Source organism: Diospyros lotus, chromosome 7, assembly GCF_014633365.1.
Source record: "Diospyros lotus cultivar Yz01 chromosome 7, ASM1463336v1, whole genome shotgun sequence".
Lineage (NCBI taxonomy): Eukaryota > Viridiplantae > Streptophyta > Magnoliopsida > Ericales > Ebenaceae > Diospyros > Diospyros lotus.
In genome coordinates, this window is record NC_068344.1 from 36,995,063 (window position 1) to 37,283,420 (window position 288,358).

The window sequence follows — 288,358 nt, forward strand, 5'->3', positions numbered from 1 at the left end:
AAATCTAGATTTCTTTAATGTAAATCTAAGATGGTTTTGATTAAAATTGATAAATTTTTTAAATTTAAATTCAAATAAAAGTTAAATTTAAATTTTCAAGAATTCCAATAATTTTAGATATTTTGTTTTATTCAGTTTGTATAAATAAGAGATTTTTATAGATAAATTAATTATTTAACTATAAGTTAGATTGCACCGAAATCAAAACAGAAAATGAATGTGACATGAAATAGAAATGAAAAAATAATATTTAAAAAAAATAAAAATAAAAAAATTTACGTGAATAAAAAAAGTATAAGTCTTTTTATAAATATAATTTAAAATATAAAAAATAATTATTTAATTAAAAAATAAATATAAATTTCATAATAAATTTAAATAATATAAATTATAATTTATTAATTGAAATAAATAATAAATTTAAAAACGTCGTCGAAACATCAGTTTCGATGCATCATAGGTTGCAAGTTAATTAATACTTTTTTCCAAATATTGAGTTTCACCGAGGAAGGAAAGAAGGGAAATGGTGGGTGGCTCAAAGGTCACTGTTTCCCAAAAGTGATTGGCCTGTCAAGTGTCTGCACCAGCTTGCTTTTCTTATTTGTTTTCACTTTTAATTTTCTTTTTCTTTTTCTTTTTCTTTTTTTTTGTGTTTTATATTTGTTTTTGTCCTCTTTCTGTCTGATTTTGACACCTAATTAATAAAGATAAATATTTAAAAATTAAAAAAAAATTATTCAAAAAAATTATTTTCTCACCACACACGTCTCTTTTTTGTCTGATTTTATTAAAGATAGTGAGATACAATGTACCTAGAGGTTAACCATAGGTCACAATTTAGGATCAAGAAGTGTTGGTCCATTGTCTATGTTCTAACAACTATTTTGCTATTTGTGAGGTCTGGGAAGAAAGGTGCATTCATAGCGTGGATAGGAATAAAAAGTTATATCTTTGCTATTAGCTATAGGTTTTGACACAGTAGTAAATGCTCAATTTTGAAGGTTTCTAGTAGGGTCCAACTAATATCAGAGTAGGTAACATGTTCGAGTATCTTTTGAGGTAATTTTGCGGAAAGTGAGGAAGGGGGAAGTTGTTGGTCCATAACTTATGCCCCAACAACTATTTCGTGGAACTATTTATTTGTGAAATCTAGAGAGAAGGTTCTACCTCCAGTGTGGATCGGGATAAAAAGTTGTGACTCTGTTAACAATTATAGCTTTTGGTATGGTGGTAAGCGCTCAATTTTAAAGATTCCTGGTAGGGTCCAACAAAAAGTTCATAGATTTGTGATTAGGTTAGTCCAATCTAATCTAAATAGTAGATGGATATTTTTTTTATCTAATTAAAGGTTAATTAAATTAATAATCACTCAACTTTAAATTTTGTTATTGTTTGGTTACTGAACTTTGAGATGTTACTTGTTAGTCACTAATATTTCAAAACTGTTATTGTTCAGTGACTAAACTTTAAAATGTTACATATTAATCACTAATATTTTAAAACTGTTTCTCATCTGTCATTCCTGAACTTAAAGTTCAGTGACTAACGAATGACGAGTAAAAAATGATTTTGAAATACTAATGACGGTAACATTTCAAAGTTGAGTGATCAAATAATAATAGAATGTAAAATTGAGTGATTATTGGTGTAATTAACCCTTTAATTAATGTGAATCTAAAAAACATATACGTATATAAATATTAGCATATACATCTATCTAAACAAAAATAATAATAATTTAACATTAAATAATATGCTATATATATTAACCATTAAATAATATTATATATAAAAAAAGAAAAATAAAATTAATTTTTGATCTAGACCGAGATTGGATCGAAAACTGAACAACCTCAACAACGAGACTCGACTGGTCTGATCCTTCAGTTCAAACCAATTTTTACTCACCCTTAAATCTATTAGTTTCTAATTTGATAGATATTAATATATTGATCATTTAGAACATATAAAAAAAGACTACATCGATATTTTTACTTCTATACTTTCAATTTTTTTTTTCATGCGGTTACTCGAACTTTTCATTATTTCAATTACACTTATATACCTACATTTTCGACTCAAATTAACCTGAGTACTTTGACTTTTTTTTTTCATGTGATGACCTAAATTTTTTATTGTTTCAATTACATAAATATATCTATATTTTTTAGTCAGTTTAATCTATATATTTTTATGTGTAAAAAAAAAATTAAATTGACTCATCTCACTTTATTTTTACATATCAAAATATAGGAATATAATTGAAACAATAAAAAATATGAGTTGCTACAAAAAAAAAAAATTGAAGTATAAGTAGTGGCGGAGCCACATGCAGCCAAGGGTGACTGCCTACCCTGGATTTTAAAAAAAATTATTATATATAATAATTTAGTAATTTTTTTTCTAAATGCCCATCTTGAATTTTTAAAAAATTCTAAATTTTGAATATATTAGTCGATGAAGACAGTGGCGGAGCCAGTAATTTTAGGGAGAGTGGGCAAAATTAAATCCTAAACTCTAAATTTTGTCTAAAATTAAATAATATAAAAATTAAAAATAACAAAATATTAAAATATATATATCAATAAATAATACAATCGACATATTTTTATATTTTAATAACGTCGCATAATAATATCATTATTAATTTTATTAAATATCTATTTTTTAATATACACAACTAAGTCATAGTTCAGTCATTAATCTCCAATTTAATTGTGCAGCCGAGTTTTGATAAATTTTATGATAGATTGTCATTCAATCATTGATCTCCAATTTAATTACGTAGTCGAATCTTGACAAACTTCGTGATAGAAAATATGTTTTCTACCATAGTTTCAAATATGTAATTGATAAATTTGTAATAAAAAATAAAAAAATTAATCCCTTTAATTAAAACATAGTTAAGGAAATAGTCAAGAGAGGTTAACATATACAAAAGAAAAGTGAGTCAAATTTTTATATATCTTATTTTTAATTTTCGACCAATACTAAAAATACATTGGCAGTCGCCACCAACTACCATGATTGATGGTTTTCGACGATTAGGGGCAATTACTCGACTTCCTTATTCCTATCGACCAACATACACAAAAAATCAATCAAATCTAATGGCCAAATTTTATAAATCTAAGTTTAAGCTTTTGGCCAAACCCAATGGACGTAAATGCACCGGGAATTGCCACCAACCATAGTGGCCAGTGATTTTGGCAATAAGAGTCAATCACCCGATATCCTTATCTTCATCGACTAATATATTCAAAAAAATTACTAAATTATTATATATAATAATTTTTTTTAAAATCCAGGGTGGGCAACTGCCCACCCTTGGCTGCATGTGGCTCCGCCACTGGATGAAGATAAGGGTGTTGGGTGATTGACTCTTATTGCCAAAAACCACTGGCCACTATGGTTGGTGGCAATTCCCAGTGCATTTACGCCCATTAGGTTTGGCCAAAAGTTTAAATTAGATTTATAAAATTTGGCCATTAAATTTGATTGATTTTTTGTGTATGTTGGTCGATAGAAATAAGGAAGTCGAGTGATTGCCTTTAATCGTCGAAAACCATCAATCATGGTAGTTGGTGGCGACTACCAGTGTTTTTTTAGTATTGGCCGAAAATTAAAAATAAGATATATAAAAATTTGACCCACTTTTCTTTTGTATATGTTAACCTCCCTTGTCTATTTCTTTAATTATGTTTTAATTAAAGGGATTAATTTTTTTATTTTTTATTATAAATTTATCAATTACATATTTGAAACTATGGTAGAAAACATATTTTCTATCACGAAGTTTGTCAAGATTCGACTACGTAATTGAATTGGAGATCAATGATTGAATGACAATCTATCATAAAATTTATCAAGACTCGGCTGCACAATTAAATTGGAGATTAATGACTGAACTACGACTTAGTTGTGTATATTAAAAAATAGATATTTAATAAAATTAATAATGATATTATTATGCGACGTTATTAAAATATAAAAATATGTCGATTGTATTATTTATTGATATATATATTTTAATATTATGTTATTTTTAATTTTTATATTATTTAATTTTAGACAAAATTTAGAGTTTAGGATTTAATTTTGCCCACCCTGCCTAAAATTACTAGCTCCGCCACTGAGTATAAGTGTTAAACTGATTCAAAAATATAGATCTAATATTATAATTGAAGTAAAGAAAAATTCAAATAAGAACACAAAAAAAATATAAAAATATAGAGACAAGAATATAAATTTCACCTATAAAAAACCTCTATTACTAGTCATCATTTGAGACAAACCCCATAAATTCTAAGTCGGTCAATTGTGTAAGCAACCACAAGAAGCCAAACTGGAAGTTGAAATTAAGCAATAGAGTTGGCCACAATGTGGTCCAAAACTGTGCAATGACCAAGATATATGTAGATATATATATATATATAGTTGTTGTTTTATGGGTTAGGGACAGGTCCCATTGCCCTTCCTCATCATTCCTTATGGCAGCAGCTAGAAACTTCACCAAATGTGTGTCAATTTCTAAGTCACATATTTGCTAATTAATGCAACTCATTGTCATTGTGGTCCTGATGGTCCAATCCGCAAATGGACAACAATGAATTTTCATATATATATATATATGTGTGTATTTATATAGTTTTAATTATATATAAAAAAAAAAGACTTGTCCTTTACTTGTTTGTAATTATGTGTCAAACTTTTAATTCTTATAATGTTAGGACTAGATTTTTAATTTGTTTCAAATTGTACCATCAATTGTAAATTCTAGTTGATTCTCAACTATGATTCCTGTAATTCTTAATAGTTAATTTTGACAATTCCCTGTGTATTGATCTAGGCAGCGAAGTAAGGCCAGGCGAAAGTTCGAGGATCTTGGAAGAAAGCACTTATCATCTCAAATTTGTTGATGTTGTGATTTTGACAATGTCTAGTTGTGACTACAAAGAGTCTCGACTCGAAATTGAAGGTGAAGAATAGAGTTGGTTGACCGCGACTATTGATAGGCGATTCCTCAAAGTAATTCTGATTCAACTTTACATAACTGCTCTTATTTTGTGACCTTCAATTTTGAAGTGGAACAAGTTAACTGGATCGTCCAAGCCCAATCTTGGCCCTCTCTCTAGGCTCAATCTCGATCCTCCCTCTAGGCTCAATCCTGACCCAATGTTGGCCCTGTGTCAGCCTGCCGTGCATTAGTGGGGTATCTGCGCGTTGTTGCCTTAGATCCCACCCTCACTAATAGTGGATCACATTCACATTAATAAGGGTTTTGTCGCCATCATGCTACCCCCAGAGAATCTCCATCGGCGTCAAATAGTCAGTCTCATCACTTACAAATGCACGACGCATACATGCAGGAGGACGTCTCCTCCTCCTATATCAGCCAACTCTTTTCAGAGCCAATATATGTTATGCCTTTTGACTTACTAATACACTACTCCTTTCCTTACTCTTACTCATTCAAGCGTTAAAGTGCTTACAAGTGCCAAGCCCACGCCTTGCTGTTGTGACCCTAGCTCCGATCGTTTCCTTTTGGTCAAGAAGGAACATCAACTATTCTCGACTAATGGCAATACATATTTAATACAAATTGATAATGTTGTGTCATAAATAAAAACTTATTTAAAAAATAAAAAAACTCAAAATTCTAAAATAATTTTTTGGGCTAAAAGATGTAAATTTTTCTATACGTGAGAGGGGGGCATGTAACGTGCAAACTATATAACTCTGACATCCGAAAATTTTTCTAACAAGATAAACGTCATCTATAAGAGATAGATGCTATCCTAAATAATCTTAACAGGATTAGGAATAGTTAAGATATACATTATCTGTAAGAATATTAATACTAGACTATTTCGGATTACTCAATGCCCCTCTGTAAATAAGTAAACACTCATTTTAGAATATGTACGTTTCTAATATTGGTTTCAATACCGCATTCATTATTTTTAGTATCTTACTTAAGTATCAAAATATTTGCGCGAAAATCTCTCTACGTCTTTTGATTGTTTTCTTTCTTGCAAGATCAGGCGGCCAGACAATGACATTTCCAGTCAAATAAATTTATTGTTATATTTCAACAAGAACAGATAATTTAGAAGAAATCTATTTTTAGAAACAACAAAAACATGTTTATAAACTTTATATAGAAATCTTATTATATAATTAATTTTATTTTCTTTTATTAGGTATAATATAATGATTTTTCATTTGGTGTTTTGATATTCAAAGTTGCAAGACCCACCAAAATCCAGCCTTATCTGAATAAACTCAGCTTTGAACCATCAATTTTAGGGAAAGTGTGTGATGTACATTGATTGCCTTGAAATATAAAACAATAATGGTCCCCAGTGATGATCATGATGCAATAAAAGGCATCAGATTTAATCAAATGATTGTGAAAAAAAAGATAGGGATTATGATGTTGGGAGGATTATATATCTGGCGATGTATTATTTTTGATATAATCTTTTTGATATAATCGTTAACAATTATGTTAATATTTGAAAATGAGTTAAATGAATAATATTAAATTTTTAGATATCAAATATATTTATCTTTTATATAGGTTGAGTATTCAATGATCAAGAAAAATTCTCAAAGATATTCAAAATAAGGATCTTTTAACTGGCCAACAAAAAATTTGATGACAAGACATGTGTTACTTTCTATTTACGAAGACATGCGTAAGTTTTGGGATTACGCCCCCTTGCGGGTGCCCTGCCACCTAATTCTTTCAGAGACGAGAAGTAAACTCGAGTATAATCCATCAACGACTGTGTTGAGAGACAATTCGAATTTAGGAATCAAGTTAACTCACCTCCTCCAACTCACCGTTGAGGCAATCCCATGGGGTGGGGTAAGAGATGTGTAAGTCTTTGTTATATCTTTAGGCATCCAACACTAAAGATCAAACCAATCTCATATAAACCAAGAAATCAATTGGAGAAAAACTGACAAAAAACATTCACGCATAGGAGACAAGAATAACGTGTTCAGATTCCGTTAAAGAAATCCTACATCACCGCAGGGGGGGTTCCCCTATTCAATGCACTAGAACAGACAAGAAAATATAGATTACAAGAACCTCACAGTAACTCTCAAGAATTCCCAATGTACAAGCTCAATTCGAGCACTCCCAGCTTTCTTAAATTCTCTCAATATCAGCGATACACACTAGAGAAGGAGAATACAATAGTTTCTTCGTAGTCTTTTCTCTCATACGCTCGGTTCTATTTATAAAAGAACTCTAGGATTCGTTAGTTACAAGAAGTTAGCTATGGCTAGAAGCTAGCTGTTGCAGCTGCAGTCTCCAACGACCAATTCGGATCCAACGGTCATAACCGACTCAATTTTGAGTCACACAATTAACAGTCTTGGCTAATAAGAAATTGTGGCACATGTTGATAGACTCTCCTAAATAGTGATATTGATGATAGATTTATAGATAAACATAATTTCAACAGACCCCTTATCAATATATATAGATACATATGTGTGCTCATTGATCTAATTGGAACGTTGTACAAAAACATAGACTCATTAGGATTGGCACATTTTTTTTTTAAGATAATTATTATAGCATTAGCACAGGCCATATCGAAGGAGTATAAACATGTGGCAATTATCTATTACGGTTTTTGGGTACGGAAGGAGTATGAATTTAGCAACTTACCCAACTCTATCTAAAGGTGTCTCCAAGTCAAGCACAGGCCATAAGTTTCTTTGAGAGACTGCGATCAAGGACACCATAAAGACTGTTTTCACAACTCAAACTTATGACAGTTGCGACATTACCCAAAATTAGATCAGATCGCACATTCAAAGGATTCATCGAACCTAAGTTTTGTACATTAGATAATTAATTAATTAGCAAAATTGTACATTCTCATTAACTTAAAAGAAGCACATAGATATAAATATATATGTGTATGTATATATATATATATATATGGACTGATTAACTATAGCATAGGTAGATAGAGTGATGTGAAATTAAGGACAAAATCATCAGATGACTCTGATAGCTCCCATCAGGAGAGGGCGCCTGTGCCTTGGAGCTGCCAGTGTGAGCTCTAGATCAGGAAGATTATTAACCACTGCAGCAGCATCTGAAGCAATGTTGCTGCTGCTGCTGGTAGGTCCTGCCATGGCTGAAGCAGCAGATGATGAAGATCTCTGCACCTCTGATGACGAATTGATTGGTCTAAGTTGCCATCTGGGCTTGTCCTGGAATTAATTGCCATGGCTTCCATGGTGTGAGCTTTCATTCATTCATTCGTACATACGTTACATACAGACGTGAAAGTGTGTGTGTACCATGTCAAAGAGGCTTAAGCGGCGCTTCTTATTGGAGGGGCTAATTGCCTGCCGGAGAAAGTACTTCTGAGCATGGCTGGCCACTTGGGTTGCAGTTCTTGTGGTCACAAAAAGCCTTGAGATTCCCCTCCAGTCGCCCTTCCCCAGTTTTTCGAGCCCGGCCAGGAACAGCCGGTGCTCCTCCTCCGTCCACGGCACTCCTGGACAAATAGTTTTAGAGACAGATATATGGTTTTGTAAGGCGCACGAAACAATCGATTGTTCAAATGGAAGAATATGAGGGGAAACTAGAGATCATACATCTCTTGGGTTTTGGTTGCTCAATGGATCAAAAAGATGTGATGAAACAGCATCTCTTGAGTTTAGGGTTATGAACGAAGAAACCCTAAACACAAAATGGATTGGGAAAAGGAAAAAAAAAAAAAAGATGAGAAAGAGATAGATAGATATACATACCCTTCTTCCTTTCCGGCGGAGGAGCAGCAGTCAAGGGGCCATAGGAGAGAGAACCGGCAACAGAAGTCTTATCAGAATTTTCACAGGAGGAAGCTTTTGATGAAGCGGCTGCCGGAGAAGAATACAAACTCTGTATGCTGAAACTCCTCTCCATAGCAATGTTGGAAGATGATGATGATGATGAAGAAGAAGAAGATATCTCGAGTTGCACTCCAAATAGCCATACTCCTCCGGCCACATTGCCTCTGTAAAGGCTGCAGGTCCTTGCATTATGCCCCGTTCTTCCACAGTTTGAACACTTTCTACCCATTTTCACACACACGGAGAGAGAGAGAGAGAGAGAGAGAGAGAGAGAGAGAGAGAGAGAGAGAGATGAACAATAACAGCCAAGTTCAGAGAAAGGAGTTTCTTTCTGAAGATGGATGAACACCAGGAGAAGATGATTGGGTACACAATCGCTTTGGTTGGATATTTCTCCAACTTGATGAGTTTCTTTAAGTAAAGATAACAATGGAGGCTCTCTCTCTCTCTCTCTCCCCCAGGCTCAAACAAATTGATTTATAGCTTACCGGAAGCAGATGTAATATTTTGAGATAATTCTATATATATATATATATATAAATAGAATTTTTGTGTACGATGACATGGCATCATGCACTTTAACCCATCTTTAATACGATATTAGGAATATATATATATTTATATATATAAACATGTCTATTGTAGTTATTATATGTTTGTATAGTAGCCATTTGACTAATGGGCCACAGGGTTCATAAATACAATTTTTATGTGTAAATAAAACTAAAGATTGTGTCTTTCTTTCTTTTGTATGTGCCCATAAACAAATATTATTACAATGACTTAAAAATATTAAAATTTGTGTATACATGTACAAATATCTTGACATCTGTAATTTTTAATTCGCCGTACAAATTGTTTCTTTTTACTTAAAAAATGTGCCCTTTTGTCAGCTTCTTAAAGTTGTCTCTTTCTCTCTGTGAATGTGTACATGGGAAGGGAATTATTTAATTAATTAATGGGTAGGGAATTATTTAATTAATTAATGGGTATTGCAAGGTAGGTAGGTGGGTACAGGTGAGTTAAGAAGAAGAAAATGATCAAAGGTATCAAAGACTTTGACAGTTGATTTTGATCAACCAAACAGCCCTTAACTTCATGGCAATAATTCAACATGTGACAAGAGAAACATGGACTTGAACTTGCAATTAATGCTTAAATTTCCTTGTTAGTTCTGCCCAAATCCTAGGAAGTTAACTTCTCTACAATAGGTCAAGCATTTGTATTCAAAGTAATGTCAAACATCTTTGTCAGTAAGAATTCAAAGTTTGTTTTCAATGGTTGCTTTTGAATAAGTGGTCATGATGTTACAAATGATTATAAAAATAGTTAAGTCACGTATCTAAAACTAATCCGGAGTCAAGATTATGACGAAATAGGAGTAGAATTTGTTGTTAGGTTAAATATATTACTTGTGGCTAACAATATATTCAAAATATTAAATAATTTTAAATTGAAACAGAAGACAGCTAGTGCATCTTTTTTATTTGTATGCTAAACCAAAAAAAGTTAACTTGAGATTAGACCAATCTTAGTAGAGTCATGCACACTTAAGGAACCTGGACAAGTTTTCGTGGTAGTGGCGCTTCACCTCTTAAGACCCCACGTATATGCATCGAGACAAAGTGATTTAGAGAACTGAGACTTGAGGGACATAAATACGTAACTTTTAACTCAACAATGCATCGTCCAACCAAATTCATACATTAACATCATGCTTGATGTACAAAGCTCCCCATATTTAAATTCATTGATGTGGATTAGGATTAAAAAAAAGTTACTGGATATGTACCCCCACCATTTGTTAACAAGTTAGATAATGGTATATTATTGCTTGGCCAACTTGCTATGAGAAACCATGCCATATAAGACCAAGAAACCGAGAAAAAGGAAAAAGTGAACCATGCTATATAAGAACAAGACTGTGTGTCCCATCTTTTGTACTAGTGTCCAAGATAAGGTTCACTTTTCATGCCATTGAGGATAATACCATCGAGGAAGGTAGGCAAGGCACCACTAGCTTTACAAATGGAGCTTCCCTTCAAGGGAAAATGACTTCTAACTGACCAAATCATTCTAAGATAGCCACTTCCACGATAGAATTAAAGATGTGCAAGCAAAGAAATAGAATCTCAAAACTTCAAAATCAAAGTTTCAAACATTTCATCATTTAAAGGTAGTTATGAACATTATAAACAATCAGGCTAAAAGTCGCGACATACTTATCGATGCTAAGGCTCATGGAGTCGGGTGCTTGCCAGTCTCTGGATGAGTTTCTGGGTAAAGGTGGATCAAAATGGCCTTCTTGATAGGTGCTTGTCAGTCTCCCAACGTCTTCGGTTTTGAACAAGTGATCAATCATTTGCTGCAATCAACAACCAACATGTACATTATCCAACTAGTCCTTAAATCCTAATCTGAAACCAATACAAAGCAGTTGGAGGTCTCAATCCTGTGTAAAAACACGTTGTGTTAATCAGTTTTCCTTTCGAGACCTTGATCCAATTCACTCAGTTTCTTGTTCATCTCCAACTTTATAACACTTCTTTCCATAACTGCAACAAATTTTAACCTTCACAACAGACTAGCAAGAGCTTCGTGGTTGCTTTCATGCGCAGCTCTGTGACTGGCTCAAGAAACTTAGGAACTGTTCAATAGAATTCAAAGAGGAAGTAGGTCGAAAGCACCAATATAAACAGAAACACTGCAATGGAATCAAAGAAATGCACATATTAACTTAATTTCGTACAGACAATAAATTAAGAATTGAAAAGACATACGAGACATCAACTTCTCCTTATAATCAAATGTGACGTGGTCCATAAGCTTAAGGGAATCAACATATATTTTCAGTACACAAGTATAGAAACTTCAAATTGTAAACTACAAATGCTAGGACTTACTACTGCACATGTTCAAGAATCACTCCAAGATCGGAACTTGCAAATTCCACGACGATCCTCCGCAAAAGAATTGCGAATAGACACTACCATTTGTAGCACAGCAGGAACACAAGCCAATTCTTCGTGCAGCTCCTTCAAAGTTGAAATATCAATTAGCGTACATATTGGGTTGAAAGTGCAACAGAAGAGACAGTCATGGAATACCAATTCAGCAAGACGTTTCTCGATGCCCCCACCACTTGCATCAGTAGGCATGAATATCTTCCTGTAAGCTGTTCTGAGGCTCCTGATCTATACACTCTAAAAAAATACAGAATTAGAACAAAGAAAGTATTCAATGAAGTTAGGCTGAAACACCACAAAATAATTCTTTCCTTTTTTTTTTCTTTCTCAACCCCTCCTCCTCCCCCTCTCCTTCTAAGTACTCAAATGCCGTAAATTCTTAATCCAACATCCTCACTGAGGCGGGACTAGGATGAAAAGTTCAAAAAAGAATCTTAATATATCCTCTTTAAGTATCATTGAAGAGGTAAGAATATAATGAAGATCTCAATTACAAACAAAGTCCTCAAACATATATAAGCTCTGCAGATACGTAAACTGCAACATTGAGGGGAGAAAATGTACTAATCACCAGTTTTACAGGAAAAAACCAAAATTTGAAATTATTGCAGCATGTAAAGTGTTTTGACCTATAGGTCAGTAAACAGCAGCACGTAAATTGTCCATCTTTTCTTACAGAATAGGGAACAGTTCAAAATGCCAGAAAATACAGCTATCAAGAAGCAATTTAACTGAAAGCCACAACCTCAGTATCTGAGAATCCACGTCGTCGAAGACCTTCCAAATTCAAACCACGAAGTTCAGCTCTCTCTCCAGACACCATCATGTATCTTGGGACATCTTGCGAAACCTTCAAAAAGATATTGCAAAGGTATCAGGTACATTCTACACAGGAGAGGTTAAGTCTTTCTATTGTCTTAATTAATCTTGCATTTAGGACATTTTTTTAATTCCTTCAGCATAAGCAAAAGAATATGAATTGATGAAGTATATAGTCATGCCCAACAAAAAACATCCTGAAGCTATGAACGCTCAATACTAAGTTTCCCATGTCTTGTTAGATGGGGTATGCAGCAAGGAAAATCTCAGTTCTGCATTTTTGCAGGACCACATACACCAACATGCATCAAGTTGAATTCATTTCCAAGCAATGGGATTGGATTATAATTGACTTTGCTTTACGCTACATGTGTCTTACATATACACTATTCATATAACAAGAACTGTTATAAAGAAAAGAAAAGAACTTTACCACTGAACCACCACCAATGAAAGAAAAGGAACTGATACGGCAAAATTGATGAACAACAATGGCCCCTGCAGTATGAGCATAGTCCTGCAAGTGCAATACTTAGTCAGGTTTTAATAAGATATTGCAAAGTATGAGAAATCAATAAGGACTTGCCTCCACAACCACATGGCCTGCTAGAAGACTATTATTTGCAAATATGTTATTGTTACCAACTTTGCAGTCATGGGCAATATGACATGACCCCATTATCAGATTGTTATTACCAATGACCTGATCACAAATGGACATTAGATTGTTATAGAAAAAATGGTAGCCTGGGACCATTCACAGATTTGAAAAGGAAGAAACACTCGTCATACTCCCTTACTGTTTTATCATTTGGCTTTGAAGATAGATGGACAGAAGTATGTTCCCTGATATCATTATTGTCACCAATCTCTAAAAAGGATTCATCTCCTGCCTAACATCATGGATAAAATAGGATATATCAATTTAAAACAGCCACATTAGATTAGAAACTAGTAAAACCAAATGAAGGCTAGCATAAGTGTAGACTATACAAATCAATTCCTGGATAATAGTCACGATACAGACTACCAATGATGACAAAGAAGAAAAGAATGATGCTGGGCTCTCAGTAATATTGATGAGAATAATAAATGCAGAATATTTGCACTGTGCAACATACCAATTATTCTTCCAAATGAGAGTGTTTGGGGATGTTCCAGTTTTTCATAGGATGCAGATCAGAAGTACTTTCAAGGGGAGAAGAAGAGAAAGAAGAAACAACCAACGGACACTTATGATACAAGCTAGCTTGCTCTTGCAACTCAATTGGAATAATAATCGGGTTACACAAAAATAGAGATACCTCCATGAAGACACACAATGTTCATCCTACTTGTTTCACAGCCCCATAAAGAAACACATGCTCGTGTTGAGTATAAGTTATGTGTCTTAGTCCAAGGACACCGGGTTAGAACTAATTTCATATGTCTTGAAGCTCTCATAAGCATTGCCTATGATTGATATGGATGTATGCATGAAGAGCACAGTTACTAAATTATATTTGCTCAAGGAGACAAGTTTTATATGATTGAGGAAATGCGTGGTTTCTCCTAGTAGATAATTGCCCTTCACTCAGCTTCAACCAACATATTGGGCATCATTGAAACAAACTAGCCATTCAGGTCTAATTTCCTTAAAAAACTAATGACCATTGACATGAAAAGGTGCAACTGAAAAAATTGATCTGTCACGGCATATCAATATATATATACATACATATATATGTCAAGCTCTTTAAAACAACAGCTACAAGTTTATCATGATCATATCATTCATTAATAATAATTAAAAAAATACACGACCAACACTAAATGAAAGTAGAAACTAACCCTGTATTTCATGTCTTGACATTTTATACCAACTACAGAATGATGCCCTATGAAATTGTTGCGTCCAATGACAGTGCGCCCAGGAATATCATCTCCAACCACAGCTCCACTGCTCAAGAATACGATCATGTCAAAGGGGAAAACTGTCACACATTGTCCAGACAACAGCAAAACAGGATGTGATCTCACGTCATCAAAACACACTGGTCCCCAATTTCAGTATTTCCAAAAATGTGACTTCCAGGATATAGCTGACAAGCATTACCCAACTTCACAGATGATCCAACCGTACAAAACGGTCCAATTGAAACGCCCTACACACCAGTAAGGCGCAGTTACAATTCTCCAAAACCCAGTCAAGAAATTGAAATACCAAATCCAACATTCTTTTATTCCTTCTTTTTTCTTTTTTAAAATAGAATTCCACAATATGTAACCAAAAGATCAGTTTAATCAAACAGGTGCAATTCTTATTTTGGTTAATTATAGTCTTAGCAAAACGAACACAGCGCTAAGTTTCGAATCCAGAAAACATAAACCACACTAACCGAGGAAAGAACAAGATACCGCAATCAACTCAGCCATTACCTGACCTAAAACGGCATCCGGATGAACAACCGCAGTGGGGTGAATAAAACTAGGTCTTTGTCCAAGCGTGGCATTTTCTTTGCTCTCCCCCGAAACATCTGTATAAACGAACATTCAAATTCACAGCCAACTGGCCAAGTGCAAGAATTATACAAAAATTATACACACATATATATGAGGAGAGATGTTACCAAGAAGTGAAGAAGTGGAGAAGCGTCGGAGAGAGAGAGCGCTGAAAGCAGAAGACAACAACTGCCTCCGAACGCGGAGAAGCGAAGACGCCGGCGACGACATCGGAATACTTGGGGGTATGGCTCCTCCTTTGACGCTATGTAGAATCCTGGAAATCGATCTGAACCGTTGATTGCGTGATCGATGCTGCTTTTGCATATTTTGCATTTTTGTAACTATGGAACGCATATTCATATAAAACAAAAATTGTGGATCACATTAATAAATATTTTTTTCCTAAATATATATAATCTATATATATATCTATATTCTATATATATATATAAAAGTAGGATAGTTTGAAAAAATAATTTCCCCCCAAAACTTGCATTAATAATTTGTATTTAGTACTTATTGTATTAATAATTTATGTTTAATAATTTACATTAATAATTTAAAATTTTCAATTGTTTTGAAATAATAAGTACTAATTACTGTAAAATTAATAATAAATTTTAACTACATGAATTTTTCAATACTAATCATGGATTTTTTAATATATTATTATATTAATATTAAATATTTAATTAATCCATCAATCAATAAAAAAATATTATTTATGAGAAATATGAATAGACACTTAAAGTATTAATTAAGTCATAAAAAATTATCTAATAAATAAAATTTTATCTTTATATAATATAATAATGTATAATATATTATATTAAAATAGAATAGTTTGTAATTTTTTTTCCCTTCAAAAATTTGTCAAGTTGTTTTTGCCTCTAAAATTTATATTAAATTTACATGAATTTTCTAAAAATTATTAATAAACAACTTAAACTATTAATTAATTCATACAAAATTATCCATTTATTTAAAGTCTTGTTTTTATATCTTTATTCTATATATATAATATTAAAATAGGATAATCAGATAAAGTATTTTACCAAGTGTCAATCAATGATGAATTTTTTCCTTAAAAAACTTGTATTAAATTAAATGTAGTGATTAATTAATTATTAATTTTATTTTAATAATTATATTATAGTCTTGAAAATGTAATATCTTAACAAATTCATAAACTTTAAATATTAATTACTAATTAATATTTAAAGTATCACATTTTTAAGACTATCGGAGAAATCAAAATTTATATTTTTAAAGTTTTGTTATTATTCAAAAACTTATTCTTACTCACATTTAAGAATTTTAATTTATATTTATAATATAGTAAATAGAAAATGACGAATGTCTTTGAGTGGATATATTATAAATTTTATAATATTTATTTATAAATAAATATAATATAATAAATAAATAAAATTATAAGTATTTTGCTAAGTGACCTACTTAATGTGTTAATTATTCTTTAGCATATTGAATGGTGACATATTGAATTAAGAGTGTTCTTCGTTAATATATTAAATAATGAATAATTAATTAAACTTAAATTTTGATAAAAGACTGAGTATTAAAAGAAAGAAAAAATTGTAATTATCAATTCTATTAGAATTATTTAAAATAACAAGATTAACCTTTTATATTTAAATTAAACTTTCTTGTGTATTGCATGGGTTTACCCCTAGTTATTCATAATAATCCAATCAACTATAACTCAAAGTGTAAAAAATACTATTATAAATTAAAATAATTGATGAAATAAAATTAATATTATCGACTTTACCTAATAAATTTTAATTTTAATATGTTATCATACTCTAATATTGTTATGCTCAAGAATGAGCTCAAATCCTAGGAAAAAGACTCATAACTCATTGAGAAAACTGAGCTCACGGTCTATTGAAAGACTCGAGATTGAGTAATTTGGGAGAGAGACTATCAAGTGATTGACTGAGAATGTTAGTTGATTAATTGAAAGGCTGAGTCGATTGATTAAGAAATTAGTTGAATGACTGAGAGGTTAGTTGAGTGACTGATTGAAAGACTAAGAGATCGACTGACTTCACATTGAGAGGCTCTCATCTCTATAAATAGGAGAAGAATGCTTTACATAGATCTTCCTATCTAAGAAATCAATTGTTCATCGAAGAATGCGATCTTTCTGATATCCTTCTATTTATAAATAAGATATTTCTCTTCTAATTAAAGTATGACCAGGCAAGGGTTAGGTACGTATGTTGCAAAACTTATTCTACATACCAATATTCTTAGTCTTTAGTGGTTTAGATGCAATGCGAACATTGGTATTGAACTATAACCCCCCCCCCCCCCCCCCCCCCCCGAAACATAGTCTCACAATCAAAGGTAGGGGTAAGGCAAAAATGTCGCAAAGCTCATTTTAGGGGTGAGCAAAATTTTGATTAAATCAAAATAGCTTAACCAAATTGTTTGAAATTAGTTGTTCAATTCATAGACTAGTTCAGTTTGATTTCTAAATTTGAGTTTTTCAATTATTTTGGTTCAATTTAGTCTCTCTATTGAGAAAAACTAAAATAATCGAACCAATTAAAATATAAAAAATGATATCATTTTTTTTATCAAAATTTGTTGATTCGGTTTTCTTATTTCAATTTAATTGAAATTTTGCTCTCCCCTGATTACTTCTATCTACTTGCACTTTGTTGTTTTCTATTTTTTCAAATCTTTCCCATTATTTTCAAAATTTTTTATTTGAGCAACTATTCTGTCAGTTGGTTTGATTTTTGAAAAAATGTCCAGTCTATTTGATTTGAGCAATTCGGACAACTATGTAATGAACCAACCAAATGCTCACTCTTATAGCTCATTCTGCACACCAGGGTCCTTAAAGTACTCAGCCTCAACCTATAAAAATGCTCATTAGGCACACCAAGGTCCTTAAAGTACTCAACCTCGACCTATAAATGTACATAAATATAGCAAGTAAAGCCACAGGACTCAAAACTGCCATACACTGCAACTACTTCCATTGTCATTGTTCAACAAATAAGAGTGAACAATTCTCAACTCTGCAGCTTATTACAGCTATACAAACAATGACAAATCTCTAGTGGCAAGGTCTAGACAACAATGGAGGGGAGAATGTTACTGTTGCCATGCAGATTCTATACAGTTACTGCTTCTCACTCGCTCGGTTTTCCTCCCCAAGTTGGCCGCCTATGGCGTAGCATCTCCAAGAAACCGTTTAATAGGTGGCTCTACACCACTGAACAGTTAATGCTTTTGTTTCCAGCCACAGCCTTGGCAGTTTTCCAACATCTTGTCCAAAGGTCGATGCGCGATTAGTTCATGATATCGCCTTCTAACATTCGCAGTACCTATTGCCAAAACACGAAACAGCATATCAGGAATCCAAGTGATAAAGAACTACCTTCAATGGTGTAGCTGATGATCGAAAACACATTGAGAATTTCGTAGGCTCCATATGGCCTGATGAACAGAATTCGAGCAAAGAATATGATGAACATGTCTTCCAAGACAAGAGCCTTCTAGAAAATTCATGCAACACAAAGGTAGTTCTTTCTCTTCAAAACATGAAATGCCTTGTTCGTTTTGTGTTTTCTACCATGTCCATGTCCTCACTTTGTTCTCAACGATATGGGAATGCATAGTTACACTGTTCTCCATAATGTATGAGAAACTTTATGAAATGAGTTTTGAGTTTCTGTACCTGGGACATGCGGGGCCTGAGCTGAGGATCCCGCCTTATGCACAAGGACGCACAGCGCAGCATAGAACGAACCTCTTGCTCTGAGTAGCAGTTACTCAAGCGTGGATCGATAAGTTGTTCAATAGCATGTTTCTCGAGCAAGGGTCGTGCCTATTCCACCGTAAACATGAGCAACAACCAAAGATGATGATACTTCAACAAAAACGTACTATCATTTTCTTTTTCATGTTATACTTAAATCATGAAGAATATCATTTGTTGAGTACTGATGTGTGAGTTCTATGACCATACCCATTCAGTTAGACACTGCTGCCCCTTGGGCCGATTTACATCCACAGCTTTCCGTCCAGTGACCAGTTCCACCAACACTACCCCGAAGGAATAAACGTCAGCCTTTTCAGTGATTTGGCCACTTTGAGCATATTCTGGGGACAGGTACCTACATGGAAGGAGGATAGGTGATTTAAAATGCTTTACTTGCACAAAATCTACAATTGCAATACAGAAAACAAACTTATATGTGTACCCAAAAGTCCCAATTATTCTTGTTTCGACGCCCAAATCTCCATCTGGTTGCCACCTTGCTAGCCCAAAATCTCCAACCTACAAATTGGATTTTAACATTGCTATTGACAGAAGAAGGAAGATCATGCACTATGTCTTTGATAGAAAAAAAGTTGGATATCAAGAATGATGGAGTGCTTCTTTGTCACAACCTAGGCACCACCTTCTAAAAGGTTAATGCCTAACCCGGACTTAAATAGCCCAGCACCCCCTCCTAGCCAGCTGATGTGGGATTCGCCAAGGTCACTCACCAACTACAACGCACTGAGTCCACCCCCCCCCTTCGGACACATGCGTCCCTGCACGAGATGGCCCCACCATTTGGTAACAAGAGGTCTGATATCACCTGTCACGATCTGGACACCACCTTCTAAAAAGTTGATGCCTATCCCGGATTTAAATAGCCCAGCATCCCTTCCTGGCCAGCCGATGTAGGATTCAACCAAGGTCACTCACTGGTTAAACTAACAGTTGAAGGTCGCTCACTGGTTAAACTACCGGTCGAACCGGTAGTTTAATCGGTGAGCGACCTTGGCTAAATCCCACATCGACTGGGCAGGAGGGGGGGCTGGGCCATTTAAGCGCAGTGGGGGGTGGATGTCCTTTTGAGGACAGTCACTGATCTGCACGTGTGCGCTCGGGTCCCCATACCCAGGTGTTACATTGTTACAGTTGATGATTAATCCTTAGACAATATTTTAGGGCCAAACTTGGGATTGCCAGTCCTTAAACCCATGATGAACTTCTCAATATTGACTCTCCAAATGTAGAAACATGTCACTCACCTATGACGGGGCACGTTCACAAGTGAACTGTAGAGCCTGAACTGTTCTATAGATTAACCTTCTGCATTTGAAATGAAATCCAGAGAAGAATTGACATAAAATGGTTTATAATTGGGGACCATATCTAGGGGTTACAAGAACATCAAGTATCTGGTAGACATATAACATAACTATAGATAGGTGTCTCTAGTTTCTGGGAGTTAACAGCTTTTAAATGACGAGAAAATGAGAATGGATCCATCTGTAAGAGTTCACTTTCAGCCAAGTTGTCAAGTGTATGTCTTTGTTTGTTGTTGTTTTCAGAGAACAGGCTAGACACTTATCCAAATCTCATAATGTGGAGAAGTCATTGAATTTCATAGTGGGAAAATGGGAGAGAGAGATACCAGGGGTTCAAAGTCATGAGTGAGGAGCACATTATTTGGTCGCATGTCACGATGAACAATACAACCCACTCTACATTCTTCGTGAAGGTACCTCAACCCTCTCGCAGCTCCAACTGCAATCTTCTGTCTTGCATGCCAATCCAGTGGATCCCTGTTCCGTCCTGCAATCCAAAACTGCAAGTGACCATTAACAGAATAGATTGCATCCATAACTTATTAAAACCAATAATTCAAGCAATCCACTCTTGGAACATAAAGGATGTCAAGATGAAAGGAAAAATATAATAAACCGCCATTAATCTTGCATTACTTCTGTTATTGAACAATATTCTGAATTATTGCAGTGGGAATACTACGAGACAGACAAGGACAGCCTGCAAATTACCATAAAGGTGAGAATCCAAAGACCCATTGCAGATATATTCATAAACTAGCAACCTTCTTTGGTCCTCCACACAGAATCCAATCAGCATCACAACATTACGGTGTTGTGCACAACTTAGGACCTCGACTTCTGAGCAAAATTCAAGATCACCCTGAGAACTCGCCAATTTATATTGCTTAACTGCAATAACCCGTCCATCTGGCAGGACTCCTCGGTGCACAGAACCAAATCCACCTTCTGCCAAGAAATTAGCTTGAGAGAATCCATCTGTAGCACGTTCAAGTTCCAAATAGGCAAACCACTTGGGAGGTTTTCCAAATACGGGTGCTTTGTGCTGACATATTGAACACAATGGAGGTGGTTCGGGAGGTGCATTTCTTGACAATGAGATCACTTCTCTTACATCTTTATTCATGTCCAAATCAAGCCTGTAATTCAAAATGCCAGTTTCAAGTTTTGCATTAAGTTCAGAGAACCTTTCCACCACTGCATCAGACACGGAAGTCAGAGTTTTGCCCTTGGGTCTTTGTGAAGGATCTACCAAATGCTTTGAGAATTCAAAAGCAGAGCTGATCATTTCTGCCATCCAGGACTGGGAGCACAAGCTCATTGAAGGAGAATTTAGCTCTTCGCTTTCTGTGTCAGAGTCAGACTCGTCATGTTCGTGACTTCCATCGTTCTCCTTCGTTAGATCCCAATTGATTTCAGAGAAGAAAAATGGCGAGGCCACCATATCTAAGCTTGACAATGATGATGCCCCGGCATCAGTGGTAGTGAATGATGTATGCTCTGGACTGCTGGCTGGAGTCACATTTGGCACCCGGATCTCATTCCACGGGTCATATTTATTTTTCAGACACTCTATATTCTTCAGATTTTCCACAGATACTTCTGAGAGTTGTGCACTAGCAACTTCAGATTCTGTTTTAGGAGATCCAACCAAATTCAGCCGGAGTACTTTGGGCCCAGAACGTTTCACCACCACCACATTGCATTCCAGATGTTCCATGCAGGGTTTTACCTCTTTTTTCAGTCGTCTGTCGAGCAATGCAAGTATAATTAGTGCAAAAATCAATGTTCACAGAAACCAAATACTAATTCCCAGAGGTAATGCATATGCATTATGTTAGTGATGAACAGAAGCTATTGTTTGGAATCAAATGCCAGCATGATTGCAACTAAGAAACAGGATTCATACGATATTTATTACTTATCCAATACAACCCAGCTTGTCTGAGCTCTCTTTGCTTCTGATGCCACTACTCCACAAGGTGAGCCAGAAACAATTTTCACCTTGACTTTTGTCTGTGAAGAAATAAATGCGGGAATACAAACATTAGGCATAGAACAAGGAGATAATAAACTTCAAATGACAAAAGAAAAAGAAAAAAGCACACACTTTATCTGCATCATAAACATCACGGAGTTGAAGCATCATTTGATAGCACAGATCTGTTATATAGTCTTTCTGATCTGAGATAGTTCCTGAGAGATGTTTCCATTGACCAGCAGAGCAATCACCAGTAAACCTTCGAATAGCCCGTAACTTTTTCTCTGAAAATGCAAATTGTTTGTACTTGTGGTCAATACCAAATGCTCCAAAGTTGTTAATCAGGGCACATATAAAAGAAGTTAGACCAGGAAGAACTACATCGGTATAAGAAACTCTGATTCATGTGCCACACGTTGCAATTGACTCGACAACATGGGTGAGCTGACTATGGTAAATTCATGATAACAGGATAGACAAAGGCATATTTGCATACATGTTTAAAATAAACATGCCGAGACACCTTCAATTCGTGTTGTTCATATATATCTATTAATTTTGATTTTTTTGGCAACAAGCTATGGTAGTATGATGTTTCAACAAATTCAGTTATTCTAGTACTGATGTATGATGGTGTATTATGCATTCCATGTTCACATTCACACACCTAACTCAACTAGGATATGTGCATTTTGATATCAATCATGAAATACTCCATCAAAATATGTGCAACAGAACTCAATTCAACAAGGTAAGAGGTGAGTACTAATGTTGATCATGCAGGCTTGTGGATATGCACCCACCAAACGCCATCAGACCAATTCACAGTAATTTGCAAATGATCAAATAGGTAACTTCCTAATGGCCACTAGACAAGTATATCTCAGCCTTGTGAAGTGACAGATCGGCTGCACGACTTCTTGGCGTTGCAGGCTTTTAAGCAGGCAAACTCTCCAAATGGAAATAGCTTGAGGAAAATTTAGATCACTCTACCCTCCTTCAAGCTAAAAGATATATACACACTGAAATATCCACCTTTTGGTTGCCTCCTTTAGCAACTCCGTGGTGTTATAATTACTGCCACTCTTTCTGTGGGTCACCTGGGTCCTCTCCCTTAGTGCCTCCTCAGGCCATCCCTAACATTGTATCCCAGGACATTCACCCATAGGCCTCATACAAGCATAACAAAATTAACTTCACAAGAAATAAGCAATTAATTTCTTGAACAAAGTAGAAATCTAAACTAACCACTTTTCATTTTTTACTCCAGTACTAATTCTATGCTAAGTACAATAATTTCCCAAGTCAAAACAGACAAATATAAAGCACCCATCCAATTAAAGCCAATCATGAAGCCACTAAGCATGAGATAAAGATCAATGCATACTGTCTCATCAAATTTGAAAGATCAATTCACTCCAATATCTACGCATTTATATATATATATATAGAGAGAGAGAGAGAGAGAGAGAGAGAGAAGAAGGTTACTTGAAGTGTGAGCAGGAATGACCACCAGCAGCTTAACACAATTGCCCGGCTGAGTAACATGAGTTAGAGCCCAAACCAAGGCGGTTCTTGGGATCTCTTTAGATGCTTTGACAGCAACGATTACAACTTTCTCAGCCATGGATGAATACTTCTCTTCACAACTTCTCTTCCATGGATGAATCAATCCTTCACATTGCAACTCATTGTCACTGTTTTCTCTCTCTCTAAGCAAAAACCCTTTCGAGGGAGGAGAGAGAAAAGGGGATCAAACTGGGGAGGAAAGGCAGGGGAAACAGACAAAGATCGGGGGAAAAAGCCTGCAGACTATGTTCACATCAGGTTTCGGTTGTGGGTTTTGATAATTGAGATATGTACAGAAGAAAACAAGACAGAAGCGCCGAAAAGACGTTTCAGAGGCATCATCAAATGGAGATAGAAGAAAGCGACAGCTAACCCAAAACTGAAACACAAAGCCGAGGCTTTGGCCTTGCAGTTTGAATAAACGGCATTTCAATGAAGAAAACCCACAAATCACGCTCATTTCTCTAATGCTCTATTACCTTAAAGCTTCACCAATAATTGAAGTTCAGTTCTCATGGATTGGAAGCTCCCCCTCTCTCTCTCTCTCTCTCTGCACTCCAAGAATAACGAGCACTTCCTTGCTTTTGTTGTGAAATTGTCTTGTCAATTGTGACTTTTTTATCTCAAATCAATCATTTGATATAATATGTTAGTTAACAAGAACAATAACATTAATGTCAAAATTATTAATCAAAATCAAAAACTAATTGATTAAAATAATCTTAACACTATCATCATCATTATACTAATTCCATTTTAATCAGTTCATCATCATGAAAATTCTGTCTTTCTAGTGAACAGTATTTATATTTATATAACTTCTGTATCATCTGGGCAAATCTGTTTAAATAGAAGTTTTAACAGAATGATATAATTCACTAACACTTAAATTAAACTATTTAACCCCTAATTATACCCTCAATAATTGGCTCATAATTTTGAGTTGCATTCACATGTAATCTTGTAGCCTTGCATGAAGGAGGACAAGGGTTTGTTGGGCCATCATAAATTAAGTGTACGATAATTTTTGAAAATTAAGGTAGTATAAAATAATTTCCAGATGAACCAACCCACCAAACATTTGTTTTTGTGTTTGTAATATTAAATATTAATTATTATATATATATGCCTTCTCCCCACATCATTGTCAATGAGCTGGTAGCCTGGTAGACATGGAACGACCATTGGTTCTGTCATTGTCTTCTTTAATATTGTTATTTGAACACTCTGTGATATTTTAATAATATTTATATATTACTATGTCATGTATTTATATTAATATAATATAATATAAAATATAATATATTAATATACAAATATTATTAAAAAAATATCATAATTAAGTATGTAAATAGCATTACAATCAAAGATAAAGTTGAATGAATCTTTTAATTGCTTTACTTAAAGTTGCATACAAACTTTGAGAGTAATGGCTTTATTCTTTCATAGCATTCATTGATTTGATGACTTTTGGGTTTTCCATGTGATACTTATGCCTTGTTTTGACCATACCTTTTAGGGCAACCTTTGCAATTGGATTTTTTTTTTTAACATTTAGGAAGATCATCTGCATTCATATTTTATATTAGGTGATATGTCAATATAAGTATGTAAGATGTTAATGTAAAATATTGACTTTAAGTGTTTAAATAGTATTTTTATTATTTTATCTTGACATTTATGTTATAGTAATAATTATAGAATAATGTTATTTTTTTTGTTTAGTGTGGGAAATTCGAGGGGATTTATGGCTAAAGTATAGTCTTTAATCGAGATTGTCTTATTTTTTCTAAAATTCACAATTTAAGTAGATAGATAAGTGAATCGTTAGCTGAAGCTCAGAGCATGATCTCTTTAATAGACATGAATTATCAACACCCACATAAAGGTAGATTCAAAAACACGATCTTGCAATAATTCAAGCTTCTGAATATATACAGTGAACTATATGTGCTACAAGAGATTGATAATGTTGATTATTGTCCTTTACATAATGGGGTTTAGGTACAGTAAATGCATTTTCAACTACAAAACTATCTTCTTTGATAATGAAATGTTACAAAATACAATACATTTATCATTAACTAGTAATGATATTTTGTAATTGAAAATAAAATGTATTAAATATGTATTTTTAAAAAATAATATGTATTTATTGAGCGAGCAATGATTAGCATGGTACATAATTATAGGATTTTGTATTAACGTACATTTAATATAATCTATCTATTTTGAGTATAATTATTGCACTTCATATGAAAACAAAGTGCATTAAATGTACATTAATGCAAAATCCTATAAATAGATTAAATGCTCTTATTGGTTAGCAATAAATAGATTATATTTTGAAATATTTTATTAATAAATAGGATTAAGCTCCCATTTTCAAATCCACACACACACTCTCTCTCAAAACCACATACTCTCAAACTCACCCCTGCAGGTTGTAGTATCCACCATCACTCCACCCTTACCTCGTCACCAAGACAAGCACCGTTGTCACCCCTTTATCCAGTCGAGCACGATTCGTCGTCGCCCCTTCGCCACGAGCACCATCAATCGTCACCCCCTCTCTATCAGTTACATCACCTCGTCCCTACTGCCGTGGGGAGAGATAGAGTGATTTTGAGATGGTGATTTTGAGATAGAGAATGAGTTTGAAAATGAGCGGGTAAAAATAAAAATTTTAATTTAAAAATAAATTAAAAAATTTAATAAATTATTCTATGGACCTTTTCTCGACAAGTAATTTAATTCTAATAAATAATACTGTTTGAATGTTGAAAATAGGGCCACATTGTGCTTTTACTAAAAGCTTTGGCTTGAGGAAAAAAGACGAAACTTTTAGTTTAAAGGACCACAGTGTGCATTTAAGGAAATTTGTAATTTAGTGGTTGGGGAGATAATTCTCCTTACAGGTGGTTGAAAGATAAAATCTTCAAACATAAACTCATATGTACTGGTACAAGGGTCACATTGTACATAAACTCACATGTACTGGTATAAGGGTCACATTGTACATGTGTTCGGTAATAGGTTTAGTCGAATAACTAATATATTGGTATCAATTTAAGGAGTGTTTGTTAAAATGAGTAGTTAAGGTAGTATTAAGATAAGGCCGGAATGGTTTTTAGACCAAGATATGGAATGCTCAAGATAAAGTTGGGAAATATTCTAATATTTTTATCAAGCTGCTTATATTGAGAAAAGTAAAGATAAGCATATCTTGAAAGATCAAGATAAGAGGTCATTAATGTTTTTTCAAAGAATAATTAAATAAGCTTAACAAATATATTGGAAATGATACAAGTTCAGGATGCATCCCATATCTTGACTTTTTCATCTCATATCAATGGATTGCAAGTTTGATTCTTACTCTGCGTAAGACCAAAGGCTCTACTTATGATTTATCTTCCCTACTTAAGACCGATAACCCAAATATCGAAAATCACGTAAGAACGATCATTTTAAAAGTCACATTGTACACAATGGAGAGGCTAAGATACGGGTTCATGTTTACATACAATTAGTACAACTCAAATCGAATATTTAAAGATACAATAACTATAACTCAAATTGAATATTTAAACAGAAGAAAACTCTAATTGAATATTTTAACAGAAGAAAACTCTAATGATCACGCTCAAAAGGAGTTGCTATAAGATTATCACATATTTTCCTTTAGCTAAAAAAATATATAGATTCATGCATATGTATACAAAATATTTTAGATCTTCTATAGTTTCGACCTTTTTAAAAGTAAGATAAAAATATATTTTTGTAAATATTAACTTTTTTATGATGGAAAAATAAAATAAAAATATGTTTTATAAAAGAATTACTTTCCAATGTAAAATTTTACATTGTTCGCAGTCCTACGACATTAACCTCATCGAGTTACTCATAGTCTTGACGATGTTGACCTATTCGAGCCTATGATTTATATTACAACTCGACCCATTTGACGTGTCAATTGATGCCCCAGAGATAGAAGTTAAGTGGTTGGATTACGATAAATTGGGATTCGCACAAATAGATCGTTCGTTCGATTCCTTACTCTGCGTAGTGAAATAAATTCTCCACCTGTAATTTATTTCTTCTATCAAAATTGAGGACATGAGTAATGGGGGACTACACAAGGGTGGTAATCCCAAGTGTGCCAATTGACACTGATAGTCTATGATGCATAAAAACTTTTTGGAAGTGTCATTTTGACTTTTTTGAAACGTTTTTATTTCCGAAACTCCAAGAAACATTTCTAGGTTACTTTTGTAATTTCATAAATTTTTTGTGGCTATTTTGTAATGTTATGAAAATATTGAAAACGTGTTTTCAATTTAAAAACGCATTTCCATTCATGAATAAAAATGAAATTTTTTTCATTTTTAACTCAAAATTTTTAATTTTTTATAGAATTTGTTTTCAAAATTTATTTAAATGCATTATGTAATTTATGTTTATTTTTAAATTAAATAACTATTTTTTATAATTTTTTATATTAAAAATTATTTTTATATGAAGACTTATATTTTTGACACTTCCATCCATAGTGGCTTTTGGTAAAGATTCACCGACAAAAGTAAGGGTGTTCAAAAAAATTGGTGCACCGCGAAAATCGGCCAAACTGAACTAAATCAAACCGAATCAATTGATTTTTTTTTTTTTTGGCGATCGAAAACAGTTTGGATTCTGTCCAAACGGCACGGTTTGCGGTTTGGACAGTTGGTGGTTTGGAAACCGAATCGTCCAAGAAAATAATAAAAAAAATATAAAAAAAAATATTTTTTTGCCCATCCTATTAATTTTTTATACTATTTTGTCTTTATTTTTTATTCCTATTTATTTATATTTAATTATCTTTATTTATCAATATTTATGTCTTTATTTACCATTTTTAAATATCTTTTTTAGTGATTTTAAATAGCATTTTAAATCGCAGTTTGCGGTCTGATTTGGTGCTGTTTGGCTGAACCTAAACCAGACCACGGTCTGATTTAGTTGAAAATCACACTAATAATTTGACATGCTAAAAATTATTCAGACTGACAAATCGCACCGCAAACACCCTAGACAAAATTATAAAAGAAGGGTGCTTTGGTAACGGTCTTGTTCCCTTTGCAAATGGGAGCGGCCAAGGACGGCGTCGTCTCCACCAACAAGCCCAGGCTGAAGAGAGAAGATTGCAAGCGCACCAAACACGACTCTGTTTTCTCCCAGTGGAAGGTACTCTCTCTCTCTCTCTCTACATGTGTATATGTAATCTGCTGCAAGGCTGAGGATCAGTGAACATCTCGATATGTGTTTATCTTCTCTTCTTAAGTATATGCTTGATTGAACAGATAGATCTATGTTCGTTTTTTTTTTTTTTTTCTATTAGTTCTGATGAAATTGCATGTATAGATGATGAGGCACATTGGATTTGGTAATTCCTTTTCTTGTTTATTATTTGGGGTTATCTATGGTGGAAATCTGCTGAATCTTTTCCTGTGAATGAGCATTCAAATTGATAGAATATAAGCCAGTATTATGCCCTAATTCAGCATCCATCAATGACCCCTCTGGCCTCATATTCAGGTTTGGAAATTGAGATTCTTACATAACTTCTACACAGAAAGTGGCAATTGAATGATGGGACAGTGCCATTTATGCAATTCCGATTCACTTTAGTGGGTTGTTCAGAAACCCTTTGCTAGGGTTGGGTCCTTTCCCTTATGAGAGATTTGCAGAAGAAAAGAGACCGTTTCTCAGCTTGAACTCGTGATTTTTGGGCCACAAAGGAACAACCCTATGCTTCTATTAAGGCTCTTGCTCTTCGGTTGTTAATTGTTCTCTTCTGAATGGATGTAAATTAGCCACAGCATTACAGCATTTTGCTTGATAGTTCTTGTACAAGGCTCTGCTTGTATGGCATTACTTTTCTTGTAATTGTGAAAATGGATTTTCAGGGGACTGTCAGTCCTTTCGATCATGTATATATATGGTTGTCTTCTATGATGCACAAAAACGCCTCGAGGCTGTCATTTTGGCATTTCTGAAACGTTTCCTGTATCGAAATGTCATTTTCCCATTTTCGTTTCGTATCATAGCCGTTTTCCGTTTCGGTTTATGTGCAACTTAGGTTGTCTTGTAGAAGTTTCTAATAATGGTTTCTGCATCTTACCAAGGCGTCTTAAATGAGCCAAACGTTGCTTGAAATGTTGTATAGAAACTTCAGCCCATGGTACTTGATCCCATTAAACAAGATAACAAAAAGAAGACCATTCTGTGCAACTGTGGAGATACTTGAATCCTTCAATGAAACATTCTCTGTATTTCTTTTTCATTCAGGTTCTGGTCGGGCCCTCTGATTGGGAAGACCATTTCACAGGGAAGGAAGGCGCACAGAGGTATAGGGTTCAAAATCTTCCAAATTGTGCTTCCTGTTCAGGGCTCTATGAGCTTGGTGTAGTTGTGCCACATAATAGGAAGCTTGATACGAACAATATAGTTCCAGTTTACCTCGGACAAGCTGACAATGTCAGGACTAGGCTGCAGTGTTATGGCCGTGGAGGATCTCATTTGGAGAATGACAAGTCAAATGGCAAGCCAAATGACCCTGTCAAACAGCCTAGTCCTGGTTTGTTTACAGAGATCTTCTCCAGGGCCTGCTCTGTTGTGTATCGATGGGCTCCTGTAAGTACATCTTCATGTCCCCTTTTTGAATTACTTGATGTTTGTTGGCTAGTTTGGTTTGGCACTCTAGAACACAAGTTTGAGTTGTAGAAACAACTTCTATTCCCCCCCCCCCCCCCCCCACAAAAAAAAAAAGCCAAGGGAACACTGCGTGGCCTCGTGGCAAGACCAATCATAACGTGATAATTCTTCCCAAGTTCACTTGTGCAATTGTAAATGAGCACTTTAAATAAAATATGATTAAATAGTATAAATGGTCATTGAACTTTGCACGAAGGTATAAAAAGATTACTAAACTTTAATTTGTAGTAAAAATGTTACTGAACTTCAATTTAGTATACGATTCCATAACTATCGTCAATTACTGTTAAAAGAGACTAATAGAATGTTGACGTGACTAATAACATGGATGGTTAAACAGTACAAATGATCACTGATCTTCGCATAAAAATACAAAAATGTCACTGAATTTTGTACTAAAATACAAAAACGTGCTTCTTTTAACGGCAATTGACAGTAATTATAGAATTGTATACTAAATTGAAGTTCAGTGACATTTTGGCTACAAATTGAAGTTCAGTAACCTTTTTGTATCTTAATACAAAGTTCGATGACCATTTATGCTATTTAGCAAATAAAATACCAACAGCAAAACAAGTTTCATGAAATATAATTCTGGCTATTTCCAAGACTAAAGTACAATGATTTCTGCATGGTAAAATGGTGCTGATTAGGCATTGCTGTGAAATTTCTACTGTCGTAAGAATCACCTGTAAATAACACTTTTATAAGACTGAAGGGCATACAGATACAGATAGAAGGACACATTCATGCATGGTTACTACATCTCATCGACTAATGCACATTGTTGAGTGGTTACTGGCCTGTCCTCATTCCCTTCCCCTAATGTTGGACAGATGAAAGATAAGAGGGATGCTGAAAGAATAGAAGCTCAGCTGCTCGATGCATTTGATTATGCATGGAACAAAGAGAATAATGATGCACGCCGGCCTACTGATATCTACCAGAAACTTGATCAAATCACTTTGCGATATGGCCTATTCTCTGCCATTGCCAAGAAGCTCGAGAGCTTCCATCATCAGAAGGAAAAGGGTATCAGAATTGAAGCTTGCAAGCCATTTCAATCAGAAAATGGATACTGTGATCAGAGTGATAGTCTCCTCTCCCGAATCGTTAAAGTCAGCCGGTCACACCCAAGATCAGTGTCACAGGGACATGGTTCCGATTGGGACCATTCCACTCCCAGAATTTGTGGGGTGGCCTTAGGTCAAGGGTCTGTTTGCAGAAGGCTGCCAGTAGAAGGAAGGAGAAGGTGTGCAGAACACAAAGGGATGAAAATCAATGGTTCCACCTTGAAGTTGATTGAAAGGGAATCACTTATTTGTGATGGTTACTCGGCTTCAAGTTTCAGCTGTGACACATTGAAGCCCCAAATGGTTGTGGGTTTTTGCCCTATTGGGTCCCCAGTCCAAACCCTCCCTGTTGCTATTCCTACTTTTGGGAAGGACTCTGTTCCCATTTGTGGCCTTAGCTTGGGCGATGGTACCATCTGTAAGAGACAGCCAGTCCGAGGGAGGAAAAGGTGTGAAGAGCATAAAGGAAGAAGGATTGCATCAACCATGTCCAAGTTGAGAACAGAAAGTGAATAACAGTATGCAAGTGATAATGTTCCGGAGCAAGCTTCCTCTGCTAAACCTTGATTTTTATTAAATTTATTTTAGGGGGGGGCGAGTCATTCTTTGTTGTTAGCCAACTCGACTTAATGGATTAAGCTTATTTTAGGTGGCAAGACATTCTTTGTTGTTAGCCAACCCTACTTAATGGATTAAGGATTGTGATTATTATTATATTTATTTTTTTGATAAGTTTGAGATGATATTTAGTTAAGCTTAAAAATCCGTCAATACTAATTTTAAAACTGTGAATTAATTTCTTTAAAAAACTTATTCTATTTGACTAGATCTGAATGTACATAAGACTAAAAATAAGTTAATTTTTTAAAACTCATGTCTTCATAGACTATTCAATGCTAGTACACCTCTTTATATTAACATTTTTAAATAAGATATCAGATGTATAAAACTTTTATAACTCATATCATGCATGTCCCTAAAATGGCATGCAAAGAATGTTTATTCACATGAACCCATATCCTTGCTTTTCTATCAATCTCTAATTCTGATTGGCCACAGGCGTATGATCATTATGCTGTAATCGAATCATTCTATTCCACCTCTTATAAAGAAAAAGTTAGTTCATAACTTCTAAGAATAGATAAATTGGCTCTCAATTTTGAAAAGAACATCACATCTCATGTCAATGAGTAAATAAGATCTTCAAGCAAATAAGACCTAACAATAACTACTTTTGAAGAGGTATGAGCTTGTAGCAACATGCTAATGAAGCTTCAAATTCATGGCTGCAAAGAGCAAACCAAAGACCACTCAATGGGTAAAAGTTTCCTTGTTTTCGCTTATATATAGAGGGATGAAATACAGATTCTTCGGGGGATTAGTTCACATTACAGACATTGACATTATCTGACGAGCAAGGCCTGGATCTTGCTTCAACAACTCCGTCAGGTTGTTCTCCACTTCTGCAATCTGCTTCTCTAAGTACTCTTTTGAACTCTGCAAGATTGAACAACGTTTATTTTTCCCATTTAAGCGACAATCAGTACTTACTATCTTCAGAGGCTCATGACTCTAATCCAAGTTTTGGATAATGAAGCTTGTTAGCATAGCCATACATGGAGGTCAAGTGTGCACCCATAAGCTTGAATGTCCGAGCATTGCAAGATCAAATGTAATGATACGAAATCACAAATTGTTGTAGTCGTGTTTGAGGTAGTGCTGAAATTACTGAAATGCTTGCGGCGAGAAACCAGACTAACCACGGCTAGGGGCAATGATACCACCCCTCCAGTGAGCTGACTTCCAGTTATTCAACAATTTATAACTAAAGGAAACCCATCTAAGATATCCAAATGACAGATTTTCTGTGTGGCACTATATTTGGAGAAATATTTGTTATCCATTATTGGATATCTATTTGTTCAAAGAAAACAGCTGTATAGTATCCTGGAAACTAGGTAGTAATATGTACTAGTCTAACTCTAATTATATCGTGTTTTGATTTCTGTTCCCCATAACTCTGGAACAATTGATCTTCCAGGTAACATGGTTTCAGTGCCCCTAACTAAAATTTTATACGTCCAAGTCCCTAGATCTGACAGCTTTTATGCAAAACAAAGGGTGAGATTAGGTACAAAAATAACCTTCCCTCAACTCTCATGAAGTGGGGAGCCTTGTGCATTGGGAATGACCTTTATAATGTGGTCTGTCAACAAGAAATAAGCTCATTATTTTCAATATCTTATCCTTGAAATCAAATTCCATCAATTTCAAACCTCCCAAGTTCATGATATAACTACGGGAAACTAGTAAAAATCATTAAGGCAAATGGATAAAGTAACTACAAATCTTAGTAATCATTAAGGTGCATGTATTAGACATGAATACCAAGTATACATGAATTTATGTATAAAGATGCTTTAGGCCCACATTTGATAACTTTAATTTTGAATAATGAAGCATGGAAAACTCACCTGCAGAGAAGCAATTGCAGTTTCACTATCTTTGAGCTTTTGTTCCTGTTCCTCCATTAAAATTGATTTGGGCTCTAACAAAAACCTGACCAACAATTGAAGGGGAGAAAAACAAGGAAATAAGGACAAGTTAGGTGAAGGTGAAAAACAAGAGATAAATCCTTCAAAACATATTGCATCCAATCCCAGCAAATCATAAAATTAGGTTTAACGACAAATCTTTAGATCGTATATATGTTGTGTAGAACTCACGTTCTCCCTGCAAAAGAAGAAGATTTAGATGTTAAATGTAACAAAACTCCTAGAGAATAACAAAAGGCAAGGACACCAGTTTGGTGGATGCCATATCAACAACTAGAGAAGAGATTAGACAGCTTATATAACTACACACAAAAGATGCATTTAATCTATCTAAACAAAATGCCATAACTGAACACATTAGCTGCAACTGTAACTATGGCAGTTAATAAAACAGGAATGCTAGCAATAGTAAAATTATTCACAATCAGTGAGGAGATGATAAAACAGATTATCTCAAATCACCGGTACCAAAAGATGCATTAACTCTATTTGAACAAAAGGCGGTCACTATGGATAGACTACTTGCAACTGTATACAAACATCTATGTGTCCTTTAGATTTTGTATACCTATAGCCTTGTAGGTATTTGTATCATCGGACAACTGTCGTAGCTCCTCCAAAGTTAGATAAGCACGCTTCTTTTCTGTTTCTTTATTTCTCATCTGGTTCTGGACCTGGAGATCATGGATTCTCAGTATCAGTTTAAAACACAAGGATAACAAATTCTTCAAATGCTAAAGAATATTAGGGAGTTCAGAAATTTGAATTGTCCAGTCAGTTATCTGGAAACTGGTTAATGATGATCAGGAATGAAGATTGGCAGTGTATATGGTTGTTTCTCCATGAAAATAGAATGCACAGGATAAGCATTGAATGGAAGTCGATTTCAAAAGGCATATAGTGAAGTTTATTTGCCTTCTTATCAATGAGATATGAAGGCTGTGGAAAGGATGCAGAAACAGGATTCTTCTATGCTTCAAGTATGTTGAAATGCTCTTTGCTCCTTGTAAGTCAGATGCATCAGAGCTTATTCAAATGGGTTCCTCTGGCCTATACCAGCGGCAATTCAACAAGTCTGATAATGTGAGAAGTTCTACCAGATGTAGCATTCAACAGGTGTGCTCCATTTCTGTTATTTTCCTCCATAAAGATTGGATAATTCTCTCTCATCTAGATCTACAAGGGCAATTCTCTACCATTCTATAACAAGGAGATAAAAAGACTCTGAAGAGCTAGCATAGATTTTCCATTTTCTGGTGTTTGCTTTATTTAGTGACAAGCCAGGAGTCTTCCATGTGTAGGATCAGTTTCTAGTTTCTCTAGTAGGACTTGTTCCAGCTCACTTCCCTTGTCAGATTGTTGAGAGATTAGAAGCAAGAGAAGGCCATCCATATTCAGAGCTAAAACGGAACTCAGATGGGAATATAACTCTTATATATGTGGAGATGATGGAACAAATGTACTCCATTATCAGAGGAGGCAAGAAGGCCCCCAAGAGAAACAGTAAAGACATGATTTAACATGCAGCAAAGAAGGCAAAGGTTAGGGGGTTTGATATTTGTTATACTCTAAGCTATCAAGTGCCATCAACTTGGCGCCATCTGCATGGCAAGTGAGTAGTTCCATGAGCCCTCCCTCTAGAGATTGAGCATATTGTTAGGCCTCCGGTGCTATGGACTTACCAAAGGCGCTACAAGAATCAAAGGGAGGATGGTGACACAGCTGGATGGCGTAACAACCAGCATGTGTGCCAAGGGTAGAGTGGGAACTTACACAAACCAACATGTGCATAACCAAATACGATTATGGAAGGGGGGATAACAACCTATAAATAGGGATTAGAAGAGAAAGAAAGGGAAGAATATTGAGTAGAATTGCAGGAGAGATCTGGGTCTCTCGAATGCCCATTCTTGTCTTTGTTTACATGTTTTTTTCTTGTAATTTGGAGTTGAAATACTAGCAGTGACTATCCTAATTCATTGGAACCCTGTCTATAGTCTTGAATCTCATCAATTTTGGTATCAGAGCATCACCGATCCTAATGGTGAACCTGACTGACCGAGTGGGTGAGTTGGAAGGCAGGATGGAAGGCATGCAATGGAGTGTTGAATCGGTGGAGAAGAATGTAGCGGACTTGCTGGAACAGTTCGCTTGGATGAGAACGAGATGGGAAGAACAGGAGAGGGAGAGGAAGAACAAGGAGAAGCTGGGAGGCCAGCCTCTGAAATTCGCCCAAGATTCAGAAGTGACACCGGAAATCGGGATGAGGCGAGTGGAGGCAGGGGGTTTCGAGGGGGGGTGGCGTCCGGAGGGCCGAGGCCGACAGTTGGAGATGCCCCTTTTTCGAAGGCGAAGACCTCAATGGCTGGATATTTCGATCCAATAGATACTTCGCAGTGAATGGGCTGACTAAAGAAGAGAAGACGGACACGACAGCGTTGTGCTTGGAGGGTGTTGCGCTCTTGTGGTTTCAATGGGAGGAGAAGCGGCGAAGGGTTAGGAGCTGGGAGGGCTTCAAGTTCCTAATAAGGAACCGCTTCCGACCCACCCAAGAAGGCTCAATCGAAGAGCGTTTTCTCGCCCTCCGGCAAAAAGGAACTATCAAGGAGTACCGCCAATGCTTCGAGGCATTGGCATCGCCCCTTGAAAACCTGCTGGAAGCCATGCTAGAGGGGCATTTCATCAATGGACTGCAACCTGATATCAAAGCCGAGTTGAGGGTGTTGAGGCCGAGGGTCTTAGAGCAAATGATGGACTTAGGCCAATGCATAAAAGAGCGGAATCAGGTGGCGTGGGTGGTTCAGGGTCGAACAAGGGACAAGCCATGCTGAACCCAGCTCAAACTTATCAGCGAAGGGGAATTCTACCACCCTTCCAGCAGCCCTAAAAACAAACGATGATCAGTCCTAATTCTTATCGACCACAAGCCATGGGGAGAGGGAACAACCCACCCTTCAAGCGGCTTAGCGAAACTGAGTGGAAGGCAAAAAGAGATAAGGCCTATACTTTAGGTGCGATGAGAAGTATACTATAGGCCATAGGTGTCGAAACAAAGAGCTGCAAGTGCTTATGATATACGATGAAGAGGTAGACGAGGAGGTAGATGGGAGAGAACTGAAAGAAAAGCAAGATCGCTACGGGGCAAGCAGCGTAGTTCAAAAATTTTGAACCTTACCCTGATCCCGGCGATTGGATCAACGTCGAAATTAAATCATTCACATACAAATAAAATAAATCTAACCTTTAGATTTTTGAGTCGTTCGCAGATTCGAGCCGTCCAAGCGTCCGGACTCTAGCTCGTGATACACGACACGCATCCGTTGGCAAGGAGAAAGGAATATGAGTGCTAGCTCCTTCTCCTTTTGCGGCTTGTGTATGGACGGAAAAAGAACGTCCTCGTTTCGTATTGATATCAAAAGAAACGAGAAAGAGTGAACGAAAAACTACACCAAAAACTCACTTATTTGGGCAACCCATACAGGGGTATTTATAAGGAGCTCTAGGGTTTCTTAAACCCTAATGGATATAGGCCAGCTCATTTAATTTAGTCCAACTAGGAACTTAATTAAATGGGTTTATTCTAGTCCAACTAGAAATATAATTAAATGGCCCAAAATATTTTGGTCCAAATCTAATTCAAGCCCAAATATAATATTTAATATTTGGCCCAAATCCAATTTAGTCTAAATATAATATTTAATTTAATATTTGGCCCAAATCCAATTTAGTCCAAATATTAACTTAAGCCCAAATATATTTTATTTCCTATTTGTCACTCCAACAAATAGAAAATTATTAAATTAGAAACTCATTCATAATTTAATCAATTGTTATTTTAGGAAACTTTTTCTATTATGACGACTCCTCGTCATATCGACGTCATTACGTCTATTTGTTCTTTTTTCGTGAAAACTTACGACGGCACAATTTCTTGCCGAAGTGTCCTACTTAACCATACGTCCACTCTCCTGATTTAAGCCAGGGACCGTGCCTATTGCGTATGACTCATTAGGCTTCCGAATATGTTGGCAATGTGTCGGTATGAACACATAAGACAAGATTGGCCTCTAGTAAGGATGCCTACCCAATTATTCAGAAGGATTCATAATCCGCAAATAACCTTTCACGAGCATGGTTACCGTGTAATTCGATCCTCTCGTCAATGTATCTTATGTGATCTCAAGTCTGGTAATGTGTTGCTTGATTATGATCACATGAGTTTTTCTTCGGTCATCCGGATATCTTTACTTAATAGAAAGTGAATCAATAACTCCTTATTGATCTCTTTCACCATGGCCATGGATTTAAAGTGAATATCCACCAAAGACGCCTTAAATACATCATCCTCTATGAAGGGATAGACGAGTCCCATCTTGGCTATACACCCATCTCCATAAGCCTCGCGATATACCCAACGATCGCCCACATGCAGCCTTTATCTAGGCCCATCGAAACGATGTCAAAGCATACCGGTCTTCTTATGAGATGACCGTGACAACCTCAGGTCCAATGATTAGTTACACCCATTTCGTATGAGAATACCATCAACATATAACCAAAATGGATTCTCATGGCGAGTCATGTCCAATGACACGTTCTCCAACATTGGTCACCTATGTATTTGTCTAGGCATCCCCATGCCTATGGGTGTGAGACCCCCATTGCTATCACATAGCAAAAACATAGCACATACAAGTCTTACCGCAATTGTCAATGTCCATTCTTAACATTGCTACGACTTGGGACGTTTAATGATGTCTAGAAATTGTGATGCATCATCTCACATCTTTAAAGATTTATCACAGTATACATCATATGGACTTTTATCTAGTTTCATTCGGTTATTACAATAATAACAAGAAACTAATAGAATGACTTCTTGTGAATTTGAACAACTCCTTATTCAAATAATAAACATGATTACAATTGTCAGTGTACAACATGCCCAATCTGATTGGATCTAGAGCACCTATACTAACATGTTTAGGTGCAATGAGAAGTATACTATAGGCCATAGGTGCCGAAACAAGGAGCTGCAAGTGCTTATGATATACGATAAAGAGGTAGACGAGGAGGTAGATGGGGGAGAACTGTTGGAAGAAATCACAGCGAGCTTGGGCAAAGTGGGGAGGTCATTGAGCTCTCCATGAATTCGGTAGTTGGATTAACCACACCACAAACTATGAAGCTTAAAGGAGATATAGAGGGGCAGCCGGAGGTGGTGCTCATCGACGAAGGAGCCACCCACAACTTCATTGCAACAGATTTGGTGGAGCTGTTGGGCCTGCAGATGACGGAAACAGCTGGGTATGGGGTGATCATGGGGATCGGGGTGGCCATACAAGGGGCGGGAATTTGCAAGGGGGTGAAGCTTACCCTCCAAAATTTACAAATTGTGGAAGATTTTTTGCCCCTGGAGTTGGGTAGTTCTGATGTGATCCTTGGGATGAAGTGGCTGGCAACAGTGGGGAAAATGAGAGTGGATTGGAAGGCTTTAACTATGAAGTTTCAGGTTGGGGGATTGGTCGTGACCTTGCAAGGAGATCCTAGCTTGAGCAAAAGCTTGGTATCCTTGAAAGCTATGATGAAGGCCTTCAAGGAGAATGGAGAAGGAATGCTGCTTGAACTAGGAATGATGGCAGCTGAATTCAATGAAAGTCGGATAGAGGTTATGTCGTTCCTTAAAGAGGTGTTAACTGAGTTTGAGGAGGTGTTCACAACACTAGAGGGGCTGCCTCCTTCCAGAAAAAAAGATCATGCAATCAACCTACTTCTAGGCACGATACTGGTCAGTGTGCGGCCTTATCGTTACCCTTACCTACAGAAAAACGAGATCGAGAAGATGGTAGGAAAGATGCTAGCTGCGGGGATTATACAACCCAGTTCCAGCCCTTTTTCTAGTCCGATCTTGCTTGTCAAGAAGAAGGATGGAGGGTGGCGTTTTTGTGTGGATTATAGGGCTTTGAATAAGGTGACTGTGCCCGACAAGTTTCCAATTCCAGTGATCAAGGAGCTATTGGATGAGCTTCATGGGGCCACAATTTTTTCTAAACTCAATCTTAAATCTGGGTATCATCAAATTCGCGTTAAGGCTGAAGATATTCCGAAGACCACCTTCAGGACACATGAAGGTCATTACGAGTTCCTCGTCATGCCTTTCGGATTGACGAATGCACCAGCCACGTTTCAGTCATTGATGAACAACATTTTTAGGGAGCAATTGAGGCGATTTGTGTTAGTGTTTTTTGATGACATATTGGTTTTCAGCAGGGACTTTGAACAGCATGCACAACATTTATGTTGTGTTCTGGAGGTGCTAGCAACTAACCAGTTATTTGCAAATAGGAAGAAGTGCTTGTTTGGACAACTGTAAATTGAATACTTGGGCCACATCATATCACAGCAAGGGGTTTCAGCTTATTGTAGCAAGGTACAAGCTATGATGGATTGGCCCACTCCTACCACGTTGAAGGAATTGCGAGGTTTTCTTGGGCTTACGAAATATTATAGGCGCTTTGTTAAGGATTATGGCAGGTTGGCATGGCCTCTCACGGAGCGACTACAAAAGAACAATTTTTTTTGGGATGAGGCAGCCGAGCAAGCTTTCCAACGGCTCAAGGCTGAAATGGTGTCCTACCTGTTTTAGCCTTACCAGATTTTGGCCAGCCATTTGTGGTTGAAACAGATGCGTCGAGACAAGGTATGGGGGCAATTTTAATGCAAGATCATAGACCTATTGCTTATTTCAGTCGTGCCTTTAATCAATTAGGAAGGAGGAAATCAGTTTATGAGCGAGAATTGATGGCCATTGTGTTTGCAATGCAAAAGTGGAGGCATTACTTGTTGGGAAAGAAGTTTGTGGTCCGGACCGACCAAAAGAGCCTCAAATTTTTGATGGAGCAAAGGTTGGTGAGCCCCGAATATCATAAGTGGATGGTTAAATTAATGGGATTTCAGTTCGAAATTCAATATCGCCCCTGATTGAAAAATAAGGCAGCAGATGACTTGTCCCGCATCTGTCACTTGGCTGCCCTATTAGCCTTAACAGTCCCTAAGGTGCTCTACCTTGATCAATTGGCTCGGGAAGTAGAAGACAATGAGTTGCTACAAGGTGTTGTCAAGGATCTCCGGCTGGATCCTACCTCCAGACCCAATTTCCAATTGGTGGACAGCCACCTCCTCTACAAGAGCAGATTGTACCTACCAAAGGGCTCTTCTCTCATTTCTTTGCTATTACATGAGGGACATGATGGGAATGTAGGAGGACACTCGGGGTTTTTGAAAACCTACAAAAGGATTGCAGCTAATGTATATTGGGCGGGAATGAAGCGAGACATCCACCGGTATGTGAGTAATTGTGTTGTTTGCCAGCAAAACAAAGTGCTGGCCCTAAAGCCCGGAGGGCTTTTGCAGCCCCTTCCTATCCCAAATCAAATTTAGGATGACATGGCTATGGACTTCATCGAAGGCTTACCAAGGTCGGGCAAAATGGAGATGTGGCAGGGATCTTCATCAAGGAAGTTGTGAGGCTTCATGGTTTACCACGATCCATTGTATTCGATAGGGACAAGATTTTCATGAGCAGATTTTGGGAGGAATTGTTTCGCCTCCAAGGCACCAAGCTCCACCGCAACACAACTTACCATCCACAAACGGATGGTCAAACGAAGGTGCTTAATAGGACCTTGGAAACATACCTTCGTTGTTTTGCTTCCTCTAAACCTAAAGCTTGGTACATGTGGTTGCCTTGGGCTAAACTATGGTACAATACTTCATAACACACAGCCTCGAGAATGACACCATTCCAAGCAGTGTATGGGCGAGAACCACCAGCAATATTGAGGGTTGAAAGGGGATCTACTCCTGTTTCAGCTAGTCGAAAGAAATCACATTTTGGAGGAACTTAAGGCACAGCTACTAAGAGCCCAAGCGGTAATGAAGAAGGGGGCAGATATGAAAAGAAGAGCAATGGAGTATAAGGTAGGGGACTTAGTTTACTTGAAACTAAGACCCTATCGTAGAAAAACATTGGCTGGTTGTTCAAATGAGAAATTAGCTCCTAGATTCTATGGTCCATTTGTAATTGAAAAAGAAATAGGCCCCGTAGCCTACAAGTTAAAGCCGCCATCACACTGCAACACTCACCCTATCTTCCATGTGTCTCAGCTACGTGAAGCCAAGGGCCCATTGCAAGCCACTATAGAGATTCCTAATCAACTAAGTGTAGATTTGGAGATGTTGGTCGAACCAGAGGCGATGCTGGGGGTCCGACCAGGAACAGGAAGTAATTTACGTGGATTGGACATTTTAGTTCAATGGAAGGGGTTACCACCTTTGGAAGCTACTTGGGAGCCCTATAGCTTAATTCAACAGCAATTCCCCATTTTCCACCTTGAGGACAAGGTGAAAGTTGGGGAGGGGAGTAATGTTAAGCCTCCGGTGCTGCGGACTTACCAAAGGCGCTACAAGAATCAAAGGGAGGATGGTGACACAGCTGGATGGCGTAACAACCAGCATGTGCGCCAAGGGTAGAGTAGGAACTTGGTTGGTTTGTGTAACAAATCAGCATGTGCATAACCAAATACGGTCATGGAAGGGGATAACAACCTATAAATAGGGATTAGAACAGAGAGAGAGGAAAGAATATTGAGTAGAATTGCAGGAGAGATCTGGGCCTCTCAAATGCCCATTCTTGTCTTTGTTTACATGTTTTTTTCTTGTAATTTGGAGTTGAAATACCAGCAGTGACTATCCTAATTCATTGGAACCCTGTCTATAGTCTTGAATCTCATCACATATCTCCATGACTATTTTCAGTTACAAGCTCATCTTCATAATTTGGCTAATGGTACCAGTACCTGCCATACTGATAGGACCAATTTGGACTCACGTAGAACCCCTCCACTTGTTCACATGACTTCTCTGCCCAGCTCTGCATGCATACCAAAAAGATGCACATAGAAACTCTCAACTCAACTACAGGAATTCTCAGCTTCAGCACCTTAATAATCACAAGAAGAAGCTTCGGAATGCAATCTCCGCCACACTTCATGGCTTTTAAATGTTGCTCTTGACAACAGCAGCAGTTCCAGTAACCTAGGCTAAAAGCCTAGGGTCTTCTTAGAGGGAGACATTCAAGGTTTTCTAGAATGGAGGCTGGAGTTAAAGGTTCATCAAAAACAAACCCTTGACTCCAAAAAATCCTAACCTTCGCAAGTTTTATAGAAAGAGGGGAAATAATCATCCAAAAGGGAAGTACAAATAATGGAAATGACAGTGTCACGGCTATGGCTATTTTAAATTTTTTTGCCTTAATGTTCAATCTTTATTTTGTTTCCTTGTTATGCTGTAATTCCTTTATTTCAATTACTGTACTTAAATTCCAGTTGTCAATTCTGTTAACGTAGGAGGGCCACATGTGAGGCCATAGAAAAGGACAAAAGAAGTTGTTGTAACCGCTGGTAAGGGGAACGATCTGCTGCATCCGCACCCATGCCAAGCGATTATATTTACCCTCCCTACTCCGTGGGAGAGGTTATCCAAAATCAAATACAGAACAACTCAATTTCTCTCCCTCTACACTCTCTCTCGTCTCACTCTTTTCTCTCTATTCTTCCTCTGCTCTCTCTAATTTTCCCTGTTACGATCCCTTGAATCTCACTGAATCAAGGGAAACTCTATTGTTTCTGCCAAGGGCAGTGACAGACAGCCCTAAGTTGCTACTAATATCCGAATCCCCTTCGTCACAACCAACAATATAAGATATTGCAACCATATCTAGAAAGCTGCCGAGAGGATCAACAAAGAGATTGCAATAAGCCCATGGAACCCTGTTAAGTCTAGGTTCAAAACCAAATGACCATTCTAGATATAAGGTAAAACTCCATATATTTTAACCTTGAAGGAGCCTTATCCACTACAATACCCTATCAGAGAAACTAAAACATTGCAACTCATAACCTAATCCCGATGATAACTTTTAACCAATGTGACCATCCTTTTAAACCGCCGCATGAATTGCAGAACTATAAGCTACCAATGGCCCACCACAGAGCAAGTGCAACATAAAATCCTTTTTGGTTTCCATACTTCAATTCGATATGGCATTTTTCTATATAATGGAACAAAGGCAAAATACAACGGACAGTGAGGAAATCATGACCCCTGAGAAGGCAGGTTGAGCAAATATAAAGTAAGGGAGGAACGTGGCACATGAACAGTTGGCACACAAATTCAGCCAGAAAGATTCCCACCTGGAATTTAGTTCCTGCCTAATGAAAAAATTGCAACTCTACTCTTTGAACAAATACGAGGTTGCAGACAAATCAAAAATTTATTTTTAAGCATATCATACCCTACAGTCCAGCAGTCTTTGCGGCAATCTTCAGTACCTCAACCCTCGTACAAATCAAAATTGTCAATTTTACCAGTAAAATCACACTCTTTCTTATTTCCCTAAGTTGCACGATGCCAATAAACAAACGATCAACCAACCCCACGACCATCTAAAACAAACCATTACACATCCAGTAAATGTTTTCCAAAAGCGAGTCTTGTATACAGATGATATATAAAAATAAAACAGGCAAACAAAAACGGGGAAAGAGCATCACTAGCTCACCTGCTTCAGTTTCCCGGTAGTCTCAATCATACGACCTTGAATCTCGAGAAAAGTCTGTTCACAGATTCGTGAACTAAATCAAACATTCTTGAACTAAAGATCTTAACATGTATCGTAGATGCAAGCATACCGTTCTGGTTGCATCGTCGGCCATTTCTCTCCTCTTCGATTTCGATGCGAACAGTGGCGCCCTGAAAACCTAGATTCCAGGCGACGGAGTGGAAGTGGAAGACGAAGCACTCAACAAGAGTCTTGATTTAGGCTTCGTGGACGGGAGAAGGAAAAATTTATACGGTAAAATTAATAAATAGTCACTGAACTTTAAAGTTGTAATTATTTGCTCACTCAACTTTAAATTGTAACCATTTACTCACTCAACTTTATTTATCGTTAACCATCCATCTCTCGTTATAACTCCGTTAAATATTATAAACGGAAAATACTAACGGAATCTGACGTGGCTAACGGAATCTGACGTGGCAAAAGTAAATTTAACAAACACTCACTGAACTTTAAAAATGTAACTAATTACTCACTGAATTTTGCTCAACGTTAACCATCTATCACCCGTTACATCACCGTTTGCTCTTGAAAAACACCCGTTACATCACCGTTTTATCTTGAAACATATTAAAATTTTTTTATATACATTTAAGATCACTTACTTTTCAAACCAAAAGTCAAAAACTATACGATTTTTGTAATTAGTTTTTGGCTATTGGTCTCATTATTGAATATTTTTTTTTGTGAATTTCGTTGTTCGTAATGGAGATAAAAAAATTTAAATAGATTTTTTGTTTACTTTTGATTTGCATTAATAATTTTTTTAATTTAAATTATTAGTTTAGTTTTTGACTTTTGGTTTGAAAAGTAAGTGATCTTAAATGTATATAAAAAAATTTTAATATGTTTCAAGATAAAACGGTGATGTAACGGGTGTTTTTCAAGAGCAAACGGTGATGTAACGGGTGATAGATGGTTAACGTTGAGCAAAATTCAGTGAGTAATTAGTTACATTTTTAAAGTTCAGTGAGTGTTTGTTAAATTTACTTTTGCCACGTCAGATTCCGTTAGTATTTTCCGTTTATAATATTTAACGGAGTTATAACGAGTGATGGATGGTTAACGATAAATAAAGTTGAGTGAGTAAATGGTTACAATTTAAAGTTGAGTGAGCAAATAATTACAACTTTAAAGTTCAGTGATTATTTATTAATTTTACCCAAAATTTATATATATATATATATATATCAATTGGATATAATTTTATTTAATATGTAAAATTAATTTAGAATAAATGCATTCATATTAATTTGATATTTTAGGTGTGATATGTTAAAATAATAAAAATAAATAAATAGCCTAAAAAACAAGTGGCAGCCCCAGAAACCGCCACATGGCAGCCCATCAAGTTGCCATCTAGCTACTTCATGTAGCCGGGAGCCGGCCCCAGGCCGTATGGAAGCGGCCATGATGGTTGTTTCCCCTCCCTCCCCCACGCTGCCAAGCCGCAACGTGGGCCAAGGCAAATGGAGGAGGGGCGCTTCCCCCCTGCCACGCTGTTGCGTGGCTAGGCCCGCCCCCCCCCTCGAGAGAGAACGTATCTCGGGGATGCCTAATGCATGCCTTTATGCGCGCACCCACGTATGCTTTCATGTGCGATCGGTCATGGACTCTCACGTCGATTCCCTCGTAAGACTCGATTAAAATTATCTTTAATATATCCATAAAAAAATTAATTCACTTGACACATGGATGTCCCTCCTATTATTAGGGTTTTTTACTCTCACTCGGTATGTAATTTTTGACACTCACATCTTTCTCTTGCATTCAACTATTTTATATTTTCAAAAGACTAACTTAGGTATCAAAGAGTCTACGTGGGGATCTTTACCCATGTCTCTAACCGATCTTCTTTATTTAATAGCTCATCCATCACTCTTAACATAGTCGAGGGATTTATCAATCGTTGTTGTGACCTCTGGAGACTCATCAATCGTTGTTGTTATCTCTTGGAGACTCATCCATCGCTATCATTCCCTCCCAAGAAACTCACCAATCTCTCCCGATAATTACTCATTGTTTGAACAATCCACGCATCACTCATCACCAGAAGGAGTCATCTATCCCCTAAATGAGTCATTCACCATTCAGATACGCCACATGAGAGTCATTCATCGTTCAAATTAGCCACACGTGGATTATCTATTGGCAATTTTCTATCTACAAATTTATTATTGTAACCGTGCAACGACAATAATAATAATAATATTTTATAAGTTATATAATATCTCGCATTTCAAATTAATATGAAGACACTTTCTTTCATATGAATGGAGATAAAACTATCTTGTTTATAAAACATGAAAATAATTGAAGTTATCATTCACAGTGATGATATCGAGATTCGAATTGATATCTATATATTTTATTTGGATTATAGTTGAGCTCCAACTCATTATCTAGAGAATAACAGTTCGTGTGGTCTTTGATTTGAAAATTTTGAAAAATTAATTTTCAATTTGATCTAGTTTGGTCCCCTTTTTAAATTGATTATCAAATAAATTACTATATATATATATATATAACATTGCTTTGCAAATACATACAACAATACATACTTGCATGTGCTCTTACGTTTTTTTTTTTTTTATACAGTCATTTAAACTTTTTATTATTTTAATTATATCGCTAAATGTATATTTTTAAATTAATTTAATTTATATATTTTGACACTTTTTTAATAGGACAATTCAAACTTTTTATTATTTCTATTACACCCATTTACCTGTACTTTCGAGTCAATTTAACTTCTTATATTTTGATATATGGCAACTATTATGTTGCCCACCGTCGGGCACGTCACATGCATGTCTCCTCTCTCTTAGTCGGACAACTGCTATGTTTCCCGACGATGGGTAACATGACAGTGCCTTTTGACATATAAAAAAAACAATAAAATAAGATAATCAACACTTGTCTAATCATGTGCACATGATTATAATATGTCTAGTGAAGAAAATAATGGAATACGAGAACAAAAGAAGACAGTTGTTGGCCATATTTCTAACTCAACAAATCGGTCAAAATTCTTGTCCAAAGTGTTAACTTATTTTACTTTATTTATTTTATACGTCAAAATATAAAAATTAAATTGAATCAAATATGTAACTACAAGAGTGTAATCGAAATAACGAAAAGTTTGAATTTTTTTACGAAAAAAATTAAAATATAGAGGATTAAATTAATTTAAAATATAAAAATAAAAATTTAATCAAAATAACAAAAAAAATTCAACTGATCATATAAAAAAGCATAAAAATATAAAACAAAAATCCAAGTTTAGGTAATGATAAAACTGCCAAAAACTCAACAACCCTAAAATCTGATCACGTGACTAAAAGTTGGTAAAGATTTTGCCTGAAGAATTTTGCTAACCAAACACTCCAAAAATGACCATTTCTCACCGATCAAATCAAACGCATCCTAATAATAATATATATAACTTATTTTGGTGGAAAAATAGGCATCTTTCTAGAAAGGAATAAATAAGCTCTGTTTGTCTTGATCACGCGGAATTCCAGTATTACCCCTGGTCAAACGCGGGAAATATCTTACAACCTTAAGCGTGTTGACCTTTCTGCCCTTGAACAAAATAAACAAAGACCAGCGTTTCTGACCTTGAAAGTAACCCGGTTTCCTCTGCGTTAAAAGAATAAAACACGCTTAAGATGCCCAAGCTGCCCCTGTTGAAACGTGGATTCACGGATATGCCACTCTGCCTCTCCCTGGGTCATAGGCCACAATACAATTTTCAAAATAATACTAATGTTATGTAAATAAAAATATTAAATAAATCCCGACATTATTATGAGATAAAATTAGTTATTATCTTGCTAAATTAAAGTATGATAACAATAAGAATTTCAAAACCTCTCAGGTAGCGTAAGTGGTCTATTAAATATACTTAATACTGCAAGATCGTGAGTTTAAATCTCTTTACTAAGAGTTACGGAATATATGAAATGTAGATTTTAAAAAAAATAAGATGTATCCGATTGAAAATTGTTTGCAATTAAAGAATCTTTTGAGTTTTTTATATTATATATATAAAAAAATAAGAATTTCAACCGTATGATATTTTCACACCTTTCTCATTCTTGAAATAAGAAACAATGTAGAAAATGTATGAACCAATTACTTGTTATGTTTAAAAAATGGAGTTTATAAAATATGGGTTTTTCTCAATCATTAGAATGTATTTGTTACCTTTTATTGTGTTGTATGTTCTAGAGGCACAAAATATTAAATCTTATAAAATAAAAGAACAAACAGAAAAATTGATCAAACTTTCAATTCTAAGTATGAGAATGCTATTTGTACATGATATTTTGGTATTTATACAATTATAAGTAATTTTTTAAAGAAATTAACCATATTTTTTTCATAATTTATCAATTACTTTTAAAAAATGATATTGATGTTTGTAATTTTTGAAAAGTAATTTGTAATTAAATATAAAATATTTTTAATTATTTAAAAAAGTTCTTATAATTTTGTGAATGTCAAAACCCAATTAAGGGTGTTTAACTTTTGATCTAGACAATTCCTCGGGTAGCTCAAACGGTCGTTCGCATGGGATTTGTGTGTTGGATACTATCAGGTTACACATTCGATCATTGGCTAGTACAGTACTATAGTCGTCGCGCTACACAAGAGGGCCATGGCCTTTCAACTTGAATTTACTTGGCCTGATCAATTGCTCGTAGGTTATAGAGAGGGCAACGCTTACGTCAAAGACACCGTTAGACGGGACTTCTTGATTCTTACGTTAAAAAAAAAAAAAAAAACTTTCGATTTGGACAAAAAATTTGGACCTTGAAACCTAATTTGGTCCAAGACCAAATAAGTGTGATTTGGTCTTTAGTTTGAAAATTTTAAATAATCAATCTTTTGTTTGGTCTCCATTTTAAACAAAAAATTAATAAATACAACAATATATATACACTATTATACACATATAGTAGTGTATGATGCCAATGAAGAGGGTTTTTGATCTAATTTTTTTTATTAATTAATTTAATGTAGTGCAATCTAAAATCCGTCCAAACGGATTAATCACAAATTACAAATAACATTATCATTTTAAATAAAAATTAATTATTTTTAATCTAAATTACACTTTGTTTTTACATTTATTTTTAAGTGACTTAAATAACATTGTAAAGTGACTTTAAAGCACAAGAAAAGAACATGGAAGAGCCTCAGGGGCATAGTTGAGTCGCAAAGAGGCAGGCTGAAAGCTTGTTTGAAAGCTTTTAATATGGATTCGATTCTTGAGATAAATAAAATACCTTTCTTATAAAAAAAAATTAAAAATGACATTAATAGTGTTAAGGTCTACCACCCTTGAATTATAATAATTCAAACTCATCTCTCAATTTACTTTTTCACTGTAGTCCTGGGGTGGTTGAAAATTATGTTACACGAAAACATTTCATAGGTGTTATTTTTCGTTTTTGAAACATTTTTTATTTTTATTTCAAACTCTATTTATATTTATTTTTTAAAAAAAATATCCGTTTTTACATTTTCATGTTGAGAACGTATGAAGTGCAATTAAAAAAAGAATAAAAAACACCGAAGGATGAGAAAGGAAATGGCGGCGGGGCGAGTGGTAAATAAATGCAAGTGGAGGGGCATTTGATTGGACAGGTTGGCTTCCATGCAAAGACAAGACAGCCAGCCACCAGGACAAGCAGGACTGCACACCAAAATAATAAAAAAAACATTAATCAAGCGATTGAAAATGTCAATCCACCATCCCTCTTGTATCCCTCGATCTCTCCATCCATCCATCTGTTCATCCCCATTTCAGCTTTCGCCGTTGGCAGTGACCCAGATCGGATTCCGGCGAAATCGGGCTGTGCTCCGTTGACCCAGTGACAGACTTTGAGGACACCCAGATTGGATTGGGAATTTCACTGTGTCCTTGCAGTGGGAATGCTGGTTTTGAGGTGCTGTCGTCCTGCAGAAACAGAGCCCTTGTAATCTGCTAAGAAGATGATGGGGAGAAGAGATTGAAATCCGGTTCTTGGAGCAAGATTCATGGGGAATTGTTTCAGTTGTGAAGATGAAGAACAGCCCAAGCATGTTGCTCTTAAGAATCAGCAAGGTATTGCTCTTTTTTTTTTTTTTTTATTCGTGCTTTGATGAGAACTCGCAGTCACTATCTTTCGGGTTTAAGCTTGTTAAATAAACTCACCGGACATGCACAATATTACGACGACATAGCCTCTGGTAGGTGTTTCATTCTGTCTTATGTTTTCTTGTTCCCCTTTTGTTTTGGTTGTTAGTTAACTATGTATTTCAGGGGAAGAAGTAGATTCTTCTAGAGGCAGCATTAATTGATGGGCACAAGAAATCTAATTATGGAAAGGGTTTTGTTGACAGAGATGGCTCAGTGAGCCTCCTACCTTAACGACAAGATGATACCAGGCCCCTCGGCCTTACGAGTCAGTTACATAAATTCTAACTTACTCAGCCGTCACTTCTAACCCTTATCACCAATATCAAGTTGTAAAGCCTTCTCCTATTGCTATGTGTTTAGGTATCCTTATGGATTACAATCACCTAAACTTTGAATAAGAGAAATTTGAGCTGTCCAGAATATTAGTTGATAGGTATTATATATTCTTTAGGTTCCTCTTTGCCAACCATAGTCTTCAAAGTTTGCTGATTATCATGGCATCACAGTTGACAGTGTTAAATAAGCTTCAGTCTAAAGTACTAGCACAAATGTCTCAACTTCCTCCTCAACAATTCCCGAGTCCTAAGTTATCTAAACATGTTTGTTATATGTATTTCCACCTTTGTAGATAACTGTTATATTTGTTGTAGATGCTGTTAGTCAGTTTCCAACATTCTGGGTTGTTTTAGAACTCGATCATTTCGAATTTGATAACTAACCTGTTTGGCTGCGAACCAGATAAAAGTTTCTGAATACATACTTGGAAGATTATCACAATCCTGTCTGTTCAAAGCTATTGGATCAGCACTTTTGAATTTGTTGATTGTTTGTGGAACTTCGTAGTATGATCAACAGAGTTATTAGAACATAAACACTGCTGATTAATACTTTGTTGTTGTAATGGCTGACTGAAACAATAGGTGTTCACTCTGTTAATGGAGCAAACTCTCCATCTCAAGAAAAGCCAGGTACAGTAGCATCAATGGGGATTCAAAGTCCGGCCATCATCTCACTGACGCCCAAAGATGTGAGAGACCTCCGCAGAAATCCTGGGTACAGTAACGTTGATATCTTTACATATGAAGAGATGAGGCTGGCCACAAAGCACTTTCGTCCGGATCAAGTGCTTGGAGAGGGTGGGTTTGGGATAGTGTATAAAGGGGTTATAGATGAGAATGTCAGACCAGGCTACAAGACCACTCGAGTTGCCATCAAGGAGCTTGATCCCGAAGGGATCCAGGGTGAAAGAGAATGGCTGGTATTTACTCCCATGCATTGTTTCTTCTGTCACTCCCATGCATTTGCATTGTAAGTTATAGACAAATCTAGCTTGGTGTTCCAATTCATCAAAACTTGTTAATTTGACCAACTAGAAGAGGAACAATCAGGGATCTCCAAAATAGACCAAGTTCGAGTCGAATAAGGAGTCTTGGGAGCCCAGAAAAAGGCAGTCCATTCGAGCTGGTAGCAGGGCATCAAAATGTGTTCTAATGGATGTGTATACACATAATAACTCTCTAACTTTCATTATGTAAAAACTAGAATGTATTTTCTTTGCGCCCACAAACGCATCTTTTTCTTTTAGAAAACCGCTGACATTATACATCTAAACCTTGTTTTCCAGACCCTGAAGAGCATTGGATAAGCAGCCACCACCAGATTTGATCTCTAGAACACCAAATCTTTCTCATTTACTCGAATGTGCTCCTTTTTGGTTCTTTGCTATGCATTTTTCCTCAGGAGCTGCTAATGTTTCCAACAACCCCCAATTCAGCAGTCTCCTCAACCCATCTTAAGTGTCTTCTAACACCCTGCTCTGTCCATAACCTGGGAGAAACCAGGACCGTTATAAACTACTCAGCCGCAAAGCCTGTTTCTAGTTTTCTACCACAACCATGCAACTGTATACTTCTCAGCCATCCACCACATTGATTAGCCTCTGAGCCCATTTCCAGAATCCTCTCTCATTTTGGAATTAAACATTCAATAAACACTTGTGGGCTTGTTTGTCTCTATAACTACTTACCTGTCTCTATAACTGTTCATCTATAACGGTCATTTGGTTGTTCTGTCTCGGTAAAACATATCCATCAAAGAGATAAACTTGTTTCCTGTGGGTGTTTAGACCTCAAAAGGGTGAATTCGTCGCCTTGTTTGTTTGCAGGCTGAAGTTAACTATTTGGGCCAGCTTCGACACCAGAATCTAGTAAAGCTCATTGGATACTGCTGCGAGGATGATCACAGACTGTTGGTATATGAATACATGGCATGCGGGAGTCTGGAAAAACACCTTTTTCGCAGTGAGTAACTCGTCTGATCGCTTAGTGAGTAGCTTGTGCTGTCATGGAAAGAAAGAGTTATTATGCAGGGATGCTGAAACTAATGCTAATCTTTTCAAGTAGTTTAGGCCAACCATGCCATATTACCATCCTATTTATCATAATAGCTTTGTGGTGTGGTGGTAGGAGTGTCTGCTACATTAACCTGGCCAAAAAGAATGAAGATAGCTCTGGATGCTGCGAAAGGGCTTGCCTTTCTTCACAGTGCGGAAAGGTCTATCATTTATCGGGATTTCAAGACATCGAACATCTTGCTAGACGCGGTTAGTTCTCCTAGTATTACATCTCTTATCTTTGTAATAGCATGCAACCCTGTATTTCCTCTGCTAGATAGCTTAGTTTTAGCAATTCCATTTACTAAAGGCAATAGTAACTCACATCCCAAGTAATAGGAAATGAGAGTGATTAAAAAGCCTTGACATAATCTCTTGATTAAACCTTCTAGATGTGGAAGAACTAATGATACAAATCAGTTATTTTGATTTTAGTTGATCTTCAACTTATATTTATAAACTCATAATGTGGTTTGGATTTAATTAAGTAATGAATGCATGATCTTGTAATGGAAATGAATAGTTAGTTTTCGACAACTGCCTAACAAGCATTTGGAAGTGCCTGACTTAAACATGCGAGTTGATACAATGCCTGACATAAGCATGGTTCTCGAAAACAAGACATTGGTGGCGAAGTTTCCCTTGTTTTCTGATTTTTGTTAGACAATTTTGTTTCCTGCGACTAAACCTTAGTAATGAAATTCCAGGATTTTAATGCAAAGCTTTCGGACTTTGGGCTCGCGAAGGACGGGCCTATGGGAGACCAAACCCACGTCTCGACACGAGTCATGGGCACCTACGGATATGCAGCACCAGAGTATGTAATGACTGGTAAGAGTTCTGATGGCAAATTCCAATTGATGACATTTTGTGTATTGGTGTTTAGTTAGTCACAAGACGATGATGAAAGAGGAGGGTTGCATTAAAACTGTTTGATCCTTTAATCTAGCAGACCCCGGCTAGTAGGATTAAGGCTTGGTAGTCGTTGTGATGCTTTTCATGATTTTGTCACTATATCGAATGCTTGTTTGAGTGCTCAAGTACACATGCTCTTTGTCATTTGGGGATTACCTAAATAACTCTACTGCAAGAGAGTTTTGTAGTTAACCTTGTTTGTTTTATCTGGACAGGGCATTTAACAGCTCGAAGTGATGTATATGGTTTCGGGGTAGTGTTACTTGAGATGCTCATCGGTAGGAAGGCAATGGACAAGAGCAGGCCTAGCCGGGAACATAACTTGGTGGAGTGGGCTCGCCCTCTCTTGAACCATAGTAAGAAGCTTCTGAGGATTTTGGACCCCCGAATGGAAGGGCAGTACTCTACCAAAACTGCCATAAAGGTGGCCAACTTAGCATACCAGTGCCTCAGCCAAAACCCGAAAGGACGGCCTGTAATGAGCCAGGTAGTTGAAATACTCGAGACCCTTCAGGCGCAAGGAGGAGGCCAAGGAGAGGCAATGCTAGAGAGTGGGTCAGGCGGTGTAACCCTGTATGAAGTCTCCAAGGCTAGACTCGACGATTCGGGGCAGAAGAAATACCCAGGCAGAAGCGAAAGTGAGAGGGAACCTAAGTTGGCTCGAAGAAGCAAACCGGCGAATGGAAGGAGCAAGAGTGAGCCTCCCCAAGACGCTGATCTTTACGGTCCCCCACCAGACGTAGAGCTAGGTGAAGAATCTGGTGCGACTAGAAGTTGAACATGGAAAGCTAGCTTGATCTTTGGTTGAATTTGTTGAAATATCCACCATCCTCTGGTTATTTTTTCGTTTTTTAAACCCTCTTCTAAGAGTGACATTAGATGCTCAGGCAACTGTAATATCTTTGCCTTTAAGCCTGCTTATGAGTTTGGGCTTGTTTTTGAGGAATTTGAGTGCAGAGCCTAGCTTCATGGTACGACTAAATTTAGAGTAGGGTCCTACACATTAGAAGTTTCTTTTACCAAAACCAACCAACTAATATAGGTTCGTAGAAAGACTAACTCTTTTTTTATCGTCACAAAGTAAAAAAACCTCGTACATCATCATTTATCATTGGAACCTTGCATAGTTTTCATTTTCGAAAACATGGTTCCAAACTGCAAAGGGGATTCAAAACCTTCTCTTTGTTTGGGGATAAATGACAAGTTATATTTATTAACTGTCCCCAAGAATTCATCCATATGGTTCAGACAATTTGAGAAAATGAAGCAAATAGGCGTTCCTTTGGACAAATTTTGTACATGTCACAAGATCTACAGGAAGCCAATTTGTGAAAAGCTTAGGATGATGAGACTGCAATGAGGATTTTTCAACAAAATGAAAGATAAGTAAATGAAACTTGCTTAAATAGGAATTTTTCCCATTCTTCTCCTTCCACAAATCTTAGTTTTAAGACTTCTAGATCTTTATAAGTAAATGCATTTTCACTTTTCTTCTCTTCTTGGCTCAAGTAAAAAGACTTTAATGTTCAAGACTTATTCATTCTCCAAACCTGAAATATTTCCTAGAAAATAATTAAACAATAGAGAAGAGAAAATAAAGAGGATTCTATGTGAAGACCTCGAAATTCTAATATATTCATGATTTATCAGCATATATTAATGTTCATCAGAGCTAAAAAGGAAAAGAGTCGAGTACAAGGATTAGCATGCATGCTAACACAAACCGAACATCAAACATTGCCATACAATGATCCTACTGTAGTAGTGTCATCTCAGAAAGTTGATTTCCCAATGGACAGGGAACATGTGGAAGAAGTCAAGCATTGTACCAAAAAATGGTTCATCGATCAGCAAATCCTCTGGGATATTACACCGATGCCTCTGGTTAGCCACTCATCAGGAGCTTTTTCCTGCAAGAGAAATAATGGAACTTAAAATCCTGAGGCTCCAAGAAAAGCTTTCCTTCTTCAACAGGACAGAGACATCCAATATTTTGAATACTAAGCTTTTTTCTCAAAGGACAAAAAAAGGGAAAAGAAAATTATTTGACAGAGGATGCTATAAAGCAAATAATGCTTTTTTATTTTATTTTATTTTATTTTTATACAACTATCTACATTCTTATGTTTTTTCAAGGTAGGGAGACTTGTGCATTGGAGACATCTTTTATCTTTCTGCATCCTTATAAAGTCAATCAAGTTGAGAATGGGTTGAAATTCAGCAATCATCTATGCTCAGCGGCAAAGCCAATGAACTGGATTTCTATAGAAAGTAAATGGACAGCAATATAAACCACGCTGATTTAGCACCCTAATTTGGATAACATTAGGTCTATAGCAAATGCAGACGTGGTTTACTCCTTTTGTACATTAAGCATTAGTTATTTGCCAGACCCTTCGCCTAGATTTTCTCCTGAATTGATAAAAGCTTTTAACAAACACAGACAGCTAAGGGCATGATATTAAGAACAAAAAGTTATCCCACCTCACAGATACAAAGAAAATTAAAAAGTGATAAACAGAGGCCTTTCCACATTAGAGAAAAATAATGTAAAATTTATTAGATTTTCAAGGAAATGCTAGCCAGTATTACAATTGCTCAAGACTTTTGCTCTGCACACATGGCATAGTGCATCCTTCAGTTTGTCAAAGAGCCATAAAATACAATTCCGTTGGGGACGAAGACCAAAATAAAAGATGAAGTACAACCTAAGCAGCCATAATGTATAGGAAATCCAAGTTCTAATTTCTCATGGCAATTGAGAGAGAATTACAACCATAAGGAAATTTTATATCAATTCAATGCCATGAAAAGATGTACAAAATCCAGCTCCTATCTGTAAGCTGCATCAGAAATTGACCAATGCTTTCCATTTAATAATGAAGGAGCAAAGATAAACATTTTAAGTTGTTATCTTCAGCAAAAGCAAATATAGCATTGCGTATGGCAGTAACCATTTCTTCAGCTTTATGTTATCAGTTAACTCTTTAAATGATAACTGAACATTTCCAACCATAACAGCAATTGAGAAAGATTAACAGATGACATTCTGTCATTATGTTAATACTCTCTGAAAAACTTCTAAATCCCTTCTTTCCAGTTGGCAGAAAAACGTAATTGGTAACAAAAAATTGTTGATGATCAAGGCATGTGTAACGACGTTTTACCTAGCAAAACATTTTCTTTTGCCTGCAGAGCAAGAATTGCTCTTGTTTTAGCTTTTGCTTTCACCAGCTTATAACAACCAAGTTCATGAACAAATTTAGAAATTTGATTATATCTCAAAAATTGGATCACCCTTACCCAATTGTCACATCTATTCACAAAATGCAAACACATACTGGTAGTAGTCTTTCATATTCTTACTGGGTTGAAGTTACAGAGAGCCTAACCGAATATAAACATCACAGAAACTTGGTTAGCAACCTAAATCAGATGTTTAGAATATGTCTCACCCCAAATTTGCTGCAATTTCATCTGTAGCTGTGTGAGAGATCTTCTCTCTGCAAGATTAGAAAAGCCCAGATCTAAACCTTCCTGAATTGCAGATAAGAATTCTTGTCTCTCTTTTGCAGAGAGAGCAAGGCAATTTGGTCCATGGATAGCACTCAAATCCACCACCTGAAAAGAAATGAAAACATTCTGTAAAAGTTCTCCAGAATCAGATCATCTTCTAACAAACCACTTAGCTGCTTAGCTGAATAAAAAGGACCCGCATAATTGGATACAAGAGAACCACTGAGTTTGGCAAGCTCAGAGATTTCAGCTCAATCACATCATTTGCAATATTATTAGGAACACAAAAAACTAAAAGAAAAACAATGAAAAGCATGGTGAGTTATCACTCAAAATCCTTTGAAATAAGATTGTGATAGTGATATGGGGATTAATCAAGCCTTCAAGGATACACCATATTGCATAAATGTTGCCATGAGAACCCCACATTTCATTAAGAAAAGCACTTCAAAACACTGTTCTTCCCCAGCAGTTAGAAAAACTCTATTTTGCATAGATATTTATAGATCAATTGTTTTGCAATTTAAAATAAAGATTTAAAAGTAATAGTCCTATTCTCAAGTCCTCAAGTATGGACCTGAGGGGATGTTAGGTGCAGATATCTTTTAAGTGTTTTGACTCATCTAATTCTCATGCACAAGGACACAGAAAAATATCTGAACTTCATTTTCTAAAATAATTTCTTTTATTTATTTAGGAAAAATGCAGTTCACAAACTAGCATACATTTTTTACACAAAAAACAAAATTCAGATTTTTATATATAATTGTAGATACATTGCTATCTCATACATACCATGCGATACGCATGAGTCTCCCTTTAACAGCATAAAGAAGGGACATATGTGAGTACCATCACACTAATAGTGTTGAATTCTGTTAGCTATAGGTTTTATGGAACAATGGTTATCTTTGGGCAAATTTAACTATTCCAGTTCTAACTCATCCTTTGTAAGACTCAGAACTGATTAGGCTTATGGTATCCTTGACGGATCAAATGCCAAGAGGATTGCACTATTATCCTGTATATATTGAGATATATATTGAGAACTCTAATTCCATTTAGGGACCTGACATTCAATCCATTCTTCATGCACCATATCATAACCTTTCTCTCCCCTCACAAGTTTGTTTTTCCCCTTGCCCGTTTCATGTTCTCTAAACCCATCAGGAACTTGCCATAATCCCATACAAAGTTATTTTATTTTGAGTTACTTGTGACCAGATAACACCATATATTAAACACATTCTATACTCTATCCAGCATGTCAAAATGTCCAACAGGAAAAGCCCATGTAAGATGTAACGTAGCTAGGTGCTAATGTCCATTAGCTACCTTTAGAGAACAAGCTAAGTGGCAAGCACAGTGCAACTTTTGAGAATTCTATTTTGCCCCTTTTTTTTCTATTGGAGTAAGCCATAAAAGAAAAAAAAATTGTTATATTGGTGTTAGATGCCTCCAGAAACACATAAAAATCATTATGCAGCACTCCACAAAAATGTAAAAATGAGAACACAGTATGCAGGACATAAATCTTAATATCATTACCAATTTTAATAGCACTTGCAGGAAAGAACTTGCCTGTTGCAACCAAGGGATTATGGAATTCACAAATCTTTGTTCAAAGAAATAGGATGCTAAGGTACTAAGAAGGGCACCGGCAGTCTTTTGTGATAAACTTTCTAGGGCTGGACCTGTTCTATCAATAAGTTTGATCAGCACAAGTTCATTGCACGAACACAGAGCTTCTGCATATGCAGAATCAAGGTCCCCCTCTAACAAATAATTGTTTACAAGTTTCCAGAACCTATTTTCAGAATTTTCTTGTTTGCCACGGCTTGTAGAAGCTGAACCACAGGCAGTATCAGTTTGCCTCATTTGACCAAAATGTGTCCCCAGTCCACAGTTCCTCTGACTGCCCATCCCCATTGTATCACTACTTAGTTCTCTTGTGCCATTTGACCACGTGTTTGTAACTTGCATAACGGAACCATTTGACCGGCTTCTAGCAGAAGATTTTTCCTCCCAAAAATCTGTATTTTTTGCTGACAGTATGGATGGCAGTCGACCACGCACATCTATGGACGGTCTTGGAGTGCATGTAGAGACTCTAGGAGAAGAAACAATTGGGCTCTTCTTCACAAGTTTTGTAGCACCTAGGTCAGAATGTCTCTTTCCATGAACAAGGTCCTGAGCTATTTGATCAACCACATGCTCCAAACCTGACACCTTCATCTGTATCAAAGATAAGCTATCTACTGTGTTTGTTGTAAACACCTGAAATGAATCCAGAAAGCAGTGCTGCATTAGGTGGTTGCAGTCTAGAAAACTTTAGCTGTCATGAAAAGAAAGACTTCGAAATTGTAAAAGTACCAACTATCCAGGACCTAGAATACTAGAAAGTAAACGGCTGGTTTTTCAGTGCTCTGGTAATTCATAGGAAATGTGATCTATGGAAAAAGAAAGATCGAGACAAAGACCCAGGCCAAACAGAGAATTTGTGAAAGAGAGCAACCAAGTCACAGAAATTGGGGTATGCAAATAATATTTTCTTGGAGTTAAAGTGATTCATAACATGCTAGCATCATGTTACTAAGCTCTTTGCTGTTTTGTGTTCTCATCAAGGTCAGACTGCTGCCACAGCAAGATCAGTTGGGAGCATGACAATGTAATAAGTGAAATATATGCAGACTACATAGCAAAAATAAAATTAAAGTAAAAAATAAAGAAATCTTGTAGACTAAGGGAAACTCCAGAGGGTAACAAACATTCCAAATTATTTTAGTAAATATATGAACAACTTAGGACGGCAAACTATAATTGTTTGGTGGGTACCCGCCAAACCCTTCTCACATGGGGTGCGTTTGGGGTGCCATTTGAAAATGCCCCATGGGGATCAGCAGGGGGCGAGGGCAATGTCATTGACCTGTGTAAATATATTTTTATTATTTTACATATTTATAATTCAAAAACAAAATTAGAAATAAAATTATTACTAAAATCATTTTAGTAATATCACATATATATATATATATAGATATTGCTAAAATTAGAGAAACCAAATGTTAAATTTAGATTCTGATGTTGAGCATGCATGCCTTTACCCATATCCATAATATGTCTCTGGTACATAAGGGAGAAAAAACAAACCATGTAAGAAAGATAAAACTGAATGCACTCTATATGTAAATCTATCACAAGATAAATTAAGACAAAATTAATTGAATAATAGTTAACTAAAATTTTTAAGGGAATACTTGACGTTCTAAATTAGATGCATGGCTTGAAAAGAAGGGAAATATTAAACCAGTGGTTGTCCTTGTTATGTAACAGTACTTATAATTAAGCAGGGCAGTTCTTTATAAGACTAGTACATGCATTTGTGGTTCTGTAATGCTTTCATATTCAATTCATTATGCCTAATAATGTTTATTGATGCTGTATCATGAACGTGTTACAAAACATGCTTAGTGCCAAGCATTTTCTATGCACATGTAATTACCTTTATCATATCCATTAAGTTTGACTGCTTGTTTTCAATCTCTAAAAGATGTTTTCGAATGGACGTTATCTCCCTCATTGTCTGTAAACAACATTCACGCATGGCTTGGGAACTCAAATCTGTTTCTGTAACTGTGGAATCAAGACTTGTACGCTGCTTCATCCCAACTGAGTATCTCTGTTCTTCACCACTGAATTCTTCAGCTGCTAACTGCCGATTTCTTCCGATTTGCTTCATGAAACCATCTTCCTTAAGGTGGTCGTGAGAAACCATCATGAATTTGGTCTCAAAGTTATTGCTGACAAGATTAGACACAGAAGAGCATTCCTGTCTCTCATCCATTGATACATATTCGTAGCCAATATCCTGAGTATTTGTGACATCAGACCTTGTTCTTTCCAATGTCTTGGTAACAGAACTACCCTCAGATTCTTCATTCTGACCATCAACTACAGAAATGTTATGAGATTTTGGAACTGCAATTTCTATATGCCAATCATCTTCTTTAGGATGTTGCTGCGTTTCTAAATAACTTTGGCATGCTTTCCTAACAGAGAGGGGGTTCCTTTTCTTAATTAAGCTACTGCCCAGTTTTGTAAGTGAGACATCCTTCCTTCCAAAATCACTCATACTAGAAATATCACCATAGTCCCCACCATAGTAGCTACCTGCAGGAAGTTTATAATTGGAAAATGAGATGTCACTGAACACATCAACATCATGTAATAAAGAAAAGCTGTCAGGTACAGATAAGCAACTAAGCACATATAGCTACATTATTATTATTATTTGAGGTGGGGGAACTTGCAAAAGAGTTACCAAGTTTTTCTATCTTTTTTCTTCGCTCGGTAAGTTACGAGTTTTCCACATATGAACTAGCTTAAGAATTTGATCTGAAAATCAAATGTAGGAAAATCTGAGAATCAAACTTAGCATAGGAAAGTTACATGTTAGATGTCCTTACATTTCAAATTCTGCACTTCTCATATGTCACTATGTTTCTTGTTGGCATATCTAGATTTTTTTAAGCAATAGCAAGTATTTGTTTCCAGTCTTATTTCTCTGCATCATCATTGTCTTCTCTCCATTTATTGCTGGAGTTCTATTTTATTTCCCAATCATTGCTGCTACTTCTGTTTCTTCCCTCCCACTGCTTCTGCTTTTTCTTTCATGACTGCTGCATTTTTGGGGGGTACATCAAGGAGTCCCTTTGTTCTATATTATTAATGCCAAATCCTAATGGATGGCATAGATACTGCTATTAATTGTCTTATCTTTTTCAGCAAAGGCATTCATTTCCATGCATCATCAAACTCAGGAACCCAAAATGAGGTAAACTACGACTATCAAACCTTTGATAGAAGATCCAGCTTCTGAAGGTTCGGGTGTACCAGGCCCAGGAAGGCTTTTCCAAAGATGTAAGGCCTGCAGCACTGTCTCCCTAACTGGTTTCACCTATATAAAATGCAAAAGCACCTGATACATCCACCTTAAGCATTGCAAAGAAAATAAATATCCCACATTTTGATAAGTAACACAAACCTTGTCAAACCGACATGACTCAAGTGAATGGATGCAAGATGCCTTGAAAGAACTGAAGAAGGGTCTACCACTTGAGGCAATTCTGCCTAATGATACTGAAGCAGCTTTCCTTGTTGTCCAGTCGCTACTTTTTAGTGCTTCTTGGATACTACTCAATGCAGCAGATAAAATCGTTTTTGTGGGGGCACCGCCAGCCTGAAACAATCACATAAATACCTTTTTAGCTGTGGTTTCATAGAATAAAGGAAAAAGGAAAATTGTGCAGAGAATTCAGAGGAGGACCTAAAGCTACAACCTACTGTATTAAGTGAAAAAATTGATCCAAATCTCTTAATACCTATTGTAACTATATAAAGATATCTAAGGTCCAAAATATGTTCCATTTTATCATTATTATTCTGTCCACAAGTAAATTAAAACTTACAAATAGTTAAAAATTAAAAGAAAAAACTTGCAAATAATGATGGGTGTCAGTTTTCAAACTTGAACTGTAGTTGGATCCAGAAATTTATGAAAAATATCAGAACTTCTTACCTACCTAACCAATTGATGACACTGGACTTAATTAAAACAGAATATTGTATAAGAACAGGTGAAGTACTAACTTCGTAAATTCTAACAGATCAAAAACGATGCCTCTTTTGGCATCGGTGGCAAACTAACCTGAATAATACTTCTATTCAGTTCAATCACTGCTGGTTTTGCCATGAAGTGTGGATTCTTTAGTATCTTTATGGTTTTGGTTAGCATCCTCTGCAGAATAGGAACTGGAGGATCGCTGGTATTGTCAATGACCCCAGCTAAGCACAATGCTGCACCAAACTGCACCTGCTTATTTTGTTCACTCAAAGCTTCAAAAAGAGGCTTCACCAGCGAAACAAAAACTCCATCATCATTGCTCAATTTAGATGCCAAAACACCAACTGTTTCCACACACACATCCCTAACAGCAGAATCTGGATCCTTAAGCCGTTTAACGATGCTAGCAACTATCTTTCCCAGGTGTGGACCAATAAGGCCCTCATGTAGGGTAATTAATAAACCCATCAGTCTGATACATTCCTTACGAACTGCACTTTTCTGCTCAGAATCAGTATCTAATATGCAAGACAGAAATGGAGCAACCCCATCCGGATTTAAACATTGAGCTATTCTTTCAAGCTCTTCAACACCAATCTGATAAGTATCCCTGTCTGCAAGCTTGTTTAGTGCAAGGCCAACCCGTTGTTTAAGCTCGAAAATCACCTGTTGATGATTAACCCGAGTAGATGATTTTGCTTTTGAATATGCATGAGCCTTCATCTTGTCTCCTTTTATAATTGACCCTCAGTAATGGGGAAACTCAAGCCTCAACTTTTGACCTTCCAGCAACAAAAGTAAATTGATTTCACATACCCCCCAAAACTCAGTATGACAATCAGTGGGTCGCATAATTGGAGCAGCTAGCATGAATAAAATTGCACAAAAATAAGCAGCCTACACTAACATCCAGAAAAATGGAGAAGTCAGATATGGCAAAACCAGTCCAGAAATCAAAACTCCTAAAATATTTGATACCCAATATCACTGTGATAAAATCTTCTGGCAGGATCACAATGGCAACAAATTTTAATCAAATATTTGAACCAGAGACAATTAATGCACTATGCTCTTCCAAGGTTGGTATTTTCTTTCTGCAAGTAGTTGAAAAGACCAGGTAAAAATTTGCCTTACTTTCCGCCATTCACCATAATTTTTTCAAGAACTAAATCATAAACACGACGCGAAAATGTGAACAAAAACAAAAATGCTAGTGAGGTCGGTTACAACAGTTGAAGAAGATTTCCAATCAGCTCTATCCATGTACCCATATTCTCTGTAAAGACATTGCATTTCTAACGGTTTCCACAAGAAAATAAAGAGAGAAAACAAAATTCACAGCAAACTACACAGAAAAACGCTGGGCTTCGCTACTCAGAAAATGCAACAAAACTTTCTAGCCAAACAAACAGAAAGAGTAGGAAGGAAAGCAGAAGCAAACTTCTTCTGAAGAAAGCGTCCGCACAGAACAACACACCGGAGGATCTCAGACGACACCCCCGCGCAGGTGCTGGAGCTGACATTGGGCGTGAAAATTGAAATTCCTGCCGAGAAAATCCGAAGGAAAATTGCCCCCATCTGCAGGGACGCAATAGAACAGAATAGATTATTACTAGCTTCCATTCCACACCGAAGTTCCCAAAACCAAAGTTGGGAAATTACGAAAAATAGCAATAAACAAATTCAGAGGAGCGCATCTCCGTACGGGAAAAGCTGAGAACGACGACGACGGATTCGAGGAGATCTCGCCCGTAGATGAACGGATCAGCCAGAGAGAGAGATATTAAATATATAAGCAATTGATGGATTGATTGATTGATCGATTTCAATTTTGAAAGAGTGTTCTTCGTCTCAGTTTTCGCGCTTTCTTCTTGGTTTCGAAATGGGGAGCGACGTGGGGCCTGATGGGCGAACGTGGGCCATCGGGTTGAAGCGTCAGCGTCGCCGGAGAATATATTCGAAACGGACGGTGTGGATTGCGTTTGGTTTGATCGTACGGATTCGATCAGAATCATTAATTTCTCTGCCCTTTCGTGTCTCCTGCAGCTCAGCTCCGTTCGATCCTGCTCTTGTTTTTATTTTTTAGATTTAAAAATTAAAAAATTTATTATTCTCAAAAATAAATTTAATGAATAACTCTCATAAATTCATAATAATCTTATTTAAAATTAAAAATAATTTTATTTATTACTATGAAGCATTATTAATTTTAAAATAAAATTATTATAAGTTTATGTTCATCACTTTAACTTATAAAAATTATTTATAAAATTATTAGTGAACATAACATTTCTCAACCAAAAAAAAAATAACGTTTGGTGTGTCATTTTCATTCTAAAACATAATAAAACGGTACTCTTTATTCTATGTTGGTTTTATGAAAATAATATTAATAAAAATAGTATTCAAAAAATTAAATTTATTAATGTTAAAAGTATATAAAAACTATTTGGTTAATGCGTTAGGTATAACACTACACAGGTCAATATGCAGAGCATTTAAATATCCATCATTTACATCTAAGACTAGTGGAGTTATCTAATTCGATTTAGTCCCTAGCTTTTGTCTCTCAATGCCAGTGTTGGCCCGACACAATTCTTCATCGTTGATATTCTTTCTAAGAGTTCTTCTACAAAGTCAGAGAGGGTGGATAGAGAGCTTTACAGAATAGGGACAAAAAAATAAAACTATCCCGCTCACTTTGTAAAAGTGGGCCACTACTCTCTCCTCTCCCATGACCGTCGTCCTGCCTTCGCCTCACTGTCACGCCAATGACAATCTTCAAGGGGAGGCGAAGGCAACGACGATCATGGGAGGGGAGAGAAGAGAGCAGTGACTCACTTTGTAAATTTATAAAGTGAATGAGAGCAATTTTATCTTTTTACCCTTATTCAATAAGCTTGTTAGTAAGATTTTCTAACTCTCAAGACTTTTACTCTTCCTAATTTCTACACATTTCATTACTCTATTACAAATTTTCTCTCCCGATATACAAAATGATAAAATTATAATATGATATTTAAAAGTAATGGATTCCACTAAAAATTATTATGCCAAACAAGTGGGAGACACATTGCATGCAAAATCTAAAATAAAAGCTGACGTGTCAACAAATATTAAAAGATAAAAGAAAGTATCTTATTTAGATGCAACCAAAATTTTAAAGTTTCAACAAATATTGTGTTTCATTGTTAATTATTTTTAATTCATTAATTATTTTTTAATTATAATTTTATAATAGCTACGATACAGTCGTGCAAGGATGGATCCAAGACATTTTTTTAGAGAAATTGTATGGATTCAAATTTGGTGAATAAATCACTTAATAAACAAATAACAGTGATCGTCTACGAGATTTAGGTTGCTCAAAAAATAAAATGAAAAATAAATATGATACGAAATAAAAAATATATTTTTTATAAAGTAAAAAACAAAAATGTAAAAAAATGAGTAAATAAAAAATATAATTTTTATAAAAATAAATTATTCAATCTTAAAATAAACACAAATTTTATAATACATTCAAACAAACATAAATATAAATTTTATCATCCATAAACTATGACTTATTATTGTATGGAAACACATTTTTAAATTAAAAAGATGTTTTCACTATTTTGCTAACGTTACAAAATGACCTCGTAACGTTTTTAAAATTGTAAATATAACCTAAAAATATATTATTTTTGTATTTTGGTACGAAAAATATTTTAACAACGCCAAAATAGCATCCTTGAGGCATTTATGTACATCATAGCACAAGACTTCTCATTTTCTTCAAATATAATTCAGCAATGGATAGTCAGAGCCAGGCCCAACATAGGCTGCCTAGGACCCATGCCCATTTCAAGACACTAGGGGTCATGCCCATTTCAATTTTTAGATTTTAAATTAGTTAAAAATAATAAATTTAAAAATTAAAGAGACGCTAAAGACCATATCTATTTCAAACCATTATAAATTTTTAATTAATCTTAATCTTTTACCTTTCTTTTATCAATAATGAATCCAATGAGTATCATTATAATTTTTAATTAATCTTAATCTCTTATATTCCTTTATTAATAATCAATCACATTCCAATGAGTTTATCAATTATTTCATGTATTTTAAATTAATCTCAATCTCTTGATTATATCACAACTATTTTCATGAGCCTAACAATGACCACAACTCCATTGTCTTCCTCAGTTTCTCTCATTTTCAATTTTTTATCCATCCACTTTCATTGACATTTATCATCAATCTGCGCAGACGTAGATCCTCAATCTAATCAATTTAACAACTACGCATTTTCTTTAGTAATTTTATTTTCATTCTCATCATCCCGTTGTATGATTTATCATATATATCTTTTAATTTTTTATTATCTTTTAAATTATCAATTAATTTTAGGTATATATTTCAATATTTATAATCCCTTTTATTATTAGTGAATTTACACTAATGAATTGACAATGGTGTCTATTAAAAAATATGTTGAAATAAATTAATTATAATAGTTTAATTATTAATTTTTTATCTAAAAATGTTAAAAGAGTAAATTTAAAATAAAATATTATGAATTTTATATAATAATAAAAATTATTCATATTAATTTTATTTTTAAATATAGTCGTAGAGCCCCATAAAAAATTTCGTTTAGGGCCTCTAAAGTCTGAGGGCCGGACCTGTGGATAGTAGTGGAGTTGCTGACTGAGCTGTGGGAATCACTGATGGAGAAAGGAGTGCCATCTACTAACAAACCACTGTTCACTTGTAAAATGTAGTACTGCCCTCTAAAGGGACACTACTACCGCAAGTACTCTTTAACACTACTTTCAAAAGCATAGCAAACAAAGCTGAAACGGGGAGCGTTACCGGAAGAAGTGGGAAATGCTCAAGTAACAGCAGCAAAGATGGTAAGAAGGCTTCATTGAGCGCCAAGAACCCGGCTACGATACTCTCCCAGAGCCCAAATAGGGAAAATGCATCGATAAGCAGCGTAAGTGATCATGCAGTTCTTGTTGAAGACCCCCATGATCTCCTGCAAGGGAGAGAGGACAATTGAATTGCGGTTGGTTAGTCGAGGTTTTCCAAAGGAAGTAGAGCTTCACACAGCACCGAGAGCATTGCAGAATTACCTCCTGGGGGAAATCCCCGTTCTCCATTTGCGAGTTTATTAGTACTCTTGCTGCACGGTGCAGCGGTGTTGCATCTCTCTCAGCCTGCACCATAGGTACAAGATTCAGGGAAATCTAGTTCGTAAGCAAGTGATATAAAACCTATTAGCATGGGCAAGACAGCCGGTCGTGTGACATACAGAAAAGAACTAAGGTGAGCATGAAGCAGAAACAATCTATCAAGATTCAGTAAATTAATTAAAAAGAGATGAAGCTATTGCCACAGCTCCTTGGTTAGTGATTGGATAAATTGTAACATCGCATTTCAAATGTACATAACTTAAAACATGCATTTTTTAAAACAGGTAGAGCATATGTTTTTGCTTTATTTCGTCCAAAGTAAATAATACAAGCATTGAAAATGATGAAGAATGGTAAGTAGTTGGACCAGAAAATATCCTGATAAAAACATCCAAATGCACGGGAGAAAAGGGCAAAGTGGAGGAGGAGCGCTTTAGTGCCTATTGTAAGTATGACAGACATGTTCAAAGTTGAGAAAATTATAGAGAAATGAAGGTAATGAGCCATACTATGAACTTTGGGAGAGAGTGATTGAGCAAAAATTAAGAAAATAAACTAAGTTGTCTAAAAATCAATCGGGTTTCATGCGTGGTAAGTTGACAATGGAAAGAAACTAAGCTATACTTGTTGACGTGCCTAATGGAAAGATATAGAAATAAATAAAAGGATTTACACATGATTTTCATAGATTTAGAAAAAACTTATGACAAAGTCTCATGTCTTATGGAAGGGTCTTTGAGAAGAGAGAGACGAATTCCTTATACATATAGGGTTTGTTTGGTTTGCGGGATAGGAAAAGATAAATTGGTGGATAAAAGTTATCCCATGTTTGGTTTGTGTTTATGAACGTGAGGTAATTAATGAGATGGGATAAGGTATTAGGCAGACATGGGATAACATAATCCCTAGGGGGGGCAGGGCGGGATACATTAGCTAGGGATAGGATAATGAGTGAAATGATTGTTTTATTACCCAAGTATAAATATTTAAACATTTAAAATTTTAAAAATTAAAAATTTATAACAAGGGTATTTTGGTCATTTTCGTATTATCATGTGTCTATCATTGCATTAATCAAACAGAAAATAGGATTAAATACAATATATCTCATAGTGTAGTCCTGCTAACCAAACACTTTAAGTCTAGGACTAAAAATCCCAAGAATAAACAATCAGTCTTTGATTGCTTATCCCGTGATATCATATACGTGAACCAAATGGACCCATAGATTATTAAAGTCATGTATCATGCAGCGGAAACACATATTAGAACATGTGGAGATATTGACGCTTTTCCATTACAATTTGATTGCATAAAAAATTCATATTAAGCTCTTATCTCTTTGTCCTAGCAATGGATGAACCCAAAAAAATGTTAAAGTAGACGTACCTTGGTGTATGCTGTTTCTATTTGCAAATTACATTGTCTTAGTAGATAAGACAAAAGAAGGCATGAACATTAAACTCAAGATATAGAGTATATTTTAGAATGTAGAGGTTTTAAGTTGAGCTGATTGAAAACTGAATATTTAAGTGTGGATAATGTTATGGTGAAACTTGAAGATCAAGTCAATCCAAAAGAAGATCAATTTAGACATCTTGGATCAATCAACCAAAAATATCGAGAGATAAATGAGGATGTTACTCATAAAATGAAGGTACGGTGGTTAAAATAAAAAAGTTCTTGGGGAGTTTCATGTGATAGCAAGATTCATTTAAAGCTAAAATGAAAATTTCACAAAGTGATTATGATCAGCTTTGTGTGGCACAGAATCCTAGCTGTAAAGCACCAACACTGGTGAAAAAAGAGCATAATGGAGATAAAAATGTTATGATGATGCGCGACCATACAAGAAAATATAAAATCGGAAAGATTTATACATAAAAAGGTTGGAGTGCCTCCTATTGAAGAGATGGATGTGTGAGACATGATGAAGATGATTTGGTTATGTGAGAAAAGACTAGTAGAGGCTTTTGTGAGAAAAATGGATGGAATGGAACAAGTTATTAGGAAAAGAAGTAGAGAATAACCAAGAAAGACTCTTTAGGTATGGTTTGTAAGGGTCTTACAGAAGATATGCCCATGGATACAAACTATGGGCAAGCTAAAATTTATGTAGCTGACCCCACTTAATAAAATTAAGGCTTGATATGTTGTTGTAATAGATAAATGAATGGGAAAGGGTGAGTGGAGGAAAACAGTCTTTTTGAAAAGCAAGTGTTAGGTTGTGTAGAAAATAACATTTTTCCAACCCACACAAATCGGCGAGCCTTGTTCATTGGGGCCATCCTTTAGATAATTTGATGGGAAAGGAACTAGAGTCTCTTTATTGGAAACAACCTTCTAGAAAAGCAAGTGTAAGGTTGCATATAGGAACTAAAGCCTCATTTGATATGTTTCATAAATTAAAATCCTCATTAAGTAATTAGTCTTTTCTCATTTTATAGAGAGAATATTTTTTATGCTTGCTTTCATTTACCATCATGAATATCATTCCATTTTAACACAGAATTACACAACATAAATGACATGGCACAATCTTTTAAGAACATTTGATTACTTCTGCTGTTTCATATCTTGCATAGTTTATGCAATACAATTGGGAACATACATATGGGGATCCTTTAACAATAAAAAAATACGGTGTTTGGTCCCTGTAGTGTAAAATGTCAAGATTCGGTACCTCAATTATTAAAAATTGTTGGTTTAAGTTTTTATCGTAATTGAGAGTAAACGGACCCATTATCTATACAATGTAAGATACCATATCACATAAATAAATAAAAAAAGGCCATGTTAGCGAGACACGTCAGATTAAGCTTAATATATAAATATGATATTTGGTCCCTCAACAATTAAAAAAATTTGACAATTGGTCCATGAGGGGGAAAAAAAAAAGAAAGGACCAAATTTAATAATAAAAAAGACCTAAAAATATTTTAAAAAATAACCTAAATTTCATTAAAAAAAACCTAAAAAATTCATTAAAAAAAACCTAAAAATAATCAAAAAAGCATAAATTTTATAAAAAGATCTACAAATTTCATAAAAAAGCGCTAAAAATATTCAAAAAAATACCTAAATTTCTTAAAAATACCTAAGAATTTCATAAAAAGACCTAAAAATAATAAAAAAGAGCTAAATTTTAAAAAAAGACCACAAACTTTCATAAAAAGACCTAAAAATATTCCAAAAAAAGACTTAAATTTTATAAAAAAAGACAAAAAAATATTCATAAATACCTAAATTTCGTCAAAGACCTAAACATTTCATAAAGAAGACCTAAAAATATTGAAGAAAAGACCTACAAATTTTATTAAAAGATCTAAAAATAATAAAAAACCTAAATTTCATTTTATATTCCATAAAAAGACCTGAGTTCAATTTTTTATTTTTTATTTAGGTCTTTTTTGAATATTTTTAGATCTTTTTTTAAAGAAATTTTTAGGTCTTTTATGAAATTTAGGTATATTTTTTTAGGTCTTTTTATGAAATTTAGGTGTTTTTCTATTATCTTTAGGTATTTTTTATGAAATTTTTAGGTCTTTTTATGAAATTTAAGTCTTTTTAAAAATATTTTAGCTCTTTTTTATGAAATTTGTAGGTTTTTTTTTTTATAAAATTTTGGCCTTGTTTTATTATTTTTAGGTGTTTTTATGAAATTTAGGTCATTTTGTTTAATATTTTTAGGGCTTGTATGAAATTTAGGTCTTTTTTTTATTAAATTTGGTCTATTTTTCATTTTAGGAACAAAATGTCAAAATTTTTTAATTGTTAAAAGACCAAATGTCATATCTATGTATTAAATCTAATCTGATGTATCTTGCTAACATGGCATTCACTCGCAGAAACAGGTGGTGTGTGCATGCGTTAACAAGTTGTCACAACAAGGACTTAAAACAACAATTTTTAATAGTTTAGATACCAATTATTGACCTTTTGCATTTCAAAGACCAAATACCATATTTTTTAATTGTTGAGGGGCCTCTATATGTATTAAGTCAATATAATTTCATAATTTTTGTCTTATCTATACATATGAATATTCCACATTGGACATTTCAGTGAGCAACATTATCATCTTCTCAACATTTTCACACAAGGAATCCAGACTCCCACACACACATACATATTTGCTAAGTAAATCCAAACTGATATTTAAAGAACAATCTTCTAATTTTGGAAATGCCAGTTTAGATGTGCAAAAAGGTTTTAACTTATCAAATGCCAAAACAGGATGCGAGCCTATACACCGAGGCAAGCACTGAAGAGAAATTGTGTTTACCTGGCCAGCATCAATGAGAGCCAACATAGCCCATCCAGTATTTACTACATGAGACCTCTTGTCCTCAAGATTGGAATAAACCTGTTGTCCAGGAAATGCCAAATGAATTTATCTTGAGGAATATACTAAAAAAAATGAGAAATAATATGGGTATCATTTATCACAGGGCACCCCAAAGTGACTACTTACAGAAAAATGAGTTGTACAACATTAGCATTGACAATAGCCTCCAAATAGCATTAGCATAAATATGTTGCATATGGAAATTCGTAATTATCATCTCAAACATTAAAAGCAACATATTTGACGTCATCGTGCTCTCTTAACTGACATACATAAAGTTCATCGACCTGAAATGCCTCTACCATTTTAGCACGAGGAATTATTAACTTCCTTTTCTCTAGGAAGTTGCATTTCCCAAAAGTTATGGTTTGTTCATCCATGAATATTGTTGAAGTGTATAAGTATATATAGTAAGGGTAATATTGTAATTAGGGTACTTTGTATATAATTGAATATATATCTTGCCTATACATTTTAGAGAATACACATATTATTTTATTCCTCTACATGGTATCAAAGCCAAACCCTAACCCTAATCCTAACTAGTAATGCCACAGCCGCCGTACACTTCGTTGGCGTTGTTCACCAACTGCTGTCATCTTCACCAGGCCGTGCGCTTCTCACCAGTGCTGCTCACCTTCACACCGGCAGATCTGGTGCAGATCTGCTTCACTTATCAATGGTTAATTATCGCTGTTTATCTCCTAGGTATTCTGCTTTTAGCTCTTCTTTATCTTTTGCCTCTCTTCCTGAGATTGTTATTGTTAGAGTTTTGTCTAGAGTATTGAGGCAGTGACAACAGTATTTTTGTATAGGTTATTATGCGATTTTAGAAGGTAGAGATTGGCGGTGGACTCTCTTGTAAATAGCTGTCAAGCTGGGGGTAAAACTGATAATATCCATTCTTTAATAGCCTAGGAATTGCCGCGCTAAATATTCTATAGGCATTAAGCGAATAATTTCAGTTGTTTCTCAAGAAAGTTTTGAGAGAGGAAAGGCTGTGTTTTAGAATAGCTTTTGTAATCTTGAGAGAAGGCTTGTAATCGAGGGGGTGCAACTGATGTACTAGGATCATTCTTTTTGAATCAAAGAAGGCTGCTCTTAGAGGGTTCTTAAGGCTGGATGCAGTGCCAATTCAATTGGCATGAACCAGGATAATCTCGATGTTCTTGTGGATGTGTGGTTTGCTTTTTTGTTTGTGTATTCTTATTCTTTTAATTTTGTTTCTGTTTATTATTTTCTGTTGACTCTATTAAATCTATTCCTAAAATCATATCAGTGAGTGTGTGAGAGTAAGTGTGGTAGAATTCTTGTTCAAGAAAATAGTTCCAGAGACCCTAGGTATAACAGTTACAAAAGCCCTATCCCATTTAGGACGACAAGATGTTATGGCCGAAGAAATGATTGCTTTACATTTTAATGGAACTTGGGACTTAGTACCTCTTCCAAAGGGTAAATCAATTATTGGATGTCATTCAACTTTACTGTCAAGGTTGGCCCTAATGGCCACATTTATCGCTTCAAGGTTCACCTTGTAGCCAAAGGATATACTCAAATTTTTGGCCTTGATTATGGGGACACCTTTTCTCCTATTGACAAGATCTCCTCTGTTTGTCTTTTCTTATTGCTTGCTGCTATGCTCCATTGGCCTCTCCATCAAGTCGATGTCAAGAATGATTTCCGTCGTCGTAATTTAAAGGAGGTGTATATGGAGCAACCTCCAAGGTTTGTTGCTCAAGGAGAGTCTGGCCTGGTGTATCACTTGTGAAAATTCTTATATGGCTTAAAGCAATCTCCTCGAGCTTTGTTTGGTAGATTCAATTCAGTTGTTTTGAAGTTGGGGTTCACTCAAAGTGGAGCTAATCATTTTGTCTTTTATCACTCTCAATTTGGTCAACATATTCTCTCGGTGGTATATGCTAATGATATAGTTATTATAGGGAATGGTGTTGTTAGTATCACTGAGTTAAAAGCTCACCTTTAACGACAATTTCAGACTAAGGATTTAGGTCCCCTTGAAATATTTTCTTAGTATTGAAATGGCTTAGTCAAAGTAGAGAATCTATATTTCTCAAAGGAAGTACGCGTTAGATATGCTTGAGGAGATAGGCATGCTTTGATATAACCCTATAGAGACTCCTATGGACCCAAATATCAAGTTGCTTCCAAGGTAAGGAGAGATTATTTCTAACCCTTGGTGCTATCGTCGATTAGTTGGCAAGCTCAATTACCTCACAGTCACTCGTTCTAATATTTCATTTGCTGTGAGTATGCATAGTAAGTCAGTTTCTAGTTTCATCTTGTGACAACCATTAAAATGCAGTAATTCATATTCTTCGATATATTAAAGGTGCCCTTGGTCGTGATGTGATGTAACGAGATTATAGACACAACCAAATTGGAGGATATACAGATGTTGATTGGGTGGGATCTCCTACAGACAAATGATCCACATCTAGATACTGTGTTTTTGTTGGTGGCAACTTTGTCTCTTGGAAGAGTAAGAAATAAAGTGTTGTTGCTAGGTTCAATGCGTAATAGCCCTAACAACTTGTGAGTTACTGTAGCTGAAACAATTAATTGAGGAGTTAGAAGTCATTAAGGTCAAATCTATGCAGTTGAAGTATGACAATCAAGCTGTGATGTACATTGCTTCAATCCTATATTTTAGGAGAGAATCAAGCACATTGAGATCAAGTACCATTTTATGAGAGAGAAGGTGCTTTTTGGTAGGGGTGTTCAAATTTTGATTTAGACTTAAAAACCAGACCAGACCAAAGGAAAAGCCCGGTCCAGTCCAAAGACCGAATAAGTTCAGTCCGGTCTTTGGTCTGAAAATTTTGAAAAATCAGTCTTCGTTCTGGTCTGGTCCAGTCCCAATTTTGGACTGAATGTGATTAAATTACTATATATATATATATATGTAATACAGCAGTATTATACTAAGTTGTTAAGATTAGAATTTAGAAGCGCCTTAGATAACTCAATCAATGCTTTGTACTGCCAATCTCTCACACTCCTCACCCGAAATCAAATCAACAACAGAAATATGAAAACTGAAATTGAAAACAGTAAAGAGTTTAAGGAAAGAGACAACCAAACCACACAAGAGACAAGATGTTTATCCTGGTTCAGATTACAGTGAGCAATCTTACATCCAGCCTTGGTCCGAGAGCAATCCACTAGAAATCCAATGAAAGAATAAGTACAAGAACTCCCTCTCACACGAGCACTTCAATCGCGAGATTACAAAGACTATCTAATCTAGACTTTCCTCTCCTTTTCAGCGCTCGTTGACAGTGAATGAATGAATCAATTTGAGTGTCCGACTGCCTCGCCCTAAGCCTTCTATTTATAGAGGGTTGGAGGCAGTAATTACAAGGCTTTATATTTTGCCTACACAGACTAAAATATCCCTTATAATAAAACACCTAAGCTAGCCTCTTCCTAACTTAAAATATTCAGCCGCTTCCATTCACTAGAGGGATCTTCTGTTCTTTTAAACCTTCTAGACAGATTTCTCAATGCAAAACCCAACATAAGTATTTAGCAGTTTTGCTGCTGTATACCAAGTATAATACTGCTGTAAATACAACAGTAAATATAGCTTGTATTGCCATGTATACTGTATTTATAGCAGCAATACATACTGCTGTATATGCATACAAAGTTAATAGGACCATACCAGACCGGACCGGACCGGATCAGACTAAACCGGTTTGGTCTGGTCCAGTCCACCCTTGTACGGTCTGGTCTTCAGTCCAAAATTTCTACCAATTCCGATTCTGGTCCGGTCTAGGGCCAGTCTGGACCAATTGAACACCACTATTTTTTGGGAATGTTGTTACAACATTTGAGGGCTTCAATGATCAATTGGCTAAGTTACTCACTAAGTCACACAGAGGACTTCATATGAGTGACATTTGTACCAAGCCGGGCATGCTTAATATATATGCTCTAGTTTGAGGGGGAGTGTTGAAGTGTATATAGTAAGGGTAATACTGTAATTAGGGTACTTAGTATACTCTTGTATATATATCTTGCCTATACATTTTAGAGAATACACAGATTATTTTATTCCAATACAAATATCACCAACATGGAAATATCTGAAATGTTTTGTGTTCAGGATTTTCATGTATCAGGGTTTAGAAGAAAAACTGTGTATTGAGATTTGCATATAAAATATACATGCATTCTTTCTTTTTCCATGAATATTTCTCCTTTAATGCTAACTCTTCAATTGCAGAAATTTTGCAGCCCCTAGGGAAGGAGATCCATAACTTAATAGGGAAATCAATCAATTTTCACCAAAATGGTAGAAACACTTTCATACTTTTGGCACTCTTTCGTAGATGACACCATTTTAACAACATTCTGTACTCCTTCTCTAATACCAAAAAAAAAAAAAAGCCGTTGTTACTCTAAGTCTAAGAGAAGCAAATAGATGAATATTGCTAATTATAAGAGCAAAAAAGAGCTGGCCCTGCTTTAGAGATAAAACAAGATGCAAATATTACAAGCTAACCTTGTTTTGACATGACAGATAACTCTCTCCCCATCCACCAGAAACAAGCTGTTTGGATAATAGAAAATCACAAGCCATACGGATGCTAAGGCAGTTATGATAGTTCCTTCCAGCAGCAACCAATCCTTTTACTCCAAACCATGTGCCATAAGTGAAGCAAACTCCCCAAGATCCATACCTGTTGAGAAACTACAAATGTCAATTATTTTCTGATGGCAAATTATTAAAGATAGTGGTGGAGGTTATTAGGAAAACATAGCATAGGCACCTCACATTCCCCTGATCAATGGTTAAGAAAAGATCAAAAATGGCACAACACAAAGTGAACAACCAGGCATACATTAACTCAATGAGTTTCCTACAAAAACATGGACAAAAAACAAAAAAGAAAACTAACCATGAGCCATCCTCTGCTTGTATCTTTTCAATGAACTCAGCAGCTTTTTTGATACATTGTTCTATTTCTTTGCCTCGGTGCCCAGGGTATAATTTTTTAAATGATGTCAAAGCTTGAATGGCAGCTGAGGTACATTCCACGTAGCTACATAATAGTTCTAGTTGGTTATGCACCATAAAATTCAGTGCATAATCAATTTGGAAAGGATTATAATAAAGGAGCTGGTATCTTACGGATAATCAATAACTATGTCGCCGAATGTTTCAGCAGGGTTGAGTAACTGAAAAGAAAAAAGAAGAATTATTTTTATCCAGGTGGAAAAGCAGGAAAGTTCAGTAGTGAAATATTTTATACTAGGTAACCACAAAAGGACCTAACTCATATTTAAGACCTTGTTATGAACAACTTCCTGATTGTGACACATCTTTTTACAGAAACCTGGATAACCCATTTTTATACACATATAGTGCGCTCTCATATCCACACCTCCTCCCCCCCCCCCCAAAAAAAAAGGGACAGAATCTAGTAGGTGATCCACTTTCTCAGATCAAACTCCATACCTATCCAAGCCATTTTCAATTGAAAACAAAATAAACCTCAATAAGTGAGTTCCCTAAGGCAACATTAACACTGACACAAGCATCAGTTTCAATTGAAAAAAGGCCAGTCTGCAATACACATAAAAGCAATCTACCAATAAGTGATCAATAAATGCTGATGGCATGTGCCACATGACATTCAAGTCAGTAAAATATACAATTCATAAAAGTGCACAAACAATTAACAGAGGATACCTCCAACCAAGGATAGGATCTTGTCAGTTCATATGTTGCAAAGCCACCTTCACTATTCTGCAAGTGGTAAGAAGAACTTATCAGAATTCATAAATTACACTTCTGAATCAAATAGAAGAAAAACTGCAATAAGAATTTTGATATTATGGGATAAAATACTTGGAAAATAATTGACAGAACAAAACAAAATTTAATGCCAGACTACAACAGGGGGCACACAAGCAAACTCTGAAACAGAAGACCTATATGGAATGTATATTGCTCTCTTGCATAAGCTTCTTTGCATGCCTATTCATCTCTCAGCCCCAAAAAATTTCAAGCAAACAGATTTTCTCATGATCTGTTTTCACTTATTAGTTTCAGGGTGAGCCTTAGTAGCAACGGTAAGGTTGCTCCTCAGCAACCAGATGGAAACAACCTTATGACAAAAAAGCAGAGGGAAGGTTGCATACAAATATAATATGAACCTTTCAAAGCAGGGAGCCTCATGCATTGGGCATGAACTTCGTTTTTTATTTTTTTTTGGCTAAGTCACTAGGGATGACCTTTTAATCAATATTACTTTGTCTTATAAAGAAAAAAAAAACAAATTGTTGTTGCTTCACTGAAAAAAGATGGCCAAGAAAATCAGCAGCCTTAACCAGGTTTTGTGCTAATGGCATGTGAACTCTCTCAACAGTGGAGGGGAAGCCAATTGGTCATATTGGCTATTAACCCTAAGGAATTGAAAATGAGAAGAAACACACTTCAAAGGTGGAGCTCCTGCACAATTAAAATAAAAGGTAAATCTTACTCATTGAGTAATTTCACACCCATCACAAGCTTCAGGCCTTGTGATTCAGGTCAGTCCACGGGATATGGCAGGTCACAATCACATCAACCCATGCCAAGGTAAATTAACAAGATAGGTGTAGCCTGTGAGGGAGACAGGATGTCGCATGCCCTTTCTAGGATGAAAGCAAATACAATGGGAAATGCTTAGACAGATAAACTAACAAGAATTGCTTAGATAGATTATAATTTAATTTACCTGTAGAGAAAGAATAACATTTACAGCATCATATAACCGTTTTGCATCTACTGGTTCACCAACAATATCTGATGGCAGTTTTGACAATAGGAGAACGGCCTGAAAAAGAAATTCAAATTTAAAACAAAGAATAAGATTAGAAAATGAAAATTTTTCATGTTGATCAAGTATTACTTTCAATCCTTCAGCTGTGCAGTCAGAGATGGGCCATCCATGATCAGCAGTTGAGAAAGGCCAAGCACCTTTTGAAATGTGGCGGTACCAAGAATCAAGATTGCCTGGGCAATCATCTAAAACCTTTAAAACGAAGAAAAGTAAGTCAAACAAAAATAGAAGGGGGGTAATCAAAGCAAACTAATTCAATAAATAGAACATAGTATGGTATTAGACAATCACAATTCACTAAAATTGAGAACCACCTGTGATTTCTTTATGTATCCATGTGCTTTCTTAAGTGTTGGACCATATTCTTCAGCAAGGTTTGTTGAGACAATTGCTTGAACAGCAAAAGCAGTGTCCCATAATTGACTACCATTATAACCCTGCAACAGATTCGTGCATTCACTATAGTAGTGGCAACATGTGCAACAAGGGGAATTTTCACATAAAATAGAAATAGAAACACAGACTTTCCATGAATATTATGCATGAAGGGAATTATGAAGTTCCTAGCTCCCTACTGATATATGATAGAAAGAGAAGTGATCCAAACATTTGGCATGGCAGTTTTAGCATTCATCATAACCTTTATAATGCCTCCGAGTTATTAAGGATGTTATGGAAGTATCCAAAACCTGCATTTTCATGCCATCCTCAGCAAGCCACAAATAGTCATGGATTCTGGGAAGATGCAACTTGAACGCCTCTGAATTTGGATCTTCCACCCAACAGCAAAGCATATTAAGCACCTGAGTTTCAAATTTGAGTTTAGAGATGGAACAAAGCAAATAAATTAGGTAGAGAAACCTAATTAATTTCTCAATTTAGACCAAAAACTAAGATAAAACCCTGAAAAAGTTTAGAAGGAAAAATGTAAAAAAAACCTTCAATTGATAATGTACCATTTGCTATAAAGGAGAAAGGAAAAAGAAGGAAAACATCAGAGCAAACAAATTAACTAATCTGAGAGTCTGAAATGTTAGAAAACTTCCAAGAGAAGAGGTGCTTTGAGATCCCAAACATGTGTTGAACCCCAAATGTGCCGATTCTCTAGTTTATCTAGATACAGACACCTGAAGGACATACTTGTGTGTAATGTGAACCAAATGCCCATTTCTTAATACACATATAAAACAAGAAAACGTTGAGAGTTACCTCTTAATTTATCCTTTTACACAGTTTAATTTTAAGAATTAAACCAAAACTTCTAATATGTTCATGAATATTGCTCCTAAAACATGCCTAGGTTCATTTAGTTGACACTTCATTTCCAATACATAGGATGTTTGTAATTCAAAAAAAAAAAAAGGCAAATAGTTAAGAGTTATGATTGATGCATATAAAACTACATACTTGTTTGTTGTGGTGTCACCCAGGTATTATGTCTTGACTGTTTGGAAAATTTTTGTTAGAATGCCCATGCCATGTTTGATCCATGTTCAGCTGCCAGCATCATTTTTCCCAGTCCCTTTATTCAAACTTGGATATTAAAACTGTTATCCACCTTGAAAAGTCCATAAAATTCTATTTGTCTGTAAATTCTTCATCTAGTGGGGGTGGACGAGTCATTTGAAAATTCAGACCCTTGCTAATAGTGAATGCATGAAATGCCTCTCCTTATTTAGTTGGATTTTCTAGATTTCACCACCAAATTGGGTAGGCATAGGCAAAGTTATAGTCTTCCAAATAGAGGCAAAATCAGCAAAGGTAGCATAAGGTTAAAAAAATAGAAGTCTCAGAACAAGAAAAAATACCACTTAGAATCGTATGGTGATACCTTATTTACAGGCCCTATGCATAAATAACGAGTATTCTCATCCTCATAATGAATGTGCTCCATCACTGTACGAAGAGCCTTTTCCCTCAACTTCTTCGCTGGCCAACGCATTAAAATCGGTTCCACAGCCTTGTCAAGTGATGCCCAAAACAAATCCTGTACTAGAGGGTGAGGGTAGTACAAATCTTCCTGCAAGAAGAAAAGAACTAAAACTTTGGTTAATGCAGCCACCATTATAGTTATGACCACCATTCACCGGGGCTTTGGTCACCAGCTCCCCTTTCATCAGGTTGCCAACTTCCTTGGCCTTCCGGCACTGGGCAGGCATCAGCAACTGGAAAGAGTACAAAGATAATGGAAAAGAAGCACTAAAGAAGACATGTTTTTGTTTGACTTATTATGAGGTTATTGTCTTTGTTGATATATATTCAGAAAAATGCATTCAATGACATCAACACACTTAAAATAGCTAGGTTTTATCTCCAAGATACGCCTCATGAACTGAACCAATGCAGAAAACTTTTTATTTGCTTCCATGTAAAGGCTGAAACATTTTAATCTCCTAGGACACTGAAACACTGGTGACTCTAGCGTATTATTATTGTCTTCTTGTGGGTGTAGGATTTATGGATGCACACATACATATTTGTGCCTTCTCTCCCTTACTTTGCTCTCCCTTCAAAACCAAACCAAGTCAAGCCCAACCAACACTCATGTGAGAGGTCGGTTAGAAGGCCAGTAACACCCAAGCTATGTGGCCTGGGCCATCCAAAAAGAGTACGCTATTGCTCAAGAGATGAATGGATCTGTGGTACACCTACATCACATGTTTGGTCAATGTACCTCTTTACACCCATTAAAGGTAAAAGATCACTCAGCATTATGTTTAGTACCTTTCATGGTCATGGCAACCTGATTTAGGAGACGACCGACTAATTCTTAAGTACAATGGGTGGTGCTAAATTTAGTGTGCCAATAAGATACTTATAAGGGCCTTACAGAAGATAAGGCTATAGATAGAAATGATTGGAGAGCTAGAATTCATGTATTTGACCCCACATAATGGGATAAAGGCTTGGTATGTTGTTGTTGTTAATCTTTAAGAATCCGCAATGCGGATACAAGGACAAGGACAACAAGTTATGAAATCCAGAGTGCTCTTCAATTAGTTAGAACTTCCATTGTAAACAAATCATATGATCAGAAAGAAGTTGGGGCTCCACCTAATATAGTTCAAAAGAAAAGAATTAGCTGCGGGAAAGAAAGAAGACGCACACCATTTTTGAATAACTTTTCAGTTACAGTACATACTAAAATGCTACTTCTTTATCAAGCCTCCATTACACTGTGTCTGAATAGGATCATGTACTACTGCTACCCATTGGGTTTGTTGCAAATGCTCTTGTGCTCTTTCAATTATTCTCAATACCCTCATGCTTGTAGAAAACATATAAACATATAAACTTTCAATGATCTACAGTGAAACTTTGTTGTTGCAGAAAGGTACACACTTTAACACTTCTAAAGTACCATCATAAAAAACTAAAGTCCCATCACTAGTAGACATGTATTATCGTTTTGATAGACATAAAGACCACCCTTACGAACCTTTGCACATTGGCTGCGCGCTTTATTCCAATCTATTTCGTGGTAAGGGACACTAAAGAGCTCTTTTCTCAAAGCCAAAACAGTAGGTGTCATTGGACCAACAAATCTCTTCCCATATAAGTATGACATAGGCAAGTAAACCATCCGACAGTGACACCACATCCGACCTGCATACAGGAGGGAACCAGGTAAACTGAAGCCCAAGGCATTCCCATCAGAAAACCCAATACAGGAGACAGTTCAAATATTCCATCAACAGCAATTATGTCCATAAGAAATAAAACATCAAATGGAGTTCTTTTCGCACCAGATATCTTTGCAGACATTCATTGCTGTCTGCTCAGTGTATACTACTTCGATCCAAAAGATTGTAAGTATTATTTTCTGATAGCAAATATTGGAGGAACTAGCAGTTCTCTGTAATGAACTATAAACTCCATTCTTTTGATCCATGACAGGACAGATAGATTGCATTACTCAAGGGAGCAGCAAAAATGAAAATTGACATCTAAGTAGAGCACAAATAATCACTGACCTGGATGGAATGGGAGAGCATAAGGCAAAAGCCATATCTCAGGGGGTAAAGGATTATTGCCAGACCAATCAAATACTCCAAGTACCTTATTACCATGGAAAAAAAAGAAAGAAAGAAAGAAAATAGATAGATGAATTAAATGAATGCCCAGGTTTCATGCAAATAGTTCAACAAAAAAGCACTTAAGAAAACAAGAAAAAGTTTCAAGACTCAACTGCAAGCCACATTTTTCCCCATGATGTTATGTTAGTGGCACCACCATGGTCTAGAATCCACTTCTGTCCTTTCTCCATTGCCCCCTGCCCATCATCAGCTCCTTCACCAAGTAATCTCAAAGTGACATAGCTCAAGACAGTACCAAACATGGTGCTGGGGCCCTCAATGTGTAAGCCCCACCCCCCATCTCTGTTCTGCAATTACGTTGTCAACATGTAGAAATTTTAGGTGAGCAGAGTAGCAAGAAACATAGAAAAGGAAAAGTTCTAGGAAAATAAAGTATCTCAAATAAAATGGATATAGACCATTCATAACGGGTTCTGGTGCTACATTAAACTATTCTTGCCTGATGATTGTAAATATAACGGCACATCTCAAGTTTATGTTCTTTGGACAGCACTGCATTCAATGCCCCCGTAACAGACAGAGTAATAACCTATACACATATGAGCATGAGGATGTTAGAATTGCATATTATCCTTTTCTTAAACCAAATTCAATAGCAATATACCATATGTACTAACATCTGTTGCATAATTGAAGAAGAAATCTGCAGCTTTACAGAATCTGCCTTCAACGAATGACATGGTGAGAATGTTACAACAGGTAAATAAGCACGTACCAGTCCAGGCATTAGAAACATAGGACCTCCATAATCTCCTGGCCAGTGCCCATCGTGTGCCTGGATAGTTGAATGAAAACGGATTGCTCTTCTGAGCGTGGTTGTGACATGGTCCTCCGTGATATCTTCCATTTCTTTCAACTTGACTTGTGGCAGAAGCATCTCACTTGGATTCTCCTTGGAAAACTACATTTTGAATTGTGTTATACAATAAGATTCATATAGAAAACGAAATTGGAAGACACTTTTCGTTTTTGTTTTACTTTTTCCCCTTAATATATGTGACTGGAAATTATAGTTTCACACAATTGCTTATCCAATAACTATCTCATTCATCATTTTCAACTCACTAAGGTTGAAAATCACGTCTCATCTTACAACTCAAAGACAGGAAGAAACAAAATCAGATAGATTCTGCGTGTGTGTGTGTGTGTGTGTGTGTGTGCATGAGAGAGAGAGAGAGAGAGAGAGCAAATTTCATCTTGTTACCAATGATAATGTTTCAAGCAAGAAATTTAGTTTTCCCTCCTTCAAAGCCCAATGCAATTCAAAAGCCTAGAGCCTAGAGCCTAGAAATAGTTTACTCCTTTCGCTGCAGCTACCCAGAAAAAAGTGCTCTTTGCATTGTTTCGCTGAAGAGTTGAATAATATAGTCACGGTCCAACCCCCCCCCCCCCCCCCCAACAACACACACACACACACAAGTTAACAAGAGAAAATAATATTATATAGACAACGGCAAAGGGGATGTGACTCTGAACAAGCTGCAGCAAATTCAGAAAAACTTGCATCTGAGAAACCCTAACATTCCTAGACTTCGAGAACCAATAAGATGCATTAGTAAAGGAAGCTACAAAATCCCAACAAAACAACTATTAAACCTCCAATAGAGAGTGTTTGGAAGCCAAATTACTTCATGCACAACAACATATCAAGCCTTAATCCCATCCGCTATATGGATTCTAGCACACTAGTCATTTCTATCATCAGTCTGATCTTCTATAAAGTCCTTATAATTCTTTATATGTAAGAGTCTCCCACCAATATATGAGTTTATGTCATATTTGTAAACAAATGTCTCTAAGTCACGGTCTCACAAAACCCTCAAGCACAAAAATGTTGTAGTGGATTTTTAAAAGATGGGTGCCAGTAGATGTCCTCCTTGCTGGCTCGACCTACGTTAAAGCAATTGGACCAAGGTACTCACACTTGTGGATTTTATTTTCGTTTTTTTTTAGGGCGGGAATTTCTTAACTAAAACCCAGTTTTTAATTCCTTCCTCTATTTCACACAACAGTCAAGCCTCCAGTGAATACAAATGTACATATGCTTCCGTGGAAATGGTTGAACCATTGTGTTCCCAGAGAGCGATCAAAATAATTGCCAAAAATACAACACAACATATCACAATAATAATTAACTAATTTCAGTAGTCTTCTTCCATATGAACATTTACCACAACAATAACTAACTAATTTGATCAAAGAATTAACTAATTTCAGTAGTCTTCTATATGAACATTTACCTACGCATTAGGACTTGTGCTTCCAGACATTTGGGAGAAGCAAAGGGTGCGTGGACGAACCTGAATGCGCATCATGAGATCTGAACTGTGTTTCTTCAGGAAACGGTTATTGGTGAAGTTCCGGCGCACATTTTCGATCTCCGCAAGCTCTTCCGGCGATCCGAGCTTGGGATCGAACTCCCAAACCTGCCTCCCGACGTGATCGTTCGTCGTCCGCAGCCACGGATTCCCTCCGCCTTCCGCGATCTTAAGCCTCCACATTCTTCTTCAATTCCACACTATCGTAGGCACAAACAAAAGCACAATCACAAAACTCCACGCAACCTTCAACGCATTCGAAACACACGCATTTGCATAAACACAAATGTGCAGACGAAACGGAGTTCAAAATGCGGAAACGGAAATGCTTCGGAATTTAGATTTCAGAGAGTATCGTGGACTGTACCTTGAGAGAGAGATGGCGAGAGACGGCGATAGTCGGCTGCTCAGAGCGTTTGCATGTGCAGAGAGAGAGAGAGTAGAGTCGTGCTTGGAGTGTCGACGTATGTGCTGGCTGGTTGGGCCATTCAACATATAAGCCAAACACAGAGCATGCTTTTGGACAACAATGTCATTTGCTATTTTCTTGGGTATAAGGACGGCCGAAGCCCTAGAAGGAATGGATCACAGCTATCCTTCTAGAACATATTGTTTTTTTTTTTTTTATAATTATCTTTTATTTAAAATATATTTATAACGCGAAAAATTCGATGAATTATCGATTATAAATAATTTTTGGCTTAGACCGTCTCACTCTCTTTAAAACTCACGGTCTACTTTGATCCAATCTAAATACATGAATAAATTTGTTGCAAGTAAAATATTGAGACCTAGCTCCTATAATAGATATAGGCAATTATATAAAAATAAAATAAAACTTACAATTTTATGGTATCTCAAATTTTTAAATGCACGAGAAAAAAAAAAGAGTTAAATTATGACTTACTTTATATAAGTTTTTTACTTAGTTTTGGTTACTATAACTTTGTTAAAAAGTTTATGCATTTTGTCACAAAGCTATAAATAGCTTTTAAAAAGTTCAGCCCATGTTTTAGACTTCTCCCAACACTTTTTAAAATAGCATTTGGTTTCTAAGGAAGCCAAACGTTCGTTAATAAACATTTTTTTATATTTTGTATCAAATACTTTACAAACTTTTCATAAGCTTAAATTTAATTTTTATTTTAAGTTATATCAAATGTATCATTCGTGTCAATTGATTCTCATGTGCAGAATAAATTTTGTATAACTTGTTTCCTGAAATTAGAGTTTTTTTAGGCAATTTAGTATTCCATTTCTGACTATGCACACCAAGGTTGTTCAAGTGACTATAAATCACGATGAGTCGTCCAAAAGTGTATAATTAATTTATTTGATAATCTTTTAGAGTATTTAAATGTATCAATTCATTGGACCGATTCAAGGGTGAGCATTTAGTTGATTTCAAAAATAAAACCGACTGAATACATGCTCAAATTTAAAAAATCAATTCAATTGAAAAATTACAAAAAATTTAAAAAATATAAAATAACACCATTTTTAATATTTTGATCGATTCAGTTATTTTAATTTTTTTCAATATGAAAATCGAACTTAACCAAAATAACTTGAACACTAAACACGAAAATCAAATCAGACCAACCTACAACTTGAACCGAACCAAACCAATAATTTTGGTCAATTCAATTTAATTATTTCAATTTAATTGAAATGTTGATCATCCATAGAGTTAGGTGTAAAAATAAAAAGGTGTAGTACAAAAATAATAAAGTGTGGCACATCATGAAAGGGTGTGGTATAATACAATGATGCTACAATACAATTCAAAATAAATATAATATAAAAATAAGGAACCTGTACTGATAATTTTTCAGTATCTTAAAATTTACAGTCTCTTTATCTTTAATACTTGAGTTAAATATGAAATATAAATTATCTAAATTTTACATAAAAGCCGACACTCAAACTTAAAAATCTCTATTTTTTATTCAAACCTAATTAGTGGTCTCTTGTAGTCAAAAAGCACAAGATTCCTACTATAATATACAAAAGTCACATGATTATGATGGAAGAATATTTTATTAAAACAATCTAATCTTTGATTCGTTTTTTTTTTTTAAGTTTGAACAACTCTCCAACATTCCCAATTATAACTCTAAAATAGGCAAATCAATTATCATTCATATTTATAGACTTTAAAATGCATATCATTCATAGGTGATGATGTTGGGAACGATCATCAAATATGTTTCAGTTTGGACTGTTCTATAAATATATGGTTTCATCTTCTAATACCATATTTGATTATTAACTTAGTACCTGAAAATGAGTAAAATGAATAATATTAAATATTTAGATGTTAGATATGTTTATTTATCGAGATCTTACTCTTTATATAAATCAAGTTTTTAATGATCGAGAAGATTCTCGATCAAGATCTTCAAACTTTGATAGAGATATTTTTATTGAGAATCTTCTTGCCAATTAGTTGAGAATCTAGCAAGACATACGTCACGCTTTATTTTTTAAGACACGTGTTAGTTTTTAATTGATAGAACACATCTCATATAATAATAATAGGCTCTCCTCGAAAAGGGTCTTGAGGGTAAATTTAAATTTACATAATTTGGAGAGGCCTCTTATTAATAAGTCGTCCTATAATACCTAAATTAGAAAATATATAACAAGTGCTGAAAAAATCAAAATATTTAAATAACAAAGTGTAAAAACAATGTTGTTTTTTATATTTCTGTTAATTTGATTATTTTGATTTTTTTTCAATATAAAGATCGAATTGAACTAAAATTGTCAAATTTAAAAATTAAATCAAATCAACTTATGGTTTGAATTGAATCAAATCAATAATTCTAATCAATTCAATTCAATTATTTGGATTTACTAGAAAGATGACTAACCCCATAAGAAGGCAGCATCTTGCATGGGCATGCACGTTGTAGGCTGCAAATTAATAGAATTATCAATTTCTTATAAAGTATTAATAAATATTATTTATTTTATGTTATAATAAAATATATTAATTATATTTTTAATATTTTAATAATTACATTAGTTGATTAAAATATATCAATTAAATTGATTTGCTTGAGAGGTCGATTGGGCTGAATTATGTAAGAGTTCGATTGGTCCCTGGGCTTGGGCCGACCAATGAAAAGCCCAATCCGATTCTCAGTAGAAGCCCATTTGAACCTTCTTCTCCCTTTGAGAATCGGTAACGTGACGTCACTCATAAGCCATAAATTTTATTTATTTATTTTGTGCAGGCAATTTTTTCGCATGTGTTTGATAAATTTAGTAGTGAGCATTCAATTGGTTGGTTCGATTACCGAACCAACCCAATTGATCAAAATGAATAAATCGAATATGTTTTAAAAATTGAATCGAACCAACCAAATAAATATTTAAATGGAATAAATAAAAAACTTGAATAAATGAAAAAAATTGAACTAGCTGAGAAAATGAAAAGAAAAATGACATTTTTAATGTTTCGATTGGTTCGCTTATATCGATTTCTTTGCAATATAGAAGTTGAACTGTATCCACATAATCAAGACATTCAAATTTAGAAATCGAACTAAATTGAACTAACAGTTTCATTCGATATTTTTATTTTTTTTAATATTTTAACCCAAAAGGGAGAAATAAACTTTTAACATATATTTGGTAATTATATGATTTTTATAATTAAATATTATTTTATATGATTTTTCTATTTTTATATTGTAAAAGAGCATTTTTGTCAATTGAAATTTTTTACTATTTTATCCCCATTAAAATGAAAGGCATATGAAACATAATGATGGAATGAAACGATGGTTCCATTTTTACTATACCGAGCATAGTGATGCCATTCTTTTGCCTTTCTCTTTTTTTTTTCTTTTCTATTCAAAACCATTTCGTCAAACCAAAAGTAACCCGAATACATGCATGGATTTAAGTAAAATCAATGATAATTTAACATTTAATTTTTGTTTCAACAAAACAATTTAACTTTCAATATATATACACAGACTTAGTTTCCGATTCAAACCAAAAAGCAAAAAAATACTATTTTTCAAACGGAAGACTGAACTAGGATGATTCACTGGTAAGCCATATTGGTATTTTTTATTTGAAAAATGTTAGAAAGCTCGATGGGCTTACCGATAGGTTTATCGAAAAGGAGCAAAAAGTCAATTTTGCCCCTCCCATGGATTCCCCCCTACTTTGGTGCGTTTCTCCTGCCATGGCCGCCGCCTCTTCTTACCTCCGTCGCCTCTCTGCTAACAGTGACCCATTTTGCAAATTTGCAAAATAGGTGGGGCAAAATCATCTTTTTTGCCCCCTTTTGTGAGCCGCTCGATAGATTCGTTGGGCCATGTAGAACGATTCTTTTTATTTGGTCCAACTTTCTCTGGGGCTAATTCTGAAAAGAATTTGATTCTTTGATGAATTTACAATTTTATCAAATTCTTTTAATTTTGATAATTAGGTCCAAATTGATTTGATTGAGTTTAATTTTATTTAGCATGTAAAATCGATTTAGAGGGAATATGTTCATAATGACTTGGCATGCCAAGAAAAAATGTAACCTATAAAAAGAAAAAAAAAAAAGTAAACAGATTATGTGTAACAAGTTATATATATATATATTTTATTTAAGTGTATATATGGGTTTCACAAATATTATTATTATATAACACTTATATGTCAAATTAGTATAAACATATTTATTTTACATTGATTTAACATTTTAGATAAAATTACACCAAATTACTTTAATTTAGACTTAATTGTCAAAATTAAAAAAATAAAATAAAATAACAAATTCTAAAAAAATTAAATTATTTTCATGATTAGCTTGTCCCTATTAGGGGTGTGCAAATGGTTGGTTCGATAACATCCATTAACAGATTAAACCGAATTGATAGTAAAATCGAACTGAATCAAACCGACTAATTAACCTAAAAAATTGAATTAAATGTTAATCGAAAAAATCGTATAAATAGAACTAAACTAATTAAATCAAAGAAACAAAAAAAAAAAATGAAATAACAGATAGAAAACACATAAAACCAAAAAAATGATATCATTTTATAAATATCAAAATAATATCATTTTAAATTTTAGTTAGTTCGATTCTTTCAACCAAAAAATTAAAATAAAAATTAAAAATTAAATTAAAAAAAAAAACCAAACCAAATCGATGCAAGAGAAAACTAATCTGAAATGATAAATTTAATCAATTCAATTTAGTTAATTTGAGTAAATCGTTACTCCCCCTTATAAAAATCAAACTTTTCTTTCTCTCGCGTGAGAGATGGATGTGAGAATGATTTATTGTACTTTGTTTGCATATGGCATCCAATATTTGGAGGGTTTTGGAGGCATCTTCACATCCATTGATTCTGATAAAGTGGGACAAAGAATATGTAATATTTTGTAACATCTTGGTCCTAATGTGGTCCCATAATCTCAATTACATCATAATTAACACTATCTGTATACGAACATAAATCCAGATTATCAACCAACTTTACCAATTCTTTAAGAGATTCTCTCTCAATCAGTTGGTACTGGTCCCCTGCATTAGTCCATTATTTTTGTTAATTATCTTGATTTGATGATAATTAAAATAAGGATCAAATCTACGACTAAAATATTTTATCTTTTATTTTTTATTAAATTACCAAATCTTGCATCACGATAAAATAATTATCAATGTAAAAAAAAAAGAAGAAGAAGGAAATATTTCATTTCTATTGGGTCCTACATATAAATTAAATCCACTAATCGCATCTTATACCCATGAAAATGTTAAATGTTAAAGATTACTACGAGGAATATTTATTTAGGTAGCGTTAGTTAAAATGAGCAAGATAAGGGAGTATCAAGATAAGCGCGGAATAATTTTCGGACCAAGATATAGAATGGTCAAGATAAAATTGGGAAGTATTCTAAAATTTTTATCAAATTGTTTGTTAAATTCTTTGGAATGTATTAGATGACATAGACGTTATTTTTTTCTTATATGTAGAGACTAAAATATGCTTATCTTGAGGGGGAAGAGATATATATATCTTAAAAAATTAAGATAAGAGGTCATTAATGATTTTTTCAATAATAATTAGATAAGCTTAACAAATATGTTGGAAAATATAGAAATTCAGGATGCATCCCATATCTTGACTTTTTCACCCTATATTTTGATTAACAAACGCTCCTTTAATAAGTATGTAAAATTAAATGACAATAAAAATAAGGCGAATGTAACCAAAGTTAATGATATGGAGTTGATCATTTAAGGTGCATAGAAACGAATACGATATAAAACGAAAAAGCAGAGAAATGTGTAAATAAAAAAAATACAGGGTTTTTTTTGTAAAAATAATTTTTAATATAAAAATAATTATTTAATTTAAAAATAAAAAATTCCATAATGTATTCAAACAAATTCAAAAAATAAATTTTAAAAATTAAAAATAAAAAATAAAAAATAAAAATGTTGAGTCTGTCCCTAAGCTCTTTGTGTTTGATATTTTTCTAATATTACGAGACGATTTTGAAACGTTTTCGAAATTGTAGAAATGACTTAGAAATATTTTTTGATATTTCAAAAACGAAAACATTTCAGAAACATCGAAACGATGCTCCCAAAACGTTTTCGTGCATCATAGTTGATCATCAATAGTTTTTTCATAAAAAAGACTAATTCATTAAAATGGGTTATAATTACAAAATATCATTGTCATGTCATTTTGATAACTTCCCATTTTTTATATAAGAACTTTGTAAATACCTTAATTGGGTAAATTAATTTGCTCTATCTATTCTTGCATGGCCATGGCCCATGGGGGGTTGTGATTACAACTGAACTCCAACCATGGCCATGGCCCCCACCTTACCATTTATACACTAAGGTTCTAATACATAGGAAGAAATGAATTATCAAGCTCATTTTAGAAACCAAAGTCACGGTTATATCCTATGGCCTCTTCAAGTTTAAATCATTATAATTGAAACTCAATTTAAGGCTAAATCTATATTTTTGTCTATTTACTTTTATATTTTTTTGTGTGCAACCATTTAAATTTTTCGTTATTTTGATTACAACTCCTAAACTTATATTTTTTACTCAATTTAACCTCTTGTACTTTGACTCTTTTTTTTTTTTTTCGTGTGACAACTCAAAATTTTTCGTTATTTTGATTACACTCCTATACCTATATTTTTTAATCAATTTAATTCATGTACTTTGATGTATAAAAAAAAATTATATTAACTAATCTCACTTTACCTTTATTCTTTTACATATTAAAGCACATATGTTAAATTAACTCGAAAATACATATATACTCGTATAATTGAAATAAGGAAAAATTTAAATTTTTACATAAAAAAAATCAAAATACAAGAATTAAATTGACTAAAAAATATAAATTTAAAAATATAATTGAAATAATAATAAAAAATTAAAATAACTTCATCAAAAAAACATAAAAAAAAAATATAAGTTTAACCCTCAATTTAACTTATTGATTAATTTAACAAACAAGATGTGTGAAGGCATCAAGAAAGACAGTGGACTGTGTCCGAGTGTGTGTCTATATATATATACACATGCATGTAAAGGTGGCACAAATTCCATATGAAGCAAGCTTTGCTCTGTGTAAGTAACTTAATTTTCTTTTCTAGCCTGCAAGCTTTACCCACATGCACTTATCCACAGTTTTGAATATCATCTCTTCCTTGCCAAAGCTTCACTTATGGATTTAGAGTTTAGAGTTTAAGTAAATAAAATTATATTGAATTGGTTTAACTCTGGTGCTTAGAACTAATTGATGAGTTTGCTTGCTTCTCGATCTCTTATAGTTCGATTAACTTTGAATTCATATAAAACTTGAACCAACTCGAACAACCCGACTTTGTGTGTGTAAGCTGGGAAGAATGATGAAATAACTTTTTAATTACCTAAAGAATAGGCTTTGGAAGAACAAATTTAGATGTGGAGACTTGTAGTGACCTCCGAAGGCAACGATCCATGGGTGAAGAGCGTAAACGGCCACGTCGGCAGACAGTACTGGGAATTCGGCGCCGACCTCGGAACATCCGAACAGCGCAACCGCGTCGAGGAAGCTCGTCGGCACTTCAGCAACAACCGGTTCCACGTCAAACACAGCTCTGATCTGCTCATGAGATTTCAGGTGATATACACACACATACGTACATATATGTGTGTATGTATGTATGTAATTGATCATTAATTAATCTTGTTTATTGAGTACATGAAGTTAAGTGATTGCAGTTTGAGGCTGAGAAGCCATGGGAAGGAATGGAGCTGCAGAGGGTGAGAGTTGGAGGAGACGAGGAGGAGATAAGTGAGGAAGCAGTGGAGATGACACTGAGAAGGGCTTTGAGGTTCTACTCAACCCTGCAGGCTGAGGATGGCCACTGGCCTGGGGATTATGGTGGCCCTATGTTTCTTCTCCCTGGTTTGGTGAGTGACATCGAATCTGTATTGGTCTTATCCTTAAAAGTGTTAATTGAAGGTAACTCTTAAATTTATTGATAAAAAATTACATCCTTATACACCTATATTTATGATCTCTAATGAATTATTGAAGTGGAAGCGCATCGTGACAAATTCTCAGTTCCTGGTATATTCGTTGGAATAGAAGTTTAATATCATAATACGATACAAGTCAATCTCAAATAGTGATTTTTTTGGCTCATATCCACTTAGTAGCAGTCTTAATCGACTCTAAGACTACTTATAATAACATGAGCCTAGTGGCAAGCCATTTGTCGAGGTAAGGGAGCTCTTCCGAAAAAATGATGATTTGCACGTGTTACATAAACGAGACATCTAACTTTTGGATTTTGTTCAACTTATTATCGATCCAACCCAATTTTTAGGAGAATAGATTAACATAGAAAGATTTCATCTTTCAAATAAGTGATTTGTGATTAACTGCCTAATTATCGCTTGCCAAACCATCATTTGTTGAATAGGTGATCAGCTTGTCAGTGATGGGGGCCCTGGACACAGTTTTGCCACATGAACATCAACTCGAAATTCGTCGCTACATTTACAATCATCAGGTGATTTTGTTAAACGAGCTTTGATAGTAATGATAAGATTGCTCTTTCGAGATGGAAAGATCAATGATTAAAGCTTAAAGCAAGTTCAAAAAATTACAGAATTTGGATGGAGGCTGGGGGTTGCATATAGAAGGTGGTAGCACCATGTTTGGCACAGCTCTCAACTATGTAACTTTGAGACTGCTTGGAGAAAGGATGGGTGGTGGAGATGGAGCCATGGAGCAGGCAAGGCTATGGATTCTTGATCATGGTGGAGCTACCCACATCCCTTCATGGGGAAAGTTTTGGCTCTCTGTAAGTTCATTTTCCTTGTTAATTTTACATGGGATTATTGTCACTTTTAAACTTTATTTTTGTTGTAAGATGCCAAACTCGCAACAACAAATTTTATTACAATCGTCTAAATTGTTATTGGAAGGTTGCTCCTTTGGAGCAACGGTAAGGCTACGAGTTCAAGTTATATAAACAGTCTCTTTACAATAATGCAAAAGTAAGGCTGCTTACAAATGCGACACTCTCTTGACTTTCACAAAAAGAGGAGTCGTGCATGCTGGGAATGTCTTCTATCTAAATTATTATTACAGAATTAAGGTTTTCGAGGGATTAAGGATTGGTACAGGTACTTGGTGTATATGAATGGAGTGGCAACAACCCCTTATCCCCAGAGATATGGCTTCTTCCTTACTTTCTTCCAATACATCCAGGTTTTGAATCAGATTCTTATCAGTTTGAATCTGTTTTCTCTGATCCATTGTGATTAAAAGCTAGAATTCTTACAGAAGATGTTCAAATTGGTGCCAGGGAGGATGTGGTGCCATTGCAGGATGATCTATCTGCCAATGTCTTACATATATGGGAAGAGATTCATAGGGCCAATTAACTCCACCATTTTATCACTAAAAAGGGAGCTTTACACCCTTCCCTACCATCACATCGACTGGAATCAAACCCGAAACATCTGTGCCAAGGTACTCTTTTCTACCTGCATCAATCAGGGCTCGATGCTAAATGTGCGAGTTAGCACTAGTATTGATACCAACTTGACACGTCATCGATCGTTGGAAAAATGAAATGAAGCTTACTGTCGATAAATGCCCGGTTTGGTGTTGCAGGAGGATCTGTACTACCCACATCCTGCAATACAAGATGTGCTCTGGGGCTCTTTGCACAAAATCTGGGAGCCTCTTCTCATGCAATGGCCTTTATCTAGGCTAAGAGAAAGGGCATTAAGAACAGTGATGGAGCAGGTTCACTATGAGGATGAGAACACACAATACATCTGCATAGGACCTGCAAATAAGGTTGTGAATTCATAGAGCACCAAATCCAATATAATTTTCTCTGTTAATTATAAGTTTTCCCTATAAATTCAGGGGGTCTCAATGGAAAATGCTTCCTTGAAGCAGGTAATAAACATGTTGTGCTGTTGGGTAGAGGATCCAAACTCAATAGCAACTAAGTTGCACCTCTCAAGGATAAAAGATTACCTCTGGGTGGCTGAAGATGGCATGAAAATGAAGGTTGTCTCCATCACATTCTGCTTCCTAATTAACTTCCTTAATCGATTTCTTGTGATGATCGATTAATCATGAGTTTGAAACCAAATTCTTCCAGAAGACCTAAAACACGAGTGTTTGATCGACAGGGATACAACGGATCACAGCTGTGGGATGCTGCACTCTGTGTTCAGGCCATCCTTGCTACCAACCTCGTCGATGAATATGGCTCAATGCTTAAGAGAGCCAACAACTTCATCAAAATCTCACAGGCAAGTTCACTTCACAACTGTGAACAAAAACAATGGCTTTGCTATTGTTGATGACAAGAATGCTTTCACTTTGGCTTATTGCAGGTTAGAAAGGATGAGAGCGCGACCGATCTTAGCTACTGGTACCGGCACATTTCAAAGGGCGGCTGGCCTTTCTCTACCCCTGATAACGGTTGGCCTGTATCAGATTGCACAGCTGAAGGTCTAAAGGTAGATAGACATGGCACTTGACCTTGAAAAATATGCTGTGATCTGATACAGTTTTGTGTATAAAATGCCATAAGAAGAGATTTTTTCGCTCAAAAATGTGTACCTCGCCTCGCGTATAGGCTGCGCTTATGCTTTCGTGGTTGCCATCTGCCATTGATGCCGGTGAAGCAATAGCCACAAATCAACTATATGATGCAGTTAACTTCCTTCTCTCCCTTCAGGTACCCTACCATATATATTAGGCAATGGCCCCTATTGTTCCCCCATTTCTACCTACTGATCCAAATCCAACAAAAGAAATCTATGAAACTTTCTACACACAGCAATAGATTCACTCTTTCCTTGACATTGCAGAACAGCAATGGAGGCTTTGCATCATACGAGCCCACCCGATCTTACTCGTGGCTAGAGGTTCGGGCTGTCTTCTTCTTTCTGATAACCGTTAACCATGGATCAAACCTCTAACAGAATTCTTGCTCTTACAGATGATTAATCCAGCCGAAACATTTGGGGATGTCATCATCGATTACCAGTAAGATAGCGCATCGATTTCTTGTGTGTGTTATGAAATCATGTTTTCGTGTTTCGTCTGCCATAAGAACAACTTGATTTGATTTCTGGGCAGGTATGTTGAGTGTACCTCGGCTGCAATTCAAGGGCTGGCGTTGTTCAAGAACTACTATCCTGGACACAGGAGGAAGGAAATAGAGACATGCATTGCAAAGGCAGTTGACTTCATTGAAAGAACACAGCTTCCAGATGGCTCATGGTTGGTTTCTTGCTTCTGTCGAGCTTGTTTTTGCAGTACCTGATGCCTCAGTAGGCACGGATTTGTGCTCTTGTCAACTCCAGACAGCCGATTTGCGAGTATCAAATGATACCCAGAAAGGCAGTACAGTAAAAACAAGATACCAAACGTTTATCCCACTATATATATATATATATTATATATATATCATGAGTTCTAGCTCTTCAGTTCTACAACGTTATCCATCTTGTTTAGCTAATCGACATGAAAGTTTCTGAATTAGGTATGGATCCTGGGGAGTTTGCTACACCTACGGGACATGGTTTGGGATTAAGGGGCTGGTGGCCGGTGGAAGGGGCTGCCGGAACAGCCATAGCATTAGAAAAGCTTGTGATTTCCTGCTATCTAAACAGCTTGATTCTGGTGGCTGGGGAGAAAGCTATCTTTCATGCCAAGACAAGGTAAAAGAAATTTCTAACTACCTTTTGTATATATCTGTATGTATGTATAGATTGTGCAGCCAATTAATACGTCTTATTCTGTTGTTATATCAAAGCTGAAAACTTGCACAATTGATGTGTGTTAATTGTTGTTTGTGTAAGAACAGGTATACACAAATATACAAGGAAACAGATCCCATGTAGTGAACACTGGATGGGCTATGCTGGCTCTAATGGAAGGCGGGCAGGTGCGACCATGAAAGTTTACTCAGTGAAGTTTGACGGTTATAGTTTTTTTTTTTTTTTTAATTATTTTAAACAAAATTTTAAATAAAATATTTTTTAGTACAGTAATAAAATTATTTAAAAGTCAATTATCTTTAGAGTTCAAATCTTGTTAATGTGATTAATTTTAACCTTTATTGATGAACTTGTAACCCCCAAAATAAATGTTTACTTATACAATAATATAGATATATACACATAAAAAATTATATTTTAGTGTTTCTATGTTAGTATATATATGTGTGTATATATATATATATATATGTTGGTATAGAGTTTTATTTTATTGCTTGCAAACCCGACTCGAGCTAGCAAAAGGGGGAAGGGGTGGAAACCCACGTCTCTCACATTTCCTTACGTCGAGCAAATGTTATATTATCAGACATAGACAACATAACATTTTTTTATTAGTATGTATATGCTTTTTAGAGGAGGGGGTTATTTTTGTCAATATAAAGTAATTATTTTATATGTTTAACTATATAAAATAAAAATAAAAAGCATTATTTTTCCATTTTTTAACAAAAATAAAAAAATCCATTTTAATCTCACTAATGTTGACCGCTTAACTAATTCTAAACCTCGACATCTTTATCCATAATCGTATCTTTCATGATATTATTATATTCTGTCACGTTTAAGAGTCCCATTGATTTTGAATTAAACAATGAATGACAGGCAGAAAGGGACCCAACACCCTTGCATCGTGCTGCAAAGGTACTAATCAACTCCCAGATGGAGACAGGAGATTTTCCACAACAGGTGAGCCTAGTCATGTATATATATATTATTTAAAAAATTTAACAGTTATAACGACATGTTATATTAATATTATATAAAATATAATATTTTATATTTTATATAATATTAATTGATATAACTTTGATGGGTTGACAACAATGGAATGTGGCATAATTGTTATTCTGATCAAACTTCAGGAAATTATGGGAGTGTTCAACAGGAACTGTATGATAAGCTATTCTGCCTACAGAAACATCTTCCCCATATGGGCGCTGGGGGAGTATCTCAATCATGTGATTCTACCTTCTAGGAAGCTTTCAAATGGACATTTATCCTAATGTAAATATGTACTCAAAACATCTCTTTGCAATCTACTTTTAGAATTTAATGTCCCCAACTCTCCACCCCACACCCCCCCCCCCCCCTCTAAAAAAAAAAAAAAAAAAAAATGAAACGAAATGGGTTACCTTTGTTATTGTTATTTGATATATCAAAAGTAAATCTATAAGGATCGATGGAGGCTCTTGACTGAATCAAGGGAGTCACTATGAAGGGTGTGGGTAAAATTTACCCTATATACACCTATAAATGCAGACGAAGAAAGGTGAAGGCAGCTCCTTAAAACAGGAAATACATACCAAGTACTTGTGCAGAAAATCCAAGATAAACTCAGCAACTCCTGAGTGTTGGTTCGGTGGAAATTAGTAAAACTAGTCACCCAACCCAACAGGGTTTTCAGGATCACAAAACTTGTGCTGATCAGTGGACTATAAGATCCATCCAATTCACATATTATTGATCTGTGTACATGGAAAGGTGGCAAATCTTAATCAAACCAAACAATTTGCCTAATTGATGGGATTCTTCTCTTCCTTTTCCAGTTCCTACAAGAAGTGTATGAGAAGTGCGAAATAAGCAAATGAAACTCCCTCTCGCTCACAGCAAACACCCTCTTTGTTAAGTGAAATGGATAAGCACTGAGAATCAAATTGACCTCTTCAACTATTGGCCTTCGTCCATTGAATCCTTTTGATTACAAGCTTGTGATATTGTATCCTTCCCACCTTGCCTAGACTCCTCTGATTCCAGCACTCCGGACACAGAATCTTCAAGGGCCTCAAGGAAAGACAGAACTGTGAGCTTGTCTGCGAAAGAGGAAAGATAATTGTTGAATACGACGTGTATGTCTATACAACTTATAAACCACTGAAGTAATTCAGTCTCAGAGCCAGTAAAGACGAACAGAAAACCCACAAGGAGGCAAGATACAAGGTAAAAAAAGTACAAGAAAGAATCGGTCATCAAGAGTGCCAGGTGTTCACCCCTCCCCCTCCATCTGCAATTTAAAGCTTTATTGGGCCATCTCTAACGATTTTAACTACTCAAAACTAATAAGCAATGGGAAATCATATCCTTCACTTGATGTTTGTTTTCTTTCTTGAGAAGATGTAATCAAGATCCTTTTCTCTGAAAGTTTGCTTACTGAGGGTAGAAAAATCTTGTACAACTCCTTGAATACCCATTTCTCTGACATTTTTGATTGTGCTACAAGAGTCTTCTTCCTGCGTTCCACTATATCAAGTCATAATTTCAAAGGAATCACAACGTACAGTGTATTTATTATCTAAACTTTCCCTCCCCCATGACAATACCACAAACATAGATATTTGTACTTATCCAAACCAGTATGTGTAGTAGTCCTCACTGTACATGCCCAAACCATTTCAACCAATTTACTCTCCCATCTTCTTGGCCTTCAATTCCGACTGCTTACTTCTACAAAAGTTAAATTCCATACTATTTGGTTTTTATCCTACTTATCTCAATATCCCAATTATTTTGGACCAGTATAACATCAAATAAGAAGAATCAGAAATAAATTGTCCTTCTTCTTCCCTTTTTTTCTGTTTTTTTTTTTTTTCTTTTTTTTCAGGGATGACGGGTGATGAAACATAGCAAGCAAACTCAGTAATTAATTCTTTTTCTAGTGCATGGGAGGATAAAAATGTTTTTGGCTTACATTTACTTGGATCAATTCCAAACTGAGAGAGATCTATCTGTCCGGTTCGGAGCACCTAGCAAAGAAGAAATTGGACTCACAAAATCAACAACATTATACAATACATACAAATAATAATAATTAGAGAGGCATCTATTCCTTACATAAGTGAACGAATCTACTTGCTGGCGGAAAGGAGGGCTCTGTATTAAATCCATTAGCTCCTCTGCAGTCCATTGGCCCTGCAAGATTGCAATTGTAAAAATGAGTCACATGGAGGGCCATAAGTGCAGGCGGAACAGACTTCAAAATTAATGAATAAAGGTAATTCAAACAAAAGACTAACCTCAGGTAAGTATGATCCTAGCCGCTCATCCAATGGGACGGCCTCCAGTAAGGGAAATATCAAATCAGGCTTCAAAATATCCCCTAATCCAAAGCCTGCAATCAGAGAAAATGAGAAGAGGCTCATATTACACCAAATTAGCCAATGGGAAGTGAACAAAAGACCCCGTATTTCATTATAGCTGATTCTGAATTGGGTTTGTAGATGTGCTAGATCTAATCAACCAAGCAGACTAGGAGTTTTGGCCAAAGGCATGACAGACCAAAGCTTAATTGATTTTTATTTTATTTTTTATTTTTATATGTAAAGTTTGAAGCCAGAAGTAATTTTTAATGATAAGGACAAAGTAGCCTCTTGACACCCACCTTCTTAATTCTGGTCAGGTAACCAACATATACTCTGATAAGAGAGATTGCAGTAATTTATGAAAATTTAGAGGCGTCACTTAAAGTTAGGCCATCTATCCTCCATTTTACCCTGACGGACTCTATTTCAGTGCAATTTGTATTACTTTTACCTCCTCTATTATTTCATGATAGCAAGTCACAGCAAGAAATCCAAAATCAATTTACATAAAAGATTTGAAAATACAAAGAAACCACAACATTCAGTAAATTAACTTATAGCATTTTAGCTGCCACAAGCATCAAACTTAACATAAAAAGAGAAAAGAAAGGTAACAACTAAATAAAAAGACCAGAAAGGAATAATATGTATATATATATATATCACATCCTCAGGTTATGGAAACTTGCATATGTACAGTCAATCACAAACTTTGAAAAATCAATTTACCCATCCATGGCCCTTTTACACTTCTTCACCTCTGTCAAGAACTGATCCAAACCAAATGGATCAGCTTCTTCAGTTTCTTTCTCAAATTCCATAGGCCTCTCTCTAGGACCAGTCTGTTGGAGATGTGGAGCCTGATTTGATTTATGACACTTATGTAGAGCCGGTATAACACCTAGTGCGGCCATAGACGTAAACATTCTTTGTTGAACCACATAAATCGGGTCTTGTGTGTGCGTGATTTTGTTCCAAGTTTTCTTTATCATTTGATTTGTTCCCTAACACAGTCCTCTCTGAGGTGCCAGCAAATGACTTTCAGGTCTGAAGCGGTCGGTCTTTGTGAGCTCCCCAGCTGTTCGTCAGCAAATCCATGCATGTCTGAATCCGTATCCTTCTTAGGGCTGTACAGGGCGGAAAGAGTGAGCTGAGCCTTGAAGAAGCCCATGTCATAGAAATTGTACTGATCATCGTAGTGAACCCAGAATCCATCCCCTTCTCCTGGCTGAACAACCGGTCATGCATAACCTCAACCCCTCTTGCTGCTCCAATAGATGCCATCCCAAGGGCAACCTTATCTCTGATATCATGGTCTCTATCTCTTGTAATCTTGCTCTTCTTTCCCATTGTCACATCTTTGGCTTCCAACCTTCTTTCCCTCTCCCTCTTGTGGTGCGACTCAATGAATTTTCTCCCTGCGCAACCCCTGCACCGTTTCCTCTTTTATCTCCTTGGGGATATCTTTCTCTTTAGCACGCCCGTGATCTCTGCTCATGTCAGCACCAGAAGGCATTGAAACAGCGGCTATGGGTGCTGCAACTGTCCTCTAAGTTTGTGCTTTCTGACATAAGGCACACAATTTCCGTTCTTGTCTTTCATTCTCCTTCATCATCTTCTCCCTTTGAACCTTTGACCTCAACACAACCTCCTCCCTAGCCTGCTGCTCTGCAACATAGTGATTCTGAAAAAAAACTGTGAACTTAACATTAATCTGAACTTCCTGAAACACCCCCCACCATGTGCGGCAAGGCACTTGTCAAGTGGATTGTACCCTTTTGGGTTTTTTCTGTTGAAACATATGGTGGAATTATCCCAATCCTGTTGGTCCTCGACAGTCACAGGGTGTGGCAGAGAGTGCAATACCGGCACAGGAGGACAAGCAGAGCCTTTAGAACCTTCTTGTGTCTGAATTTCGGTGGCTCTACTGGGTCCACCGGCATCTCAACCATCATGATAATCTCTCCTTCACACCTGAATTAAAAGCTGCATTCTGCAGCGAAGGCTTATACTTGATGAATTTCAATCAGAAGACTGTTGGGACATGTTTCAATCTCCTATTCACAATCTTCTGAAGCTCAAATTTTGTCTTCTTGGTTGTCTCCTCCAATCTCTTTCCGCTTCAACTCCTCTCATCATCAAAGTCTTGTTCCTCATGATTCTTTAAAATCTTTGGCACAAGGTCTTGGTGCTGGGAATAGACTATCTTTGAAGTGTTTCCGTTTTGCTTCACAATTGCATCAAAGGTCACATTGCCATGCTCATCATCTGTGACTGGCAGTAGTGTCTTCTGACCAGATCTAGCATCAGTCTTCCTACCATACCAAGAGGGTACTGGGCATAATGAATTCCTGGAAATGCTCCACCATCACCAAAATCCTCAGGCTTAGGGGGACGAAAATTCCATCACATTTCAGGTAGTAGGGTTGATGACTGGCTTTGATGATGGTAGTCTCAGCTCCCACAGCGCTGTACCTCTGCTGGAACCATGGACCATTGGAGTGATCATGCTTCACCGATGGAAAAAGATCCTTGGGACTCGGCATAGCTAGCGGCAGCAACGGAATAACTGGTGGGTCATCTTCGATCAAAGCCATTTCTGACTGATGCTTCCCGCTTCTTCTCTTTCATTTTGTAGTTGTTGGTTTGTTTTCTCAAATCAGCTCCTCCTATATCCTATTTATAGGCCAAAACTTAATTCTAATTCTATTATGATTATGAATTCTATTCAAATTTGAACACCATAGCAGTTATACTTATATCCAATCAAAATAAATATCATAAACCTGCCTAAACCCTAAAATTAAACAAGATAATACAACATATATATAATTAAAAACCTAATCTAACTATAACTATAATAAATAGGAATCTTACACCTATAATAACAAAAAACTACACTCAAAACAATTCTATTTTGGATACAAAAATGAGTTTAAATATATATAGTCAAAGTTTTGAAATATTTACAAAAAAGCTTATAAAAAATAATTATTTACAAAAATGGAAAAGGGAAAAACTAGGTATAATGGATATATATATTAAAATAAAATATATAGCTACCCAAGAGCACATAATATTGTAATGAGCACTCAACAAGAGCTCATCAAAATTATGAAAGAGGGGGGGGGGGAGGTTAGTCTAAACATTGAAAAACATACTCCCAGCCACACAACAATTAGATGTATGATCTGTGGTTGCAAGATAGAGACCCAAACATGATATTTTCCTAAAGAAATTTATGAATCTAGCAAATATAATTGCGAAAATAAAAGTAATTATTTCCTAAACAAAAATTTATCTATACAATATATAATTAAAGACAGGTAGCACTGACAAATAAAATGTACAATGGATAAACAGAAAAATGGGGCAGGAGAGGGAGAGAAATCATCATATATATATATATATATGTAACTTGTTGCAAAAGCTCATAAATCTATTCTATTTTTACTATTCTATATTTCTGAAAATAAAAAATCAAGCTTATCCGTATCATATTTACAAGATTACAAAAAAAAAAAAAAAAAAAATTAGGTAGATTGCAAAAACTCAAAAAAATAGAAAAATGAGGGGATAAAATCAAAAAATGCAACATCTATATTTCTTCAAAATTTGAAATAACCAAGCTTATAATATTGAAACAAATTTTAAATAAATAAATAAATAAATACACAGTGAAGAAATAAAAAAAATGTGGTATTTATATTTTTTCAATTTGAAATTAAAAGAAAACCTCATATTTGAAATCTTGAAAAAAAATAAATCGGAATAAAATCAAAAAATGTGGCATCTATATTTCTTCAAAATTTGAAATAATCAAATTTAAAAAATATGAGGGGATAAAATCAAAAAAACATGGTACTTCAAAATTTTAAATAACCAAGCTTATAATATTGAAACAACGTAAAATAAATCAATCAAAAAATATGTAAGAATGAAATAAAAAAGCATCAACATTCATATTTTTCCAAATTTTGAAATAACAAAGCTTATCCATTTCTAAAAACAGACCTATCACTTTTTATTTATTTTAGTCTAGTTGGGCTACTGTTTTTCTTTCTTCATTTGCTTAGCAACGGGTCTCACCATCTTCTCCAGCTTTGTTCTTTTTGCTATTTTGGTTTGGGGTTTGTGTGTTGGTGATTTTGATTTGATGGTTTCAAGAATAATTTGCTTATGGAAAGTGAGATGATCACCATACTTACCAAGAAGGTCACAAAGAAGGTAAATATTTATTTGATTCTTTTTTGAAATTGGCTTAACTGATTCTTTGTGTCACAAGCCGGATATTTCTTACAAAATAATTAACCTGACTATCCCAAGGCACCTATCAGAAGGCAGTACTATCATGGTCGATTATGTATCAGTTATATGGATGATTAAGTATCAGTTACCCGTATAAGTCCAAGCATCAGCTTCATCCAACTCCAAGGACCCAGCTAAATATTTCCACTACTAGAGTTATCCTGCTACCATCACCTTGTGAGATGGTATTCTTCTATCATAGACCACAAGCATTTTACTCCTTTGAAGCTACCATGTCATAATATTACAAATGAGGAACAATGCAACTACACTAGGAAAAGTGAATAACCTCACCTAGATCTCACATGTACTACATTAGTTCATTCATTCCAAAGAGTCCATGTAAATAGGGATAAGATCGATGGTCAATAATATTCACTCTACTTCATACATGTTAGCAAGAAAACTTTTCAAATGATGTTTTATTGGACACTGAACATTGTTAGTCATAAAATAGAAAGAAGAAACTTCTAAGATTTACAACAGGTAGCTTCTCCATCCAATTAAATTTAGAAGCTTAATTAACCCCTTAAAATTAGTCACTTTAGTCCTAGATGCAGTGTATTGGGGCACAATTTGTGATTGCAGAGAATATCTAAAGCAGAAACAGTCAAAGCTACACAGTTTCCTTAAACATGGCTGGTAAAAAGTTCAATATATGTTTGACTATCATTGGTAATTTCTCACTGAAAGCAAAGGCAAGCAAACACTATATAATCATGTACATGATTACCTGCATCGGGATCTTCAACTTCACCTATATATCAATAACCAGGAAAAGGAAAATAAAGTTTGTCAGAGGACCAAGCAACCCAAAGGAAAACAATTTAACAAGGATTTTTCCACCAAATGAAGAATTAACTGTACCTGAAGGAGCAATGTTACTCAGTATTCTCTGTAGATCAGCTAACTTTACAGGTCCTGAAGAGTCCACATCACCGGTTACTTCTGCACCCACGCTTGTCCCAACCAAATTTCCAGCCCTATAAATGAAAACATAACCAAAAAGCAATAAAGTTATCAGACAGAGTTCCTAGGAAAATACTATATTACATCAGGAATAGCAATGCAAAAGCAGAAAGGATTTAATAAAATTAGGCTTACAATAGGATATGTTGCCAGCATCAAGAGGCATGCACAATTATATTCTACAGCTCCATTCCAAGAAATCTTAGAACTAAATAAATCTAATTGGCATTAAAACAAAAATATAATATAAACCTAAACCTGTTACAAGGTTTGTTTATGCAGGTACACGAAGTTCATATATCGTGCAAGACTCTGAAAATGCAAATGTGTGTTAAAGAGAAAATAATGAATTGAATAATCATGCAATGTAATTCCAAAAGAAAAAAAAATCAAGTAAGATACACAAGTGGATCTCGATTTAGTTGTTTCAAATGTGGGGAACCTGCTAACAAATCTTCGGATTGTAGACACGTCCCTGGTATCTGATTGGAATCAGCTATAAATTCATGGCTGATAAAGGAGAGATTCTTGAAGAAGCTGTTTATGATGATGCCCCCATTTATGATGAAGATGGTGTTGAAATAAATTAAGAGGATTTTTTTATTATTATGGAGATCTGGACATGCATTGGTAATTCATAAGAGCTTAAAGCTGCCAAAGCAGGAGGCAGACAAAGATTAGTTGCATGATGATGCCCCTGTTTTCTTATCTTACTAGATTTCCATTCATTTCCATCCATTGTCTTCTCTTCAGTAATGACCATATACTTAAATATCAAACAGTGGATATATGGCAATACAAGAAAAAACAAAATAAGAAAGATGATCGTACATAATAAGATTAGAGTGGTGCCTAAGATAAAATGAGAGCACCATGATTAAAATGGTTTGGACATGTAAGAAGAAGATTGATAGGCGTACTTGTGATGTGAGTGAATGAAATGGATAAAGTTTGTAGCAAAAGGGAAAGAGGAAGGCCAAACCCTTAGACATGGCATAGGATGTAATGACTTTACAAAGAATATGGCCATGGATAAAGATGGTTGGAATACTAGAATTCACATAGCTAATCCCACTAAGGCCTAGTGATTGTTATTGTTGTTGCATTGCTGCCAAATATTCCAACACCTGAAGTTGAGGTACACTCGAAAAGCTGAGGATATATGTCGGTAGCAAACAAGGACACGGCCACTAGCAACAAGAATTATTACAGAGGTCCTGTTGTATTCTTACCCATGAACAAGAGAAGGCCTACAGCTTGCCACTATGGCTCAGAGGTGCCAAGCTAGAAAATCAGGTAGAAAGTCAAGGATTGAAACCCAGCATACTTGTAAACAACAACAATAAACAAAAATAAAGACAAACAAAGGATATCCACCTACCATAAATTGTAAGCCACTTTACAGTTTACTCTTAAACATAAAATTTTCTTTTGTTCACACACACTGGCTTTTTAAGCTCCAGATACACTATAGCATGGGTGGCCCACCTATCAGTATTACCTTGATGAGATATCTTCGTCAACCATGTCTTCAGAATTCTGTAATGGAACTGAAGCATCAGGCTCTTCCTCACCAAGGAACTCTACAAAACAAAAATATGAATATCAATTCTAAGTTGGTGGGAAAACATTTCCCAACAAAACCTTATAAATGTTATAAATTTTGATAAACAATTAACAGAAACTTCAAAAACAGAAATCCCCTGGAAATCAAAGTTGATAAAACCAAACCATTTCTAGGCATTTTATGAGCCAAACTTCAAGGTGTCAAAACATTTCATCAGCCAGGCAAGATAAATATTGCGGACGTATAAGTAAGTTTGTGTGCCTAATTATAGGCAAGAACAAAGCAAGTGAAAGCACATAAGTAAAATGTAGAAAATATTATAACTTCAGATATAGTAGAAGGTAAACAAGGATCCATATAGCTAATCCAGGTGCAAGGCTTCAGATGTTGCAAAAAGAGGAGCTTGAGAATTAAAACACCATGTACCTAATGGTCGGTTGATGTAAAAGTTAACTGAATCACATAACTGCGAATCATCATCAACATTGGGCTCCTGGAACCAAATTCAAGCAAGAATGATGAGAATCTCAAGCTCAGTATATAATTCTTAATTACACAAAGGTCAGGAGAACTTGATAGTCAGAAATGACCTGCATCCAGAAGAAGAACTTCCTATCATCACTATTGAACTTTAAGATGTAAACCCTTCCAGATGCCTGTGCAACCTGCACATTCCAAAAATCATTAAAAATAATCAGGAACAAATAAAGATAAAAAACTGAACAAGTTAATGCCAGAGAGATACCTTCTCAAAAACTGCCTCCTCAGAGAAAACAATCTGATCCTATTTACTAGTCAAAGAAAACCACTATATCTAGCCACAAGATATACCTGTAATGTGAACGACCTAACCATAAGATATGTAGAGAGAGAGAGAGAGAGAGATGGGGGAGGATGGGAGCCTGCCACGCTACCAGGCTATGGAGCTACTAAAGGTCTTAGTACTCGTAACTAGTAAATGAGAAATGATTACTAGAATCATCACACGAGGTCACACTTTTTCACCTGGACCATGACCATATAAAAGAGAGATGCCAAGTAGCCCAAATATAGATACAGGACACTGACACAACACAGCTACCATATTGATTTTAAAAAAGGATATGACATGACATGGACATGCCAAATAACAAATTAGATATTTTAAATATATGCATAAAAGTAGCCCATATTCAATATAATATGATTAAAAGGTACTAATATTTACAATAAAATATTTTTCTCAGAGTTGGGAAATTGAGGATTTTTTAATTAAAAAGTTCAAATTAGAGAAATTAGAGAAGCAATAAATATATTTCAATATTATTTTCATTTTGTAATTGATTTGTAACTTATACTTTTAAAATTGTTTAGTCACCTACCTCCGTCCTCAAGCCAAAAATGCCCTAAAATATGTAGCCACAAGTTCATTCTTTTTTTCTTTTTTCTTTACGAACTTTAGTAAAGATGTGGTACTTGAGAACAAACCACAAAAACCTAGGACTTTACAGGATCATCTTGTAACTGTCACAAAAATGAGATTGATTCTATTCAAGAAAATGAGACAAATTCCCTATACCATGAAAGATTTTCCTATTTCTTTCAAGCCATATGCACCGATAACACAACAGATGCTTCAACAGTTTGGGAAATTCGACACTCAAACTTCTTCCCTATTCTTCTATATGCACTTAAATCCCAGTTACTTACACCATTGAACACGACTTCCTTAAGGTTACTATAGCAGCCTGTTAGACAAGAATGAGTTACCTTGAATCAACAACAACAATCACAAGCCTTAATGAGATACCTTAAATCAAGAAGCCAAAATTGATATGACATTTCATGTATTGCAACATATTGAAGCATATGATTTACCAATCAATGCATGACTTATTAACTTCATATATCCAAGAAACAAAATAATTTCTCAAGAAACCCAAAGAGAAAAGCCAATATCAAATAAAGCTCTTTCACAGTCTATAGTGTGAAGCATACTGATGTTGGTATCAAGTAATTGATCAATAACCCTCAAAATATCTGTAAACCAACAATAATACAAGCTCAAACAAAGCATAAACAACATAGAGACAATTAAATATAAGGAAAAGGTTAAAGATCAGGATACATCTTCAACAACATTATGATTCCGATCAAGCCACTGAAAATGGACCAATCCTTCTTCACCCTGCATATATTTAGAACAATAAGTACTTATAGCTTTCCAAGTGCACAACAAAAAGAAAAAATATTAGTGGGTTTGTGTTTGTCAGTGCTTCAAAGTGGTAGAAACAAAAGAAGACCAGGGTGAGCTCATGTTAATTTCTTGTACCCTTCCTATGCGAATAAGCCCTTTACGTGAATCTGGAACAACACGTTTCCCCTCCATGAACATTTTACCAGCACGAAATTCCAAAAAAGTTTCCTGTTCAATGCAATTATAGGATAAGAACCTTTCACAAAAATGCTGGAAGAAACAGTGGATAAAAACATTATTAGCATTGCGAGACTAAGCTAAGTAACAACTCAAAAATCAATTTTCAAATCTAGAAACAAAATAAAGACAAAAGAATTCAAATATACCATTTAAACAAATGATTGTATGTGTGCATCTTGCTCACGGATAAGCCACCATTTCAATATTACCATGCCACAACGACTAAAAACACCTAATCCTCCCACCCCCCCCCCCCCCAAAAAAAAAGATATAAAATAAAACACACACACACGCACACTCGCACAATGAAAGAAATATGTGTAACAAAAAAGTTAATAAAAAGAACTCAAAATTTTTGAAAAGTGAGTGAGATACACTCAGTTAATTCATTGTGTCAATATGCCATACCTGCATCGCGGGAAGAGTTTCTGCCGCTGATGAACCCATTACTCCACTGATCTTTTGTCTATGTCAACAAAGAACTACAGAATATAAGTATAAATAAATAAGGGTAAAACTACATGTAGGCCTGCCGCAACAAGAACAACTAACCATAAAACTTATGTACCCTAGAGAAGCATTCAGAACACAAACAACAGAATGGCGGTTCCGAAAATAAAATGCCCATCCGTGCGTGGGTACTTCCCTTTTTTTTTTTTTTCTCTTTTTTGCAAATGATTGTGTGCGTCTCTACTGGGCCTTAAATGTGTCCCAAGCTTTGAGATAAAATCACAAAAAACGTGTAATGCGAACTTGAAAGTGAGTTTCGTATCTGAGAAAACGTCAGAAAAATAACTCAACCTTAAATTCTCCTCAATTCCACATTTCGACTGCTTAACTAATCTGAAACCCCCACAGGCTTCAATCCGGATAATTCTGGTCAGCTATAAACAAACAGAAGCCCAGAACAAACCCAAAAAAGCAAAAAACAAATGTGCCCAGCCCTCTTTGCGAGAAGAAAAACAAAACCCTAATTTTATTGCAGCTGAGGCATAGATGGATTACAAATGTTGGCAGAGAGAACAAACTTCTTCATTTGAACAACATGAACAGCAAAGCTCACCTCTTTCGCGAGACAAATATATATATATATATGTATGCGTGTGCGTATATTCGAATCGAATCGAATCTTCCGACCAATGCTTGAAGAGCTGCCACCGATTCTACTGCCCAGAAGTGGAAGAGAAGAAATAGATACGATGTACAGAGCGGATTGGATTGATTGATAATTCAGGTTTACAGATACAGATTAATAGCCGGCTCATCTTGGGCTGTACTGGGCCTCAATTGTGGGCCCATACAAGCCCGACAAATATTAATCCCCATCAAACTGTATATAATCTATAATTATTCTATAAACAAGTACCAAATTTTGAAGTTATAAAATTTTGTTAATCAAATATTTTTTAAAATTACCCTTTTATATATATTTCTTAACAAAAATATTAACTATAATTAATAATATTTTTACTCATCATTTTTAAATAATATCACTACATCAAACTTCATTTTATTTAAATAATTATTGTCAAATAAAATGTTATTTTAAATATATATATATTTTTACATTAATGTTAATAATGGAGTAATTGTCAATTTAATATAATTTATGTGTCATATAATAATAATATTTATAAAATTTAAATAAAAAATATAATTTATAAAAAAAATAGATTAATTGTAATATATTAAATATATTTTTATTTATATGTATTGATTATATAAATATTATTATTATTATATAATACTTAATAAACAAAATCAATACAAATACTCTTTTTTTTTAATTAATTTTACATAAGAGTTAATTTGAATGTAATTACCAAAAAGTGGAAGGATGGAATGAAATTAAAAATTTACAAAAAAATATTAGATTATTTTCATAATTAGCTCAAATTTATTTATGGACAAAAATACAATCTATCCCTCTCGCGCCCCTTCCCAACAATCATCGTCTCGGTCACTGTAGTGTTTGGAGGGAAGGGGAAGGCTAGGGTTTTGCAGTGAAGGGCAAAAGAGTTTCTGTATGGTGGATTTGTTGTCAGGGACTCGCTTGGTAGAGTAGTAGCTGCAGGAACAGTGTGTGATATTGCTGTTAATTCTTTGATGGCCGAAAGTTTGGATGCAAGGGAAGCTCTGCTTTGGGGGCACAGAGACTAGATTTGCAAGGGAACCAGACTGCTTAACCCTTACAACGTTGGTCAGTTCAAACCATTAGTAATGATGTAAAGGCCATCCTTGATTCCAAGAGCAGTTGCAGTTTTCGGCGCTCTCATGCCAACAGGGAGGCTATACACTACCTAGCTCAATGGGCCAAAGCAACTGGTATACAAGCTCTCCTACTTCCTCAAAGACTCCAACCTGTGGTCGATGATATATACAAGCAGGGTATCTACAACATCGGAAGCAATGGACAAGCATGCCATGGATCCACCATCAGTGCGGAGCCGGTAATGGTTTTTAACCCCCCTCCCCACAACCCATTAGCTTTAGTAGGGTGTCATTGTTTGTTTTTAGTTGTTCTTTCTGGGTCTTTTGGTTTTTCAATATGCTATTGTATTTTATTGAAACCATGAGCAAATTTGATTGTTTTATGGGAATTCCTTCGCTTTTATTCATTTTGGAGAAGAACCAATGACATTTTAATCTTTGATTATTGAAAATGTTATTCTACATTTGCACCTCCCCTTCCTTATTTCTTGGTATTGTTCTGGCATCCACTGAATCTCAGTTGAGTGTAGCATTCATATTTACCCTGAGGTAGTCTTAATTCTTTTGATTTTGTAACACTCCATTTTTACGGTACAGTGTTTCAGATCCCTCTTGAAAGTTGTTCTTTTGTTGCTGATTTGCTTTCTTTTATTTTATGGGGCATTTGTCATTTCCTAGGTGAGGAAATGGTTCAAAAATGTGCATTACGCAGTTCTCAAAACCAGAAAGGTAAGATGGTATTCTATTTCTACTATGAATCTTTTCGTTGAGTGTGTGTTTCTTCCTATTCAGCTGTTCGATCTCATGAACAAAATGCTGTAATTTCATTGAGCTGGATCAGAATCCTAACAATGATTTCCTGAACTAGTCCTTTTGTTTTTGTGTGTACGTCTGTAATGTTCAGTCTTGATTGTCATTTGCAGACAGAAACTTGCATGCTTTGGACTCAAGGAAACTAAATGTGATATTTGTCTTGTTGTGTGTCATAGATTCATAGTTGCTCACGCTGTGTTGTTAAACCATTGGGAACTATGCATCATAACCGGTATTTCCTTTTCTCACTTTTGTATCATGTTTATATGCTAGATGTATACAGGTTATGTTATCTCATTTTTCATCTTCTGGATAAATTAGTCCTTTACCACTCATGTAAGTTGGTGTTGTCCCTGGTTCGGCTGTTCCTACTTTTCTTGTTGTTTCCATTTTTTCCCCCCAAAATTTTCAATTATGGAGCCCCAATTTACCATAGAATTGTTTCAAAAGTATAACCATTTTGGGAAGATATGCTATGATATGGAGGTGTGCATCGCATATAAGAACACCAGCTCATCTGCTAGATTTACTGTGTTTTGTGGAGATAGGCATTTTTCTATCTCAAAGTACTAGCATTTGGTCATTAGATTTTCAATTGAACACCTGAATTGGTCTTATAATAAATGACTAGGGAGGGAACACTAGCATAATAGAGTTTAAATAGAATACGTTTCGTTTTGACTATCAAGCGAACTTTTTTGAGACAATTATTCTATGTGTCAAGGTTGTCTGTATGTATTTCTTTTTCTTGATTTATAAATGTCTTGTGATAAAGGACATGTTTGGTGGAATTTTGAGAGCTTCAATTTGCTTACCAAATGAACCCTCTTGGCGCTGTATGAAAGTAATGGTGTCATGCTGTTTCCTATCCCTTCTTTAAGACCAAGGCTACATCCATCAATGTGTGTATCGTATATAGAAACAGAGGGCTTATATACATCCATGTTCTGCTGTCTGATAGCTATATATATCAATTCAATCACTTCCATATTTATTTATTCCTTTCCTCGAAAATCAAATAATCATCGCAAGGTAAGATGGCTTCTTCCTCCTGTTCTCTTAACAGGGATACACATCTCTAAAAGCAGGGCTGGAAAACACAAATCAGAAGAGAGCTTGAAATTCATCTGGTTCATAGTTTTGAAAGGCGATAGGGGCATCAAGACGCAAAGGGTCTTGGAGCCTGAGGCGCGAGGCGCACGAGGCGAGCCGCGCCTTTGTGAAACAAGGCACACCTTTTAGAAAAAAAGTCAAAATCTTGTAAAATCATAAACAATTATCAAATTATCAATAATAACACATACATATTATTTATGATTCATCATCTTCAAATTCTAAACTAACAACATCAAAATTGATTCATTCATCATGCAAATTCTAAACTAGAAACATCATCAAAGTTCAAACTCAAAGTTTCAAATTCAAACAAGTACCAATCATCATGCAAAGTTCTAAACAAACACATAAACACTAGAAGTCCACAATCAATAAACACTACAAGTTCACAATCAATAAAGAAGTTGTTGAAGTATGCCTTGATTTCTAGAATGAAGCCCGTTATTTGACCCGGCCTGAATAATTTGGCACAAGACTCAAATGTGGATTTTTCATAAGAGCTGTGGTGGTAGTGGAACGACCCAAGCCCGAAGCGCACCACTGCTCTTGTGGTGGGGTTTGCCCCCTTGTGGTATGGAGCAGTCCTAATCTCCATAGATATATATATATATTCTCATTCGTGTGATTAAGGGGGTGAGGTGAAAAGGGATTAAGGGTGTAATTAGGGTTCCTCCTCCCCTTCAATCTTCGGAGTTATTCGCCGCTTTGAAGTCGAAGCCGAAGTTGAACCCAATTGTGATCGAGTTTGTTTTAATTATAATTCTAATTAAATAAAACAAGTAAAACTCTCACGAGAGCAGGCTGGAACCGAGAAGAGGGGAGGCTGGAACCGAGAATGGCAACTGGTTTCATGAGGCGTGCCTCACACCTCGGCGTCTCACTGTACAAGGCAGGCACCTCCCGGAAAAAGCCTCGCCTCGGCCCAGTTGAGGTGCCAAACTGGCGCCTTTAACATCTATGATCTGGTTACCTTCCTTCCACACATATCGGTCATTTATAAATTCTGACTGAAAAACAAGACAAATAAAGAGAAGATCAACAACCATAGTATGATAGCATCAACTTGAACTACAATTACGAAGATGAATCCTGGCATAGAAAAAATAAACAAAATGTAAACAAAGTCAGAGGAGAACAACACTGTCTTGCACAATAAGAGCTAGAGATGCTCTTGAAATTCATGCTGCAAAACTGAAAGTTGTACACAATCACAGAACCTAAAAAAATGAAACAAACAATGATGCAACAACATGTTTTGTTTACAAAGGAAGAGGCTGCACCAACAATTGGAAAGGCTGCCTACGTACCCCCAGGTTAATTAACTGGGGGGATCAAGCCTCACGTAGTTCTTCCTAACTGATGTTTATATAAGTAATTTTGAATTCTAAGGCTCTAAATCCTCCTCCTTGCGACTCTGCGTGACTGATTCTTGCTTTTCCTGCAATCGGCATCTTGTGGTGGAAGCTTCATCGGGTCAATCACTTGGATCTTCTTTCTTGTTTTCTCGGCTCGGAGTTGCTCATATCGCTGGTGCAGCTTCTTCCTAGTGGCTTCTAACTTCAGCTCCATCTCTTCTTCATTTAAACAAATTCGGTTGCATGCTTTCCCTGCAAGCACCACAGCAGGGGTTCTCTTAGCGGAGCTTGTCTTGTTCCGATTCTTCTTGGAAGAAAGAATTGGGGCAATTTGATCCCTTCGTCGGAATGACTGTCTTCTTGTTCTGGTTCTTCTTCTTCTGAATCAGAGAGGTGTCGGACCAGCTGCAAGCTTTCGTTGGGATTCGGCACAGCGTATAGAATCTGTTCTATGTGGTCTCTTCGCGCAAAGAATTCATCCCCACAAGACCAGGCTGCAATGGTTATTGCCCCCTCTATGATTTCAAAATATCTTTCTTGGAGTCTTGAAAGAACTTGCGCCACGCGGTGATCTTGATTGCGTCGGCCAATTGCACCTTGCCACCCATGTTGGTGAAATCTAGAACCAACTTTTCGTCTTTGTTTCAATCCTGTTCTTGGATACGTGTCTTCTTCTACACTGAACTGCCTTTCTTGGTTCGGTGCACCTGTCCCTCAGTCTCTGTTTCTATGTTTGATGAGTGAATGTAATTGGAGTTGTTGGGTGGTGTGTGTATGTATTTAACATATAAGGGATGGTCACTTTAGTTGCTTGGAAATAAAGCACATTTGAGATTTGAAAAACAAATTTGGACAGTTTCTTTAATTGCTTGGAGATAAGGCATGGTTCAGATTGTATTGGATAATTGTTTTTATGTATTTAAATTATAAAATAAAAAATAAATCTGGGATTGCATGGAATTCAAAGGGTAATTTTTGGAAACTAAAAATTTGTTGATTTATAGATTTATAAAATAAAAGGTAATTGTTTCTTCTCTCTTTCTCTGCACTGTGGTTACTCTTGATTTGATCTGTAAGTCTTGTTTTTATCTGATCTTCTAGTTGAAGAGGTTTCTTCAACAACTGGCATGGGCTTCTCTTTTTTGTTTCTGGTTAAACTTGATGATGATATGGCGTTGGAAACTGGACTTTGTTCTTGCTGCTGCCTCAGATACCGAAATGTGTTTCTTCTTGTAATCCAACTCCCTCAACCGTCCATCTTTCACCAACACTGGGACTTGTCAACTTGTTCTATTTTCTTCGTCATTGAACTCACAGTCATCCTCAGTCCAACACCTTTGACTGCTGATTGATTAGTGGTTAATTTTGTAAAAATTTTGTTATAATTATACCCTTCTTTCGATCTTAAAAATGGTTTAAATTAGATATTAATATATATTTTATGATTATATGCAAGTTTAAATTGAAAAATGAATGAAATGAAATTTTAAAGTAAAATTTAATAATAATAATAATAATATATAAAATTATATATAATACATATACATCATTATATGCATGCATGTAATATATATATAATATAATCTAATATATATATGTTCCATGTGTAATACATATATATAATATATAATTTATTAATAACATTAAATTATTATTTTTTTTTAGGCATGAAGAATTCAAGCCCATGAAGAAATCAAGTCCATGAAGAATTCAAATCCATGAAGAAATCAAACCTATGAAGAAATCAAGCCCATGAAAAATTAAAGTCTATGAAGAATTTAAGCCTATGAAGAATTAAGGCTCAATTTGAGCAACCCATGGAAGATATTATTTGGAGAAGGCCCAAGAATTATTTTTAATCCTAATAAAGATTAAAAACCAATTTATAGAAATCTATTTTTATTTTTTATGTGAGAGCTTTATTAGGTGTGTTTTTTAGCTAAAATCCATTTAACTATTAGGTGGATATTATAGCTAAAATTCATTTAACTTTATGAGTGCTTTATTAGGTATGTATTTTAGTTAAAATCCATTTAATATTAGGTGTGTATTATAGCTAAAATCCATTTAACTTTAAGTGTGTGAGTGCCCATTAGATATAATTATGTCTAGTTGAATAATTGAAATTGTGTGGTTTGTATAGCATCTTGTGGCCTATAAATAGATCATTTGATTGCATTTGTAAGAGTGATTATTATTCTTGAATAAAAGTTTAGTTGTTTCCTTATAATTCTCTCTTTGAGAATTGTTCTTGTTCTTTCTCATTTTCTTTAGTACTTTCTCTTATAATCTTACTTTTTTTCTTTCTTCTTTTAAATTTTTATGTCATTTATTATTACTTTATTATTCACTGCCTAAATGGCCGGTTAATTTGTGCCTTTAAATTTCTGCAATTTTAATTTTTGTCATTTAATTATTCACCGCCTAAATGGCCGGTTAGTTTATGCCTTTAAATTCTTGCAATTTTCATTCTTATCATTTAATTGTTCACCGCCTAAATGGACGGTTAGTTTATGCCTTTAAATTCTTGCAATTTTAATTCTTGTATTTTAATTATCTACCGCCTAAATGGCTGGTTAGTTTCTTCTATTTTAATTCCTGTCATTTAAATTCTGTTATTTAAATTACGTCATTTAAATTTCTGTCAATTAACTTTCAAATAAAAATGAGTAGTTAAATCTAATCTTGGGTTAAGGCAAGGACAGTGTCCAACGCCAATGATTCCCAAAGAAAGCTGCGTTTTAAATAAGTAACATTAATTTAAATTTCAGTATGAGTGTGTATTAATTATTGAAAAATCACTAGGTTTGGATTGGAGCGTAAGCCTAACTTAGAGCTTTCATGCCATGTATGAGAGTTACTAGAACTGGAAACGCTATCATACCCAAACTCGGATGATTAATTTAGTTGTTTTGTATATTAATTGTAATTGGATTTATGGTAGTTGCTTAAATTAGAATCCCGCATATCATGTATAGGGATTGCTTAACCTAGAACTATCATCATCTCTAATTGCATTTAATAACAAACCCTCATATCTGAAATTAAATTAATGTTGCTAATCTTTTATGCTAAAATTTGGGAATCAACGGGTTGGTATTGAAATTGTCTTAACTCAAGCACTATCCAAATTCATATTTTTACGTTTAATGTTTATTTCAATTTTTGCCTTACTTTATTTTCTAGTATCTGTTGTCTAAAAACAAAACCATAAAAAATCTTGTTGTCAATTTGTCCAAATGCGTGTGCGTGTGTGTGACATTCTTTTTCTTTTGCCATAAATAAATCTCTCAGTGGACGACCTGGATTCATCCAGAAAATATAAATATAAATTTGGACTACAATTGCACTCGTACACTGACGAGTATAAACCTCTCACTAAAATAAAAAAAATATAAAAGTTTTATTATGATTTGTTTTTATTGTGTTTTAATTGCAGGGTGAGAGTGCAGCCACTAATGACCCCTGTGTGTGTCTGAATACGATGATATCTGCATATATACTTATCTATGTGTTCACATTATGAGAATAATCAAGTTGCTGTTTATAGAGTGAGAGAACTTGTGTTAAGGCCTTCAGCAGGCAGGCTGCATGAAGCAACAGTTGTAGGAACACAGCGCTACTGGATCAAATACCGACAAAGATTGACTGATTCTTTGAAGAGTGAAGGTGAGTTTGTTTCGTCCACGGTCCTTTCCATATGGCTCCACTCATTTCACAAATTTCCAATGCCCCCATATGGAAACGACTATGGACGAAACAAACTCACCTTCACCCTTTGAAGATTCAGTTAATCTTTGTTGGTATTTGATCCAATAGCAGTGTGTCCTACAACTGTTGGGGAGACATGCAGCCTGCCTGCCGAAGGCTGTAACCCAAGTTCTCTTGCTCTATAAACAACAACTTGATTATTCTCATAATGTACACACATACATAAGTATATGTAGATGTCTTCGTATACAGACACATATAGGGGTCATCAGCAGTCAAAGGTGTTGAACTGAGGATTGTGACTTCAATGACATAGAGAACAGAACAAGTTGACAAGTCCCAGTGTTGGTGAAAGATGGACTGTTGAGGGAGTTGGATTACAAGAAGAAACCCATTTTGGTATCTGAGGCAGCAGCAAGAACAAAGTCCAGTTTCCAACGCCATGTCATCATCAAGTTTAACGAGAAACAAAAAGGAGAAGCCGATGCCAGTTGTTGAAGAAGCCGCTCAAGACTTACAGACCAAATCAAGAGTAACCACAGCACAAAGAAAGAGAGAAAAAACAATTAACGTTTATTTTATAAATCAACAAATTTTTAGTTTCCCAAAATTACCCTTTGAATTCCATGCAATCCCAAATTTATTTTTTATTTTATAATTTAAATACATAAAAACAGTTATCCAATACAAGTTATCCAATGCAATCTGAACCGTGCCTTATCTCCAAGCAATTAAAGAAACTGTCCAGATTTGTTTTTCAAATGTAAGCAACTAAAGCAACCATCCCTTATATGTTAAATACGTACGCACACCACCCAACAACTCCAATTACATTCACTAATCAAACATAGAAACAGGGACTGAGGGAGAGGTGCGCCGAACCAAGAAAGGCAGTTCAGTGTAGAAGAAGACAAGCATCCAAGAACAGGACTGAAACAAAGAAGAAAAGCCGGTTCTAGACTTCACCAACATGGGTGGCAAGGTGCAATTGGCCGACGCCATCAAGATCACTGCGTGGCGCAAGTTCTTTCAAGACTCCAGAAAAGATATTTTTGAAATCATAGAGGGGGCAATAACCGTTGCAGCCTGGTCTCGTGGGGATGAATTCTTTGCGCGAAGAGACCACATAGAACAGATTCTGTACGCTGTGCCGAATCCAAACAAAAGCTTGCAGCTGGTCCGACACCTCTCTGATTCAGAAGAAGAAGAAGAACAAGAAGACAGTCATTCCGATGAGTTCTTTCGACGAAGGGGTCAAATCACCCCAATTCTTTCTTCCAAGAAGAATCAGAACAAGACAAGCTCCGTCGAGAGAACCCCTGCTGCGGTGGCTGCGGGGAAAGCATGCAACCGAATTTGTTTAAATGAAGAAGAGATGGAGCTGAAGTTAGAAGCCACTAGGAAGAAGCTGCACCAGCGATATGAGCAACTCTGAGCCGAGAAAACAAGAAAGAAGATCCAAGTGATTGACCCGATGAAGCTTCCACCACAAGATGCCGGTTGCAGGAAAAGCAAGAATCAGTCATGTAGAGTCGCAAGGAGGAGGATTTAGAGCCTTAGAATTCAAAATTACTTATGTAAACATCAATTAGGAAGAACTATGTGAGGCTTGATCCCCCCAGTTAATTAACCTGGGGGTACGTAGGCAGCCTTTCCAATTGTTGGTGCAGCCTCTTCCTTTGTAAACAAAACACGTTGTTGCATCATTGTTTGCTTCATTTTTTAGGTTCTGTGATTGTGTGCAACTTTCAGTTTTGCAGCATGAATTTCAAGAGCATCTCTAGCTCTTATTGTGCAAGACAGTGTTGTTCTCCTCTGACTTTGTTTGCATTTTGTTTATTTTTTCTATGCTGGGATTCATCTTCGTAATTGTAGTTCAAGTTGATGCTATCATACTATGGTTGTTGATCTTCTCTTTATTTATCTTGTTTTTCTGTCAGAATTTATAAATGACCGATATGTGTGGAAGGAAGGTAACCAGATGAATTTCAAGCTCTCTTCTGATTTGTGTTTTCCTGCCCTTGGGCAAAATTCCAGCTGCTTTTGTAGAAAAAAAAAAAAAATACATTTTTTGGTCATTTGTCCTTTTTTAGTTGCTCTTGATTAGGGGCGAAGTGTGACATATATTGTCACAAGGGCCAAAGAGTTAATATATAAATATTATTAACGTGAATATATGTATATATATATATATATTAGCATAGGTTCAATCAAAATATTATCAGGTCCTCAAATCTGAAAGGTAATTTCTCTGCTAATTGAGAGATTTTAAGGCAGAAATTAGGAGGAAATTGGAAAGAGAATTGGAGGAGAGAGCAGAAACTGGTAAGAGAGAGAGAATCAAGAGAGAAAGATAGAATGTTCTTTGAAAATGTACTTCGATACCCTTTTCATTCAGTTGGATTAGTTTATATACTAATCCAACATAGGCGGTAGTTAATGATTTGGCGCTAATGAAGCTGCCAATCCAAATGGACAACCTTTAGTAGCTTGCTAAAGTACAACTACTATAACTACCAAGCCAAAAGTACCACATAGCCCTCATACAAGTGCAAAGTTCTTGACATGTATGTACGTGAATGAATTTGGCTTGGGGTACGTAGGCAGCCTTCTGATTACGGGTGTTGCCTCTTTTGTATGTCAATTGTGTTGAAATACTGTTTGTATCATTGTTGGGTTTCACGCACAGTTTTTAGTGTTGTCAGGTTCGAATGGCATCTCCATTTTCTTTCTCTTATTATGCATGAGTGTGCTCTCTTTTGAATTTGTAGCCTATACCTTCTCATACACTTTCATTTTGATGCTATTATGTTATTCTTACCTAAATGTTGTGCAATTCACCTTCAAGATGAACCAACTGTTCTCTGTGAAGACATCTAATTGGTATAGATTCAGAGGAAATAGCTGATATGAGTCCTTACAGACCTCTAAACCCTGTTTGGTTTTCCATCAAAGTAACAAACAAATGTGTTAAGTGACTTACATTATGAGCAAAGGAAATGTTACTTTGACACTAAATTTTGACACTTAGGCAATACTCTGCAGTAATATATTGTGCATTTACATTGATATGACACGTAATATAATATTTTAATGCACGAGTGTCATTCGAAGTATTGGAAAAAACATTTAGGTACATCTATTATATGAAAGAGTTAGTATATTCAATGACTAAGATTTTGTTACATCATCTAATATCTTTAAATTTGGTTAAGTAACTTGTCATCTAATACTCTCAAATTTGGTTCAGCAACTTGTTATATAAAGGTAGATAATATTGTTGGTCATTGAATTTTAAATTAGTCCTTGTAATTTAATTTGCTGTATAACATTTATTAAATTTTTAATTTTGTTATAATTTAGTTATTTGTTAAAAATTTCATCAAAAAATTATAACCCTATACATATATAAAATAAAGAAATAAAAAACACAAAAGTAGTGATTGTTAGTGTTTGTCGCCAATAACTCTATATTGGAAAAACCGTTCACTGCATTTTTGTTTTTGTTAAAATTGTCGAGTTTTTTTTTTTTTGAAGTCATTTATTCATTAATTTCTCTAAAAGTTTTCATCAAAATTAAAGGGATTCTTCTCTTTACCTACCAATTTATTTCATATATTATATATATATATTGATATTTGTACAGAATTGCCGATAATATCTAATTTTTTTTTATTATCTATACTATTATATAAAACAATATTTATAATATTATATAAGCAAATATCATTTTTCTGTGTTATGAAATTATATTCATAAAATATTTTTCAAAAATATCCCTTATGTTTCTTCATTAAAAATAAAAATTAATTACATTAATAATATTTAAACTTATGATATCTAAATAACAACAAATTTCTTGAATAATTTTATCACTATATTAAGACTAGTTTTGTTCAAAAAATTTAAAATATATATTAAACAATATAAAATTGAAAGATTATATTTATTATTTACCCAAAAAAGTATTTAATCAAATTTTATTGTACAATGTTTGTTAAAATAAATAAGATAAAATTGTATTATGATAAAATTAATTAATTTTTAAATAATTAAGATAAATTTTGAAAGTATTTTAAGATTTTTATTAAATTATTTAATAAAATTTATAAAATACACTGAGAATGGTACTTTTTATGAGATAAGGGATATGTAAGTTATTTTTATTATATATAAAATTTTAGATAAATTTTTTCTTGACTTTTTTTAATAAATTATTAAATAAATTTAATAAATATAATAGAAGAGAGTTTTATGTATGAATTTCAAATCTTATTTTTTTGGGTACATATATTGCACTGCTTATGTGCAGTTTCTTCCCGTTCTCCGGCTCTTTGTATCTCTTTGCTGTATTTAACGGTTATTCTCCCCAATTCTGAACATGGTGTCCCCTCTCTCTCTCTCTCTCTCTCTCTCTCTCTTTCTCTCTCTCTCTCTCTCTCTCTCCCACTCACACACAGAGTGGTCTGAGCCGGAGAGGTGGGCATGATAAAGAAGTCAAGGGCAGAACGAACAGTGAGATATCTGATGGAAAGCCGCAGTGAAAGCCAGAAGAAGGTCTATTTCCATTACGACCACACCGATGCTTGCAAGGATTCCCGGTGGACTTCCAGGTGCCACTCTCTCTCTCTCTCTGTTTCTTTGAGTTTTCCTCTTCTTTTGCTCTTTGTTGGGTGAATGAATGGCTGGACCCTTGCTCGATCGAGTTAATTTAGTTAACCTAGCCGGATTCCGAGAGAAGAAGAATCATACTGTAGAAGCTGCTGAAACTGGCCAATTTATGTAAATTCTTGGTTGTTTCTTGGTGCCAGGGAATGTTACGAGTTCATGTACGACAGGGCATGGCAACAAGTTCGTGATTTTTACTCGAATTTGGTTGGGGGTCGCATGTCGTTGTCGGCATTGTTCGGGACTCAGGTGGGTTGTTCGAAACTCTCGTTTCTGAGAATAGCCCTAGTATTTTGTTTCATTAATTGAACGTTGCTTGATTGATGATGTTGTTTAAGTAAAAAGTACTGCATGTTACTGTTCATAAGCTATCCTGGAATTGTTAGTTGCTTACCTGAGTTGATAATTTAATTTGGTTTTACTGCTGGCCTAAAACATGAAATTGTTAATGGGATTAACATGTTCTTGTAAATACTAAATAGGCGATTTTAAAAAAAATTTGAGGTTGCAGGAACTGGGTTGCTTATTTAATTGCTTCTCATGAATATTCCCACGCAAAAAAGAAATGTAATTTAGCTAGTGAATGCTACGCCTTTCTCATTGCAATTGTTTACATTGATTTGATTATCTTTTTGGAAACATGTGCAATCAGTTGAGGGTATTCAGTTTCCTATAAGGATGTTTTATGTTCTTTCAAAAAATACATAAATAAAAGAAGACAAAATCCAATTCCAGAGTTTCCAATGTTTTATGTTCAATCTGATTGTCTTGAAGTTACTCTACTGGTATGTATCTATAGTTTATGATTATTATATAGCATGGGATTCTTACTAGGTTTATCTTTGTTGTTTTAGCACAGAGAACTTTCTCCACATGCACATTCTATTTTTGATGATGGTGAAATTAGTGAGGCTACTGATAAATCTGAATCTGCAAGTATTCCAACCAATGACAGGACTGGAAGGTGGGCAAGAGTAACGTTTAAGATAGTCCTTTCATATCATGGGGAATCCTTTGATGGGTGGCAGAAGCAGCCTGGGTTGAACACTGTGCAAGGGTAAGTTCTTCTTCTTCTTTCTCTCTTCCTCACCTCCTCTCTCTTCTCTAAATGCATACTTCTAGCTGTAAACTGTTTTCCCCTCTGTGGGCAGCTTCTGGATTTCTCATCCCATTAGTATTTATCCACATCAGTTGATATACAGGTAATAAATAACATGTGACACTTTTCATCTACCACTGTTGTTCAGAAAACTCACGCCGAGATTCCTTTCTTGAATTTGTCCCAATTGGACAACATATTTTCTACTTTAAGTTACAGCTGAAAATGAGTCTTAATTGCTGTGAAATTTAACATTGTTTGCTATGCTTGATTGATCAGGTTTTAAGATATAATAATGATGTTATTTTGTATCTTCCTTTACTTATTAAAACTATTCTGCTAATTAATTCACAGTCAAGGGCTTGATTTCTTCAACTGGAAACTGTGTTACATGGACTTTTCTATTCTCCTTTGTGTTCCACTGCCATTGATATGACAAAAGAATATGCGACGTGTCATGATAATGGGGTCCACAAGGTGGTAAATTATTTATCCTGATGGTAATAGGATTCAGTAGATTATATGTAGAGTTAAAAGTAGTGTTAGCATATCATATCAGGTTTGATTAGTTTAAAAGAATTTCATGTGAAATAGGACTCCATCAATCCTATAAGTAAGTCTATTGATGTAAATTGAAAGCACGCACATTCATGATGATGCAAAAGTTGAATTTTTGGTATTTGGAAAGCTGTGCTGTCTCCTACCGGTCCTAAGTCTTTCCTGTCTTCTTTCTTTTTCCTTGTTCTCTGCCATGCTTCTGCAACTCCTTCCTCTCTGTGTTCCTGCAATTTTTCTCCTCTTCCTCCATGCTTCTTTAGTCTTATCTTTGAGTTTCTTCACTTTCTCTTTGCTGTCCTGCATATTCTCCTCTATCTCTCTGTTTCTACCCGTTTTATCTGTTTTTTCTTCTCTTTCTTTTTGTCTGTCACTGCTACTCTCTTTTTGCACCTTTTGCCTTCCGTTGCATCTTCCTAAATCTATTTGGTTTTCTCACTGTTTCTATTTTCTTCTACTGTGGTTCCTTACCTTCTAATTTTGCATCTTTCTCTGCTATGGACTGATGAGTTTTCTGCATCTTTTTTCCCCCTGCATATGACTTCTTCTGCCTTACCTATTCATCTTCTCTGTTTTCCCATTTCTCTGGTGCCTCTATTTATGATGGCATCTTACCCTCCCCCCCCCCAACACACACACACAGTTCTCTCTAATTTTTGCTCTTAATAGTTTTTCTTCTTATGATGGCCCCTTTTTGAAGCTCTAGGATCTCAAGGTTGTCACACACGGCGATACCCCTCTTAATTTCCTTTCATTGCATTCTGTTATTACTTTCTTTAGATTCTGTTATTTGTTTTAATTTCTAGCTGTATCAGTTTGTTAGAAAGAATATTCCAAAAGCAGCCTAGGTGTAAAGGGTGTGAATAGGACAAAATAGGTTGTTATAACTGGTTAGGGAAGGAATCCTCGGGTATGCAGAGGCCTATATATCCTTCTTAGACCTTTTGGTCCATTAACGAGATTATCAATCAACTTCAGATTTCTTTCCTTCTCTCTATACTTGTCTGTCTCCCTTGCTATCTCTTCCTTTCTTTCTCCCTGCCCGACTTACCATTTCTATTGCTGATTAACTCCCAATCAGTTAGCCAATCCGAGCCCAAGTCGTGACAATTTGGTATCAGAGCCTCGGTCTTGGCTGGATTAGCGGAGCATTCATCCATGGCGGACGGTACCCGCATGAAGAGCTTCGAGGCGCAGCTACAACAGCTCAGCTCGACGGTGGTAGGCTTCCAGAGTCACGTAGATCAGTTAGAGCGAGGATCGGAGCGAAATCATGAGGCGATTTTAACGCTGGACCGCCGAATGGAAAGTTCGGTAGGTGAACTGGAGAGAAGGCTCGACGGGGCTCTGTCTCAAATGCGGGAGGATAATGCGCAAATGAGAGCAGAGCTGGGAGCCCAACTCCAACAGTTTATGGTTATGTTCACTCGCCAAAATGTTGTGAGATTGGCCCCTGAGTTTCCTCCTAGAAATAGAATAGAGCCATTAATACCAGATGTCAGGAGGGGACAGAGTAGCGGGCGATGAGGGGACATGAGTGGAACTGGAGGGGGATATAAGGAATGTGATGGAGGGTGAACATGAAGGACATAATCGTCCACAGCAACCGGGGTTCCTGACACCCAGGTTGGAGATTCCGGTGTTTGATGGGAATAATCCCCGGTGGTGGGTGAGAAAATGTGAGTGCATGTTCGACTGGTACAACGTACCTGAGGAAAGGAGGGTGGCCTTGGCCTCGGCCTACTTTGATGACCTGGTAGACGCTTGGTATCAGGGGTGGATTAGGGTCAGGAACAACCCAACCTGGGTGGAGTTCACGGGGAGGTTATGCGAGAGGTTTGGAGAAAAAAGTATGTCGGACGTCATTGAAGAATTCAACAAATTAAAGCAGGTAGGAGACGTGAATGCCTACCTGAGAAGGTTCGAAGAACTAAGGTCATTGATGATCAACAACGACCCCCACCTCTCAGAAGCCTATTTTGTCTCTAGTTTCTTGAGTGGGCTCAGCGATGATTTGAGGCCTATGGTTAAAATGATCCGGCCTAGAACATTGGAGCAAGCGGTAGAAAGCGCTAGACTACAAGAAATGGTGGTCGAAGCCTTAATGAGGAAGCAGAGACAACAGCACTGGGTGGTCATGGGAAACTCAGCCCATCCAGGCGATAAGGTACATAACCGAGATTGGGGTAGAGTCGGCCAAGGTGTTAGGAATACAGGAGGGCCCAGCTCAGGGGGAAAATATAACGACCCGAGGAGGCAGCCTGGGTTGTGCTTCAGATGCGGGGATAAATACTATCCTGGGCATCAATGTAGGCGGCAGCTGTTGTTATTTACCTGAAGGAGAAAGCAGAAGCAGAAGAAGATGAAAGAGAAGAGGACGATGAGCTCGGGGAAGAAGACACAGGTGAGATTTCACTCCATGCGTTGAAGGGGGTGACCAATAACAAGATCATTAAGGTGGAAGGGAAGGTGAAGAATGACAGCTTGTTAATCTTAATTGACAGTGGAAGCACGCATAGCTTCTTGGATGAAGGGTCAGCAAAAAGATTGAAGTGTTCCCTCAAGAAAACTCAACCCCTCAGTGTGACGGTGGCTAATGGGAATAGAGTGATCAGTGAATTGGTATGCCGGGGGTTTAATTGGGAGATGCAAGGGGAGAAGTTTGAAGCGGACCTGAGGCTGCTGCAGTTAGGGGGCTGCGATGTGGTACTAGGGGTTGACTGGATGAAAGAAGTGAGCCCCATAAGCTTTGATTTCAATAGGATGAAGGTATCCTTTGATAAAGAAGGGAGAAGAATGACTCTCATGGGAGGAAGAGAGTTTGGGACTTGCCGAATGATAACCGGGAAGAGGCTTCACCGGGTGTTCAGGAGTAAGTGGAACCAACTGGTTCAACTGTTCTCCCTTACAGTAGTGGAAGAAGGGGACAAGCAGAAGCTGTATGGGGAATTATGCTTGACTGTCAACAGCCAGCGATGTGATCTTGACCAGGTACACTTTCAGGCCCCTATTGATGAATTGCTATTAGAATTTAAGGATTTATTTACTGAACCAGATACTCTACCTCCATCCCGAGCCTTGGACCATTCAATCCACCTAAAGCCCAATACCGAACCCATAAACATCAAATCCTACCGTTATTCTCCCATCTAGAAAACAGAAATTGAGAAAATGGTGAAGGAAATGCTAAAACAATCCTTCATAAGACCCAGCCAGAGCCCTTTCGCGTCACCAGTCCTCCTTGTTAAAAAGAAGGATGGATCTTGGCGTTTTTGTGTGGATTACTGACAATTAAATACCCTAACTATCAAAGACAAGTATCCTATACCCTTGATAGAAGACCTAATGGATGAGCTACACAATGCCAAATTTTTTTCAAAGTTGGACCTTCGTTCGGGATACCACCAAATAAGAATGAAACCTGATGATGTCCATAAAATAGCCTTTAGAACCCACCATGGACATTTTGAATTCTTGGTGATGCCATTTGGACTCACCAATGCCCCAGCCACTTTTCAAGCCCTAATGAACCAAATCTTCGAACCCTATTTAAGAAAATTCATATTAGTATTCTTCGATGATATCCTTGTTTATAGCCCAAACATTAACCAGCATTTACAACACCTCAAAACCACCCTAGAAGTCCTTAGATCTAATCAACTCTTCATCAAAAGGTCGAAATGTTCCTTTGGGCAAGATCAGGTTGAGTATTTGGGCCATTTGATATCAAAAGAAGGAGTTAGGACTGATCCCAAAAAGGTGGAAGCCATGATAGCTTGGCCACGTCCAACAACAGTAAGGGCTTTACGAGGATTTCTTGGCCTTACCGGTTACTACCGCCGGTTTGTGAGAGGATATGGAGTGGTGAGTAAACCACTTACCAACCTACTTAAGAAGGGTTCATTCAGTTGGGGAGAAGAGGCTGAGGAAGCCTTCGAGAAGCTAAAGATTGAGATGAGCAGGGTGTCTGCTTTGGGCCTGCCCGATTTTTCTACACCTTTCATGTTGGAGACAGATGCCTGTGGGGGGGGCATAGGGGCTGTGTTGTCACAAGGAGGAAGGCCCTTGGCATTTCTAAGCCAAGCATTAAGCCCCAGGCATTTGGGATTAAGCATCTATGAAAAGGAATTCTTGGCGGTGCTTATGGCAGTAGAAAAGTGGCGGCATTACTTAGAGAATGGGAAGTTTATAATCAGAACAGATCATGAGAGCTTGAAACATTTGTTGCAGCAAAAATTGCAAACTCAACTGCAACGAAAGGGAATGGCAAAATTGATGGGATTGGACTACATAATTCAGTATAGAAAGGGCAAGGAGAACGTTGCTGCTGATGCCCTTTCAAGGTGCCAAGAAGAAGGAAGTCTGAATGCCATCACTACCGTAATTCCAGCATGGTATCAAGAAGTTGTCGACAGCTATGAAGAGGACGAACAGGTGAGGGGAATACTGGAGAAGCTAGCAATGGGAGTTACTGATGCTGGAGGTTATGCCTTACAGGAAGGGTTGATCAGACTTCATGGCAGGATTGTTGTTGGTGATAAGGGAAGTCTCAAGAAAAAGATCATGCAATCCTTGCATGAATCACCTTTGGGAGGGCATTCAGGAGTTCAAAATACTTACCTTAGGGTAAAGCAGCTATTCCAATGGCCCAAGTTAAAGACTGATGTCCAGAAATTCGTTCTGGCCTGCGACACTTGCAGGCGATGCAAACATGAGAATGTACCCTACCCCGCCTCCTTCAACCCCTGCCTATTCCGGGCCAAGCTTGGACTAGTGTCTCTATGGATTTTATAGAAGGGTTGCTTAAATCCGAAGGGAAGGATAGTGTGCTGGTGGTCGTTGATAGGCTGACAAAATTCGCCCATTTTATAGGTTTGTCCCACCCTTTTACAGTGCAGGAGGTAGCGAGGTCCTTTGTGGACAGAGTAGTGGCGCTGCATGGAGTTCCAAGTACTATCATCTCGGATAGGGATAAGATCTTCACAAGTGAGTTCTGGCAAGGCCTGATGAAGTCTATGGGGGCCAAACGTAATATGTCGACAGCTTATCACCCGCAATCGGACGGCCAGACGGAGAGGGTCAATCAAAGCTTGGAAACATACTTGCGGTGTATGTGCATTCGACAACCCAAGAGCTGGCATCGGTGGTTAGCATTGGCCCAATGGTGGTATAACTCTAATTACCACACGGCCTTGAAAATGTCTCCTTTCGAGGCCAACTTTGGGTACAAACCTCCCATTTTACCCGCCTTACAAGGATAGGTGACTGCAACCGCTGTGGAAGAATATATGCAGCAAAGAAGGATGGTTTTGCAACAGCTTAAGCAAGAGCTAGCCTCAGCCCAAAATAGGATGAAGCAGTATGCGAACAAGAAAAGAAGTGAGAGGGAGTTTGACGTGGGCGAAAGAGTGTATCTCCGGTTGAAGTATCCTTATCTGAAGACCCTTACCCAAGGACCGGTGTCCAAATTGAGTCCCAAATACTTTGGTCCCTATCCCATCCTCGCTCGGGTCGGGAAGGTGGCATACCGACTACAACTTCCTCAGGGAACCCACATTCACCCAGTTTTCCATGTTTCATTATTGAAGAAATCAGCTGGGACTGAGCCAGTGGATACTGCACTGCCCACCAATCCAAAGGAAAAGGAGACTTCAAAGAAGCCTGAGGCCATTCTCGACAAAAGAGTGATCTACCGCCAGGGAGTACCCCTCATCCAAGTGTTGGTAAAGTGGCAGCACGAAGAACAAGGAAGCAACACGTGGGAGTACCTACCAACTCTTCTCCAACAGTTCCCCACGACTGCCAGCCTACTTAACATTTCTTGAGGACAAGAAATGATTTAAGGAGGAGGGAATTGTCACACACGGCGATACCCCTACTAATTTCCTTTCATTGCATTCTGTTATTACTTTCTTTAGATTCTGTTATTTGTTTTAATTTTCAGCTGTATTAGTTTGTTAGAAAGAATATTCCAAAAGCAGCCCATGTGTAAAGGGTGTGAATAGGACAAAATAGGTTGTTATAACTGTTTAGGGAAGGAATCCTCGGGTATGCAGAGGCCTATATATCCTTCTTAGACCTTTTGGTCCATTAACGAGATTATCAATCAACTTCAGATTTCTTTCCTTCTCTCTATACTTGTCTGTCTCCCTTGCTATCTCTTCCTTTCTTTCTCCCTGCCCGACTTACCATTTCTATTGCTGATTAACTCCCAATCAGTTAGCCAATCCGAGCCCAAGCCGTGACAAAGGTTACCTCAGTAATCAGCATGACCATTTGATGTGCTCCACCTCCATGCCCAAATTAGGCACTTGGATCCCCTTGTAGCTGCATTTGATGAAGAATAAACTTGCATATAATATTAAAGAAAAATTTCTACCTTTCATATGGGCAGCAGTTGAAATCTCCTTTTTACCCGAAACTTCATTTAAACCTGAAGCACATCCCTAAATAATAACACCACCTTGTATGACATTCTCTTAAGATGCTCATCATGTTAAATGTTTACGATAATTTCTGCACATCTTTGCACTCGATGTTCATATTGGAGGCCATGTGAGATGGTATATATTATACAGATGAAAACATCGTTGAACTAATTCTGCAAAATTTTCCAAGTCTCCCTAATTCTTGCATTTGGTGGACTATTTTTTGGATCTTTATTTTTCCTTTTAATATTACTTATTAATTGTGAGGTTAAATGTAACACCAAGGGTCTTGACACAAAAGTGCTAGTTAAAGGTGACTTATGGGTTTGTGGGATTGGGTCGTACAAACTCCCATCCTTTAATACCTGGCATCTTCACTAAGCTAGAAATCCCACATTGATTAATCTGAACTAACTCATATTTAGTACACGTTCTTGGCCCACACCCACATGGTAGTGTTCTTGGGTTAGTTCTGCTACCACTTGTAACACCATGATTCCTTGTGCAAAAATGCTAGCTGAAGGTGACTTATGGGTTCATGGGACCAAGTAACATACTCAAGACCTCCCCAGTAGATGACTAATGTAGGATTGGGTTGTAACATTAAACAAACAAACAAATTGAGTGGAGGGGTTGTTATATTTCCAATTTAAGATTCATAACTCCTTTCTCTCTTTTTGACCCTCCTCTATTTAAATGGTTTGCAGCTTAGTTGAAAGATCTATTGGAAAGTTTGTTGATGAAAAGAAATCTCAACAGTTGAAAGACAAGGGCTTACCTACTGAAGGCGTTGCTGCTGTTGCTGGGAGAACTGACAAAGGAGTGACAGCTCTTCAACAAGTTTGTTCTTTCTGTATGTTGTAACATATTTATTATGATATTATATTCCAATAATGTTTAATTTCTTTGTCCTCTTATACCTATGACCTTGAAGGTTCTTTATTATTTGATCAACTTCTATGCAAGTAACTTCATCTAAATTATCCTTATCGTATTTCCGACCATTTCCTTTTGAACACATTCCATTCAGTTGTCTCTGTATCATATTAAACACCAGTTGTTAAAGTGGATTGAATTTGTGAATGAATTCGATAATAGCCTGATAATGTCAAATCAATATAAATTTTGAAATCATTGCTTGTCGATCATTTTTGTCTTTTTAGTAATCTCTTGAGCATAAAATTTTCATGGACTGTTTCTCTGTAACTAAAAGGATTCAATTTATTTTGCACCAATTGGAATTATTGAAATTGTAGACATGCCAAGAGATGGTCTACTTCTGCTTTTCTATCTAATATTGGAATTTAACGCTTCCCTTCTCTGCATCAGCACAACAATTCTTTTCCTATCTATTTGAGATTATTGCCTTTGATGTTATAAAGATTAGAATTCATATATTTTGGCCAATTTAGCTGCTGGCAACATCTTTTTGTTGCAAAACTCGTTTGAATTTTTTTGCGTTGGTGTTATTCATGGCTTGTTATATTTTTTATCTGTAGATACTTGGAGAAAAGATGTCAAACCTCAAGAGGTTATAGATGCCATTGATGAAGCAGCACCAGGAAAACTCAGGGTTGTATCAGCTTCTGAGGTCGTTTTTCATCCATTATGCATGCACACAACTTTATCTTTGTGCACATTGCCTTTCTGAACTTTTTCAAATTTCTGAACACATGCTTGCTTGTACATCAATAACAATTGTGGAAACATTTATCTTTTGTTTCTGAAACACAAGCTTTTCAAGCTTGCTTATTGGGGACCTAACTTATTATAGGTGTCACGGGTATTTCATCCTAACTTCTCTGCCAAATGGAGGCGCTATCTGTATATTTTCCCTTTGAATGGTGGAGAGAGAGAGACTTCAATTCTGGGGGACGCTGAGAATATAAATTTTGGAGAAAATTATTGCAGTCAAAGATATGCTGAAAGAATTGGTGAGGAAACTGTTGAAGACTCTCTTCAAAGTGCCAAGGATGGCCTCCAAAGCAAACTCTCTATGTTTAAAATTAGCAAGGTTAACCAGCTTTTCTATCAACTGGAAGGAAAATTGTTATCCTACAAGATGTTTGCACGAGATACTAAAGCTTCAAGAAACATGTAAGAATGAAACCCTATCAGCTATATGTAGAAAGCCTGAGGCATGTGCATGGTCCATAAATCCAGAATTAGTTCCTGTTAACCTATGTTAACTTATTACTTGATTCTTGATGGAACAATTATTTATGTTTTGAAGAAAACCCTATACCAGAGGAAGTTATACAGTCATGACGTTTTATTCTCATGGTCCTACATGCAAAGCCCTTATTTTTTTTTTTTTTTGAACTAATGGTTCTTTTATCTCTACTTTGTTATCAATATCTAAAAGTTTATGGCTGCTTGTCTGTAATATATTTGAGTGAATGTTGCACAGCTACTGTGATGTGAGGATCTATTAACTTGGACTACAATGGAGGAATAAAATTGTTGCAGGAAAAAGAGATTAGTCTGAGGTTAGCCAGCTTGGGGGCATAGTGACAATGATTAGGTCTATATGCTATTCATTCCTACTGTCCTCTATCAATTGGAATGGACAGTTCAATTCCATTGCATGTATGAACAATTGCATTATTTAGTATTTCTGGAATATTGAAATTACCAAAATCCACATGGTTTGGTTATATTCTACTTTAAACTTGAAGCATGTATTGGAGTCTGTTCAGTGTACTTCAAACATAAAGTTATTCTACTTATTGTTGGAAATATAAGATGATATTGTCTTCTAGTAAGATTATAGTCCTTTCAATGACAATTGGTTGACCAACAACTTGCATGAAGGTTTTAGCGGTTTGATTTCACAACTAGTTTGCATTTCGGTGCAATAGAACGTCTACAAAATGAATTGAATCAAGGGTGAACAAGCCTAGGGGTCTGGGATTCTGTAGCTGCCTTTGTTTTATGGCATGTTGATGACAATTGTTTTGCAAGAACAATATGTAAATTATGAATGGTTTTGTTTCAGATTATATCTATATTGGCATCAACTTAATACCATGCCTATCCACCTGTTAAGATCTGTGTTGATGAAATCTTTGCATAAGTTTGTTCTTTCAACTTACGTATTTCCCACCAAAGAAAACTTGGTGGAAACCCTTAAACATGGCATAGGATATGATGGCCTTATAGAGGATATGACCATAAATAGAGATGGTTGGAGGTCTAGGAATTCATGTAGCCCACCCCACCTAGTGAAACCAAGGCTTATGATTGTTGTTGTTGTTGTAACTTCCTTTGAGAAACAAAAGTGAAAGGAAATTCTTTGTTTGGACCATATTCAATAATCTTGAATGGATGCAGCTACTGTTGCTCAACATTTTTTAATTCTATTTTTCCTGGGGCACTGATAATCTGAGTCCATCCTCTGATTAAAACCTTCAATAGAGTAATATTTAATCTGGTAAAATTGCCAACTTGGTTGGAGTATGTACGTGGACATTTCAAATTGAATCTGGCCAAAAGCTGCAGCTTCTTTTAGTGCCTTTGATGGCTTTTTAAAATTAAATTGGAGTTTTCAGTAGATCCCAAAAGGGTTTTTGTTATTTGTTTAACCTACCAAAATACCGGATAAGATCCTAATCTAATTACACTTATGTTCTGGATGGTCACAGTTTAGAGTTCTGGAAACAGCCTCTTTGTAAAGAATGGGTAAGGCTGTGAACAAAAATGACCCTCTTCTGAACCTTGCAAAGCAGGGACCCTTGTGTGCTGGGGATGCCCTTTTTTGGCCTTTGGATTGGACAACAGTTGGGACATGACCACAAGGCCTGATTTAAGATTGTTTCTTGGGTGTAGGAAAAAGCCGTATCAGTGAACTGGATGATGTTTGTCCTGATTAGGGATGTAAAGGGGGTCCCAATTAGCCCCATTTACAACTTGTTTTAATAAATTTTCAAATAAGCCTTATACCAATATCTTTATTTTTATACTTGTTATAATTTGAAATGGGGTTAATTGGGGCCCATTGGTGACCCATTTACATCCCTAGTCCTGATACAAACTTGATTCTGTTATGTTGAACTAACTATTTCTAACTGCAATTTCCATACATTGCAGTGGTCCACCAACTGAGTGTTTTATCTATCATATTCGTGCTGCTGAAGCCAGATTACCGCATCCTGTGAGTTTCATTCTACTGCATCACAGTTTGATCTTTCTTATTTTCTTCAAGTTACATTCCTTGTGCCTGAGATACCTCTGAATCCTTTAATAATAGTTTGCACTTGATACATTTGTTTTATTTCTCATTTAATCTTCTTGCTAGGTTTAAGTACAATAACCCTAGAAGAGAGAGGGAGGGAGGGAGAGAGTTTTACTTTCCATTTTTGGGCCACTGAAGCCAGATTATATATCCTTCATACTATTACTCATGTAGAAACAAGTTTATAACTTAAATTGCCCTTGCATCCAAATTAAGTTAGCTATGATTGCAATTAACATGTCTTTCTTTATTATCGCAGTCCAAATTAACTGGTGGGAGAGTAGGCTGACCACATTGGGTTAAAATGCCATTACTTCTATAGTTCAGCACGACAACTATTTATTTAACCTAACTTCTTTTTGTTCTCCAATTTCCTATGTTCCTAATGTGTCTAGTATATACTTATAGCTTGACATGAAGAGGATGAACACTAAGAAATTTTTGGAGGACTATCATTAAAACCCAATCTTGTTTACCTATCTAGAGGCCGTATGAGCCCCTTGCCTCCAATGGCCCAACACCTTGTGCTGGCTCTTACAGTCAACTTATATCCTGTTAGAGGCATTTTCTTACATAATTGTTAATGTACTTTCGTATAACTTTTATTCTTGAGCATTTTTCATTGGTCTATATCCACATTTTTGTCTAATCTAAGTAAACATGCTAATTAAATGTTCTCTGCTTCCAAGTTTTACTAGTTTCGTTAACCTTTTATAGTCACAGTTATAATATATCTTATATATCTTTATCTATTATTATGCCTATACAAACTTTGCCTATGGATTGAATAATCTCTTGAAGCACTTAATAGTGTTGAAGATATTACACCTTATCACAACCATCTCAAGCTTGGATGAGGGACGAGGGCTGCATTAGGTACCTAACAACAACATACCCTTTATCCCATTATGTGGGTCAGCTATATTAGGTACCTAATACAACAACAACAACATATCCAGCCTTTATCCCACTATGTGGGGTCGGCTATATGAATTCTAGACTTCCATGTATTTCTATCTTTTGTCATATTAAGTACCTGATAGTTAGCATAAAAATTGCTGGATCTTTTCAACGTGTATTCTAGACATTAGCGAGCTAGGATTTATGTAGTTGACTCCACCCAGTGGGATTAAGGCTTAGTAGGTATTGTTCTCATCTTTATAGCTACTATAGTATATTTTAGGGTAAATTACACTAAGCAACCTCAAAGTTTGCCTTAGTGAAAAAGTAGCCCTTGCATTTTAGAACGACAATGACTACCTTTGCTGTTATATAAAATTGTAAATTCACCATTATACCCTTCTTTCTTTCTGTCCCCCCATCTCCTTTCTGTCGCTTTCAGCTATGGTTGCCTAAACCCCCTTCTCTATATATATCTGCCATAGTTATCAAAGGCACGTGGCGCTGCCTTGTGTGCCTTATCACCACTGAGGTGCAGCACCATGCTTGAGGCGCAACCTAGGTGAACGAGGTGCATGCCTCATGCAAGGCACAAGGTTGAAGGAGTGTGAGGCACATTCCTTGTATATACAAGTGTAATAAACCCTTATTTTTTGTCCATTTGTTATCTTAGATCTTATTTATTGTTGATTTGATTGCATAGTCTTGTATATTGGTAAGAGGCAAACCTAGCGGTGTAAGCAAGAGGTCTACCGGATCTCTTACTAGCTGGGATCCTTTGGCAGTGATGTTCACTCGCTAGAGAACTACTCATGTTTGTGTTTTGCTTCATTTTTGTTTCTTTCTTCTAATTTCTTTTGCAATTTAGAAGAAACTAATTCTATGCTGTAATTGTTTTATTGTGTGTTTTACTCCAATTTTTTTTTTCTTTCTTCTAATTTTTGTTGCAATTTAAAAGAGACTAATTGCTAAGAAACAAATGTTTTCATTGACTGATCTACTGATTTTTAATTTGTCTCTCTTCTAATTTATTTTGCAATTTAAAAGAAACTAATTGTTTTTCTATAATTTTTTGAGCTGTGTGTTCTACTGTAATTTTTTTTCTTAAACTAATTGTTTTTTTGTAATTGTTTTTTGTAGTGTGTTCTGTTATAATTTTTTTTTTCTCTAATCTCTTTTGCAGTTAGAAAAAATTAATTGCAAAAGAAACTAATTGTTTTTTTGCAATAATATTTGTTGTTATTATAGAGTTGATTAGTTGTCATTTATGAATTTGTTGTGTTTGCATCTACCTCCTTATAGGTACATATTGAAAAAAATAGTGTATAAGTATTTTATAAGCATTTTGAATAAAAGTGCGTCTTGTGCCTAGGCCTGAAGCACTAATTTACGCCTGTGCCTTCCACCTTTGACAACTATGCTCTCTCCTTTCTCCTTCCTTCACTTCTTTCCTTCTATCTCTGGTTCCGATGAATGCAACAATGGTGCAGCTGGGTTCAATCTGAACCCAGCACTATTGCGACTCTCTGGTCCAGGCTCGCTGGAGAGAGTAAATAGTCCCTTGTCTGCCATCGCCCCTGTTGAGAGAGAGAGAGAGAGAGAGAGAGAGAGAGACCATTAACTGCACTGGAGACATCAGAGCAGGTCCTACCACTGAAATCAAAGAGAAAGACCCACTGTGACCGCTACTGGTTAACGTCATTTGAAGTCCCCATCTTAGTAAGTTGCAGTTGTCTGATTGTTGAGTGAAGGCCAGATTTAGCACTATCATCGCTGTTGCTTGCAGCCAACAAAAGGAGGCCCACCAAAGAAGACAACTGCTGGTCACCACCACTGCACCCACTGGAGAGAGGCATTTGCTGACCGCATAACGTTAAAGGAGGCCTCCATTGCTACTAAAATGATGAATCCGATGATTGTAGGAGCAACCACCAGTGTGACAAAGCTTGTTGGCTGAAGAAGACAACCATTGATTGAACACTTTGGGGTTGCAGAGACCACTGCTAGTCTCTGGGTTTGGGCATCGCCAATTTAACAATCTAGTGCATTCTCCCATGGTATGGGTTTGAAGATGAACCCACTTTTCCCCCATTCAATCATCTTTTCCAATCAATTCCAACCATCTGGCAAAGTTTCATTGCCTTCACTGAGTTTGTGAGAAATGATCCTAACTTGACAGTAATCTTCTCTTTTGAAAGTGGAGGAAGAGTCTCACAATTCGTGGAATCCAACAGATTCATATACCCCAAATTGTCCATCATGTTCTTTGGCAATTGCTTGAGGGAGTTTGTTATGGCTCTTGTCAGAGAAGATGCCATCATTAGAGATGAGAGAGAGAACCTGTTTACAGAGATGAGGGAGGGAGAGCTGAAAGAGAGATGAGAGGAGGAGGGTATTGTGGGAATTTAGACAGTTCCAATGGTGGTGAGTTAACAAAAGGGGAGAAATCACAAGAAGGTCTGTAAAGTAAGGGTAGTTATTGTAGGTTCTTATACCTTGAGAGTATTTCTGTTTAGGTTAAACAACCTCATGGGTACCATGTGCATTTTACTTTATATTTTATTAGTATTTTTTGGTCTCTTTTGTTTTCTTTCCCACCCAATTAGTTTGTGAAATTGTTACATGATATGTTACTTTTCTCTAATTGAAGTGTTTTCTCAATTCCTATTCTAAATGTTCCTATTTTCCAAGTTGCTAATCTAAAGCCTAACTTGATGGACTTCCTTCTTCCTTTCTGAAGTAGCAAGCCATTGCTCCTTGCCCCTCTATGGCGCCCCTTTCTGCACTCCTTCACACATGATGGTAGTTGGAATGAGCCATTTGAAGGGAACACCTGTGCCATCTAATTCAAATATTCTTAGGATCCATATAATGTTTACTTGATTTGTCCTAACATAGCTTTCCTTTCTCTAGGCTTGGCAACAGCCACATAAAGATAAAGCATTAAGTGTATGGAGGAAGAACTAATTTCAAACTTTATGTTGACATGATATGCATATTTTGGCGAATTGAAAATTGCTACATGTTACAAATAAATAATGTAATATTTGTTTGGGAATAATTTATTGCAAAAACTCTATTAACTTCAAATCAAATTGTGATGATGTGTCAAGGTGATGAAGCCTTCAAATGATTGACCAATCAAATTAAGCCACTGATTGGCAGAATCCACAGGATATTGCTCTAACTAGATTTGGCCATAATCCTATTGGGTTCTTATTAATTATTATGTAGTGATAATTATCAAAGAAATATCTGTAATCATTTTTGTCTATAAAATAATATAAACAAAAAATAATTAATTAGGAACATAAGTATTCTAATTTTCTGTTAAAAGTGTGCAGCAATAATTATTTGAACGGGAAGCCCCAGGGCATGGGGCTTCCCTATCTGTGATAATTATCTGTAAGTAGGGTAACTCCTGACAGAGAAGGAAAGGAAAAATTCAAAATTCAAGTCAGAGAAAGTTTGGAAGGTCAACCTGCTAAGGCCTTGCACTACTACATATATAAGCACTAGAAAAAGCTTTAGAACCAAACTACTAAGACCCCGAAGAGCAGTTTTCCAACTCGTAGATCATGATCTTGACTTCTGAAAATCCAAAAGAATTTTCTTACTCAACTGTCTTCACATAAAATTGCAGAAGAAAATGCTGCATGATTCAGATACTAGCATCAAGCCCTCAAGTCAACATTCTTGAAAAAGAATCAGACAAAGATTGTTCTCTTTTTACTCGAGTAATAAAGATCTAATCTGTCCTACTTATTTCTTGTCTTGGATTTCAGACTTGAAAGTTTGTATATTTTTCTTGTCTGGGTTAAGGTCTTGTCACTTCTGTTTTTTCTCCTCTTCTTTTACAAGCCTTGCCATTTTTTTGTTTGGTTAGATGAGATTATGTGCACGTAAGGATCCATGGCCCTATAGATGAGATTATGCTTTGTTCAGGTGTATATCAACATATGCATGTGTTGCACAGTACGATACGAATAATGTAAGGACCAGCACTCTGCAGAATTTTGATGATTGGTCATGCTGTTTACTGTATTTGGATTAATTATTTTTCCTTTTTTTATTGTGATTAAGTCTTTCCAAATGTTCACAGGATACTTGTTTGTTCTGGTTTCTTGTAGCTAATATAGTTCCTATTTTATTTCTTTAATAGAAGGATGAGGAAGGTACGAAAGTCATGTGTGTTGAGTTGGTTGCCAACCGTTTCTTACGCAAGGTAATAACTTCTTCACTAATCAATTCCTGAACGTATTGTTAACAACTGCTTCGATAATACCTCAACTGCAAGGTCTAATCCAAATAGAAGGTTTAGCGGTTCTGATTAATTGGTTCACCTGAGTAAACTCTTGTTGCCATCTGAGGCAACAACCTATAAATATGGTGGAACCTGAAGTTCGACCTCTTTCACTGTTAGGTATTAGAATTGCAGCGTCAAAATGAGGCGAGCAACACCTTACAAAAACGTTTTTTTTTTTGCCAAATTGTCAACCTGCGTACTTGCCTGTGATGTTTGTTTGGGCTCGAATCGCTTGTGTTGGCAGATGGTTCGAGTGCTTGTGGCGACAGCCATAAGGGAAGCAGCTGCTGGTGCAGAAGAAGATATATTGCTCAAGTTAATGGATGCTACATGCAGACGTGCCACTGCACCACCTGCCCCTCCTGATGGCCTTTGCCTAGTTGATGTAGGGTATACAGATTTTGACCCACAAATTTGTCTGATCTCTTGAGGTAAAAAGCATATCTATTGGGTATAAACATCACCATATCCTGCGTGTTCCATTTCTCTACTTCCCCTAATTTTGTGGCAGTTGATGCATTTTCATTGTTACTAGTTTCCTGTTGGAACAAATTTGTGCCAAACCCTAACCCTATAAGTATGAACTGTGTATGATGTTTTACAAGATAGTTGTGCGGCTCCAACAAAGAACAAATCTTGCATGCATTGCTTGGAATAACTAATCTCATTATATATATATTATTTTCGTATGGTCATTCAAATTTTTCGTTGTTTCAACTATACTTTTAGACCTGTATTTTCGAATAAATTTAATTCTTGTATTTTGACACTTTTTTAGTTTGGCTTCATTGTTTTGAGTACACTTTTTGAACTTGTATTTTTAAGTTAATTTAATATTTATATTTTGACGTGAATAAGAGTGATGTGTATTTCGTTATCTCATTTCATTTATTTTTTTTTTTTTTACATAAAAGAGAATTAAATCAACTCGAACATATAGATCTAAGGATGCAATTAAAATAATAAAAAGTTTAGATTGCTATATGAAAAAAAAGTTCAAAATAGAGAAGTTAAATTAATTCAAAAATTAGGTTTAAGAATTTAATTGAAATAATAAAAAATTTGAACAAGTACATGAAAAAATTTAAAAAATAAAAATATATATTTGGCTATATATCGATAGGTTGTAAATTGACATCGATATATTATTCATTTGAACTTATGTTTTGAGCGTTGTCTTTCTCCGTTCTATGTTTCTTAACAAGATAGTGTTCATATTTGATTAACTAATTAGCATGTGTTTGCCTTTGTATCACATTGTTATGTTAGCATTGTTATGTTAGCCATTCATAACCCCGATTCACTTCTTAAAGTTATATATTTATATATAATTTCTATGTAAATAAAATTTTATGTAGATTTATCAAGTTATATATTTATATATAATTTCTATGTAAATAAAATTTTATGTAGATTTATCGAATACAATTTTTCTCATTATTAATTGCCATACATTTGATTAGGAAAATACATAGTAAAGTGATTTATATAAATATATAAAATAACTTGATCCATTATTTAGATCATTATTTGGATAATTTAAAATGAAAAAAAGAATTAAAATTTTGTGACATAAATTAAATAATATTATTTTAACAAAAAACAACATAGATAGAACATGCTATATCTTCTAGTGATTATGGCGCTATTATAATAAATTTGTACCATATGGTATTATCTCATTTTTTGAATATCAACATTAATAAATTACATCATTAAACTTTAGACAGTTTATATAAAATTTAAGATTGATTGTATATATTTATATATATTCCTAAGTTCTATATTTGATATATAAAAACTTATAATGAAACGTGCAATGACAGTATTGTTAGTTGTAAGGTGAGCACCTGGTTAGTTTAGTTATTGAACTGATCGAATTCCGTAAATTGAATGAAGTGATTGAATAATTGTTCAAATCAAAAAAATTCAAAAAAAATCAGAAAAACAAAAAATAATAAAGTGTAAGCAAATAGAAGGAATTTGAGGTGAGTAAAATTTCACTTAAATCAAAATAATCAAATTTAACTAACCAATTTTAGTAATAAATGACATTATTTTTGATATTTCAGTCGGTTCTTTTGATATTTTATTTTTTTTTAATATGAAAACGGGATCAAACTAAAATAATCAAAAAACTTAAATTTAAAAATCAAACCGAACTAGTTTACAAATTGAATAGCCAATTTTGGTCAATTCAATTCGGTTAAACCAAAATTTTGTTCACATGAAATAATAAAAAATTTAAATTTAAAAATTGAATAGAATTGATCCGTCTTTAAAAATTGAATAGAATTGATCCGTCTAATTTCAATTAACTTAGTTTCTGTTAAACCAAAATTTTGGTTATTCGAAATAACTCAAAAATTTAAATTTAAAAACCAAAGCGAATGGATCTACAAATTAAATCAAACTAAATTGTCAATTAAAATCAATTCAACTAAGTTAAACTAAAATTTTGTTGACCCATATTTAGTATAAAGGTTAAAATTTTAAATTATTCATTGTTAGATGAAATAATGAAGGGTGGACAAATACCCCCATCTCAACCCTCAATCTGGGCCTAAAAATCATAACTTTTATATGTATATGTGTGTGTGTGTGTGTGATGAAGGTAACAAACAAATGGATGGGGAGGAGGACCTCGTCAACCTCACCAAATCCCTCTGATTTGCCCTCTGCCTCAAACTCCCATCTCCGCCCTCTCCACCATACTATTCTTGGCATCCATCTTCCATACCCACAAACCCTCCATTCCTTTCCAAGCCTTTCTATGTCCCCAAATCCATTCAACAACCAATTATTTTCCAATCCTTGCGAAGCCCCTCTCTCTCGCTTGCCTCGCCGGCGCCGCGCACGCCACCGCCCCGGTGTGCGCACCGCCGGAATACACACACACACACACAGATATATATTAATGGCATATAAGCGGCCACTTTTTGTGGTCCTTGTTGTCTTCTGCTTGCAAGTCATCCCTTCTTCCTGTAGATCTGAGTCCGAAATCCTCCTGGAATTGAAGAAATCTGTCGAAGGCAACAATGCCGCTTTATCAGGTTGGTGTTTATCCTCTTCTTGTTTCTTCTTCTTCTTCTTTTTGGGTAATATATATGGAGGGTCTCTGTCCTGAACGAGGGGAGATTTATTTTTGTCAGGTTGGAACACCACTACGCCGCCTTGTTCCGGCGACAAGAGGAATTGGGCCGGCATTCTTTGCTCGCAAGGGCGTGTTTGGGGCCTGAAGCTGGAGAATTTGGGACTTTCCGGCCACATTAACCTCGAAGTTCTCCAGGAATTGACTTCTCTGAAAGCCATCAGTCTGATGAAGAACGAGTTCACCGGCGGCTTGCCGAACCTGAGGAAGCTCGGCACGCTGAAGTCACTTTACCTGTCGGATAACAAGTTCTCCGGCGAGATTGAGGCCGACGCTTTTATGGGCATGGTGTCATTGAAGAAGCTTCATTTGGCGAACAATATGTTCACTGGTTCGATCCCATTGTCGCTGACGATTCTGCCGAAGCTGGTGGAGTTGAGCCTCGAAGGGAACCGATTCGAAGGGGAGATTCCAGATTTCAAGCTCAGCATTATGAGATCTTTCAACGTATCTAACAATCAACTCGAAGGTCCCATTCCTCCAAGCCTCGCCAAGCTTCATGCCACCTCGTTTCAAGGTCAGTTTTTCCATTTCTATCCTAGTCCGAACAGAGTTCCAGGAATTTTTACGTGAAGCCGCCAATAATTTATCTAAATATTATGATTGTCAGGCAATGAAAATCTTTGTGGAGGACCACTCCAACCATGTCCGTCCAAGTCAGGGCTAACTGCGGCGACGATCGTTGTGTTGGTGGCGGCCGTGCTGGCTGCTCTTGCAGTCATAGCGGCGATTTTTATAATCCTTAGGCGGCGTCAAGCACCCGCCGAAACACATCCGGCTCCGGCGACAATGCCGACACACCGAAAGGTAGCCTCGGGCGGCGGCGACTTGGACAAGATGGAGCGTGGCGCATCGAGTCCACAGCCGACAACCGCCGGCAAGCCGAAGGCGGAGAACGGCCCGAAGCTGACGTTTCTGAGGGACGACGCCGAGAAGTTCGATCTCGGCGAGTTGCTGAAGGCGTCGGCCGAAGTTTTGGGGAGCGGGTACTTCGGAGCTTCTTACAAAACGGGCCTTCCGACGGGGAAAACCAAGGTGGTGAAGAGGTACAGGCACATGAACAATGTGGGAAGAGAAGAGTTTCAGGAGCACATGAGAAGGCTGGGCAGGCTGAGCCACCCTAACTTGCTCCCCATTTTGGCTTTCTACTATAGGAAGGAGGAGAAGCTCTTGGTCACTGACCATGTTGACAATGTCAGCTTGGCCATCCATCTCCATGGTACCTTAGTTATTCATGCATGCACATATATATTTATGTATCTGCATTTCACGACTTAATTTTATATTCATATATAATTTATCGAGTTGATTTTAAATATATTATTTGGTCTTGTAAATTTATCAGTCACTTTTAAATAAGCATTCTTAGGCCCAAAATGACTATCGAGTTGATGCAGGCCAAAAAGCGTTCCAAAACATTTACGGTCAATCTCAAGTGTATTAATGTCACAACACACACATATATATATGCATATATGTACGTAATCTTATTTCATGCATGATTTGTTTGGTGCAGGCAACCGATCTCGTGGCCACACAAGCCCAGATTGGCCAACCCGACTGAGAATCATCAAAGGGATAGCCAAAGGTCTTCTCTATCTCTACAACGAGCTGCCCAGCCTCGTCGCCCCACATGGCCACCTCAAATCTTCAAACGTTCTTCTCAACAAATCCTTCGAGCCTCTCCTCACCGATTACGGCCTCGTCCCAGTCGTCAACCAAGAACACGCCGAAAAACTCATGGTCGCCCACAAATCGCCGGAGTACCAGCAAACCAAACGGATCACCAAGAAAACCGACGTCTGGAGCCTCGGAATTATCATCTTGGAGACTCTAACCGGCAAGTTCCCGGCCAACTATCTGCAACAAGAAGGGAAGGAGAGCGACCCCGACCTGGCGACGTGGGTGAACTCCGTTCTCCGGCAAGAATCCTCCCCCGGCGAAGTGTTCGACAAAGACCTGAAGAAGACAAAGAATTGTGAGGGTGAGATGATGAAGTTGCTGAAGATAGGGCTTGCTTGCACGGAACCGGATTTTGAGAAGAGGTGTGATTTGAAGGAGGCTGTGGAGAAGATTCAGGAAATTGCAGAAGATGACTTGTTATCAAGCACTGGTTCAAGATGATGATATACAAATACATGTATATATATATATATATATATATTTTTTTTCTTTTCTCCACGGAATTAAGGTTGATTTATCTTCAAAATTCATGATTAAAAAGGGTTTTTTCTTTTCATTTTCTTGATATGAAAGTTATGAACAGTTTTGGAAGTCCAGTTGGGGATGGGATGTTCATTTTTCTGATGTAAATGTCTTTGTTTTTCTGGCAAGGGTTCAGTCATCTCAATGATTGAACTTATTGTAGACTTGGAGAGGGTTTTTAATTAAGTTTTCATATTTCATTAATTAATCTTATAGTTTTAACTGTTCATTACTTAATCATTTCTTAATTAAGTTGGCTCTAAAACGATGACTATTTAATTTCCTTTTGAGATAATTACCCCAACCTCTTCCTAACTCATTTTTTGGTTGATTATTATTTCATGCATGTACTTTAATTTGTTAACTAATATTGTAAGTGTCCATGTAAGTAATAATAATGATCAAAATTTACCAACAAATTAATAATTAGTTAATTAATTATGATTATATATGTGAATATATTAATGGGTCAGCTCGTAAGACAACGTTCCAAACATATAATTCAACACAATATTTTTTTTTAATTTGAACTTATTTTAAACAATAAATAAGATTTAATTAACAAATGAAGTTATTAGAGGGTCGATAATTTTTTTTTTGAAAAAAAAAAACCCGAGGGTAAAACTAAAAAGAAAATTTATTTGGAGGTACATGATAGAAAACCTATTCTTACAAAAATAAAATATATAAAAATTTTAAGAAATACATACTAATGTGATAAATTTGAATTTATATATAAAAATTTATTTTCAACCGGGCCAACCCAAATTCCATCCCATTTTCAAATATATACCTTATACATACCCCTCATATCATAGTTTATATATTCATTTATATATTTATTTTTGATTTATTTAAATCATTAATTGTATAATTGACTTGGTCTTAAATATTATTATTTATCTTTTAATTATATCATTTAATTCATATATATCCTAACCCATAAGCTTCTCATGTCAAATCTTCGAAACACATATATATGATATAACTAATGGGTCGTTTTTCTTAACTTACTTAGCATTTGTAATTGTTTTAAAAATATCATAAAATTTAATTAGTTTGACAAACTTATTTACTCTAAAAAAATTTAGGGTTTAGAATTTAGACGAGTTCAACTTTATGCCTCAAGTTACTAATGAATTATTCATTAATTTGGCTCCCCCATGATCTTAAATTAGGGCATTACAGAAGGAAGAATGGGATGCTTACAACTGTACATTCTAATTATGAGCACCTATGGTTAGTTACAACAACGTGTGCATACTAAATCAAAAGGTCCACTTTCCCAAATAATTGATTCAACTTTAATTATGATGCTAATTAAAGGAAGACAATTAATCTTCAATGTTAGGGTTGGAAGCCAGCCAGGGCCCAGAGAACAATGAAAGTGTAGTTTTTATGTACAGTTTCTTTTGTGTTTTCTCTTCCTCCATCGCCTGTAACCATTTTTGTTGTGATCTCATTTGAGATTCGAAATCTAAGTTTTTTGAGGTCTTGGAAGCCGCGGCCAGAATGAGGATGAGAAGGGACGAAGAGAGGTTGGTAGCAGTGGCCATAGGCAGGGATAGAAGAAGCCAAATGGCCATGAAATGGGCTCTTGATCATGTTCTCATCAGAGGCCAAACTGTAAGACTAATCCATGTTAACCAACCCCAAGCAATCACCAGCTCTTGTAACTCTCTCTCTCTCTCTCTCTCTCTCTCTCTCTCTCTCTATATATATATATATATATATGCACGAGTTTACTTATACACCTGATCTACCGAAACATTACTCGTGCATTGTTTCTGATCATAGCAGTTTTGGATGCAGCGAGCGACAACGAAGGGGCCAATAGAAATGAGCCCTCTGACCAAACTGCAGATATCTTCCTTGCATTCCGTTGCTTCTGCTCACGAAAAGGAGTAAGTTTCTCTTCTTTATTCCCTCTCTTACGTCCTTCGGAAATCCTATTTAGACACTCAAGTTTAACACTTGTGGTAATACTTTGCATGCATTGTGTTTCAAATCTTCTTGAGAAAACATATATATATATATTCATATGGTAAGTTCTAGCTTTAATGCTGACGAATCATATACTTAAGCATGGTTTTTAAGATTTATTTTCAAGAAAATTTTGAAAAAAAGGGACTTCTTCTTGTTATGTATAAATTTGAATTTCGGATAGGTGTCATGGGAAGCCGTAACGCTGGAAGACCAAGACATAGGTAGAGCAATAATTGACTATGTTTGCTATAATAGAATCGACACTTTGGTTCTTGGTGCATCGTCCCGAAGCCTTACCAGGTATATTAATTTTAACTCTCCAGTTATTTCTATTTCTATCTACGACCTTATTTCTTTGTTGGATCGTTAAAATTAGAGGAGTATATATACATTTGCTCATGGTTAAAACTTATATATATATATATGTGCATCATGTTGGACAGATTGTTCAAGTCTGATATTCCAAGCATTGTACTAAAAGGGGTGCCCTATTTCTGCAACGTATACGTTATCGCTAAAGGTAAGATCATCTCCGAGCGGCTCGCCTCGACTCCATTGCCGGCCTCCTCAGCTCCGCCTCCTCGAAGGATGGCTTCTGTGCCCTATCGTAGTATCGACCAGACCGCCGGTTCCATGTACGTCTCAGAAAGTAGAAACCACTCATCAAAATGCATCCTTATTTAACATGATATGGACGAGTTATAGTTTTTATTTTTTTATGTATGAATTATTAAAAATGGCCAAAAGCATACTTATACCCTTAAATTTTTATATATATATTTTTTTGTGAAGCTTTAATTTTTTTGTAGTTTCAAATATATCCATAAATTTAGTCCAAAAGTATATTTATACCCTTGAGTTTTTGTATTTTTTTTTCTTGTGAAATCCTAAGGGCCTGTTCTCTTTCCCGTTTTCGGGCCGTTTTCTATTTTCAGTTTTTGAAAACATTGAAAATGCGTTCTCTTTATCATTTTTCAAAACGCGTTTTTAAAAACAACTAAAAATTTTGTTAAGGAAACTCAAAACAACAAAATGTTGTTTTGGGCGTTTTCAGTGAAAATACACTGAAAACACAAAACATTTTGAAAACGCGAAAAACAGCCCCCAACCCCCCCCCCCCGCGCAGGCACACGCAGACCCACTTCCCCCCCTCTCTCTCTCTCCCTCTCCCCCCATCTTCTCTCTGTTCTCGCTCTCCTCTTCTGGCCATCGACAGCCATAGCCACCGCCGCCGCCGACCTTCAACTCCACCGCCACCACAACCAGCGCCCCTCAACGCCACTGCGACCGGTACCGCAACCACCATCATCGACCTTCAACCCCATAGCCGCCACCGCGACCAGCACCCCCCTCCGCCACATTCAACCCCACAGCCAACGCCACCGCGACCAGCCCCCCTACCGCCATCGCGACCAGCCCCCCATCGCCACCGCGACAGTATCGCGACCAGCGCCCCTCACTGCCATAGCCACCGCGACCACCCGCCCCCCCCCCCCCCCCAGAAAACCCTAGAACGAAGAAGATGAGATGAGTTGCGGCTGATTTGATTTTTTGTTTTGTTATTTAATTTTTTTATTTTATTTATTTATTAAACTGAATATGTGATATATTTTATTTGTATTAATTTTTTTAAATGATATTTATAAGGTTGTTGATTTTTTTTTTATTTTATTTGAATTTTATTTTATAGTTTAAAATTTTGAATCAAATTTATAATTTATTAAATAAAATATCATAATAACAAAAAAAAATCGTTTTTAAAATTTCAAAGTAAACGCGTTTTCTAGTTTTCTGTTTTGAGAAATAGTTTTTCAGAATGACAAAAAGAACGCATTTTTAAAATTTTCAAAACAGACACTCAAAACACAAAACTCAAAATGAATTCAAAACTCAAAACACAAAACTCAAACACAAAGAGAACACCACCTAAGCTTTTTGTGGTTTCAATATATATCTAAACTATACAAAATCACTTATTTAAACACTTGGCACTTGGTCAGAAAGTGATATGGACGTGCACTGATGTAACAATTTTTTAGCATCTCCTCAACTCTCTCTTTCTCTCTCTAGCTTTGTCTTTTGCAAGAAATGCTATTCCCCTACTAGTTCCATCTTCGATTCCCCTAGACAATTGACTCAAGCACGTAAGTGAACCATTTAAGCCAACCGACCTACATAGCTCAACTAGAGGAGATGTAAGAGAGGCTAGAGAGAAAGGATAAGCAGCTAGAGAGGGGGGGGGGGGGCTAAGAAGAAGCCAAAAAATTGACACGTTAGTGCACACGCATATCGTATTTAAATAAATGATTTTATACAGTTTAGTGGCGCATTTGAAATCACGAACTTCATAAGCATAATTATTCTTTTGGCCTAAGTTTAGGGAGGAGAAAAACACAAAACTCCAGGGGCACAAATATGCTTTTGGCCTATTAAAAATTTAGACCAATTCATGATTTGTTTCATTGGATTGTTTCTATCTGCAGTGAGAGAGGAGTTCTCAGTTCCAGAGACTGAGATTTCATGTATAAGTGGGGATAGGATGAGCACTGATAGCACTTTGTTTGATTTTTACGACAACTTGGGATCGACGCTAAGCCGGGCACCTTCTAAGAGCGTTGGGATGGGCATGGGCATGAGAACGAGCACAAGCATGAACAGCAACCAATATCGACGCTTTGCAGTTTCGTCGGCTTGTCAATATGTCGATTTGGGCTCTGCAGATGAACTGGCGCTCCACAATCATGAGACTTCCCGAACATCACATCCGCCAAGACCCTCTGTGAGTTCGCAATACTTCATTACCTCCATCAAAGAAAGCCCTAAAACTTGTTAGAGTTTGAGAGGTTAAAATGGCTACTAGAACTTTTGACTTGTTTTGATTATATTTTTTTCTAATCAATTTAACTTATGTATTTTAATATTTTTTTTGTGTGATAATCAAAACTTTTGTTATTTCAATAACACATTTGAACCTGTATTTTTGAGTTAATTTAACTCTTATATTTTGACATTTTTTTCATATGGCAACTCAAACTTTTTATTGTTTCGATTACGCCTCTAAATCTGTATTTTGAAGTCAATTTAACCCTTTACTTTGATATGTACTTTGTCTGGTCTAAGGGTGTAATCAGAATAATAAAAAGTTTGAATTGTCATAGAAAAAATGTCAAACCTAAAATTTATTAGAATTTGAGGCCAAACCTATATTTTTGCCCCCTTACTTTTACGATTTTTTTGTGTGTGATCATTCAAATTTTTCGTTATTTCGATTATACCAATAAACTTGCATTTTCACGTCAATTAAAGCCTTGTATTTTGACATTTTTTTTTGTGTACAAACCCAAATTTTTCATTATTTTGACTACACTTTTGAACGTGTATTTTTAGATCAATTTAACTCCCCATACTTTGATGTGAACAGATTGTGACATATATTTTGTCATGTCACTTTACTTTTTTTTTTACACAAGAAAGTATAAGAGTTAAATTTACTCGAAAATATAGATTTAAGAGTGTAATTAGAATAATGAAAAGTTTAGCTTGTTATGTGAAAAAAATGTCAAAGTATAGGAGTCCAATTGACTAAAAGGTGTAAATTAAACAACGAAAAAATTGAGTCATCACACAAAAAAATGTAAAAATATAAAAATAAAAATATGAATGTGGCCGAGTTTGAAAAGTTATTGTACCTTAGAAAGGTTAATAACACATAAAAAAGCATAATCAAACTCCAAGATGAATCGAAACATTGCAGGAAAAAGAAATAATTAGACTGATTAGTATGAATGTGTTAAATTAATTAATTTGCATTAATTGTTGTATTAATTATATATATGTATATGTGTATGTATATATATATCGATGACTTGCAGGAAGAAGTTGAGGAGAAGTTAAGAAAGCTACAATTGCAGATCAAACAGACCATGGACATGTACCATGCAGCCTGCAAAGAAGCACTCACTGCAAAGCAACAGGTATTAAGAACATTATATATATATTCGATAAAGGAGTAAAGAATTTAAGTGGCCAAACTTATATTTTTTCTCCTGAACTTTTTTTATTTCAATTACATTTCTAAACCTGAATTTTTTAGTTAATTTAATTTTTGTACTTTGATTTTTTTTTTGTGTGACAACTGAACTTTTCATTATTTTAATTATATAATTGGACTTGTATTTTCAAATCAATTTAACTTCTGTACTTTGACATGAACAAAGTGTGACACGCATTTTGTCATCTCAGTTTATATGAAAGTACAAGGGTTAAATTGACTTAAAAATACAAGTTTAATGAAATAATCAAAATAACAAAAAATTTGGATTGTTATACAAAAAAAAGGATCAAAGTACATGAATTAAATTGATTAAAATTAAAATTAGATTCAGAAATGCAATCAAAATAACAAAAAGTTTGAGTGATCACATGAAAAAAATGAAAAGAGATTGGAAAATATATATAATTACTAATATGTGTGTATATATATATTTAGGTGAGAGAACTTCAACATCATCTAAAATTGGAAAATGAAAGGAGATTGGAAGAAGTAGAAGAAAGGGCAAAGGAAAGGGCCTTAGAGATTGCAGAGAAGCAGATAGAAAGGTATAAGACTGCACTTCATGTGTCTGAAGCAGCTTATAGGTAATAGGCTTTATTTTTATATTTATTTTAATTTTAAATAAAATTAATTGAGAGTCATTAGCAACCCATTTACATCCCTACTCGCAGAAAAGCCGAGCGAGAGGCACAAAAGAGAAATGATGTAGAAATCAAAGCATTAAGAGAGCTTGAGGACTTCAAGAAGAGGATGGCAAATTCTTCCCCCAACTATAAGTGTCTTTTTAATATTGTTGTTATCCTTTTCTTATTTCATTTTTTTATTTTTTGAAAAATTTAGAGCTCGATGTGATTCAATTATGATTTTCTTAATTAATCGTTAATATGTTCCTTGTTTAATAAAAAATTTGGTATTTTATGTGATAATTTATAGTCGTATCTATGTGATGTTATGAGTTGATTTCTATTGGGCTTAATGGAGGCAAATGCCTTCATAGTGCACTTGATACGTCTTTTGGGTTGTTGGGTTCCTTGATCACAAACTTTAAGATTGTTGGAGTTCATCATTCTGGCCATTGCGCCGGCTATGATGCACGGAAACACACTGGGAGTGCCGTTTCGACATTTTTCAAAAGTTTTCTGTATTGAAATGTTAAAAAACACCAAAAAAATATTTTTGGACTGTTTCATTAATTTCGAAAATGCTTTGAGACCGTTTTGTAATATTAAAAAAATATCAAAAATGTATTTCCATCTGCAAAGAGATTAAAGATGAAAAAAATTCTATCTCTAACTCAAATTTTTTAATTTTTTTCCGAATTTGTTTGAATGCATTATGAAATTTATGTTTATTTTTAGATTGAATAACTACTTTTAATAATTTTTTATATTAAAAATAATATTTACAAAAAGTCCTCTAGATTTTTTTTTTATTATTTACATGTCTCCCACGTGTTTGTTTTCTAGTTTTCTAAAAAATGTCATTTTTTTGTTTCCATTCCGTATTGTATTCATTTTCGTTTTTGTGCAAATATAAGGGGCAAGTATTATGACTAGCCATCTCTAGTTTTCTTTTTTATATTTATTTCTATTTTTAACCTTAGGCCTATCAACATAGGGCGATGTTTGTGTATAATTGTTTAAAATTAACTGGGGGCATTACAATTATTTTTATTTTTTTGGATTGTAAAAGGGGCTTATTGGTTAAAAATAAAATTATAAGAAAATTAAGTGTTCATAATTACAAATGTTGAGGGGATTTAGTGAAAGAGAGAATTAAAGAAATACAAAGAGCAAAAAATGAAATAATTAGCAAACAAGAGGCACAACAATATAGAGTTGTTCGACTTAATTAAGTCTAATCTATTATCTTAGTTTCTTATTAAGGATTTTTGAAAACAATTAATTATAAATCATCCTATCACTTCGGATAAGCCCTCTAGCACCAAACTAAGGATAAGAACATCTTGCTTGAACAAGCAAATCCCTAGCAATACAAGCTAGGTAAAAATGTATACAAGAAAATTAAGTTTCTAAGAGTATATCTTTTTAGTTATGAGTTCTCTCAATAAAAATTATAATACTTGAAAAGAATAAAAAATTAATAAACATACAAGCCTTACAAGAAAAATGAGAGAATAAAAGATGTAAGCACAATAAACTGATTGACTCTCTTGGAAGTTTGGCAATAAATTCTTCTAACCTTTTGTTTAGCCAACTTACTTATATTAATTAAGTTTTGATAACTAATAAAAATATTTTTATGATATAAATATATTTTCTACTCATACAAAAAAGTAAATTTATTTTGAATTAAATGTGGATTGTCTTTAAACATGTTTTCTTGTTTTAATCATTTATGTCTCAAAAGCTTATATTTGAATTTTCATATCTTGATAAATGTTTTTCTTTCTTATGTAAAAAGTAAATTTATTTTAAATTAAAGGTAAATTACTTTTAAACATGTTTTTTTGTTTTAATAATTTATGTCTCAAAAATTTAATCTAAATTTTTATATCTTGATATATGTATTTCTTTTTCATGCAAAAAGTAAATTTATTTTGAATTAAAAGAGAATTACTTTTAGACATATTTTCTTGTTTTAATCATTTATATTTCAAAAGCTTATATTTTAATTTCTAAATCTTAATTTTTCATGCAAAAAGTAAATTTATTTTAAATTAAAGGTGACTAATATTTAAACATGTTTCCTTGTTTTGTTCCTTATTGTTTGAGAAAACCTAAACAATTTTTGACTTTTAAACTTCATATTAATCCTTTCTTTAATACTAGTTTATTTGGAAGATGTATATATATAAAGTAAGTATGGAGGCTCAAAGTGAGAACAAACTTGATAGAGCATTAAAAAAAGAGTGAAAATGTTCGAAGTGCTGGAAGTGTCCTGGCTAGTGGAATTCTCAACCGTTGGTGACTCATTTGTAATTGTCTCTGATTATAAATTTGTTATTTTTACTCATTTATTGTGTGAGGGGATTGTATTTGCTAGTAGTGTCCTAGTGGTTCTTTCTTAGACAAGGGATTGCATGTTGATTCTAGCTCAAATTAAAAATTAATGTTGATTATTCTTAGTGGAATCTCAAGCTAATTCTTGAGAGACTTAAGCTAAGTCTTGAGAGAGAAGATTAGGCTCTTTAGAGCCGAACCTCTATAAATTTCTCTTGTTACTTGTGGTTGTGTGATTTTATTATTATTAATCTTATTGCAATCATCACATATTAAGATCACAAATTTAAAAATTTTTAAAAGATCTAAAATTATTAATTTTTGAAAAATCATTTCACCCCATCTTGGATATTTTTCTAGGCAACACCTTTAAATCCTCCACCAACCGAGTATTTATAGTTGTGGGTGAATGCTTTCAAAATTTTGACCGTTTGAGGTAGTTGGGGTGCATTTAATGCGCTCCAAAACTACCCGTTATGAGTTTTTGCGAAAAAAAAAATAGTCGACAGATGTAAAGCATCGATCGACAGATTAGAGTATAAATTCAAAAATCGGTCGACAAAAGAAGATGTTAGCTGACAAATGCAACATAGATACCAAATAAAATTGAATTGACATATATTCTGTTAGTCGATAAACCCTAGATGATTAGTTGACAAATTAGGCAAGTACTTAAAATTTAGGATAACATGCATTTTGTCGGTCGATAGGTAAAAGCCAAGATTGCCCATTAGTTGACTGATCTAAGTCAATCAATCAACAAATCCTACCTTTTTACCTTAGATCACATTTTAGCTTTAATTCTCAATATTTGGAGATTTATTTGAATTTTAATACTTTATTTTTCCAATCTCCTAAAATATGAATAGCATATATTTTGGAAATATTTTGACATATACTTTGTCAAAACAAATAACTTAGGAATATGAGTGACTTGGCAAAAAGAGTGTGAATTCATTTAGTTTAGCGAATTTTGAAATTGATTTTTGTTTGAAAGATGTTCAAAATTTTAATCTTATTTTGCATCATCAGAATCAAAAGCAAAATATCAGTACCTATACATAAATAAAAGGTTTATAAAAAATAACTATAAATTACAATTTGCACCATATTCATGTTAAGAAATTTGTGTAATTATACAAAAAAGGAATATTTCCACTATTTATGCAATATGGACAATTTATTTTGTACAAAATAATTTGATTTATTAATAAATATAATATTTATCCCCCAAAAAAATATATATGAAAAAAATTACTCATTTAAGTATTTTTTTAATGGCACAAACTAAATCATCAAATACATATAAATTCATAGGTGAACAGACCTATCTCATATTCTCTAAAATTTTCGATTCATTTACTCTAAAGTTATAGGTGAATGAATAGGTTCATCGTGAGCTGAATCTTGGGAGTCTGATCTCTTGAATAAATATAGTCAATTGCTCATTTTTGCACAAAGGCAAAATCAAACCCACGACCCTACAATATCTAAAACTCCTAAAGTAATTATATATATTATAAGATAATATAAATCATCTAATTAATTACGAGGATATGACAAAGAAAGAAACAACACTCTGGAATCTACAGCGGGCTGCTTAGACAAAAACCATGTGAGAACAGTCAGCAATCTACTGGCGGCTGCTTTAACAAAAACCACGTGCTAATAACATGTAAAAAATTAAATAATTTAATTCAACAATTTACGTCGCCGACCCCAAAACAAAGTGAGAAGATGTAACCACTAACCCGAAAAGAAAAGGAAAATATTTTGATTTTTGTAATTAAACGCACAAATATGTATAATGTTTGAAAATTTAATTCAAAATTAGTTTTATAGAAAAAAAAAGAAGAAAATTCAATATCAGGAGATTAATTAATCTGGCTCTTGTTCATTAACACCAATAATTAGTTAATTAAAGATCATTAATTACTTCTACTTTGCCAATTCTAGCTAATTCCTTCTTGCTTCGTTTAATCTAAGTAAATGCTTGACAAATTGGACTTATATAGTTGTTAATCAACAATAATTAAAGATGTTAATTACTTTAGTTAAGCGAGTTGGGCTTTTGACTTAATAATTATTTTTTTTTTTGTTGCTTAAGCAGAATAATAAATTTATTTGTAAAAAAATTCATCATCAAGTCTCTTGAAATTTACAAGAAAGAGAATAATCAGAAGACGCAAGACATCTCTTGTGCAAATATTTTGACACTTAACTCAGACAATGGAGAGAGATTGCTGAATAATCGAATGCAGAGATTCAATTGGTATCTAAGATGTAGTACTTGTTAGGATTCAAGATAAGTATTTCTAAAATTTGGAGATTGACTTGGATTACAACTTCTGATAAATAAGCTCTATTTTTTAAGAGATTTTTAGAGAAATTTTCAATTGTGGAAATTATTTGTTTGTACTTCCTGAGAACCTACTGTGGGAGAGGTTTCCAGGAGACCTGGGAGTCCACCAGGGTTCCTTCCTTTCCCCTATGTGGGAATCAGTCCGAGAGACCCTTTTGTTGGAAAAGTCTCTTCGAACCTCTGTTGGGGTCTTGTTCCTCCTTCTTGGACCTGTCCGTGATTCATGATTATCAATTCTATTTTATATATTTTTATAAAGAAGGTATTATAATAGAATGCAACCCTGTGGATGCAACAGTTAGTATTCAATTCTCTTTTTTTATATTAAATTCCAGTTTAAGGGAAAAGAACTGTTACAAGCGCATAGACAGCGAGGATTAGGACCCATAGAAACAGAATAATTAGAGTCATATCAAATGCCGAAAAGCTCCCTAATTAAAAAGCATGACCCCCACAGGGAAGAAGTATAAACACTTGCTCATTTTATTAGGGCATTTCTTATTACAACCATAATTAATGGTGTGCCCTTTCCAAGGACCCTGACCTTATTTATTGTAAGTTTGAGAGTGGCCAACTCACAGCAAACCAAGGCTAATGGCAATGGAGGCCATGAACAAGCCCTTGTGCTCTTTCTTCTTCTTCTTCTTCTTCTTCTTCTTCTTCTTCTTCACTTTGATCTTTCTGGTATTCCAAACCCATGCCGATCCAACTATCACTTCTACTCCATCCCCATCCAGGCCTCCCCGATTGTAATATGATTTATTAGATATGAACCCTTAAAATCAATTCTAATGACTATGAAACTTGAACGTATAATTCTTTAAATATTAATAAAATGACAAGTTTATGTTGTTATTTAAATTGTAATATGATTTAAATTAAACATATATATACATATATTAGTATAATATAGAGAAAATATCATCCTTAAGTGTTAAGGATATGAGTAATGATTAATCCATGGTTTGTTGTGCTATAAACAAGTTTTTAGTCATAAGGTTTGTTATGAAATTGGATCGACAACAAATTATAATTAAACCAATCAACCACACACGAACACAAAATTTAACGTGAAAAATCTAAATCGAAAAAAAATCATTGGCAGAATGAACAAAATATCACCAACCAAATATTGGTAATACAAAAATGACATAGGCACACACCCTCTGTGTTTTATTTCATGTGACCTGAGCACCTATTTATAGACCTGAAATCATCTATGGATGAACACAGAAAATTATATTCTGATCAGAAGATGGTGCATGAGAATATTCCTGCAGATGAAATAAATCTCACATAAAATTGAATTTGATAACATCATAATCACAATTAAATTCGAACTCATAATCATGGTCAAATCAGGAGTCCCAATCTCACTCAAATTAGAATTTCGGGTCACAATTGTAACAAGTTCCTAACCTGGATAATAGAAACTCACAAAGACAAGAACATCGTCTTCCTCTTTATTCAGTATGAGATGCTGAAGAAAAAGGTTGGTGAATCTCATACCATTTCATATCACTATAAAAAATCAGAGTTTTATCGACAAAAATTTTCGTTGCTAAAACATAAAAATCCATCGTTAAATCTTTTAGCGATAAATTTAGTGACAGGGGCATACCCGTCGCTAAAGGTAGCGTCACTAAATATTAGCGACGGGAGGAGTTTTGCGATTGAATCAGCGATGAGAGCCAAGCCTGTCACTAATTAGCGATGGGTGTGACTCCTGTCGCTAATTTTAATAAAATAAATAAAAATATTTTAAAACGTAAATCAAAAATAAAATTATTAAAAATTTATATAAATAAATTTTCTAATTGTTAAAAAATTAACAAAATAAAAAAATTTATTTTCTAAATAAATAAATTTAAAAGACAAAATAAAAATAAAATTTGTAAACATAAATCAAAAATAAAATTATAACAAAATTTATATAAGTAAAAATTTAAATATAAAAAAATTCATATTTAATTATTATTCAAATTTTTATTTATTTTATATTTATTTATAATAAAATTTATATATAAATAAAATTGATGATAATTAACAATTTTCTTTAATTAATTAAATAGAAATTAAAAATATATTTATATAATCATTAATTTAAAAAAATGAAAATTCATATAATTTTATAAAATAACAAAACTAAATTTGAAATTGAAACCGATTAATTCATAAATATTCAGTTACAATCATCATTTTGTTCCTCATTATTAGAAAACTGGTTACTCGGTCCTGGTTGAATCGACGGTCCAGGTTGCTGATAAGACGAGCAAGGTTGTTGTAACACCATCATTTGTCTATTCATCTGCTCCTGCCACTGACACAACTACATATTGTCGTTTCTCACCTCTGTCACCTCGATCCGAACGGAATACAGCTCCTCATCCATCCAAGTCCGGGAGGAATGCAGCTTATTTTGCACCTCGACCACTTAGGTCCGAGCGGAATGCATCTCCTCGTTCATCTGGGTGACCCTTAATCTCATTTGTTCTAATTCCAACGACAACCCATATGAACCACTGGAGCTATTATCGAATCCAACTGGGAATGACTACCTACTGATTAGTGGTTAATTTTATAAAAAATTTGTTATAATTATACCCTTCTTTTGATCTTAAAAATGGTTTAAATTAGATATTAATATATATTTTATGGTTATATGCAAGTTTAAATTGAAAGATGAATGAAATGAAGTTCTAAAGTAAATAATAATAATATATAAAATTATATATAATACATATACATCATTATATGCATGCATGTAATATATAATATAATCTAATATATATATGTGCCATGTGTAATACATATATATAATATATAATTTATTAATAACATTAAATTATTTTTATTTTTTTTAGGCATGAAGAATTCAAGCCCATGAAAACTTAAAGTCCATGAAGAATTCAAATCCATGAAGAAATCAAGTCCATGAAGAAATCAAATCCATGAAGAAATCAAATCCATGAAGAAATCAAGCCCATGAAAAATTAAAATCCATGAAGAATTCAAGCCCATGAAGAATTAAGGCCCAATTTGAGCAACCCATGGAAGATATTATTTGGAGAAGGCCCAAGGATTATTTTTAATCCTAATGAAGATTAAAAACCAATTTATAGAAATCTATTTTTATTTTTTATGTGAGAGCTTTATTAGGTGTGTTTTTTAGCTAAAATCCATTTAACTATTAGGTGGATATTATACCTAAAATCCATTTAACTTTATGAGTGCTTTATTAGGTATGTATTTTAGCTAAAATCCATTTAATATTAGGTGTGTATTATAACTAAAATCCATTTAACTTTAAGTGTGTGAGTGCCCATTAGATATAATTATGTCTAGTTGAATAATTGAAATTGTGTGGTTTGTATTGCATCTTGTAGCCTATAAATAGATCACTTGATTGCATTTGTAAGTGTGATTATTATTCTTGAATCAAAGTTTAGTTGTTTCCTTATAATTCTCTCTTTGAGAATTGTTCTTGTTCTTTCCCCTTTTCTTTAGTATTCTCTCTTGTGATCTTACTTCCTTCCTTTCTTCTTTTAAATTCTTATGTCATTTATTATTACTTTATTATTAACCGCCTAAATGGCCAGTTAATTTGTGCCTTTAAATTTCTGCAATTTTAATTCTTGTCATTTAATTATTCACCGCCTAAATGGACGGTTAGTTTATGCCTTTAAATTACTGCAATTTTAATTCTTGTTATTTAATTATCCACCGCCTAAATGGCCGGTTAGTTTATGCCTTTAAAATTTCTTGTCATTTAAATTCTGTTATTTAAATTACGTCGTTTAAATTCATGTCAATTAACTTTTAAATGGAAATGAGTAGCTAAATCTAATCTTGGGTTAAGGCAAGGACAGTGTCCAACGCCAATGATTCCCAAAGAAAGCTGCGCTTTAAATAAGTAACATTAATTTAAATTTCAGTATGAGTGTATCTTAATTATTGAGAAATCACTAGGTTTGGATTGGAGCGTAAGCCTAACTTAGAGCTTTCATGCCATGTATGAGAGTTACTAGAACTGGAAACGCTATCATACCCAAACCCAGATGATTAATTTAGTTGTTTTGTGTATTAATTGCAATTGAATTTATGGTGGTTGCTTAAATTAGAATCCCGCATATCATGTATGGGGATTGCTTAACCTAGAACTATCATCATCTCTAATTGCATTTAATAACAAACCCTCATATCTGAAATTAAATTAATGTTGCTAATCTTTTATGCTAAAATTTGGGAATCAACGGGTTGGTACTGAAATTGTCTTAACTCAAGCACTATCCAAATTCATATTTTTACGTTTAATGTTTATTTCAATTTCTGCCTTACTTTATTTTCTAGTATCTGTTGTCTAAAAAAAACCCGTAAAAAATCTTGTTGCCAATTTGTCCAAATGCGTGTGCGTGTGTGTGACATTCTTTTTCTTTTGCCATAAATAAATCTCTCAGTGGACGACCTGGATTCATCTAGAAAATATAAATTTAAATTTGGACTACAACTGCACTCGTACACTGGCGAGTATAAACCTCTCACTAAAATAAAAAAAATATAAAAGTTTTATTATGATTTATTTTTATTGTGTTTTAATTGCAGGATGAGAGTGCAGTCACCTACCTTGAGAGCTGAGATAGTAGACACGACCCTTTTTGTTCCTATTAGAGATAGCCTGAGAAAAAATCTAATTTTCGTCGACTGTAGGTGGAGAGGACGACTCGTTACCGCCGGCTTATGCTGAAGATGCCTCCGCACTTAATCTTTTGAACGCCTCATATATATATAAATTAAAACATTGACGTTGTCAATTAATAAAAAAAACATAAAATTGTAATGTTAATTAAATTGTACATAAATACAATTACCGCGACGGCCTTTGATCTATTATTAACCCATACTTCTTATCTTTGATTATCCTTCCGAGTATGGGTTCTCCTGAAAATCTCAAATTCATTAGGCTCGCGGTCTAATTCCCTTGCCTGCATGACAAATATATGAAATAAAAAATATATATATAAATCATTATATATATAAGTTAATAAAATTTACATTTAAGTAAAAAAACTAATTACCATAATTTTTCGGCTCTCGGTGAAATGAATGAATCCTCCTATGTGGACTGACCCACCAGTCTCAGAAGCGCGATTCTTTTTGTTTTGTTCTACTCGCTTATTGTATTCGTTTTCATCCCACTTGGCCTAAAATGCTCGCTGCACCATCGGATCCATCCACTCGCCTTTATCTGCACTTCATTTAATTTTGTTCAAATTAATTCTAAAACTTCTCCGACTAGATTTATTCTAAGTGATCCATATACGATCACTCTCATCGGGTTGCCACTTAAACTCATTATACAGGAAATTAAAAATAAATAAATACGTATAATTTTTTTTTGAAACTTTCTATAATTAATAATTGTAATTATACTTACGCTAAATTCGTCTAACCACATTCGTCATGTTAATTTAGGCACATCATCTCAATGAAGACAAACTTTAGTGTATCGTCTCTTCTAAATCTTTGATTGTACACCTGGTGGGCCAATCTCAGGGAAAAAACTATAAAACCAATATTTATCAAGTAAGAAATTGCATTTTTGTGTTTAACAATTATAAATAATTAATTAAAAATAATATATATATATATAAGATACTCACTGATCATAGTTTTGATTGCAGGATAACTCTACTCGGTGATCAGCTCGGTCGGTATTAACTGGCTCAGATGGAGTCTGGTCAACATTTTGTGCAGGAAAAGATGTCGAAGGATGTGCATATGGTGTCGGCATAAATGAGTATGGGTTACCTTCTAAGGGATGAAAAGTAAACAGATAGGGGACAAAATGTGGTGCAGTCTCAGGTGGGAGGGATGTGGGTGGGATTGTAGTATAACTCATATGATATGGCATAGAGGAAAATGGTTGTTGGAACTGAGGCATGAGAATGAAAGCATGTGGGTGTGATGACTGAGGATATAAAGGAGTAGACAAAACAGCATCTGTGGAAACAGAAGAAGAAGATTGTGAACCAGTACTATTAGGATCTGGGGAAGGTGTGTCCCAATAGGATCGACGTCTTCCTATACCCCTACTATCCCTACCCCTACTTGGTTAGAGAGATGAATGTTTTGATATCTGTTTTTGAGAATTACATGAAACATAAAAATACGATAAAACGTACAAGGTCACAAATATTCAAAAATACAAAAGATATTATATCATAACGTATATAAGTGAATTCACATATTTATAAATATATCAATCTTCTTCTACAAATTCATCACTATCTATGTCATCAGTCAATAACTCTTCTTCACCGTCTTCTGATATAGATTCTTCCTCTGCATCATCATCTTCTTCTTGTTGAACAATATTTGAAACATCTATTTCCTCGATTATCCCATCTAAATTTTGTAAACCACCTCTAAGGTCATCATTTTGATCAATTTGCGGGAGTTCTGGTATTTCATCCTCCTAGAAAGGTTCTTCCATGTTAGTTTCGGGAGCCATTATTATAGGTTGTGTCTTTATTTTAATAACAACCATCCAATCACATTTATCACGACAAGTGTTGGGGTACGACGCGTAATAAACTTGTTTAGTTTGTTGAGCAAAAATGAAAGGATCATATTTCTTATACCTTCTTGACGATCGAACCTTGACAATACCATACTTTTCGCGGATTTTGGTTCCCTGAGGACTTGGATCTTACCATTCACATTTGAACAAAACTACCATTTTGACCAGTAGGCTTGCATATTCCAATTAAATAATGTCTATAATTTTTTCATAATAATAGGTCTCTAAGGATCCAATCCCTATCCTAGTCACGCAAACACCAATTTTTTTTATAGATCTACTATTACTCCATTCGACGGTGTGTAATTTATATCTATTCACGAAATACATTGGCCAATACTGCACGTTTGGAGTCGGTCCCATCCTATGTTCTGAATTAATGGATCTATAACAACTTGAGTATTCAAATTAACCTGAGAAAACGTTTGAATCACTTAATGTATTTTTAAAATTCAATTAAAAAATAATCTAGTATGAAGTAACATACTTGATGATGAAACCACTTAGGAAAATGTTTCTCGATTTGTTTATCTATTTCTGTGTCTGTGATATTTGAAGATAGCTAACGCAATATATTGGTGTACATGCTAAAAAATTTAAATAATGTATCAATCAAATAATATGAACCAAGTATGAACTTATAAATATATTCATTTAAATTTTAATTCTTACTCGATGTAAGGTTCGACTTTCGAAGTATTTAACAAGACATATAATTTGGCGGCTTTAAATTCTTTTTCATCCATCGACTTGATTTTCATTTCTCACGCAGCAAGGCCTGAATAATTGAACACGAAAATTTATGGATATGAAGAATATTCCCCATTGTCATTTCGAGGGACTCTCGTTCTTCTTAATGGAACATTTGGTGCAAAATAATATGATCCAAATGTGGACGTCTCCTTAATTAAATATGTCTCACATATAGATCCTTCTACATGAGTTTTATTGCAGACCTTCTTCTTTGAAGTGTTGAGGAACTTAAATCATTCGAAGATCTCCTCAATATAGGAAAATTTTTTTATCTTTAAAAATAAACGATTCAAATTATATTAGACGTACCTTTTAAAGGGATACATCCATCTGTATTGTACTGGTCCCCCCACCTTTGCTTCGTAAACTAAGTGCACTGGGAGATGCTCCATTAGATTAAACCATCGGGGAGGAAATACACACTCTAATTTGTATAAAATGATGGGTATATTTTGTTCCATGACATCTAGGTGTTCAATCCTCAATATTGTTGAGCAAATGTCTTTGAAAAAATGGCATAACTTAGTGACCAGATTCCAAATTTGATCTGGTGATGCTCCAAATGCCGTTGGAAGTAATCGCTCCATAACTTTTCAATCCAAATAACTTTGCGTTTCTCATATCAATGCACTTACCCAATCTAGAATCATATCCATCAAGGAGCTTAAGTTCTTTTATCCACGTAAAAATATTTAACTTTTGTTCTCTTGTGAATGTACTTAGGAATTGATTTATTGGTATTTGAAATTAATCCATTGTGCAGATAATTTTGTTTGACTCGATAATATTGTCTTGTGTGGTATATATGATTTTATTAGGCCCTTAAAAAAAAATTTACCCAATAAAAAATTATATTAATAAAATAATAATAATAAAATTAATAAAAAATAAAAGAAAATAATAATAATAAAAAAAATTGAATTGAGAGAGACAGAATTGACACTGGTGGTAGCCATTTTTCTCGGGCAGTGCAATCACACTGTCCTATACAAGAAGAGGCACATTGCCAAATGTTGAAAAATGAGGCACCAAGTGTTGAAAAAAGAGACGCCAAGCCTGACCCTACAATTATGGCATGCCTCGAGCCGAGTGTAGAATAGTGATGCCCATTGCTCTATAAGAGACTCTATATTTGTATGAGGTAAGCCACACTTCTGCAAGCAAGCTCAGTCTCCTCTCTTTCATGTTGTTCTTCGATCGGTACTCTCGTCCATTTTGTAAAATTCATAGTTTTTAGTCTTCTTTTATTATAGTTATATTTTTTTTTTTTAAAAAAAAATGGATCTTCAACTCTCAAAAATTCGCAAGTACTATCCATCTCTCATAATGAATGATTTGAAAAAAATTTATGCCGCTAGGTGTGAAAGACTTAGAATGTTGATGTATAATAACATCCCTGAAGATATTCGCTGGTTGATCAAAGCAAAAGTTCGATTACTAGGCGAAACTTCACCTAGTTTTAAGCACTTTTCAGGTTTAGGGAAGTGTAGTTTTGCGAAGAAACGAAGAGCGAAAAGAGTGAATGGTTGTCACAAATGTGCTCGTTGGACCTGTAACACACGATGCAAATCTATGGGGTTTACGTCCGTAAATCGAGAAGATAAAATTAGTTTCATAAAGGATGGGCTGAGTAAGGAGTCTTTGGATGATATCCGATTGACTCTTGAGACGCATCCATGTGGAATAGTGCAAAAAAAACTTCTTGCTTTATGGACCCAGTTCATAAGTGACCACCAACGCTATAGTCTTGGGAATCTGACTAAAAATGACCCTGTTTGCCAATCTATAAGAAAATTGGATAGAGAGCCTATCCCCACTTCATAGAAGGTGTTTAAGCCGTTTCTGGACGTAAAATCAGAGGAATATGTGAGCCACGATCACAACTATTTGTACATACGCATAATTTTTGTTTGTGTTTATTTCTTGTTGAATTTTTGTATAGCTACTTTTGATCACCAAACCTCTTTTTAGGGCATACATAAAGAACAAATATAAATGGAAGGTCAGTTAGTTTGTCGAATCAACACCATATGTGTACTATGTGGCTCTCAACTCGGGAGCGATAGTTGTTACGCACTTGCAGCAAGGGAACTTGGCCTAAAATTAGGAGAGAAAAAAATTAATTTGGTATATGGAGGGGGAAGTCGTGGATTGAATGGTTGTATTTCGCAAGCTGCACATCTTGAAAAATCATGTGGTAGGTGTAATGCCAATCCCTTTGGCTGAACCACATATTTCTGAGTTTACACGCGGTCAACTTATAGAAACGACTTCTATGTCTGAGCGCATGGCTTGTAAGATTTATCAGTCAGACGCCTTCATTGTTTTACTAGGAGGTTTTGGAACACTTGAGAAATCTTTTGTATAATCTCCTGGGCTAAGAGTAATGTCCATACCAAACCCATTGGACTTTTAAATGTTAATCATTTTTTCGATGGGTTGCTCTATTTTCTTGATCAGGTTGTGGATCAAAAGTTCATTTCTTTTTCAGCAAGAAAGATTCTCATTTCCGTATCTACCATTGATGAGCTACTAGAGAATGTGTAAAAAAGAGAGGATGTGCATAGATTACATGAAGCCAACTCTATGACTAGAAAGGATCATTTTCCGCTCCTATTTTGGATCAGGTGTTAGAGAGAATAATAGGACATGCCTTCTACTTCTTCTTAGATGGGTATTCTGGGTTAATTAGATTGAAATTGCCTTAGAGGATCAGGAGAAAACCACATTCACATGTCCATTCGAGACATTTGCTTACAGACGAATGCCATTTGGTCTGTGCAATGCCCCTGCAACCTTTCAACCAAAATTTGACTGCACTCTTACTCTGCAATTAAAACACAATAAAAATTTTATATTTTTTTTTCTTTATCTAGGTGAATGGTTTATACTCGTCAGTGTACAAGTGCAGTTGTAGTCTAAATTTAAATTTATACTTTCTGGATGAGTCCAGGTCGTCCACTGAGAGATTTATTTATGACAAATGAAAAAGAATGTCACACACGTGCACACGCATTTAGATGGATTAGTAACAAGATTTTTCTATGGTTTTTTTTTTTTTTATAATAGAAACTAGAAAATAAAGTAAGGTAGAAGTTGAAATAAATGCTTAATGTGAGGATATAAAATTGGATAGTACTTGAGTTAAGACAATTTTATCACCAATCCGTTGATTCCCAAATTTTAGCAGACAAGGTTAGTAACATTAATTTAATTTCAGATATGAGGGTTTGTTACTAAATGCAATTAGAGATGATGATAGTTCTAGTTTAAGCAATCCCTATACATGATATGCGTGATTCTAATTTAAGAAACTATTATAAATCCAATTACAATTAATATATAAAATAATTAAATTAATCATCCGAGTTTGGGTATGATAGCGTTTCCAGTTCTAGTAACTCTCATGCGTGACATGAAAGCTCTAAATTAGGCTTACGCTCCAATCCAAACCTAGTAATTTTTTAATAATTAAAACACACTCATACTGAAATTTAAATTAATGTTACTCATTTAAATCGCAGTTTTCTTTGGGAATCATTGGCGTTGGACACTGTCCTTGCCTTAACCCAAGATTAGATTTAGCTACTCATTTCCATTTAAAAGTAATTGACAAGAATTTAAATGACGTAATTTAAATAACAGAATTTAAATGACAAGAATTAAAATAGCAGAAACTAACCGACCATTTAGGCGATGGATAATTAAAAGACAAGAATTAAAATTACATAAATTTAAAGGCAAAAATTAACCGGCCATTTAGGCGATGGATAATAAAGTAACAATAAATTACATAAGAATTTAAAAGAAGAAAGAAAAGAAGTAAGATTACAAGAGAAGACAAGAGAGAGAATAAGAGCAATTCTCTAAGAGAAACTCTAAGAACAAAACTAAACTTTGATTCAAGTAATAACAACCTCCTCACAAATGCACCCAAGTGAGTTATTTATAGCTCACAAGATACAATACAAACCATACAATTATTCAACTAAACATAATCATATCTAATGGGCACTCACAAAACATTCACCTAACTAGTGGAAGAAAATTAGGTAAAAGACAAAAAATACAAAAAACTTTAGGTGGTAAATCACTCATAAAAAATACAAAACAAAGAAAAATCTTCTACAAATTGGGCTTTGTTGGGCCTTTGATTGGTCTTGGGCCTTTGGTTGGTCTTGGGCCTTTCTCATGTTGGATTCTATTTGATAGTTGGGCCAAGTGCACTTGAAACATCATCTAGACTCCATAGTTGGCCCATGAATTTGAGCAACAATAATGGTTAATCCAATGTCTTCGATTTATGCCCCTCTGATTAATTATAGAAGTCAACTTCCTTGCTTCATCATATAATAATATGTAATGTAAATAATTATTTATTTTAAGCATAATTATAAAACCAAAATGGGGATATAATTCATTAAGATTTAGGAAATATTAACCCCTCATCACACCCCCCAACTTGAATATTGCTAGTCCCTTAGCAATCAGATTATACACCAGCCATGATTTAATCGCAATACTTGCATGTATATAGAAATTTCAAATTCAAAACCAAAATGCATAGAGTATAACATTCAAAATAAGTCGAACATTCAAAATTAGATTTCTGGTTAAAGGTCATACAATCTTAGAAATGGCAATTAGGATGACCAATACACAGACTTACTCCATCGAAGTTTTGACTTTAAACTTTATTGTGGATTTTCCCTCCAATGAAACGATTCCTCAGGTGTACACACAAGGGGGTGCACCGTTATAAGAGTAAATATAGAACAAGTTCAAAACTCGGTGTCATCCCAAATACAAAAAACGTATTTTCAGGAAAGAATAGGAAAATTGACATAGTTTCATGACTGGAATAATGCCCTAAATGAATAACTTCTGAATTTAAACATAATTCCCTACTCTGAACTCGAATTCTGAGATCACATGATTTATAGCATCAAGAGGAATCAGACCGGGTTATAATGGGGTTATGAGGTTAATATAGATTGTTAAAGAAAATGATAGAGTGTGCAAATGGTGTGTTGAGATTTTTTTTTTTACACTAAAATCTAACTCGAGATATTATTATTTTTTAACACTTGTGCTGAATAGCTGACCGAACGTCTCTTTTTCATTTTTTTTTTTGGGTTTTTTTTTTTAAACATGAAAATACCTAGATGGACTAATTCCCCAGAACACACAAGGTTAGATAAATTTCATATGGTTACGGGTCAGACAAGGGTAAGAAAAGGAATTGTGCTAAGAACGACTCAAATAGGTTAGTAAGGAAAATTAATGTAAAGAAAGAAAAAAGGTTAATAGACTCAATTTGAATGAAATCGATCCCCCTATCATACTTCTACAAAATAATGTTACTCAGTCAACTAATTCAGAGTTTGAAATTAGTCAAATTCATCCGTTATCATTGTAGATATTCAAAGCAAATTGATATTTTGAAGCTACTGAAAAGATAAGATAAACACTAACACATATTTAGAGTAAGTGTTATTTCACTCAGAATTAAAGGTTATTAGACTCAAACACTCACTTGGGTAATAGTTTTTACTTTTGTTGAGGGATCATGCAGCGTACTAATCAGTTAATTACTATTACTTTTAACTTTATAACCGATAACCAATTTCTAATTTTTGAATATCCAATGAATGCAAATTACCCATTCTAATGCATATACGTTTTCAAATAAGAAATCAATGCATTTATGTTTCGTATTGCAAATGTAACGCCTCGTTTTCCCACAACGAGCGTTAACTCGAGATTTCGGGAATATATTTTTTTTTTTTTCAACATCAAACACACAACATAAGTCTCTCAATCCATATACCTTCATCATAATCATTTCCCGTCAATCCCGATCGTACCTTCTTAGCATATCAAAATTTAATAATAAATAAACTAAGACAGGTATCAACAATCACATCAGCGGAAGCAAGATCGAAACCTCAATGATATATAATCGACAATTCCTTTACAATAACCAAATCGATGTTTCACATGAAAATATCAAAACATTACATAACCTCTGAACATCGTAATCATGGACAAAACCTACGAAAACTAAACATAGCCGCTACATCTCGATGATATTCTTTCCCTTGGCGCCACTGCTTTCACCTGGAACGTTTGAATATTCCAGGGACATAGTCCAAATTAGATGCTGAATCATCTAAGTGAGAGTTTAAAAACGTTTTCATGCAGATATGAAAAATCATATACAAAATCGATAAATCCCGACATGCACCAGCCTAAGAGAATCCCACATAGCACTTAACCATAACCGGGAAAAATGCAATCTCTCTAAAGGCGACACAACCACTTCGGCCCATTGGCAAAACAATCCTGCTTAAGAGGGACAACCTCGACATATGAACCCGGGAATCACCCCATTGTCATTGTTAGGCTTTACTCTCCAACTCAAAAGCAATCCAAAACCCAACGCAACCCTAGCCCCAAGAGTGTCATATCAGCACTATCCTCGGAATCGACGTCACCTCGGCATTAATGCTATTGCTCAAAGGAACCTGGGGTGGTGTCTACTCGCAGCCTCACCACTTGAGCCAACAACCGGGGTGGTGTCCACTCTCAGCCCCGCCACTTGGGTCCCGTAGGGTGAAGTCCGTCTCAACCCCGTCCCAAGTGGGTCACCTAGCATTAATCCTAGGTACGTATCCCGAGTACTGTCACTCTGGGCTACGTCACAAGTTACCAACCTACGTCCCATATGGACGACACAAAACAAGCCAATGCCGAAAAATCATAACATGCATAAAATCAACATCTCAATGTATGCACTTTACCGTACGAAATTCAATGCATGTGTAAATAATTGTTTGGACAACCATAATAAACCAAGCCACAGGGATGAACATTCACAGTAAACCATTCACATGTCACTTAAAGTCTTTTTGGATAGAACCACTCTCAAGTCAAAATAAAGTTGGGGGCGAACACTCACCTTTAGGCGCAATTCGAATTCTTCTTGAAAAGCGCAGTTTGCCTCGATTTGCGTGCCCTCTTCTCACTTTGCACGAGTCACTTCACCTCAAGCCGCAAGGTACCCTAATCAGCCAATAATTATTAAAATATAATTTTCTCCTTAATTTTCTCACATTTTCTTATTTTCTCCTATTTTTCTTCTCTAATAATTCAAAATAAATATCTACACATCTATTTTCTCAAATATTTTTACATAATAATTCATAAAACAATATTTATAAGCCTCTGGGATTTTCTGGAAATTTTCCAGATTTTTTTCCTATTTTCTCAAATTTCCATAATTACTTTTCCTTGATAAAATTTATTTCTCATCGATTTACTTCGAATATACTTCAATAAAAATAACCAAAACTCATAAAATAAATTAATTATACTTCTGGAATTTTTTCAGAGTTTTCTAAAAATTCCTCCTATTTATTTTCTATTTACATTTCATTTCAAAAATCAAAAATAATTATTTCCCCAAGAAATTTCCAAGATAAAAATTCACCAAATTAAACTATTCACCTTTCTTGAATTTCTGGATATTTTTCCAGAATTTTAATTCCTTTAATTCTATTTGTTATTGAATTTTCTATATGTTTAGTATTTAAAAAATACAAAAAAATACCTCCGGTCATCTTCTCCGGCAACGGTACACCGGAAAATTGAAGCGACGACACCAGGCTGCTCCTCTCCCTTAGTCGATCCCAATGGTACTAATCTTGTTCCGAAAAAAGCATCGGAAGCCTCCCGATTTGGCCAAAAATAGTCGACCGAAACTATCCCGCCACCGAACTCCGGGGAATCAAATTGACCCTCGATTCGAACTCCGATTGGCACGAAACTTTCCAGATCAGTTACCCATCACCTTGCGAACAAAAGCCCCTTATTAGATCGCTCGATCTATCACTCTACAACCCGATTTGGTATTTCACGCAAAATGTATATATATATATATATATATACAGCCGAATGTATATATATGCGAAAACACCCTCTATACTATCCAAAAAATTCCCAAAATCTCCAGAAATGATTCTCTTCCCTCAAGGATCAAAATCCCCTTATTGGTTTCCCTCGATTCACTCTCAAACTTGAGCGATTTGATGATTCAAATTCGGCCGAAACCCTTGGCTATTTATAGCCAAAATCCGACCCCCACGTGGCCAATTTTCGGCCAAAGCTTCTTCCCCACGCCTCCTAGACCTCCCTAGGCCACTCCCTGATGGTCCTAGGCTGCCAAATGGCCGGATTTTCCGGCCAAATCTATGGCCAAATCGACCATGCTTGTACAATTTTCTGAAAATTGCACTTTGGCCCTTTGAAATTTCTCTTTTGCATTTTGGCCCTTAACCTCAAGCCCCTGATCTTTCTAACACCCTCAATAAGACCCTCAAGATTAGCACTTCTCATTTCTCCCTTGAAACTTTTGAAAAATTTCCGTTTAGACCCCCATCGGGCAATTTTTGGAAATTATACTTAGGCCCGACTGATTTATTTGACCTCAAATCCACTTGATTCAACCTGAAACCACTTAAGGGTTGTTCCATACATCGAATACTAGTCATTGACACTCTCCGTTAACTTTTTGGACGTCGTTTACAGCAATTCGGTAATACGACCTAATTGGCAACTGTATTTTTGCTGTACCGAAAACTGTTCCCGATCTCATTTCTTTCATCACTAAAAATCATAATTTTAATTGCTCGTCGATACTATACCATTTTCCTTGGCTATATAGGGTCCGAGGTACTCCCTCTGATTAATTCGGTCGTCCAAAGCTGTGTTAGTGTGCCCTATAGTCTTATTTTTCCCAAAATTCCAATTATGCTCTTTATCAAATATCATTTTTATCCTCAAAATTATTCTCGGGTGTTACAGCAAACTTAACCGGCTATCAGTGCATAACTCCAAAGCTTTAGGAATAACGTTATTTAAAGCACATAATTTTTTTTTTTTTTATAATAAGAACAGATAAAAATAACCAATTCACACAAGACTACAAGCAAGCAATAGCAAATTCCCAGTTAAACATGAACAACATAATTCATAATTAGACCTTACACCCCCAACTTAAATTGCAGTAATAAAATAGGGTTATTAGAAATACTTGTAACTCCATAAGTCCATAGATTTACTGTGAACTACTAGAACTCAAACAAACAAATTTAAAGTCAAAATATCTAATTTAATAGTCAAAAATGTTGATTTGACCCTACAAATATTATTTAACAACCATATTAGTAATATTAATAACATAATAAAAATTTAATATGAAATATTTTATAAATTTAAATTTTATTCCAAATTTACAATTAACCTAATCCCATGAACCAACACCCCCCCCCCCACCACATTATTAACCCCATTGTGATTATTATTAATTTAATTTAAATTATATATTATTATATAATTTTATTATGATTTATTTTAAATAAATTTCTAAATCAAAAAATCTCATTTGTGCAAAATAATTTTATTTTTATCTACAAAAATTATTTAACAACCATATGAGAAATTTATAATTAATACTTCATAAAAAATTAAAATGGCCCCTAAACCCCCTTTTTATTATTTAATTTTATTTTTTATAATTAAAATAAAATTTAAATTTTAAATTTAACATTAATTACCCCTACCCACTGTGAACACCCCCCCCCCCCAACGGGGTTTAAATTCAAAATTTTATATTTAATATTATTTAATTCTAATTTTTTATAATTTAAATTAAATAAAAAACTTAATTTGAACTCCCCCCTCACCCTGAACCCCCCTCCCCCTTTATTTTTAGTTTTCATTTTTTATAATTTAAATTAAATAAAAATTTTAATGTGAATTGCCCCCTCACTCTAAACCCCCCGACCCCCCTCCCCTTTGTATTTAGTTTTTATTTTTTATAATTTAAATTAAAAAAAATAAATTTACATTTGAACTGCCGCCCCCACTGAACGCACTTTTTTAATTCTTTTATCTGCTTACAGTTTTGAATTTAAAATTTTTATTTAAGTCACATAATACATAATAATAATTTATACAGAATATTTAATAATAATATATATAATATATAACAATATAAATATAAAATAAACAATAATAAACATGTAATAAATATAAATAGCAGAACTATCAAGCTTTATAATTAATAATTAAACAAATATATTAATCAAGTAATAAACAACTATTTACTACTTAATAATAAATCAAATAATATCTATTATGTAAGAAACATTCAATACTGTAATTTAAATTTCAAATAATTAACAACTAAAAAAAAAAATACCTTCAATTCTTGATGAGATTGGTACCTTCTTAGTCAAGACTAAATCACACTAAAATAAAATCTCTTTTGTGATTTCAATAAGAGTGAGATAGGACCAAAACAGTGTGAAGAATAATGGATATAGCAACAAAACAGTGAGGAAAAAATAAAAAAAAAAGTAGAGATGGAGAGGGACGCAAGGGGGGAGGGGAGGCTTTAAAGAGATTGGGGAAGGGGGGGGGGGGGGGGGGGGGGGGAAGTGTCATGAGGGAGGGAGGACCCTCGCCACAAACCAAAACCAATGACGGGACCTGCTCGTCGCTGGGTCTGGGGGCATTGTTGCTGTAGCGGCCCTTTCCCGAATCATCCCGCTAGCATAGGAAATCCGAAAGGAGATCGTCACAAAATGGATACAAGAACAATAAACTCAAAATAAACACCATATTATTTTTTTTCTTTTTTTTTACTTGCTCACTAATCATCAAGAGCCAAAATAAAACATCTTCACATTTGCTCACTATTAATAGGAGTTCAAAATAAATATTACACACCCTTTACATTATCATCTTGGGCTTACTGCGCATATATTTTTCAAATAAAGGGCACTAAGGTTCTAACGACATTTTGAACCTTCTATTTCCTGCTCTCAACATTACACCCATAGATCTTGAGGCTGGGACATTCCTGTACACAACTAAACCCGGGCTCTAATTTCATTGGACTCGCCCTCAGCAATAACTTATCCCTTACCTAGAATGATAGGAATAAACAAGGTGAGCCACAAGGCTCAACAAGTATATATTACAACAAAAAAAGATAATAGAGTCAAGACATGGATAAACCAAAATGGAATAGACCCGACTTCCCAAGTACGAGTAGCATTTTCCATTAAATCCCATCATTATTATCATTCCCATGCCATTGTCCTTATGCATTTCATGCATCATTTCATTTCTTAATCAGTAAGATCATTTCCATGCCATTGTCATTATGCATTTTATGCATCATTTAATTTCTCATGAATATATAATTTTTCGTGCAACATATCGGCCCTCAAGGCCTCTCATTCACATGCATGCATACATATACATAGAAAAATCATTTAGCCATTCACTTGGTTTGAGCATCGCCTACCGGGTTTATGGCCACCTTACCCGTGTTAGGCGCTCCTTAGGATATTCTTTTCTCACCCCGCGGTACATAACCGCCGCGCAAAATAATAAGTGCGCAAATAATAATGCCATGCAATGCTCATGTAGGTTTCAAGTAAACATATCAAACATGCTTCATTATTAGCAATGTTCTCCTCATAATCATCATGCGCACTTAGACATTTCAAGATTATATCCTCACATGAGCCAATGATATTCTCATCATATGATTTGGCATCATTCATTGAGATTCATTTCCATACCATAAATAATAATACCATGCAATGCTCATGACGGTTTTCAAGTAAACATATCGACATGCTTCATTATTAGAAATGTTCTCATCATGATCATTATGCACATTTAGACATTTCAAGATTATATCCTCATATGAGCCAATAATATTTTCACCACGTAATTTAGCATTATTCATTGGGACTCATTTTCATACTATTTCTCAAGGTCAAACAAGTTGATTACATGAATTCACCATTAAAAACTCATGATTTTCATTTTTTTTTTATTCTCACCATTACTTAACTTTCCCATTTTTGGAACACTTACATATCCACGAGATGATTTTTGAAGCTAACTAAAACTTCACAAGAGCTTTGGGGAAGAATTACAAGCATTAGAAAAGAATCAGACCAAAAAGAAAGAATCAATGTATTCTGTTGGTTGACTGAATGAAAGAGTTAGTCAACCAACTAAGGACTTAGTCAACCGATGAAGAAGAATTAGTCGACTAAATAGGGACTTGGTCGACCGAGTAAAAACACTCGGTCGACCGACTGAAACCACTTGGTCGATCGACTGAAACACTTGGTCGACTAACAGAGGCTTAAATTACCACTTGGTCGACTGACTAAAACCACTTGGTCGACTAACAGCCCATTTGGTCAACCGACTAAAACACTTGGTCGATCGATTGAAACATTTGGTCGACTAATAGAAAGCAAAACACATACTTGGTCGACCGATAGAAATACTTGGTCGACCAACAGAGACCTGAAACTTAAAAATAACAACGATAATCCACAAAACTCAACATCTCAAGCAAGATACACCAAGCCTTGCTTCTCTAACATTTCTAATCAATCAAGTGTCATTCCTTTGAGAATTTAAGGTGAACTAGACCCTAACGAAAACTCTCAAAAAGACCCACCAATGATAAAACACCAAGTTAAGGAAATGAGAAAATAATCCACCAATTAATATAACTCATGATTAGATCTTCTAATAAAATAGAAGATTCGAAGACAAGGGAACCAAGAAGGAAACCAACTTGACCCAAGAGGAGAAAGAAGAACCAAACTTGCATTAACAAGGAAAGGTACCATGAACTTGCATTGAGATGAAATAAAAGGAACAGATCTCACACCGAAATGGAAGGAAATAATAGAACCTTTATTTAGAAGAAAAACTTGCCTCCAAAGAAACAAGGAGGAAAGGGAACTTGCCATGTAAAAGAAATAGAGGATAAACTTGCATAACCAAAAAGAAATGCAAGAAGAACTTGCCTTAATGATACTTGGTCCAAAGAGAAAAACAACCAGCTGCAACTTCCACCTTTGAATCTTCAATGGAGGTTGAAAATAGAAGAAGAAGAAGAAGATGAAGATGAAGAAGAAGAAAACTGATCGGGAGAAGGGGAAAAGAAAGAGAAAAGACAAGGAAAAGAAAGAAAGCATGGGGGAGGGATGGCCGCCCATCAGCTTTCCAACCACTCCTTTGGCCAAATTACCCCTTTGACTCTCTCCTTTACACACACACCATAACTCATTAAACCCATTTTGGTCTTTTGCCTCTTTTTCTTTTCTTTTTCATTTTCCTTTTTACTCCATAACACGGGTTAATTATACCAATAATAACCCAACTTTGCATTCTATTACTATTTGGTCACTGAATTTTGAAATGTTACCTATTAGTCACTGATATTTCAAAACGGTTACTGCTTAGTCATTGAACTTTGAAATGTTACCTGTTAGTCACTGATATTTCAAAATTGTTTCTGCTTAGTTACTGAACTTTAAAATGTTACCTATTAGTCACTTATATTTCAAAACTGTTACACTGAACTTTAAAATATTACCTGTTAGTTACTAATATTTCAAAACTGTTTTTCATTCGTCACTCGTGAACTTAAAGTTCAGTGACACTATCGAATAACAGGTGAAAAATGATTTTGAAATATCAATGACTAGCAGGTAATATTTTAAAGTTTAGTGACTAAGCAGTAACAGTTTTAAAATATTATTGATTAATAGGTAACATTTTAAAGTTCAATGACTAAGTAGTAACAATTTTGAAATATCAGTGATTAGGTAGTAACCATTTTGAAATATTAGTGACTAATAGGTAATATTTCAAAGTTCAATGACCAAATAGTAATAAAATGTAAAGTTGAGTTATTATTAGTGTAATTAACCCCCATAACACTCATAAATTCATTTATAATAATATCCATTTATGAAATTTTCATTTCACCCTTACTTTTCACACACACAATGAACAACATCAAGCTCTCATTAGACTTTTCATAATTTATTCATTTTGATTAATTAAAATACACAAAACTTTATGCTCATGGGCCCAATGCCCATTTCATTAGCCCAACACAATGGCCCCAATGCCCATTTCATTAGCCCAACACAATGGCCCCAATATATATATTCTTAGGCCCAAGGGTTTCACAACCTCATTCTTAAATAAGACACAACCCAAAACAAATGGTTTCAACCCAAATTTTCTTTAAAAGCCCAATCCCTTAAATTAGGCACTTCACAATATTTATAGCATCTAATTCTTGAGGCTAATTTATCACACATAATAAATCATAATTCAAGAAAAACTCTAGATCCACTAACGGGTCGTTACAGCCGCCCCCTCTGCCCAATTAGGGGGTGGCAGTGCCCCTGAAGCAGCGACGGGCACCTGCGCGTCGCTGAATAATAATAATAATATATTATTTAAATATAAATTAAAATAAAATATTATTTTAATTTTGCAACATTAAACTAAAATGAATTGAATTAATTAATTTAAATTAATATATTATTTTTAAAATAAATATATATTTTTAACTACTTTAAAATATAATTAATTTACAGATATTTAATTTTATAACATTAAAGTAATCAGAAAAAAAAATTTCACAATCAAGAGAGTAGAAAAATTAAAAACATTTAATAAAAATAAATCATTAAAAATATATAAAGAACAATGACTGAAAAATAAATAAAATATTTTTTAATAATTTGTAAATTTATTATTAATTCTAGAAGAAGTGATAAAAATGTATTTTATATTTTTTAAATGATTAATAATGTTTATGTTATAAATAATAATAATTTTATAAAATATTTTACTAATTAATTTATAATTTTAAATTGCATATATTTTGTAAACTAAAAATGATAAGTCTTTTGAGAGGAAATTAAAAATGATAATAAAATTAATATAGTTCTTCCATAGATATACACTACAAGAAATTCGAGATTTAGCGACGGATTTTTAGCGACGGACATTTCCTTCGCTATTTTGCGACGGAATAGCGACAAAATTGCGACGGAATATGAATTTTTTTTTTTGTAAAATTAGCAACGGATTTTAGCGACAGAAAATAATTCCGTCGCAAAAAAAAATAAAAAAAAAAATTTTAGCGACGGAAACAGTAATCCATCGCTATAATTAGCGACGAAAAATTATTTCCGTAGCTAAATTTTAATAATAATAAAAAAAGTAAAAATAAAAATTTTAATTTTAGCGATGGAAACAAATTCTGTCGCAAAAAAATAAAAAAATAATTTTTTAGCGACGGAAACAGTAATCCATCGCTATAATTAGCGACGAAAAATTATTTCCATCGCTAAATTTTTATAATAATAAAAAAAGTAAAAATAAAAATTTTAATTTTAGCGACGGAAAACAATTCCATCGCAAAAAAATAAAAAAATAATTTTTTAGCAACGGAAACAGTAATCCATCGCTATAATTAGCGACGGAAAATTATTTCCGTAGCTAAATTTTAATAATAATAAAAAAATAAAAATTAAAATTTTAATTTTAGAGACGAAAAAAAATTCCGTTACAAAATTTTAAAATAAAAAATTAATTTTAATATTAAACGTTAAAATAAAAAATTTAAATTTAAAATTAATTTAAATTAAAAACTAAAGTTAGCGACGGATTATCCGATTCCGTCTCTGATTTAGCGACGAAAAATGTAATCCGTCGCTAAAATTAATTTTTTTATGTTTTTTATTCAATTAATTTATAAATATTTAAATTTGAAATGAATATTTAAATATATAAAAAATTAAATATACATTTAACCATGAGATGAATATAAAAAAATTAATTTATAAAATTGAAATAAATATATTAATATTAAAAATCATAATATTGCTAAATTCTAGCTCATCAATTAATATATTTCATGTGCATAAAATAAAAAATATTAAATGTATAATAATTAATTATTTGTAATATTTATTAAATGTGTACAAAATATAAACAAACACTATATTTGAAAAAGAAATAAAAAGTTTTAAAACTATAATATTATTGAAATTTTCTTTATTTTAAATTTTAGAAATCATAAAAATAAAACAATATTGAGGGATTACATTATATAGAAAGAAGTCTAGGAGCTATCTTGTTAGTATTTTTCTCTCTATAAATAGGAGAATTTTTTGGTAAAATAAAAATTTTAAAAACCATAATATATAGATGACATTGTGTCTTATACTTGATAACAGTATCATATGTTACTATTTAATATATAGACATTATAACACAATTAAATGTATAATTAAGTCATTCATAATAAACAACTAGAGAAGTGACATATGTTGATCAGGATAAGAAAGTATCAAAATAAGTCCGGGATGATTTTCGAACGAATTTATGGAATGATTTTCCCCCTTAATAGTTGTACTATAAAAAAACTATATGGGTTAATTTTTATTTTTGAAGTTTAAGTATTATGTATAAAACATTAATGTTGACTAATAAAAAAATAATTATATCTCTTTATCATTTGTCCTCTCTAATTTTGTCTCTAAGTTATAGATGAAATTCAACAATTTAGTATAAATATTATGTAGATTTTGTTTAATATAATTTTTATTTATAGAAAAAATTTATTTTTTTAAGATTACAAACTATTAATAAATAATTCAATATATCAAATTAATTTATTATAATTATTAGATTTATAATATAATTAAATTTTTAAATAAATATTATTTTGAAATACAATAATTTAAATTATTTTATTATCACATTTTAGATAATTACAATAAAATTTTATTTAAATTATATTATTTTTATTAATTAAATAATTATTAATATTATTTTTATAAATTATATTATTTTTATATAATTATTAAATATTAAAGAAATAATTTCAATTCCCGCCTCTGGCAAATCCCGCCCCCCCTCCCCCTACATTTTCCCCCCCAAATCCCCCCAAAATCCCTAAAGTCCCCCCTCCCCCCAAATCTCTAATCCTCTGGCTCTCTCTGGTTCACTTGCCCTTACCTCTCGCCGTCGCTCTCTCATCTAGGTCGCTGCCTCGCCCTTGCCCCCGCTCTTGCTCGCTGTTTCGCCCTCGCTCTCGCCTCTCGCTCGCTGTCTCGCTCTCGATCGCTCTGTCGCCCTCGCTGTCTCGCCTCTTGCTCGCTGTCTCGCCCTCGCTCCCGCTCTGTCGCTCTCGCTAGCGGCTTGCCCTCACTCTCGCTTGCGGCTCGCCCTCGCCTCTCGCTTGCGGCTCGCCCTCGCCTCTCGCTTGCTGCATCGCCCTCGCCCTCGCCTCTCGGTTGCTCACCCTCGCCTCTCGCTCGCTGTCTCGCTCTCGATCGCTCTGTCGCCCTCGCTGCCTCTTGGTTGCTCGCCCTCACCTCTCGGTTGCTTGCCCTCGTCTGTCGCTTGCTTGCTCTCGATCGCTCTGTCGCCCTCGCTGTCTCGCCTCTTGCTCGCTCTGTCGCCCTCGCTGTCTCGCTTTCGCTCTCGCTCTCACTGTCTCGCCCTCGCCCCTGCTCCCGCTCGTGGCTCGCCCTCGCTCCCACTCGGGGCTCGCCCTCGCTTGCGGCTCGCCCTTGCCTCTCGCTTGCTGCTCTGTCGCCCTCACTGCTCGCCATCGCCCTCGCCCTCGCCTCTTGTTAAATTTTGTAAATTTGGTGTTTTCTCATTTTTTTGGTTTATTTTTTTTTATTTTTCTTTCTTTCTTTTTTGCTGCCCATGTTAAATTTTGTAAATTTGTAATGTTTGTTACTGTGGTTTTTCTAGTGAATTATTAAAAATATTTTTTTATTTTTTATATATATTTTTATGTTATTTTATTAAAAATTTATTTATTATGTTATTTGCTGCTCATGTAATATATTTTTTATGCTTCTTTCTTTTTTGTTGTATTATTTTATTTGTTAATATGTTTTATTTGTTTTCAATAAATTATTAAAAATATTTATTAGGATTTTAGTAAATTATTTTATTTGTTAATATATTTTTTAATAATTATTATTTTTTTATTTTTTTATATACTTTAGTGACGGAATATTTCCGTCGCTAAATATATATATTTTTTATTTTATATTAAAAAATAAAAAATATATTTTATAAAAAGATTAAAAAATAGCGACGGAATATTCCGTCGCTAAAATAAATTTTTTATTTTTTAAATAATTTTTTTTAAAAATAGCGACAGAAATTTCTGTCGTTATTTTTTAAAAAAAATATATTTAGAGACAGAATTTTTTCTGTCGCTGATCCGTCGCTAAATTGGCGACGGATCCGTCGCAAAAAAAAATAGCGATGGATCCGTGGCAAAAATAATGTATATAATAATAATTATATACATTATTTAACTAATTAATTTTTAGTTTTAAATTATATATATTATTTAAATTAAAAATTATTTTGATCAAATGCATTTAATACAGCTCAACTCTCAATTATAAATACTTGGATGGTGCAACATTAATTATGGAATTAGAAAATATTCATTACAAGTGTTCAAGTGTTCTAAATTATGAGTTTTTATATTTTATCTCTCATGCTTTAAATTGACACAATTTTTCTCATGCTATTGTTGTATTCATTATTATTATTATTTATTTTCTAAGTCTTGAATCAATTGAGAAATATTGTAACTGAGAAGTTGAATTCTCATATTATCTCTTTTGAATGAAGTAATTTTTTTTGTATTATTTAGCAATAGCAAGTGCTATAAGCCCAACAAGTATTGTAGGAGGTTGTATCATCTAGCATTATTGCTAGAAAATTTATCTTTTGGATAAGATGAGTCTCTTAAGAGGAAAACAAAATAAATAATCACTTATTTAAAAGTGCTCTCTTTGAATTAAAGTTGAATATCATTTCATTGATTAAAGAATAAAATTTTATATTATTATTCAACTGAGTAAAACAATACAGATATAATATAGTAGCAAAAAAGACTTTGTAGTCTTGCTTTTATATTTTTCTATAAAAATACTTAAAATATTATCAAAAATTATTATTTATCTCAATTATACAATTAATTAGAGTGTAGCATATATAGTCAAAAATATAGTTACCTAATTAAATATAAATTTTTAATATATATGATATTACAATTAAAATTATGTATTCGTTAATGTGCACTTTTTACTCTACTATTAATAAAAATATATACCTATTATTGGGAATTATTATTTTCCGACCGAGCGAGTCATTCGTGCCTTTTCCAAGAATTGAACCCTGTACCTCCCAACCTCCAAAAACTTACATGTGCATGAGCTGATCTAAATGTCTTCTTTATTCATGTTCAAATCAAAATTTAAATTTAACTTAAATATTTTATGAATTTCATTAAATTTTGATTAATGTTTTGTTAAAGGTTAATTTTAGTATCATTGCTAAGTTCATGAATTATATAGCATGACATTATATAGTTAATTATGAAATTTAAAATAAGTGAAACGTATCATCTGAACATCGTGGATATTATTTTTATCCTATCTGCATATTATTGATTTAAAAATATGGGTATCCGTTAAAAGATAATATATTACTCAATAATGAGGATCAATATCGTTAATAAATGTATGCGTATATGGGGGACATACGATTTTTATTTAAGTATTATTATGTTTTTTTTGTATAGTCATTTGAATTTTTTATTTTTTAATTACACTTATTTATTTATATTTTTAAGTTAAATTTATTTTTATGTCTGCATTTTTAATTTAATTTAACCACTTTACTTTAATGTGTAAAATAAAAAAGATAAATACAAGTACATAGATGCAATCAAAAAAATGAAAATTTTGAATTATCACAATTAAAAAAAATATATTTAATAAAATTGAGTAAAAAATATAAATTTAATTACTAAAATGTGAAATTAAAGTTTGAATTTCATATTTTATATGACTTTTCCAAATTTTTACACATTTTTTAAACTGTAAAAATTAAGGTTTGAAATTACAAATTTTTTAATTTAGTTTTTTTTTTTTGCGACAAATTTATTCCATTACTAAAGCTTTCAATTTTATATTTTTTTATCGATGGATTTATTTTGTCGCTAAATTTTTTATTTCCTTTTTATTTTCTATTTTGTAGCAATGAATTTCGTCGCTAAATTCAGTGCATGCCCCAAAATGGAATGCGTGCCAGCCCCCGCCCTCCCCTCATGGGCGAGTTGAGTAGTAGCGCTGGGATATTAATCCCAGCTATAATTCCAAGTGCTGCACCTTGGAATCGAAGCGCCAGCCTCCAAGCACCAAGAATGTTTATACAGATGCGCAAATCAACTTATTTGAAAGCCTCTTTAGTGATTAAAGCACATAAATTATATTTTTAGCATTTTCTTCCAAACTTTCAAAAATTATATTTACACTTCAAAATTTTCAAAACTTATTTAATGAATATTAATTTTAATATTAATGTTAGTACAGGGAAATAAATATTAATTTTAATTTTAATATTAATATTTATTAATTTTATTTCATTATTAATTTAAATAAAAAATTATAAATTATTATATTAACAGCGAATTTTTTTTCTTATTTTGAAATTAATTTGTAATGTCATATTTTAATAATTTTTTTAAATTAATGAATAAGAATTTTAACTTTACATTAAATTTTTAATTTAATTTTTTGTCTTTAGCGACGGGATATTCTCGTCGCTAAATTTAAATTTAAATTTTTTTAGCGACGAGTATAACCCGTCGGTAAACTTCTAATTTTAAAACTATTATTTTTATTTTATTTATTTTTTCTAATGGATTTTGTATTTTAAATTTATTGTTTTTGTTCTTTTGCGACGGATGCACCCGTCGCTGAATTTGAATTTAATTTCTTTTAGCGACAGGAATATCTCGTCACTAAATTTTGTATTTTAATATATTTTTTTACCTTTTTTTGCGATGGGTATTCCCATCGCTAAACCTTTTAATTTTAAAATTATTTTTTCCCATTTATTAGCGACGAGCAACACTGGTCGCTAAATTTTTTATTTTTATATTATTTTTTTCCTGTGTTTTAGCGAAGGGTGAACCCTGTCTCTAAATTTTTTTATTTTTTAGTTATTTTATTTCTTTTTTTAGCAGATTTTGTATTTTAAATTTATTGTTTCTGTTCTTTTGCGACGGATGCACAGGCCGCTGAATTTAAATTTAATTTCTTTTAGCGATGGGTATATCCCGTCAATAAATTTTGTATTTTATTTTATTTTTTGCCCTTTTTTGCAATGGGTTATCCTGTCGCTAAATTTTTTGTAAGGCCCGCTTCCGAATACTCGAAAGAAGGTCCTTACATGGATGATATAGAACAAAACTAAACTCAACTCATTTCATTTCTAGCAGCGGAAAATTAATAAGATTTAATTACATTCCCAATATCTCATAACTCTAGGCTCGATGGCCATACAAAATAATATGAGGCTCAAATGCCATAACATTATAAATTTTCACTATTACAAAGCTCACCAAATCACTAACTAGGATCTTTAAAGCTAGGACGCGTCTCCGTACACCACTATCCCTGGGTTGCAGTCCTATTGGACTCGCCCCCAATAACCGTCTTTCCTTTACCTGGAATGGCAAAGAAGATCAAGTGAGCCACAAGGCTCAGCAAGTTCGAGAAACAAGGAACAATATATATATGATTCAAGAACACGATGACACCAAGAAGAGTAATCAAGAACTCCACAATATATACAAGATTCATAATTCATGAATTATCAATTCAACTCAATATATCATCTCACCATGTATCCCTATGCAAATGTGCATAAAATTTCAATGTCATTATAAATTCTCACAGGCTCGCAAGCCATCAATCAATACATGCAAGAGTGCATCATTTCATTATCAATATCAATTTCCCCGGCTCTCAAGCCATAATTCAATGCATGCAAAAGTGCATAATTTCATTATCAATATCAATTTCCCCGGCTCTCAAGCCATAAATCAATGCATGCAAAAGTGCATAAGTTTCATAGAACCTCACAAATAAATATGGAGCCAACCTGCCGGGCTATGGCCACCTCGTCCCGTGCCAAGTGCTCTAGGGTACCCTTTCTCCCTCCGCGCAAAATAATAGGTGCGCAAAACATATATATATGAAACCTGTACATGTATGCATCATGTATGCATTTGCCAACCACATGTATTTAAATTCCTGATTCTGCAATATTCATGCTGTTAACATCACTTACCCATACCGAGTATTTCCCCCATCATCAGATAAATTCAACATATCTTACTTCATAATGTTTACCACATTCAAGATGTAATTTATGACACAAAAATGCTTAATGTAATTTACAACACAAGAATACTTCTTTGAGAGATGCTATTTAATATTAAGTCTCGATTCGCCAGTTGAGGAGTATTATAAATTTAATAACTATTATTCCCATCATATGATTGTTGTGATTTCATTTAACCAGTGATAGTATGCATTTACTTGCATTCATGCTCATAGCTCAAATTCATTATTCGACCCCATGCAATCAAATGACCACACCACGTGAAATTGCTGACCAAACATAATCCTGAAATTTTCCTAAGGTAATGGACCAAATAGAACGTTTTTTGAAAATGTCTTCAACTTGAAAAACTAACTCCCGGTAATTTGATTACTAGCATTTATTGTTGTAAAAATGATTTTTAATGAATTTTTCAAGAAACGGAAACTATGTATTTCGATGGTGGTAAAATTGCAAATTCATGGATTTGTACTAAAACCAAAATTCTAACTTTTTATTTTTATGGATTTTGATTTTTTTGATATTTTTATTGAATCCAAATGGGGGGTACTTTCTTATTTACATTTATGTATTAAAGTAAAGGAAAGTAAAATATAAATTAGGGAAAATGCAAACATTTACTTAAGTTAAGGAAAGGTAAATAAACAGGGTGAGAGCTGATAGCTCTCATTCAAAGGCATATGGGACGAGCTCGGGAACAGCTCGGTCTTGAGGTCGCAGCTTACGGAGAGAGCTCAAGAGACCTCGCGGGAAGGACAAGCGAACGAGCTCGCGGTCAAGAGGTGAACGAGCTCGCGGTCAAGGGGTTCTTGAGGTCGCAGCTTATGGTCAGGCGCGCGGCAAGAGCTCGCGGCCAAGAGCTTGACAGATGAGCTCGCGATTAAGCGGCCAGGGAGCTTATAGGTGTGAGCTTGCGGCAAAGAGCTGGAACGAGCTCGCGGAAAGAACTGGAACGAGCTCGCTAGAACATCAATGAAGCTGAACGTGTATATATATATATAACTGGGTTTGTCGAACAAAACAGGGGCATTCGAATGACTGTTTAAGCATGAATATATGATGGATTAGCTAGGGTATTTACAAGTGGGTCTCATATATGGGTGAACAGTATATATTTATTTCCAGTTCAGCTTTTGCTGTTTGATGCGAGGCCTCCAAATACCTCAATAAAATCATTTGAATGGACTGAGCATTTTACATTCAAACACAGCACATATACATATAAGAAGCATTTGGATCAGCGAGCTCATTCAAAGGTGTTACACACACAGATATATATATATATATATATATATACATTGAACACTGCTTCTTTGGATGCAGAACGAACAGAGGTTCTCATCCTCACCTAGCTATATAAAATGCCATTCACGAAGAAAGCTTGGGGTGAAAACAAACCCCATTTTGAGACCTCAAGAAGACTCCAACAGATACCCAGATTCACAGACTCAATGAACTCTAGCAGAGAGTGAACCATACGCAGCAACAAGCGTATAAATATATTTTATACATGTTTATATATATATAACCCCTCACAGTGAGTAAAATGAAGAGACTAACAGGGGGAACTTGCACGAGAAAATAAATAACAAGGGAGCTCGCACTGAAAATTAAGAGAGAGAGTAAGAAGAACTTGCCTGATAACTTTGCTACGCAGAAAAATCCTCCCTTCCTGAAGCTGCTATCAACTCAGACCAAAATACCAGCAACCAGGAGGGAAAATGGGAGATAAGGAGAAGAAGTCTTAGATAGGAAAGGAGAGTACGCACAAGAGAAAAGGTCTCCAATGTAGATGAAACATGAAGAGGGCAATGCACAGTCTGCACCTGCCACTTGGTCGAAATGACCTGACTGCCCTTCACCTTTACAATGGTCAAAAGGAAGACCAAGGGCACTATTGACATTTGGGCCAATTTATTTTATTATGATTTTCTTTTAAGGATTTCAAGTTTCATCTCTCAATTGGGCTCAGCCCATGCTATGGGCCATTCCATAGCCCAACTTGCTAACCCAAAAATAAATTTTCATCATCCAAGCCCATTAATAATATAATTAAAATTCCAAGCACATCTTAATAGCCCAATCTATTTGGACTTTCCCCACATTTTTTTTTGGTTTCCATTTAAATAGGCTACAAAACTCTTATTTCAACCTACTCTTTATTTCAATAAACAAGGAAAAATATTTTCAACCCTCAATTAATTAAAACAAAAATTTTTGAACCCAAAATAAAATACTTGAAAACGTCTAGACCCCCTAACGGGTCGTTACAGTTTCTCCCCCCCTTCAAAGAATTTGGTCCCCAAATTCGCATCTAACCATACAAACAATTGGAAAGGAAATGCCTTTACTCATTCTCAATTTTTGCGAGCGACCTCGCCCTGATTGTGGCATTGCCACCGATCATTACAAAAGGATTTGATCTACACTGCCATCCCTTCTCTCATCGTTCTGAAATGTTCAATGACATTTTCTCATATCACACATCGTGCATGACCTTTATGGTCTAAAGAAAATCAACCTCATGCTAGGAATCTAGCAATTACTTTCTTAATGTTGATACGTGCCACACCGAGTGCACATCGACCACACAAGGCTAATTCATACATCATAGGTCAAATTCACACTAGGACTCTCGAAAGAGTCAATAGGACGAGGGTTGGGTTTCCCCAAGCTCCAAACATCGCACGCACCTCATGACATCATCCTTAACCATACATGGTCTCACATCTCAATTACTAAATCCCGGGGTTTCCGGTCTACATAACTTTCCTATCTATCTTGGGCCGTCTCCACCTAGGCCCTAACGGTTCAAATTTCTCAGATGATTTCTCAATAACTCAGGGTCCCGATAAGGCCAGATATCCATCCTCCTCCCAACATACTGGCATCCTACATAGACTGCTATAAAACACATCATAGGGTGGTGTCCCAATACTGGCATGGTAACTGTTGTCGTAAGCGAACTCCACTAATGGGGGATGATCGCCCTAACTACCAAGGAAATCCAACACACGTGCCAGTAGCATCTTCTCTAATGCCTGAAGAGTTCTCTTCGTTTATCCGCCAATCTGCGAACGAGAAATAGTACTTAACTCCCACCTAGCTCCCGAGGCAACATATGGCACTTCACAAAATACTTGACAAAATACCGTGCAATCTTACTATTTCTTCAATATACATCTCTGCCCAATGATTTAGGGAAAACATTTTCTTAATTAGCCAAGAGGGGCTGATTTAGTCATCTCGACTACTATTACCCCAAACGACCTTGTTCTCTTTGCCATCCTAGGCAATCTCTATGCAAGGTCCATGGGAGCATTATCCTACTTCCACTTCAAGCTGATAACAATTGCATTGAATCTACGAGTTTCTGATGTTCAGCCTTAACTTGCTGACACATTAGACATTGTGAAGACACATCTCACCACATCTCTCATTAAATCTGTTATACACATTTCCTTCATCATTCCTTATGGTCCAGACTCAGTCCAAATGGCCGGCCCAATCGCTCGAAGCCCAGAAAGCCCAGGCGACCTCGCCAAAGAAAGTTCGTACACCATCAAAACTCGAATCTCGTAAAGCGAGCACCTCACGAGCTCCTGGCAAAGCCCCTAGCGAGCTTTCAACGATCGACTAACGAGCTCCCAGCAAAGCCCTCAGTTCGCTGGACCATCCAGATCGCTGGCCTAAGACCTCCAGCTTGCATAAGTGGCAGAGCTGATGAGAAGTCAAGGGGAGGGTCCATTTACTTTACCTGCAACAGCCCATACTCCTCGTAATGAGGATCTCATTCCCAATTTTGTGTAGATGATAAGGGCTGTTTGTCCCACAAAATGTCATCTTTATATTTCTATATGTTATCTAAGTTGTAAATGCCTCTCATTATAAATAGGAATCAAAGATGCTATGAGGGTACAAGGAGAATAATCAAACACCGCCATTATGAAAGAATAATCAGAGGGCGGTAGTGAAGTGGGCATCATTCCGACCATACCCCGTGAAAATTGCTTGTGTTAACTCATATCTAGAACTTTTGTTTTCTTCTTCTTGGCAAACGAATCACGGTCGGCTGAAATTGAACGTCGACAAAATCGTTCCAAGTGACTAACATAATGCACCTTACAAGCCTCAGATAGGGTCCACAAGGAAACCACTTCCTTCAATCAAATTTGCATTTGCTAACTATAGTATACATTCTGCAATTTCCCATTTGTACAAGTAACCCTTAGGTATTCCCGATGAGTCTCTTCACTCGACGAATATATGACCATTCCATCAATAGCACTACAATATCCCTTTTTTGAGATGACTTATTTCCCACCTTACCATTTATTGATACTACCCTGACCACATGCCAATCTTAAAAGATACATCGCCTTAACACCCAATCTAACAATTTGTCCACTTACGGTGGAGGTTCTTACTTGTTATAGTTATTTACTTCGAGTACTACAATCTATGCATGTTTTAAATCCCCCACGTTTCCTCCTCATAGAATATTAAGACTCTTTCCTAATGAATACACTTGAGCGAGCACTATCCTTGTTTTGGAATAATTTCACCATGAGTTCCTGCAACTTCATTTCTCCCACTATATCCTTCTCATTTAATACGTTTACTTATCCGATTTGATCATAGATCCTTCACTTCCCGAGTCACTATAGGTCGTCGCCTGACGTTCTTATTTCCTTTTCCTTAAGTTAACAATGGTGGTTTTCTTCTTAATTACGCATTACTATATGCTGACCCATGTAAAATCGGTACATTACAATATCGCGAACCACATGAACTCGTATATATATATATATATATATATATAGATAACATTATTGCAATAATTATTATTTCATATGGTATTAGAAAACCAAGTCCAGCATCAACACAGTCACCAAACGAAAGGGCACTGGCGACCGTTCGCGACCGGTCGACAGCTCCTTACCATCTGTTGACAGCTGCTATGCTAAATAAGGCTCTCACCTCATTACTTATTTCCCCTTAGCCACGCACTAGCCTGCCGTTTTCGTATTACATTTTTCCTCTTATTATAGGCTAACCTATATTTTACATATATACATAATCGTATGCGTACGAACTCTCGATCCAAAATCCCAATTAGTTATTTCCATGAGTAATTACATGAGCCGCTCCTAGGGTCCCAATCCTAGCTTTTCCTTAATACAACTACGTACTCACCCTGGTTAGCTCACTTGTGGTTACTATACTTCCCTCGAAACCTCATCATTTATTACCGAATTATCTCCTACTCACATGCTTCACAAGTATTTACATTTCTAACTGATTACAATTACACTGTCCATATGTCGCGTCCCTTAGCCCATGATCATAATTCGGTGACACTCGATTCGTCAAGCTTTCTTTCTCATGAGAGCGATTATTTCCCTTTTTAAGGCCTCGAGAGTTAACATGCCACCCTTAGGTTGTGCTTGCTCCAATACATACTAGTTAACCAAAATATAATCTATCCAATCCAACATCATGACATACCATTCATTCACCCTGCCATACATGTATGATAATTTCTACACAACTAATATTCTTAAATGGTCTTAGTTGCGACAAAACAAAGTTTTGGATACATTTTGCTTCTACATTCAATACATTCCATTCATACTTCCATTACTACATAGATTCAAGCTAACGCTTACAAATTTTCCAATACAGCACCCTTACTAAACAATGCTCTCCGCGTCCCCCTCGACACGAGACGTGGCCTCATCTGCCCAGCAATCTAGGTATCCATCGCTACCTACGCTTGATTCAGGTCCAGTAGTTTCCTTCCTCTGATAACTCGGTCCCCATTCCACGGCCTCTGAAGGAATGTCCCCACAAATGGTCTTGCCTTCAGCTGAGTCATAAGGTAGGGTCTGACATGGTTCCCATAGCTCAGCTTGCTGCCTCACCGCCGTAGCAAAATCATCAAAATGGAACCGAAGATGCATATCCAGCATCATGACTCTAGTAAGTTGTCCCCATGCTTCATTCATGAACTTCTTTGTGAACAAGACCTGCTTCTCCGGAAGGCCCCACAGGGGTTCATGTGTACCCAACTGAAATACTGTTTCCACTCGGTCCAGATAACTCAGCACGGGCTCATCTTCTCGTTGCCTTCCTCCACGTACCAAGAGTAGCTCTTCCTCCCAGCGATGCCAAAGCAAATCTAATTCCCCAAGACTTGGCTCTAGCATCCACCATCTTGGTTCTCCAGAATCCATGCTAAGGTGTTCCCAAAATCTGCAAGCAAGGTCAAGTGTCAAATCCTTTACCAAAATAGACCATTTCTCCCCAAACACCATAATTAGAACACATACGCCTCATTACTAATACCCTCCTAACCATTCCTATGGGATGACAAGAATACTTACATATACATATGTATATAAGGGGGGTGTTCTAACCTTGCCCTCAAGTTAGTGGCTTCTTGCCATGAGCACCCATTTTTCTCATTCCTAGCCATTTTTGAACATTATTCTAATACACTTCTAAATTTTGGACTACTAATCTTAGTCCTAACTCTACCCATCACTCCTAGGTGTACAGAGACTCCATTTACTCCTAACCTACGCTCTGATACCAAAATTGTAAGGCCCGCTTCCGAATACTCGAAAGAAGGTCCTTACATGGATGATATAGAACAAAACTAAACTCAACTCATTTCATTTCTAGCAGCGGAAAATTAATAAGATTTAATTACATTCCCAATATCTCATAACTCTAGGCTCGATGGCCATACAAAATAATATGAGGCTCAAATGCCATAACATTATAAATTTTCACTATTACAAAGCTCACCAAATCACTAACTAGGATCTTTAAAGCTAGGACGCGTCTCCGTACACCACTATCCCTGGGTTGCAGTCCTATTGGACTCGCCCCCAATAACCGTCTTTCCTTTACCTGGAATGGCAAAGAAGATCAAGTGAGCCACAAGGCTCAGCAAGTTCGAGAAACAAGGAACAATATATATATGATTCAAGAACACGATGACACCAAGAAGAGTAATCAAGAACTCCACAATATATACAAGATTCATAATTCATGAATTATCAATTCAACTCAATATATCATCTCACCATGTATCCCTATGCAAATGTGCATAAAATTTCAATGTCATTATAAATTCTCACAGGCTCGCAAGCCATCAATCAATACATGCAAGAGTGCATCATTTCATTATCAATATCAATTTCCCCGGCTCTCAAGCCATAATTCAATGCATGCAAAAGTGCATAATTTCATTATCAATATCAATTTCCCCGGCTCTCAAGCCATAAATCAATGCATGCAAAAGTGCATAAGTTTCATAGAACCTCACAAATAAATATGGAGCCAACCTGCCGGGCTATGGCCACCTCGTCCCGTGCCAAGTGCTCTAGGGTACCCTTTCTCCCTCCGCGCAAAATAATAGGTGCGCAAAACATATATATATGAAACCTGTACATGTATGCATCATGTATGCATTTGCCAACCACATGTATTTAAATTCCTGATTCTGCAATATTCATGCTGTTAACATCACTTACCCATACCGAGTATTTCCCCCATCATCAGATAAATTCAACATATCTTACTTCATAATGTTTACCACATTCAAGATGTAATTTATGACACAAAAATGCTTAATGTAATTTACAACACAAGAATACTTCTTTGAGAGATGCTATTTAATATTAAGTCTCGATTCGCCAGTTGAGGAGTATTATAAATTTAATAACTATTATTCCCATCATATGATTGTTGTGATTTCATTTAACCAGTGATAGTATGTGTCGACGTTTGATTTCGGCCGACCGTGATTCGTTTTGGGCCGCGGTGAGTCAATCCAAAAAAATACCGAGAAGGAAGGAAGAAAACCCCCCCCTCCCCCCAAAGTTCCAAGCGTGTACACCAGAATCTTTTACGTGGTTCGGCCAGAACGATGCCTAGTCCACGGCCGCCCTCTGATCATTCTCCCAGAGTGGCGGTATCTGATTATTCTTTTTTCTCTGTCTCCTCCCTCTTTGCCCCTCATGGCCCCCTTTATTTCCATTTTTCTCGAGGGACTTTTACAATCTAGATAATATATAAAAATACAGTGTTTGTATAATGGGGGACAAATAGTTCTTACCGCCTTCGCAAGACCGGGAGTGGGATCCTCATTACGAGGGGCATGGGCTGTTACAGATAAAGTGATCGGACCCTACCTCTGACTTCTCAGCAGCTTTGCCGCTCATGCGAGCTGGAGATTTTAGGCGAGCGACCTGGATGGCCCAGCGATCTGGAGGATATTTCAGGAGCTCGTTAGTCGATTGCTCCGAGCTCGTTGGGGGATTACCGGGAGCTCGCCATACGCTCGCTTTACGAGTTCCGGGTCTTTGATGGAGGCTGGACCTTCCTTGACGAGGTCGTCCGGGCCTTCTCGGCCTTGGGTGATTGGGCCGGTCTATCGGACCGAGTCTGGCCCATGCGGGGAGATGCGGGAAATACATATAACAGTATGCATTTACTTGCATTCATGCTCATAGCTCAAATTCATTATTCGACCCCATGCAATCAAATGACCACACCACGTGAAATTGCTGACCAAACATAATCCTGAAATTTTCCTAAGGTAATGGACCAAATAGAACGTTTTTTGAAAATGTCTTCAACTTGAAAAACTAACTCCCGGTAATTTGATTACTAGCATTTATTGTTGTAAAAATGATTTTTAATGAATTTTTCAAGAAACGGAAACTATGTATTTCGATGGTGGTAAAATTGCAAATTCATGGATTTGTACTAAAACCAAAATTCTAACTTTTTATTTTTATGGATTTTGATTTTTTTGATATTTTTATTGAATCCAAATGGGGGGTACTTTCTTATTTACATTTATGTATTAAAGTAAAGGAAAGTAAAATATAAATTAGGGAAAATGCAAACATTTACTTAAGTTAAGGAAAGGTAAATAAACAGGGTGAGAGCTGATAGCTCTCATTCAAAGGCATATGGGACGAGCTCGGGAACAGCTCGGTCTTGAGGTCGCAGCTTACGGAGAGAGCTCAAGAGACCTCGCGGGAAGGACAAGCGAACGAGCTCGCGGTCAAGAGGTGAACGAGCTCGCGGTCAAGGGGTTCTTGAGGTCGCAGCTTATGGTCAGGCGCGCGGCAAGAGCTCGCGGCCAAGAGCTTGACAGATGAGCTCGCGATTAAGCGGCCAGGGAGCTTATAGGTGTGAGCTTGCGGCAAAGAGCTGGAACGAGCTCGCGGAAAGAACTGGAACGAGCTCGCTAGAACATCAATGAAGCTGAACGTGTATATATATATATAACTGGGTTTGTCGAACAAAACAGGGGCATTCGAATGACTGTTTAAGCATGAATATATGATGGATTAGCTAGGGTATTTACAAGTGGGTCTCATATATGGGTGAACAGTATATATTTATTTCCAGTTCAGCTTTTGCTGTTTGATGCGAGGCCTCCAAATACCTCAATAAAATCATTTGAATGGACTGAGCATTTTACATTCAAACACAGCACATATACATATAAGAAGCATTTGGATCAGCGAGCTCATTCAAAGGTGTTACACACACAGATATATATATATATATATATACATTGAACACTGCTTCTTTGGATGCAGAACGAACAGAGGTTCTCATCCTCACCTAGCTATATAAAATGCCATTCACGAAGAAAGCTTGGGGTGAAAACAAACCCCATTTTGAGACCTCAAGAAGACTCCAACAGATACCCAGATTCACAGACTCAATGAACTCTAGCAGAGAGTGAACCATACGCAGCAACAAGCGTATAAATATATTTTATACATGTTTATATATATATAACCCCTCACAGTGAGTAAAATGAAGAGACTAACAGGGGGAACTTGCACGAGAAAATAAATAACAAGGGAGCTCGCACTGAAAATTAAGAGAGAGAGTAAGAAGAACTTGCCTGATAACTTTGCTACGCAGAAAAATCCTCCCTTCCTGAAGCTGCTATCAACTCAGACCAAAATACCAGCAACCAGGAGGGAAAATGGGAGATAAGGAGAAGAAGTCTTAGATAGGAAAGGAGAGTACGCACAAGAGAAAAGGTCTCCAATGTAGATGAAACATGAAGAGGGCAATGCACAGTCTGCACCTGCCACTTGGTCGAAATGACCTGACTGCCCTTCACCTTTACAATGGTCAAAAGGAAGACCAAGGGCACTATTGACATTTGGGCCAATTTATTTTATTATGATTTTCTTTTAAGGATTTCAAGTTTCATCTCTCAATTGGGCTCAGCCCATGCTATGGGCCATTCCATAGCCCAACTTGCTAACCCAAAAATAAATTTTCATCATCCAAGCCCATTAATAATATAATTAAAATTCCAAGCACATCTTAATAGCCCAATCTATTTGGACTTTCCCCACATTTTTTTTTGGTTTCCATTTAAATAGGCTACAAAACTCTTATTTCAACCTACTCTTTATTTCAATAAACAAGGAAAAATATTTTCAACCCTCAATTAATTAAAACAAAAATTTTTGAACCCAAAATAAAATACTTGAAAACGTCTAGACCCCCTAACGGGTCGTTACATTTTTAATTTTTATATTATTTTTTTTCCGTGTTTTAGCGACGGGTGAACCCCGTCACTAAATATTTTTATTTTTTAGCTATTTTATTTCTTTTTTTAGCGACTTTTGTATTTTAAATTTATTGTTTTTGTTCTTTTTTAGTGATGAATTTTTTCATCGCTAAATTTTTAAATTTATAAAAAATAAAAACATTTATTTAGGGATAGATTATCCTGTCGTTAAATTTAGCGACGGGAGGCCATCGCTGATTCTGTTACTAAATTAAAAAAAATATTTAAAAACTTCAGCGACTGAAATTCGTCACTAATCCGTCTCTAATTTGGTCGCTAAATAGTGTATTTGTTGTAGTGTATGAGATATAAAAGAAAGATGAGTGGGTGCTTATTTTAAGAACGAGTTCACTAAACAGGACTGTTAACATTGAGTTAGATGGGTTTTTGCTTATGGGTTAATGATTCAATGTTATCTACGTATGTGCAACTAGTCCTTAAATCTAAGATGACATAGATATCTGTGCATTGATGGATTAGGAAATCAATGGTGCTATATAGTTGTGCTAATCAAGAATGATTATACGTATTTGTGTGCCTAATCTAGTAGTGCATGAGGAATGTGTACATCAGACATGAAATCTTTCACATCGGGGTTTTGCGAGAAGGATAGTATGTGCGATTCGATAATCACTTGACGATAAATCATTGGCCGAGATATTCGATAATCACTTGAGGAATGTGTATTCCATAAGACGTTGTGTTATATTAATCAAGAATAATAGTAGATTTGGTCACATGATAAGATTGAGAGATTTGACTTGTTGTCTATGATCTTATATCTTGTCGGGATATAGGATGATAGAGGGACCGTATTGCAGGGAATCATAGTAAGAGATTCACTATACCCGTTTTACATTAAATTGGGTAATTATGACATATTGTTAGATATCATTCATGATTTACGAGGATTAAAAATAGATTATTCTCATTGTCAATTTAATTGTGAATATAGGAAGTCTCACCCAATAAAAAAGTTACTTTTAAGAGAAGAAGGGTAAATTAATAATTTTAGAAATTATTGATATTGACGTATTTATTTTATAAGGATAGGATAAATAAGAGTAATTAGATAATTTTATTATGAATAAAATTATTAACATTATTCAAAATTGGGCTTGATTTAATGCTAGCACATTAAGTCCGATCAAAACAATCCCTAGGATTTCGTTACGGATTCCCATAAATAGGACCATAATGCATAACCAAAGTAACTAGAACTCAGAAATAAATTTCACAAAAAATATTTATTCTTCTTCTCTTGAGACAATCTTGGATCTAAAGGTGGTTTTGGGTGGATCCACTCGATATCTTATGCGTGAAATATTTTACGATGAGTGAATTTACGTGAAAATCGGATTTTGTCAAAAGGTGTTTATCTGTCTTCTTCTTCTTCATTTTGTAAATTATAAAAACTTGAAAAATGTGATACCAAAAATAATTTTGTACTCATTGCGTATGATCATATCTATTCTAACATATATATCTGTTATATGTATTTCCCGCATCTCCCCGCATGGGCCAGACTCGGTCCGATAGACCGGCCCAATCACCCAAGGCCGAGAAGGCCCGGACGACCTCGTCAAGGAAGGTCCAGCCTCCATCAAAGACCCGGAACTCGTAAAGCGAGCGTATGGCGAGCTCCCGGTAATCCCCCAACGAGCTCGGAGCAATCGACTAACGAGCTCCTGAAATATCCTCCAGATCGCTGGGCCATCCAGGTCGCTCGCCTAAAATCTCCAGCTCGCATGAGCGGCAAAGCTGCTGAGAAGTCAGAGGTAGGGTCCGATCACTTTATCTGTAACAGCCCATGCCCCTCGTAATGAGGATCCCACTCCCGGTCTTGCGAAGGCGGTAAGAACTATTTGTCCCCCATTATACAAACACTGTATTTTTATATATTATCTAGATTGTAAAAGTCCCTCGAGAAAAATGGAAATAAAGGGGGCCATGAGGGGCAAAGAGGGAGGAGACAGAGAAAAAAGAATAATCAGATACCGCCACTCTGGGAGAATGATCAGAGGGCGGCCGTGGACTAGGCATCGTTCTGGCCGAACCACGTAAAAGATTCTGGTGTACACGCTTGGAACTTTGGGGGGAGGGGGGGGGTTTTCTTCCTTCCTTCTCGGTATTTTTTTGGATTGACTCACCGCGGCCCAAAACGAATCACGGTCGGCCGAAATCAAACGTCGACATTTTGGCGCTAGAGGAAGGGGCCGCTCTGATCAATAGCCATGGCTAGAGGAAGGAATACTAGAAGTTCCGAGGCGGCGGTCGACCCGCCTGAAAATCACCACGACCGACCACGAGACTTACCACCAAATGGAGGACCCATTGCCCCGACAGCCGATACTCCTTTGCCGCCGCCCGCCGGAGACGCTCCCGGCATACCACCACGGATCCCTGTCCAGCCTACTGTCCAAATCACCGGGACAGGGACGATCCGGGACTGGCAACAGCGCCAGGAAGCATTGGAGAATACGGTAATGCAACTCGCTGACGCGGTCAGAATTCTGGCCCAAGCTCAAGCACGGGCTGTCCGCGACCCACCGGCGTCGCCTCGCAGGGTCCGCCAACCGCGGGAGGAGAGACACCCACCCGCGGAAGAAGATATCGGGGATAACTACCCGTCCCCAATTCACCGCTCCCCAGTCCGAGAAAGAAGCAGGCGATCGCAAGCCCAGCAATCAGTAGGACCGGACTCAACTGTGGAAGAGCTGTATCAGAGGGTGCGACAGCTGGAGGAACGACAAGGAGTCCGCAGCCAGAATAATGGCCGTGGGGATAGGACGCCGTTCGCCAGAGAAATTGAGCTCGAACCCCTGCCCCGGAGGTTTAAGGTCCCGAGCATGCCGCAATATAATGGGGACAGCGACCCCTATGATTACCTGGATGCGTACAACGTGCAAATGGATCTACAGACAACCAGCTCGCTGGCTAAATGTCGCGCCTTCCCAGCAATCTTAGGAGACATCCCCCGAGCTTGGTTCAGAAGCCTTCCGCCTCGTAGCATCAACAGCTGGGAGGAGTGCCAACAGAGGTTCCTTAACCAATACAGGGCTCTAAGGAGGCAGCTCGCGCCACCTTGCCACCTCGCCACCGTATTCCAGAAAGCAAACGAACCATTAAGGGATTACATCGCCAGGTTCAGGCGCGAGGTGAGCAACGTCGAGGATCCCTCGGATGAAAGTATCCTAACGGCGATCTCCGCCGGCCTCCGAAAAGACGGAAAGCTCTACGAGAGCATCTACCGAACCCCGGTCAAAGACCTGGGGGAATTCTATGAACGAGCTTCCAAGGAAATCCGATGGGAAGACGCCTTCGGGACGAAGAAGCCCGTCGGGTCGAGAGAAGAAGTTGGGGGCTCCAGCCAGAGTAAGAAAAGGCACAACGGAGACGCCGGAAGAGAAGCTCGGGGGGAGCGCTCGAGCAATGAAGTGTTCAAGCGAGCTCGGAAGGCAGAGGGAGATGAGCGACCTCATAGATCACAGCGCTTTGACAGCTACTGTGCCCTGTCGGACCCCCAAGAAAGGATCTTCGCCATCGAAAGGAACAAAGAGGAATTCGGGAAGCCCAACCCGTTAAGAACCCCAAACAAATTCCGAAACAAAGAAAAATTTTGCGCATACCACAACGAGGCGGGTCACAACACCTCGGAATGCTGGGCCCTAAGGGACGCCATCGAAGATCTGATAAGAAGAGGTCGCTTGAAAGATTACGTGGTGCGGCCGACTAATCAACCAAGCCAGCCGCCGGTACAGCAGCAGCCTCCCACCGACGACGACCAAGCACCGGCTGTACGAACCATCTACACGATCCATGGAGGGCCCCACCTCGCTGGTTCCTCCCACAAATCCCGCGACAAATACATACGAGAGGCCAACCATGTCTTGCTAGCGAGATCGGGCGAACAGCCGGTTCCCGCGAAGCGGCCTAGGGGTAACCCAATCCCAGAGAAGATGTTTTTCTCGGAAGAAGACGCCAGAGACGTCCATTGGCCGCACAACGACGCACTCGTTATACGAGCCCAGGTCGGCAACTCCGAAGTGCGGAGGATAATGGTGGACACGGGCAGCTCGGTAAATGTAATGTACAGAGCATGCTTCGATCAGATGGGTTTGGGACCGGAACAGTTGGCTTCGTCCCCAGAGCCACTCTATGGTTTCACGGGAGACGCAGTGATTCCCGTCGGTCGGATCAGCCTTCCCCTTACCATCGGGGATGCGAACCGCCAGGCCACTACTTTGGCAGAATTCCTCATAATTGACTGCCCCTCAGCATACAACGTCGTACTCGGAAGGCCGGCGATGAACGACCTGGATCTAGTGACCTCAACCAGGTCGCTTACGGTGAAATTCCCGACCCCTGACGGTGTAGGGTGTGTACGAGGCGAGCAGCACCTCGCAAGACGTTGCTATGAGGACGCCCTGAAAATGGGAGCAAAGGGAAAGAAAGTAAATATCATCGCAAAAGTCGGCCCGCGATCGACCGGCCGATGGGAGGACCTGGATCCACGCGAGGTCGACTGCGAAAAGCCCACCGGTCCCATGGAAGAGCTCGAAGATATCTCAGTCGGCGAGGCAGACGAGGAAAGGCACCTCAAGCTAGGCAAGAGTCTAGCCCCCGAGGTAAAATCCCAACTTACAGATTTCCTTAAAGCTAACCTTGATGTATTCGCATGGAACCACGAAGATATGGTGGGAATCGCCCCAGAAGTCATGTCACACAGGCTCAACGTAGATCCAGGCTACAGGCCAGTACGCCAGAAGAGGAGGCCAATGACTCCGGAGCGTTATACCGCTCTTAAAGAAGAAGTGGACAAACTCTTGGCGAATAATTTCATCAAGGAAGCCCACTATCCGGTCTGGGTGGCCAACCCGGTCCTAGTAAAAAAGAAAAACGGGAAGTGGAGGACCTGCATCGACTTCACCGACCTGAACAAGGCCTGTCCTAAAGACAGCTTTCCCCTCCCCAGAATCGATCAACTCGTAGATGCAACGGCTGGTCACCGCCTCCTCAGTTTCATGGATGCCTATTCAGGCTACAACCAAATCCCCATGAACCCAACGGACCAAGAGCACACCTCGTTCATAACCGACCGGGGGCTCTATTGTTACAAGGTCATGCCCTTTGGATTGAAGAATGCTGGCGCGACCTACCAGAGGCTGGTCAATACGATGTTCGAAACACTGATCGGAAAAACCATGGAAGTATACGTTGACGACATGCTGGTAAAATCCGAGCAAGTGACGGACCACGTTTCCGATCTAAGAGAAACGTTTGGAGTCCTCAGGAAATATCAGATGAAGCTCAACCCGCTCAAGTGCGCCTTCGGTGTAGCCTCTGGAAAATTTCTTGGGTTTATGGTGAACAACAGAGGCATTGAAGCCAACCCAGACAAAATTAAGGCTCTGCTCGACATGAGGTCGCCTATAAGAAAGAAGGAGGTGCAAAGCCTCAATGGTCAGGTCGCGGCTCTGAGCCGTTTCATTTCAAAGGCAACTGACAAGTGTGCCCCTTTCTTCGAGCTTCTAAAAAAGGAGAAAGACTTCAGATGGACAGAAGAATGCGAGTTCGCATTCCAACAACTAAAGGAGTACATGGGACGGGCCCCGATGCTCGCCAAACCTAAGGAGGGAGAGAGGTTGACCTTGTACTTAGGAGTATCCCAACAGGCTCTCAGCGCGGCCCTCGTTCGGGGGGAAGAAGGGGTGCAGCACCCCATTTATTACGTCTCCAAAAGCCTAATCGATGCAGAAACAAGGTACGCACCAATCGAAAAATTAGCTTACTGTCTAATAGTGGCGTCGAGGAAGCTGCGACCCTATTTTCAAGCTCATGAGATCGAAGTCCTGACCAAATACCCATTGAAACAAATCCTCCAAAAACCGGATACCTCAGGTCGTTTACTAAAATGGTCTATTGAGCTCGCTCAGTTCGACATAACGTACAAACCAAGGACGGCGATAAAGGGTCAAGCGTTGGCAGACTTCATTGCCGAGTTTACTGGGCCAATTGACGAAGAGCCGGAAAACCTGAAAGGACCGTCCTGGGAACTATACGTCGATGGATCATCGAACGAACAAGGAGCGGGAGCCGGGCTTATGCTAATAAGCCCCGAAGGTCACAAAATCCTCTGCGCCCTGAGGTTCGGTTTTTTAGCCACCAATAATGAATCCGAGTATGAAGCCTTACTAGCAGGACTCCGCCTGGCAAAGGAAATACGAGCTGAATTCTTGGAGATCTTCAGCGACTCTCAACTAGTTGTCAACCAGGTGCGGGGAGAATACCAGGCCAGAGACACGAAGATGGCAGCATACTTACAGAAGGCACGCGAACTTTTAGCCACTTTCGAAAAATATGAAATGCATCAAATCCCCCGTTCCCAGAACTCTCATGCGGACGCTCTGGCTCGCCTAGCAACTGCCCGGGACGCAGAATTCTTGGGGGACATACCTGTCGATTTTTTGGCCACCCCGAGCACAGAACAACGAGATGAAACGCTACTGATCACGGTGCCCCAAAACTCATGGATGACCCCCATCTTGGAATATCTGCAAGACGGGAAACTACCGGAAGACAAGCTGGAAGCACGTCGCCTGCGAGCTCAAGCCGCCCGATATTGCATCTACGATGAAAGACTGTACAAGAGGGGATTCTCAGCCCCACTCCTGAGGTGCATTGACGGCACCGATTGCCAGTCTGTGCTAGAAGAAATTCATGCAGGCCACTGCGGTAATCATGCAGGGGCACTCTCTCTGGCACAAAAGGCCCTCCGACAAGGGTTTTATTGGCCCACCGTGAAGCAAGATGCCATAGAGACGGTCAAGAAATGCGAGAAGTGCCAAAGGTTCGCCAAGGTTCCGCGAGCTCCGCCGGCCTACCTGCAGCAGATGAGCAGCCCTTGGCCCTTTGCCATTTGGGGCATGGATCTAATCGGGCCGCTGCCCACGGCTCGCGGAGGATGCAAACATGCCATAGTGGCAGTTGACTACTTCACCAAATGGGCAGAGGCCAAAGAGCTCGCACAGATCACCAGTGCGAAGACACAAGCTTTTACATGGGATAACATAATCTGCAGATTTGGAGTGCCACAGCAAATAGTAACGGACAACGGAACCCAATTTACCAGCGAGCAATTCATCCAATTCTGCGAGTCAATGGGGATTCAAAAGAGTTTCACCGCCGTTGATCACCCCCAGGCCAATGGGCAGGTCGAAGCAGTCAACAAAATAATCAAGCAGACCCTGAAGACAAAGCTTGAGGCTAGAAAGGGGGCCTGGGTGGATGAACTGCAAACAGTGCTATGGACCTATCGAACAACAGCCCGAAGCAGCACTGGAGAAACCCCATTCTCAATGGCGTATGGGTCGGAGGCTATGATCCCCGCTGAGAATAAAGTGGCCAGCCACCGAAGGGCCACCTTCAGCTCAGATCGCAATAACGAGCTACTGGCGGCTAATCTGGACCTGCTCGAGGAATCAAGAGATGTAGCTCGCGTGAGGATCGCAATTTATCAACAAAGAGTGGCACGATACTATAACAGGAAGGTCCGAATCCGACGTTACAACGTCGGAGATCCGGTACTACGCCTAGTACTACCAGGAGCACGGGCGGCAAGCGATGGCACCTTAGGGCCTAACTGGGAAGGTCCATTTATCATCAAAGAAAATTTGAATAACGGAGCATACCATCTGGCAAACATGGACGGTCTCCCTCTCCCACGAGCTTGGAACGCAGAACATCTTCGTCCTTACTTCAGATAAATGTAATCGTTCTTGCCTATGCTCCGTCTTTTTCATTACGAATGACTTTCATGATTCTGGTCAGAATTTATGAACTTTCATTACACTTTATTCTTATTGGTCTTCGATTGAATGCCCCCGTAACGAGGGGTCGAGAAGCCATGGTTTGCGAGCTGATGCCTAAATAACCTAGCCACGGCGCTACGGTCAACGGCTTAACTGAGCATTTACCTCGGTCCCTCCATCAGGTCGTGGTTTGCGAGCTGAGAACCAGTCATCTTGACTTTATGTCATGGTTCGGAACCTACTGAGCAACCACTTCCACAAGTAACCCCGAGCTTGGGTTCGCTAGCCGAGGTCCTTTTATCTTGGCTTAAAGCCATGGTCTGCGACCTACCTGGGTGTTCCCTCTCAGTTCAAATAAAACTTGTAGAAGCCACTGGGTGTTAGCTGAGGACGTAACCCGACCTACCTGGACACATATCCCGGCCGTACAAGTCAAACGAAATAACAAGCCATGGTGTGTTAGCTGGGGTCACTCTATGACCCGCCTGAACATATAACTTGGTGCTACAGGCTGCGCTTTCACTAGCTGGGGTCCTCCTATCTTGGCTTAAAGCCATGGTCTGCGACCTACCTGAGTGTTCGCTCCCAATTTATTGAAAACTTATTAAAGCCTCAACATGCCGGCCGAGGCCATGGCATAAGCTCATACCCTAGCAAACTTTGCGTATTGGACCCTATCAGCTGAGGTCCGTCTTAACTTGGCTAAAAATAAAGCATTCGCGACCTATCAGGCACACGCCCTATAACGAGCTTCTCAGCCACCGCATGTTAGACAAGATCACAAGGCCGTCCGACTTTACATATATCTCGGGAAGGCTCTCGTTATTTCGTCAAAACATGCCGAACGGGGTTTCCTGGAAATTGCCTAGGCATGAGTGTTCGCGCTGATTATTACAACTATCATCAACGAGCTGGTTAAAGAGCGTTAGTTTACGAGCTGATAAAACTCCGGATCTACCTGGGCCTATTTTCGAACAGTTTATTATCAAGTTACATACTCAAAAGTTCCTTATCAGTGGACCTTTCAAAAATACGGGGGCTTTGTTGAAGAAATTTCAAGTTATACCGTGAAGAAGTTACTTTCATGATTCAAGAATCGTCATCAGAGATAACTTGAATTCGCGAAGAAATCTGAGGCAACGTGCACAAAATGCCAATTCTTTATTATGAGATGAAGGTCACATTACAAAAAAAAAAAAAAAAAAAAAAAAAAAAAAAAAAAAAAAAAATACATGTGGGAATCCTAGCTAAGAGGGGCGTTTGGTTCTGCAGAATCAACCTCGACAGGGCGAGCTTCAGTAGGTATGGTCGGCTGGAGATCGACCTCGACAATCCCGGCTGGGGAAACCTCGGCGACCTCCACAGGAGGCTCCTTGGCAGTCTCACCAGGCTGAGCCGCGGCGACCCCGGATAGCTCGGCCCCGACCTGAGGAGCTTGCGCTGCGACCAAAAACGAGTCAAGGGTATTGGCATCATCAGCATCTTCCGCGGCCTCGGCAGCATACCGAGCCACCTCCTCGACAGCCTGCGCACCGAAAAAGGAGAAATCCATCTCAGGATGGTTCACCCAAAGGGTGTACAGAAATGCCGAGCAGGTGTCGGATCTGGTCTCCCTACGGGCCGCGTCCATCCGCTCTCCGACCTCCGCCCTTATATCGTCAATGGTCCTCTTGGCAAGCTCCTCGCATCGGACGGCACGATCATCCGCCCGTGTCCGCTCCTCCTTCGCCTCCCTAAGCTCGGCCTCGGTTGATCTGAGTCGCTCCTCAGCCCTCCGCAACTCCGCCTTCGCTCCATTTAGCTCGCCGGTGAGCCCGGAGTTGGCTTGCTCCCACATGTTCTTCGATCTGCGAAGCTCCTCGTCGAGATCTTTATTCTTCTGGATCTCCATCCTCAGACGCGTCAAGCAACCCTCCACCTCCTTTTGAGTGGCAAGAAGCTCGACCTGGAGATCTTTCTTCTCGTCCGAGAGCTTCGTTATTTCGGCCTTTTGGGCGTTCTTCTCGTCCTCAAGCTTCGCGATTTCGGCCTGACGGGACATGCTCACCGACTGAAGCTGCTCCTCAAAATCTTTGTACTGAGCTCGGAGCTTCACGGCAGCAAGAGAAGTCTGCAAAAGAAGAAATGTTAGCTCATTAAAAAAACCAAAGGGGTAGGTTAAGAAACCAAGGTACGAAGAATTCCTACTTACCACCAGGCTGTGACGGGCGACAAAATCACAAAGGGGGATTCCCTTTAACTTCGGGTCGTCAAGGGGCTTAGAGTTCGGACCCAGGAAATCGGGCACGGAATCCAGGAGGGGACCAACAAAGACCCCTCCTGGCAGGGCCTCCACGGCCAGCTCCTTCTCACGGACCCTGACCCGTTTGGCCCTGATATCCTCCCCCTGTTGCAGCTGGTCCGATCTCCGTTTCGAGCTGGCAGCAGGAGCGTCTCGAACCTCCACCGCAACCTCCTTCCCACGGGCTCCGCTCGAACCATGGTCTCGGGAGGCAGGTGGCCGATGCCCCAACTGCAGATGAGCTTGCTTTGATTGTTGGGGCTGACGGGGCAGTGTTCTTTGCCGCTGCTCCTGCTGCCCCCCCCGCGACTGCTGGGTTTGCTGCTGCTGGGGGCGTGACTGCGGCTGCGGCTGCTCCGACCTGCCATCCCGCGAGCTATAGCTCGGGGTTATGGAAGACGTAGTGCTCGACCTCGCCCTATGGCGCTTCGGTTGGAGGAGCTCGAGATCAACCATATTATCGTCTTGGTCGGCTTCCCCTCTTGAACTGTTCGTCTCAGCGAGCTGTAAGCCGGAAGAGAGAACCTCCGCACCCAAGTCCCTGAAATGATCTCCCTCGACAGTCTCGGTACCAAGAGGAGGGGCGAGCTCGTATTCGCGAAGTAGCTCGTCTGAAAGTTCAAGAATCTCCGAGCTCGACTCCGCAGCCACAAGTTTGCCAAGGATATCAGTCTCCTCGGCCGATAAAATCGGTTTCTTCCCCCCAAAATCTGCATCAAAACATGAGCAAGTTAAAACAAACACTCTCGGAACAAAGGAAAGATTCGTGAGAGCTCATCTTCTCTTACCAGGGGTCAGTACGAAGCTACGATTCCTAAGTAAAGAAAGGGAAGGGCAAGACACGAAGAACCAACTGGACTTGTAATCGCCCACGTTGGACTTCCCCTTTGCTTTACCCTGAGGGAGGGCGGCCTTGTACGGAGAAGGACGGGCCGCCAGGTAATACAGCCCGTCCTTGGCATTTTTGAAAGAAAATAAAAATCTTATCAGTTTTGGGGAAGGGAGAGGAAGTTTGTTTATAAGGAATAAAACGGCCAAAGAAGTAAGTTGGGCATACGAATTCGGTGTTAGTTGGAAGGGGGCGAGCTTGACGTCGTTCAAGAGGGCGATAAGGTACGGGGCTATTGGGAACCTAAAGCCAGACTCGAGGTGTTGGGGGCTAATAGCTACGAAATTGGCTGGCGGGTAGGCTGCATGGGAGCTCGATGCAGGGATGTATACTCGGCAGGTCCTGGGGAGACGAAACTCCTGAGCACAAGTCATCACCTCGTGAAGCTTGGCCTTGGACGAGAATCTCTTGAAGACCGCAAGATCAGCAGCGATCTGATCTTGAACCTTCAGCTCGGTTTCCCGAGAGGTCGGGACGGCGACCTCCCTGCACCCCGAGCTCGCACCCCCAAGATTTTGGCCCTCCATAACGAGACAATCTTCGGAGCTCGAAGTGTCGTTTTCTCCTACGATATAATTGCAGCGCTTTTGACCTGAATTTCCACGGTGTTGGTCGGACATCTACAAAGGAAAAGAGAGAACAGTCAGGTCGCAAGTCGCGAACCAGACCTCAAGAAACTAGAAGAAAAACCCTAAAACGTCCCCTAGGTCTTCCAGGCCGAGCGCTTCGCAAAAGGGGTACCGCCTAGGGCGGAGGGGCTGCAGCCGCAAGCCCGGTGTTCCATGAAAAGCTAATCCTAAGGTCATTGGACCCAAAGGCCCAGCAAACGACAAACCGAATCGTGCCGTTTCTCCAAAAATGAGAACGACATCGATCGACGAAGCCAGAGAAACCACCGACGGCTAACCAACGGTGGACGGCCTCACAAGAAGAAGAAGAAAGTCACGACAAACTTACCTAAAAGCTGCGCTTGACGACTGAATGAGGACTCGTACCAAGCACCGGACGAGAACGGCAGACGTCTGAAAGCACGGCGATAACGGAGGCCTCGAGAGAGAAAAAACAAGAAAGCAGGGAGGCAAAAGTTTGAGGGAGTTTCAAAATAGCGTGAAAGAAGAAGCGGGTGGACACTCCCCACTATTTATACTGACGGCCTGATCCATCCCAACCGTCGGATCAAATGACGACTTATCACATGCTCGGCATCCAGCGGCCGCACAACAGCTTGTGGGTCCCACGAGTTTAATCATGCGCAGAAATGGGGAGGGGGCGCGCATTAAATGCGCTGCCGACAAAGCGTGCTGCGTGGAACGACGAGACTTAAGGTGATTGGACAGAAGTTGGAGGGATGGAAGAACAGCTGGCACGCGTCAGTTCCCAGCACGAAGATCGTACCGCGAACTGGGGGGCTTATGTTATATGTATTTCCCGCATCTCCCCGCATGGGCCAGACTCGGTCCGATAGACCGGCCCAATCACCCAAGGCCGAGAAGGCCCGGACGACCTCGTCAAGGAAGGTCCAGCCTCCATCAAAGACCCGGAACTCGTAAAGCGAGCGTATGGCGAGCTCCCGGTAATCCCCCAACGAGCTCGGAGCAATCGACTAACGAGCTCCTGAAATATCCTCCAGATCGCTGGGCCATCCAGGTCGCTCGCCTAAAATCTCCAGCTCGCATGAGCGGCAAAGCTGCTGAGAAGTCAGAGGTAGGGTCCGATCACTTTATCTGTAACAGCCCATGCCCCTCGTAATGAGGATCCCACTCCCGGTCTTGCGAAGGCGGTAAGAACTATTTGTCCCCCATTATACAAACACTGTATTTTTATATATTATCTAGATTGTAAAAGTCCCTCGAGAAAAATGGAAATAAAGGGGGCCATGAGGGGCAAAGAGGGAGGAGACAGAGAAAAAAGAATAATCAGATACCGCCACTCTGGGAGAATGATCAGAGGGCGGCCGTGGACTAGGCATCGTTCTGGCCGAACCACGTAAAAGATTCTGGTGTACACGCTTGGAACTTTGGGGGGAGGGGGGGGTTTTCTTCCTTCCTTCTCGGTATTTTTTTGGATTGACTCACCGCGGCCCAAAACGAATCACGGTCGGCCGAAATCAAACGTCGACAATATCTGATTTATAATTAATCCAAATCAAAATTTGGATAACTAGATCCATATCCCGATCTAAACCTAATCCTTGATTTGCTCATGGTTTTGGAATCCATATCCAATCCAATTATCTAATAGGTTTGAGTAAGCAGATCTATCTTCGGGCCTATCTAAGACTGGAGTTTTGATCCAATTACCTATAATTGATTATCTATTATACATATTTAATTACTTTATACATACATACGTATAAAATATACAATATATTTAGTTTATGAAAAATACATTTTTACGCAAAAGATATCTTTATCTAATCTATTATACATAATTATAAAATGTTACATATTTAATACCTCATATAAAATATTATATATTTAATTTTAAACAATTTGAATCCTAATCAAATTGAATATGGTAGATTCACATGTAAACCATTTATGATATATGTAATCAGATTTGGATCCAGGTTTGAGTAATTGAATACATGTTTAATACTAAACTTGGTTAACAGATAAAAATTGGGTCGAATGTGAGGCTAGACTAGCTAAATGTTAGGAAAAAAAAAAAAAAAAAGTCTGGGCAATAATGAGACTCAATGCTTTAACACGTCTTCTTCTTCATCTCCTATACTGATGTTTCACCAAAACAAACCCTAAACGTAGTCGAGACTTGTTCATCATTTTCAATTTCTTTCCCATTCCATATCTTTGCTAAGACAATCCATTTACTTCCAATCTCTATTAAGCAAAAGTTTAAAGTATATATGTTTCTCTTATGTCCTCTAATCCAATTCTTCCCCATCGTAGTGTTGCAAGTGTACACACTTTAATTAGCTCATTTTTTTTTATTGGAAAAAAATGTGTCTTAAATTTCAATCACACAAATGTAAACAAACTTAACACTAGTTAGTTCCAGTTTCTTTCTTTTAATTTTTTTCCATCTTTGGTTTGTACCATAGTTATTGAAGTTAGAATTTCATTGATTTTTTGGTAACTTTCAATGAAGAAGCGCATTTATCTTTGGGCTGAAAAGCAATTAATTTGAATTGATATCGTGCTTTAATGGTTGAATTGAGCATTATGAAAAGATTAAAATAAATAGATCTTCCTTAACCAATTTAAAGAAATACTCAACTATGTATGAATCTAAAGGTCCTAATAGGATTAGAACGAATATATCCTGATTGGGACTATTTATGACATATGTAATTTGATTCAAATTCTAATTTGGTTATTTTTCTATATTTAATATCGAACGTAGTTAAACAAGATAGGATATCGATTTAGGCCTAGTTTGTTAGCATGCCTAGAACTATTTGTGTTTTTTTTGTGCCACAACCAATTCTTTCTTAACATCTGGATAGATTTATCAAAATGTTGGTGAAAATCAAGGTATTAATGAGGCGAGTGGCTCTTTTAAATTATACGACGTCGTTTTGCCCCTGTAAAATATAATAAATTCAACCCGCCTCCTTATCCTTCCCCCATTTCGAGTTTTCCCCAAAAATAAACCCTAAACTCCCTGAAGACTTGAGCACCTGTTTCATCTTTTCCGAGTTTTGTATCTCTATCAATACAACCATCTTCTTCCCAATTTCGATAAGGGTAAAAGCTTTAGGTATGTTTCTCCTCATTCTTTCCCCATTTTGCGTTGCAAATGTATATATATTTGTTACTCGTTAATTTTTGTTTTTTTCTTTTGGTTCCTCAAGTATGTGTTTTATTTCTATCATGCAAATGTGTATGTATATCTTATTTTTCTCACAACATAACACTTGAAACTGTAAGATTCATATCCAAACCACGTATGTTATATATATAATTTGATCTGAATCTAAATCTAGGTAATTAGATCTAAATTTAATACCACTTATGGTTTGGAATTTCATGTCCAATTTGATTATCTAATGAGTCATGGTTAATAGATCCATTTATGGATCTATTTAAGACTCAAGTTTTGATCTGAATACTTGTAATTGATAATCTATAATACATATTTTTTTATACATATATGCATTTATATAAAATATTATATATTTAATTTATGAGAAAATATGTTTTTTATGCATAATATATCCTTATTTAATCTTTTATATAAAATTATAATATGTTACATATTTTATATCTCATATAATGTATTATATATTTAATTCTAAATAGATCTAAATCCTAATTTTGTTGGATCTAGAATATCTATGTCCAAACCATTTATGATATACATATTTGGATCTATCTTCTAGTAACTGAATTCATGTTTAATACCAAACTCTATTAAATGGATCAAAATTGGGTCGAATCTAGGGCCACACTCAATGCTCAAAGAGGCCCACCTAGAACCTCTTGTAGGTGTAGTTTTATAGAACTTTTGATTTTTTCTTAGCGCCTAGATAGATTGGTCTAGATGTTAGAAAATGATATGGACAATAATGGGACTCAATGTTTTAATAGGGCTTCGCCTTCTATTTTGAGTTTTTCTTAAATTAAACCCTAAATCTCATACAAACTCGTCGTCATTTTCTATTTCTTCCCCATTCCATATCTTTGCTAAGATGATCCATCTACTTCTAATCTTTATCAAGAAAATGTTAAGGTATGTTTCTCCTTCTTCCCCCAACCCAATTCTTCCCCATTTTACTGTGGCAAAATGTATATACTTTTAGCTCTATATTTTTTTTATTGGAAGAAAATTTGTCTTATATTTCAATCACACTATTGTATCTACATATTTGATTTTTTCTAAAAACAAATTAGACAATTGATAGTATTCTTTTTCCATTTTTTTTTCTTTTTAATTTTTCTAACTTTCGTTTGTACAATAGCTAATGAACTTATAATTTTATCGATTTTTTTGGTAATTTTTATATGGAAATGCATTTATCGTTGGTTTGAAATATATATGATCGATTTGACTTGACATATTGTTTTGATGGTTGAATTAAGCATGATGAAAAGATTATGGTCAATAGATTTTCTTAAACCAATCTAATGATATACTCAACTAAATCTTAATCTAAGGGTCCTAATAGGATTAGAATAGATAGATCCTCATTCGACTATCTATGATATTTGCATTTAGGCCCAGTATGCCTAGAACCATCTATTCTTTTCTGTCATATAGGCAATTCTTTCTTAACAAATCGATAGATTCATCTAAATGTTGGTGAAAATTAGGACATTAATGACGCAAGTGTCTATTTTCAATGATACGACGTCATTTTGACCCCAACATTTAATAAATTCATCCCACCTCCTTATTCTTCCCCTATTTCGAGTTTTCCCCGAAAACAGGCCCGCCTCCTTATCCTTCCCCTATTTCGAGTTTTCCCTAAAAACAAACCCTAAACTCTACAAAAACTTGAGCACCCATTTCAGCTTCTTCCAAATTCTATATCACCATAAATATAATCCATCTTTTTCAGCTTAGGGTACGTTTCTCCCTCCTTCCTCCAAGTTAATTCTTTCCCATTTTTGTGTTGCGAATGTATATAAATTTGTAACTCACTATTTTTGGTTTTTGTTCCTCAAGTATGTATTTTATTTCTATCATGCAAACGTTTATACATCCTATTTTCCTCACTACATAACACTTGAAATTGAAATATTCATATTGAGACCGCGTATGATATATACATAATTTGATTCAAATCTAAACCTATGTTATCAAATCCAAATCCAAATCTAAGATTCAAGTTTTGATCTAATTACAAATTTGGTTGGATCTAGCATATTCTTGTCTGGACCATTTATGATATACATAATCAGATCTAGATCCAAGTTTGAGTAATTGAATCCATGTTCAATTCCAAGCTACGAATCTAGGGCCAGATTGGATGCTCTAATTGGCCTACCTAGAACCTCTTGTACGTAATTCTATGGCCCATGCAATTTTTCCTTAACACCTACATGGATTGGTCTAATTGATAGAAAAAAACATGAGCAATAATGAGATTCAATGCTTTAACACCCTAAACCTGGTACAAACTTCTTCATTATTTTCTATTTCTTCCCATTCCATATGTTTGCCAACACAATTCATCTACTTCCAATCAAACACATTTCATCTACTTCCAATCTCTATTAGGCAAAAGTTTGAGGTTCCTCCTTCCTCGAACCCAATTCTTCCCTATTAGACTTTTACCTCAATGTTTTTTTATTGGAAAAATGTATTTCTTATATATTTCAATCACACAAATGTATCAATTTGAATATATATTTCATATATATATATATATATTTGATTTTTCCTCAAAACAATTTAAGACTAGACAATATTTTTTTTCCTATTTTGCTTCTATTTTTTTTTTCTATCTTTGGTTTGTACCAAAACTACTAAAGTTAGAATTTTTGGTGTTTTTTCATAATTTTTTTTATAAAGAAATGCATTTATCTTTGGGTGAAAATGCTATCAATTTGAATTGATATAGTGTTTTAATGGTTGAATTGAGCATTATGAAAAGATTAAGGTTAATAGATTTTCTTGAACCAATTTAAAGATATACTCAACTAAATCTAAATCTAAAGGTCCTAATAGGATTATTAAAACTAATAGATCCTCATTCAAACTATCTTTATATGATATATGCCATTGGATCCAAATTCTAATTTAATTTGTGTATATGTAATACCAAATTTGGTTAAATTAACAAGTCCAATTTGCTGGTGAGATTCGTGTTTTTCGGCAAATTCCTTTGTTTAAGCCTTGAAATTAACGTTTTTTCTATTTTAAAAAATAATTGATTTGGGAATAACTTCCATTAAGAAGTGAATTTTAATATGCCATTTTGGGAAATTTTCTTTATTTCCATCTAATTTTGATCCTGTAATAAAAACTCAATTTTGCCTTTTTTGGTAAGATTCGGGTTTTAGGGTTTTGAGGTATTTTTTAATTTCCTAATCGTATTGGGAGTTGTAACCTATAAATACTATCTTTATAGGATGTTTTTGTAGTTGCTTTCGAAATATTCAATCAAATTTTTGTTGAAATTTTTCCCTAATTAATCTGCTCAATTTTTCAATATTGTTTAGAATAAACGAATTTTTAATTGAGCCCTACAACTTGACATTCGCTAGTGAATCAACGAATTATTAGAAGGCTTCCACTACGTCACATTGTCTTTTCCTGTATATATATACACCTACCCATGCAGCACTATTTAAGTTTAATTAGTTTATATACATATATTGTGCAATAGTCGTGACATATATGTGTTGCCACTATGCGTTAGTTTGAGGGAGTTGATAAGATATGCAAGAACGCAAGTGCTACCACTGTGCGCCGTACCTCGGCGGGCAAACAGTTGTGGATTGATCAGATTAAGTTGGTTGGGGAAGAGCTAAAGAAGATGATCCTTCAAGTCCGACTAAGGGCTGACGAGGACGAAATAGAGCAGCTGCTTGATGGTGATGACCAGCAGATGATGGATGATCATGATGCGTGTGCAATGTTGATGGTCAGCAGACGGTGGCAACTGACGGCTTAGGAGGAGGCGGTCAGCAGCAGCAACGTCCAATGGAGGCAGGGCTGGCGGTCAACAGCGGGTAGCTGAGTAGCAGGCGACCCCCCCTCTCTCTCTCGCAAGCCATAGTCCCGTCTTGCTTCTGTGTGAATCCTGAACTGCCATGGGGGCGAGTGACAACGAAGGCGAGGACGAGGACGATAAGGAGAAGGGCCATGGCAAAGAGGTAGAGGGCGAGGAGGGACTGCTTGTTCCAATAGGCGTCGACGAAGCCACCCAGGACACTAGGAGGATGGTGAGGCCGATGAAAACAACAGGCCACCGAAGCCAGTGGAGGCACTCGTTGTTCGGCTTGAAGGCCAGCCAGATCCCAAAGGCAATGATGTGGATGGAGCACACGAAGGCTATGAAGTTTAACACCGACGTGATGTTGTTGCTCACTCTTATGGCGGTGGCGACGTTCGAGAGGGAGAGAGAGAGAGAGGTGGCTGAGATGGGGACGGTTGTGAGTGAGGGAAGGCTCTGGCCTGGCAATTTTGGGGGGCACTAGGCATAGGCCTCAGTCGGCCCTAAATGGAGGTGGAACAGCCACCACCAGCACTAGCGGCGGTGCCAGAATGCAGCACTGCTCGAGCGTAAAACCGTCCCCTACGCAACAACATCAACAACACAGCCATCGAGCAAGAAAAGTCCAGTGATGGTGAGTGCTTGTCAAGCAACAACACAGTATATAATTAAGTATAATTTTATACTTAATTATATGTTTGCTTAATCATTTGAAGGACAAATGTTTTGTGTGCTTTTGGTAAGACTTGCTGGAGCAGCAATTCCTAACTACTCTTAAACACCATAATGCTATCATAACTGAGTTGGGCAGCATAATATTTGCTCAATGCAGACAAAATGAGAGAGGGATGTGGGCCTCACCCACTTCCCTCCCCCAAAACACCCCTACAAGCCCGCGTTGGGTCAAATATATTCTTAAACATATATATATATATATGTTTGGAATTGAACTATATTAATTAATGTTTATGTTTGAATTTTTAATTCCATCGAGCAACAACACTATATAATTAAGTATAATTTTATACTTAATTATATGTTTGCTTAAAATTCATTTGAAGGACAAATGTTTTGTGTGCTTTTGGTAAGACTTGCTCGATCAGCAATTCTTAATGTAATCTTAAACATATATATATATATATATATTTATGCATGCTTGGAATTGAACTATATTAATTAATATTTATATTTGGATCGTATATGAATTTTTTTGCTTTATTATGCTGCTTAATCATTCGGAGGACAGATTGTTAATTCTGTGTGATTATAGTAGAACTTGCTTCACGACCAACTGTTAACCCTTAAACATACATCTATGCATGCATGGAATTGAGCAATATTAATTAATATTTATGTTGGGTTTTGCTAATTTTTAACTTTTTGTCAGATTAAAATTTCCTATATCTATATTAATTGGGCGTTGCACATGTTATGCACTTGTAAGATAAAAAATAATTTATTTTGAATGAATGTCAATTGAAATGTATATACGTAATTGACAATTACAATGTAGTTTTTATATTTTTTGAACAAAATTAAATATAAATGAAGTTAAATTTGGGTATGTTAAAAGTTGAAAATCATGAGTTCAAAGCACCTGTGTGGCAAATGCCCACGACAAAAAAAATTAAAAAAAATAAATAAATGAAAGTTTATTTGTAAACATTTGATAGTACCAATTTATTTTTTAATTTCTTTAGGTAAAATTTTAAATAAAATGAATGTTGAACAAGATGTATTAGTAAAGTTATTTCAAAAATCAATTATTGTTTTAGGGATCATGACTTAAAATCTTAAGATAAACATAAAAGATATTTAAAAAAATAACAAGATTTTATATAACCAAAGCACAGTATTTGCCTATATAAAATATAAGTAAATAGATAAATATATATTACCTGAAAAATAAAATATTTGTTACTTCTTAACCAATAGTTTTAAGACAATATATAATAAATATTTCTCTAGTTTAGGGACGAACCTCCCTCATAAATCTAACTGTCACCGGTTATCATTTGCATGCAACAAAACCATTTGCATGAGCAAGTCAAGTTTGATAGTGAACAACTCACAACTTAAAACCAAGTTTTCAGGTAGAGCACTCACAATAAATCAAGTTTTGGGGACGAACACTCACCTTGGACGTATTCGGATCGTCTCGATCATTGTGTATTGCCTCAATTTGCATGTCAAATCACAAACACTCGAATTTATTCTCAACCTCAAGCCACGATACTCCCTAAACATCATATTTAATTAAGGAAGTATCAAAATCCATTTTTCTCAATTTTTTCATAATTTTTCTCCCAATTTTCACCTCGATAATTCCAAAATAATTATCTCTTCAAACATTTTTCCAAATATTTTAACATGATAAATCCTAAAATAAATGAATAAAAATACTAAAAGAAGAAATACCAGAAAAGCCCTTCTGATGTGCCCTCACGCGCTCAGCGCGTGGGTGCTAGTGGAGTGTGGCGCGTGCAGCCACGCGTCACCTTCTTCCCCAATTTTCCGACTGCCTTCGACGGCTCCAATGGCCAAACAAAAGGTACCCCCTTGAAGCCCTTGAAGAATCGATCCCAATGGCACAACTTTTAGGCCGAAAGGCCATCGGAAAATGCCTCAAATGGTGAGTTGCAAGCGCGACATGGTGGTCTGCCTCTGCTTCTCCGGCCAGTCTTCGAACATCCATCAATCGCACCCAAAACACCTCCAAATGCTCCCAAACTCTTCTACTTGATTCAAGAATCAAAACCCCCTTATCAAATCCCTCAAAAATATTCAAAATCGCAGCCAATTTGTGTGCTCAAATTCGGCCAAACCTTTGCCCTTTTTATAGCAAAATCTGGCCACATCTCGACTAATTATCGGCCAAGGCTTGGCCTCCAAGCTTCCTACCGCCGTATAGCACCTTCTCCAGCTCTCCCTCGGCCGTCCCATTGCTAGAAACGATGGCCATGTGCGTGGAAGGTGGCGGCTGACTTTGGCTTGCTGCGTTCACACCATAATTTTTATTTTATTGCACTTCAACCCCTAATTTCTTCAATTGACATTTCTACCCTCTCCATAACACCCATGATAAATCTAACTATACCTTGAAGGCCCTCAAGCTTTGTACTATTCATTTTATCCTTGAAATTTCCAAAAATCTATCGTCTTGACATCTTTCGGGCAAAATTAGAAAATTACACTTAGGCCCAGCTGGTCAATTTGACCTTAAATCCATTCGTTTCAACCCGAAATTGCTTAAGGGTTGTTTCATATACAAAATCTAAGTCTTCAAGACACTCTGTTGAATTTTTGAATGATCTCTACGTCGATTCGATTTTCTTAGCCTGGTCGACAGTTGTATCGAAAACTGTTCTCGATCCCATTTCTTTTATCACCTAAAATCATAACTTGAATCGATTGTCTGTACTATACCATTTTCCTTAAGCATCTAAGGTCCGGGGTACTCTATTCGGCTGATTTGGTCGCTTAAAACTGTGATAGTGTACTCTACAGCCTCTTTCTTTCGATAATTCCAAACATACCCTTCATCAAATACCTTTTATACCCTTAATAATTTCTTGGGTATTACACCAATTCTTCCCCATTTTAGTGTTGCAAAATGTACATACTTTTAGCTCTATATTTTTTTTATTGGAAGAAAATTTGTCTTATATTTCAATCACAATAATGTATCTACATATTTGATTTTTCCTAAAAACAAATTAGACACTTGATAGTATTCTTTTTCCAATTTTTTTCTTCTAATTTTTTTCTACCTTTCGTTTGTATGATAGCTAATGGACTTATAATTTTGTTGATTTTTTGATAAGGAAATGCATTTATTGTTGGTTTGAAATATGATCAATTTGAATTGACATATTGTTTTCATGGTTGAATTGAGCATGATGAAAATGTTATGGTCAACAGATTTTCTTAAACCAATCTAATGATATACTCAAGTAAGTCTTAATCTAAGGGTCCTAATAGGATTAGAATAGATAGATCCTCATTTGACTATCTATGATATATGTAACTAGATTCAAATTCAATTTGGTTAATTTTTGATATTTAATATCGAATGCTTTAACTGTATTCAATATTAAATATCAAAGATTAACCAAATCAAATTTGAATTTAGGCCCAGTATGTTAATATGCCTAGAACTATCTATGCTTTTCTGTCATATAGGCAATTCTTTCTTAACACATCGATAGATTTATCTAAATGTTGGTGAAAATTAGGGTAGTAATGACAAAAGTGTCTTTTTCCAATGATACGACGTCATTTTGAGCCTAACATTTAATAAATTCAACCCACCTCCTTATTCTTCCCCCATTTTGAGTTTTCCTCGAAAACAGACTCGTCTCCTTATCCTTCCCCTATTTCGAGTTTTCCCCAAAAACAAACCCTAAACTCTACAAAAACTTGAGCACCCATTTTAGCTTCTTCCAAATTCTATATCTCCATCAATACAATCCATCTTTTCCCAATCTTTGCGAGGTAAAATCTTAAGGTACGTTTCTCCCTCCTTCCTCCAAATTGATTCTTTCCTATTTTTGTGTTGCAAATGTATATAAATTTGTAGCTCGCCATTTTTGGTTTTTGTTCCTCATGTATTTTATTTCTATCATGCAAATGTGTATGCATCTTATTTTCCCCACTACATAACACTTGGAATTGAAACATTCATAGTGAGATTGCGTATGATATATACATAATTTGATCCAAATCTAAACCTGGTTTATCACATCCAAATCCAAATCTAAAGTCTTAGTAAGCATATTCATCAAGATTCAAGTTTTGATCTAATTACGAATTTTGTTGGATCTAGCATATTCATGTCTAGACCATTTATGATATACGTAGTCAGATCTAGATCTAGTTTGGGTAATTGAATCCATGTTTAATTCCAAGCTTGATTAAATGGATTGAAATTAGGGCGAATCTAGGGCTAGATTGGATGTTTTAATTGGCCTACCTAGAATCCCTTGTGTAATTCTATGGCCCATGCAATTTTTTCTTAACACTTACATGGATTTGTCTAAATGATAGAAAAAAATATGAGCAATAATGAGATTCAATGCTTTAACACCCTAAACCTAGTACAAACTTCTTCATCATTTTCTATTTCTTCCCCATTCCATATGTTTGCCAACACAATTCATCAACTTCCAATCTCTATCAGGCAAAAGTTTGAGGTTCCTTTCCCCTTCTTCCTCCTTCCTCAATTCCTCTTTCCTCCAACCCAATTCTTCCCTATTAGACTTTTACCTTGATATTTTTTTATTGGAAAAAATGTATTTCTTATATATTTCAATCACACAAATGTATTTACATAAATATTTGATTTCTCCTCAAAACAAATTTAAGACTAGATAGTTTTTTTTCCTGTTTTTCTTCTATTTTTTTTTCTATCTTTGGTTTGTACCATAACTACTAAAGTTAGAATTTTTGGTGTTTTTTCATAATTTTTTTTATAAATAAATGCATTTATATTTGGGTCTAAAATGCTATCAATTTGATTGATATAGTGTTTTAATGGTTGAATTGAGCATTATGAAAAGATTAAGGTTAATAGATTTTCTTGAACCAATTTAAAGATATACTCAACTAAATCTAAATCTAAAGGTCCTAATAGGATTAAAACTAATAGATCCTTATTCAAACCATCTTTATATGATATATGCAATTGGATCCAATAATTCTAATTTAATTTGTCTATATGTAATACCAAATCTGGTTAAACAAGTCCAATTCGAATTTGGGCCTAGCTAGTTCTTTAACATGCCTAGAAACACCTGTATTTTCTGTGGTATAAATGATTCTTTAACACTTAGATTTGTCTACTTGTTGGTGAAAGTAAGGGCATTAATGAGGCGAGTGGCTCTTTTAAATGATACGATGTCATTTTGGGTCTAACATTTAGTAAATTCAACCCATCTCCTTATACTTCTCCTGTTTCATTTTTCGGCAAAGACAAACCCTAAACCCCCTGAAGACTTGCTCGTCCTTTTCAGCTCCTTCTGAATCCTATATCTCTATCAACACAACCTATCTTCTTCCCAATCATCATAAGGTAAAAGCTTAAGGCATGTTTCTCCTTCTTCCTCCAAGTTGATTCTTTTCGATTTCGATGTTGCAAATGGATATATATATATATATATATTTATAAGGCTATAATTTTTATTTATCTTTTTTTTCCCTCTCAACACAATACTCGAAATTGACCGATTCATATCTAAACCACATATATATATATTTTGATCTAAATCTATATATGAGTAATTAGATTCATTTCTAATACTAGACCTGGTTATTTAATCCAAGTCTAAACTTAGTCCTTGATCCGCTTTTGGTTTCAAAATCTGTACAAATTTATGTGAGACTTGAGTTCCAATCCAATTACTTGGAATTGATGATCTATTATACATATTTTAACCCTATCCTCTTCCTTCCCGCTGTTTGAGTTTTTCCCAAAACATCCTTATTGGAGATTTGTATATCTATCTCAATTTCTTCTCCAATCCCATATATCTGCACGCCAAGATAGTTTGTCATCTTCTTTCAAAACCCTCTTAGGAAAAAATTGAAAGTACGATTCTCCTCTCCCTCCAAGCCAATTCTTCCCCATTTTTTTTTTGTTTTGTTTCAAATGTATATAACTGTACCTTGCATTTTTTTTTTGTTTTCGATTTTTATTCTTGAAGCATGTATTTTGTTTCTATCACACAAAAGTATATATATCTTATTCTTCTTGACAACACAACACTCGGTAATCTTTTTTTTCCATTTCTTCTTCATTTTTTCCCCAATCTTTTGTGTGTACTCAATCAAGCTACTGAAGGTAGAGTATGGTAATTATGGATAAACAAATGCTATTATCTTTGGGTTGAAATGTGATAAATTTGAATTGATATAGTGTTTTATAGTGGCTGAATTGAGCATTATTAAATGATTGTGGCCAATAGATTTTTCTAAACAAATGTAAGGAATAAGGATTTCTATATTAAACTTATTACCCCTTTTGCCCTGTGCGACATACGTGCTAGAATGGATGGGATCCCCGCATAGATGAGCTAACTGCAAAAACTCGTCCTCAGTTCGGATGTGTTATTATGAGAAAGTTTGACTCCTTCTTTTCTTTTTTCTTTTTTTCTTTCTTTATATACTTTAATCTAGTTATTACTCATGTAGTGAACTTGGACATCTAAATTTGAGTATGAAGAGCATAATCTCTAAATTCAAACACCCAGTGAAGATTCATTCCATGAAATGGTTTTGGCAAATAAAAACTTCATTTTGGGAAATCATAGATGTATAGTTATACCTTTTCTTTTTCCCTTTCAGATTGGGGAACGCAAACTTAAAGAGATGGTGTTTATAGAAATATAGAAATGAAGCATGTAATGCAAATGTTGAAGGACGATCTGTATTGGCATTATCCTAACTTTTACATTAACTGTAGGACTATGGAAGAAATCAACCCAAGACCCATTAATAGACGTGCGCTATACCTCCAAAGGCAGCATCGATTAGAGGATGTGTGGGCTGTACAAAATCTAGACCTAGTGCCATCTTTGGATGAAGCCCCATCGGGCTTCATCATGCTCGGGCTTGTCCCGCCCACAGTGCCTTGATGATCGATGATGAAGTCCGATTGGATTTGATCATCGGATGTAATCCGATCAGATTTTATCATCAAATGAACTCCAATTCGGTTATCGGGCTTGTTATCCTGTCGATACATATAGCACGGTCCATGAATTTTATATCTTTTTTTTGATTGAAAGGTAAATGTATATAAAGAACAAAGGAACTATACAAAAACTCTGGGCATACCCAGACAAATAGATGAAATAGGACAATCAATGACTCAAAGTGAAGGCCTCAAAATGAATCAAAACATGAGTATATAAAGAAAAAGTAACTCTGTATACTTGTGTTTTGATCCTACGTGTATGACTGTATCCACACATGGCCTATGGTCTTCAAAAATCTTCCTATTCCTAGTGTTCCAAAGATAGTAGATAGTGCAGGCTAGAGCAATCCTCTTGACCTTTGCCTGCCACGATGTTTCATGAGCTTCTTTCTTCAGCCATTTTAGAGCACTGGGCACTGAACATTATCTTGGTTACACCCAGCTAGCCACAGATAGAGCCCCAAATAGATGTGCTGAATGGGCAGAGAAAGAAAACATGACCTGAGGACTCCTCAACAACCCCACATATCACGCAACTCTTGTCAATATCCAGGTAGAGTTGTTTGTCCCTTGTGAGTAATCTCGATTGAACAAGCCGAAAAGTGAAGGCATGGTTCGATATAACACTAGGATGCCACATCGTTGAAGCCCAGACCTTCTTGGGCCCTTTAACCCAGAAAAAAATCATAGGTCCTTCTTATGATGAATCGATCACAGAGGACCCAACTATAAATCTTCAAGAAATCATAAGCCTTAATTTCTTATAACGAATTGATCACAAAGGACCCAACTAGAAAGCTTCCATCAACCCTGCTTCATTCAAGATTTGGTGCCTTATCTAACAGACTTTCTTAAGGAGAGGGGAATCATCCCTCCTGCTTGACTAAGCCTAGGTATCGGTCATTTTATACTTAATTATATGTTTGCTTAATCATTTGAAGGACAAATGTTTTGTGTGCTTTCGGTAAGACCCTATGGAGTAGCAATTCTTAACTACTCTTAAATACTAGAATGTTATCGTACCCTATGTTGCACGGAAATGGAAACGGGAAACGTTTCTGATAGGAAACGAAAACGTGGAAACAGACATTCTTCTAAAAAAATAAGCATAAATAGAGTTTGAAACAGGAATAGAAAACGTTTCTGAAACGGGGAAACGGCTCCTATGAGATGTTTCCGTGCATCATAGATCGTACCCTCATTGAGCAACATAATATTTGCTCGATGCAAGAAAAATGAGAAAAGGGTGTGGGCCCCACCCGCTCCCCTATCCCCAAACACCCCATACATGCCCACGTCGGGTCAACTATGCTCTTAAACATATACATATAAATATATATATTTATGCATGTTTAGAATTGAACTATATTATTTAATGTTTATGTTTGGATCGTATATGAATTTTTATGCTTTATTACGCTGCCTGATCATTTGGAGAACAGATATTAATTCTGTGTGATTATGGTTGGACTTGTTTCACGACCAAATCTTAACCCTTAAACATACATCCGTGCATGTTTTGGATTGAGCTATATTAATTAATGTTTATGTTGGATTTTGCTAATTTTTAATTTTTTGTTAGATTAAAATTTCTTATATCTATATTAATTGGGCGTGGGCACATGTTATGCACGTGTAAGTTAAAAAATAATTTATTTTGAATGAATGTTAATTCGAATGTATGTACGTAATTGACAATTACAATGTAGTTTTTATATTTTTTGGACAAAATTAAATATAATATGAAGTTAAATTTGAGTATGTTAAAGATATCTTGGTTGCGAGAGCAGTTTGCTGTCCTACCAGAGGATGCAACTGAAGATGATGTTCAGAAGCATGTCAGGGCTTACATCATTTACGACCCAAGAGTGCTAAGATTGCAGAGATGGATCCAGACGCTACTCCTGTGGGGCATCGATGGAGGGTTAAGCCATCCTCCCAAGAGAATCCTAGGCCCCATACACTTCGGTATTATCGTGATGAGCTAGATACAGTTTCATTCATATTTCTAATTTCACTTGTGCAACTTTATGCATTAGCATATCTAGTATTATTGTTCCCTCGTATTTGTAGATTGTCTGGCAGCCATACACCCCAGTGGTCATCGCGCAGCTGCCAACGATATGCCTTGAGGGGCAGAACGTATATGGTTGGCAAAAGTCCCGCTCATCTGCCTCGATATTATTGAATGGCACTTCCCTTCGCCCGTACAACGACAATTTGGCCTACTACAAACTGTGCCAAGCAGGGATGATTCGGAGAGGGAATTGCACGATGCATGAGGACAGGAGAGGCCGACCTACCATGAACCATCGACGTTACGTCAACTTGTGGGCCAACCGCCTTGATCATATCGTTACTGGGGTTCCTAGCACTATGACGCTGCCAAGAGACGGGGAGTATTTCACATTGTTAGTTTATATACATATATTGTGCAATAGTCGTGACATATATGTGCTGCCACTATGCGCCAGTTTGAGGGAGTTGATAAGATAAGCAAGAACGCAAGTGCTGCCACTGTGCGCCGTACCGCGGCGGGCAAACAGTTGTGGATTGATCAGATTAAGTTGGTTGGGGAAGAGCTAAAGGAGATGATCCTTCAAGTCCGACTATGGGATGAGGAGGACGAAATAGAGCAGCTGCTCGATGGTGATGACCAGCAGATGATGGATGATCATGATGCGAACGCAAATGTTGATGGTCAGCAGGCGGTGGCAACTGGCGGCTTAGGAGGAGGCGGTGAGCAGCAGCAACGTCCAATGGAGGTGGAACAGCCACCACCAGCACGGGCGGCTGTGCCAGAACGCAGCACTGCTCGAACGTAAAACCCTCCCTTGGTTGTCCCCGACGCAACAACATCAACAACATAGCCATCGAACAAGAAAGGTCCGGTGATGCATTTAGGATACAGGTTAAGTGATTAGGCCACAATAAGTTAAGATTTACACCAGTAGATGGTGGGTTCGATTTCTTGCATGCCTTGCGTAGTGAGACAAAGTCTCTACTTGAGATTTACCTTTTTTGTTGAAATTGAGGATACGACCTGTGGTAGACTGCGCAAGGACAATAATTCTAAAAAAGGTCCGATAATGGTGAGTGCCCGTTAAGCAACAACACAATATATAATTAGGTATAATATTATATTTGATTATACGTTCGCTTAATCATTTGAAGGACAATTGTTTTGTGTGCTTTTGATAAGACTTGCTGGAGTAGTAATTCTTAACTACTCTTAAACACCATAATGCTATCGTACTCGCATCGGACAACATAATATTTGCTCAATGCAGACAAAATGAGAGGAACATGTGGGCCCCACCCACTTCCCTCCCCCCAAACAACCCTGCAAGCCTGCGTTGGGTTAAACTATGTTATTAATGTTTTTATTTGGATCGTATATGAATTTTTAATTCCGTCGAGCAACAACATAGTATATAATTAAGTATAATTTTATACTTAATTATATGTTTGCTTAATCATTTGAAGGACAAATGTTTTGTGTGCTTTTGGTAAGACTTGCTCGACCAGCAATTCTTAAAGTAATCTTAAACATATATATATATATATATATATGCATGTTTGGAATTGAACTATATTAATTAATATTTATATTTGAATCGTATATCAATTTTTATGCTTTATTATGCTGGTTAATCATTCGGAGGACAGATTGTTAAATTTGTGTGATTATAGCAGAACTTGCTTCACGACCAACTGTTAACCCTTAAACATACATCTATGCATGCTTGGAATTGAGCAATATTAATTAATGTTTATGTTGAGTTTTGTTAATTTTTAACTTTTTGTTAGACTAAAATTTTCTATATCTATATTAATTGGGCGTGGCACATGTTATGCACGTGTAAGTCAAAAAATAATTTATTTTGAATGAATGTTAATTAGAATGTATGTACGTAATTGACAATTACAATGTAGTTTTTATATTTTTTGAACAAAATTAAATATAAATGAAGTTAAATTTGGGTATGTTAAAAGTTGAAAATCATGAGTTCAAAGCACCTGTGTGGCACATGCCAAGCACGACCAAAAAAAGTGAAAAAAAATAAATAAATGAAAATTTATTCGTAACATTTGATAGTACCAATTTATTTTTTAATTTCTTTAGGTAAAATTTTAAATAAAAAGAATGTTGATCAAGACGTATTAGTAAAGTTATCTGAAAGGTCAATTATTATTTTGCGACCATGACTTAAAATCTTAAGATAAACATAAAAGATATTTAAAAAAATAACAAGATTTTATATAACCAAGGCACAGTATTTGCTTATATAAAATATAAATAAATAGATAAATATATTACTTCAAAAATAAAATATTTGTTACTTCTTAACCAATAGTTTTAAGACAATATATAATCAATATTACCCTAAATTAGGGGTGTTTAAAAAACTGTTAAATCGTGAAAATTGACCGCATTGCCCGATTTTTCTAGGGGAATGGTTTGATATGGTTTGAGAAATCCATAAATCGTGCGATCTATAGTTTGATAAAAAAAAAAAATAATTTTTAACTGAACCACCTGCACCATACCACAATATATAAAAATTAAAAAAATAAAACCCTAATCTTTCAGTTGAATTTGGTAATTTTTTATTTACTCATCAAACATGTTTATTATTTTATTTGTATTAACTCTTAACATTTTAAATTTCTAACTTTATTATTCCCTTTAAACCTTGATTAGTGATGAAGTTAAGGTTGGAGCATTCTTGCTTGACTATGAATTATGCTGTGGACTTTTGTGTTATTTTTATATTATGGGCATGTGGTTGTGTTGTAAACTTTGAACTTTTAAGTTTTTATTTTGATTTGATTGTAACTTATTTTACTTTGAACTCTATGACCTTAATTGGTTATGCATTGATTGGTATTTGGATAATTATGGCATGTTTTGGACAAATCGTAAAAATTGCACTGAACCGCATTGCAAAATGGAGTGCGGTTTGGCGTGATTTATACGAATCAAATCAGACTGTACGGATTAGAGTAACAAAAAAATTGAACATATAGTTTGGCGTATTTAAAATGATTTAAACTGACCAAACCACTCCATGAACACCCTTACCCTAAATCCTGAATCAAACTTAGATTTCATGAAACCAAATTTCAAATGTTAAATATGTACATCTATCCTAGGTCATGAGCTTGATTCTATCCTCGCAGGTTGGCTGCCTTTAGTCTCGCCATGTTGCCATTGGGTCTTCGGAAGGTGGTCGCATCATTTGACTAGAACAGTTGGGGAGGTGAAATGCAGGAGTTGAATTATATGTCAATCTACGTATTCAGAACGAATGACAGGAATTGTCGAGTGAAGGTGGTGGAGGGAAGAGGGTGGAGGGTGGTCGTGTTGGGTCAATGTCTCAACTTTATACTATCATCGAAAAAGCGACGATGGGTGGTGTAGCGTTCATAGTGCCACCCTACCAGAAAAGGGTCAGAGCAATGTTGATTACATCTTGACTCAAAGGTTAACACTTATGAAGCACGAAAATTGTTCAGAAATGTTGTTTTAGCGTTTTTGAACTATTTCCCATTTCGAAAATGGAAAAAACAACCCGAAAAGTTTTTCGGGCCTTATTCGTAATTTATAAAAAGTTTCAGACCGTTTCAAAAATTATTTAAATTGGTCGGAAACGTGTTTCCGACGATTGCTGCCTAACTTAGGGAACCAAAGCTCCTTTTTCCCTCTTCTTCTTCTTCTTCTTCCAGAGATTACTTTTTGAATCCTAAAGTCCCCTCTTGTTGCTCCGATGCTCCCTCGTTTTTGATTCTGATTGTCTTTCCCTCATTCAGGTTTTGGTTCGTTTGTCGAGAAGAAGCAGGAAGGGTGAGTTGTTTTATTGTATGCATGCTTTAGGGGCAGCTTTGTGTTTCGTCCACCAACTATATTATATATATAGGTGCAACTTTGTGTTTTGTCCACTAGCTATATTATATATATAGTGTGTTCATTAAAAAGACAATCAACAAAGGGATAGAGGCTACGTGTGTGTGTTAATGGTCCCCCAATTCCCACAAGATATATACATATATATGTAGATATATGTTTTAGTTTGATGGTGGCAAATGTTGTCAACACTCTAATAGTACCTACATTGTTTATTTTTCCTTTTGCCACCAGAAATGTTACCTTCTTGCTGCCACAAAGTTCTTACAACCTTCCCTCTTATGGCCTATATATATATATAGTGTAGGCTTGAGGAAATAGGAGAGTTTTGGGAAAAAATTGAGAGATTTTGGTGGCGTGGGCAGGCTTAATTTTGTCAAGGAGAAGCTTGAGTTGTGACATCAGCGACACTAGTACGTTGCAAGGGTTAAGGAAAGTATCAAAGGCAAGTTCAGTTCCTCTCTTTGCAAGTTCTCATCTTATTTTTGCAAGTTCGTGCTTCTTAACTTTCTATTTTGCAAGATATTTCCCTTTTATAGTAAATTAGTTCATGTTTCTTCTATCTTGCAGGCTCTTAAATACTCTATTTCCCTTGCTTCTACGATGCCTTAATTTCTTAATTAAGTTTGGGATAAGAAAATGATTATTGAAAGATTGACATGCAAATGGTCCATGTGGTTATTCTGGTAACTTTTCATGGTTCTCATTTATATTTATTGAATCTCAAATAGGGTTTTGTATCACCCTATTTACCTTTGGGAATGATGCTTTATTGAGGACATGTAAGGGTTTGATGTTGCTTTGTATGGGTTTTGTTCTCTCATGTATGTAGCCTCGGGTAATCGTATGTCGGTTATATATCATAAGTCATTATAATATGCATAGTGTGATGATGTATAGAACATGCACACGAAAATGGTTTCAAAATGCGTAAAGGCTTTATGGTGCGCACAATCGATAGGTTCCGTAGGATATATTCATAGAGAAAGTTTTGGCTCAATGATAGACTTCGGTCCCATGGTTATGATATGGACTTCGGTCCCATAGTTATGATATGGACTTCGGTCTCATGGTTTTCAACTTCGGTCCTATGATAATGGTTTAAAAGATTGCATGTGAGGATGAATGCATGTTTCATCCACTACAAAAAAATTGATTTTTAGCGGTGGTTTTTAAAATCGCCGCAAAAAATGAAATTTTGCTGCGGTTTACAAACTGCCGCAAAATACTATTTTAGCGGTGGTTTTTTTAACATTTTGCGACGGTTTTGAAAAATCGTCGCAAAATTCATTAAAACATTCAATTTTGTGACGGTTTTCAAAGAACCGTCGCTAAATTTAGAAAATAATTAAATAATTAAAAAATAAAATTAAATTTAGCAGCGGTTTTTGAGAAACCGTCGCTAAATTAAAAATAATTAAATTAACATTTACGACGATTTTCAAAACCGCCGTAAAATTCATCAAAAAATTTAATTTAGCGGCGGTTTTTTCAAAACTGCAGCTAAATTAAAAATAATTAAATAATTTAAAATTAAAATTAAATTAATATTTGTGGCGATTTTTCAAAATCGCCGCAAAATTCATTAAAAAATTTAATTTAGCGGCGGAAAACCGCCGCTAAATTCAAAAATAATTAAATAATTTATAATTAAAATTAAATTAATATTTGTGGCAGTTTTCAAAATCGCAGCAAAAATCATCAAAAATTTAATTTAACGACGGTTTTTCAAAATAGCCGTTAAATTAAAAAATAATTAAATAATTTAAAATTAAAATTAAATTAATATTTGCCGCGATTTTTCAAAACCACCGCAAAATTCATTAAAAAATTTAATTTAGCAGCAGTTTTTGAAAAACTGCTACTAAATTAAAAAATAATTAAATAATTTATAATTAAAATTAGATAATTTAAAATTAAAATTAAATTGAATTAAATTAACAAAAAGAAATATAAAATCTTAAAAGAAATTTAAAATTTAATTTAAATTAATTACAAAATCTTTATACATATAAAAGTAGGATAGTTTTGAAAAAAGAAATTTTCCCCCAAAACTTGCATTAATGATTTGCAATTAATACTTATTGTATTAATAATTTATTTTTTGTAATTTGCATTAATAATTTAAAATTTTCAATTGCTTTGAAATAATAAGTAGTAATAAAATTTTCCTCAAAAACTTGCATTAAAGATTTGCATTTAATACTTATTGCATTAATAATTTACATTTTGTAATTTGCATCTTTATATATATAAAAGTAGGATGGTGTTCAAAAAAGAAATTTCTCCCCAAAACTTGCATTAATGATTTACAATTAATACTGATTGCATTAATAATTTGCAATTTGTAATTTGCATTAATAATTTAAAATTTTCAATTGCTTTGAAATAATAAGTAGTAATAAAATTTTCCTCCAAATTAATGATTTGCATTTAGTACTTATTGCATTAATAATTTACATTTTGTAATTTACATCTTTATATATATAAAAGTAGGATAGTCTTCAAAAAAGAAATTTCCCTCCGAAACTTATATTAATGATTTACAATTAATACTTATTGCATTAATAATTTGTATTAATAATTTAAAATTTTCAATTGCTTTGAAATTATAAGTAGTAATAAAATTTTCCCCCAAATTAATGATTTGCGTTTAGTACTTATTGCATTAATAATTTACATTTTGTAATTTGCATCTTTATATATATAAAAGTAGGATAGTTTTTAAAAAAAAAATTTCCCCCCAAAACTTGCATTAATGATTTGCAATTAATACTTATTGTATTAATAATTTATTTTTTATAATTTGCATTAATAATTTAAAATTTTCAATTGCTTTGAAATAGTAAGTGGTAATAAAATTTTATCCCAAAACTTGCATTAATGATTTGCGTTTAGTACTTATTGCATTAATAATTTATATTTTATAATTTGCATCTTTATATATATAAAAGTAAGATAGTCTTGAAAAAAGAAATTTCCCTCCAAAACTTGCATTAATGATTTACAATTAATACTGATTGCATTAATAATTTGCATTAATAATTTAAATCTTTCAATTGTTTTGAAATAATAAATAGTAATAAAATTTTCCCCCAAAACTTGCATTAATGATTTGCGTTTAATACTTATTGCATTAATAATTTATATTTTATAATTTACATTAATAATTTAAATCTTTCAATTGTTTTGAAATAATATGTACTGATTATTATAAAATTAATAATAAATTTTAAATTAAAAAACTTATTCTTACTCATATTTAAGAGTTTTAATTTATATTTATAATTATAATATAATAAATAGAAAATAACGAACGTCTTTAATTTGAAATATTATAGATTTTATAATATTTATTTATAAATAAATATAATATAATAAAAAAAATTATAAGTATATTGAATTAAAAGTGTTCTCTATTAGCATATTGAATAGTGAATAATTAAATAAACTTAAATTTTTTTAACATGATTAAAGATTAAAAAAATTATAATTATCAATTTTGTTAAAATTATTTAAAATAATAAATTTATTTTTTTATTTTTAAATTAAACTCTCCCATATATCACATGGGTTCACTACTAGTTAACTAAAAATTTAATTTAAAAAAATAAAAATAAAAATAAATTTAACAAAATTTTAATAATTTTAAAAAATATATAATTTTTTTATTTTTAATAAATTAATTTAGTTAATTTAATTCAATTAATTTATTTTTAATTTATTCCTTTACTCTTTTAAAAAATAATAAATTAATTAATGTTTTTCTTTCTATATTAAAAAATATAAAATATAATTCTGGAAAGTAGTGGTATATAATTTATATATGCGGTTATATAACAAGGGAGGCTGGCAGATCAGGCAGTTACAAGCATGCATATGTACAAGGGAGGTTGTGGATTCGAAACTGGGGAAGGGGAGGCTGGAAATTTAATTTTTAGCCTCGCCATGTGGCTGGTGGGCGGGTGGGAGAAATTAAAATTTTTAATTTTGTTTTAATTTTAGCGACAGTTTTAGAAACCGCGGCTAAAATTAAAAATTGTTCGAAACTAGGGAAGGGGAGGCTGGAAATTTAATTTCCAGCCTCGCCACGTGGCTGGTGGGCGGGTGGGAGAAATTAAAATTTTTAATTTTGTTTTAATTTTAGCGGCGGTTTTAGAAACTGCCGCTAAAATTAAAAATTTTAATTTTATTTTAATTTTTTAATTTTAATCGCGGTTTCTAAAACCGCCGCTAAAATTTAAAATTTTAATTTAAAACAATTGCTAAATCACTAATTTTGTGGCGGTTTTAAAACCGTCACAAAAAATATGATTTGCGGCGGTTATTCCAGCGGTTGGTCAAAATCGCCACTAAATGCTCCGCGACGGCTGATTTAGCGGCGGTTAAAAACCGTCGCTAAATGCCAAAAAAACCGCCGCTAAATGCCAGTTTTTTTGTAGTGATCTTGTAATAATGTAGAGTGATGTAAAGAAGTGTGGCCCGAGTGCCTTAATTGTCATTCATGATTCTATTCACCTCTCGATACCCATGGTTCTTATGTCAAGGCCCGCCACTCTCGAATTTTCCCGCTAGCACAGGAAGTTTGAGAGAAGGTCCATTAATGATGGATACAGATACTCAAAATTTTCAAGAAATTTCTTTTCCGAATTTTCTCACTAACAATAGGAGCCATAATAAATTACATATCATTCAGTACATTATCATCTTGGGCTTATTGCCCATACATTTTCAAAGTAAAAGGGCACTCAGGCTTTAAAATAAAATGAACCCTCTATTTCTTGCCCTCAATATACACCCACGAATCTTTGAAGCTGGGACATTTCTGTACACAACTAATTTGAACACGCCCCACAAATATCTATCTTCCATTACCTAGAATGACAAAAGAAACAACGTGAGCCACAAGTCTTAGCAAGTATATAGCAAAGGAAAGAATCCATAAAATGATATATGAAGGCATGAATAATTCAGAGCCAAAGAAAATCATTACCCAACATCCAGATACCTATTGGTTTCATGCCTTCTGGACTGGACAACAACATCATCAAGGAATACACTTGCTTATGGATCATCAAACCCATATTTCAAAGTGAGCCACAAGACTCAACAAATAAACATATATATATATATATATAATATTGGAAGCATGAATGAAGGAATGGATACAAAATAGAGTTCACCCGACTCCCCCATACAATTTAAACTCATCCTTCAATTCTCATTTATAAAACCATTATACGAGCAACCATATGCTACAACAATGAAGCAATAGGGTTAAGGCATGGAAAAATCCCAAGTGGAATAGATATGACTTTCCAAATACGGTAGCATTTCCCATTTAATTCCCATCAATAAAATCATTCCAATGTCGTTGCCATTATGCATTTTATGCATCGATTCATTCCTCATGAATGTATAAATCTTCATACTTCACATTGGCTCTCAAGCCCTTTATTCACATTAGCTTTCAAAGCTATTTATTCACATGCATGAATGCATATATATATATATATATATACAAAATCGATTTGCCACTCATTGGCTCGAGCATTGCCTACTGGGTTTATGGCCACCTCACCCGCGTTAGGCGCTCTTTAGGATATCCTTTTCTTTCCCCATTTGCGGAACATAACCGCCGCGCCAAAATAATAGCAATAGGGTGCAAATCGTAATGCCATGCAATGTTCATGCTGGAATCTCACATAAGTAAATCATATATGCTCCATTATAGAAAAGTACACATCATGCACATTTAAACATGCCAATAACATATTCACTCATGAGCTCATGCATGCACATATGCATATCTTCAATCACCTCCTAGCATTTTGGAGGGTTGATTGATGTTAGAGAAAGCAATTAACAACAACTTGGATTAATAATTATGCTTAATTTGGAATAAGGAAAGCCTTGGCCCACTCAAATTATCACCAAAATATATGATATTATATATCAAATTAAATCTCTTGAAGTTTAGTTTATGACGCTTCAAACGGATCACAATACCGAGTTCTATATCAAAAGTTATGGCCGAAAAAGCGAAGCACGGGCAGAGTAGTCAAAATCGCAACCGAGTCGACTTGGCAGAAATCTGAATCGACTTGACCACCTGGACGAGTTGACTTGGCCGAGAACACACAAAAAGGGCTAAAAATCCACCAAAAACACTCAAAATGGCCACCAAACTCTCCAAAACTCCCATTCTAGCTTTCTAACCCACTAAAGTCATTCCTTGAAGAAAGAATGGGTTGAACAAATTCCAACGAAACCATCAACAAGACCCAACAAAGGCTTGACATAACAATACGTAACATACAGATCAAAGGAAAAATGGCGAAAATATACAACCGATACCAACAATACTTTTAACCATGAGAAGATAACAAGTCATGAAGCATTTTGACATCATAATAAACAAGAAGGACAAGCTTGCACAAAAGAAACCAAGGCTGCAAGGAGAACTTGCCTTTGATGAAGAAATATTCAAGAAGAAGAATGCACCTAGCTACAACTTCACTTCAAGCTTCAATGGATATCAAAAACGGAGAAGAAGAAAAAAGGAAAAATGAGAAGAAGAAGAAGAAGAAGAAGAAGAAGAAGAAAGAGAAGCCACGAGAGAGAGAGGAATTGGGAGATGAAGAAGAAGAGAATTAAACAAAGAGGTATGGAGAGGTGAGGGGGAGGGAATGGTTTGCCAACCACTCTTCCCTTGCTTTTACCATAATACCCTTCACATAAAACACACACACACAAATATCCAAGCCCCTAATGGACATTTCTCATTTAAATTCCCTTTTCTTTCCAATTTCTTTATTCACTCCATTATGCAATTTACAACATTAACCTTTCCTTTCTTAATAAAGCAAGGACCATTTGGTCACTTTGCATTTTCTTTCTTCTTTTCTTTTAATCAACAAAATACAAATATATATATATATATAATTCCATTTATTTAATTCCCTCTCTCATTTTATACACATGGACTTAAGCCCTATTTCAAAAAGTCCACTCATATAAATACATGGGCCCAAGCCCAACTCATTGGCCCAATTAAATCTAATGGCCCATTTCTATTAGCCCACTCAAAGGCCCTCAACATAACTTTAAGCCCAATGGGCATTCACAACATTGCAAAAAAATTAATATATACAAAATCTCCACTTGGCTCAACCAAAGCTTCCAAAGCCCAATCCATTAATTAAATTCTTAATTTATTTACATAAATTTTTCCACATAAAAGTATTTCTTAACATTTAATTTAACAAGGCAAAAATTTCTAATGCTCAAAAATAAAATACCCATAACTTCTAGGCCCATTAACGAGTCGTTACATCTTATGTTCACTTTCTTTTAGTTATACTTGTTGGTTCTTGTGGCTCATATTTCCTTGCATAATTCTAAGTAAGGGTAAGGCTAAAAAGGTGGGCGAGTCAAGTGAAGTTGGAGCCGTGGAATAGAAATGTGTACAGAGTCGTCTCAACCAGAAGGTCCTTAGGGGGGGGGGAGGGGGGTTTGAGATGTGTTACGTTTTGTTTATGTTCTAGGTTATACCCTTGAAAGGATATGGTGGGTATGTTGACCCTAATAGGTATATGTTTATGAGTAATGATGTATGAGTATAGCTTTCGTTTCTTATAACAAGGAATATGTGTGATGCTTCTAATTGGATTTTGCGTATATGTCATCTTTTCTGACAAACCCTTCTTGGATACCTTAAATGCGGGGTCTTCAGTGATGGGGACGCTACAGTTATCAGAGCTTGTCTGACAAACCCTTCTTTGATCTAAAGGTGGTTTCGAGTGGACCGAATTGACATCCTATGTATAGATGATTTTACGATGGGTGACTTTACGTGAAAATCAAATTTCGTCAAAAGGTATTCATCTGTCTTCTTCATTTTTGTAAATCTTAAAAACCTAAAAAATGTGATATCAAAAATAATTTTCTTTGTGCTGTGTATGATCAGATCTATTCTACAATATATATCTTATTTATAATTTCATCCAAATCAAAATTTGGGTAACTAGATCCATTGTTAATGTTAGATCTAATTATCATATCCAAATCAAATCCTATTCCTTGATCTGCTCATGATTTTGGAATCTGTATGCAATCTAATTATCTAATAGGTCTGCGTAAGCAAATCTATCTTCAGGCTTGTCTAAGACCAGAGTTTTGATCCAATTACTTATAATTGATTATCTACTATACATGGTTAATTACTTTATACATACATACATATAAAATATACAATATATTTAGTTTATGAAAAATACATTTTTATGCATAATATATCTTTATCTAATCTATTATACATAATTATAAAATGTTACATATTTAATACCTCATATAAAATATTATATATTTAATTTTAATCAATTTAAATCCTAATCAAGTTGAATATGGTAGATTCACATCTAAACCATTTATGATATATGTAATCAGATTTGGATTCAAGTTTTGAGTAATTGAATACATGTTTAATACTAAACTTAATTAACATATCAAAATTGGGTCGAATGTGGGGCTAGACTAGGTGCTCTAACAAGCCTACCTAGACCTACTTGTGTAGTTCTATGGCACGTGTGATTCTTTCTTAGCACCTAGATATATTTGTCTAAATGTTAGGGAAAAAGAAAAAAGTCTAGGCAATAATGAGGCTCAATGCTTCAACAAGTCTTTTACTTCATGATCTCTTGTTTTGAGTTTTCACCAAAACAAACCCTAAACTTGGCGGAGACTTGTTCATCATTGTCAATTTCTTTTCCCTTCGATATCTTTGCTAAGACAATCCATCTACTTCCAATCTCTATTAAGCAAACGTTTAAGGTATATATGTTTCTCTTATTTCCTCCAACCTGATTCTTCCCCACTGTAATGTTTACATACTTTTAGCTCAATTTTTTTTATTGGAAAAAATGTATGTCATAAATTTCAATCACACAAATGCATCTACATATTTGATTTTCTCCTCAAAACAAACTTAACACTAGATACTTCCAGTTTCTTTCTTTTAATTTTTTTTTCCATCTTTGGTTTGCCCCATAGTTATTGAAGTTAGAATTTCATTGATTTTTTGGCAACTTTCAATGAAGAAATGGATTTATCTTTGGTCTGAAAAGCAATTAATTTGAATTGGTATAGTGCTTTAATGGTTAAATTGAGCATTATGAAAAGATTAAAATAAATAAATCCTCCTAAATAAATTTAAAGAAATACTCAACTATGTATGAATCTAAAGGTCCTAATAGGATTAGAACTAATTGATTAGTGGTTAATTTTATAAAAAATTTGTTATAATTATACCCTTCTTTTGATCTTAAAAATAGTTTAAATTAGATATTAATATATATTTTATGGTTATATGCAAGTTTAAATTGAAAAATGAATGAAATGAAATTTTAAAGTAAAATTTAATAATAATAATAATAATATATAAAATTATATATAATACATATACATCATTATATGCATGCATGTAATATATATATAATATAATATAATATAATATATATATATGTGCCATGTGTAATACATATATATAATATATAATTTATTAATAACATTAAATTATTTTTATTTTTTTTTAGGCATGAAGAAATCAAGCCCATGAAAAATTAAAGTCCATGAAGAAATCAAACCCATGGAGAAATCAAGTCCATGAAGAATTCAAATCCATGAAGAAATCAAACCCATGAAAAATTAAAGTCCATGAAGAATTCAAGCCCATGAAGAATTAAGGCCCAATTTGAGCAACCCATGGAAGATATTATTTGGAGAAGGCCCAAGGATTATTTTTAATCCTAATGAAGATTAAAAACCAATTTATAGAAATCTATTTTTATTTTTTATGTGAGAGCTTTATTAGGTGTGTTTTTTAGCTAAAATCCATTTAACTATTAGATGGATATTATAGCTAAAATCCATTTAACTTTAAGTGTGTGAGTGCCCATTAGATATAATTATGTCTAATTGAATAATTGAAATTGTGTGGTTTGTATTGCATCTTGTGGCCTATAAATAGCTCACTTGATTGCATTTGTAAGTGTGATTATTATTCTTGAATAAAAGTTTAGTTGTTTCCTTATAATTCTCTCTTTGAGAATTGTTTTTGTTCTTTCTCATTTTCTTTAGTACTTTCTCTTATAATCTTACTTTTTTTTCTTTCTTCTTTTAAATTCTTATGTCATTTATTATTACTTTATTATTCACCGCCTAAATGGCCGGTTAATTTGTGCCTTTAAATTTCTGTAATTTTAATTCTTGTCATTTAATTATTCACCGCCTAAATGGCCGGTTAGTTTATGCCTTTAAATTTCTGCAATTTTAATTCTTGTCATTTAATTATCCACCACCTAAATGGCCGGTTAGTTTATGCTTTTAAATTTCTTGTCATTTAAATTCTGTTATTTAAATTACGTCATTTAAATTTCTGTCAATTAACTTTCAAATAAAAATGAGTAGTTAAATCTAATCTTGGGTTAAGGCAAGGACAGTGTCCAATGCCAATGATTCCCAAAGAAAGCTGCGCTTTAAATAAGTAACATTAATTTAAATTTCAGTATGAGTGTGTATTAATTATTAAAAAATCACTAGGTTTGGATTGGAGCGTAAGCCTAACTTAGAGCTTTCATGCCATGTATGAGAGTTACTAGAACTGGAAACGCTATCATACCCAAACCCGGATGATTAATTTAGTTGTTTTGTATATTAATTGTAATTGGATTTATGGTAGTTGCTTAAATTAGAATCCCGCATATCATGTATGGGGATTGCTTAACCTAGAACTATCATCATCTCTAATTGCATTTAATAACAAACCCTCATATCTGAAATTAAATTAATGTTGCTAATCTTATATGCTAAAATTTGGGAATCAACGGGTTGGTACTGAAATTGTCTTAACTCAAGCACTATCCAAATTCATATTTTTACGTTTAATGTTTATTTCAATTTTTGCCTTACTTTATTTTCTAGTATCTGTTGTCTAAAAACAAAACCATAAAAAATCTTGTTATCAATTTGTCCAAATGCGTGTGCGTGTGTGTGACATTCTTTTTCTTTTGCCATAAATAAATCTCTCAGTGGACGACCTGGATTCATCCAGAAAATATAAATTTAAATTTGGACTACAACTGCACTCGTACACTGGCGAGTATAAACCTCTCACTAAAATAAAAAAAATATAAAAGTTTTATTATGATTTGTTTTTATTGTGTTTTAATTGCAGGGTGAGAGTGCAGTCACTAATATATCCTCATTCACACTATTTATGATATATATGTGATATATATGTAATGTGATTCAAATTCGAATTTGATTATTTGTCTATATTTAATATTGAACCTAGTTAAACAAGATAGGATATCGATTTAGGCCTAGTTCGTTAGCATGCTAGAACTACTTGTGTTTTTTTGTGCCACAACCAATTCTTTATCAAAATGATGTTGAAAATCAAGGTATTAATGAGGCAAGTGGCTCTTTTTAATTATACGACGTCGTTTTGACCCCCCTAAAATTTAATAAATTCAGCCCACCTCCTTATCCCTCCCCCATTTCGAGTTTTCCCCCAAAAGAAACCCTAAACTCTCCGAAGACTTGAGCACCAGTTTCATCTTTTTCGAGTTTTGTATCTCCGTCAATACAACCATCTTCTTTCCAATTTTGATAAGGCAAAAACTTCAGGTACGTTTCTCTTCATTCTTCCAAACTAGCTAATTCTTTCCCCTTTTTGTGTTGCAAATGTATATATATTTGTTACCCATTAATTTTTGTTTTTTTCTTTTTTATTCCTCAAGTATGTGTTTTATTTCTATCATGCAAATGTGTACATATATCTTATTTTTCTCTCAACACAACACTTGAAAGTGAAAGATTCATATCAAAACCACCTATGTTATATATATAATTTGATCTGAATATAAATCTAGGTAATTAGATCTATATCTATATTTAATACCACACTTTGTTATTAAATCCAAGTCTAGAGCTAGTCCTTGATGCACTTAATTATGGTTTTGAATTTCTTTCCCAATTTGATTATCTAACGAGTCTTGGTTAATAGATCTGTTTATTGATCTGTATAAGATTCAAGTTCTGATTTGAATACTTGTAACTGATTATCTACAATACATATTTTTTTTATACATACATGCATTTATATATAATATTATATATTTAATTTAAGAGAAAATATGTTTTTTATGCATAATATATCCTTATTTAATCTTTTATATAAAATTATAATATGTTACATATTTTATATCTCATATAATGTATTATATATTTAATTCTAAATAGATCTAAATCCTAATTTTGTTGGATCTAGAATATCCAAGTCCGAACCATTTATGATATACATATTTGGATCTACGTTCTAGTAATTGAATTCATGTTTAATACCAAACTCAATTAAATAGATCAAAATTGGGTCGAATCTAGGGCCACACTCAATGCTTTAAGAGGCCCACCTAGAACCTCTTGTGTAGTTCTATAAAACTTTTGATTTTTTTTCTTAGCGCCTATGTAGATTTGTCTAGATGTTAGAAAATGATATGGACAATAATGAGACTCAATGCTTTAATAGGGCTTCTCCTCCTATTTTGAGTTTTTCTTAAAACAAACCCTAAACCTTGTACAAACTCTTCATCATTTTCTATTTCTTCCCATTCCATATCTCTACTAAGATGATCCATCTACTTCTAATCTTTATCAAGAAAAGTTAAGGTATATGTTTCTACTCCTTTCTCCAACCCAATTCTTCCCCATTTTAGTGTTGCAAAATGTATATACTTTTAGCTCTATATTTTTTTTATTGGAAGAAAATTTGTCTTATATTTCAATCACACTATTGTATCTACATATTTGATTTTTCCTAAAAACAAATTAGACACTTGATAGTATTCTTTTTCCAATTTTTTTTCTTTTAAATTTTTTCTACCTTTTGTTTGTACGGTAGTTCATGAACTTAAAATTTCATTGATTTTTTGGTAATTTTTGATAAGGAAATGCATTTATCGTTGGTTTGAAATATGATCAATTTGAATTGACATATTGCTTTAATGGATGAATTGACCTTGATGAAAAGGTTATGGTCAATAGATTTTCTTAAACCAATCTAATGATATGCTCAACTAAGTCTAAATCTAAGGGTCCTAATAGGATTAGAACATATAGATCCTCATTCGACTATGTATGATATATGTAATTGGATTCGAATTCGATTTGGTTAATCTTTGATATTTAATATGGAATGCTTTACCTGTATTCGATATTAAATATCAAAGGTTAACCAAATTGAATTTGAATTTAGGCCCAGTATGCTAATATGCCTAGAACCATCTATGCTTTTTTTTTTTCGTATAGGCAATTCTTTTTTAACACATCAATAGATTTATCTAAATGTTGATGAAAATTAGGGCATTAATGACAGAAGTGTCTCTTTCTAATGATACGACGTCATTTTGACCCTAACATTTAATAAATTGAACCCATCTCCTTATTCTTCCCCATTTCGAGTTTTCCCCAAAAACAGGCCCGCCTCCTTATCCTTCTCCTATTTCGAGTTTTCCCCCCAAAACGAACCCTAAACTTTACAAAAACTTGAGCACTCATTTTAGCTTCTTCCAAATTCTATATCTCCAATAATACAATCCATCTTCTTCTCAATCTTTGCGACGTAAAAGCTTAAGGTACGTTTCTCCCTTCTTCCTCCAAGTTGATTCTTTCCCATTTTTGTGTTGCAAATGTATATAAATTTGTAACTCGCCATTTTTGGTTTTTGTTCATCATGTATTTTATTTCTATCATGCAATTGTGTATGCATCTTATTTTCCTCACTACATAACACTCGGAATTGAAATATTTATATCGAAACCGCGTATGATATATACATAATTTGATCCAAATCTAAACCTGGGTTATCAAATCCAAATCAAAATCTAAAGTCTTAGTACGCATATCCGTCTATGAATCTATTTAAGATTCATGTTTTGATCTAATTACGAATTTGGTTGGATCTAACATATTCATGTCTGGACCATTTATGATATACATAATCAGATCTAGATCTAGTTTGAGTAATTGAATCCATGTTTAATTCCAAGCTCGATTAAATGTATTGAAATTAGGACGAATTTAGGGCTAGATTGGATGCTCTAATTGGCCTACCTAGAACCATTTGTGTAATTCTATTGCCCATACAATTTTTTCTTAACACCTACATGGACTTGTCTAAATGATAGAAAAAAATATGAGCAATAATGAGATTCAATGCTTTAACACCCTAAATTAACCTGGTACAAACTTCTTCATCATTTTCTATTTCTTCCCCATTCCATATGTTTGCAAACACAATTCATCTACTTCCAATCTCTATCAGGCAAAAGTTTGAGGTTCCTTTCTCCTCCATCCTCCTTTCCTCAATTCCTCCTTCCTCCAACCCAATTCTTCCCTATTAGACTTTTACCTTGATATTTTTTTATTGGAAAAAATGTATTTCTTATATATTTCAATCACACAAATGTATCTACATATATATTTGATTTCTCCTCAAAACAAATTTAAGAATAGACAGTTTTTTTTCTTGTTTTTCTTCTTCTATTTTTTTTTTTCTATCATTGGTTTGTACCATAACTACTAAAGTTAGAATTTTTGGTGTTTTTTCATAATTTTTTTTTTATAAAGAAATGCATTTATCTTTGGGTCAAAATGCTATCAATTTGATTGATATAGTGTTTTAATTGTTGAATTGAGCATTATGAAAGATTAAGGTTAATAGAGTTTCTTGAACCAATTTAAAGATATACTCAGCTAAATCTAAATCTAAAGGTCCTAATAGGATTAAAACTAATAGATCCTCATTCAAACCATATTTATATGATATATGCAATTGGATCCAAATTCTAATTTAATTTGTCTAAATGTAATACCAAATCTGGTTAAACAAATTCAATTCGAATTTGGGCCTAGTTCTATAACATGCCTAGAAACACTTGTGTTTATGTGGTATAAATGATTCTTTTACACTTAGATTTGTCTAAATGTTGGTGAAAGTAAGGGCATTAATGAGGCGAGTGACTCTTTTAAATGATACGATGTCATTTTGGGTCTAACATTTAATAAATTCAACCCATCTCCTTAGTCTTCTCCCATTTCATTTTTTCGGCAAAGACAAACCCTAAACCCCTTGAAGACTTGCTCGTCCTTTTCAGCTTCTTCTGAATTCTATATCTTTATCAACACAACCTATCTTCTTCCCAATCTCCGTGAGGCAAAAGCTTAAGGTATGTTTCTCCTCCTTCGTCCAAGTTGATTCTTTTCTATTTCGATGTTGCAAACGGATATATAAATATATATATATATATATTTGTAAGGCTATATTTTTTATTTATCTTTTTTCTTTTTATTTTTATTCCTCTCAACACAATACTCAAAATTGACCAATTCATATCTAAACCACATACGTATATACACACACACACATATATATATATATATAGTGATCTGAATCTTATTATGAGTAATTGGATTCATTTCTAATACTAGACCTGGTTATCAAATCCAAGTCTAAACTTAGTCTTTGATTCCCTTTGGGTTTCAAAATCTGTTCATTCGACCTGATTATCCAACCAATCTTAGTAGATTTGTCTTCAAATTTGTGTGAGACTCAAGTTCCAATCCAACTACTTGGAATTGATTATCTATTATACATATTTTAACCCTCTCCTCTTCCTTCCCCCTGTTTGAGTTTTTCTCAAATCTTTTGTGTGTACTCAATCAAGCTACTGAAGTTAGAGTATGGTAATTATGGATAAACAAATGCAATTATCTTTGGGTTGAAATGTGATAAATTTGAATTGATATGGTGTTTTATAGTGTCTGAATTGAGATTATGAAATGATTGTGGCCAATAGATGTTTCTAAACAAATGTAAGGAATTATAAGGATTGCTATATTAAACTAATTACCCCTTTTGCCTTGTGCGACACACGTGCTAGAATGGATGGGATCCCGGCATGGATGAGCTAACTCCAAAAACTTGTCCTCAGTTTGGATGTGTTATTATGAGAAAGTTTGAGTCCTTTTTTTTTTTCTTTTTTTCTTTCTTTATTTACTTTAATCTAGTTATTACTCCTGTAGTGAACTTGGACATATAAATTTAAGTATGAAGAGCATAATCTCTAAATTCAAACACCCAGTGAAGATTCATTCCATGAAATGGTTTTGGAAAATAAAAACTTCACTTTGGGAAATCATAGATATATAGTTGTACCTTTTCTTTTTCCTTTTTAGATTGGGGAATGCAAACTTAAAGAGATGGTGTTTATAGAAATATAGAAATGAAGCATGTAATGCAAATGTAGAAGGATGATCTATATTGGCATCGTCCTAACTTTTACATTATTTGCAAGACTATGGAAGAAATTGACCCATGACCCATTAATAGACTTGCGTTGTACCTCCAAAGGCAACATCGATTAGAGGATGTGTGGGCTGGACAAAATCTAGACCCACTGTCGCCTCTGGATGAAGCCCAATTAGGTGTCATCATGCTTGGGCTTGTCCCGTTTGCGGTGCCTTGATGATCGATAATGAACTTCGATCTATGATGTCCGATCGAATTTCATCACTAGATGAAGTCCAATTCGATTATCGGGCCTGTCATCCTATCAATACATATAGCACAGTCCATGAATTTTTATACTTAATTATATGTTTGCTTAATCATTTGAAGGGCAAATGTTTTGTGTGCTTTTGGTAAGACCCTCTAGAGTAGCAATTCTTAACTACTCTTTAACACCAGAATGTTATTGTACCTGTATTGAGCAACATAACATTTGCTCGATGCAGGAAAAATGAGAGGGGCATGGGCCCCACCAGCTCCCCTCTCCCCAAACACCCCATACATATCCACATCGGGTCAAATATGCTCTTAAACATATATATATATATATATTTATGCATGCTTGGAATTGAACTACATTAATTAATTAATGTTTATATTTGGATCGTATATGAATTTTTATGCTTTATTATGCTGCCTAATCATTCGGTGGACAAATGTTAATTCTGTGTGATTATGGTTGGACTTGCTTCACGACCAAATCTTAACCCTTAAACATACATATGTGCATCTTAACCCTTAAACATACATATGTGCATGTTTTGGATTGAGCTATATTAATTAATGTTTATGTTGGATTTTGCTAAATTTTAACTTTTTGTTAGATTAAAATTTCCTATATCTATATTAATTGGGCGTGGGCACACGTTATGCACGTGTAAGTTAAAAAATAATTTATTTTGAATGAATGTTAATTGGAATGTATGTACGTAATTGACAATTACAATGTAGTTTTTATAGTTTTTGGACAAAATTAAATATAATATGAAGTTAAATTTCAGTATGTTAAAGATATCTTGGTTGCGAGAGCAGTTTGCTGTCCTACCAGAGGATGCAACTGAAGATGATGTTCAGAAGCATGTCAGGGCTTACATCATTTACGACTCAAGAGTGTTGAGATTGCAGAGATGGATCCAGACGCTACTCCTGTGGGGCATCGATGGAGGGTTAAGCCATCCTCCCAAGAGAATCCTAGGCCCCATACACTTCGGTATTATCGTGATGAGCTAGATACAGTTTCATTCATATTTCTAATTTCACTTGTGCAACTTTATGCATTAGCATATCTAGTATTATTGTTCCCTCGTCTTTGTAGATTGTCTGGCAGCCATACACCCCAGGGGTCATCGCGCAGCTGCCAACGATATGCCTTGAGGGTCAGAACGTATGGTTGGCAAAAGTGCCGCTTATCTGCCTCGATATTATTTAATGGCACTTCCCTTCGCCCGTACAACGACAATTTGGCCTACTACAAACTGTGCCCAGCAGGGATGATTCAGAGAGGGAATTGCACGATGAGGACAGGAGAGGCCGACCTACCATGAACCATCGACGTTACGTCAACTTGTGGGCCAACCGCCTTGATCACATCGTTACTGGGGTTCCTAGCAGTGTGCCGCTGCCAAGAGACGGGGAGTATTTCACATTGTTAGTTTATATACATATATTGTGCAATAGTCGTGACATGTTTGTGCTGCCACTGTGCGCCAGTTTGAGGGGGTTGATAAGATATGCAAGAACGCAAGTGCTGCCACTGTGCGCCGTACCGCGGCGGGCAAACAGTTGTGGATTGATCAGATTAAATTGGTTGGGGATGAGCTAAAGGAGATGATCCTTCAAGTCCGACTAAGGGATGAGGAGGACGAAATAAAGCAGCTGCTTGATGGTGATGACCAGCAGATGATGGATGATCATGATGCGTATGCAAATGTTGATGGTCAGCAGGCGGTGGCAACTGGCGGCTTAGGAGGAGGCGGTGAGCAGCAGCAACGTCCAATGAGGTGGAACAGCCACGACCAGCACCAGCGGCGGTTTCAGAACGCAGCATTGATCGAACGTAAAACCATCCCGTGGTCGTCCCCGACCCAACAATATCAACAACACAGCCATCGAGCAAGAAAGGTCCACTGATTTCCCAAGACACAGGTTAAGTGTCAAGTGATTGAATCATGATAAATTAGAATTTCGTGAGTTCGATTTTTTGCATACCCTGCCTAGTGAGACAAACCTCCACCTGCGATTTACCTTCTTCATCGAAATTAAGGGCACAAGCGGTGGAAAACTGTGCAAGGACAATAATCTTAAGAAAGGTCCAGTGATGATGAGTGCCCGTCAAGCTACAGCACAATATATAATTATGTATAATTTTATACTTAATTATATATTTGCTTAATCATTTGAAGGACAATTGTTTTGTGTGCTTTTGGTAAGAGTTGTTGGAGTAGTAAATCTTAACTACTCTTAAACACCATAATGCTATCTTACTCGCGTCGGGCAACATAACATTTGTTTGATGCGAACAAAATGAGAGAAAAACGTGGGCTCCACCCGTTTCCCTCCCCCCAAACAACCCTGCAAGCCTACGTTGGGTCAACTATGCTCTTAAACATATATATATATATATATACATACGCGCCCTTGGAATTAAACTATATTAATTAATGTTTATATTTGGATCGTATATGAAATTTTATGCTTTATTGTGCTGCTTAATCATTCGAAGGACAGATTGTTAAACATACATCTTGGAATGTGTGTACGTAATTGACAATTACAATGTAGTTCTTATATTTTTTGAACAAAATTAAATATAAATGAAGTTAAAATTGAGTGTGTTAAAAGTTGAAAATCGTGAGTTCAAAGCACCTGTGTGGCACATGCCAAGCACGACCAAAAAAAGTTAAAAAAAATTAATTAAATGAAAGTTTATTCGTAACATTTGATAGTACTAATTTATTTTTTAATTTCTTTAGGTAAAATTTTAAATAAAATGAATGTTGATCAAGACGTATAAGTAAAGTTATTTGAAAAATCAATTATTGTTTAGCGATCATGACTTAAAATCTTAAGATAAACATAAAAGATATTTAAAAAAATAACAAGATTTTATATAACTAAAGCACAGTACTTGCTTATTTAAAATATAAATAAATATATATTACCTGAAAAATAAAATATTTGCTACTTCTTAACTAATTGTTTCAAGACAATAATCAATATTACCCTAAATTAGGGGTGTTCAAAAAAACTGTTTAATCGTGAAAATTGACCGCATCGCCCAATTTTTCTAGGGGAACGGTTTGAGATGGTTTGAAAAATCCAGAAATCGTGCGGTTTATAGTTTGATAAAAAAAAAAAATTGATTTTTAACCGAACCACCCGCACCGCACCACAATATATAAAAATTAAAAAAATAATACCCAAACCTTTCAGTTGAATCTGGTAATTTTTTATTTACTCATCAAACATGTTTATTATTTTATTTGTATTAACTCTAACATTTTAAATTTCTAACTTTATTGTTCCCCTTAATATTGCAAACCCTGATTAGTGATGAAGTTGAGGTTGGAGCATGCTTGCTTGACCATTAATTCTGTTGTGGACTTCTGTGTTATTTTTTTGTTATGAACATGTGGTTGTGTTTTAAACTTTAAACTTTTAAGTTTGTATTTCGATTGGATTGTAACTTATTTTACTTTGAACTCCATGACCTTAATTGGTTATGCATTGCTTGGTGGTTGGATAATTATGGCATGTTTTGGACAAACTGTGAAAATTGTACCAAATCGCATTGCAAAATGGAGTGCGGTCTGGTGCGGTTTACGCTGATCAAATCAAACTACGTGGATTGGAGTAACGAAAAAATCACACATATAGTTTGGCGTATTGAAAATGTGTTAAACTGACCAAACCTAACTCCTGAATCAAACTTAGATTTCATGAAACCAAATTTCAAATGTTCAATACGTACATCTATCCCCGGTTATGAGCTTGATTCTATCCTTGTAGGTTGGCTGCCTTTAGTCCCATCGTGTAGCCATTGGGTCTTTGGACTGTGGTCACATCATTTAGCGAAAATAGTTTGGGAGGTGAGATACATGAGTTGAATTATATGTCAATCTACGTATTCAAAATGAAAGACAAAAACCGTCGAGTGAAGGTGGTGGAGGGCGGAGGGTGGCCGTGTTGGATCGATGACTCAACATCATACTATCATTAAAAAAGCGACGATGGGTGGTGCAGCGTTTATAGTGCCACCCTACCAGAAAAGGGTCAGATCAATGTTGATTATATCTTGACTCAAAGGTTAACACCTATGAAGCACGAAACACTACAAGAAAACAGCAGTTTAGAGACGGATTTTTTTTAGACGGATTTAGAGACTGAATAAAATCCATCTCTAATTTGAGACAGATTTAGAGACGAAAAATAATTCCTCTCTAATTTGAGATGAATTTAGAGACTGAAACTAATCCCTGTCAAATTGAGATGGATTTAGAGACGGAAAAAAATTCATCTCTCAATTGAGACGGATAAATTTTTGTCTCTAAAATTCATCTCAAATTTGAGACTGATTTCGAGACGATAATTAATCTGTCTCAAATTAGAGACGAATTTTTTTCCATCTCTAAGTGAGTGGGATTTTGAGACGAAATTTTTTTTTGTCTCAAATTAGGGACGGAATTTTTTTATCTCAAAATCCGTCTTAACTTGAGACGGTTTTTGGAGACGGAAATTAATCTGTCTCAATTTTTAGATGGATGTAGGAACGAATTTTTTTTGTTTCACAATCCGCCTCAATTTGAGAGTGATTTTGAAGACGGAAATTAATTTGTCTCAATTTGTGACGGATATTTTCCTTCTCAAATTAATTTGTCTTAATTTTGAGGGAGAAATTTTTTTCCCTCTCAAATTTATAAAATGTAAAATTAATTTATAAAATATAAAATATTAATTTATAAAATATAAAAATTTTATTTATAGATATAGAAATTAAATTCTAAACATATAAATTAATATAAGTCATGCACATAAAATATAAAATAAAGTATATATACATGTAAACTAATATATATAAAAATTTATAAATTAAAAAATATATTAAATGTATAATAATTAACTATTTGTAATAGTTATTAAATATATACAAAATGATCACACTATTTGTAATAGTTATTAACATTCTTAATTATCGTAAAATTTATTCATTTAATAATAAAAAAATAAATTTAGCCATGACAAAATTTTAGAAAATTTATTCATTAACAAGCACCCCGATATAGGATTTATGGTGCAAAAAGAAATCGGATCAGAAACAGTTTTCAGTACAGCAAAATGGCAGCTGCCAATTAGGCTGCAATACCGAATTGTTATAGACGACTTCCGATAAGTCAACGGAAGCTTGAAGGTAAAACAAGGGAATGAAACATTAAAAGTACCAAAGCATAATATTTATTCCATATGTTCAAATAGTTACAGGAAATCAAGTCATACAATTACTTAAAGGAAAAAGGCAAACCATAAAACTGATGATGATGTCGATGTTCAGTGATGACGACAGTTACCAAACACAACAGGTCCCAGCTTATCGATGTCATCTAGGAGTGGCATCTGGCTACTATTGGTTTCACCAGAGTAAGGTGGAAGAGTAGCCTATGAGAAACTAGGATAAGAAACATCTTCTGGGATGATAGGAAGATCGGAGCTCCAGTTTGGATTTTGATCGGGTTGCAAGAAAGACCAATCTAGGACAGATTGGGAATATGCAAGATAGGTAGTAAAGAGTAAATCTTACAAATAAGCTCGATAAGTTTGCAAATCACTAACTTGCTGCTGAAGAGTAAGAATGTGGGATACACAACCATAGACATGATCCTGAAGCCGAGCTTGAGCTTCAAAGAAGAGTGTATCAGCAGCCCAAAATCGGTCACTGACCGGAAGTAGAGCTAGGATGTTGACAACATTTCTGACAGTAAAAACATCACGGATGGCAGCAAAGCAAGTAATGCCATCCTCACGATGGAAGTAAGGGGCAAATATGTACTGTGGAGTGCATCCTCTATTTAAGACTATGCAAGTCCCACATCGAGACCGGGCTCGCATGATAGATCTAGATCGGGCTAAATCTAAAAAAATCAGATATGGGTCGGATCTAAATCAGATATGGGTCAAATCTAATCGGTTAAATCAGGGATGCGTCAAACCTGAAACGGATCGAGTCGGGTAGGGCTGAGTCGGGTCGGATCGACCCAGATCTGGCAACAGCGGCAAGGACGACGATGGCGCGATGACGGCCGAGGGAAGCCGGGCGATGGCCGGTGGCTGTGTGATGGAGCAAGCGGCGGCGGTGGCGTGTCAGATCTGACCGATGCGAGGGCCAATTTGGCCAGCGATGATGGCTGGGATGAGCTGTGATTGACGGCTGGGGCGCGGAGAAGCTACACGGTGGCTCGCGGCCGATGGCGGAGCAAGCACTGGAAGCGGTTGCAGAGGGGGTAGTGGCGACCTTCGGAGGTGGCGACGATGCTGGAGGGCAGCAGCGGCAGGTGGCTATTCGCGTAGGGTCGGCAGAGGAAGGAAGGAAGAAGAAGAAGAATGAGAAGAAAAAAGAAATAAGGAAAAAATGAAAAAAAGGAAAAGAAAAGAAAAAGAAAAAAGAAAAGAAAGGAAAAGGAAAAAAAAAAGTGGAGAAGAAAAATAAATTTTTCTTTATGGGAAAAAAAAAATTTATTATTCCGGAGATTTTGAAAAGAAGAAAAAAGTTATCCGGGCACGCGAAATTATCACGACATGTCCCAACTCATCGATGTCATCTGGGGGTGACATCTGGCTACTGTTGGCTTCGCAAGGGTAAGGTGGAAGAGTAGAGACAAATTTTTTATTTTTTTTATTTATTGTGGAGGATTAAGGTTAATTGATAAAACAAAAAAATAAAATGATATCAATATATGCCTTAAATTTTAGACTGATTAATAACATGATCATATTTAATTTGATAAATTTTATGCTAATTGTCTATTATATATAATCTTATAATTTTATATTTATTAGAAATTGCTTATAATAAATATTTTTAAGCCAACTTTTGATTTGGCAATAGGCATTGCTGAGAATCTTCTCGCTAGCTAGGGCCATAGCATTAATATATTTTAATATTAATAATAATGACAACATTAAAAAAATTGATAATTTAATATTAAAAGAATTGAAAAAAGAATGAAAAAGGCAAGTGAGGGGATGAGCTGAGAGTTGTGATCATTACCAAGTCAAAAACCTTGGATTGAATTTGTTTGTCTATTTATAATTTTATTTTTGGGTAAAAGAAGTGAAAGTTGCTGTTGTTTATCTTTTTATTTTATATTTAATAACTAAATATTAAAAAAATAAAAATACAAATCTGAAATAACCCCCCCCCCCCCCCCCAAATTCTCATTCTCGCCTCTTTGCTCATAAATGACCAAAATCATCATTACTCTTTTTGGTCATCATTATTTTTTATTTTTTATTTTTCTTATTCTTTTTGCCTTCATTTTTTTTCTTCTTATAATATTGGGTTGCCTTCTGTCTCCATCTCTCTTTCTCTTCGTGGATTCACCCTTGCTGCTGCTTTCTCTCTCTCTCTCTAGCCCATCTGTAGCCGCCTCCGTCTCTAGCTTTGTTGATTGACTCGAGTACTCTTTTCCTTATCCGTAATTTCATTTGTTCCCTAGATTTATCTGATCTTATGATGAAAACTATTCATAACTTAGAGACTATCATAGGAATTTTTCTAATCTTAATTACAAGTGTTCTTAGTCATCAGTTAATTATTTATGTGGTGACTACATATTTATGACATGTCACTGTCACTTCACTAGATCTATGAACCCAATGAATTTTTAATGTTTAGTAATTAAAATTTGGAATTTTTTCCTTATATTACTCGATAAGAATTTGAGGAAGATAGGAATACCTGATAAGAATGGAGATTAACTCTGTAGCAAAAAGTGGTTTTACATATAAAATCTCATTTCATCAATAAATTAAAGGAACCAAATAAAGATATAAGAACCTTCTACTCCAAATGACACACTGGCACTTGGCACAATGTTTGTGTGTATGTATATGTGTCACGACCCGAAATCTGATATGTCATGACCGGCACTAATCCCTAGGCCTAGCGGCCCCACAATGGACTAGTAAGCCTCTTCTCTAGCTCGATTTAAATATGACAATACTACTGACAAGATACAGAACATGAATAAAATACCAATTCACCTTCTAACATAATATCTCAATATTCCATATACAGCAGCTGTACAAAATATCTATCACACTGCTGTTATAAATACATATATGTTCCTGTACCTCAGGCCCTTGGCACAATTATGTGCCAACAAAAATAAAAGACAAAACATCAGACTCTACAACACGTGTATGTCTCCACAGAGCATCCTATAATACATCTGGAATCAAAAGAGGGTATGATATCATACCAGAAGATTTGCTGGACCAATAATCAAAAGGAGAATTCCCTGAAAATATTTTTAATAAAACGAGGTGAGTCTTGTGGACTCGCGAGTATAAGGTATGTCATGCCCACTAAGAGAGTATACAATAAAAATGCTAGAATGATCATCATGAGTACAATAACATAATAACGGTATAAACAGCGGAAATATGAACCATAAGTTTAAATAATTTGAAGTTTCAAAGGAAAACATAGTGTAGGAAAAATAGGTGCCTAAAGACAACCCCCATAGGTTGTTCTCTAACCACCTAAGTCCCCTATACTTTTGTATGAGATGCATGCACTGATTCTGAGGACACACTAGTAGAAACTGGCCTAACGCCTATATATACATGCACACAAGTATATATATCGGCACATACATCATCATCACACAATATCATCATAAAGGCCCACGTGATACCAGTGCTGAAACATACTATCCGTGTCTCTCATGGCCTTGGCATGCCAAACCTCGCAGTACCATGATCTTTTCCTGCTGTGAGTCACCAGGGAATCTACTAGATAGTCCTCTAATAATAATGCAAATGATAATGCAAATGATACCCTAATTTATGCACAAGTCATAATCATTTATCATTTCATGTGGTGCCTAAAATACACCATATCATTCAACATTTCACATTCTCAAGATAAGAAATCAGTTATGATATCTTTCAGCTTATGTCTCTCCCAGTAAGATGAAAATATTTCATGCAAGTTAGAAACATTTAAGAGTATTTTTCTATGATCCGCATATAAAAATCATGTACGAGTTATGCATATAAAAATCAGTACAAGTTTATAATATTTATGAATGAAACAGTATATACGTGCATAATATAAGATAAACATAACATATCTTGTCTACTCGCCTGGGAAATGATGACTCAAGTTCGAGTCTGGGGAAAAGATTGAACAAAATCCTGAGAATCTGAGCCTACAATAAATAGAATGGGGTGGTCACATTTAGGTAACAAGAGTAACGATGAAATGGAATTACCAAAAACCCTAACCATTACTTAACACCCTAAATTGATTATTTAATACCTTGGCCCGCAAAATATTCAAATCTGGCGTCATGGAATTCATCGAGCTAAGCCATCGACTACGTCATCATGCCTCGCCTTACATGCTACGCGTAAGTGTATAGTGTAACTACACACCCACTTATAGGCTGCAATATCATAATATATATATATATTTACCCATAAACTAGTTTTCTTTTAATATAGATAATATATTTTTTATCTAAATTCCTCCTTTATCAAAAATACATACATACATATATATTTATAACTAAATTGATAAATTTTCTTAAAAACTTAATAATTAATTAATAATTTAATAAATGGTTTAAAAGGAATAAATTGCAATATTCTAGCTTCAAAATAAAAGGAATCCATCAGAAATCAGGATTCAAAATAAACCCACGTCATCATCATAGGCTAGCCTAGAACGCACTCGGGGTCAGTCTTGCTCGGCCTCGAGTCATCTAATAGGGCTTCGTCCTTAGGACTCCGATCAACAAAATGACTCGCCAATCATATCGCCAATTCTATGAGACTTAAAGAGAACCCAAATTAGATCAACCTCGATATTCTGAGTAGGACCAACCTAACCAAGTCATCATAGGTCCACGGACAAGCGACAAGGGAGAACAAGCCGAGTGGGCTAGCCTAAGAGTTGCCACAACTGGGTCAGTCATACCCAACACATTGGGCCATCCTAAAACCCAATCGGGCCCCGCCATCCTAGGCCAAAACCTAACCCGACATGCCCAACCCCAAAAGCCCTCATTTCCTTTTTCCTTATATTTTATTTATTTTTATTTTCTTTCCTTTTATTCTTTTTTTTCTTTTCTTTTCTTTCTTTCTTTTTCTTTTCTTTCTTTTCCTTCCCAGCAAACTGCCACCGCCGGCAGGCCAAAAATGACCGATCAATATACCGATACGAAGCCCTCGCCACGAATAACAACATATCTTAAAATGAAACCCATCGGACGGTCAGATCTTAATAGATCTAAGAATTAATTTTCGGCCAAAATAGAGGCGAAATCTGGCCATTGCCGTTCGCCGGCCGCCGGCCATTTTTTTTCGATGATCGAAGACTACCTCGAGGTGCGCAACACCAAGGAAAGTAACATACCCAAAAATGAGAAAGATCGGACGGCTAGATCTTTGTAGATCTAGAGTCAAACTCTCGGCCAAAATGGGACAAAATACTGCCAACGTCGCCAGCCATCGTGGCAGACGATTTCCAGCGATCCAAGACCGCCACCCAACTCCCTCAAGCAAACCGACCATCATATCCAAAAATCACAGAAATCCAACGGTTGGATCTTCGTAGATCTAACCTCAAACATTCGGCCAAAAAGCCCCATCGCGCCTCAACCCACATTCCACGAAAACAACAAGAAAAACGGAAAAGATGAAGCCAAAATACTTACCTCTTTGTAGATCGGGGGCGCTTTAACAGTAAAAATGAAGTCGGATCGAAGATCGAATGGTTCGATCGTTTAGAATCGCCAAAAATCCGAGAGGGAGCAAGAGAGAAAATAAAAGAGAGAGAGTTGATTCTGTTTGGGGGGGGGGGGGTCTGCCGAGCGCCTCCCCCTTTTCTTTTTATATTTTCCTCTTTTTTTATTATATATATAATTTAATTAAATTAATTAATTTAGTTTTTTTTTTTTTTTATCTTTACAATATGTATACATATAAATATATATAATTGGCATAATGGCACTTGGGGCCAACCACACGAGCTTTCCATCATACACGTCACTATCTGACTATTGTTTTTTACATCTTTATTTCATTGTTCTTGTTTTAAAAATTGATTGCAAAAATTATATTTCTTTTATGGCCAAAAATAACAATTTTTAATCCACAAAAGAATACGGTTTTAGGAACCCAACCGCTATCCCACTAAAAAAAAAATACCCTTTTTCCCAACTTTAGTAATCTAAAATCGAAAGGTATGTCATGTAATTGGGCTGGAATAGACTCTCCACGAGGCCACGAACATGAAAATGAGCCCTTGCCCATATAATGGGCCTAGCTCCAATAACCCAAGAATGGAATATTTTATTATGATTATGTTACTCTTTAATTATTATGAACTAATAACTAAATCAACTCAAGTATTTAAAAGTTGTTATTTTTTGCTTTGTATGACAGAATATGACACACAGAAGTCAGTCTATGCGACTTCGCCAGTTCAGACAGAGTGATGGCGATGACCACATTAGTATACCCTACACTCTATCTTTAGCTTATTTATTACTTTGCATGTCGAACCTCTCACAATCATATATATTTTTTTTCCAGGAGGACATTCATCTCCGTCGACCGATATGAGATTTAATTCCCCTAGCCCACAGACACCCCACCCCAGCAATGACGGGCCTTCTTCCACGCCCACGACTACCCCTCAAAACCGTCACATGATACGTCCATTGGGTTCCTCGTAAGTATTCCTTATTTTACTAATCAATTAAAAAGATCTGTTATTTGTATGGATGATAGAATTTATTATGTATTTTTACTATTTATGGACGTGTTATTAGTATGAATAATAGATTTTATGATGTATTTCTAATATTTATGGATAATGTATATTACTCTATGGATTTATTATATGGTATGGATTATTTTTTTCAGTTCGTATATGTGTTTATTAGGTTGAATTTTAAAATTTTTTAAAAGAAAAATAAATTAATTTTCTTAATTATATTTAGGTTTGAAACGGATTTAGAGGCGAAAAAATCCATTACAAATTATGGAAAAAATCGACAGAGTGGAAAAATTCGTCTCAAATTTGAGAGGGATTTTTTCCTCGCAAAACTTGAGACAGATTTAGAGACGAAAAAATTTGTCCCAAAATTCCTCTCAAATTTAAGATAAAAAACATCTGTCTCAGAATCCCTCTCAAATTTGAGACGAAAAAATCTATCTCAAAATCCCTATCAAATTTGAGACGAAAAAATCCGTCTCCAAATCTCTCTCAAATTTGAGACGGATTTCGAGACAGAAAAATATATCTCAAATTTGAGAGGGAAAAAATCAGTTTTAAATTCGTCTCAAATTTGAGATGGAAAATCTGTCTCAAAATCCGTCTCAAATTTGAGAAGGATTTCGAGACGGGAAAATCCGTCACAAATTTGAGACAGAAACAATCCGTCTCTAAATCTGTCTCAATTTGAGATGAAAAAATCCGTCTCGAAATCCCTCTCAATTTGAGACAGAAAAATCCGTCCCAAAATTTGTGAGGAGCATTTTTGCGACGGACCAAAATCCGTCTCAAATCAAAAATTCGTCTCTAAATCCGTCTCTAAACATCTGTTTTCTTGTAATGAAAATTGTTCGAAGATGTCATTTCAGCATTTCTGAATTGTTTCCCATTTTGAAAATGGAAAAAACAGCCCAAAAGGTTTTTCGAGTCATATTTGTAACTTACAAAAAGTTTTAAACCGTTTCAGAAATTGTATAAATTTGTAGAAAATGTGTTTCTTGCGATTACTGCCTAGCTCAGGGAATCGAAGCTCATTTTTCCCTCTTTTTCTTCTTTTAGAGATTACTTTTCAAATCCTGAAGTCCCCTCTTGTTACTTTGGTGCTCCCTCGTTTCTGATTCCGGTCGTCATTCCCTCGCTCTCTCGCCTTAGGTTCTAGTTTGTTTGCCAAGAAGAAGCAGAAAATGTGAGTTGTTTTACTATATGTATGCTTTAGGTGCAGCTTTGTGTTTCATCCACAAACTATATTATATATATAGGTGTAGCTTTATGTTTCGTCCACTAGCTTTATTATATATATAGCGTGTTCATTAAGAAGACAATCAACAAAGGGATAGAGGCTATGTGTGTGTGTTAATGGTCCCCCATTTCCCACAAGATATATATATATATATATGTAGATATATCTTGTAGTTTGATGGTGGCAAATGTTGTTGACACTCTAATCGTACCAACATTGTTTATTTTGCCTTTTGCCACCAAAAATGTTACCCTCTTGTTGCCACGAAGCTCTTACAACCTTCCCACTTCATGGCCTATATATATATATGGTGAAGGTTTAAGGAAATAGGAGAGTTTTGGGAAAAAATTGGGAGACTTTGGTGGAGTGGGCAGGCTTAATTTTGTCAAGGAGAAGCTTAAACTGTAACGCCAACAACCCTAGTATGCTACAAGGGTTAAGGAAAGTATCAAAGGCAAGTTCAGTTCCTCTCTTTGCATGTTCTCTTCTTATTTTTGCAAGCATACTTCTTAACTTTCTATTTTGCAAGATATTTCATTTGTCTAGTAAATTAGTTCATGTTTTTTCTATCTTGCAAGCTCTTAAATACTTTATTTCCCTTGTTTCTACGATGCCTTAATTTCTTAAGTTTGGGATAAGCAAATGATTATGAAAAGATTGACGTGCAAATGGTCCATGTGGTTATTTTAGTAATTTTTCATGGCTCTCATTTATAGCTAATGAATCTCAAATAGGGTTTTGTATCACCCTATCTTCCTTTGGGAATGATGCTTTATTGAGGACATGTAAGGGTTTGATGCTGCTTTGCATGGGTTTTGTTCTCTCATGTATTTTGCCTCGGGTAATCGCATGTTAGTTATATATGATAAGTCATTATAATATGTACAGTGTGATGATGCATGGAGTATGTACATGAAAATTGTTTTAAACTGTGTAAAGGCTTCATGATGCATGCAGCGGATGATTTCCGCAAGATATATCCGTAGAGAAAGCTTCGGTTCTGAGATGGACTTCGGTCCCAAGGTTATGATATGGACTTTGGTCTCACAATTTTGGAATTTGGTCCCATGATTATAGCTTAAAAGATTGAACGTGACCATGAATGCATGTTTCATCTTGTTATCATGGTTCTTATGTTCACTTTCTTTCAGTTATACTTACTGGGCCTTGCGGCTCATATTTGCTTGCATCATTCCAGGTAAGGGTAAGGCTAAAGAGGTGAGCGAGTCAAGTGAAGTTGGAGCCGTGGGCTAAAAGTGTGTACAGAGTCGTCTCAACCAGATGGTCCATAGGGGGTGTTTTTTAGATATGTTGTAATACCGCATGTTTAGATAAGGCTACCACGTAATTTTAATAAGTTTAGAATACTGAAAAATGGATTTTATAGCAATTTCAGGTACCGAATCGACTGCAGGGAATGCCTCAGAGTGAAATTGTCTAAGGAAAATGATGCGGCGTTGATAAGCATCCCGAGATAGAATTTATGGTATCAAAAGAAATTAGATCGGGAACAGTTTTCGGTACAACTAAAATACAGCTGTTATTTAGGCTGAAAAATCGAATTGTTATAGGAGACTCCCGAAAAATCAACGGAACCCTAGGGGGGCTCCGGTTTTACATAATGAGCAACCCTTTGGTGGTTTCGGGATGAAATGATAGCCGATGAGGACACTAGGATGAAATTGTCATTTTCAACTAAGATTTGGATTATTAATTGTGGATTTTTGGTATTGTAATGTAAATTAATTTGAGGTTTAAGGCCATAGTTGCAATTAGGGAATTGCACTAGTGTAATAGGAATAAATTTGGGGTTTAATGTATAATTTTGTAAATTAATTATGTAATTTTTATATATATTAAAGTAATAAATAATTATATATATGTATGTACGCAGCAGAGTAGGCGCCTCTGCAAAATTGATAGAATTATGCAAACTCCTCCCAGCTCTGCAACTTAGCCATGCTCTGCAACCAGTCACGCCTTTGCAAAATCGGCTAAGATTTGCGCAAGAAATGGAGATTAAGCCAGGGAGATTTGAGGAATTAAATGCGAGGCGTGATATATATCAGTGAGCGTGTGTGCCATGCCCTGTAAATCAGCCATATGCGATTTGCATATGCGATTTGCGCAAATCGGCCACGCGTCTGCAACTGAAGCTTACCTCTGCAAGCTTAGAAGATTTTGCACGACAAGTTGAGTAATGCCCAAGCTATATTTTGCTATAAATAGGGAGCTTGGAGAAGAGAATGGCAGGGAAATGGGAGAAGAGAAATGGAAGCATGGGAGAAGCTGGCCGAGAGATGCGAGAGAGAGGGAGTTCGAGTTTGGGTTGGGAAAGCCGAGGGAAGCGAGAGAGAGAGATAGAGAGAGATGGAAGCAAGGTGGCCGCGGCCATGGCTGACGCTGGTAGTAAGCCGTGGCCAGCAGCAGTGGGCGGCACTAATGGGTGTGCGAGGAGGCTGGTGCGGCCGCGTCGGTGACCGAAGGAGTCGGCCACAAAGCTGCAACGGCCACGGCTATGAGCTTCAACAGCCATGGCGGTCGCGAGCTTCAACAGTCATGGCAGCCGCGAGCAGCGGCTGGGCAGCGCACGAGCAAGCAGCAACGGCCTGAGACGGAAGCGGCCGGAAGCATGGCGATCGGCGGAAGCATTGGCAACAGCAGCAACGGAAGTGGGTGGTGAGCGGCGGCCGTGCGCAGCCCCTGTTCGCGAGTTGCAGGCAGCGTTGGTAGGAGGAAGAAAAGGAAGAAGAAGGAGAAGAAGAAGAAAAGAAGAAGAAGAAGAAAAAGAAAAGAAAATAAGAAAGAAAAAAAAGAAAAGGAAGAAGAAAAAATGGAAAGAAGCTGGGCAGGTGGTGCGCGGGTGCAGTGAAGAAGAAGTAGAGAAGATGATGAATAGTGGAAGGAAAAAGAAAAAAAGAAAAGAAAAGAAAAAAAGAAAAGAAAAGAAAATAGGAAAATGATGAGAAAAATTCTGGAAAATAGGAAATTATATTTCGGTAATATCCCGGAGATTTGGGCGAGAAAAATTGTCTGGGCACTCGTTTCGAGGATATGGCACGCATACCAAGAAAACTGAAGAAGCTAAGTCAAGGTAAGTAAAATTTCTTAGAAAATTCAAGAATATTATTTTATGAATTTTCGTAGTGAAATATTTGAGAAAATATTTTATAAATATTTAGTTTGGATTTATTGAGGAAAAAATTGGAAGAAATAGAGAAAAAAATTAAAGAAAATGCAAGAAATTATGAAAAAATAAGTTTTAATGTTTAATTAGATAATTATGGTGATTAGGGTGCTTTGGGGCTTAATTTGAAGAGACTTGTGCAAATTTTGAAGTTAGCATGCAAATCGAGGTGATGCACAAATTTTGAGGCAGGGCACGAATATCGAGGTAGCCTGATAAGCTTGAGAAAGTAAGTGATAGTCCCCAATTAAAGTTAGTTTTATGGAAAATGCTTGGTTAGTAAGTGGTTTATGTTCCTCTAAAATGTTTTCATCATATTGACATGCCTTGATATGAATTCATCACGTAGACTGCATACATGATATGACTATGAAATGCATAAATACACATTGATATCATTGATCACTCACATTTGAGGCTGTAGGGAGTACGAACTAGCACCGCTGCTTTACCAAGGGTGCACCCATACACCTCGGCTTCGAAAGAGAGGGCCGCAAAAATGGTAGGTAGCATGAAGGGTGCAGTTGACACCTACGAGGAAAGACATTACATTCATGCACAAAATATGTTTTATGTACCCTTACTTAAATGATTTATCATCTAACTTGGGTTTTACCCCTGGAACATTCAAACGTTCCAGATGGAGATTGTAGTAAATTCGAGGACAAATGATGCATGAAGTGGCACTTAGCAAAGTGCATGAAGAATGAAATGTATGTTACGTAGCCCCTGTATTTAAGTTCTGCTCCTTTAGATTTTGAACGTTTTGAGGAATGTTGAAGATATAAGAATTTATTTATGATTAATGTTAAGACATCAGGTTTTGATCTTTGCTTCCGCATTTGATGTGTATAGTGAATCTCTTTCGAGAAAAAAAAATGCATGGGAGTTCTGGGATGGATTCGAGGTATGATGTGGTTTAGCTTTAGTGTTAGAAAGAAAAAATTTTATTGTCCCGAAATTGTCCCAAGATATAACGCTCCCGAGAAAGCGGGGCGTTACATATATAATACTAAGTTACACTTTGTTTATGTTCTAGGTTGTACCCCTGAGGGGATATGGTGGGTATGTTGACCATAATAGGTATATGTTTATGAATAATGACGTATGAGTATGTCTTCCATTGCTAATAGCAAGGAATATGTGTGACACTTCTAATTGGGTTTTGCGCACATGCCATATTTTCTGACAGACCCTTCTGGGATACCTCGAATTTGGGGTCTCTGGTGATGGGGACACTATAGTTATTAGAGCTTGTCTAAACGAGAAATTAAGAGAAATTAGGGGCTTTGCAAACCAGAACTCAGAAAGAAATTTTACAAAAAAATTCTTCTACTTTCGAGACAATTTCGGACCGAATTGGCATCCTACGTGTAGAGGATTTTACGGCAGGTGACTTTATGTGGAAATCAGATTTCGTCAAAAGGTATTCATCTATCTTCTTCTTCGTTTTTGTAAATCGTAAAAACTTTAAAAACATGATATCAAAAATAATTTTCTTTGCACCCCATATGATCATATCTATTCTAACATATATATCTTATTTATAATTTCATCCAAATCAAAATTTGGGTAATTAGATCCATTGTTAATGTTAGATCTAATAATCATATTGTGACACCTCGACCCCCACTACCGGGTGCCACCGTAACCCAAGATTACATCAAGAGGTTCCACTCCGGAGGCCGGCTATGCCCTAACAATAGGAGAATGAAAACAATGCAGGCACCCTGGGTGGGGTCCAAGCTTCATTGCCTCCGGCCATCGAGAACTCGAGGTTTAAGACTCATAGGCAGCGGAAGGACACTCGAGTCTCGAATCTGACATATGCCTCATAAGTAGATTAATAAGCTGCAACTTAGGCATATTATAACTCGTCACACGAAGTGTTCAATATTACAAGGAAACAAGTTCAACTGATAAGTAAAGACGACATTCGACACATCCATTAAACAAAACAGTTACAAGCTACCAGACCCGCATCCCCATCATGGGTTGCCACTCTCATCATCCAGCTATTCATCGGCATACACCACATTTCCTTTACCAAACCCCGAGCTATCTGTGTGGTTAGTGGGAATGAAGGGGGGTGAGTTCTGAGACTCAGTAAAGGTAATATGAAATGTAGTAAATTATTAAGTTTGACATCATATATAAATATGAAGTGCAACATGCATGCAAGCCCGTCCACCGCACTTATCTCAGGCTCTAGGTGACCCCTAGTGGTTTCCTCCAAGACCCTATCTCGAGACTCCCATGATCAGAAATCCATAGCCTCATGCCTATGCATTCCCCCGACATCTTATGCAAGTCATGACAAAAATAATTTACACACAGAGCATATTAAACCCTTATCTCGAAATACGTGCCACTTGATATTTTGTACCGTTGACGCACCCAAATCCTTAATAAAATATTGACAGAGCAAGGTCAAGAATTAATTTAGCAACCCATAATTAAATTCATTTGGCTACCAAGCCCACTAAGTTATTAGTTGACTAATTTTCCAACTTAACTAATGATAAATTAACCATAACATTAACCATACTTTACTGCCACAATTCCTTCTCAAGCTCACGACCAATTCATTTGCTTCTCTTTCACTTTCTCCTTCAATTTTTACATCTATGTTCTTTATTTATACTCAAATTTTGAACTCAATTCATTACACTTCACCCAATTTATTTTCTGCAAAGCTTGGAGAAACATCATCATGCTTATTCCTTCAATTTTCAAAGGTCATCATGCTTATTCCTTCAATTTTCAATAGTTCAATTTCCAAAGGTCATCATTCATATTCCTTCAATTTCCAAAGCCAATTGCATCAAAAAATGAAAAAGATATATTCTTTTCAATTTCGAAAATATTCTCAAATAAAATAATTAATTGCCCATTTCCTCAAATATTCCATAATGACCCCAAATACCGAAATCAATAACTATTATTTATCTCCAAAATTATGGGATTTACAAAAATACGGGATGTTACACATACCCAGATCTAAACCTATCCCTAAATTTGCTCGTGGTTTTGGAATCCATATCCAATCTAATTATCTAATAGGTCTAAGTAAGTAGATCTGTCTTGGGTCTGTCTAAGACCAGAGTTTTGATCCAATTACCTATAACTGATTATCTATTATACATAGTTAATTACTTTATACATACATACATATAAAATATACAAAATATTTAGTTTATGAAAAATACATTTTTATGCATAATATATCGTTATCTAATCTATTATACATAATTATAAAATGTTACATATTTAATACCTCATATAAAATATTATATATTTAATTTTAAACAATTTGAATCCTAATCAAGTTGAATATGGTAGATTCACATCTAAACTGTAATACCCTAAGTTTTATAAATAAATTTAATTAAGTTATGATTAAATGATCTATTAGGTGCATGTAATTAATTAAGTTAATTTTACCTAAAGTGTGCTTATGAAAAATATAAATATATATATATATATACAAATATGATTTAAGATTAAAAAAGAATTAAATGAAATCATAATATGATTTAAAATTAAAGAAAATCATAATTTTTCTTTCGTACGTATGTCGTGTATATATATATGTATTAAAAAAAATCCGAAAATCGGATTTTGCATAGCAGTGCGCGGCCAGAGCATGGCCGCGCCTGCAAATTGTTTCTTGAGGGCAAAGGAGGGGATTTAAATGCTGATATGACCAGGGAATGGCCTCTGTGACGCGTGGCCGTCGATAGGGAAGCAAAGCACGTCGAAAATGGGCTATAAATAGCCAAGTTCGCGCTGCCCAACCCATCCGAAAATTTCGAGGCTTAGATCAGTCGATTGGGAGTGATTTTGTGAGTTTGGAGAGTGAGGTTCTGATCTTCAAGTCGTGGGCGTCGTTTCTGGAGAATTTGGAGGCCAACGAAGCAAAGGAGAAGGCGAATCGAAGCTTCGCCGGAAAGCACGCGACTCGCCGGAGCCGAGGGATATTCGGCCGATTCGAGGTAAGTTCGATCTTAGTTTTTTGTAATTTTTGTATCAATGTGTTCGTAATGTCGAGATCTAGAGATTAGGAGTAAAAAAATCGAGTTTAGAGGTTAAATGGCCGGCCGGCGGCGAATCTCTCGCCGGAGAAGAAGAACCAGTCGGGCGCGTGAGCTGCACGCGCCCGCGAGTGGGAAGAAGACGCGTGCGGCTCACGTGCCCGTTAGGAAATTAAAAAAAAAAAAGAGTAAAATTTTGAAATTTTTTTATTAAATTTGAAATGTTGTTTCTGGTTTATTGGTAAAACAATTTTCTGAAATTATGGTATATTGGTAAAGCAATTTCCTGAAAATGCCAAAATTATTAATTATTTAAGTGGATTTTTCTATTATGGAAATAAAGAAAAAATAGGATTTTAATTCTAAAAATTTCAAGAAAAATTTCAGAATGTTATAAATGTTATTTAAGAAATACTAGTGAAAATAAATTGAATAAAATGAAATATTAGGTAATTATTATGTAATTTAAGTAGATTTTTCTATTATAGAAATAAAGAAAAATAGGATTTTAATTCTGAAAATTCCAAGAAAAAATTTCAGAATGTTATAAGTGTTATTTAAGAAACATTAGTGAAGAGAAATTTAATAAATTGAAAGATCAGGTAATTATTATGTAATAATTACATATTTAGCTATTATGAAATAAGGGAAACTAGGAATTAAACTTAGAAAAATTACAAGAAAAATTCCAGAATACTAAGAGTATTATTTAAGGAATATTGGTAAAAAGAAAGTAAATTTTTATGAAACCTAGATAATTATTATGTAATTTCGGAAGGAATTAAGCTTAGAAATAAAAGAAAAATGGAAGAAATTATGAAAAATTAGCAAATGGTATTCTAAAAATAAATCTCTACTGTAGGGGTCCTTGTGAGCAAGGAGATTAAGGAATAGCCGCTTGGCACGTAGTTCGAGATAAATTAGCTGTAAGTATGCTGCCTGAATCTAATACAGTAAATGCTTTTATCATATTGGCATGCTATGATATGAAATCATCATGTAGACTGCATCCATGGCATGACTATGAAATACATACATGCACAATGATACTGTTGATCACATCCATATGAGGCCGTAGGGAGTACGAACTGACACCGCTGGCCTATCAAGGGTGCACCCATACACCCCGGCTTCGAAGAGGTGGCCGCTAAAATGATAGGCAGCATGAGGGGTGTAGTTGTCACCTACGATGAAAGACATTGCATACACTCATAGCATTGCATTTGGTATTCTTACTTAAATGATTCATCATCTAACATGGGTTCGCCCCTGGAACATTCAACGTTCCAGCCGGGACTTGCAGAGATGATTTAGAGAGTGGTGATGTGTAGTGACACGAGACATCAAGATGCGAGTGAATGTATCATGTTATAATATGATTAGTTTAAGATTTATGTATATTGTTCCATCATCAAACGCTTTATGTATTAACTTGTATTAAATGCCATGTACGATTATTAAATTATGCATAAGCAGGTTTGATTCAGCTTCAGCTTTACATTTATTTCTAGTCTAGATATCTCATCTGGCACTAGATACGGTCTTAGGGAATTTTAAAATAATGTTCAAAAAAAAAAATTTAACCAAATTTCCTAAGGCATAACATGCCCAAGAAGGCGGGCTGTTACATAAACCATTTATGATATATGTAATCAGACAGATTTGAGTTCAGGTTTGAGTAATTGAACACATGTTTAGTACTAAACTTAGTTAACAGATCAAAATTGGGTCGAATGTGGGGCTAGACTAGGTGCTCTAACAAGCCTACCTAGAACTACTTGTGTAGTTCTATGGCACATGTGATTCTTTCTTAGCACCTAGATAAATTTGTTTAAATGTTAGGGGAAAAAAAAAAGTCTAGGTAATAATGAGGCTCAATGATTTAACAAGTCTTCTTCTTCGTGATCTCCTATTTTGAGTTTTCACCTAAACAAACCCTAAACCTGGCCGAGACTTGTTCATCATTTTCAATTTATTTTCCCTTCCATATCTTTGCTAAGACAATCCATCTACTTCCAATCTCTATTAAGCAAACGTGTAAGGTATATATGTCTCTTATTTCCTCCAACCCAATTCTTCCCCATTGTAATGTTGCAAGTGTACATACTTTTAGCTCAATTTTTTTATTGGAAAAAAATATATGTCATAAATTTCAATCACACAAATGCATCTACATATTTGATTTTCTCCTCAAAACAAACTTAACACTAGATACTTCCAGTTTCTTTCTTTTAATTTTTTTTTTCCATCTTTGGTTTGCCCCATAGTTATATATTGAAGTTTGAATTTCATTGATTTTTTGGCAACTTTCAATGAAGAGTGCATTTATCTTTGGGCTGAAAAGCAATTAATTTGAATTGATATCGTGCGTAAATGGTTGAATTGAGCATTATGAAAAGATTAAAATAAATAGATCTTCCTAAACCAATTTAAAGAAATACTCAACTATGTATGAATCTAAAGGTCCTAATAGGATTAGAACTAATATATCCTCATTCAGACTATTTATGATATATATGTAATTTGATTCAAATACTAATTTCATTATTTGTCTATATTTAATATTGAACCTAGTTAAACAAGATAGGATATCGATTTAGGCCTAGTTCGTTAACATGCCTAGAACTACTTGTGTTTTTTTTTTGCCACAACCAATTCTTTCATAACACTTGGATAGATTTATCGAAATGTTGGTGAAAATCAAGGTATTAATGAGGCAAGTGGCTTTTTAAATTATACGACGTCGTTTTGGCCTCTTAAAATTTAATAAATTCAACCCGCCTCCTTATCCCTCCCCCATTTCGAGTTTTCCCCAAAAAGAAACCCTAAACTCCCTGAAGACTTGAACACCAGTTTCATCTTTTCCGAGTTTTGTATCTCTGTCAATTCAACCATCTTCTTCCCAATTTCAATAAGGCAAAAGCTTTAGGTATGTTTCTCCTCATTCTTTCAAACTAATTCTTTCCCCTTTTTGTGTGGCAAATGTATATATATTTGTTACTCGTTAATTTTTGTTTTTTCTTTTTGTTCCTCAAGTATGTGTTTTATTTCTATCATGCAAATGTGTATATATATCTTATTTTTCTCACAACACAACACTTTGAAACTGAAAGATTCATATCCAAACCACATATGTTATATATATATAATTTGATCTGAATCTAAATCTAGGTAATTAGATCTACATTTAATACCACACTTTGTTATTAGATCCAAGTCTAGATCTAGTCCTTGATGCACTTATGGTTTTGAATTTCTTGTCCAATTTGATTATCTAACAAGTCTTGCTTAATAGATCTGTTTATGGATCTTTTTAATACTCAAGTTCTAATCTGAAAACTTGTAACTGATTATCTACAATACATATTTTTTTTTATACATACATGCATTTATTTATAATATTATATATTTAATTTAAGAGAAAATATGTTTTTCATGCATAATATATCCTTATTTAATCTTTCATATAAAATTATAATATGTTACATATTTTATATCTCATATAATGTATTATATATTTAATTCTAAATAGATCTAAATCCTAATTTTGTTGGATCTAGAATATCTATGTCCGAACCATTTATGATATACATATTTGGATCTATGTTCTAGTAATTGAATTCATGTTTAGTACTAAACTCAATTAAATTTATAAAAATTGGGTCGAATCTAGGGCAACACTCAATGCTTTAAGAGGCCCACCTAGAACCTCTTGTGTAGAGTTCTATAGAACTTTTGATTTTTTTCTTAGCACCTACATAGATTTGTCTAGATGTTAGAAAATGATATGGACAATAATAAGACTCAATGCTTTAATAGGGCTCATCCTCCTATTTTGAGTTTTTCTCAAAACAAACACTATCCCTCGTACAAACTCTTCATCATTTTCTATTTCTTCCCCATTCCATATCTTTGCTAAGATGATCCATCTACTTCTAATCTTTATCAAGAAAAAGTTAAGGTATATGTTTCTCCTCCTTCCTCCAACCAAATTTTCCCCCATTTTAGTGTTGCAAAAATGTATATACTTTTAGCTCTATATTTTTTTTTTTATTGGAAGAAAATTTGTCTTATATTTCAATCACACTATTGAATCTACATATTTGATTTTTCCTAAAAACAAATTAGACACTTGATAGTATTCCTTTTCCAATTTTTTTTCTTTTAAATTTTTTTCTACCTTTCGTTTGTACAATAACTAATGAACTTATAATTTCGTTGATTTTTTGGTAATTTTTGATAAGGAAATGCAATTACTGTTGGTTTGAAATATGATCAATTTGAATTGAGATATTGTTTTAATGGTTGAATTGAGAATGATGAAAAGGTTATGGTCAATAGATTTTCTTAAACCAATCTAATGATATACACAACTAAGTCTTAATCTAAGGGTCCTAATAGGATAGAACAGATAGATCCTCATTCGACCATCTATGATATATGTTATTGGATTTGAATTTGATTTGGTTAATCTTTGATATTTAATATCAAATGCTTTAACTGTATTCGATAATAAAAATCAAAGATTAACCAAATCGAATTTGAATTTAGGCCCAATAAGCTAAAATGCCTAGAACCATCTATGCTTTTCTGTCATATAGGCAATTCTTTCTTAACAAATCGATAGATTTATCTAAATGTTGGTGAAAATTGGGATATTAATGGCAGAAGTCTCTTTCCAATGATACGACGTCATTTTGACCCTAACATTTAATAAATTCAACCCACCTCCTTATTCTTCCCCCATTTTGAGTTTTCCTTGAAAATCGGCCTGCCTCCTTATCCTTCTCCTATTTCAAGTTTTCCCCAAAAGCAAACCCTACACTACAAAAACTTGAGCACCCATTTTAGCTTCTTCCAAATTCTATATCTCCATTAATACAATCCATCTTCTTCCCAATCTTTGCAAGGTAAAAGGTTAAGGTACGTTTCTCGCTCCTTCCTCCAAGTTGATTCTTTCCCATTTTTGTGTTGCAAATGTATATAAATTTGTAACTCTCCATTTTTTGTTTTTGTTCCTCATGTATTTTATTTCTATCATGCAAATGCGTATACATCTTATTTTTCTCACTACATAACACTCGGAATTGAAATATTCATATCGAGACAGCATATGATATATACATAATTTGATCCAAATCTAATTAAACTTGGGTTATCAAATCCAAATCTAAAGTCTTAGTAGGCAAATCCGTCAATGAATCTATCTAAGATTCAAGTTTTGATCTAATTACGAGTTTGGTTGGATCTAGTATATTCATCAACTTCCAATCTCTATCAAGCAAAAGTTTGAGGTTGTTTTCTCCTCCTTCCTCCGTCCTCCTTCCTCAATTCATCCTTCCTCCGACCCAATTCTTCCCTATTAGACTTTCACCTTGATATTTTTTTTATTGGAAAAAATGTATTTCTTATATATTTCAATCACACAAATGTATCTACATATATATTTTATTTCTCCTCAAAATAAATTTAAGACTAAAGTTAGAATTTTTGGTGTTTTTTTTATAAAGAAATGCATTTATCTTTGGGTCAAAATGCTATCAATTTGAATTGATATAGTGTTTTAATGGTTGAATTGAGCATTATGAAAAGATTAAGGTTAATAGATTTTCTTGAACCAATTTAAAGATATACTCAACTAAATCTAAATCTAAAGGTCCTAATAGGATTAAAACTAATAGATCCTCATTCAAACCATCTTTATATGATATATGCAATTGGATTCAAATTCTTATTTAATTTGTCTATATGTTATACCAATTCTGGTTAAACGAGTCCAATTCGAATTTGGGTCTAGTTCTTTAACATGCCTAGAAACACTTGTATTTTCTGTGGTATAAATGATTCTTTAACACTTAGATTTGTCTAAATGTTGGTGAAAGTAAGGGTATTAATGAGGTGGGTGGCTCTTTTAAATGATACGATGTCTTTTTGGGTCTAACATTTAATAAATTCAACCCGTCTCCTTATCCTTCTCCCGTTTCTTTTTTTCGGCAAAGACAAACCCTAAACCCCTCGAAGACTTTCTCATCCTTTTCAACTTCTTTTGAATTCTATATCTCTATCAATGCAACCTAATCTTCTTCCCAATCTCCATAAGGCGAAAGCTTAAGGTATGTTTCTCCTCCTTCCTCCAAGTTGATTATTTTCCATTTCGATGTTGCAAATGGATATCTACATTTGTAAGGCTATATTTTTTATCTATCTGTTTTTATTTTTGTTCCTCTCAAACTGAATACTCGAAATTGAGTGATTCATATCTAAACCACATATGCATATGTACATATATATATTGTATATATATATTGATCTGAATGTAAATATAAGTAATCAGATTCATTTCTAATACTAGACCTGGTTATCAAATCCAAGTCTAAACCTAGTCCTTGATCCGTTTCTGGTTTCAAAATCTGTATCCGACCTGATTATCCAACCAATCTTAGTATATCTGTCTTCAAATTTGTGTGAGACTCGAGTTCCAATCCAATTACTAGGAATTGATTATCTATTATGCATATTTTAACCCTCTCCCATTCTTTCCCCCTGTTCGAGTTTTTTTCAAAACATCCTTATCGGAGATTTGCACATCCATCTCAATTTCTTCCCCAATCCCATATATCTACACGCCAAGATAGTCCATCTTCTTTCAAAACCCTCTTAGGAAAAATCTGAAAGTATGATTCTCCTCCTCCCTCCCGGCCAATTCTTCCCCATTCTTTTTTGTTTCAAATGTATATTTGTTTCGATTTTTATTCTTGAAGCATGTATTTTGTTTCTTTCGCACAACACTCGATGAGCTTTTTTTCCATTTTATCTTCATTCCCCCCCCCCCCCCCTCCCCCCCCAATCTTTTGTGTGTACTCAATCAAGCTACCGAAGTTAGAGTATGGTAATTATGGATAAACAAATGCAATCATCTTTGGATTGAAATGTGATAAATTTGAATTGATATAGTGTTTTATAGTGGCTGAATTGAGCATTATGAAATGATTGTGGCCAATAGATTTTTCTAAACAAATGTAAGGAATAAGGATTGCTATATTAAACTAATTACCCCTTTTGCCCTGTGCGATACACGTGCTAGAATTGATGGGATCTCGGATGAACTAACTCCAGAAACTTGTTCTCAGTTCGGATGTGTTATTATGAGAAAGTTTTGAGTCCTTTTCTTTTTTCTTTTTATCTTTTTTTATTTACTTTAATCTAGTTTTTACTCATGTAGTGAACTTGGACATCTAAATTTAAGAATGAAGATTCATTCCATGAAATGGTTTTGGCAAATAAAAACTTCATTTTGGGAAATCATACATACATATATAGTTATACCTTTTCTTTTTCCCTTTCAGATTGGGGAATGCAAACTTAAAGAGATGGTGTTTATAGAAATATAGAAATGAAGCATGTAATGCAAATGTTGAAGGATGATCTGTATTGGCACTGTCCTAACTCTTACATTAACTGCAGGACTATGGAAGAAATCAACCCAGGACCCATTAATTAATAGACGTGCGCTGTACCTCCAAAGGCAGCATCGATTAGAGGGTGTGTGGGCTGGACAAAATCTAGACTCACTGTTGACTCTAGATGAAGTCCGATCTATGATGTCTGATTGGATTTTATCATCAGATGAAGGCCGATCGGATTTTATCATCGCATGAAGTTCAATTCAATTATCGGGTCTATCATCCCGTCGGTACATAGAGCACGGTCCGTGAATTTTTATACTTAATTATATGTTTGCTTAATCATTTGAAGGACAAATGTTTTGTGTGCTTTTGGTAAAACCCTCTGGAGTAGCAATTCTTAACTACTCTTAAATACTGGAATGTTATCATACCCGCATCAAACAACATAACATTTGCTAGATGAAGAAAAAACGAGAGAGGCCTCTCCCCAAACACCCCATACATGCTCGTGTCGGGTCAAATATGCTCTTAAACATATACATATATATATATATATTTATGCATGCTTGGAATTGAACTATATTAATTAATGTTTATATTCGGATCGTATATGAATTTTTATGGCCTAATCATTCGGATGACAGATGTTAATTCTGTGTGATCATGGTTGGACTTACTTCACGACCAACTCTTAACCGTTAAATTTTAACTTTTTGTTAGATTAAAATTTCTTATAACTATATTAATTGGGCGTGGGCACACATGTTATGCACGTGTAAGTTAAAAAATAATTTATTTTGAATGAATGTTAATTGGAATGAAATTGACAATTACAATGTAGTTTTTATATTTTTTGGACAAAATTAAATATAATAAGAAGTTAAATTTGAGTATGTTAAAGATATCTTGGTTGCGAGAGCAGTTTGCTGTCCTACCAGAGGATGCAACTGAAGATGTTGTTCAGAAGCATGTCAGGGCTTACATCATTTACGACCCAAGAGTGTTGAGATTGCAGAGATGGATCCAGACACTACTCCTGTGGGGCATCGATGGAGCGTTAAGCTATCCCCCCAAGAGAATCCTAGGCCCCATACACTTCGGTATTATCGTGATGAGCTAGATCGCCAATCTGACAACCAGGTACAGTTTCATTCATATTTCTAATTTCACTTGTGCAACTTTATGCATTAGCATATCTAGTATTATTGTTCCCTTGTATTTGTAGATTGTCTGGCAGCCATACACCCCAGTGGTCATCGCGCAGCTGCCAACGATATGCCTTGAGGGGCAGAACGTATGGTTGGCAAAAGTGCCGCTTATCTGCCTCGATATTATTGAATGGCACTTCCCTTCGCGCGTACCACGACAATTTGGCCCACTACAAACTGTGCCCAGCAGGGATGATTCAGAGAGGGAATTGCACGATGACGACAGGAGAGCCCGACCAACCATGAATTGGGTAAACTACCATCGACGTTACGTCAACTTGTGGGCCAAACGCCTTGATCACATTGTTACTGGGGTTCCTGCTAGCACTGTGCCGCTGCCAAGAGACGGGGAGTATTTCACATGGTATCGACGCATCACTCGGCGGTTGATATCGCCACCAACGGATCAACCTGCGATGGTGTTTCATCCATCGGGGGGAAGTACACTTGCCATGGACCATGGTATGACGTTGTCTTTCCCTGTATATATATACATCTACCCATGCAGCACTATTCAAGTTTAATTAGTTTATATACATATATTGTGCAATAGTCGTGACATATATGTGCTGCCACTGTGCGTCAGTTTGAGGGAGTTGACATGATATGCAAGAACGCAAGTGCTGCCACTGTGCGCCGTACCGCGGCGGGCAAACTGTTGTGATTTGATCAGATTAAGTTGGTTGGGGAAGAGCTAAAGGAGATGATCCTTCAACTCCGACTAAGGGATGAGGAGGACGAAATAGAGCAGCTGCTCGATGGTGATGACCAGCAGATGATGGATGACCATGATGCGTGTGCAAATGTTGATGGTCAGCAGGCGGTGGCAACTGGCGGCTTAGGAGGAGGCGGTGAGCAGCAGCAACGTCCAATGGAGGTCGAACAGCCACCACAAGCACCAGCGGCGGTGCCAGAACGCAGCACGGCTCGAGCGTCAAACCGTCCCCCGTGGTCGTACCCCCGACGCAACAACAACATGGCCAGGTTTGGTGATGTGCTAGGGTACATGGCATAAGTCAAGTAGTTGGACTACAATAAATTAAGATTCGCACCATTAGGTCTTGGGATCAATTCTTTACCCTATGCAATGAGGTAAAAGTTTCACCTGTGAGTTACCTCATATGCCGAAATCGAGAGCACGAACCCCAGGGGATTGTGCAAGAGCGATAATCCCAATAAAGGTCAAATGATGGTGAGTGCCCGTCGAACAACAACACAGTATATAATTAAGTATAAAATGTAACTTAATTATTTGTTTGCTTAATCATTTGAAGGACAATTGTTTTGTGTGCTTTTTGTAAGATTTGCTAGAGTAGCAATTCTTAAATATTGTTAAACACCATAATGTTATCGTATCCACGTTGAGCAACATAGCATTTGTTCGATGCAAACAACATAAGAGAGGAACGTGGGCCCCACTCGCTTCCCTCCCCCAAACACCCTTGCAAGTCCGCATCGGCCAGGTCAAATATGCTCTTATACAAATATATATATGTATATTTGCAATTGAACTATATTAATTAATGTTTATGTTTGGATCATATATGAATTTTTAATTCGACCGAGCAACAACACAATATATAATTAAGTATAATTTTATATTTAATTATATGTTTGCTTAATCATTTGAAGGACAAATGTTGTGTGCTTTTGGTAAGACTTGCTGGACCAGCAATTCTTAAAGTAATCTTAAACATATATATATATATATATTTATGCATACTTAGAATTGAACTATATTAATTAATATTTATATTTATTTTATGCTTTATTATGCTGCTTAATTATTGGGAGGACAGATTGTTAATTCTGTGTGATTATAGTAGAACTTGCTTCACGACCAACTGTTAACCCTTAAACATACATCTAAGCATGTTTGGAATTGAGCAATATTAATTAATGTTTATGCTGGGTTTTGCCAATTTTTAACTTTTTGTTAGATTAAAATTTCCTATCTCTAAATTAATTCGGCGTGGCACATGTTATGCACGTGTAAGCTACAAAACAATTTATTTTGAATGAATGTTAATTGGAATGTATGTACGTATTTGACAATTACAATGTAATTTTTATATTATTAATTTGAACAAAATTAAATATAAATGAAGTTAAATTTGAGTATGTTAAAAGTTGAAAATCATGAGTTCAAAGCACCTGTATGGCACATGCCAAGCACGACCAAAAAAAGTTAAAAAAATTAATTAAATGAAAGTTTATTCGTAACATTTGATAGTACAAATTTATTTTTTAATTTCTTTAGGTAAAATTTTAAATAAAATGAATGTTGATCAAGACGTATAAGTAAAGTTATTTGAAAAATCAATTATTGTTTAGCGATCATGACTTAAAATCTTAAGATAAACATAAAAGATATTTAAAAAAATAACAAGATTTTATATAACTAAAGCACAGTACTTGCTTATTTAAAATATAAATAAATATATATTACCTGAAAAATAAAATATTTGCTACTTCTTAACTAATTGTTTCAAGACGATAATCAATATTATCCTAAATTAGGGGTGTTCAAAAAAAACTGTTAAATAGTGAAAATTGACTGCATTGCCCAATTTTTCTAGGGGAATGGTTTGAGAAATCCACAAATCGTGCGATTTACAGTTTGATAAAAATAATTTCAATTTTTAACTGAACCGCCCGCACCGCATCACAATATATAAAAATTAAAAAAATAATACCCAAACCTTTCAGTTGAATCTGGTAATTTTTTATTTACTCATCAAACATATTTATTATTTTATTTGTATTAACTCTAACATTTTAAATTTCTAACTTTATTGTTCCCTTAATATTGCAAACCTTGATTAGTGATAAAGTTGAGGTTGGAGCATGCTTGCTTGACCATTAATTATGTTTTGGACTTTTGTGTTCTTTTTATGTTATGGACATGTGGTTGTGTTGTAAACTTTAAACTTTTAAGTTTGTATTTGAATTGAATTGTAACTTATTTTACTTTAAACTCCATGACCTTAATTGGTTATGCATTGCTTGATGTTTTGATAATTTTGACATGTTTTGGACGAACCGTGAAAACTACACCAAATCACATTGCAAAATGAAGTGCGGTCTAGTGCGATTTACACAGATCAAACCAAACTACACAAATTAGAGTAACGAAAAAATCACACACATAGTTTGGCGTATTGAAAATGTGTTAAATTGACCAAACCGCACCATAAACACCCCTACCCTAACTCCTGAATCAAACTTAGATTTCATGAAACCAAATTTCAAATGTTCAATATGTACATCTATCCCTGGTCACGAGCTTGATTCTATCCTCGCAGGTTGGCTGCCTTTAGTCCCGTCGTGTCGCCATTGAGTCTTTGGACGGTGGTCACATCATTTGGCAAAAATAGTTTGGGAGGTGAGATACAGGACTTGAATTATATGTCAATCTACGTATTCAAAAAAAAAGACAGAAATCGTCGAGTGAAAGTGGTGGAGGGCAGAGGGTGGCCGTGTTGGGTCGATGACTCAACATTATACTATATATCATCAAAAAAGCAACGATGGGTGTTGCAACGTTTATAATTCCACCCTACCAGAAAAGGGTCAAATCAATGTTGATTACGTCTTGACTCAAAGGTTAACACCTATGAAGCACGAAAATTGTTCGAAGATGTCATTTCAGCATTTATAAACTGTTTCCCATTTTGAAAATTGAAAAAACAGCTCGAAAGGTTTTTCGGGTCGTATTTGTAGTTTACAAAAAGTTTTAGACCGTTTCAGAAATTATATAAATTGGTTGAAAATGTGTTTCTCATGATTGCTACCTAGCTTAGGGAATCGAAGCTCATTTTTCCCTCTTCTTCTTCTTTTTTAGATTACTTTTCGAATCTAGAAGTCCCCTCTTGTTACTTCGATGCTCCCTCGTTTTCGATTCCAGTCGTCATTCCCTCGCTCTCTCGCTTTAGGTTCTAGTTTGTTCGCTGAGAAGAAGCAAAAAATGTGAGTCGTTTTACTATATGCATGCTTTAGGTGCAGCTTTGTGTTTCGTCCACTAGCTTTATTATATATATAGCGTGTTCATTAAGAAGACAATCAACAAAGGGATAGAGGCTCTGTGTGTGTGTTAATGGTCCCCCATTTCCCACAGGATATATATATAGATAGATAGATATATCTGTAGATATATGTTTTAGTTTGATGGTAGCAAATGTTGTTAAGACTCTGATCATACCAACATTGTTTATTTTGCCTTTTGCCACTAGAAATGTTACCCTCTTGCTACCACGAAGCTCTTACAACCTTCCCACTTCATGGCCTATATATATATATATATATATGGGTGAAGGTTTGAGGAAATATGAGAGTTTAGGGAAAAAATTGGGAGACTTTGGTGGAGTGAGCAAGCTTAATTTTGTCAAGGAGAAGCTTGAACTGTAACATCAGCAACCCTAGTACGTGGCAAGGGCTAAGAAAAGTATAAAAGGCAAGTTCAGTTCCTCTCTTTGCATGTTCTCTTCTTATTTTTGCAAGTTCATGCTTCTTAACTTTCTATTTTGCAAGATATTTCCTTTGTCTAGGAAATTACTTCATGTTTTTTCCATCTTGCAAGCTCTTAAATACTTTATTTCCCTTGCTTCTACGATGCCTTATTTCTTAAGTTTGGGATAAGCAAATGATTATGGAAAGATTGACGTGCAAATGGTCCATGTGGTTATTTTAGTAACTTTTCATAGCTCTCATTTATAGCTATTGAATCTCAAATAAAGTTTTGGATCACCCTATCTTTCTTTGGAAATGATGCTTTATTGAAGACATGTAAGGGTTTGATGTTGCTTTGCATGGGTTCTGTTCTCTCATGTATGTTGCCTCGGGTAATCGTATGTTAGTTATATATGATAAGTCATTATAATATGTATAGTGTGATGATGCATAGAGTATATACATGAAAATGGTTCTAAAATGTGTAAAGGCTTCATGATACGCGCAATGGATGGGTTTCAGAAGATATATTCATAGAGAAAGCTTCGACTCTAAGATGGACTTTAGTCCCAAGGTTATGATATGGACATTGGTCTCACGGTTTTGGAATTCGATCCCATGATTATGGTTTAAAAGATTGCATGTGAGCATGAATACATGTTTCGTCTTGTTATCATGTAGATTGATGTAAAGAAATGTGGCGTGAGTGCCTTAAATGTCATTCATGATTCTATTCACCTCTCAGTACCCATGGGGAGGGAGAGGGGAAGGGAACACGTGGCTTGGGGAGGGAGGAGGAGGGGGACACGTGGCTGAAAGGAGAGGGGGTGGGGGAAATTGAAAAGGAGGAGGGAGTTTGGGGTTGGGGACATGTGGTTGGAGGAGGGAGGGGGGACACGTGGCTGTGGCGATGGGGGGTGTGGGGGAAATTGAAAAGAGGGAGGGATTTTGGGGAGGAATCATGCTACATGTACATCATTTTTGTACATCTTGAGCTACACAAAGGGTATTATAACCAAAATACCCTACATCTCTCCATGCGCCTCATGAGGGATATTTTTGTCATTGGTACACCTTTGTGTAGCCCAAGATGTACACAAAGGTATACCAATAACATTATTCTTTTGGGGAGTGCGATTTTGTTCACCCCTTTAACAGGGGTGAACGTAACCCCCGTTAGTGGGGTTAAAAAAATAACCCACTTACATTTTCCTTCCTTTAAATACTCGTCCACTTTTTCTTTCTCCACACTATCTCTCTCTCTCTCTCCAATCCTTTCCTTTCCCGGCCACTCTCTCTCCTGTATCTCTCTCCACCATGTCTTATCCACCTACAATGTGCGTCCCCTCCACTTCCGGTGTGTCGCCCACCTCTTGCCATCGTCGATCCTCACCAGCAGAGGCGTCAATCCTCATCATCGGCTTCACCTTCTTCATGTTCCCTAACATTAAACGAAAAATCATCATAGAATTGCTCTCTAATTCTAATTCTTCTTCCCTTTGATCCTGCTTGAATTCTTCCCATTAATGGATTGGAACTAAAACTGGTTTGTGTACCTGGGTCGCAAACGGTTGCGCGGACAGTACAGCCGCGTTGAAGAAGCCTCATAACGAGCCATGAGCCGATGAACCCGGAAGCTCTGGTGACGCATACGGTGGCCGGTGGCAGAGAAACTTCCATGGCTAAAGGGTAGAGCTAAAGTTTGAAGGTGGGAATATTCTGAACAAAGATTGATAGAATTTGGGGCTGGAAATGGGGATGGTATTAGGTGAAGTGATGATTTTTCTACTATTCCTTGAGGTTGCATTATATAAACCAGCGGGGGAATGGTTTCCATTTACAGCTGAATTACCATGTTTGTGCCCCGTGAGATTTGGTCACTGGTCATGACAAATTTGCAACATCCGGATCTTCTTGAGGCCGAATAATGTATTCAATCTTGAACAGGAGATTACTTGGGATTGACTCATATGAATGTTTGCCCACAAATGCTCAATGCATCCATTATTATTTACTATCTAGAGCAATAGATGTAAGAATGATAGGAACAGGGGAATGGCATTGTAGTTTCTTTGGAATGCAAGACCTTGATTTGCCATGTGATTGATTATGGACCCAATTTGGTGATTTTCCAATAGGGCATTCAACTACAACTGCAATTGTAGCAATTGAAACCTGAAATCATTTCACTCCTTGATTACCTTAATAATTTCTGCAACAGGGGCAATATAGATTTCCAAGTTGAGGTTAATTGGTTCCATTTCCTTCCCTTTCTGGGTAAATCTAGCAGTTATAACTTCTCTTTTTTTGTATCTAGAGCTGTCTCCCCCTCCTTCCTAGATAGAACATGAATTTTCCCTCAAAATGGAATTCATTTCCTCAACAATTTCAGTTGAGAAGTTGATGATCCGATACCTGTTGTATTTTCAAGAATAGAATGCAGAAAATATTAACATGGCTCTTCCTTGGATCAGCGGGAGCACATCATCCCCCTAATTATTCTGTTGAAAAGATAACAAAAGAGCCCATTTAAGAAGACAATTACTTAAAGCCAATCGTCAAAAATAAAAAAAGAGAAAGAAAAAAAAGAGAATAATTGCTTAAGCTAGCTTTTTTATTTGGTGAATGATTCAAACTCTAGGTGACAGTGGCAGGGCTTTGGGAGGAATGGTCATCGGCAGGGGTTTCAAAGGAGTAGGGAAGTAATCCCTTCTCCCTGCATGTGTCAATGGCTCATTTGAACATGTCTTCCAAGCTATACTTGAACTTGAATCCCATTCCTATCAGCTTCTTCGACGAGAACGTCACACTTGGCAAGTTCTTGTCAATCCCCTCAAACCCGCAACGACAGTGAGTGCGGGGTGAGCAGCAGTGGGGGGGAGGGGGGCGCGACGGCGGTGATAGCAGCTATGGGGAAGGGCGAAGGCGGTAAGACCAGCGGTGGTGGGGGCGACCGGGTGGGGGCGACGATGAGTGGTGCAAGCAGCCGCGGCGGGATTCAGAGAAAAACTGGGAGAGATGGTGAAAGAGCGAGAGAGAGAGAGAGAGAGAGAGAGAAGGAGTGAAAAAGCGTTAGCGGGATTTCAAAAAAAGATAGGACAAACAAAATTTAAAATAAAATTTAAAATTTTCGATAAAACTTTCTCACAAGTAGTATAATTCATTTTTTAAACCTCCACTAACACGGATTACGTCCACCCCATTAAAGGGGGTGAACAAAATTGCACTCGATTTTGGGAGTGGGTGATTTTATAAAAATAATAAAATATAAATAATAATAATAATAATATATAATATTTATAATAAAATATAAATATTATTTAATTTAATATTTTTAAAAAAAATAAAACATAATGCAATATAAATAATAATAAAATATAAATTATTTTTAAAAATAATAAAATATAAATACACAAATAAATAAAATATATAATTCAAAATTATACTTCTCATTGATCAAGATTATTCTATTAAATCTCTATGCTATTTATTTATGTTTTTTAATTTACACTATAAATGTCAGAGGTACTTGATATTAATTAATGACTAAATTTTTAGTTTCATTTTTACTCTATACGACATATCAAGTACTATCAAATGTACGATCTGTAGTTGTGCTAATATTGGGGTTCTTCATAAATTTTGGTCGATTGATTCACACATATAGAATTATAGAATATTACAAACAAAAATAATCTTAATATAGGTATTACTCAAAAAATTTGATGTATCCATTCATGATAGAATAAATTTCTTTTAGGAATTTCCATATATTTTTTGAGAAGTACTTCTTGATTTGTATAGAAAGCATATATCAAAATTATTTACATAGTATTTTGTTCTTTTGGATGCATTTGTCCATATGATCATTGATCAATACATTAATTTGATTTTTTTTCATATGTGTATATATATTTTTCCTCTAAAACGTGAATGATCTCACTTATCTCTGCAATCTCATTTAAAATTCAAAATAATAAAAAAATTACTTTGAGATAACTATATGATCCAAATATTTACGGTAGATTTTCTGTATTAAATCTCTATTTATAAATTATTGTAATGTTTGTTATTTAGATGAATGAGAATCTATATATATATTATAACAAAATAGCCGTCAAATTTTTTCCCACCCATTTCCAGTTACTATTTTGATATTTTATTATGTTTTTTTAATTTTTTTTGCTTACCTGAAATAGATTAATAGTTAAAGTAAAAATTATATAATTTAATAGTTACAATAAATGAAAATCACAATAAAGAAGTAAAAAATAAATAAAATAACCATATTACAATCATGAAAATACAACAAAAAGATTATAGATTTTGAAAGATTTCCTTATATGCATTCAAAGGTAGACAAACAATTAAAAGCACATAACTCTATCCCGAAACCATGTAAAAATAAACCTAAATTAACATGTAATACAATAAGCAATGCGTAAAAAATAAAAAAATTACACAATAACAGGGAAAAAAAAAAAACGATAACCAACCTCTTTATTTTGAAATATGCATTCAAGGGTAGACTTTTTTTTTTTGGCATTTTTACGTGTATTTGTCTCATATGTGCAAACCACACGAACCCTCAAGGCCTAATTTTTTTTAGTTGCATTCACATCACTCACTTGACAGAATAGTGGTGCTATGTTACACTAGAAGACCAAATTAGGTAAAAAAAAATACGGTTAAAATTTACTAAATAAAAGTAAAGAATAAGAGAAAATTTGAAAAGAATAGTCGAGAAAAGAGAAGAGAAGAAATTAAAGGGTTGAACGGGAATGGAGAGGAAGAAAAGAGAGAGATATTTACTTTCTTTTATTAATTTCTCTTCATTCAAATTCTCCTATTTCTCTCAATTTATCAAATCACATGTCACCATTAAATTTATTTTTTTTCCCACGCTTTACCACACAATTTGAATCTTACTCACTTAACATAATTTTCAAAACACAAATTTAATTTGCATTTAATTTTTTCAAGTCCAACATATAACACATCTTCAGTGTAGATTAATGGGAAAAAGGAGAATTAAATAAATGACAATAATCAATTAAATTGAAAAATAAAATTATGACTTTTAAAATTATAAAAAATAAATTTAAATTAATTAAATTTTATGTAAAATAAAGATAATTTAATTAATCAATTAATTATATAAAATAATAATAATCAAATTTTCAAAATTGATTATCCATACATGACTTTACATATTTCTCCTAACAATTAATTATCACATTTAAGACATGTCAAATTTTTAAGGAAGTAAAAAAAAAAATTAAAAAAAAATTATAACATTTAAGTTATATATAAAATTATAATATTTAAAATTATAAGAAAAATAATTTAAATTAATTAAACTATATATAAAATAAAGATAATTTAAATAATCAATTAATTATATAAATGATAATAATCAAATTTTCAAAATTAATTATCCATGACTTTACATATTTCTCCTCGCAATCAATTACCACATTTAAGACAGGTCAAATTTTTAAGAAAGTAACAAAAAAAAGTTAAAAAAATAAAATTATAATATATAAATTATATATAAAATTATAACATTTAAAAATTTAAAAAATAAATTTAAATTAATTAAAATATATATAATAAGAATAATTTAAATAATCAATTAATTATATAAATAATAATAATTAAATTTTCAAAATTAATTATCCATACATGACTTTACATATTTTTTCTAATAATCAATTATCATATTTAAGACAGATCAAATTTTTAAGAAAGCAACAAAAAAAATAAAGTTAAAAAATAAAATTATAACTTTCAAGTTATATATAAAATTATAACATTTAAAATTATAATTTAATTAAATTTAAATTAATTAAACTATATAAAATAAAGATAATTTAAATAATTAATTAATTATATAAATGATAATAATCAAATTTTCAAAATTAATTATACATACATGACTTTACATATTTCTCCTCGCAATCAAGTATCACATTTAAGACATGTCACATTTTTAAGAAAGTAACAAACAAAAATAAAGTTAAAAAATAAAATTATAACATTTAAATTATATATAAAATTATAACATTTAAAATTATAAAAAAATAAATTTAAAATAATTAAACTATATATAAAATAAAGACAATTTAAATAATTAATTAATTATATAAATAATAATAATCAAAATTTTAAAATTAATTATCCATACATGACTTTATATATTTATCTTAGCAATCAATTATCACATTTAAGACATGTCACATTTTTTAAAAAGTAACCAAAAAAAAAGTTAAAAAATAAAATTATAACATTTAATTTATATATAAAATCATAACATTTAAAATTATAAAAAAATAAATTTAAATTAATTAAACTATATCTATATATATATTATAACAAAACAGCCGTCAAATTTTTTCCCACCCATTTTCAGTTACTATTTTGATATTTTATTATATTTTTTTAATTTTTTTTGCTTACCTGAAATAGAATTTTTATAAGTCATTAATTAAGTCTTGGAGATGTAATTCTTGGAACATGTAAATGGTTTTTTCGTAACTAAATAGTGTTTGGGGAATGTGTAATTATGCTGATATATGAAGAGCCAAGATAAATATTATTAATTTATCCATATTATTAATTTTTAAATATTAGCATAAAATTTTAATTGAAATAAATTACAAAAAAATGAGACTTTTTTAAATGGGGAGAAATCTTGAGATATTAGGTAATAAATTATAATATTTAATTTATATATAAAATCATAACAT

At 35.4% G+C, this 288,358-nt stretch overlaps 13 protein-coding genes and 1 pseudogene across 39 annotated transcripts; 6 read left to right on the top strand and 8 right to left on the bottom strand.

Moving 5' to 3' along the window:
• Positions 1-6,977: 6,977 nt before the first annotated feature.
• LOC127806797 (transcription factor MYBS3-like) lies at positions 6,978-9,366 on the bottom strand. Its single transcript, XM_052344316.1, has 3 exons — positions 8,791-9,366; positions 8,335-8,534; positions 6,978-8,244 (listed from the first exon to the last, which is right to left on the bottom strand). Exons 1-3 carry the CDS (start codon positions 9,098-9,100, stop codon positions 8,026-8,028), a joined length of 729 nt encoding a protein of 242 aa, XP_052200276.1. The 5' UTR covers positions 9,101-9,366; the 3' UTR covers positions 6,978-8,025.
• A 1,616-nt stretch (positions 9,367-10,982) lies between these two features.
• LOC127806796 (probable acyl-[acyl-carrier-protein]--UDP-N-acetylglucosamine O-acyltransferase, mitochondrial) lies at positions 10,983-15,452 on the bottom strand. 5 transcript variants are annotated; one of them, XM_052344313.1, is made up of 11 exons: positions 15,266-15,449; positions 15,075-15,172; positions 14,676-14,800; positions 14,487-14,595; positions 13,457-13,549; positions 13,243-13,359; positions 13,090-13,173; positions 12,583-12,687; positions 11,979-12,065; positions 11,775-11,906; positions 10,983-11,575 (listed from the first exon to the last, which is right to left on the bottom strand). In XM_052344313.1, exons 1-10 carry the CDS (start codon positions 15,366-15,368, stop codon positions 11,787-11,789), a joined length of 1,041 nt encoding a protein of 346 aa, XP_052200273.1. In that variant the 5' UTR covers positions 15,369-15,449; the 3' UTR covers positions 10,983-11,575; positions 11,775-11,786. The 5 variants fall into 5 exon arrangements, 4 of the variants coding, with proteins under 4 accessions (XP_052200273.1, XP_052200272.1, XP_052200274.1 ...); XM_052344312.1 differs by having other exon boundaries at positions 11,775-12,065; positions 15,266-15,450; XR_008024500.1 differs by lacking the exon at positions 10,983-11,575 and having other exon boundaries at positions 11,854-11,906; positions 11,979-12,074; positions 15,266-15,450.
• Positions 15,453-18,013: 2,561 nt separating this feature from the next.
• LOC127806841 (inactive protein kinase SELMODRAFT_444075-like) lies at positions 18,014-24,393 on the bottom strand. The gene is given in 10 exon segments (XM_052344379.1): positions 18,014-18,475; positions 18,477-18,505; positions 18,859-19,008; positions 19,150-19,297; positions 19,385-19,461; positions 20,594-20,754; positions 20,979-22,015; positions 22,189-22,283; positions 22,378-22,532; positions 23,737-24,393. Coding segments are annotated over 10 exon segments (2,094 nt in total). The 5' UTR covers positions 23,876-24,393; the 3' UTR covers positions 18,014-18,372.
• A 4,514-nt stretch (positions 24,394-28,907) lies between these two features.
• Positions 28,908-32,359, top strand: LOC127805796 (protein EFFECTOR OF TRANSCRIPTION 2-like). The gene is made up of 3 exons (XM_052342580.1): positions 28,908-29,040; positions 30,145-30,489; positions 31,407-32,359. Exons 1-3 carry the CDS (start codon positions 28,939-28,941, stop codon positions 32,157-32,159), a joined length of 1,200 nt encoding a protein of 399 aa, XP_052198540.1. The 5' UTR covers positions 28,908-28,938; the 3' UTR covers positions 32,160-32,359.
• Positions 32,360-32,760: 401 nt separating this feature from the next.
• LOC127806241 (prefoldin subunit 1) lies at positions 32,761-45,097 on the bottom strand. 2 transcript variants are annotated; one of them, XR_008024376.1, is made up of 6 exons: positions 44,950-45,097; positions 44,820-44,873; positions 44,553-44,703; positions 34,767-34,872; positions 34,118-34,376; positions 32,761-33,140 (listed from the first exon to the last, which is right to left on the bottom strand). XR_008024376.1 is itself a non-coding variant. In XM_052343394.1 (6 exons), the coding sequence occupies exons 1-6, from the start codon at positions 44,971-44,973 to the stop codon at positions 33,027-33,029; spliced, it is 390 nt and encodes a 129-aa protein (XP_052199354.1). In that variant the 5' UTR covers positions 44,974-45,097; the 3' UTR covers positions 32,761-33,026. The 2 variants fall into 2 exon arrangements, 1 of the variants encoding a protein (XP_052199354.1); XM_052343394.1 differs by lacking the exon at positions 44,553-44,703 and having other exon boundaries at positions 34,118-34,202; positions 34,370-34,376.
• Positions 45,098-50,601: 5,504 nt separating this feature from the next.
• Positions 50,602-55,350, top strand: LOC127806202 (probable serine/threonine-protein kinase PBL17). The gene is made up of 6 exons (XM_052343340.1): positions 50,602-50,994; positions 51,990-52,327; positions 53,234-53,369; positions 53,535-53,671; positions 54,169-54,292; positions 54,592-55,350. The coding sequence occupies exons 1-6, from the start codon at positions 50,928-50,930 to the stop codon at positions 55,152-55,154; spliced, it is 1,365 nt and encodes a 454-aa protein (XP_052199300.1). The 5' UTR covers positions 50,602-50,927; the 3' UTR covers positions 55,155-55,350.
• Positions 55,351-55,992: 642 nt separating this feature from the next.
• Positions 55,993-65,471, bottom strand: LOC127806201 (TORTIFOLIA1-like protein 2). Of its 5 annotated transcripts, XM_052343339.1 has the most exons (9): positions 65,221-65,466; positions 64,993-65,093; positions 63,600-64,297; positions 62,937-63,131; positions 62,747-62,849; positions 61,395-62,062; positions 59,474-60,169; positions 57,832-57,997; positions 55,993-56,286 (listed from the first exon to the last, which is right to left on the bottom strand). In XM_052343339.1, the coding sequence occupies exons 3-9, from the start codon at positions 64,236-64,238 to the stop codon at positions 56,273-56,275; spliced, it is 2,481 nt and encodes an 826-aa protein (XP_052199299.1). In that variant the 5' UTR covers positions 64,239-64,297; positions 64,993-65,093; positions 65,221-65,466; the 3' UTR covers positions 55,993-56,272. The 5 variants fall into 5 exon arrangements, with proteins under 5 accessions (XP_052199299.1, XP_052199297.1, XP_052199296.1 ...); XM_052343337.1 differs by lacking the exon at positions 55,993-56,286 and having other exon boundaries at positions 56,793-57,997; positions 63,600-64,378; positions 65,221-65,471; XM_052343336.1 differs by lacking the exon at positions 55,993-56,286 and having other exon boundaries at positions 56,793-57,997; positions 64,957-65,093; positions 65,221-65,471.
• A 2,757-nt stretch (positions 65,472-68,228) lies between these two features.
• On the bottom strand, positions 68,229-86,843 carry LOC127806359 (cycloartenol Synthase). Of its 2 annotated transcripts, none has more exons than XM_052343589.1 (19): positions 86,683-86,843; positions 86,298-86,561; positions 84,713-84,898; positions 84,437-84,526; positions 84,090-84,284; positions 83,875-83,959; positions 83,340-83,506; positions 81,732-81,920; positions 80,590-80,703; positions 80,215-80,337; positions 79,970-80,092; positions 79,796-79,894; positions 78,766-78,822; positions 78,205-78,251; positions 77,972-78,115; positions 77,575-77,752; positions 72,984-73,064; positions 68,639-68,722; positions 68,229-68,541 (listed from the first exon to the last, which is right to left on the bottom strand). In XM_052343589.1, exons 2-19 carry the CDS (start codon positions 86,496-86,498, stop codon positions 68,428-68,430), a joined length of 2,277 nt encoding a protein of 758 aa, XP_052199549.1. In that variant the 5' UTR covers positions 86,499-86,561; positions 86,683-86,843; the 3' UTR covers positions 68,229-68,427. The 2 variants fall into 2 exon arrangements, with proteins under 2 accessions (XP_052199549.1, XP_052199550.1); XM_052343590.1 differs by having other exon boundaries at positions 86,298-86,515; positions 86,683-86,841.
• Positions 86,844-93,907: 7,064 nt separating this feature from the next.
• Positions 93,908-100,113, top strand: LOC127806158 (cycloartenol synthase-like). 5 transcript variants are annotated; one of them, XM_052343250.1, is made up of 19 exons: positions 93,908-93,942; positions 94,251-94,477; positions 94,579-94,770; positions 95,286-95,375; positions 95,475-95,669; positions 95,995-96,079; positions 96,177-96,343; positions 96,488-96,676; positions 96,782-96,895; positions 97,021-97,143; positions 97,228-97,353; positions 97,473-97,574; positions 97,708-97,764; positions 97,839-97,885; positions 97,979-98,122; positions 98,385-98,562; positions 98,709-98,789; positions 99,505-99,588; positions 99,765-100,113. In XM_052343250.1, exons 2-19 carry the CDS (start codon positions 94,277-94,279, stop codon positions 99,903-99,905), a joined length of 2,316 nt encoding a protein of 771 aa, XP_052199210.1. In that variant the 5' UTR covers positions 93,908-93,942; positions 94,251-94,276; the 3' UTR covers positions 99,906-100,113. The 5 variants fall into 5 exon arrangements, 4 of the variants coding, with proteins under 4 accessions (XP_052199210.1, XP_052199209.1, XP_052199208.1 ...); XM_052343249.1 differs by having other exon boundaries at positions 93,909-93,942; positions 94,256-94,477; XR_008024360.1 differs by lacking the exon at positions 93,908-93,942 and having other exon boundaries at positions 93,949-94,477; positions 98,709-98,812; positions 99,765-99,779.
• Positions 100,114-100,342: 229 nt separating this feature from the next.
• Positions 100,343-112,460, bottom strand: LOC127806159 (26S proteasome regulatory subunit RPN13). 3 transcript variants are annotated; one of them, XM_052343253.1, is made up of 15 exons: positions 112,302-112,460; positions 111,647-111,704; positions 111,134-111,226; positions 110,930-110,989; positions 109,568-109,606; positions 109,413-109,487; positions 109,249-109,315; positions 108,757-108,838; positions 107,154-107,269; positions 107,020-107,043; positions 101,913-102,007; positions 101,731-101,808; positions 101,588-101,642; positions 100,562-100,712; positions 100,343-100,451 (listed from the first exon to the last, which is right to left on the bottom strand). In XM_052343253.1, the coding sequence occupies exons 2-14, from the start codon at positions 111,683-111,685 to the stop codon at positions 100,570-100,572; spliced, it is 966 nt and encodes a 321-aa protein (XP_052199213.1). In that variant the 5' UTR covers positions 111,686-111,704; positions 112,302-112,460; the 3' UTR covers positions 100,343-100,451; positions 100,562-100,569. The 3 variants fall into 3 exon arrangements, with proteins under 3 accessions (XP_052199213.1, XP_052199212.1, XP_052199214.1); XM_052343252.1 differs by having other exon boundaries at positions 100,343-100,712; XM_052343254.1 differs by having other exon boundaries at positions 100,343-100,712; positions 111,647-111,720.
• Positions 102,014-107,013, bottom strand: LOC127806160 (SNW/SKI-interacting protein A-like; annotated as a pseudogene).
• Positions 112,461-113,174: 714 nt separating the features above from the next.
• LOC127806467 (uncharacterized) lies at positions 113,175-143,240 on the top strand. Of its 11 annotated transcripts, none has more exons than XM_052343783.1 (13): positions 113,175-113,688; positions 114,128-114,178; positions 114,373-114,494; positions 124,905-125,057; positions 125,256-125,361; positions 125,967-126,169; positions 126,264-126,314; positions 133,902-134,047; positions 134,694-134,785; positions 134,969-135,291; positions 137,284-137,347; positions 142,491-142,553; positions 142,879-143,240. In XM_052343783.1, the coding sequence occupies exons 4-13, from the start codon at positions 124,930-124,932 to the stop codon at positions 143,062-143,064; spliced, it is 1,362 nt and encodes a 453-aa protein (XP_052199743.1). In that variant the 5' UTR covers positions 113,175-113,688; positions 114,128-114,178; positions 114,373-114,494; positions 124,905-124,929; the 3' UTR covers positions 143,065-143,240. The 11 variants fall into 11 exon arrangements, with proteins under 11 accessions (XP_052199743.1, XP_052199747.1, XP_052199749.1 ...); XM_052343787.1 differs by having other exon boundaries at positions 125,972-126,169; XM_052343789.1 differs by having other exon boundaries at positions 126,068-126,169.
• A 2,052-nt stretch (positions 143,241-145,292) lies between these two features.
• On the top strand, positions 145,293-148,155 carry LOC127806677 (pollen receptor-like kinase 1). The gene is made up of 4 exons (XM_052344108.1): positions 145,293-145,687; positions 145,787-146,302; positions 146,396-147,004; positions 147,302-148,155. Exons 1-4 carry the CDS (start codon positions 145,408-145,410, stop codon positions 147,907-147,909), a joined length of 2,013 nt encoding a protein of 670 aa, XP_052200068.1. The 5' UTR covers positions 145,293-145,407; the 3' UTR covers positions 147,910-148,155.
• Positions 148,156-150,408: 2,253 nt separating this feature from the next.
• LOC127805725 (uncharacterized) lies at positions 150,409-161,830 on the top strand. Its single transcript, XM_052342476.1, has 4 exons — positions 150,409-150,625; positions 152,460-152,755; positions 153,849-153,950; positions 161,573-161,830. The coding sequence occupies exons 1-4, from the start codon at positions 150,409-150,411 to the stop codon at positions 161,828-161,830; spliced, it is 873 nt and encodes a 290-aa protein (XP_052198436.1).
• Positions 161,831-288,358: the final 126,528 nt, after the last annotated feature.

What these genes read in the sequence shown, in the direction of transcription:
- LOC127806797 (XM_052344316.1), bottom strand. Translation starts at nt 9,100, where the DNA reads ATGGGTAGAAAGTGTTCAAACTGTGGAAGAACGGGGCATAATGCAAGG. An exon ending in TCCGCCGGAAAGGAAGAAGG is followed by an intron (nt 8,535 to 8,790) that starts GTATGTATATCT and finishes CTATTTGTCCAG; the next exon opens with GAGTGCCGTGGACGGAGGAG. An exon ending in GCTTAAGCCTCTTTGACATG is followed by an intron (nt 8,245 to 8,334) that starts GTACACACACAC and finishes AATTAATTCCAG; the next exon opens with GACAAGCCCAGATGGCAACT.
- LOC127806796 (XM_052344312.1), bottom strand. Translation starts at nt 15,368, where the DNA reads ATGTCGTCGCCGGCGTCTTCGCTTCTCCGCGTTCGGAGGCAGTTGTTG. An exon ending in CAAAGCCAAATGATAAAACA is followed by an intron (nt 13,360 to 13,456) that starts GTAAGGGAGTAT and finishes ATTTGTGATCAG; the next exon opens with GTCATTGGTAATAACAATCT. An exon ending in GTGGATTCTCAGATACTGAG is followed by an intron (nt 12,066 to 12,582) that starts GTTGTGGCTTTC and finishes TAGAGTGTATAG; the next exon opens with ATCAGGAGCCTCAGAACAGC.
- LOC127805796 (XM_052342580.1), top strand. Translation starts at nt 28,939, where the DNA reads ATGGGAGCGGCCAAGGACGGCGTCGTCTCCACCAACAAGCCCAGGCTG. An exon ending in CTGTTTTCTCCCAGTGGAAG is followed by an intron (nt 29,041 to 30,144) that starts GTACTCTCTCTC and finishes TTTTTCATTCAG; the next exon opens with GTTCTGGTCGGGCCCTCTGA. An exon ending in TTGTGTATCGATGGGCTCCT is followed by an intron (nt 30,490 to 31,406) that starts GTAAGTACATCT and finishes AATGTTGGACAG; the next exon opens with ATGAAAGATAAGAGGGATGC.
- LOC127806241 (XM_052343394.1), bottom strand. Translation starts at nt 44,973, where the DNA reads ATGGCCGACGATGCAACCAGAACG. An exon ending in CCGACGATGCAACCAGAACG is followed by an intron (nt 44,874 to 44,949) that starts GTATGCTTGCAT and finishes ATCTGTGAACAG; the next exon opens with ACTTTTCTCGAGATTCAAGG. An exon ending in CTGCAATTGCTTCTCTGCAG is followed by an intron (nt 33,141 to 34,117) that starts GTGAGTTTTCCA and finishes TCAATCTTGCAG; the next exon opens with AGTTCAAAAGAGTACTTAGA.
- LOC127806202 (XM_052343340.1), top strand. Translation starts at nt 50,928, where the DNA reads ATGGGGAATTGTTTCAGTTGTGAAGATGAAGAACAGCCCAAGCATGTT. An exon ending in CGAACATCTTGCTAGACGCG is followed by an intron (nt 53,672 to 54,168) that starts GTTAGTTCTCCT and finishes ATGAAATTCCAG; the next exon opens with GATTTTAATGCAAAGCTTTC. An exon ending in ACCAGAGTATGTAATGACTG is followed by an intron (nt 54,293 to 54,591) that starts GTAAGAGTTCTG and finishes TTATCTGGACAG; the next exon opens with GGCATTTAACAGCTCGAAGT.
- LOC127806201 (XM_052343337.1), bottom strand. Translation starts at nt 64,238, where the DNA reads ATGAAGGCTCATGCATATTCAAAAGCAAAATCATCTACTCGGGTTAAT. An exon ending in AGTCATGTCGGTTTGACAAG is followed by an intron (nt 62,850 to 62,936) that starts GTTTGTGTTACT and finishes CATTTTATATAG; the next exon opens with GTGAAACCAGTTAGGGAGAC. An exon ending in ACTTAATGGATATGATAAAG is followed by an intron (nt 60,170 to 61,394) that starts GTAATTACATGT and finishes GATTCATTTCAG; the next exon opens with GTGTTTACAACAAACACAGT.
- LOC127806359 (XM_052343589.1), bottom strand. Translation starts at nt 86,498, where the DNA reads ATGTGGAGGCTTAAGATCGCGGAAGGCGGAGGGAATCCGTGGCTGCGG. An exon ending in AGGATGGCATGAAAATGCAG is followed by an intron (nt 80,338 to 80,589) that starts GTTTTGGATACT and finishes AATCTGTTGCAG; the next exon opens with GGTTATAATGGTAGTCAATT. An exon ending in GATCCTATCCTTGGTTGGAG is followed by an intron (nt 78,252 to 78,765) that starts GTATCCTCTGTT and finishes TTTTCTTTTCAG; the next exon opens with TTACTCAACCCTGCTGAAAC.
- LOC127806158 (XM_052343250.1), top strand. Translation starts at nt 94,277, where the DNA reads ATGTGGAGACTTGTAGTGACCTCCGAAGGCAACGATCCATGGGTGAAG. An exon ending in GCTACATTTACAATCATCAG is followed by an intron (nt 95,376 to 95,474) that starts GTGATTTTGTTA and finishes AAAAAATTACAG; the next exon opens with AATTTGGATGGAGGCTGGGG. An exon ending in ACTTCCTTCTCTCCCTTCAG is followed by an intron (nt 97,575 to 97,707) that starts GTACCCTACCAT and finishes TTGACATTGCAG; the next exon opens with AACAGCAATGGAGGCTTTGC.
- LOC127806159 (XM_052343253.1), bottom strand. Translation starts at nt 111,685, where the DNA reads ATGGGTTCATCAGCGGCAGAAACTCTTCCCGCGATGCAG. An exon ending in ATCATAATGTTGTTGAAGAT is followed by an intron (nt 109,607 to 110,929) that starts GTATCCTGATCT and finishes ACTAGTAAATAG; the next exon opens with GATCAGATTGTTTTCTCTGA. An exon ending in GACGAAGATATCTCATCAAG is followed by an intron (nt 107,270 to 108,756) that starts GTAATACTGATA and finishes TTTCATTTATAG; the next exon opens with GGCTGGAAATTTGGTTGGGA.
- LOC127806467 (XM_052343783.1), top strand. Translation starts at nt 124,930, where the DNA reads ATGATAAAGAAGTCAAGGGCAGAACGAACAGTGAGATATCTGATGGAA. An exon ending in TCAACAAGTTTGTTCTTTCT is followed by an intron (nt 134,048 to 134,693) that starts GTATGTTGTAAC and finishes TTTTATCTGTAG; the next exon opens with ATACTTGGAGAAAAGATGTC. An exon ending in ACTAAAGCTTCAAGAAACAT is followed by an intron (nt 135,292 to 137,283) that starts GTAAGAATGAAA and finishes CATACATTGCAG; the next exon opens with TGGTCCACCAACTGAGTGTT.
- LOC127806677 (XM_052344108.1), top strand. Translation starts at nt 145,408, where the DNA reads ATGTCCCCAAATCCATTCAACAACCAATTATTTTCCAATCCTTGCGAA. An exon ending in CAACAATGCCGCTTTATCAG is followed by an intron (nt 145,688 to 145,786) that starts GTTGGTGTTTAT and finishes TATTTTTGTCAG; the next exon opens with GTTGGAACACCACTACGCCG. An exon ending in CTTGGCCATCCATCTCCATG is followed by an intron (nt 147,005 to 147,301) that starts GTACCTTAGTTA and finishes TGTTTGGTGCAG; the next exon opens with GCAACCGATCTCGTGGCCAC.
- LOC127805725 (XM_052342476.1), top strand. Translation starts at nt 150,409, where the DNA reads ATGTTGGACAGATTGTTCAAGTCTGATATTCCAAGCATTGTACTAAAA. An exon ending in CACATCCGCCAAGACCCTCT is followed by an intron (nt 152,756 to 153,848) that starts GTGAGTTCGCAA and finishes GATGACTTGCAG; the next exon opens with GAAGAAGTTGAGGAGAAGTT. An exon ending in CACTCACTGCAAAGCAACAG is followed by an intron (nt 153,951 to 161,572) that starts GTATTAAGAACA and finishes CCTCATTATTAG; the next exon opens with AAAACTGGTTACTCGGTCCT.